At 38.8% G+C, this 209,448-nt stretch overlaps 13 protein-coding genes across 28 annotated transcripts; 8 read left to right on the top strand and 5 right to left on the bottom strand.

Annotated features, from left to right (window-relative positions):
• Positions 1 to 37,935: 37,935 nt before the first annotated feature.
• On the bottom strand, positions 37,936 to 46,955 carry LOC115413284 (C-type lectin domain family 4 member M-like). Of its 2 annotated transcripts, XM_030126026.1 has the most exons (7): positions 46,896 to 46,955; positions 46,716 to 46,773; positions 44,683 to 44,790; positions 43,217 to 43,477; positions 42,403 to 42,575; positions 41,420 to 41,580; positions 37,936 to 38,729 (listed from the first exon to the last, which is right to left on the bottom strand). In XM_030126026.1, the coding sequence occupies exons 2-7, from the start codon at positions 46,768 to 46,770 to the stop codon at positions 38,579 to 38,581; spliced, it is 909 nt and encodes a 302-aa protein (XP_029981886.1). In that variant the 5' UTR covers positions 46,771 to 46,773; positions 46,896 to 46,955; the 3' UTR covers positions 37,936 to 38,578. The 2 variants fall into 2 exon arrangements, with proteins under 2 accessions (XP_029981886.1, XP_029981885.1); XM_030126025.1 differs by lacking the exon at positions 46,896 to 46,955 and having other exon boundaries at positions 37,937 to 38,729; positions 46,716 to 46,887.
• Positions 46,956 to 49,872: 2,917 nt separating this feature from the next.
• On the bottom strand, positions 49,873 to 52,888 carry LOC115413285 (C-type lectin domain family 12 member B-like). Of its 3 annotated transcripts, none has more exons than XM_030126029.1 (6): positions 52,834 to 52,888; positions 52,427 to 52,513; positions 50,754 to 51,020; positions 50,496 to 50,581; positions 50,146 to 50,285; positions 49,873 to 50,050 (listed from the first exon to the last, which is right to left on the bottom strand). In XM_030126029.1, the coding sequence occupies exons 1-6, from the start codon at positions 52,880 to 52,882 to the stop codon at positions 49,918 to 49,920; spliced, it is 762 nt and encodes a 253-aa protein (XP_029981889.1). In that variant the 5' UTR covers positions 52,883 to 52,888; the 3' UTR covers positions 49,873 to 49,917. The 3 variants fall into 3 exon arrangements, with proteins under 3 accessions (XP_029981889.1, XP_029981888.1, XP_029981887.1); XM_030126028.1 differs by having other exon boundaries at positions 50,146 to 50,282; positions 50,496 to 50,653; XM_030126027.1 differs by having other exon boundaries at positions 50,496 to 50,653.
• Positions 52,889 to 60,584: 7,696 nt separating this feature from the next.
• Positions 60,585 to 70,768, top strand: nek9 (NIMA related kinase 9). Its single transcript, XM_030127306.1, has 23 exons — positions 60,585 to 61,088; positions 61,558 to 61,735; positions 61,810 to 61,865; positions 61,947 to 62,017; positions 62,110 to 62,215; positions 62,536 to 62,667; positions 62,919 to 63,029; positions 63,665 to 63,729; positions 63,856 to 63,906; positions 64,015 to 64,207; positions 64,301 to 64,445; positions 64,532 to 64,732; positions 64,901 to 64,947; positions 65,056 to 65,217; positions 65,305 to 65,413; positions 65,499 to 65,660; positions 66,902 to 67,069; positions 67,155 to 67,214; positions 67,297 to 67,484; positions 67,799 to 67,957; positions 68,895 to 68,990; positions 69,083 to 69,136; positions 69,221 to 70,768. The coding sequence occupies exons 1-23, from the start codon at positions 60,903 to 60,905 to the stop codon at positions 69,398 to 69,400; spliced, it is 2,880 nt and encodes a 959-aa protein (XP_029983166.1). The 5' UTR covers positions 60,585 to 60,902; the 3' UTR covers positions 69,401 to 70,768.
• A 479-nt stretch (positions 70,769 to 71,247) lies between these two features.
• LOC115414105 (zinc finger C2HC domain-containing protein 1C-like) lies at positions 71,248 to 73,795 on the bottom strand. Its single transcript, XM_030127307.1, has 3 exons — positions 73,641 to 73,795; positions 71,868 to 73,208; positions 71,248 to 71,786 (listed from the first exon to the last, which is right to left on the bottom strand). Exons 2-3 carry the CDS (start codon positions 73,119 to 73,121, stop codon positions 71,694 to 71,696), a joined length of 1,347 nt encoding a protein of 448 aa, XP_029983167.1. The 5' UTR covers positions 73,122 to 73,208; positions 73,641 to 73,795; the 3' UTR covers positions 71,248 to 71,693.
• Positions 73,796 to 73,849: 54 nt separating this feature from the next.
• Positions 73,850 to 74,889, top strand: acyp1 (acylphosphatase 1, erythrocyte (common) type). The gene is made up of 3 exons (XM_030127308.1): positions 73,850 to 73,926; positions 74,130 to 74,217; positions 74,531 to 74,889. Exons 1-3 carry the CDS (start codon positions 73,862 to 73,864, stop codon positions 74,744 to 74,746), a joined length of 369 nt encoding a protein of 122 aa, XP_029983168.1. The 5' UTR covers positions 73,850 to 73,861; the 3' UTR covers positions 74,747 to 74,889.
• A 2,167-nt stretch (positions 74,890 to 77,056) lies between these two features.
• Positions 77,057 to 83,124, top strand: mlh3 (mutL homolog 3 (E. coli)). 2 transcript variants are annotated; one of them, XM_030126938.1, is made up of 12 exons: positions 77,057 to 79,964; positions 80,058 to 80,159; positions 80,280 to 80,359; positions 80,470 to 80,574; positions 80,682 to 80,766; positions 80,848 to 80,916; positions 81,019 to 81,127; positions 81,985 to 82,144; positions 82,259 to 82,282; positions 82,377 to 82,455; positions 82,548 to 82,699; positions 82,799 to 83,124. In XM_030126938.1, the coding sequence occupies exons 1-12, from the start codon at positions 77,375 to 77,377 to the stop codon at positions 82,868 to 82,870; spliced, it is 3,627 nt and encodes a 1,208-aa protein (XP_029982798.1). In that variant the 5' UTR covers positions 77,057 to 77,374; the 3' UTR covers positions 82,871 to 83,124. The 2 variants fall into 2 exon arrangements, with proteins under 2 accessions (XP_029982798.1, XP_029982800.1); XM_030126940.1 differs by lacking the exon at positions 80,058 to 80,159.
• Positions 83,125 to 83,322: 198 nt separating this feature from the next.
• On the top strand, positions 83,323 to 87,383 carry LOC115413828 (proto-oncogene c-Fos-like). The gene is made up of 4 exons (XM_030126941.1): positions 83,323 to 84,685; positions 85,302 to 85,529; positions 85,858 to 85,965; positions 86,061 to 87,383. Exons 1-4 carry the CDS (start codon positions 84,575 to 84,577, stop codon positions 86,727 to 86,729), a joined length of 1,116 nt encoding a protein of 371 aa, XP_029982801.1. The 5' UTR covers positions 83,323 to 84,574; the 3' UTR covers positions 86,730 to 87,383.
• A 345-nt stretch (positions 87,384 to 87,728) lies between these two features.
• jdp2a (Jun dimerization protein 2a) lies at positions 87,729 to 94,029 on the top strand. Of its 2 annotated transcripts, none has more exons than XM_030125894.1 (4): positions 87,729 to 87,907; positions 90,645 to 90,862; positions 92,746 to 92,850; positions 92,941 to 94,029. In XM_030125894.1, exons 1-4 carry the CDS (start codon positions 87,820 to 87,822, stop codon positions 93,124 to 93,126), a joined length of 597 nt encoding a protein of 198 aa, XP_029981754.1. In that variant the 5' UTR covers positions 87,729 to 87,819; the 3' UTR covers positions 93,127 to 94,029. The 2 variants fall into 2 exon arrangements, with proteins under 2 accessions (XP_029981754.1, XP_029981755.1); XM_030125895.1 differs by lacking the exon at positions 87,729 to 87,907 and adding an exon at positions 87,977 to 88,330.
• Positions 94,030 to 94,929: 900 nt separating this feature from the next.
• flvcr2a (FLVCR choline and putative heme transporter 2a) lies at positions 94,930 to 127,616 on the top strand. 6 transcript variants are annotated; one of them, XM_030126575.1, is made up of 12 exons: positions 98,437 to 98,504; positions 103,687 to 104,371; positions 109,133 to 109,274; positions 112,010 to 112,150; positions 113,887 to 113,954; positions 116,005 to 116,108; positions 119,788 to 119,898; positions 120,621 to 120,726; positions 120,813 to 120,924; positions 123,978 to 124,042; positions 125,210 to 125,329; positions 126,256 to 127,616. In XM_030126575.1, the coding sequence occupies exons 2-11, from the start codon at positions 103,742 to 103,744 to the stop codon at positions 125,282 to 125,284; spliced, it is 1,554 nt and encodes a 517-aa protein (XP_029982435.1). In that variant the 5' UTR covers positions 98,437 to 98,504; positions 103,687 to 103,741; the 3' UTR covers positions 125,285 to 125,329; positions 126,256 to 127,616. The 6 variants fall into 6 exon arrangements, with proteins under 6 accessions (XP_029982437.1, XP_029982438.1, XP_029982435.1 ...); XM_030126574.1 differs by lacking the exon at positions 98,437 to 98,504 and adding an exon at positions 103,285 to 103,562; XM_030126577.1 differs by lacking the exons at positions 98,437 to 98,504; positions 103,687 to 104,371 and adding an exon at positions 94,930 to 95,827.
• A 195-nt stretch (positions 127,617 to 127,811) lies between these two features.
• Positions 127,812 to 130,886, bottom strand: erg28 (ergosterol biosynthesis 28 homolog). The gene is made up of 5 exons (XM_030126579.1): positions 130,765 to 130,886; positions 130,351 to 130,501; positions 129,036 to 129,126; positions 128,836 to 128,954; positions 127,812 to 128,713 (listed from the first exon to the last, which is right to left on the bottom strand). Exons 2-5 carry the CDS (start codon positions 130,481 to 130,483, stop codon positions 128,625 to 128,627), a joined length of 432 nt encoding a protein of 143 aa, XP_029982439.1. The 5' UTR covers positions 130,484 to 130,501; positions 130,765 to 130,886; the 3' UTR covers positions 127,812 to 128,624.
• Positions 130,887 to 131,416: 530 nt separating this feature from the next.
• Positions 131,417 to 179,304, top strand: ttll5 (tubulin tyrosine ligase-like family, member 5). 3 transcript variants are annotated; one of them, XM_030126364.1, is made up of 32 exons: positions 131,417 to 131,586; positions 132,024 to 132,161; positions 134,696 to 134,802; positions 134,934 to 135,016; positions 135,701 to 135,807; positions 136,083 to 136,213; positions 136,347 to 136,429; positions 137,932 to 138,001; positions 138,098 to 138,182; positions 140,263 to 140,364; positions 140,465 to 140,556; positions 140,782 to 140,889; positions 146,300 to 146,381; positions 146,689 to 146,750; positions 148,489 to 148,580; positions 149,129 to 149,170; positions 150,081 to 150,188; positions 150,295 to 150,386; positions 150,909 to 150,971; positions 151,601 to 151,746; positions 152,011 to 152,281; positions 155,368 to 155,485; positions 155,943 to 156,089; positions 156,222 to 156,313; positions 156,451 to 156,599; positions 156,836 to 157,423; positions 158,264 to 158,451; positions 160,093 to 160,232; positions 165,678 to 165,876; positions 169,800 to 170,014; positions 174,751 to 174,833; positions 177,542 to 179,304. In XM_030126364.1, the coding sequence occupies exons 2-32, from the start codon at positions 132,103 to 132,105 to the stop codon at positions 177,592 to 177,594; spliced, it is 3,957 nt and encodes a 1,318-aa protein (XP_029982224.1). In that variant the 5' UTR covers positions 131,417 to 131,586; positions 132,024 to 132,102; the 3' UTR covers positions 177,595 to 179,304. The 3 variants fall into 3 exon arrangements, with proteins under 3 accessions (XP_029982224.1, XP_029982226.1, XP_029982225.1); XM_030126365.1 differs by lacking the exon at positions 131,417 to 131,586 and adding an exon at positions 131,632 to 131,902; XM_030126366.1 differs by lacking the exon at positions 149,129 to 149,170 and having other exon boundaries at positions 131,419 to 131,586; positions 150,087 to 150,188.
• A 109-nt stretch (positions 179,305 to 179,413) lies between these two features.
• Positions 179,414 to 190,703, bottom strand: tgfb3 (transforming growth factor, beta 3). The gene is made up of 7 exons (XM_030126367.1): positions 189,937 to 190,703; positions 185,388 to 185,551; positions 183,996 to 184,125; positions 183,744 to 183,851; positions 181,774 to 181,921; positions 181,073 to 181,226; positions 179,414 to 180,428 (listed from the first exon to the last, which is right to left on the bottom strand). The coding sequence occupies exons 1-7, from the start codon at positions 190,280 to 190,282 to the stop codon at positions 180,270 to 180,272; spliced, it is 1,209 nt and encodes a 402-aa protein (XP_029982227.1). The 5' UTR covers positions 190,283 to 190,703; the 3' UTR covers positions 179,414 to 180,269.
• An 848-nt stretch (positions 190,704 to 191,551) lies between these two features.
• Positions 191,552 to 204,967, top strand: ift43 (intraflagellar transport 43 homolog (Chlamydomonas)). 4 transcript variants are annotated; one of them, XM_030127111.1, is made up of 10 exons: positions 191,552 to 191,687; positions 192,648 to 192,743; positions 192,847 to 192,858; positions 195,565 to 195,635; positions 198,101 to 198,136; positions 198,970 to 199,016; positions 203,049 to 203,121; positions 203,890 to 203,965; positions 204,103 to 204,165; positions 204,399 to 204,967. In XM_030127111.1, the coding sequence occupies exons 1-10, from the start codon at positions 191,643 to 191,645 to the stop codon at positions 204,507 to 204,509; spliced, it is 630 nt and encodes a 209-aa protein (XP_029982971.1). In that variant the 5' UTR covers positions 191,552 to 191,642; the 3' UTR covers positions 204,510 to 204,967. The 4 variants fall into 4 exon arrangements, with proteins under 4 accessions (XP_029982971.1, XP_029982972.1, XP_029982974.1 ...); XM_030127112.1 differs by having other exon boundaries at positions 195,565 to 195,626; XM_030127114.1 differs by lacking the exon at positions 192,847 to 192,858.
• Positions 204,968 to 209,448: the final 4,481 nt, after the last annotated feature.

A 209,448-nucleotide genomic window follows, 5' to 3' on the forward strand; every position in this document is an offset into this window, starting at 1 on the left:
AGAATCAGATGGTACTGATGGAGTCTGTGATTGTGACTGGAAATTGGCTCCCAGTGTGATGGTGATATGGATGGTTTTGGTTGTCAATGGCAGGACGATTTGTTGCTGTGCTAAATTCTGTGGTGTGGCATTTCAACTCTTACACTGGTGGTGATTTGTCTATCTTTTGAAATGAGCAACACACACTCACACACAACTCTTTTTTTTTTCAGGTAAACAACAACAGGTATGTGCTGTTTACATTATTTCTTTTGCTGGTTTATTGGCCGCCATGCCATGCCATCCACACGTTCACATTCATAAGATGTTTATGAAGCTCAGATTGTTCTTGGATGAGTTGGTCTAGTATATTTACTGGGTTTCTATGTTTTAGCCCATTTGGTTGAAGTTTTTGGAGTTGCACCTTATACTTTGTGTTTAAATTGGCTCATATTCAGCTGCACATAGTAACGCTTTTACATGAATGGTTTTTCATGTATTTGTATACTGAATTCATCTTTTTTTCAGGTAGACAACATGTGGGTGGTGTTTTTATTATTTCTCCTCCCGGTTTACTGCCCATTGTGCCATGACTGCTACACATGTTCACATTCTTAAGATGTTCAGACTGTTGGTCTAGTAAATACACATAAAAAAAATAAACTATTTCATATAAATTGTACGCATCAAAAATAAATGGTCTATTTCATGACAGTATTAAACATCAAAAATAAACTGTTTCATAACAATAGTACACATCAAAAATAAACTGTCCATTTCATGACGGTATTACACACCAAAAACAAACTGTCTATTGTATGACAGTATGATCTGAGATTTCTTTTTTTCAGGTAAATGGGTATGTGGTGTTTTTACAATTTCTTCTGTCTTTTTGGCTGCCATGCCATCTACGCATGTTCACATTCATACGATGGCTAGGATGTTCAGTTTGTTCTTAGACGAGTTGGTGTAGTATATTTACTGGGTTTCCATCATTTCATCAATATGATGGTGGTTTCATTAGTTTAACTCTTGGTTTGTCACTTTGGTTCTGGTTGAATTAGTTTTGTGTAAAGTCTTTCATATTTAAATCTATTTCTGTGATTTGGGATTGGATATTGTGACTTAATATTGATGGTTTTGGTCATCAATAACAAGACTGTGTCTTGTGGTGTAGCGACTGCTGTATTGGTTCAGATTTCTTGTCTTGTGTGTTAAAATGAGCTTCATATTCATCTGCACACATACATTTACATATATACACTTGTTTACTTGCTTTTTTCATTTTCATTCTTTCCTCTGCTGGTTTACTGGCCGCTGTGCCATGACATCTACACGTTCACATTTTTAACATGTTTATGAAGCTCAGTTTGTTCTTAGATGAGTTGGTCTAGTATATTTACTGGTTTCCATCATTTAGTCTATATGACTATGGTTTAATTCTTGGTTTGTCAGTTTTTGTTGAATCTGGTTGTATTGGTGGAGTTGACTGACTGTACTGGTTCAGATTTGTGGAGTTGCACCTTGTATTGTTAAACTGAGCTTCATATTCAACTGCACACTAACACATTTACATGGATGTTTTGACATGTGTGTTCGCTATTAATCGACGCCCTTTTATTCATGTTTATCATTTTCGATGCCTTTTTTTTGTTTTTGTTTTGTTTTGGCCGCCATGCAATAACATCTACGCCTTCGCATGTTCATCCATAAAATGCTTATGATGCTCTGATTGTTTGTGCATATGGAGTTGGTCAATATACGCAAACACATTTACATGGCTGTTTTTACATGTGTATTCGCTGTTATTTGATGCCCTTTATTCATGTTTATTATTTCCGATGCTGTTTTCTTTGGCCGCTGTGCCATCACATCTACACATTTACATGTGCACATTCATAAGATGGTTATGATGATCAGATTGTCAGTGCATATGGAGTTGGTCTTCTATATTTACTGGTTTTTCCAGCATTTAGTCCATATGACTGGTTTGGATGGGTTTGATTGGAGTTGAATTCTTGGTTTGCCAGTTTGTTGGATCCTAGTGGGACTTGATACTCGGGCTGTATATCGTTCCTCAGTGTAACTTAACGAACCAAAATCATCAATCTTGTTGTCTCATGGACGGGAGGAGTTGCGTTATGTTAAGTTTTGTGTTGTGGCGTTTCAAGTCTTTCATTGGTTGTGATTCTGGGTTTTGAGTTGAGATTCTTGTACACGTTAAAAATTGTCCATTTCATGACACTAGTACACATTACAAAATGTCCATTTCCTAGCAGTAGTACACAATAAAAATAAACAGAGCCCATTTTATCCGTCATACCCAAGATATTTCTTTTTTTCAGGTGAACGACAACAGGTGGGTGTTTGTTTGTTTTTATTTATTTTTAAAAAAAAATTTCCTCTGCTGGTTTGTTGGCCGCTGTGCCGTGATATCTACACATGTTCACATTCATAAGACCGTTTGGATGGGTTTCATTGGAGTTGAATTCTTGGTTTGTCAGTTGTTTGTTCAATCAAAGTGGTGTGGCTTGAAGTCATTCCTTGGCATATTTGCATTGGTTTCTGTGATTGGGTCTGGATATAGTTCCCTGTGCAACTCTAGATTGATGGTTTTGGTTTGTCGGTGACAGGACAGTTTGTCCTCCGTTGGGTGTGACTTTGCGGAGTTACACCTTTTTGTAGTTTAATAAATGACCTACCTTTGTAGTTTGATACAATGACCTTTTGTATTTATCTACACACTCACACACATGCTTATTCTAGTTTGTAATATATCGACTCTTTGGAACTGATTAGACTTTCATAAATAACTTCAAACATGTAACTAAATAGATGCTGAACTAAAAGCAAACGGGAAATACAAACTGAAACCTCAAAACGTGAACAAATCCCTGGGTCACTATCACACTTTAAACATGAATTCATTCTATAAACTTTAAACATAATCTCATGTATCTTGATGACTTCAGATCTTTGTCTTTTTTCCCTTTTTTTTTTTTTGTTTGTTTGTATTAAATTGTAAATTGTATTTTTGTATTAAATCCATTAAACATATTTAAAACCCTGACTGGTTTCCTTCTCTAATGTAAATATCCTGTGATGTTCTGTACTTTTTATATTTACTCCTGTTTTTAATATAAATGATGTGTAATCTCTCTCTCTCCCCTTGTATTTTAGTCTATCATTTTGCTGCTTTTTGTTCTTCTGTATGATACTTTTTTAATTGTACAGCTGTTTTTCTGTCTATAATTTATTCTTGTAGTTTTTTTTTTTTTTTTTTTTTTTTTTTTAAATAAACTGGTTTGTGCAAAGTAGCAGTGGGATTTAAATCCAATCCAAGGTCATGGGAGGAGCCAATGGGCACCCATCTTGTTTTCCACCAAAGTGCCAGGTTACAGCATTAACACTTTGACCACCATGTCCGTTTCATTTCTTTCCCCTTGGCAGCTGTTCCTGCCTTTCAATGTTAATTCAACTTGTTTAGGCCTGAAAAGATCAGTGAGGTCAGGTTAGGGTTAGGTTTAGGGTTAACTCTCAGTGACATTTTCAGGCTTAAACGAGTTGAGTGTTGACATGGTGGCCAAAGTGTTAATGTTATAACCTGGCAATTTTGTGGAAAACAAGATGGATGCCCATTGGCCCCTCCCTTGACCTTTGATTGGATTTAAATCCCACCGCTACTTCATGCAAACCAGTTTCTAACTTGGATTGTGCAATTTGCCCCTGTTACTCATACATGAAAACCTGGGTCTGTAAATTTGGACAAATATCCCTACCTACTGACATCCACAAAAGAAAATTCCAAAAATTATCAAATGTTTATTTCTCTCTCGCTCTCTCTCTCTCGCTCGCTTTGTTTTTTTTTTTTTCCCTCCTGACAGTTGGCTTGGGCTCTTCCTGCCCTACCTGAATTGAAACCCAGGAGCATGTTTGTTTTATTTAAATTTTTTTTATTTAATTTTGGTGTCTTTTTTTTTTTAATTTAATTTTATTATTTTGTTAACTTATTTTAGTGTATTGATGTATATTATTGACTCTTAGTTTTTTTTTTTTTGTTTTTTTTAAATGAAACTTGGTTGCAGTGGTGTGTGTGCGCACTTTGGGTGTTTTGGGTCTGTCTCGGCGATGCCACAGTGGTGGTGATGGCTGTGGTGATTTTGGTTGTGGGTGCTGTGGCGTGGAATTTTCATGTCATCACATCTCGCAGGGGTGCGTAGGTGGGTGTGTTTATGCGGGTGGGTGTGTGGATGGGTTTATGGGTGTGGGTGATTGGGAGTGGAGGGGGTGTGGGGTTTGGGGGTGGGAGTTGAAACATCCATCACTCACTCATCCATGCACACACTACACTACTGATAATACAAAGTACATATAGGATTTACTTCATTATTTGGTATTAACCTGATTCAAGCACTATTAACTAATAAAGTCAATTTTTTTTTTTTTTTTTTTTTTAAAACGACATCCTCCCGTTTGTTTTTGTCAAGGCTCTATGGACTGGTCTTGACAAAATGGGGGCCCTGTCCCAAGTTGGTTTATTTAGTTTGAATCATGTTTTGTTTGTCACCATTGGAAGGTCAGTGAAATATTGTTCACTCACATTGTCTGGGTGTTCTCCAGTCAGGTTTAGAGACCTACCCCTTTGGGTTTGTCACCTTTTTTTGTTTTGTGGTGTCGTGGGGAGCGGCTAGTGTTGGTTGCCGTGGTAACCATCTCGGGGGCAGTCCGTGGGGTCTGTGGAGTAGTTTGCTTTGCAAGGTGCTTCACGTCCCACTGGTTTCCTGCTTAATCGACCCGCCGCAGAACCACGTGAAGACTAGGGTTCAGTTCAGTTAGATTTTGGTTTGGGTAGTTGAGGGGGGACACTCAGGGGCTCTGTCTGCCTAAATGTGGGTCTAACAGCACTGTCTGACCTGGTTCTGGGGTGGGTTTGGTAAATATGGACAGTTTGTCGAGTTTTTATGAAGTGCTCTGCACTTTATATCTTTATTAGTCATCTTGCTTTTTTTAAGTCGTCTTTACGACACTGTCTTTGTACAGTTCGTCTTTTTAATCTATTGTATTAGTCTATCACTGTGCTTTTTTTTTTTTATTTTTTTTTATTTGGTATGTCACTGTTTTTAATTATACAACTGTTTTTGTCTTTTTTAATCTACTTGTGTATTTTAGTCTATCATTTTGCTTTTTGTATTCTTCTGTACAACACTGTACAGCTGTTTTTGTCTTAATCTATTGTATTTTAGTCTATCATTTTGCTTTTCTATTCTGTATGACGCTGTTTTTAATTGTACAGCTGTTTTTTAATTGTACAGCTATTTGTCTTTTTCTAATCTCTTTTTGTATTTTAGTTTATCATTTTGCTTTTTTTTTCTCGTACGACACTGTTCTTAAATTGTACAGCTGTTTTTCTGTCTTTAATTTCTTGTATTTTATTCTTTTGTATTTTTTTTTTTTTTTCCCTTGTAAGTCGCTTTGGAAAAATCGTCTGCCAAATGGATAAAATATAAATGTAATTATATTAGCACCAGCTGTTAGTTTTGAACAGTTCTACAGGGTGTATAAAAAACTATACATTTTGAAAAATTACCCCCAGTTACACATTTGATGATTTTTGGATTTTTATTTCATGGCCATCAGTAGGTAGGGGATTGGTGGATATTTGTCCAAATTTGCAGACCCAGGTTTTCATGCATAAGTGAACAGGGGCCAATTGCGCAATCAGAGTTGAAACTGGTTTGTGCAAAGTAGTGGTGGGATTTAAATCCAATCCAAGGTCATGGGAGGGGCTAATGGGCATCCATCTTGTTTTCCACCAGAGTGCTAGGTTACAGCATTAACACTTTGACCACCATGTCCGTTTCATTTCTTTCCCCTTGGCAGCTGTTCCTGCCTTTCAATGTTAATTCGAGTTGTTTAGGCCTGAAAATATCAATGAGGACAGGACAGTTTAGGATTAGGGTTAGGTTTAGGGTTAACTCTCAGTGACATTTTCAGGCCTCAATGAGTTGAATTTTGACATGGTGGCCAAAGTGTGAATGTTGTAACCTGGCAATTTTGAGGAAAACAAGATGGATGCCCATTGGCCCCTCCCATGACCTTGGATTGGGTTTAAATCCCACCGCTACTTCATGCAAACCAGTTTTAACTTGGATTGTGCTGTTTGCCCCTGTTCACTCATACATGAAAACCTGGGTCTGTAATTTTGGACAAATATCCACTAGTCCCCTACTTACTGGCCTCCAGAAAAGAAAATTCCAAAAATTGTCAAATATGGAACTGGGGGTAATTTTTCAAAATGTTTTTTTTTTTTTTTTTCTGTCGCTTGTTTTGGTTGTTTGGTTTGTTTTTTGTTTTTTAATTTACTTTTATTTAATTTTGGTGTGTCTTTTATTTATTTTAATTTTATTATTTTGTGAACTTATTTTAGTGTATTCATTTATTTTATTGACTTTTTTTTTTTTTTTTTTTGTGTGGAACTTGGTCAGAGTGGTGTGTGTGTGCACTTTGGGTGTTTTGGGTCTGTCTGCACAGATGCCACAGTGGTGGTGATGGCCATGGTGATTTTGGTTGTGGGTGCTGTAGCATGGAATTTTCATGTCATCACATCTCGCAGGGGTGCATAGGTGGGCGTGTTTATGTGGGGGTGTGTGGATGGCTTTATGAGTGTGGGTGATGGGAGGTAGAGGGGGTGTGGGGTTTGAGGGTGGGAGTTGAAACATCCATCACTCACTCATCCATGCACACACTACACTACTGATAATACCAAGTACATATAGGATTTACTTCATTATTTGGTATTACCCCGATTCAAGCACTATTGACTAATACATAAAATTTTTTTATGACATCCTCCCGTTTGTTTTTGTCAAGGCTCTATGGGCCGGTCTTGACAAAAGGGGGGCTCTGTCCCAAGTTGGTTTATTTAGTTTGAATCATGTTTTGTTTGTCACCATGGGAAGATCAGTGAAATACTGTTCAGACTCACATTGTCTGGGTGTTCTCCAGTCAGGTTTAGAGACCTACCCCTTTGGGTTTGTCACCTTTTTTTGTTTTGTGGTGTCGTGGGGAGCGGCTAGTGTTGGTTGCCGTGGTAACCATCTCGGGGGCAGTCCGTGGAGTCTGTGGAGTAGTTTGCTTTGCAAGGTGCTTCACGTCCCACTGGTTTCCTGCTTAATCGACCCGCCGCAGAACCACGTGAAGACTAGGGTTCAGTTCAGTTAGATTTTGGTTTGGGTAGTTGAGGGGGGACACTCAGGGGCTCTGTCTGCCTTAATGTGGGTCTAACAGCACTGTCTGACCTGGTTCTGGGGTGGGTTTGGTAAATATGGACAGTTTGTCGAGTTTTTATGAAGCGCTCAGAACTTTATTTCTTTATTAGTCATCTTGCTTTTTTAAATCGTCTTTACGACACTGTTTTTGATTGTACAGTTCGTCTTTTTAATCTATTGTATTAGTGTATCGCTGTGCTTTTTTTAAATTTTGTATGTCACTGTTTTTAATTATACAACTGTTTGTCTTTTTTAATCTATTCATGTATTTTAGCCTATCATTTTGCTTTTCTCTCCCTTGTACGACACCGTTTATAAATTGTACAGCTGTTTTTCTGTCTTTAATTTATTCTTGTATTTTATTCTTTCATATTGTTTTTTTTTCTCTTGTAAGTCGCTTTGGAAAAATCGTCTGCCAGATGCATAAAATGTAAATGTAATTATATTAGCACCAGCAGTTAGTTTTGAACAGTTTTACAGGATGTGTAAAAAAAACTATACATTTTGAAAAATTACCCCCAGTTACACACTTGATAATTTTTGGAATTTTATGTCATGGGCATCAGTAGGTAGGGGATTGGTGGATATTTGTCCAAATTTGCACACCCAGGTTTTTGTGCATGAGTGGACGGGGGCAAATTGCACAATCCGAGTTGAAACTGGTTTGTGCGTAGTAGTGGTGGGATTTAAATTCAATCCAAGGACATGGGAGGGGCCAATGGGCATCCATCTTGTTTTCCACCAAAGTGCCAGGTTACAGCATTAACACTTTGACCACCATGTCAGTTTCATTTCTTTCCCCTTGGCAGCTGTTCCTGCCTTTCAGTGCTAATTCAACTTGTTTAGGCCTGAAAATATCAGTGAGGACAGGCCAGGTTAGGGCTAGGGTTAGGTTTAGGGTTAACTCTCAGTGACATTTTCAGGCCTAAACGAGTTGAAAGTTGACATGGTGGCCAAAGTGTGAATGTTGTAACCTGGCAATTTTGAGGAAAACAAGATGGATGCCCATTGGCCCCTCCCATGACCTTGGATTGGATTTAAATCCCACCGCTACTTCATGCAAACCAGTTTTAGCTGCGATTGCACAGTTTGCCCCTGTTACTCATACATGAAAACGTGGATCTGTAAATTTGGACAAATATCCACTAGTCCCCTACTTACTAGCCTCAAGAAAAGAAAATTCCAAAAATTATCAAATGTGGAACTGGGGGTAATTTTTCAAAATGTATAGGTTTTTTTGTTGTTTATACTACACCCTGTAGTTCAGTTTGCTGCACATTGATGTCTCCCCTTATTTCTCCTCACTCCCTCAATGTCTCCTTTTTTTTTTTTTTTTTTTTTATATTTTTTCTGTGTCTCTCACTCGCTCTTTTTGTCCTCCTGACAGGTGGCTTGGGCTCTTCTCGCCCTACCTGGATTTAAACCCAGGAGCATGTTTGTTTTATTTATTTAAATTCTGAAGTTTCTTTTTTTTATTTATTTAATTTTATTATTTTGTTAACTTATTTTAGTGTATTCATTTACTTTATTGACTTTTTTTTTTTTTATGGAACTTGGTTGGAGTGGTGTGTGTGCGTGTGCACTTTGGGTGTTTTGGGTCTGTCTTGGCGATGCCACAGTGGTGGTGATTTTTGTTGTGGGGGCTGTGGTGTGGAATTTCCATGTCATCACATCTCGCAGGGGTGCGTAGGTGGGTGTCTTTATGCGGGTGGGTGTCTTTATGCGGGTGGGTGTGGGTGATTGGAGGTGGAGGGGTGTGGGGTTTGAGGGTGGGAGTTGAAACATCCATCACTTTCACTCATCCATGCACACACTACGCTACTGATAATACAAACTACATATAAGATTTACTTCATTAGTTGGTATTAACCCGATTCAAGCACTATTAACTAATTCAAATTTTTTTTACGACATCCTCCCGTTTGTTTTTGTCAAGGCTCTATGGGCCGGTCTTGACAAAATGGTGGCTCTGTCCCAAGTTGGTTTATTTAGTTTGAATCATGTTTTGTTTGTCACCATGGGAAGGTCAGTGAAATACTGTTCAGACTCACATTGTCTGGGTGTTCTCCAGTCAGGTTTAGAGACCTACCCCTTTGGGTTTGTCACCTTTTTTTGTTTTGTGGTGTCGTGGGGAGCGGCTAGTGTTGGTTGCAGTGGTAACCATCTCGGGGGCAGTCCGTGGGGTCTGTGGAGCAGTTTGTTTTGCAAGGTGCTTCACGTCCTGCTGGTTTCCTGCTTAATCGATCCACCGCAGAACCACGTGAAGACTAGGGTTCAGTTCAGTTAGATTTTGGGTTGGGTAGTTGAGGGGGGACACTCAGGGGCTCTGTCTGCCTTAATGTGGGTCTAACAGCACTGTCTGACCTGGTTCTGGGGTGGGTTTGGTAAATATGGACAGTTTGTCGAGTTTTTATGAAGCGCTCAGTACTTTATTTCTTTATTAGTCATCTTGCTTTTTTTGTTCTTCTATACGACACTGTTTTTGATCGTACAGTTGTTTTTGTCTTTTTAATCTTTTGTATTAGTCAATCATTGTGGTTTTTTTTTATTTTGCATGACACTGTTTTTAATTGTACAACTGTTTTTTTATGTCTTTTTAATCTATTCATGTATTTTAGTCTATCATTTTGATTTTTTTTTTTTTTATTCTTCTGTACGAACACAGTTTTTAATTGTACGGCTGTTTTTATGTATTTTTAATCTATTCATGTATTTTAGTCTATCATTTTGATTTTTTATTCTGTATGACACTGTTTTTAAATTGTACAGCTGTTTTTCTGTCTAATTTATTCTTGTATTCTTTTATATTGTTTTTTCCCTTGTAAGTTGCTTTGGAAAAAAGCATCTGCCAAATGCATAAAAAGTAATTATATTAGCACCAGCTGTTAGTTTTGAACAGTTCTACAGGGTGTATAAAAAAAACTATACATTTTGAAAAATTACCCCAGTTACACATTTGATAACTTTTGGAATTTTATTTCATGGACGTCAGTAGGTAGGGGATTGGTGGATATTTGTCCAAATTTACAGACCTAGGTTTTCATGCATGAGGGAACAGGGACAAATTGCACAATCTGAGTTGAAACTGGTTTGTGTGACGTAGTGGTGGGATTTAAATCCAATCCAAGGTCATGGGAGGGGCCTATGGGCACCCATCTTGTTTTCCACCAAAGTGCCAGGTTACAGCATTAACACTTTGACCACCATGTTGGTTTCATTTCTTTCCCCTTGGCAGCTGTTCCTGCCTTTCAATGTTAAGTCAACTTGTTTAGGCCTGAAAATGTCACTGAGGACAGGACAGGTTAGGGTTAGGTTTAGGGTTAACTGTGTGACGTTTTCAGGCCTAAATGAGTTGAATGTTATAACCTGGCAATTTTGAGGAAAACAAGATGGATGCCCATTGGCCCCTCCCATGGCCTTGGATTGGATTTAAATCTCACCACTACTTCATGCAAACCAGTTTTAACTTGGATTGCGCAGTTTGCCCCTGCTCACTCATGCATGGAAACTTGGGTCTGTAAATTTGGACAAATATCCACCAATCCCCTACCTACGGATGTCCACAAAAGAAAACTCCAAAAATTATCAAATGTGGAACTGGGGGTAATTTTTCAAAATGTATAGTTCTTTATTTTTCTATTTTTTATTTTTTTAATTTATTTTTGAATACACCCTGTTGTTCAGTTTGCTGCGCATCGATTTCTCCCCCCTCCCCCAATGTCTCTCTCGTGCTTTTTTCCTCCTCCTGACAGGTGGCTTGGGCTCTTCCCACCCTACCTGGGTTTAAACCCAGGAGCGTGTTTATTTATTTTTTAATTTAATTTTTTTTTTTTTTTTAAATTTGGTTATTTTATTAACTTATTTTAGTGTCAATTTATTTCACCAACTTTTTTTTTTTTTTGTATGGAACTTGGTTGTAGTGGTGTGTGCATGCACTTTGGGTGTTTTGGGTCTGTCTCGGTGCTGCCACAGTGGTGATGATGGTCGTGGTGATTTTGGATCTGTCTTGGCGGAGGTCTGTGCTCGCTGTGCTTTCCTTGTTGCGATTCTTTTTTTACTTGGTATTTTTATTTCACTGTTTTTGGTTGTACAGCTGTTTTTGTCATTTTAATCTATTGTATTAGTCATTTTGCTTTATTATTCTGTATGACATTTTTTAATTGTACAGCTGTTTTTTTTAATCTATTAGTCTATATTTTGTTTTTTTAGTCTTCTGTACGACACTGTTTTTAATTGTACAGCTGTTTTTGTCTTTTTAATCTATTGTATTTGTCATTTTGCTTTTTTATTCTTCTATATGACGCTGTTTTTAATTGTACAGCTGTTTTATGTCTTTCTTTTTTTAAATCCATTGTGTTTTAGTCAATTTACTTTTTTATTCTTCTGTACAACACAGTTTTTAATTGTACAACTGTTTTTGTATCGTTAATCTATTGGTCTGTAAATTTGGACAAATATCCACCAATCCCCTACCTACTGACATCCATAAAAGAAAATTCCAAAAACTACCAAATGTGAAACTGGGGGTAATTTTTCAAAATGTATAGTTTCTTTCTTTTTTTTTTTTTTTTTTTTTTAAATACACTCTGTAGTTGATTTTGCTGTGCATCAATGTCTCTCTCTCTCCCTCTCTCTCTGGCTATGTTCAGACTGCAGGTCTTAAATCAATTCAGATTCTTTGGTGAAATCTATTTATTTTTTTTTTAAATTGTCGTGTGCGTAATATTGCACATTAAATGTGACTTCTATCAGTTTTCAGTATGAACTGACTGCGACCCTGAAGTGACCCACATATGCAAAAGAGGTCCTGATGTAATACGTGACCACACAGGCACACACTCTTTACAGAAAGAAATGTTTTTCCCAATTCTCCTCCTGGGACGCATCTCATCCCACTTTCCCCCAGTTATTTTCCTTTAAAGCATAAAGCTAGCATGTTCGTTTTTATATTAAACACTTAATCCACTACCACAGGATGTGCGTATCAGGTTTTGCGCTGCTGCTTCCTGGAATGAGTCACGTTGGCTGCTCCTTAGCTCTTTTTGGTTAGCCTTGGCTTTTTGTTTGACCAGGTGGGTCCGGATGTCATGTTTTCGGCTTTTTTCTTTGCTAGGATTTAGTTACTTGCTGTGTTCTGTAGGGGTAGCGGTATGTGGTCAGCTCCTACGACCCTGTACAGGGTTGGCCTGGCCCACATACTGTCCTTTTGTTAAGTTGGCCGGCTCACCTTGGTCCTTTTCTTTGAAACTTCAGTTGTTTCTTTGTTTTTGGGGATGGGAGGGATTTAATTTAAGTAAAACCAACAACTAAAAATGAAGAACTTGAAATCCTTTTAGTGTCCTCTGGCAAATGTTAGAATCTTGGGCCATAAAAACCATCACCACCTCTACCACCACGACCTATACCACTATGTCTACCGTGGTGTCCACTACCTGTAACCAGTGTATCCATTACATGTACCACTATGTCTACCACTACACGTACCACTTTGTCTAGCATTGTCTACCACTACATGTACCACTTTGTCTACCACTACATGTACCACTTTGTCTACCACTACATGTACCACTTTGTCTACCACTACATGTACCACTTTGTCTACCACTACATGTACCACTTTGTCTACCACTACATGTACCACTTTGTCTACCACTACATGTACCACTTTGTCTACCACTATGTCTACCACTATGTCTACCACTTTGTCTAGCACTACATGTACCACTTTGTCTAGCACTACATGTACCACTTTGTCTAGCACTACATGTACCACTTTGTCTACCACTATGTCTAGCACTTTGTCTACCACTGTCTACCACTACATGTACCACTTTGTTTACCACTACATGTACCACTTTGTTTACCACTACATGTACCGCTTTGTCTACCACTACATGTACCGCTTTGTCTACCACTATATGTACCACTTTGTCTACCACTTTGTCCACCACTTTGTCTACCACTACCACTTCATGTAACACTTTGTCTAGCACTGTCTACCACTACGTTTACCACTTTGTCTACCACTACGTTTACCACTTTGTCTATCACTACGTGTACCACTTTGTCTATCACTACGTGTACCACTTTGTCTACCACTACGTGTACCACTTTGTCTACCACTACGTGTACCACTTTGTCTACCACTACGTGTACCACTTTGTCTACCACTACGTGTACCACTTTGTCTACCACTACGTGTACCACTTTGTCTACCACTACATGTACCACTTTGTCTAGCATTGTCTACCACTACATGTACCACTTTGTCTAGCATTGTCTACCACTACATGTATCACTGTCTACCACTACATGTACCACTTTGTCTACCACTACGTGCACCACTTTGTCTACCGCTACGTGTATCACTGTCTACCGCTACGTGTACCACTGTCTACCACTTTGTGTACCACTTTGTGTACCACTTTGTCTACTACTACGTGTACCACTTCGTCTACCACTACGTGTACCACTTTGTCTACCACTACGTGTACCACTTTGTCTACCACTATGGGTACCACTTTGTCTATCACTACGTGTATCACTGTCTACCGCTACGTGTACCACTATCTACCACTTTGTCTACCACTTTGTCTACCACTACATGTACCACTGTCTACCACTACACGTACCACTTTGTCTAGCACTTTGTCTAGCACTGTCTCACTACATGTACCACTGTCTACCACTACATGTACCACTTTGTCTAGCATTGTCTAGCACTACATGTACCGCTTTGTCTAGCACTACATGTACCGCTTTGTCTACCACTTTGTCTAGCACTACATGTACCACTACCACTTCATGTAACACTTTGTCTAGCACTGTCTACCACTACGTGTACCACTTTGTCTATCACTACGTGTACCACTTTGTCTATCACTACGTGTACCACTTTGTCTACCACTGTCTACCACTACGTGTACCACTGTCTACCACTACGTGTACCACTGTCTACCACTATGTCTAGCTCTGTCTACCACTACACGTACCACTTTGTCTAGCACTACATGTACCACTTTGTCTAGCACTACATGTACCACTTTGTCTAGCACCGTCTAGCACTACATGTACCACTTTGTCTAGCACCGTCTACCACTACATGTACCACTTTGTCTGCCACTATGTCTCGCACTGTCTACCACTACACGTACCACTTTGTCTAGCACTACATGTACCACTTTGTCTACCACTTTGTCTAGCTCTGTCTACCACTACATGTACCACTTTGTCTACCACTACATGTACCACTTTGTCTACCACTATGTCTAGCACTGTCTACCACTACATGTACCACTGTCTACCACTACGTGTACCACTTTGTCTATCACTACGTGTACCACTTTGTCTATCACTACGTGTACCACTGTCTACCACTACATGTACCACTGTCTACCACTACATGTACCACTTTGTCTAGCATTGTCTACCACTACATGTACCACTTTGTCTAGCTCTGTCTACCACTACATGTACCACTTTGTCTACCACTACATGTACCACTTTGTCTAGCATTGTCTACCACTACATGTACCACTTTGTCTAGCTCTGTCTACCACTACATGTACCACTTTGTCTAGCTCTGTCTACCACTACATGTACCACTTTGTCTAGCTCTGTCTACCACTACATGTACCACTTTGTCTAGCTCTGTCTACCACTACATGTACCACTTTGTCTAGCTCTGTCTAGCACTACACGTACCACTTTGTCTAGCACTACACGTACCACTTTGTCTAGCACTACACGTACCACTTTGTCTAGCACTACACGTACCACTTTGTCTAGCACCGTCTACCACTACATGTACCACTTTGTCTGCCACTATGTCTCGCACTGTCTACCACTACATGTACCGCTTTGTCTACCACTATGTCTAGCACTACATGTACCACTGTCTACCACTATGTCTAGCACTACATGTACCACTGTCTACCACTATATGTACCACTTTGTCTAGCACTACATGTACCGCTTTGTCTACCACTTTGTCTACCACTACGTGTACCACTTTGTCTACCACTACATGTACCGCTTTGTCTACCACTACATGTACCGCTTTGTCTACCACTACATGTACCGCTTTGTCTACCACTACATGTACCGCTTTGTCTACCACTACATGTACCGCTTTGTCTACCACTGTCTACCACTACATGTACCGCTTTGTCTACCACTACATGTACCGCTTTGTCTACCACTACCACTTCATGTAACACTTTGTCTAGCACTGTCTACCACTACATGTACCACTTTGTCTAGCACTTTGTCTAGCACTGTCTATCACTACATGTACCACTGTCTACCACTACATGTACCGCTTTGTCTACCACTACATGTACCGCTTTGTCTACCACTACATGTACCGCTTTGTCTACCACTACATGTACCGCTTTGTCTACCACTACATGTACCGCTTTGTCTACCACTGTCTACATCTACATGTACCGCTTTGTCTACCACTACATGTACCGCTTTGTCTACCACTACCAGTACCGCTTTGTCTACCACTACCACTTCATGTAACACTTTGTCTAGCACTGTCTACCACTACATGTACCACTTTGTCTACCACTTTGTCTACCACTACCACTTCATGTAACACTTTGTCTAGCACTGTCTACCACTACGTGTACCACTTTGTCTACCACTACGTGTACCACTTTGTCTACCACTACGTGTACCACTTTGTCTACCACTACGTGTACCACTTTGTCTACCACTGTCTACCACTACGTGTACCACTGTCTACCACTACGTGTACCACTACGTGTACCACTACGTGTACCACTGTGTACCACTACGTGTACCACTGTCTACCACTACGTGTACCACTACGTGTACCACTTTGTCTACCACTACGTGTACCACTGTCTACCACTACGTGTACCACTTTGTCTACCACTACGTGTACCACTGTCTACCACTACACGTACCACTTTGTCTAGCACTTTGTCTAGCACTGTCTATCACTACATGTACCACTGTCTACCACTACATGTACCACTTTGTCTAGCATTGTCTACCACTACATGTACCACTTTGTCTAGCATTGTCTACCACTACATGTACCACTTTGTCTACCACTACATGTACCACTTTGTCTACCACTACATGTACCACTTTGTCTACCACTACATGTACCACTTTGTCTAGCACCGTCTACCACTACACGTACCACTTTGTCTACCACTATGTCTAGCACTACATGTACCACTGTCTACCACTTTGTCTACCACTGTCTACCACTACATGTACCCCTTTGTCTAGCACTACATGTACCGCTTTGTCTACCACTTTGTCTACCACTACGTGTACCACTTTGTCTAGCACTACATGTACCACTTTGTCTAGCACTTTGTCTAGCACTACATGTACCACTTTGTCTACCACTACATGTACCGCTTTGTCTACCACTACATGTACCGCTTTGTCTACCACTACATGTACCGCTTTGTCTACCACTACATGTACCGCTTTGTCTACCACTACATGTACCACTTTGTCTACCACTACATGTACCACTTTGTCTAGCACTTTGTCTAGCACTACATGTACCGCTTTGTCTACCACTACATGTACCGCTTTGTCTACCACTACATGTACCGCTTTGTCTAGCACTTTGTCTAGCACTGTCTACCACTACATGTACCGCTTTGTCTACCACTATATGTACCGCTTTGTCTACCACTTTGTCTACCACTACCACTTCATGTAACACTTTGTCTAGCACTGTCTACCACTACATGTACCACTTTGTCTACCACTTTGTCTACCACTACCACTTCATGTAACACTTTGTCTACCACTGTCTATCACTACGTGTACCACTTTGTCTACCACTACGTGTACCACTGTCTATCACTACGTGTACCACTTTGTCTACCACTACATGTATCACTGTCTATCACTACGTGTACCACTTTGTCTACCACTACGTGTATCACTGTCTACCACTACGTGTATCACTGTCTACCACTACGTGTACCACTATCTACCACTTTGTCTACCACTTTGTCTACCACTACGTGTACCACTGTCTACCACTACACGTACCACTTTGTCTAGCACTTTGTCTAGCACTGTCTATCACTACATGTACCACTGTCTACCACTACACGTACCACTTTGTCTAGCACTTTGTCTAGCACTGTCTATCACTACATGTACCACTGTCTACCACTACACGTACCACTTTGTCAAGCACTTTGTCTAGCACTGTCTATCACTACATGTACCACTTTGTCTACCACTACATGTACCACTTTGTCTAGCATTGTCTAGCACTACATGTACCGCTTTGTCTAGCACTACATGTACCGCTTTGTCTAGCACTACATGTACCGCTTTGTCTAGCACTACATGTACCGCTTTGTCTACCACTACATGTACCGCTTTGTCTAGCACTTTGTCTAGCACTACATGTACCGCTTTGTCTAGCACTACATGTACCGCTTTGTCTAGCACTACATGTACCGCTTTGTCTAGCACTACATGTACCGCTTTGTCTAGCACTACATGTACCGCTTTGTCTAGCACTACCACTTCATGTAACACTTTGTCTAGCACTGTCTACCACTACATGTACCACTTTGTCTACCACTTTGTCTACCACTACCACTTCATGTAACACTTTGTCTACCACTGTCTACCACTACGTGTACCACTTTGTCTACCACTACGTGTACCACTTTGTCTACCACTACATGTATCACTGTCTACCACTACGTGTACCACTTTGTCTACCACTACGTGTACCACTGTCTACCACTACACGTACCACTTTGTCTAGCACTTTGTCTAGCACTGTCTATCACTACATGTACCACTGTCTACCACTACATGTACCACTTTGTCTAGCATTGTCTACCACTACATGTACCACTTTGTCTACCACTACATGTACCACTTTGTCTATCGCTACGTGTACCACTGTCTACCACTACATGTACCGCTTTGTCTACCACTTTGTCTACCACTACGTGTACCACTGTCTACCACTACGTGTACCACTGTCTACCACTACGTGTACCACTGTCTACCACTACGTGTACCACTTTGTCTACCGCTACCACTTCATGTAACACTTTGTCTAGCACTGTCTACCACTACATGTACCACTTTGTCTACCACTACGTGTACCACTTTGTCTATCACTACGTGTACCACTTTGTCTATCACTACGTGTACCACTTTGTCTATCACTACGTGTACCACTTTGTCTATCACTACGTGTACCACTTTGTCTACCACTACACGTACCACTTTGTCTAGCACTACACGTACCACTTTGTCTAGCACCGTCTACCACTACATGTACCACTTTGTCTACCACTACATGTACCGCTTTGTCTACCACTACATGTACCGCTTTGTCTACCACTACATGTACCGCTTTGTCTACCACTATATGTACCGCTTTGTCTACCACTTTGTCTACCACTACCACTTCATGTAACACTTTGTCTAGCACTGTCTACCACTACATGTACCACTTTGTCTACCACTTTGTCTACCACTACCACTTCATGTAACACTTTGTCTAGCACTGTCTACCACTACGTGTACCACTTTGTCTACCACTACGTGTACCACTGTCTACCACTACGTGTACCACTGTCTATCACTACGTGTACCACTTTGTCTACCACTACGTGTATCACTGTCTACCACTACGTGTACCACTTTGTCTACCACTACGTGTACCACTTTGTCTACCACTACACGTACCACTTTGTCTACCACTACACGTACCACTTTGTCTACCACTACACGTACCACTTTGTCTAGCACTGTCTATCACTACATGTACCACTGTCTACCACTACACGTACCACTTTGTCTAGCACTTTGTCTAGCACTGTCTATCACTACATGTACCACTTTGTCTAGCACTGTGTATCACTACATGTACCACTGTCTACCACTACATGTACCACTTTGTCTAGCACTTTGTCTAGCACTGTCTAGCACTACATGTACCACTTTGTCTACCACTACATGTACCACTTTGTCTAGCATTGTCTACCACTACATGTACCACTTTGTCTAGCTCTGTCTACCACTACATGTACCACTTTGTCTAGCTCTGTCTACCACTACATGTACCACTTTGTCTAGCACTACATGTACCACTTTGTCTAGCACTACATGTACCACTTTGTCTAGCACTACATGTACCACTTTGTCTAGCACCGTCTACCACTACACGTACCACTTTGTCTAGCACCGTCTACCACTACACGTACCACTTCGTCTACCACTACACGTACCACTTTGTCTAGCACTGTCTACCACTACGTGTACCACTGTCTACCACTACACGTACCACTTTGTCTAGCACTTTGTCTAGCACTGTCTATCACTACATGTACCACTTTGTCTAGCACTGTCTATCACTTCATGTACCACTTTGTCTAGCACTGTCTATCACTTCATGTACCACTGTCTACCACTACATGTACCACTTTGTCTAGCACTTTGTCTAGCACTGTCTGTCACTACATGTACCACTTTGTCTAGCACTACATGTACCACTTTGTCTACCACTTTGTCTAGCACTACACGTACCACTTTGTCTAGCACTACACGTACCACTTTGTCTAGCACCGTCTACCACTACATGTACCACTTTGTCTACCACTACATGTACCACTTCGTCTACCACTATGTCTAGCACTGTCTACCACTACATGTACCACTTTGTCTACCACTACATGTACCGCTTTGTCTACCACTATGTCTAGCACTACATGTACCACTGTCTACCACTATATGTACCACTTTGTCTACCACTTTGTCTACCACTACATGTACCACTTTGTCTAGCTCTGTCTACCACTACATGTACCACTTTGTCTACCACTACATGTACCACTTTGTCTACCACTATATGTACCACTTTGTCTACCACTACGTGTACCACTGTCTACCACTACACATACCACTTTTTTTAGCACTTTGTCTAGCACTGTCTACCACTACGTGTACCACTGTCTACCGCTACGTGTACCACTTTGTCTACCGCTACGTGTACCGCTTTGTCTACCGCTACGTGTACCGCTTTGTCTACCACTACATGTACCGCTTTGTCTACCACTACATGTACCGCTTTGTCTACCACTACATGTACCGCTTTGTCTACCACTATATGTACCGCTTTGTCTACCACTTTGTCTACCACTACCACTTCATGTAACACTTTGTCTAGCACTGTCTACCACTACATGTACCACTTTGTCTACCACTTTGTCTACCACTACCACTTCATGTAACACTTTTTCTAGCACTGTCTACCACTACATGTACCACTTTATGTAACACTTTGTCTAGCACTGTCTACCACTACATGTACCGCTTTGTCTACCACTTTGTCTACCACTACCACTTCATGTAACACTTTGTCTAGCACTGTCTACCACTACGTGTACCACTTTGTCTACCACTACATGTATCACTGTCTATCACTACGTGTACCACTTTGTCTACCACTACGTGTATCACTGTCTACCACTACGTGTACCACTTTGTCTACCACTACGTGTACCACTTTGTCTACCACTACGTGTACCACTTTGTCTACCACTACGTGTACCACTTTGTCTACCACTACGTGTACCACTTTGTCTACCACTACGTGTACCACTTTGTCTACCACTACGTGTACCACTTTGTCTACCACTACACGTACCACTTTGTCTAGCACTGTCTATCACTACATGTACCACTGTCTACCACTACACGTACCACTTTGTCTAGCACTTTGTCTAGCACTGTCTATCACTACATGTACCACTTTGTCTAGCACTGTGTATCACTACATGTACCACTGTCTACCACTACACGTACCACTTTGTCTAGCACTTTGTCTAGCACTGTCTATCACTACATGTACCACTTTGTCTAGCTCTGTCTACCACTACATGTACCACTTTGTCTAGCACTACATGTACCACTTTGTCTAGCACTACATGTACCACTTTGTCTAGCACCGTCTACCACTACATGTACCACTTCGTCTACCACTACACATACCACTTCGTCTACCACTACACATACCACTTCGTCTACCACTACACATACCACTTTGTCTAGCACTTTGTCTAGCACTGTCTATCACTACATGTACCACTTTGTCTAGCACTGTCTATCACTACATGTACCACTTTGTCTAGCACTGTCTATCACTTCATGTACCACTTTGTCTAGCACTGTCTATCACTTCATGTACCACTGTCTACCACTACATGTACCACTTTGTCTAGCACTTTGTCTAGCACTGTCTATCACTACATGTACCACTTTGTCTAGCACTACATGTACCACTTTGTCTAGCACTTTGTCTAGCACTGTCTATCACTACATGTACCACTTTGTCTAGCACTGTCTATCACTTCATGTACCACTTTGTCTAGCACTGTCTATCACTTCATGTACCACTGTCTACCACTACATGTACCACTTTGTCTAGCACTTTGTCTAGCACTGTCTATCACTACATGTACCACTTTGTCTAGCACTACATGTACCACTTTGTCTACCACTTTGTCTAGCACTACACGTACCACTTTGTCTAGCACTACACGTACCACTTTGTCTAGCACTACACGTACCACTTTGTCTAGCACTACACGTACCACTTTGTCTAGCACCGTCTACCACTACATGTACCGCTTTGTCTACCACTACATGTACCGCTTTGTCTACCACTACATGTACCGCTTTGTCTACCACTACATGTACCACTTTGTCTACCACTACATGTACCACTTTGTCTACCACTACATGTACCACTTTGTCTACCACTACATGTACCACTTTGTCTACCACTACATGTACCACTTTGTCTACCACTACATGTACCACTTTGTCTACCACTACATGTACCACTTTGTCTACCACTACATGTACCACTTTGTCTACCACTACATGTACCACTTTGTCTACCACTACATGTACCACTTTGTCTACCACTACATGTACCACTTCGTCTACCACTATGTCTAGCACTGTCTACCACTACATGTACCACTTTGTCTACCACTACATGTACCGCTTTGTCTACCACTACATGTACCGCTTTGTCTACCACTATGTCTAGCACTACATGTACCACTGTCTACCACTATATGTACCACTTTGTCTACCACTTTGTCTACCACTACGTGTACCACTTTGTCTATCACTACGTGTACCACTTTGTCTATCACTACGTGTACCACTTTGTCTATCACTACGTGTACCACTGTCTACCACTACGTGTACCACTGTCTACCACTACGTGTACCACTGTCTACCACTACGTGTACCACTTCGTCTACCACTACGTGTACCACTTCGTCTACCACTATGTCTAGCTCTGTCTACCACTACACGTACCACTTTGTCTAGCACTACATGTACCACTTTGTCTAGCACTACATGTACCACTTTGTCTAGCACCGTCTAGCACTACATGTACCACTTTGTCTACCACTACATGTACCACTTTGTCTGCCACTATGTCTCGCACTGTCTACCACTACACGTACCACTTTGTCTAGCACTACATGTACCACTTTGTCTACCACTTTGTCTAGCTCTGTCTACCACTACATGTACCACTTTGTCTACCACTATGTCTAGCACTGTCTACCACTACATGTACCACTGTCTACCACTACGTGTACCACTTTGTCTATCACTACGTGTACCACTTTGTCTATCACTACGTGTACCACTGTCTACCACTACGTGTACCACTGTCTACCACTACATGTACCACTTTGTCTAGCATTGTCTACCACTACATGTACCACTTTGTCTAGCTCTGTCTACCACTACATGTACCACTTTGTCTAGCATTGTCTACCACTACATGTACCACTTTGTCTAGCATTGTCTACCACTACATGTACCACTTTGTCTAGCTCTGTCTACCACTACATGTACCACTTTGTCTAGCTCTGTCTACCACTACATGTACCACTTTGTCTAGCTCTGTCTAGCACTACACGTACCACTTTGTCTAGCACTACACGTACCACTTTGTCTAGCACTACACGTACCACTTTGTCTAGCACCGTCTACCACTACATGTACCACTTTGTCTACCACTACATGTACCACTTTGTGTGCCACTATGTCTCGCACTGTCTACCACTACATGTACCGCTTTGTCTACCACTATGTCTAGCACTACATGTACCACTGTCTACCACTATATGTACCACTTTGTCTAGCACTACATGTACCGCTTTGTCTACCACTTTGTCTAGCACTACATGTACCACTTTGTCTAGCACTACATGTACCACTTTGTCTACCACTACGTGTACCACTTTGTCTACCACTACGTGTACCACTTTGTCTACCACTACGTGTACCACTTTGTCTACCACTACGTGTACCACTTTGTCTACCACTACGTGTACCACTGTCTACCACTACACGTACCACTTTGTCTAGCACTGTCTATCACTACATGTACCACTGTCTACCACTACATGTACCACTTTGTCTAGCATTGTCTACCACTACATGTACCGCTTTGTCTACCACTACATGTACCGCTTTGTCTACCACTACATGTACCGCTTTGTCTACCACTACATGTACCGCTTTGTCTACCACTACATGTACCGCTTTGTCTACCACTACATGTACCGCTTTGTCTACCACTGTCTACCACTACATGTACCGCTTTGTCTACCACTACATGTACCGCTTTGTCTACCACTACCACTTCATGTAACACTTTGTCTAGCACTGTCTACCACTACATGTACCACTTTGTCTACCACTACGTGTACCACTGTCTATCACTACGTGTACCACTGTCTACCACTATGTGTACCACTTTGTCTACCACTACATGTATCACTGTCTACCACTACATGTACCACTTTGTCTACCACTACGTGTACCACTTTGTCTACCGCTACGTGTATCGCTGTCTACCGCTACGTGTATCGCTGTCTACCGCTACGTGTATCGCTGTCTACCGCTACGTGTATCGCTGTCTACCGCTACGTGTATCGCTGTCTACCGCTACGTGTATCGCTGTCTACCGCTACGTGTACCACTTTGTGTACCGCTACGTGTACCACTTTGTGTACCGCTACGTGTACCACTTTGTCTACCACTACCACTTCATGTAACACTTTGTCTAGCACTGTCTACCACTACGTGTATCACTGTCTACCACTTTGTCTACCACTACGTGTATCACTGTCTACCACTTTGTCTACCACTACGTGTATCACTGTCTACCACTTTGTCTAGCACGGTCTACCACTACATGTACTACTTTGTCTACCACTACATGTACCACTTTGTCTAGCACTACATGTACCACTGTCTACCACTACCTGTATGTCGGTTTTATACCACCATAAATTTCCTTCAGATCGGCATTCTATAATGGTTTTCTCTTTCGCTCCATCTGTCTTCCACCTCTAATGCTCTTTCCCAGTCTCTGCTTAGCCAGTTTCCTCCAAACTTCCACTGCTTCTCCTTTTATTTTCCCAAAATACAGTTTACGTGAATCTATATTCTCTTGTTTCCAGTTCTTCATATTACTTGTACCGGCTCTTGGTGGCCGTATTGGACCCACCAGTTGTGTACCTCTACTCCCTAACTATTTACTTTGTTTCATCCCCAGTATGTTTTCTGGGTTTAGGTGTAACCTCCAGAAATTATGTGCAGCCTTGATATACCTGTTCAAGGCATGAAAGTTTTTGTTTTTTCAAAGTCCATTATTTCAGACCTTTCCAATGTTCCTATTCAAATAGCAGCGTAGCTTCTACTCAGTGGGTTGGGTGTTTTTTGTTTTTTGGTTTTTTTTGTTCTGTTTATTTGGGTTTTTTTTTTTGGGGTTTTATTTTTTTGCTTCTTTCAACAAGTTGAGTTGTGTAACCCTATGATGTCAAGGTCAGTAAAATGTAACCTGGCCATTCAGACTAAAGTCACACAGCAAAATATCTGATATTTATCAGATTTAGGACCACATATGAAAGTGGCCTGGGTCAGATTTTAAAAAATTGGATTAGTGCTGTTCAAACTGTCTTTAATGGATTGGATACAGGTCACATATGAACAAAATAATTCGGTCCACACTTGCCTGCATCTGAACATAGCCTCTTTCTCTTCCTTTAACCTTTTCTCTTTAACCCGAACTGGTCAAGGCAGACGACCATCCTCCAGGAGTCAGTCTATCGCCAAGTGTTTGCTCTTTTTTTTTTTTTTTTTCCCATCTCCTCTTCTGTCTCAATAGTGGTGTTGTTGCTGTCCCCCTCCTTCCTGCTGTTCTCCAGTTCCCTGAAATATGCTTCCCTTGACACCAGGTTACGGAGGACTAGGAAATAGTTTGGGTAAGTGTCAGCGCATTTCACTGTACATAATGTGACCGATGTAATGTTGTTGTAGATTGTTTAGACTGGGGTTGGTGTACTTACTCATATGGCAAATCCATCCGGTCTACCATCTTAAGAAGGCGGGTGTGACAACCCCAGTGTTGGGTTTACTCCTGGTTTTCTCTTACCTGTTCTCTCTCTCCACTTCCTCCTCCTTACAGGTGACCAATCAGGTGGCTTGGGCTCTTCCTGCCCTTCCTGGTTGTGGGTGTGGCCAAAGCATTTAAAACTCAGCAGTGGCAGAAGTCAGCGCTCTCGCTCACAGCCTCACTGTACCAGCACCACCTGTTAGTTTGTTCACCTATTTCTTTAATTGCACATCCATCACTTTAACTCATCCATGCACAGACTACACTACTGACAATACTGACTACATATAAGATTTAACTTTTTTTGCATAAATTAAGTGATTGCATGTGCGGTGTTTCCTGTGAAATTGACCGCATGGGTTAGTCAGTTTCTGTTCTGCATTTGTATGGAAAAAAAAATGTAGGCAGAAGTCAACAAATTGTGTTTCTTCTTTAATTGGTGGGCCAGGCCATGGTCAGTCCAGACCCCTCACTGCTGACGGTGTTATCAGATGAGGATGCGGACGCAGCTATTTGTTTTGAGACATTCTGCTGATGAAGAGACCATCCGTTAGAAGATGAAAGCTACCTTCATTAATCATCATTCAATGGTCAAGGATGAAACGAATGCAGCAGATATCTTCTCAGTGTTCCCATGGTTTCTGGACACACAAGGACTGGTAAGACATCTTCATTTGTTAAATCACTGAAATCCTCCATGCAGCATGCAGTGTCACTCATCACTCCTTTCTATGTTCTGTTTTTGAATTACAGATAGAACAAGACTTCAGACTTCTGTTTGGTGTGGTCACTGCCAACAAATTCTTGGAGAGGTAGCCCGCCAGTTTTTAAAACAAAAGTTGTGAAGGAAAGCCACCACAGAGCTCTTGGAGTTAATGTACGATGCTGAGTCTGCAGCTGAAGTGGAGAATGGTATGACTGTTTTAATCCTCATTGTTGGTTATATTGGTAATGGTGCCAATTCAGTGTATTTATGGCATAATGTTAATCAGATGTGTTTTTCTGTAGGCTGGGACAGTGACATGTCTGCTATTTTGCTGCCACTACATTTGCTACCCCCCATCTGCACAAGGACGGAAGAGAGCAGGAAAGATGTCTACATCTCAAGCTATCAATAACCTCATAAAATTCCTAAAGGTATGTTGGAAAGTTGTTTAAAATTTTCTTTCCATCACCTGCTTTTCAATGCACAGTGAAGTGATCTGATCTGTTGTCATAAGACGGTCACTAAATCCTGCTGTTGAATGTGTTCTTGTAGGCTGGAGCCAGTGTGCAGTAGCATCTAGACAACATCACCCGAAGCAGGCAGCCTTACTTTCTGGATCAGGGACCGACAAGAAGCAGCATTCAAACCTTCTTCATTGTGACTGACAAGCATGCACTTCCATGTAAGGTGACAGGTTTGGTGGGAGCTATTTGACGAACTCGTTAAGGCCCATTATGTCTTTGGTACATTGTACAGTTCCTCCCCGACCAAGTTTTTCACTTTTCTGCAAACAACCATTTACAACATTTGGTTCAGCAGAAGGTGACTTTTCACCTTGTTAGTGTTCTTGGCAACAAGTAATGGTGCTGATGTTGATGTGGTGCCTGAAAATTAAGAGGCTGATTTGGTATTATCTTCAGCAGACTGTGTAAATAGTTGTGCAGCTGTAATTTCTGACCTAATGGCAGCAGGTGTAGGCCAAAGTGTAGTGAATTCAGTGGAGGAGATTGTTGAAGATATTCAGCAGCATGCTAAAGAAACTGTCATTAAGCATGTATTTAGTAATGAAAGAGAAACTGAAATGTGCAAGAAAGTTGAAGCATGATTTGTTGAGTTTGAGAATCCTTTTACAGTTCTTAATTCAGAATACAAATTATCAAAATTTAGGCTTACATAGCTTGTTTGGTCTGGAATCTATCAGTGCAAGGTACTGCTGCAGGTTTTGTTTAGTTGAAAAAGATGACTTTCAAACAGAATTCTCCAAAGATTCTCCCAAAATAGTGTTGCACACTAAAGACACCCACAGTGCTCGCTGTCAAGAAATGGCTTGTAATCTATCTCTTATGTTTTTTTGTGTGAAGAGTTCATGCTTATTAATTCGCTGATATACAGGGTGTCCCAAAAAATTTGAAATTCTTTCATCACCTTATAATTTTTTTTTTTTTACAATTTGCTTGCTCTTTTTGCTCAAAGTGTAATCATTTTTATTGTTCTGCTTTCAGGAATAGACATGCCGTTTACTGCAACAGAAAAGGCGATCTGTGCACTGAAGTGTGCCCAAACTCAGTCAAAAGTGAATCTGCAGCATGAATCCCAACACTTCCCCCATGTGTCGAGGAACTCAAGAGGAGAATCACTGAGGCTCTGGAGAATGTTACACAGGACATGCTGCAGCGAGTGTGGCAGGAACTCCACTACAGACTTGACGTGTTCTGCGTCACAAGTGGCGCACACACTGAACATTTGTAATAACTTTGGAACATTATAAAATTACCATCCCCCAGAATTTTTTGTTTGAGATTTGTAAAATAAAACATTTTGTCCAAAATAAATCCTATTTAGTATCAGTTCTCCTGACCATATTGTCAGTCCAGTATGGACATCTCAAATGTCTTTTTTTTTTTTTTTTGGGGACATCCTATATTTTCACACAACTGATAACTTCTCAGTTGTGAGGCATGATGTTTCGGAATGGGTGGCCCAGTATGAATTGAAGCTATTGTTTGCATACTTTAAGGAACATGTTACATTGAAGGAGCTGAATTTAAGAACTCAGTTTTGATTATGGATTCATGGAGAGAAACGACGGGCCAGAGGCTGTGAATTTGGGTGGAGAGTCTAATGATCTGGGACTGAATGCAATTCACTCATGGTGTTTATTGAGGAACGTTCCCATCATGTTTGGAGTCTCACTCACTGTGCTGTATTTTACCCCCCCCCCCCCCCAATCTACAGGCGGTGGGGGGTGAAGTGAGCATGCTCAGATGTCTATGGAAAGAACAAGGTCTACTCTATCAGCTCGTTTGCGCAATAGTTAAAAATTTCCAAACGGTTGAATTATGAGTATTTAAAATGAATCATACATTCAGGACAATCACCACAGACATGTCACAAGTTACAGGGTTAAATAAAATGATTAAAAAGTGACCACAGGCCAAACGAATAAGCTCAATATTTCACTGTGAAAATTTGGCAAAACAAATCCATGAAATATTTATAATTTGACTAAATGAATTTATGTATGTTAATTATAGAAGCAGGTAAATGACATGTTACTCATGTAACAGTTATCTGCAGTGATATAAACATGTTGGTGTTTGATGCATTTTTTTTTTTTTTTTTTTAAAGAATGTGATAGTAATGGAAGGTTTTATTTATAGTTTGAACATGGTTTTGCTTTAGAATCAAACTGTACTGGCATTCTGCCATAGTAACGTCCAAAAATAAAGTGGAAAACTGTGATTGTGTGTGTGTTTTTTGTATTGTTATATTTATAATGCATGAACATGATACTGGATGTTACCGCTGCAGCTTTAGAACAATATCAATCAGCCTTCAGTCACTGAGCATTTAAAGCAAAATTATCAATATGGAAACTGGTTGGAATTCAGGATCTGAATTTAGTTTAACAGTGGATTCATGGGTCGACGGGTGATGTTGATCTACTTATATTTATATATGTATTTATCTCTCATTATATTACTGATATTTGTGCTTGAATCTGTGCTTGAATGTGCCGCAGCCTCCTCTCTGATGGGAGAAATGTGAAAAGTCCATGTGCAGGGTGGATGGTATCGTCCATGATGCTTTGGGCTTTTTTCCTGCACATGATGATGTAAAGGTCCTCGATGCAGGAAAGACAGCAGCCACAGACGTGCTCCATAGTGCATTTTTTTTCTCCGCCACTGTGCAGCTGTTGTACCACAAAGTCTACCTGTCTTTTTTTATCTGCAATTGTTTGTTGCTGCTGTTAACTGTGGAATTTCCCCACAGTGGGATAAATATGGTCTTATCTTATTTTGTCTTAAGTTTGGTGCTGATTGGATGGAAAAAATGTTGAGTTGTAACAGTTTGGTTTTTCTTGCCGCCACACCCTGAACTACAGTGGTCTTGAAGGGCAAACCACAACGAGAATCACAAAGCAAACAAAAATAAGAAAGGCCAAAAGAGAGAAGGGGAGAAAAAAAACACAAGAAAAAGAAAATCACACAAACAAGAAAAAGGTCCTACTGGAAAAGTTAGGTACCTGCCATGACCAGGATCTGGATGCTGATTGGATTGTCTGACAAGTGGGAAAACCATAAGTTTATATTTAAATATGGCTATCACTGAAGAAATAATCAGGAATTAATTTGATGCAGGTCATACTAATGCAGTAGGACCTTTTTCTTGTTTGTAATTTGTGGTTTGCCCTTCAGGGCCACTGTACTGAACTCATCAAGTGACAACCTCTCACCATTTCTTTTTTTTTTTTTAAATTCTATTTGTTGGACATTTTTTCATTTTAACGACATAGATACAATAATACAGCAGAACAGATTGACTAAAACATGAAAAAATGGGTCCATCTTGACAGTTCACCAGATTCAAATTATACAGCAAACAGCTGGAAAAAGGAATGTAAACATGCATTTACTATCAACTCTACCACCTACTGATCTGAAAGAGCTCTTAGTTCCATCCAATCCATCTAGAGCAGTGGTCCCCAACCTATTTTGTACTACGGACCGGTTTCATGCATGAAAATTTTCCGTGGACCGGGTAGAGGTGCGGGGGTTCCAATAACAAAAACCATTGTCAATTCTGAGCATGTGATCTGAAACACTTTCACTGTATATCAGGCAATTCCAATGATTCTACAGTAGAATATCAACTCACCCTATTGCAGAATCAGCCGGAACCCTGGACTTGTTTCCCTGCAACTAGATGGTCCTATCTGGAGCTGATGGAGACACACAGTCCAAGTATATTCAGTCTTCTCTGGATTCTTGTTTTGGTAACTGTCATCACAGAAAACCCAGCCCCACAAAGATATGAGGTTGGAAACGGGAGAGGGACTTTCAGAGCTTTTGTGGCGATATCTGCATATTCTGCTTTGACTTGAATCCAGAATGCACAGAGGTTTGAAGTTGTCTCAAACATGGATTGAGGTGCTTTTGTCACCTTTTGCGATGAACCTGTAACTTAGGCAGGAATCCTGATATTACCTTCTAAATGCAGCTTTCTGTTTGCAGGCAGTCACCCTTCTGCAACCCCATCGTTTCCTTGTTTCTTCCCGAAAAAGTTCTCCAGTGAATTTTGTTTTTGGCTCATTTCTTTAGCTTGTGTTACAACTGCTTCATGAAATGGCGCACCAGAGTCAAGAGCGGTTGTGAGGTAAGGGTGGAAACTGTCGTTTTCAAAATAAAATCTCTGCAAGACTAATGGAAAAAATTGCTTTATTATTATCCACATTTTTTTTTTCTTTGCGGCCTGGTACCAAATGGGACTGGGGGTTGGGGACCCCTAATCTAGAGCACTACACTGCCACCATGCAGGTACACTGGGGGTTCCTAGGATCTCCAGAAGTAGGACAGGAACTAGAGCCTTCAGCTATCAAGCTCCACTATTGTGGAACCACTTCCCTGCCTTGGTCTGGGAAGCAGACACCATCTCTATGCTTAAGAGTAGGTTAAAAACATTCCTTTTTGATGAATCCTATAGTTAGGGAAGCTCAGACTGCTCTTCGTTCTGCTGCTGTAGGCTTAGACTGCTGGGAGACTCATCAGGATACACTGAGCTCTTCTCTGCTCCTCCTTTTCTCTCCTATTCTTTCTCTTGTATTTACGCCCCACAGTGTAAAACTAGAAGCATTCGGAGAGCGCAGACCTCCGCCAAGGCTGGTCAGTGGCCCCCCCCCCCCGTGGGCCCCCCCACGCCAAGGAGGTTATGTTTTTGCCAGGGTTTGTTTGTCTGTCTGTCTGTCTGTTTGTCTGTCCGTTAGTGTGCAACATAACTCAAAAAGTTACGGACAGATTTTGATGAAATTTTCAGGGTTTGTTGGAAATGGGCCCCCCCGTGGGCCCCCCCACCCCCGATCACCACCAAAATTTAATCATTTCTTCCTTATCCCATTTCCAACAAACCCTGAAAATTTCATCCAAATCTGTCCATAACTTTTTGCGTTATGTTGCACACTAACGGACCGACAGACAGACAGACAAACAAACCCTGGCAAAAACATAACCTCCTTGGCGGAGGTAAAAATAGATACCCCCTATCTACTCAATAAAATTAAGGCAACACATTACAAGCAATATTATTAATTAAACTTCACTCTGTTTGGTATTGAATAAATGTTAATTAAATGACGCCCTTAATAGTTATCCACTTAATGAGTAGATCCGAATGCTAAACAAAATGGAATTAATTAAAAACTAAACAAAAATATTGATTCGATACAAAAAAGATAAACTTCTTAATGTGTAAATAGTTCTAATAAAAATTTCTTTAATTTTACATTTCAATGATGTATAATTGAGCAATAATCGTATACATCTCACATGCAGAAATTTTTGAGATAGGATGTATGGTTATTGATTTATAACAATTTGTTTATTTTCATACTTTTTCTACTTTAGACTGCCATTTGACCCCCTTAACATGCTCCAAAACTCACCAAATTTGCCATGTATGTCATGGCTGGTGAACACTTTGATTCAATATCAAAATTAACCCCTTGGGTGCCAAAATTGACTCTGTAGCGCCACCTTTGTACTAAAAAACACAAAATCTGCCCTAGCGGCTAGTAGGAATGTCACAGAAACATGAAACAAATGCCAAAATGTTGGTCTGATTGAGCCCGACAAATCATACACTGACACTCATGAGCTAACTCCAACAGGAAGTTGGCAATGTGCCTTTGAAAGTTACTCTACGTTTCTGCAATTACTGCTTATTCATTTCAGACTTTTGACAAAAAAGTTATACCTCATTAAATTCCCACAAGTCTGCAGAATCCAAAAGTGAAAGAATTTTTCAGATACGACCTACGGTTATGGAATAATGGTGATTTTTTGAAGAGTATTTTTAGTTTCACTTTTCACAATGACAAAGTCCCTATAAAACTCATCCTGGTGCACACTTGTAAGTGTCTGTCTGTAGTGTAGTTGTTGCCTACTGAATAAGAGGACCCCGGTTCAAGTCCCAGACAAACCAATTTTTTTTTTTTTTTTTTTTTAATTTTAAAACAGGTTTTGCTGCTTTGTATTGGGGATATTGGAAATTTTGCACACATTCAAAAGTACACAGAGTACATTTTTTCAAAATAAAACCCCAATTAAGAATAATACAAAATGTCTATTACATAACTTCTTTTCATTTTTATGACCAAACGCTCAACTGTTTGTACAATGTTTCTTCATTCAAAAGTACTCTTTCTCACAGACACACATGCTCACACAATAGGGTTTTTCCAAAATAATAGCCTTAAATGTGGTAAATCATCACTTTTATACTCACTTATTCATACAGTTTCAATTCATTTATCAAACTGATTCTTTCTCTCACATACAAAACAAATGCACATACACACAGTAGGGTTTCCAAAATAAAAGTCTCATTTTAAAGGTGATGGTGGTTTCAGCAGAGGGTAGCTGGTGTTCTGTAGAGATGTAAGGAGGACAGACACTAAAGGGTGGGAACTGGTATGGGGACGGAGAGGTATGAGTGGAGCTGAGGTGTCGACGGTCACGGGAGGCGGACCGCGGGGGAGGCGGAACGCCCGGTGCAAGGTCCCGCCCAATGCTGCTTGCAGCTTTAATGTTTTTCTTGTTTTTGTTTTTTTTTATTTTTTTAACTATGTGTTTTTAGTGTTGACCCTGCATTGTCATTTCATTCTGAGGTGCATCTTTGATGTAATTTGCCTGAATGACAATAAAGAGATCTGATTCTGATTCAGGCAAAGTAAAAAAAAAAAAAAAAAAAAAAAAAAAAAGGAAGCTTATACTTTTATTAAAACAGATTAATGAACAATTTAAACCCAACCATGGGCACATTTAATTTGTTGGTGGAACTTTGGTTAAATTCATGTAAAACTAGGTCTAAATCAACTACTGATCATAAGTTAAGTCTTCAATATCAGATGCACAAAATTCATTTTCAAAATGTGTAGTGAACTCAGAAATGTGCAAATCCATCCAGTTCAGTGTGAATAAATACGGATCAAATGTTATTTCCATGTATTTGTGCTTAAACGTGTTTTAGTTTTATTTTGGAGTAATTGTAAACCTGACCCTCCAGATTGACATTTTTGCTGCAAATGTAGGTCCTAAATAACAATGTCACTAATAATCATTATCAGCCAGGAAAAAATCTTGTATAATATTGTACAAATGCAGATCCTAAACAATGCTCTTCATTGCCTGTTAGGTCAGGTGTGGACTTAATGGATAAAATAGGTATTTGTGCATGTGTCGACCCACCTGCTCCTGCGTGCTGTTGATGATGAGCAGGTCACCACCTCGGCTGATACAGTCTGCTCTACTGTCCTGCCAGTTCTTCTTTTGGCTGGACTCAGAGTAAGAATAAAAATAGCAGGACGATTTGGAGAAAACCCATCCTGGTTGGCATCTACCACAACTTCTCTCTGTTGCAATAGGAGATTGATTATAAATAAACATTTCTTGTGACAGGCTCTTTTCTGTGCAGATTGTTGTCGAAGATTGAAAGTCTTCCTCACCTAAAGAAGTTTTGTTAACCTGCAGATTTGACCTCTCTTTTTGTAGCACCTCGATGTGACCCTGACGCCTGTCGGATAAGGCCATCTCCTGCTTCACCTGTACCTGTAACTGTGCGGTGTTAGAACGTTCTCGCACTAATGCTGCCTTATCCATCACTTTGGCTCTGATCAGATTAGTGTGGTTGCGGAGAAAGTTCCTCTCAATGATGAGTGGTGCAATAGCAGAATGAGACATCTGGAGGTAATCTGGAGCTTTGGAACCTGGGCAAACAAATGTGTAAAATCAGTCAGTGAGGTTTTTACCACTAGTTTTTTTTCTATTGTTTTGGTTTAGATAAACATATGTATAAAAGTATTGTATGAATCAGAGCTGGACCATGACCAACAAGGTTATTATGATTAAAACTTACATATCAGTTCATAATTATCACGACAAACTCATTTAATAACTAACTACACATATCAAATATTTATTTCTTTTCAGGTTAAAAATGAATTTTTGATTCTGATTTCCAAGGAGGAAAAAAGATAAATTTCCCTAAAAAAAAGGTATATGTGTGAATGACATACTAAAAATATTTATGACTTGTGAGTTTGTGACTTTATTCATGTAAGTTTGTGGATTTTTTCTTGTAACTCTAAAATTTTATTTTCAGAAAATATTCAAGTTTTTTGTCATGAATTCATGATTTTAATGTTGAAAATGTGAGGGTTTTTTTCCTCAAATATTACCCTGCCCCAAGTCAAATTTATACTTTTTTTTTTTTAAATCAAAAATGGCCCAAATGAGTTGCCGTACATATTGAGTATCAGGCAATACATTTTTATTGTATGTCAATATAAATAGCATTTGACTGATTTTTACTGGTTTTGAGGGTGTGATGCAACTCTCAGTTATGAAAATGTAACTCATACAAAACTAGAGCTAGGAATTGAAAAGTATATAGTTTCTTCAGACTGGGTTAAATTTTTCTACTGTCCAGTTCATTTATCAACAGTAGGTGACTATTGTTTTCCACAGACCTGGCACTGTACATCAAATACTGCAAGAATTCAGCTGTTTGTTTCCCTCTAATACTTACAGTAAATCCCAATCACAAGAGCAGCAATGAGCAGAGCAGCGTTCAGGAGGCCCAGACTCAGTAAAACCAGCCGCTGGTGTGGTAACGCAGGTCCGCCTCCTCCTGTAAACACAACCCGATTACCTGAAATAAAGTCTCCACTGTCAGATATGCTGGTAAATTCCATTGTGTATTTGAAATACATGTAGTGGTGACATCAAAAATCCAGAAAAAGTTAACGGTGAGAAGTTAGAGTGACAGATAAACTGCTCCACAAAAAGGACAAAGGTCAAAATAATAAAATAGTTTTTTAATTGACTTATACCTTGTCGAAATGTGTGACGGTGAGAGCGTGAATGTCCACCTGTGTTAAAATCCTTTGAAGTCATTGGTTTAACTGGCGTCTCGTCTTCATGTTCTGACAGCGACTCTGAGATCTCCATTTCCCGGCTGCAGGTGATTCCTATTGATCTGTTTGTCCACTGCTTAGACCAGTCACCCAGTGTCTGTGTGTTTTTGGACCCTGGTCTGGACACGAATGCCTTTCCCTAATGTTAGAAGGTTAAATAGCCTACTTACACCATTTACACTGTAAAAGTGGAAAAAGTGACACTGGTTGAATATATACTTAATCAACAAATAAAAATAACACTAATTCGGTAAAATAGATCAAATAAATTCTTTTATTGATTCTCTTTCCAGAAATGTATAAACCTCTTAAATGTCACACAGGACTGGAGGTTTGTACACCCTGGATGTGTCACCAGTTCATGGTAAGGTTGACATATAAAGACAACCATTTATCTTCACATTCACATCTATTTACAATTTAGAGGTGACCATTTTATCCATTATGATGCAGGATTTTGGACTGTGAGAGGAAGTTGGAGTACCTGGAGGGAACCCACGTCAGTACTGGTATTAAGCTGAATCAAATATATTTAAATAATGAACTAATTAAACGTAATTCATTTTTTGTTGAGAAATTTGCCTCTGTAAATTTTAAACTGGTATATAGGCTTTTACTGTGCGTTGTAATGACTGACAAAGGTTTGTCACAGTAAAGACCTCATGTAGAGTAGTGGAAAATAGTTCCATACCTATACAATTTTACACAATCTCAAAACTTATCATGCAATATTTGCGGAAAAATCTTTTTTGCATTTCAAAAGGTGTGGCTGCATCAGACAGACACAAACAAATGCAATTGATGTTTTTTTTTTTATTCCCAACAAAAAAAATACAAAAGTAATTCAGTTCAATTCTTGGATGGATGTGTTTCATTATCTTGGTGAAACATCCAGTTTTGACCTTGATAGAACAGTGGAGATGCAGAAGAGACCATGTGAGTTTAGAGAATAACACAATACTTGGCAGAGTTCAGTGACTTCAGGGTGATTCCTAATGCATTTATAACAAATGCATGGGGTGTCCAAAAACTTTTTTCCACCATTGTAGCTTTGGCAGTGATAGATGAATGATCAGAGGGTTCAGCTTAGGCTTGCACCCTTGCCCTTTATGAAGGTAGATTTGTTTGTTTATTGCTTTAACAAAAAAAAAAAAAAAAAAAAAAAATTCAATTAAAAAAAAAAAATTTCTGTCAAAAAAACACTTCACTTCAATAATAAAAAGCACTTCTCAATCAAAGAAAAAAAGTGTTTGAATGTGAAAAAATATTTGAGATCCAAAAAATTGCATTTGAACACTTTTTTCTTTGATATCTTTTTTACTTTGATATATTTCTTTAAATATGTGCCTGCTGTGTGTTTGTCCCTTTACATACTTTAATGTACACACTTAAACATACTCACAGGCAATGAAAACTTTGAGGCCATATTTTTCGACAAAATTTTTATTTTGAAACCCAAAACTGGATTTTTTTTCATATGAATCATTTGTTTAGGATATTGGCATACAGAAACAAAAATCTAAATTTTCAAGAATAATTTCAAAACAAAAAACTTAACAAAAGAAAATGGCACCTGCCAAACACAAAGTCACAACAGTAGCGGTCCTGGTTGGGAGTTGTCACTCTCTCTCTCCCTGGACGCGGTCTATCGTCAGCAGAGCCTGCGGTGTTGTGGCGTTCAACCAGGTTTCTGATTGTGGGTTGGGAACAGCCCATACGCCTGGCTACATCACTGTAGCTCAAACCGGCCTCCACCATACCCAGTGCCCGGAGACGACGTTCACGTGATAGATGTGGCATGATGCCGTTCACTGGACTAACAATGGTGGCCTTTATATAGGCCTTCAAAACCGATCCTCAAATTGTGCAGATTCCCACAGAGTGTTGCTCAGTGTGTATTTGGTCCACTTTTGCAAAGAGACCAACTCATGTGCAATGAACCGTGACAACTTCACAACTCATCATTATCTCAACTACCTGAGCACTAAGTCATCAATAAATCCACAATGAATAATTACAACCCCCCTACAAGTAGAAATATGCAGACATTTCTACCTCAAAGTTTCTATTGACTGTTAGTATACCTTGCTCAGCCAAAAAAAAAAAGTCACACATGCCAAATTTTGTTTGGTGGCATTTATACCACAACTCGGATGCAATGTCACAACATTTATTTTTGTCCACATTTGAATCAAGTTTTCTTTTTTTATTTAAGATAGAAGTATTTTATGCTCTTATCGGAGATAATGCATAAGTTAGAGGGAAAACAGGGATGATATGCAGCAAAGGCCACTGTGATAACGCCTTAGAGCCATGAAGATGACTCTCTTCATGTGAATTTTTTACCAAGATCTTGTTGTAATAGGAGTTAGAACACTGTGTTAGGTCTTCTCTATCACATCTTAAATATTATCAGTGGGGTTCAGCTCTGGACTCATTGAACCAGCCACTTCTGATTTCGGGTTAAATAAATGATAGTGCAATAAAAAAAAAAAATATCTCAGAGTACACAAGTAATTTTTTGGTCATTTATTGAGGTTCCCTCTTGATTAACAACAGTTAGTCCAGTTTAAAGTGTGATTGGGTTAGTAAAAGTACAATAATGAAACAATTAGGAAGAGTTGTAATGGAGAAAAGTTCATTCAAAAATTAAATGCAGTTCAGAAACACCATCGCTAGCGGCTAATAATTGGGGTTTTCTCACAAATCCAATTATATTCATCGTTGCATCTACGATCAATCCAAGCTTGGAAGAAGTTTTCGTTGGGATAAAGAACGACACATTGCTCTGAGAAAGTAACACGTGGCTCCCCCATACTCCAGTACCTGGTGCAAAGAGAGCAAATATTAGTCCAATGAAACATGCAGTTTGCTTTCTTTCAGTCTGCAATCTGCTCTTCTCTCAGTTATTTCATTCTACTGAGCAAGTGATTTACGATATTGAAATTTATCAATGAGATAGAGCTGCAACAATCGATTATTGTTATTTAATTAATCATTAATCATCATCATTAATCATTTCTTCTCCATAAATCAAAACACAGATGAAAAAACCTCGTCATTTGCTTTTATAGCCAAATGTGATGGCTTTAGGGTGTTTTTTTACAAACAGTATTTTGTCGACTTTTATTTGGGAGAAATATGCTAATTGCCAAATGTACAGTAAGAAGCAAATGTATGATTTTAGCTTGGAAAAAAATCAGTTATGATTTAGCTGAGGTCAGTCATATAAGAGCACATGAGAACAGTTTTTTTTCTTTGGTTAAAAGTTCAACCTGCAGTTGCTGAACTCATCAATAATAAATACAGAAAAACACGCAGTAAAATGAATCAACTGAGAAGAGAAGTGAAAAAATTGTGGTTTGCAGCTCATGATAGTGGTTCTATTTGCACAGGATCAAATTCTACTTCCCCATGTGAAGTAACACATCCAGACTGTGGACTAGTCATAGTGAGGTAAACAGGTCCCTTTCAGTGCTTTATTAGGATATTGTGGATTCATTTTGTTGCTGTATTCATGTATGGACAACTTTATGGCATATGAATGATTCTTTCCAATACAGAGTTGGGACAAATCTCTATTTAAAGTGACATAAAATTTAAATGAATTCGAATCCATTGTTCAGACTGAGGTCAAATTGAGAAAGAACAGGTCTGTGGAAAAAAAAGTTCTGAGTAGTTCACTGGATCAAAAGAAGACATATGTATACTTAAAGCAGGGGTTTATTCTCTTTATTTCATAGCTTTTTTCTGGGTTGCTTCCAGTAATATATGAGTGTGTGTCAGAGCATTGGTCCAATAATATTTCAGCATAGAATCAATAATCAGTGTTCAAAAAGTAAATACTGCAAAATACAATGGCCACAAAAAGTCTGAGGCACCCTGGTACAAAAGTAAAAGTAATTCATTACCTACAAGGACACCATCACCAAAATGTTTCAGCTACACAGAGGCTTCATCAGGGCATGATACAAAACACATGTGCTCGAGTTTAAAACCTTGGTGCATCATGGGATGCTAATTCATGTGACAACTATTTGCCTTCAAATCGCAAAAAATTAATAAGGAAATAAAAATGCAAAAGAGACATGATAAAAAACTACTTGCTCCTCAGCTCTTCTTCCTATGGAAATGCAAATAAAGAAATCTTTTCCTCAAAGCTTAAAGCTCCTCTTCTACATGTCAACAGACAATTAAAATAACCCACAGCTATTTTTACTGATATTTTCGGGGTTTTTTTTCTGCACTTTGACAATAAACTAAATATCACTGGGATGTGGATGAAACAAGACATTTGAGAACTTTATCTTGAGCTTTGAAAAAAACACTTCTTCAACATTTAATAAAATAATAAAAACAAAAATTTAATTAATTAACCCATGAAGACCCAAACATCCACCATCTACTAAAATCATCTACTGATATAAACTGTTTAATCCCTGTTGATCCACAAATCCTACTAATGCATGTAAATAACTGGTGTAAAATGAGTTTGTCCTCTTTTCATGGTCATCAAATATGAACGTTCAGAAGCTCCGAAGTGAACGTAGAAACACTGTCATCTTCTACAACATTGATTCACCAGTAAAACCCATGGAGTTGGATCAATGACAGTGGATGGACACACTTGGATTATGTTCAGCTAATAATATATTTTGCTGAAAAAGTCACTTTTTCTTCAGTTTTCTCTTTTTTTTTGATATAATAATCCTCAATTTTACTCTGTGCTTTTATGAACATCTACATGATTAGTAAATTAAATGTAGGAAAATACCAGATTTTCACTGAAAAAAACACTAAATATAGAAGATAATGTTACAATAAATGGTGATAAATCACTTGAGGACAGTTAAATATAGAGAAAAATTTATTTGGGAACTGACATAAATGTCACATTGGGTCCTTATGGGTTAAGAAAATAATCTATAGATTAATAGACAATGAAAGAAATCATTAATTGCAGCCATAGTTGTATTGAAGCGTAAAGGAATTGGTCACAAGTTTAAATCTTTTTGATTCATTTAATACCAAGATCAACACTGAACATTCAGCATTGTCGTCATCCACCCTTTTGTCAACGAATGCACCTTTACCCTTATTGAGCCAGTATCACTATCCCCTTACCTTATCTGTTCTAACTTCTATCTGCCCCTGTGACCATGCACTGACCCAGAAAGACCTGAAAAATGTAGGTCAGCGCCTGACATGAAGATGAAGGTCAAGGTCCAAAGAGCCTCCCAAGTTGTTCCTAAATATCACACGTGAAGGAGATCAGGCTATTTGATTAAGAGTAATCACACTGACAGCGATGGACAGACGTACAGATGGATGCCGCACGGTACAACAATACCCCTGCACCCGATGGAGGATGGGTAAAACATGACTTTCATCAGTGGGATTGGTGTTTTTAGAAGATGCTAAGAGCTTACTGCTGTGAAAACCCAACCGTTAAGACATCATGCCTGTCAGTTTCAACCACTGGTATATTTTTTTTGGGTTGTGTCTGAAACTCTTACCCTTCATCCAGTACTGTCTGATTCACCCATTTCCAGGTGCCATCGTTGTTTGCCCCTGTTCGTCTCAGTCCAATCCAGAACGAAAAAGTGGATCTGGGATTATTAAGAAGCTCTTTCAATCCACCCACTAGTTTTCCTCTCAGGTGGGAAACAATTGAATTCTAAAGAAAGAAAGAAAAATAAACCATTAAGAATTTTTTTTTTTTTTTTTAAGTCAGCTTGTGACCAAAGGGTCGCTGGTTTGATTTCATGGACTGGCAGAACAAGTTGTTGGCTAATATACCCTTGAGGAAGGCACTTAACCCCACCCCCCCACCCCATTTCACTGGAAAAAATCTAAATCTTACCAAGTGTATTTTTCTCATTTCTAGTCAAAATATCTCATCACATTTAAAATAAGACATAATCACCTAAAGAGTAACTTTTCAGTGAGATATAAGAACTTATTTTTAGACAATAGATAGACAATAGAAAAGAAGAAATCTTACCAAGATCATTTTCACTTGTTCTATTGGCAGATTTTTTTGTTTGAATTAAGCAAAAAAAAAATCTTGAATTAAGCAAAATAAATAAATAAATAAATAAATCTGCCAATGGAACAAGTGAAAATGATCTTGGTAAGATTTCTTGAAATAAGATTTTCAAGATCTATTGTCTGATAATAAGTTCTTATATCTCACTGAAAAGTTACTCTTTAGTTGATTATGTCTTATTTTAAGTGTGATGTGATATTTTGACTAGAAATGAGAAAAATGCACCTGGTAAGATTTAGATTTCTGCAGTGTTGCATTCTGGGCGCCTGATATGGCAAGCCCGGTGCTCCTGGTCTGCAGTGTGTGGTGTGTTCCTGCATGTTCCAGTGATGGGTTAAAAGCAGAAGTTAAGTTTCAGTGTGTGGTGCATGTACTGTATACTGACAAAGGATCTTAATCTTGATAACAACAGATAAAAAAATGGATGTTCAATATGTTTTGTTATGTTACCTCTTTTTCTCTGCTGTCTATGATGACCAGGTCACCTCTGTGTTGCTGACAGTATCCTCTGGCTTTAGACCATGTTAATCCCTGCTGACGTGGACTGAATTTAAATGAACTGAAGTAGTAACACATCGAATTCATAAAAACCCAGCCCTCTGGACAGTGTTTGCACCCATCACCTGCAGCATTAACATACACATGAAATCATTCTTAGTAAATAATAAAAGCAACATTTACTTAATAAAACAGGCTAAAGGTAAATGTTAAGCTGTTAACCTGTTGATGATATTTTAACCATTAAATTAAATCTTTTCTTATTTTAAAGCCTCTGATTCCTATCATTGTAATTTCCCAGCTGATTGTGCTTATACATATACAGGTATTAATTTAAATTCAACAAATGATATAATAATGAGCAGAAGTTAATATGGGAATATGAGAAATCAAGAGTGACAAAATGGATAAATTGTACTCATTTTAAAGTCACTTGTTTCTGTAATTTTGTATTTGGACTTTTTTTTTTTCCTACATTTTTACATCTTTATCAAATTTATTTATGTTTTGATTTCTTGCAAAATAATAAAATGATCTACCATTATATATAGTACTTAAACTCTACTTATAGATTTAGTAAAGATAAAAATATACAGGATCTAAACATTTCTCAGAGAACATTTGAACTACGTAAAATAAATTCTAATTGTATTTCATTTCTAATTCTACTTAATAAGATTTTTTTTTTTTCAATTCTTTTTAACCAATGTCCATATTTTCTACAGGAGACATTTTTGATAAATGGTAACAGTCAAAAAGTTCTCACTCAGAAACAATAAATGGTCTTTCAGTGATGTGATTTCCTGTGGCATCTCTTGAGTTTTCCTTTCACACTCTGTGGTTCTTTTTTTCTCATGCTCCAGCTCCCAGTCTGTTTGCGTTTGACGTTTCCTCTCAGCGTCCACCTGCCTCTGAGCATCTGTCATGACTTTGAACACAGTCTTGTACATATCTTGAAGTTTAGTCAGCTCTGTGCCGATGCTTTCTGTATCATCGAGGGTGAGGTGGGCATCTGTGAGTTTATTATCTGTAAGTTTTTAAGACATTCAGCGTAAATGAAGCAAGTCATTTTCTTCTTTTCATTTCCACCACCTACTTCACTTCACAGACTTGAAATAATAGTTGCAGTTGCTAAACAATCATTAAACAGTTACTTCCTGCTAAAATCTCTGTATTATTTGTCTCATAATATGAATTCTCATAGTATTTGATATCAGTAATTATCATGTTAAATACTTGTTTAAAGACTGACTTTTTGTCCTGAGTGAAAGTTGATACAACCAGATAATTATTCATTGTTGTAAATTAAACATGAAAAAGTGACATGATATCAAGGACACAAAAATAACAAACATCAGACAACAACAATGTAAAATATGAATATCACCTTAAGTCTTATTCCACAAGATAAAATTACTTATGGTGCGTATTTGTGCATTTAATTTCCTCTTCAAAGTTAGATAAGTGTCCAAATACTGTAAAAAATGACCCCAGAATTAACACCAAAAAGTTGTAAAATTGCAACATAAAAAACTGTAAGTGAAAATACAATGCAAAGTTGTTTATTTGAAAAGATTTTTGTGGTAATGATTAAATATAGCTATAGTTTTTACAGGAAGAGTATGTTAACAAAACCAGATTTGTATGTAGAAATGATGCATTTCTTTTGTTTTGAGAAAATAAAACTGTAAATTGAAAACAATGTGGTGTTTAAATTGCAAGACCATAATGTTGAAATAACACTCTATAAGCTTATTTTTTTAAATAAAAAAGTAATCATTTAACAACTTTACATTTTACACATTTAAATTTGCAGGGGGCTGTGGCTCAGTTGGTAGAGTGGGTCGTCAATGACTAAAGGGTCGGTGGTTTGAATCCTGGCTCCAACTGTCCACATGATGAAGTTCCCTTGGACAAGACACTGAACCCTAAATTGCTCCCAGTAGGGCCTGGTGGCTTTGTAAAGCGCTTTGGGCACCATGAAGGTATATGAAATGTACTATATTAGTGCCGATCAGTTAAATCGACATGTTACTCTATAAATATGTTTATGGGTTGATGTTTTTTTTTGTTTTTTTTTTACAGTATTCTTCTGGTACCCACACCTGCCAGTTTTGTTCCTTAAAAATAACAAGACTTTTTTTTTTACAGTATAAAATGGTGGAAATTACTAAAAGGTTAACACAATATAATGACTGACTCAAAGGTGCCAGTTCATGTAAGTGGACTCACAGTGGACCCCCAGACTGACGTCAGCAATGAACAGAACAACAGCGAGAAGCCCCAGGACCCCTGCAGTCAGTCTGACACATCTTGAATGAGTCGGTTTGGGTGTGAGCACTAGACAGAGATAACACAAAAAAAACAAAAACAAAAGAATATCAAAGTCAAAACCTGTACTTACTCAACAAATTATAATCCACCGTGTCATTGGCTTTGGCTGAAGATCAGGAGTTGGACCCTGACACCTTCAAATGGCAGCCCACATCTCCAAATGTGCTGATTGCTAATGTTAATCTCTAATCCCAGTGGTAGGTGTTGTCTGTGTTAGGGCTGGTAAAATGCTAAAACTGAATTTCCCTACTGGGATGATTAACAGAGTTAACCTCTAACCTTACTGTTACACTAAGTAAATAGGAACTATGGCTGTTGTGACCAGTTTATTGGTACGGGTACAATATAACAATTTGTGGGAAGGTTGACAACCAATTCTCAGAAACACATGTGCTGTTATGTATTAAAGTTACAATTTTAGCTTATAATTAAGTTACTTCGTCCATCAGCTGTTTTTTTCTCTGTAAAACAACCCAGCAACATACTGTAATTTATGGAGATACAGCAATATATGTCATTGGTTTATCAAAGGGCTGAAAGCAATTAATGCTCTGACAACAATTAGAGATATTTTTCTAAATAAATGCAAAACTACAACCCTATGCAAACACTTGGACAATGCATTATTTCTGACAACTTTTAGTGCAGACACTGGTTACCTATAGATCATACTGGACGTTACAGGTGCAGAGGCTTTATTCTCTCTTGAAGTTTAGCAGGAACAACAACTTTAGTTATAAAATTAAGTTTCCTTGAGTCTTGGTTTTGGTTGTTGAAGTTTATCTTATTTATCTTTTTTATTTATCCAGGAACCTCCCTTTGAAATACAAGATCTCTTCTTGCAGGGAGTCCTGCTACAAATAGCAGCTAATTGCATTTAACAGTTTCACATACAAACTTAATAGCATTAGTATTTATGTCAGAATCAGATTACTTTATTTATGTATTTATATGTTTGGATGTTACAGGCACCCCATTCAAGTATAATGAAAAGTAGCAGGAAAGAATTATGAATACAACAGAAAAAGAAAAAAAAAAAAAAATAAATAAATAAATAAATAATATATAAATAAAAAGCTCTGAATATAGAAACATATAGTTATAGCTCTGAATATATATGTATATACCAAAATATACATATTAAAACACTCTATTAAGACACAAAATTTGAGCAGCAATTTGTATAATATGTACTAGGCAGTATATTCTCAATATGATAATTAAAGAAATACATAAGTGTGCAAAAATATTGTTGTGTGTATATAATCATGCACTTATAAGGTGGAGTTAAACAGATTATATTTCACCACAGCAACGGGACACATTCTTAAATGTGTCTATACTGACCTCAATCTACACTGACATGTATAGCTATATGACCTATATTTGCTGTTTAAGTTGCATTTTCACTCAAAACATCAACAGATAGATAGATAGATAGATAGATAGATAGATAGATAGATAGATAGATAGATAGATAGATAGATAGATAGATAGATAGATAGATAGATAGATAGATAGATAGATAGATAGATAGATAGATAGATAGATGCTGTTGTCATCTAGCCGTCCACATGGAAACATGCAAATCTGCAACCTATACTCAATTTATTTGTGAATGAGAAGCCCAAATGTTAAGAAAAATACCTTTTTTGCTAAATATTTGAATTAGTGTGGCTGAGATGTAAATCAACCTAATAACGATTTTAAGTTTCAATTGCACAAATAAAAACAGTCATAAAATAATATTGGTACTGGCATTAGGTAACGGCCAAATTACCTTCCCAGAATTTTACACACATTTTAAATACAGAACAATATGATGTGAAAATGAACTTTCACATTTTCATGATTGACTATTTCACATCTAGGAAACAACGTCTTGCTCAAACATACCCATAGATCTGAGTGTCTTGGTACAGATACTTTACCTTGTAGCCTCTCTTGTTCAGAAAAGGGGTGAGGTGGATGCTCCTCGTTGTTCATGCCCTGTTCACAAATCAGTGTGTTAAATTCACCATCAGAATTACCACCTGAGATTTCTGTCACCTCCATTCTGACCGTGTCGTCAAGGGCAGTTATTTAACAGTGAATATAAGAGATTATTGAACCTGCAGCTGCTGAGCTCATCAACAATAAATGCAGAAGTTCATTAGTTCATCAGAGAAGAGAAGTGAATGAACTGATCATTATACTTTCCCAATTTGTGTATATACACACAGGATATAACATTACTTCCCCTTGTGAAGTAACACAAAGCCACAGAAAAACTGCAGAAACATGGGAACATGCCTTGTCAGCAGATGTTGACACTGTGCTCTGTTAAATTTATTTAAAAAAAAAAAAAAAATCCCCCAAAAAACATAAATACACTGACTGTGAAATTCTGGGCTGATACAAATAATGCTTTGGCTGTGAGCAGATGTTAGTGTCTGTTTGTTTATTCTGTTGTTGGTGTAATTTTCTTGCCCCTTTTGTGCCAGGGAAACAAAGAAATCTTCATTATAAAAAAAAGACTTCAAGGCATTCCTCCTCCTCTTTAGTGAGAATGTATTAAATCATATAAATTGTCAAAATAACCCTGGACACAATACTGTGGATAAACATCATTCGCTGCCATCAGTGAAATGTCATCTTATTTGCAGACATCAGTATCAGTTGACATCTGTGCATCTGTAAAACTAGGTTTTGTAGATACTTTCACTTCATGTTTTGCATTGTGTTTTCTGATGTTTTAACACTTTTTTGAAGTACATACAAGGAGTTCAGAAAGTTTGTGGGAAAAAAACTGTTGGAAAAAAGAATTTAAATTATGATGTTTATTTTTCAACATATGCTCCATCTAGGTCAATACACTTCTTCAAGCATTGATGTTAGTCTTTAGATCTGGCATCAATGATCTGGCATTTAGACCATTAGCTTTCACATCACTGCAGCAGCCATTCTTTCTGCTGTTTTTTTACATTACAATTGACATTTAATACATTACAAGATCATGGAGGCACAATGGAAATACAAGTTTCATATGTCTTTATGATACCGTCATGAACCAAAACACAGTGACATCACCTTCCATTACCAAACAACCAAGTGAAAATGTGAAAATTACTATTAGATACAGATACAGTCACAAAAAAAATATTAGACCACCCTTGTTTTCTTGAATTTCTTGTTCATTTTAATGTCTGGTACAACTAAAGGTACATTTGTTTGGACAAATATAATGATAGCAACAAAAATAGCTCATAAGAGTTTAATTTCAGAGCTGATATCTACCCATTTTCCATAGTTTTCTTGATAATAACCAAAATCACTTCAGTTCTTACATCAATAGCTACGGCATTGTATTGACAAAAACAGTGCTTTTAGGCATTCCATGTTTTCTTTTCTGTCTGTTTTAGTCACATGATACACACAGGAGTTAGTACTTGATTACATAACCATTGTTTTTGATGACTTTTGATGGTCTAATAATTTTTTCTGTGACTGTATCTGTTTTTTTTTTTTTTTTTTTTTTTTTTTAATAAAAAGCCTTCTGTGGGCTGGCGTTCTAAATGACCATTTGGCCACAAGCACTTAATAAAGTGTATCTGTATGTTGCACTTCCAATGCAACTGTTATATTCATGTCAAAGTAAATCTAAGAAATACAGCCTCCAACATTTAAATCTTGGTTTCTGGATCTTTTACATCACTTAACACTGACAAAAATTGGATATTCTATAAGAGGATGTGCCAATAAGTTTTTCAGTACCTGGCAACCTGTTCTGAATCACATAAAAAAGGTAGATCTTGTTGCCTGCCTGTAGGACAAATCAAATACAGGGTAGTGCGCAATATAGGGCAATGGTGGCATGGAATACATTGCCACAATTTTTAATTTCAGAAATTCAAGCGGTTAGTTTTTCTAAAAGGTTGAGAATTTTCATATTTACCCAAGAATAACTGTCTGAGCTATTGGACATCCTATAGTGACATCATCTAGACAGTTTGTTTTTTTATTTGTTGTGGAGCTGTTTTTATTTTTTTTATTTCTATTTATTTATTTTTGTTTCTGTTTTTTGGTTTATGATTCTTTTTTTCTGTTGTTGTTGTTGTTAGTATTGTTATTGTAATTATTTTGTATTGTGTGCTGTTGTTGATTTTTGGTCTTTGTGTTGTTGTGTTGAGTGTATGTACATCCTGTTTGTTGAATGAGTTGTGGGAAATTGTGGTGCTTTGTTTTTATGTTGTTAATGACCCCAGGAAGAGTAGCTGCTGTGGTGTGCAGCGGCTAATGGGGATCAGACTAACTAATAAACTGATAAACTTATTCCAGAGTAGTCTTATTAATAGTAGTTTGTGACGAATATCTGAGCCTCTTATTTATGTATGTATGTACGTATGTACGTATGTATGTATGTATGTATGTATCTATCTATCTATCTATCTATCTATCTATCTATCTATCTATCTATCTATCTATCTATCTATCTATCTATCTATCTATCTATCTATCTATCTATCTATCTATCTATCTATCTATCTATCTATCTATCTATCTATCTATCTGTTATCTTCTTTTCTTTTTAATGGTGCAACAGGGTGGGAGTGTTCATGGGTTTGGGTGTAAAAAAGTGATGACTGTATTGTGTTTTTGTGGATGACTGTGTGTAATCAAACTTTGAACAAAAGTAAATCTAAGTCTAAATCTAAATGTACTTTTTAAGAGCTGCACAGTTTTATTTGAACACTGGTCTTGCTCCTGTTATGCATTAAGAACACTTACATAATGTTTTGACAGTGCATGATATGACAATATATTGTTTAAAAGTATTTCTGTGGACCTTTCGTTGAATCCAACCCTCGTATCTTCTTCCCATGCTACCCTGAGGGGATCACATGCAACCTTGATCAAATCCTGATTAGTGCACACAGACATCCATTGGTAAACATTTCTCACATACTGTAATGTCTCCAGACTGTTTGGCCTGCGAAGCATATTAAACTGGACTGGATTCTTCCAGATTCCACATACTAGTATTGGATATTATTGCTAATTTAGCTGAAAAATGCCCAGAAACATAACACACATGTAAAAGTGTTTTTTATTGAAGAAATATCTAAATACATGCTTGTGTTTTATGCTTGAGCACTACTTAAGCAGGACATCCACACTCTGGTTTGTTTGCATTTCACATATCCAGTTGGACCTTTCGTAGCAATCACGGGTGGACAAGGAATTCCAAATGTACCCACAGGTATGGCTATATGTGAACATTATGGACCTTAAAAAATCAAAATGCAATTGTATTTAGTCATGATATCACCACAGCTGTTACATTCAGTTACTGAGTCAATGTATGAAAACTTCTTTTCTCACCGGTCCACTGGTCTGATAGCCTGGGTGACATTATTCAACCACACAAATGTTTTCGCTCTTTCTACAAAAGAGATACCAATCCAGAATCGATTCCTGTTATACATTTCAAACCAGTTGATGGTGTTCCTCAAAAATATCTGCTTGAGAACACAGAGGAAATGATTTTTTTAGATAATCCATGTGAACATATGAATGTGCACATTTTTATTTCACCATGCTAGTTATCAAATTTTTGCATGCCAACACATTATACATTGTTAACATGGTAAACATTACTCCATACCTGCAAAGACATTAGCATGTTAGTGCAATAAATATGGTAGCAGCACTAGTGGATGTTTTCAACCCACCTCCTCCTCTGGGTAATCAATCACGACCAGGTCACCTCCACGTTGAATACAGTCATCTCTGCTTTCTTTCCAGGTCAGTCCCTGACCTAAATTATTATTGAATAAGTAGCAGGATGAATTGAAAATCATCCATCCAGGGAGGCATTTGCCACATGTGTCTGAGAAACACAAAAATATGTTATGACTTTCAACTTTTTTTCTTTTTTTTTTAAGAAAAAGCAAAAAGTTAATTTAGACATTGTAATTAAACTTTCTAACCCAGAGCTGACAAGTTGGACTGTAGAAGAGCCTGCTCTGTATGCAGGTCCTCGATGCCTTTTTGACAACCGTCATTAATCTCCTTCTGGTGCTCAAGTTGCATCTTCAGATTTGCATGATCACTGAGTACTTTCTCCAACTGTTTCTTGGCCTCCTCTTCAGCTTCAATCATGTCGCTGTGGCTGCTACGGAGATATTTCAGCTTACTGATGAGCTCTGAGGCAGCAGTATGGGAAACCTGGTCAGATCCCTGTTTGACTGTGGCACCTGAATGAAAGAAAAGAAAAAATGAATAAATAAAAATAAATGTGAGACTAAACAAGAAAACATGATAATATAAAAACTACAACACAGAAACAAAGGTACACATGCATAATAAGGGGCTCTTGAACCACCCACTCTCCCACTCCTCTCATAAAAATAATCTATGACAAAGGCTGTGATGGAAAGTAATGCAAACAACCCAAAAGGAGGCCATTAATAGTTGCTCTTTCAGAACAGACCAAATATAGGATATCACCTTATTCCTTTAGCCAGTATCTAAAGGTAGGAACTTCCATCTTTTTCTAGAACATCTAAATGAATTTTTTTAACTGAAATCAAACTGCAAGAAAGACGTTAGTTTTGCAATGTCTTCAAAACAGATTTTGTGTCTGATGTTCCAAGTATGATCAAGATAGGATCAGGTTCAATGTGTTCAGAGAAATCCACAGAAAAATATTAAAGATTTTTGTCTAACATCTCCTTAACCTGAGACAGACAGCAAAGCAATGGAAGAGCTTCAGCTTTTGAATGTTTATCACACAGTGAGGAGACATCTGGGTGAAACTGGGTTTATTTTGACATTTCCCCCCAGGATGTACTTTACGATGACCTCAGATAAATGCAAAAAAAATTATTCTCTTGCTCTGAGCCATCCCAAAATTAATGAATTTCTAATAAAATATCAGGACCAAAAATAGGACCAAAACTGGGACAGGAAAAACTACCTGTCAGTGCATTTGATCTTGAAAACATGGCTTGAAATGGTCTTATACTGTATACCACTATAAATAAAGACACTCTGTTAAATTTGAAGAGCCTAGTGGTTTTTCTAATCCAGACATGCAGGTTTTTCATGAATCAGCAGTCTCATTCTAGGTTTTGTATGTAACCCATCGTGTCCACTCACGTTACATGCAGAACCTGCTCATTTAAACACAAATAAATCGCGAGTGATTTTGCAACAGCAGTCATTTTTGTGAAACACTCTGCCTTGCATAATTAGATCGATTCCCAAAATGTACTGGTGAGAGAATAGAGAGAGATAAAAAAAAAAAAAGTAGTAGCATGTAATTATAGTTGTCCTTTTGACCATGTTACATGTGGATTTTTGTATAAAAATAATAAGAAAAGAATAGAAAAATGTGTTTTATCTGAAAAATAGATTCTCTTTTATCTCAGTAAATATTTATTTTTAAAATAAACCCAAAGTGCTTCCAAACTTAACATTAGCCTATATCTGGTTTGAATTTTGAGCCTCCATGTCCTGTTTTTAGGGACCAGTTTCATAGAAGCACCCATCTGGAAACATCTTATGAAGCTTTAATTTTGAGTCGTGTGGTCTGTTCAGAACCTGGAAGGGCATTAAACTGAGTGGATCCTTTTTTTTTTTTTTTTTTCCAGATACTCACATTTTATCCCGATGGCAACAGCAACTATCAGCAGAGCCCCATTGAGCAGCCCCAGGCACAGTAAAAGAAGGCGATAGTTTGACTCATCTGTGATAATAAACAGTGACAGTGAATGTCATGAAAAATATAGGCATTGTATATCCATTTGCATCATACTGTTTTATATACAGCTTGTTTTATTGAGTATCCACATAAAAACTACTTTACTACTAATACAATGACTTCATTTATAAGGAAAAATAAATAAACGAGAGATTATATTCATCCAATTCACAGAAATGATCATTGCTAACCTATTTGTACGCAGTGGAAATAACATAAATATAACTCTAAACTGATATGGGGTTTAGAAATACTACTACTAATACTAATCTTTCTTTAACTGAATAGAAAGAGGAAATACTTACTGATGGTTGAGTCTCTGTTGCTGTTTGTCCATCTCTGTGTGATCCCCATTGCTGCAGAGTTACAGGCTGTGTTCACTGATGGGTTTACTGACTCTTTTATATTCCCAATATGCAGAATGAGAGTGAACATTAACGCCTCCTCGTGCATTTGTGGGTTTGCTTAAAGCTGATTTACTGCAGGGAAACTGTCAGTTGCAGTTGGACACATATATGTAATGCAAACATCAAAAATATATCACAAAATTTCTGAATATTAAATACAACTGTGAAGTAAACAGCCCTTAAACTTTCTGCCATTATTTGACAGTTTGATTTACTTATTTGTACAAATCATGTAAGTAATCCATGATGACTGAATATTTAATTGCAGATGTTTAGTGAGAGGTGAATCTATTAAAACGCATAAACTTCACACTATCTTCATTTATTAGTTTATGTGCAGCAGATTAATTGCTGTATTTAATTGTTAAATTGAGCTTAATTCTGCAAATGTTCATTTCAGATCAATGTATTTGATCAGCCTCATTGTAAGAACAGTATCTATTCTGATATTGTAAGAGCATATTAACATTTTTACTGGTCTTCAGAATGAAACATGTATTTGTTTATTGTATCAAGCTACAGCAATTTGATCAAAACTTCAAGATGAGAAACAGTAATTGATGACATCTATGAGAATTCATGTATTAGACTTGCACTATTTGTTATAATTTATACCTATAGTTTTTCTCTCATTTCTGTGACTCTTTTTGTGTTTGTGATTTTGATTTTTCACATACTAAATCCCAAATATGTTGTTTTTTATTTTTGCCTTTTTGCCTAAATCCGTGTCACACAGACTTTCCTAAATGCTGACAATGCAAAACTTCAGAGTGGAAGTGGTATGTTGCTGCTGATGTCCAATATTTGACCATTTCCCACTCCTTTTCTACAGACATGACTGAACTCCTGTCTTCATTTAACACCACTCATTGGCTTTTTTTTTTTTTTGCAATCTTTTGACAGGTTCTTTATCTATGTGTTATTCATCATGCACATACCACATCAGTAATTTGCCATGTCTTTCTTTTTTTGTGTGTGATAGTGATTACTATATAAACACATCAGAAACACATTATGCACATTACGTTTTACATTTACTTTAATTATTGGCATGTTTCTTTTCACTATGATATATCACTGTTATGAAGACTCTAAAAAGAGGCTGCATGCATTCCCCAGTATGTCTGGATAGTCACCATGCACCTCACCACTAGCTGAGTTGAATTTCACGTAAGTATTCTCTCTTTGATTGGCAGCTTACATCATACCACATCCTTTTGACAAGTGGCATATTCCTTATGGCTCTACAGTGCTCTGAATTTCCAACACTGTTGGGCTCCCCTGTAATCCAATACCTTAAAAAATTACTTTCACTGTAGATTCGTTTTTGTGGGTGCAGAAAGAATGATCTGAATGCAGCTGCAGACAGTGGTCAATAACACTAAAACATTTTTCTGCACTTGTTTTCACTAAAATACACATCATCTCACACATTTAAATCAGATCTGTCTCCGGTACAGAAGAAAATAGAATATATATTGCGGTAAGGAAATCCTGATGTTACATTTATTCACATATGCATATTATTTTAACCCATAAAGACCCAGTCTGACTATTGTGTCAGTTTCCAAATACATTTCTCTCTCTATTTGGCCATTCCTAAAGGATTTATCACCATTTTATTGTAATATCATCCTCTGCATTTTGCATTTTTTCAGCAAAAATCATCTATTTTCCTATATTCAATTTATAAATCATGTAGATGTTCATCAAAGCTCAGATTAAAGCTGAAGATTATTAAATCAAAAACAGAGAAAACTGAAGAAAAAGTTACTTTTTCCAGCAAAATATATCATTAAATGAACATAAACCTAGTGTGTCCATCCACTGTCACTGATCCAACTCCATGGGTTTTACTGGTAAATCAATGTTGTAAAAGATGATGGTGGTAGTACAGAGCCTCTGAACGTCCAAATGGGTCATATCCGATGACCATGAAAAGATGATAAACTGCATTTTACACCATTTATTTACATGGATTGATAGGATTAGTGGATCAACAGGTATTAAACATTTTAGATCAGTAGATGCTTTTAGTCGACAGTGGATTTTTGGGTCTTTATGGGTTAAGACTGTGCAAAGATCCAATACAGAAAAGGTATAGTATGAACAGTCTATGGGTCATCCTTATTATGGAGTTTATCCATAATATTGCAATAACACAGAAACACTAACAAGTAATTCTGAACTCTTACCTTCCCTGTGTCAGAGTTACATTATTTATCCACCCCCAAGTTCCCTCACTTTGTTCATCTGTAATTCCAATCCAAATCCCATCCCCCACTGCCATGGATGAACACTTCGATCCTTGTTCCGTAAGAAATCGAAAAGATTTTCCTATGTGAACAGAGATGAAAAAAGCGGCACATATGTACAATAAGAATTTTTGACACACTTAAATGTACACTCCAAAAGACATGTGGAATGCTCTTTACATCACAACTCTGTAATAAGATGGTAATGGTATGGTAATCAATATGTAATAATGTAGCCATACCATGCAATTACCTAAGTAGTTACATAAATAAAATCAGCTTTGACCATGTCACTGTGCATCAGCTGTAAATGCCTTACCTCTGCAATGAGCTCTTGTGATGCTATGTGGTAGGGGATATATTCATCAGAGCCTTTACCTGTGATTAATAGAAAAACAAACTGATGGATTTTACCGATTTACTCTATTATTTAGGGTAAATACAGTTAATTATTTACATCTTTAGACAAGTCAATGAATTTTTTGTGTAATACAGTAAAGAGACTCTAATAAATCATCAAGATACAACTAAATTTAAAGAAAAGTTGTCATGGTGTTTTATATTATATCAAACTGAAAACTAAAACCAGTGAATTGTTAATTAACTTTAAACTGAATAATAATAAAACAACACAACATTATTTGAAGTTTCCCATCATCAAGTAAACCCTTGTTTCAATCTGATTCTTGCAAAACTACAAGGCTAGAGTAGTGGATAATCAGCTACAGATGAATGACTTCTGGAATCTATTACTTCTGTTCAACATTGTAGAGAATAACATATCCTAATACCTCTTATCTTTCTTTGGTTTTAAAAGAACATGTTTATAGTATGTGCTGCTTGGGTTAAAAGCACAAGAAGTGTTCAAAGAAATGATAAACAGTAAGTATGTAAGTTGTTCATCTAGCCTAATTGAAATCAATGTGCAGAAAACTGAAAAGTGGACAATGAAGGACACAAAAATGGCAAAAAAAAAAAAAAAAAAGGTTTCCGACTTTTTGTTGTTTCTTACATTATACGTAGGATACATATCAGTTTTCTGAGGAGTTTAATCATTTTTAAACAATGCAGTCATTTTCTTCAAGGATTTGCTGACACCCTGGTGATCCATCTTTGCTCCTGAAGGATGTCAACTAGAATTCTGAAATTGTGCAGTTCTATCTGTATATAACAGCTGTCCCCAGGCTGTAATAGAGCTGTGACAGATTTGTTGTGTACTGTAAGAGAAATGCATATGGAATGTAAAGTAAATAGCTTAATCTATCTGACAACTAGAGACATTTATGGCTTCTGTCCACTGGAAGTTATTTTACACAGCAAGGGGTGAAAGCCTAACATGGACAGAAATATGTTCACAGATCTCCTCTAAAAACTTTGTTCTCTGGGGAAACACATCACTCAGAGGGACTGTATGCAAGTCTGTGTTCTCCTACTGCCATTACAATATAATGTTGTTTTGAGGGGTTTTTTGTTTAGGTTTGTTTTTTTGTTTTTTGTTTTTTTGTTTTTTTGTTTTTTTTTTTTTGGGGGGGGGGGGGGGGGGGGGGGCAAGTGTATGTTCATTCAAAATGTCCAGAGTGTTTGTAGCTATAATCTTCCATATCTTCATTATTATTTTAATATATTGCTAGCACTAAACCTTTTTAGTGAGCTAGCACTCACCTTTTTCTTTTATTTGGTCTAAATGTAAGGAAAGAATGTATATTTACAAATGCAATGAAGCGGAGCAGAAAGAAATACAAGTCCAAACTGTCACAACACATCCTGATTGGGGGTTGTATTTATAATATCTTCCTCAAATGAATTGTGCTTTCAGTTAATTGCAGAATAGAATTCAACAGCCCCAGACACACAGTAGTCAATGGATAAACTGGGAATGTCCTGGAACCAGTTGTGACTGTGCACACAGACCCTAAACAAATAGACACTTTGATATGAGCTCAAAGTGGTGACATGTTTAAAAAATGAGTACTTTTTTTCTTCTCTAAATTACTTTATTTCAGATCAGTGTCTTACCTGTGTTTAATAATCCCCCATTGGAGCTGGACTCTTCCCTTGAAAACATGTCTGGGTTCACAGCTGATTTTTCATTCTCAGAATTCTTCAATGAATACAACTTGTTTGCGCACCAAAGCTGTTTACCAGCTCTTTTATTTGAGATGGCTGTACTGTCAATATTACAAAACTGTGTGTGTGTCTAGGTATTTGCACTATCTCCATTAGTCTAACCCTCATGTCTAAAAACACACTAACAGAGTATCAAAGAACATACTGTACTTTTTTTTTTTTTTTTAAATATGAGTAACAATTTAATCCTAATAATTAAAGACCTTGATATAAGCTGATGAAACATAAAATTTTTGTATCTAAAACTACTTCTATATCATGTTTAAATGTCAATTGATAGTGGATTTTAAAGGCCAGTATATTTGTGATAATTTGGAGCAAGAGAAAGCTAACAACCGATTAATTGGCCAATATCATTGCTGCTCCCTCCTCAACATAACAAAACTGAAAACACATAAGTCATGTCTGAAAATGTGTGATTTAGTCCTTCACTTTATTAGAAACCAGGTAAACAGTATAAAACACATACATAAATAATAAATCAAACAATGGGAACAAATAATTTTAAAAAATGTGGAAATGAACTTCGAATTAACTGTAAAATTTATGTGGGACCAGAAAACAAAGGTGATTGACAAAATTTACTCTGGTGCTCTCTAGTGGGGAAAAGATGTATAATGTTGTGCACTCATAATATATGTAGATTTAGCAAAGAGCTGCAAACAAAAAATATGACAGAAGCAATTTGTTTCTGTCAAGATTTATTCAAGCATCACATTAAAATACAGTATCTTCCTAAAACCCTGCAAAAATTCCAACCACTACACTGTGTGTATTAAATTGTGAAAAAAAAATTAGGATTATTGTTAAAAATCATATTTATTATATGCAACTTTTTCCACTTATTTTTATAGACTTTTGTCAGGTGCATTCTTATAATATTTCTGTTGCTCAGGACATAGAATGGATTATCCAAACCAAATATTGGCAATTTGATCCCCCTCTTCTCCCCACATGTCAAACTGTTGTTGAGTAAGACACTGAGCCCTGAGTAGCTACCAGAGGCTGTGAATGTGTGCAAACTATATCTACCATTTACACTCACTTGTGTCTTCCTAAAGTTGATACAATAGTTTATATAATACAAGCATAATGAATAGGAGGTCCATGGACTTACAACAAAGTTCAATAAAGGCTATAGCGAAAAGACTTAACACATGTCACTAACATTTACAAGTATTGGAATGAGTAAAGAAATAGGCCTTTATTATTGACAAAGAAAATCCAGAGTTGGTCTTTGCTTTATAAAGGAATCACACCAATTACCTTTAAAAACTAGAAGCACTCGGAGAGCGCAGACCTCTGCCAAGGCTGATCAGTGGGCCCCCCCACCCCCGATCACCCCCAAAAGTTAATCATTTCTTCCTTATCCCATTTCCAACAAACCCTGAAAATTTCATCAAAATCTGTCCATAACTTTTTGAGTTATGTTGCACACTAACGGACAGACAAACAGACAGACAAACAAACCCTGGCAAAAACATAACCTCCTTGGTGGAGGTAATGAGAGCAGAGGAAGAAAGGGATCAATCATCTATCTCTTATATCACATCAAGAAATACGAAAGGATTTGAGACCATTTGGGACAAATATGTCTGTTTTTCTTTGTGTGATTTAACCCTTCTAATATTTGCAACATATAGAATGCTGTAAGTGAGGGTTTCTGAATGCAATTAGAAATATAGACATTTTTAAATTTCATTTAATGTGTTTTGGCAATTGAGGTCTTGCTGAATTTTAATGTGACAAGAAATGAAGTAAAATATCTCATCCTCTCACCCTCAGCTCATTCACTAAACATAAACTCGTCTGTTAATCTTTAGTGTGTGTGTGTCCGTGTGTGTGTTTGTGTGTATGTGTATTATAGCCTTGCCTTTATTTGTCATTTTATTGCATATTTATCGTATATTATTATTGCTGTCATTTTTTATATTGTGTTATTGTATATTGTATTGTATTGCTGTGTTGTATTTGCAATGTGGTTGGGTTTGACCTTCCAAGGGACCAAAATTATGATAATTAGCCAGGGCTATAATCTTGCATATTTGCATGTGTATGTTCATTAATATGCATAGTCTCTATAACCCATAAAGACCCAAACAACCACTGGTGACCAAAATCATCTACCAGTATAAAATGTTTAATAACTTCTGATCCACTGATCCTATCAATCCATGTAAATAATTGATGTAAAATGCAGTTTTTCATCTTTTCATTGTCATCAGATATGACCCATTTGGACGTTCAGAGGCTCTATAGTGAACATGGAAACACCATCATCTTCTACAACATTGATTCACCAGTAAAACTCACGGAGATGGATCAATGACAGTGATGGAGACACTTGGTTTATGTTCAGTTTAATGTAAAATTTTGTTGAAAAAGTTGCATTTTCTTCATTTTTCTTTGTTTGTGATATTATGACACTTAACTTCAATTTGAGCTTTTATGAACATCTGCATCATCAGTGAATTAAATATGTGGAAAATATCGGATTTTTATTGAAGAAACACAAAATAGAGAGGATAATATTATAAAAAGTGGTGATAAATTGAAATTAAAAGGTTAAATAGAGAGAAAAATTTATTTGGGAACTGCCGGATGAAGTAACAGTGGGTCTTTATGGGTTAAATATAAATCTCTCTTCTCTTTTACTTCACTTTAATTGATTATTTGTTTTATTGGTTATATTTTGATTGTAACTATGTGTTTTTAACTTGTCTCTTTTCCATTTTTTAAAGCACTGTGAACTGCCCTGTGTATGAATTGTGCTATACAAAGAAATTTACCTTGCCTTGCCATAAATACAAATACAAATCTTCATCTTCAATGTTCTCAGTTTTCCCCTACATGGGCCTGTTTCCTGATCTCTGCTACTTTTTGCATGTCCCGCTTTTCTTCTAGTATTAGCCCATAATATAAAATGTTGTAACCCCTTTTCTCCGTCCTTCTAATCAGTTGAATTAAAACTCAGACCACTAATTTGACAGTTTCCGGGTTTGTGCGCACGTAAAGGATGTGGGAGTTTCCGGTGTATTTTTGGCCGAGTCTGGGCCTTTCTAAGGAAAAATGTCTGTATTTATTTGTTAGGTAGCATTTTCTCACGTTTTTTTCGTCGGCCTAGATGTTTGTGGTAGTGAAAGGTTTGATAGTGAGGGGTTTTATCCACTTTGTTTTCAATGTTAGCCGAATCAAGCTATAATTAGCGCCGTCCCCGGAAGCACTTGTTTTTCCTTTCAAAATAAAACACATGGAAGTACATTTGATAAGAAGATGTTTTATTCTGAAAATGCTCAAAAACTTGGCTTTACATCCTAGTTTTACTCGAGTCCTGCTTGATTCTAGTGCAACTACTGTTGTTGCACGTATTTTTTGAGGTTGTGTTTTTTATTAGAGTGTATTTTAAGAGACTTTAAAGCGTGTGGTTGTTGTTTTTGTTCGACAGGTGTGTTTTGTTAGCCGACGCGGGTAACATGCTAAACGCGTGTACGGTTTAGTAGCTGGAGTCGTTCGGAAAGAGTTGTCGTTAGGCCCGTTCGTGTTATTTCCATCACTTCCACTGGTTTACAAGTCTCTAAAACAGAAATGTCACTGGAGGACTATGAAAGACACTTCGACTCTCTGAATTCGGACTTGGGCAGCGGGTCAGTGGTCAGTGAACGATCGTCAACGAGCACATTTAATGGCGAAGAGGAGAAGTTGCATTACATTCCTATCCGGATCCTCGGGAGGGGGGCGTTTGGAGAAGCAACTCTGTACAGAAGAACAGAGGTAAGATGGGTCCCAGTCCCAACATAGTTTACCCACTTAAGAGGCCATAATTCATCTGTCTTTGTTTATAAGGCTAGGATTGCACATAATGTCCTGCAGCAGCTCAGTTTGTGCAGCTGCTACAACAACTTTTCTATAATAACAATAGGTCATAATAATAGTAATACTTTCTGCAACTTTATCTTGGACTAACATTGTGTCTTGCATTGGGAAAAAAAACCCAAAATGCACACGATATATTGATTTTGATGCTACACTTGATTTCTGATTTATATGTGTGGGTAACTGAATTGCTCACTTGACTTGTCCCTGTGTTTCCATACCCTTGTGAGAAATTCTTGAGTGAAAGTAAGATAAATGTCCTTCCCTCGCCTTGCCTTGGAGCCAATTAGATGTCATAAAGTGTCTTCCTCTGATTACTTCTGGACATAAATGTGTTTAAAGAGATGTTTTACTGTGGTCTCTCCAGGACAACTCTCTGGTCGTATGGAAGGAGGTGGACTTGAACTCCCTCTCAGAAAAGGAGCGCAGAGATGTAATGAATGAAATAAGCATCCTATCCATTTTGGAGCACAACAACATCATCGCCTACTTCAATCACTTCATGGATAAAAACACTCTACTCATTGAATTGGAATATTGTAATGGTAAAAAAAGCAGCTTGATTAAAATGAGTTTAATGCTGTTTATTTGTGATCTAATGATACATTTGTCATTATAGGAGGAAATCTATATGATAAAATCATCCAAAGAAAGGGGAAACTTTTCAGTGAGGAGGTACGAGTGGAGCAATACAGGCCAGCTATTTTATACAGAGTAAATTGCACTCTTATTGTTAAAACTTGTTGTTTTCTTTAGGTGGTCATTTGGTACCTGTACCAAATTGCTTCAGCAGTAGCTCATATTCACAAGGCAGGAATCTTACACAGGTACAGTTTTTTTTTTAGCCTTTATAGCAGTAATAATTGAAATTCTCACGGAAACCACATGAATAATCAGGAACCATTTTCTTTTCTGACAGAGATATCAAAACCCTGAACATTTTCCTGACCAAGACTGACCTCATCAAGCTGGGCGATTATGGACTCGCAAAAAAGCTAGACTCTGAGTTTTCAATGGCAGAGACTGTGAGTTTTGACTTTTTTTTTAATATCTATGTTTGCGTCTGTATTCTTGACACAGAAATGTAGGAAATAGCAGAACAGACTCTTGAAGAACCGTACAGTGAGATGAAAACACATTTTGTTATTGTTTAGTGTTATTGCTCCAGTTTCACATTGGTCAAGGGTTTTTGATGAGAATCTATGTGATAAATGTCACTATGAATCTATCAATTTCAACATATGATATTACATAGCTGAAAGGTGTATTGTAGCAGAATAAATCTTTATATACTGTTTGTTTCACTAATTCTTCTTTTGCTCCTTTGTTGTGCTTGTAAATATAGTGCGTGGGAACTCCTTATTACATGTCACCTGAATTGTGTCAAGGAGCGAAGTACAACTTTAAATCAGACATCTGGGCCATGGGTTGTGTACTTTTTGAAGTCTTAACTCTTACAAGAACATTTGATGCAACGGTAGGACGTTCTTTTTTTATTACTTGCCCAAAAAACAATTTGTGTTGAATTTGTTAAAGTGTTAGATATAGCAATTGCTTTTTATTTCATTCTGTATTCATGTAGTAGTTTATTCTTATGCAGTGTGTTGTTTTATGTTGTAAACCTATAACTTTTTGAAAAGTACAATGTAAATGTTACTTGCTTAAGTACTAATTTACATTACTCAGAAAATTTCCCTTGAATTAATTCTGCTTTTTGCTCCCATACAGAACCCTCTGAACCTGTGTGTGAAAATAGTTCAGGGTAACTGGACTATGGAAGTCAACTCAGATGTGTATTCATCTGCGTTGATCAAACTGGTGTACGAGTGTCTCGATCAAGTGAGTGAGTAGGAATATTGAAAGGTGACAGGGTTCCTTCCTCTGGCCTAAAGTTAAAATAAATGTTGATTAGTTTTAAAAATGTATTATATGTGTAATTTTGATGTTACATTAGGGTGTTTTGAAGCTAATTAAGTTCAGTTTTTACTTTATACAGTTGTATAAAGTTGTTGCTTTTTAACTAGTACAACATTGTTGTCACTTTGCTATATTGCACAGTATATCTAATAAGTGCTATCCATCTTCTGAACCACTTTATCATTGTGAGGGTCGCAGGCTAATAAGTGCTAGTTAACTTAAAAAGTAAATGTTGATGCTAGTGGAAGTTAACAAGTTAATCAGTTTTGGCTGGAAAGTGTAAATTTGATGAGAAGTTGCAGGAGGAAGTGTTTAAGATGTGGTGACAACAACAGCAAAGTAAATAATATAATGAATGACAAAGAGAAAAGGAAAAGAAAGTTGGCACTCACACATTGAAAAATGTCAGCATTGTTTTATTTACTGATGTCTTAAAAAGCATTGGCATATTTTTTAAAAAATGGTGCGAGAACCCTGAGTGAATGTTCCCTCAGGTTATTAAAATGAAAGCTCATGCAGTGTAGAAATGTAGCCTCTGAAAACACTTTGTGTTGTAGGATCCTGTAAAGAGGCCTACAGCTGATCAGATTCTGGACCAGCCTTTCATCTCCTGCTGCAGACAGTAAGTTTAAAATAAAAATCACATTTTTTTTTTTTAAATTTCATGAATAAGAAAATGTTTTACATTGTGTTTGGTGTACTTTGATACCAGTGACAGACCACTAAAAGAACTTTAACTCTCTGATAGGGAGCTTGAAGAGCGCGTTGTCCTTCTGAATTCAGCTATGAAGAAACCAAAGTAAGTTGCTGACATGTTTTTGTACCCTACTGTAAAAGCTGTTGGGTCATTCCTCAACTACCCCCGTATGGTATGTAACACTGATTTGTTGTCCCGCCTGTGACATAGGCTGAGCACAGTGAGTGAGACCCCTGTTGCCGTGGTGACGACACGCTCAAGGGAGGTGTACTTCTGGGGTGGAGGGAAGTTCACCCCTCAGAAGCTGGACACATTTAAAGGCGGTAGCAGTGCCCAGCATGTGTGTGCAGGAGAGAGTCACTTTGCAGTTGTGACTGTGGAAAAAGAGCTGTACACCTGGGCTGTGAGTATGAATCTGTTTCTGTCAGACTGTAGGATGTAAAAATCCACATGTTCTTCAGCTTCACTGCAAGAAACTTTTCAAATTTTTGTTCAGAATGTCCAAGGTGGGGCCAAGATGGTGGGTCAGCTGGGGCACGGAGACCAGGCCTCGTACCGGCAGCCAAAGAAGGTGGATAAACTCCAGGGGAAAGCCATCAGACAGGTGGCATGTGGGGCGGACTTCACTGCCTGTGTCACCGGTAAGTGACTAAAAGAAACCTGGAACTTGAGACAAAACTTCTTGTGTCAGATCTCATTTTGTAATAAACTCTGTGATGCTTTGCAGATGAGGATCAGATGTACATGTTTGGGTCAGACTACTATGGCTGTATTGGAGTAGAGAACGTCCTGGGTTCAGAGATTTTGGAGCCAGTGCTTTTGGAGTTTTTCGAGGAGCGTCCTGTTCGCCAGGTGTCATGTGGAGACAACCATGTGGTGGTTCTGACTCAGAATGGGGACATCTACTCGTGGGGCTGCGGAGAGTATGGTACATAGGGTTGCTGTATGTACTGATGTTTTGTGCTAAATGTCATAAGGCAACTGCAATGTTGTGTTGTAGCCAGCAGGTGGAGACAGTGGTCCTTTTAATGGACAGTCTGTAAAAGTGTCCTTGCTCCTCAATATTTTGTCTGTAATTTCTATTTTTGCACTGCAGGACGTCTTGGCCTAGAATGTGAGGATGACTTCTCTTCTCCAATGCAAGTAAGGCTTTGTGAGACCCTGTACAATCCAAATGTTGTCAAGCAATCCCAATACGGAATGTAAATTAGTATATTTATTTCTTTCAAATGTAATCTGTGATTTTTCTAGGTGGAGAATCCTAAAGGTGCTGCCATCTCCTCTGTTTCATGTGGGAGTGATGGAACCTTCTTTTTGACAGAAACAGGCAAAGTCCTTGCTTGTGGAAATAATGAATTCAACAAGCTGGGGCTCAATCAGGGTATCTCTGGTCTTAAAAACCACCCTGGAGAGGTACTGAGCAGTAAAAGTACTTTAACATGAGACTCACTGAGATGCAGCAAGGTTTCTGAGTATTTTTATTTTACTCCTCTAACTCAGGGTTACCAGGGGATCCCATACATAACCACCCTGACCTTGGTAAAGCAGTTGTCACGATTCAAGATCCAGGTCCTGGCTCCAGGGAAAACCCACACAGCTGCCATTGATGGTACTAAATCACTGATGCACCTTTGAAATGGATAATTATCACTGCTTAAAATAAATTTCCATTTCTTTGGATTACTTTCTTTCAGAGCGTGGGCGATTGATAACATTTGGTTGCAACAAGTACGGACAGCTGGGTGTGAAGGATTTTAAGAAACACCAGGGTGTTCAAGTGCTTGTTGGGCCATTTGGAGGGAAGATAGTGACCAAAGTGTCCTGTGGAGATGGCTTCACCATTGCAGCCACTGAGGGTGAGCTTGGATACAGACAGTTTGTTGGTACATCCAAGGGACTAATATTCCATCATGAAACAAATGTGACAATATTCCCAACTTGTCTAGTGTAATGTATGTGTTCAGAATTAGGGCTTCTTTACACATGTGATATGCTGATATTACTCTTAAGTATCTCACTGAAGTTCATACTGCCATTAGCAACACATTGCTTGTTGCGTATATATGATCACATCTGTTGTACACAAACCAACCTACCAACAGTTTGTCAGGCTGAGGTAAAGAGATGTGCATGGTAGTAAAACACACATTTGTGATTGATTCTACTTTTAAACATGATGTATGATTTGGGTATGAACATTTTGGATATCAGCAAATATTACAACCGCCTTTTTAAGATGGTAGATGATAAAATAAAACAGGATGGGTGTGATTACACCTTTGAACACATTCACCACTAATGCAAAACTGAACAATTCCCATTTTGAAACAAAACAACTCCTGCCACTTTTCACAAAAACAATGTTGTAGTCTTATCAAAGCCCTTTTTCACAACAGGCATTTAGGCACGTCTCAGGTGGAAAAACACAAGTGATCTTAATAACACAAATGATGGATCTGTTCAGTTTAATGCCACTCGTGGATATTTTTGCCAAACTAATATTTATCTCTATGTTTGGGCCTCGTTCACACATAAACAGTGCTTTAGGCGAAGCCTTACGGTTATAATTCGATTAAAAAAAACATGGTTTGTCGATCTACCATTTTGGTAGTGGTTTTTGCAAAGTCATGTGGACAGATATTTTTTAAAACAAAGTTTACAGGGACATAGTTTTTTTGTTTTTTTTTAATGGAGGAAGATTATATCTGTTTAGAAAAATATCAATGTTAGTGTGGACAGGCCACAAGTGTCCTGGTGAACAAGGGAAGTCAGACTAAAATCCTGGAACTGATGTACCCACATAGAATACAGCTATAGTGAACTAAACTTATTAGACCTATTTATGTCTGATATAATTAGTCAAAATATCTGTTCAGAGTGTGCATGGCTGCATATGAAGAGGATTAGTAGCGGAATATTAACTTACATTACCCATGTAAACAGCTTGGTCAGACTATTGTCTTTTTTCTGTCTTTTTTTGCTGCTAACATGAAAAACTTTGCAGCAGTTTTATTTCTGGAACAGAAAGAGGGTGTATGGTCGTATAGCATTTTGGGATCTGCTGTATTTCATGTGTGTGTGTTGTTATTTTTTTCAGACAATCAGATCTTTGCATGGGGAAATGCAGGAAATGGGCGACTTGGAATGCCTGCAGATAAAGGATTTGGTTCAGAGGTTTGTCCTGCTATGCCTCGGCCCATCTTTGGTTCCCTTCATCATGTGCCGGATCTTTCTTGCCAGGGCTGGCACACCATTATCATAATGGGTTTGTAATTACAAGCTCATATTTCTATGGTCTTTACGATTTGCAATAAGCCAGCTGTTTAATAAATCTCATTTTTACTTTGCAGAGAAAGTGCTGAATTCCAAGACAATTCGCTCAAACAGCAGTGGGCTGTCAGTTGGCAGTGGTGAGCACATGTTTTTGTCACATGTACACAATATGTTTCTTAGTTGTTCTGTGTGCATTGATGTGTTTGTGTGTCTGTCTAGGGCTCGGTCAGGAGGCATCCACGTCCACAGTGGATCTGGACATGGAACCTGGTTCAGAGACAGAGTGTCGTGATAGGGGTCTTGGTGGTACACTTGAGGTCGACATTGATGAATGCCTCATGGAGACCCCGATGATGTCAATGACCAACCAGACTGGGGACAGCTCATGTCCTCTTTGGCTTAGAAAGGTTTGTCAAAATAAAAACACAAAAGAATTAGAAAACCTCAGTGTGAGTCATATGGAAATCTTAGATTGGAGTCTCACTGTTGTCTGATTTAGGAGATACAGACTATTGGTTTGCAACATACACTTTTAAACATTTATGACCAGGATGTACCTTCCACCAGACTTAGAAACAGCTGACTGAATTTATTCTCTTTACATACAGCATTGATCAAGACTGATTGAAATTCAATCCTGAATGTCAGGGGATCACAGCTCAATGACTAGACTCAACTAGTTGAGATGGTGTCTGATTATTTCTTGGTCATTGTCCAACAGGAGCTGGAGGACGCGGAGTTCATCCCAATGCCAGAGGACTCCATGCCGTCCACCCCTAACCAGCTCTCTTCTTTCTCAGAGAGTGTCACTCTACCTTATGAGGAGCTGAAAGAGTTAAAGGCTGCAGCAGCAGCAGTTGGCAGCAAGAAAGACCTATCGGTAATCGCTCTTGCCATTACTTTTGTTTTATACTCAGAGCCTGATGTCATACACAGTGGGCTGAAAAGTTCATAGCTTGGCTGTGGAGGACAAACTGACTCACTGGTGTGTCGCTTCCATTTAAAAATTAATTATCCGGTGTGCCGAAGATGAACAGAGTATTATTTTCACTGATCTCACTCTATGTGCAAGGAGAATAACCCATCACCAGTGGATATGTTAATCTTCATGAAACTGTATGTTTATTGACTGATTGAATGTCTGGGATCCATTACATTTTATTACATCTGACATAAGGTTTAATGAAATAGCATTTGAAAATCCACTATTTGCATGGTAAACCTACACTGTTAATACAAGCAACACTTCCTCGACAGAACTGATTTCTTGATGTACAAACTTATTTTAAGGTTTCTTAGTGATTATGTCAGATAAACACAGATTTAGTCTTGTTAACTGGTCTACAGTTCAGCATTACTCTTGACCTTGCTGGGCCTGAAATTCCGTCAGTTGGAGCTTGTTGTAACATGCATTGTTGCTTCACAGTGTGAGTCTATAATCTCTGCTTTTATAGGTCAAACTCACATTTTAACTTCAGATAAGTGAAGTCTTTTAAAACCACCTGGAACTAGAAGGTATGTTTTGTGTTCATGCCAGTTCGTGATTGTAACATACTACATTATCAGCCACTGAGGATCTTTTTGGCCTTTAAGATGAAAGCTTTTATTGAAAAGGATTTGGGTAAGGCTGCACTTTTGGGTGGAGTCTGTGCTGAACTTCAGAGTAGACTATAAATACTTCACACATACTGCAATAACTACAGTGCAAACCTGTGAACTTTTCAGCCTACATCAATGCACTAGACAAATGTAAAAAGTATAAGTGTAACGCATGCCATTGTAAAATCCATCCCTGATGGCTGCTGTCATCTCTGCAGACTAAACGAATGGGCTGTGATAAAGTCAATGGACTGGAGACAGCTGAAGTGTGCAAAAAAGGAGAATGCTGCAAAGCGAGTAGTGAGGTTGCACAGGTAATGTATTTCCACAACCAGCAATGTAAAGTATAAATAATAATGAGGTTATTGTGTTAAGATGGTGTTTGATAAAAGAGCTTGCTTTGCAGTTGCGTGACACAGTGGCTCTTCAAGACATAAGGATCCAAACACTGGAGAAGCAGGTTAAACATCTTTTCCTGAAGCCATGAGATTTAGAGCTGAACCCAATAAGCACAAATTAGTGATGACATGTTTTCTCTCTCTAGGTCAGCGAGCAGATGAAGGAGAATGAGAGACTTTGGGCAGCACTCAATCGTTTATCACTACGAGAAACAGGAAGCGACAATAATGGCAATCACCGCTCAGATCGTATCCCAGGAGATGGAGGAGGAAGAGGAGGTGGATTCACAAACCATGGTGGCAGATCTGCAGGGGCTAGTCTGTGAGCCTCAGTATGCAAATATAACAGTTATAGGAGAAATGTCAGAAATCTTCAGTACATGAAATAAACAAACCAGTTAGATGAGAGTTGCAGGTGCAGTGTGGCGCTCAGATGTAACCAGAGGCAGCCCCAGGTGTTACACGTTTCACAGGGCGCTTAGTTGCATGATTACCTTTTATTTTGTAAGCTAAATTGCACAAAACCTTGCACGCTCTCACACGGACACCGCAGTTCACATACGTGCAGTGATCGAGCGTTACAGTGTCTTTACAGACTGAAATGTTGGCTGGATTCAACATGAAGCATCGGACCTTTACACCTGCGAAAGACGATCTGATCATAGTATTACACAGCAATGTGAATGTTACGTTTATGTTGTGGTGATAGTGTTGCCTTACAGTGATGTCAGCATTAAGGCTTTGGTCAGATCATACTGTTAATCACATAGGAATGGGTTAAAAATAAAACGTTATGTCCGATTTTAACTCAGCTGTTAGATTTGGTAATATGGGCTGCCAAATTGTTTTATTTTAATGTGAAATTTTTTTTTTTTTTTCATCTGATACTTAAAGTGCCATATACAATATAGCCTCTAAAATCTTTTTCATATTTATCAAACAGAAAATATTCAATCATAATTATTATCTCATGCCTTTTTTGAATTTGCATGTTTTCTGTTCTACAAAAAGTGTTTGTGTGAAACATGAAACTACTGATTTGTTTTTTTACAGGCTGGTTACTTTCCCCTTAGTGCCTTTTTTGCCTCTTGCTAGTGCAGGATTTGTACAGTAGGTCTGTGTTCTCTGTAAACACTTGAACAGTTTTCTCAAAATGTGGGAGAATGTGGTCTTTGAAACATTTATTGTATAGCTAACCTTGTAGCTATGATATTGTTTTCATATTGCAGTTTTTAAGCCATTTTATTTGTCTTTGGTACTCTGCAAAATGTTTGTTTAGCCATATTTTTGCATAATTTGTCAAAGCAAATATCTAATTGACTTGTATGTTTTTGTTTGATGGCTGCTTTGTTTACAGTGTGTGTGTTTATAACCAAAAATATATATGTAAAAAAAAAACCTTTTGTTACAATAGCTTATTAGCTGTTGATTTGAACTATGTTAACAGTAAAAATATCAATGCAGTAAAATACAATTGTTGTATACAGTGCCTTAGCAAGCTATTGAAACCAAAATCAGTGCAAACCTACCATTGCTGTGCCTTAGGTGATGTCAAAAGCATTTAAATGTTTGTTTTGTTTTTTTTATCACCACTTTATCAGATATTGTGGAGCTGTAACAGTTGTATAATTATTACAGACACACTGTTCATGCTGTGTGTAAAAGACAACAATAAATCCAATATCTGTTGTATATGTATATGGAGTTTATTTTTTGCACCACACAGCCCAAAATGCACTGTATTCTATTGATATTTGCCCCGTACGCTATTCTTAGAAACAGCAGTTTTGTTTGCTGAGTACACCTGAATATTTTTCACTCAACCAAAGGCAAGTAACAGTCTAGAGACTAATAATATTAAAGATGAGCTGCTTCATAGGTATAAATTATTTGTTGATACTAGACCAAGGTGTTCAGAAGTACAGTGGTCAGGTTTCAACCTTCAGACTAAATATTCAAAATGGGGTTGAAATATGAAATGATTTTGACATCAAACTGTTACGTAATCTAATCTTGATAAGTCAAACCAGTACATTCAGTGTTTTCTGGTGCAAAACTGGTAAAATCAAACAACATTTCTTATCATGTATTTAGTGAATATGCAAAATTATCCTTTGAACTGTCAGTATCAAACCAACATAAAGTATTTCATTTTAAGTGTCATATTAGAGAATAATATGTTTTTTACCCAACAAAGCAAACCAAAGCCAGACTTAAAGGAGACACTGATCCATCTTTATTTTGTTAACTAATGATTGAGTACTGAAATAGTGAATAATGGAAACCTATATTTATGTTAGAATTTTATATTATAATTGGTTGTGCACCCAATGAGAAAAAAATGAAATGGAAGAGGATATTTAGATTTTATTGTGTTGTTTTCCATCTCTTGACAGTGATGCCCTATTATACCTGATATTCCTTACATCGCTGGAAGCCTACAGTAACATTTATAGCACTAGTAATCTGGATTTGAAAATCCAGTGCAAAAGTAACATGGAAGTAAGTTTCTGGACAGCAAAACATGAAAATTCCCAATGTTGACCATTCTGATCAATATTAAACTTTTTTTTACAACTGTTCCCTAAGCCTGGTTAGTGCAAAAGCATCCATATGGATTTACTTGGACCATTTCAGCTTTGAAGCCCCGGCTGGTGGTTGACTCTGATGCTGCTTCTTCATGTTTTGTCTTTTTGTCTTTTTCAGTAAAACCTGCAATAAAAATAGATGTCTGTTAGTAACTCCTCACTAACTCCAGATATCATTTCTTACTTAGGACGACCATAGTGTTACCTCAGGAGTTTTGCTCCGGCTGTGGGTTTTTAAGTAATCCTCCAGGGCAGACCCCTTTGTCCTGTTATTGTAGGAGTTGAAGACTGGACGTTGGGATTGTTTCACCTTTTCACAAATTTTGACATGTTTCTCTACTCTTTGACTTGTGAAATTTCTGTTGCAGATTCTGCAAGGAACAAGCTGGAGGTCTCCATCTGTGCTGTTGGCGACTTCAGACTCCTCCTCCTGATGTGTGCTGGACGGAGAGGGAAAAGAAACCTGTGGGGCTGATGGTTCCTCAGTTACTTTTCTTTCTGCTACTCTGTGGTTCTCTGGAGCAGATTTCTGTTGACTCATTTGAGGTCCTTCGTTCATATCATCGTTGTGTGCACTGTAATTCTTTTCTCTTGACAAAGCTTCATCCACTTTAGAAGTCTTACTTCGTTCTCTATCTCCAGCTTTTCCTTGATTTGATCTCACATTTGTGTGCTCCCAAACTCTGTTATCCTTTTCAGTTTCTTCTTTGCCTCCTTTCAGCTCTTTTCTGTCATCTTCCTCATGAACAGTTCCCTCTCTGGTTCCTTTACTTCCTTTTATTTCTGAATAAATATAGTCTCCATCTTTTATTTCCCTTCTGTCCCATTTGGCCTCCTGTTCTTCACATTTCTTTATCATTCTGTCTCCTTTCCTCTGATCTTGCTTCCTCTTCTCTCCTTCTTCTTCCGGCATCAACACTTCTCTTCTTTTCTCTGGTTCTCTCCTCTGTCTGGTTTCAGTTTCTCCTCTGCCTTTGTAATCCTTACCCTCCTGCCCACTTTTTTGGCCATCACCAGCAGCAGCAGCACTCTCCAGCTGGATCTTAAGTCTTATTTTTTCCTCAACCCTCCACAGCTTCTCCTGTAGTACAAGCTGTTTTGCATGAATTGCTCTGGCCATCTGCATCTCACCATGGATCTGTCTGTGGTATTCTTTATCTGGTTGCCTGGATCCCGTTGTCTCTCTCCTAATACTGTTAGACATATATTCATGGAAATGAGAAGGGGCACTGGATTTCTTTGAAATACTGACTTTTTCAAGATTATTATGTTCAAGAGAGTCACGGGATGTTGGATTATGAGGTCTTTTATGACTCATAGGCTTGTTTGGAAATGGTTTGTTTACGTGATCTGCTCTCCTACCAGGTGTTGTACCATGTTTTTCTTCTGAATGAACACTCCCGTGCTCTAATCCAGCACTGTTCTTCTCTAGAGAGCTTCCTCTTGAGGTTGTGCTCATGACTTCATTAAGATGTCTGATGTCTTTGTGACTGAGCAGTTCTTATGCAACCAAAGCTTTCCACATCAGCAGTATTCCCCCTGAATTCTTTTACACAAAACAGGAATAAAATTAGGATGGGAGCTTAAAAAAAGGGGCGCTTTAAAGAACAATCAGTCAAAAGTTAGAACTGAAAATGCAGGAATTACAAGATGAAGGTATGTGTTGAAATTACAGAATTAATTTCACAGATGATCAAACTGAACTTTGCAGTTCACTGACTGTCTGCTTCTGAAGCCATTCACATCAAAAAGATTGTAAAAATTGTTGCAAGCAAGTGAAGCAAACAGTGGTTCATTATTATCATGAAAATGGTCAGAAGCTTCAGAACAAGCTCATACAACAAACTGCAGTACCAATATTTTGATGAGTGTATGATAGTGAATTTCATAATTTCTTAGAGGTTCTAATCCCATATCTTGTTTTTATATTTAACATTTGTTTGCCAAATTTTAGTGTCATAAAAACGTAGGTACTTACAAGTGTTAATAGTCCATCTGCGCCCAGATGTTTAGGTCTAGAATTAAAACACCGTCTGTCTTCTGGATGGCTTCAGTGTAGAGGAGACTTTAGGTTCAAAGCCATGTTAACTGATACTGCGACTCATTTTCCCAAAGTTTTCACTCGTTGCCTAGAAACCGAATCTCTTCGCCGTGTTCTGATTGGTCCGTTGAACACCACTTCCGGTATCGATAACCCGGATGTTTCAAACACCGAGAGCTTGCGGAGTTGGATGGTTCTCTCACGGTTTTCTGAAACAGTTCAGGTGAATTGTATCAACATAGCGACCTAGCATGTAGTCTTATAGGATGCACGTCGTGCCAATATTGTTTGCTGTTATTAGTGCACATTATTTTATTAAAAACAAAACCCAAACAATGTGTTAGCATAGCTTAGTGTGTAATGAATGTAGCACCTGGGATGGACTGAGCACCAAATATTGTGTTATTGTTCCGTGTTTTTTTTTAGGTCTACTATGTCAAGTGAAGACCTAATTTCAGTGGATTATGAAATTTTTGGCAGAGTGCAAGGTGTATTTTTTCGGAAATACACGCAAGTGAGTCAAAATCGTTAAGCTAGCCGATATGACTTCAGCTCGTTTTGGCACTGTCAAATATTTTTAGCAGTAACTGTGTCTATCCAGTGGTTAAAAAAATGAGCAAAGATTTGTGAGATATGACTGAAAGCTTGAGAGTATGTGGGTTAAGATTGTCATTACTTAAATTAAAAAGTATGTTGATTTGTTAAAACAGTAGCAGACACTATAGAACACTAACAGTGGTCCAAACAGACTTATATTTCTTTCCCAGCATCACAGTTTATCTCTATCACTGTGTGTTTGTGATGTTTAACTCTATTTGATTTTTCAGGCAGAAGGAAAGAAGCTAGGTTTAGTTGGCTGGGTCCAAAACACAAGCGCAGGAAGTGTTCAAGGGCAGCTACAAGGTCCACGAAGCAAGGTGAAAGAAATGCAAGAATGGCTGAAAACAACTGGGAGTCCCAAGTCGCACATTGCCAAGGCGGAGTTCAAGAATGAGAAAACACTGGACAGCCTAGACCACTCATCCTTTAACATTGTTAAATAAAATAACCCATAGACCCTCTGTTCTATTAGTGATCTTGAAACACATGGTTTATTTATTTAGTCTTTTTATAGACTATGAAATACTAATTGCAGTGAATTAAATGTAAAACTTGAAATTACATTAATAAATGTACATTTCCTCTCTGTGGTCCTTGCATTGTGTTTTTTTCATCATTTAAAAAGACTATTTACTGACACAAAAGACACTAGTAGTTCTCAGAAAGCTGGAAGAGAGACATTCAGAGGAACATAGCTGTTTGCATCAGCAACTTGAAGAAGATAAAGCACAATTTTGGTACAGTTTAACAGCTGTTAGAAACCCGGGTGCTGATGATAGTAAAGCCAGGCAGTTTTCATTTAGATAGGGAGTGAAGTCTTGGAAAAGCTAGTCCACCTGTGTTACTGTTAAAAACAATGGATCCCTGATATTTCCCCTGCTTTATAGGATTCATTTCAGATTTATTATCATAACATTCACAACAGACTGAGGATCCATATAGACTAACTTTATTTAATTCTAAAGTTAGACCAGCATTTTTTGGCTTGTGGCTTTCATCAGGAAATACATAAGTTGTTTTTAAATAAAATTAAAAGGTATTTTTATTGTCAATTTACTAAACGCACAGAGAAATGAAATGATGTTTTTCTCACACATTTGTCATAAATGCCATGCAATTAAAAAGAGATCAAAAACAATAAGAATAAATAAGGTAATTAAAGTAGGTAAATAAAGTAAAGTAAGCAAATGAGGTATGCATGGACATTGTTTCTTGCACTACATTCTGTTCCTGCCTTGACCAGTGAATATCCCTGTTGTCGGATCAATAAAGTATAGTCTAATCTCAAAGATAAAATCAAATGGATTATAAAAGATAGTAAAATTCTTTACAATAAAATATGAAACATGAAAAAATGATTTGGACAATGTAATTCATTCTTAACAGATAAAGTGTAACTGGGACTTTGTATGTTGTCATTGCATTTGGTTATAGGTGATCACTGATGTGTATAAATAGGAATAAAAAGAGGAATGCATCTGAAAACAAAATTATCCCAAATTTATAAGCAACAATGTATATTGTGCAATGTATAATCAACAACTGTTGCAGGTTTTTCTTCTTCTCCATGTACCTTGGAACTGGGTGAAGTTGTGCAAAAACTGTCCACTCAGATAATCAAGTAATATTTTGACTTCTCTCTAAAAAAAAAAAAAAATTAAAACTTTATTCTCTTAATATTATGATTTTCTCTCTTAACCCATAAAGAACCAAACATCCACTGGCAACCAGTATCACTGACTGATATAAAAAGGTAAATCCCTGTTGATCCACTAATCCTATCAATCCATGTAAATAATTGGTGTAAATATAGTTAATCATCTTTTCATGGTCATCAGATATGATCCATTTGGACGCTCAGAGGCTCCATAGTTACCGTGGAAACACTATCATCTTCTACATTGATTCACCAGTAAAACCCATGGTGTTGGATCAATGACAGTGGATGGACACACTGGGTTTATGTTCAGTTAATGACAGATTGGGCTGAAACAGATACTTTTTCTTCAGTATTCTCTGTTTGTGACATAATAACCTTCAAATTTAATCAGAGTTTTAATGGACATCTACACAATCAGTGGATTAAATATACAAAAATACATGATTGTCACTTATAAATGGCAAATACAGAGCGTAATATTAGAAAAAATGTGATAAATTACTTAAGAAAAGTAAGAAAAAAAAAAAAATAGAGGGAAAATTCATTTGGGAATTACCACAAAACTAGCTCTGGGTCTTTACGGTTTGATACAATTTTTTTATTCTCATAATACAATTTTTTTCTCCAAAAATTAATGCAATCATTCCATTCTCATTATATATATATATATATATGTGTGTGTGTGTGTGTGTGTGTATATATATATAAATATATAAATATATATATATATATATATATATATATATATATGTGTGTGTGTGTGTGTATATATATATATATATATATATATATATATATATATATATATATATATATAATTTTTTTTTTTTTTTTTTTTTTTGGAGTTTGTTTCTAACCCTATGATTTGCTCATTTCTGTATCAAAAAATGAACATTGCTTAATTGTAAGTGTTTACAGGCCTGTGTCCTTGATAAATAGATAAGCTGTGTGAATTTAGATTGCATTTTACTCACCTCAGTATAAATGTCTTACACTGTACATTCAGTCCAGTAGGTGGCGCTATGTAGCTAATACCAAAATGTGGTTTTAATAACTCAGTGAATGAAAAAGAGGACGGTGGTGTTTCGGTCCTTCGCTCCAGAAGACGGCAGTATTGGGTTTCGATCCGAGTTGCATTTGTTACCTCTTTTTGTTACACGTTGACTGTCAACAGTACATTACTATGGTCTGTTTAGTGTAGTTAAATTATTTTTCATGGTTTTATGTATTTGTGCTTTCTGCGACTTGTTTTAAGTGTTGTGCTAGCTGACTGGAAAACTGTTAGCATGCTAAGTTAAGCTAATATCTGCTAGCCTTTTGAACGTCAGTTAGCCGCTGCCTGTCTCCACACAGCTGACTATGACTCTACCTACTCGAATATGACTAGTTAGCCCAACATTTAACAGATACTATGATTAAATGTTTACCAAAGGAGGTACAGGGGAAACTCCGCTCTGGTGTCGCTATCCCATCCCTGCAGCAATGTGTGGAGGAGCTCATCCTGAACAGCATCGACGCTGGAGCGACATGTGTGGGAGTCAGGATGGACATGGATGCGTTCAAAGTTCAGGTAATAGACAACGGTGCTGGACTGAGCTCCGAGGATATGGAGTACGTGGGAAACAGATATCATACAAGCAAATGTCACTCCGTGGAGGATCTGGAACATCTCAGGTTTTATGGTTTCAGAGGTGAAGCCCTTGCAAGTATAGTCTCTTTAGCTACACTTGTTGAGATCTCATCCAGGACTAACTCATCTGTGAAAACACATGTCAGAATATTCAAGGATGGCAAAGGTTTGGCTGTCTTTGAAGCAGAGACATCTCGACCATCTGCTGGGACAACTGTTGTCATTTGTAACTTCTTCCATAATATGCCAGTCCGGAGGAAGAGGATGGATGCCATCTTGGAAAGTGAGAGGATCAGGCACAGAGTGGAGGCTATTTCTCTGATGCATCCTTCTGTCTCTTTTACCCTGAAAAATGACTGTACAGGAGTCATGACAGTGCAGCTTCCTAAAGCCAGAAACACCTACCACAGGTTTGTTCAAATCCACAGCCTCGGGCGAGCACAGAAACTGGGAGAAATCAGCTACACCCACAGGCAGTTTGAGGTGATTGGATACATTGGCCGAGAAGGCCACTACAACAACAGCCTACAGTTCCTGTATGTGAATGACAGACTGCTCCTGAAAACACGCATTCATAAGCTTCTGAATTTTCTCCTACGCAGACTGAGCAGTACAAACCAGAAAAATGACAATCCAGATGGACAGTCTGCCACTAAGAGTCCAAAGCACAAACGTAGCCAAGAGCAGTATGGAGTTTATATCGTTAATATAAAATGCTCTTACTCAGAGTATGACATTTGTCTTGAGCCTGCCAAAACTCTAATTGAGTTTAAAGACTGGGATGGCCTTCTGGTCTGCGTAGAAGAGGCAGTAAAAGCTTTCCTGAAGAGAGAGAACTTGATGTCTGTGGTTTCTCAAGATAACTTTGAAGATTACGTATCTTCACAATCATTTAGCACTGACCGTACAAACCAAGAATCTTATGTGAATGACAAAGGTGTCCACGCAGCCAGTAGTAGTTCAAAGATAGACTGCAGCATTGGAGTGACACTAGCATCTGAAGCTGTTCATCGGAAATGCAATTACATTACATCAGTACATGGCAAGCAGTCCAATCCACTGGAATATAAAGATGAAGAAGAGCTACAGCAGAAAATGGTATCTGCAAATGACTTGGATAACAGTCAACTTTCAAGTCAAGAATGCCTCAACAAAGAGTCTGATAAAGATGAATCGCGGTGTCACCTGGGAACTGCCACAACTGAACCTGCAATGGATGACAACAGTAACGTTGAAGAACTAACTTTAAGTAAAGCTGATGAATTTTCTCACATTTCATGTGTATTAACTTCAGTTGAGCAAATAGAAAACAAGCAACTAGAACCTCCAGAAGAAAGAGATATGAATATTACAATTACTAACTCTGTCAATCATCAGAGTTCATCTGAAAGCATCACTAAAGTAACTCAACCTGATCCAAAATGTACTGAGCCAATTCTTCCTGGCTACCACCACACAGAAGGACATCAACAGACTTCAAGTACTAGAAAAATTACCATATCAGAACCATTCATTCATGAAAGTCTGCAAATTGAAGAACAGCCTGAGTCTGCATGTCAGCAGCAAGATTTATCACAGATAGCTGAAGAAAGATGTTTTTCATTTAAACATAAAATTTCACTGGTCACAAGCAAGAGAACGAGTCAAAATGATTTTAATGGACTTGCCCCTGTTATTCCCCCCAAGATTCCTAGAATCATATCTCAGTATAAGGAGCCTGGATCTCTTGACTGCTTTAGAAGAATGTATGGTAAATGTGATAAACTAAAACCACCCACTCTGGAAACTCATTCACAAAACAGTGCCTGGCTCCCTCAGAGAAACAGTGTTTTTTTGAATGTCCATAATCCCTTTGTTTGTAAGAAAGATGCTACAGATATAAAAGAAGGCAAGAGGCAGAGCAACCTCCAAAGTCCACCAACTTTATCAGATTTCACTAAGTTAAAGCCGGTCTCCAGTCTAAATACAGAAAAAAAATCTTTGGCAGCGAAACTCTGTCATTTAAAATGCAAGAAAGGAGCATCACATATAACAACACACATACCAACCACCGAAACTTCCTCAGAGACCAATACCAGCTTCAGTAGTGGTCATGGTGGCATCCAAGACAGCAACAACGACAACCCCTGCAACTGGGCACTGCACTGTGAACCAGCCTCAGCTCACAGCATAAATCTGAAGTTAGCTGAGAAAGAACAGGACACAACACCTGATGACTGGCTTCACCACTACGATTCATCTGTGGGGAAGACAGTTTACATCAACAAAGTGACTGGGCTCAGCAGATATGAGGACCCAGCTTTAGATGGAACACAAGCACCCTGTACATCTGATGTCACTAACATGGCAGTCAGCATCATCTCAGAAACAGGTGAGGAGCTGATGAAATGTGAGTCTACCATTTGGAACTGTACAGTCTCACCTAAAATGGTCATTTTTACTTTCCTTCTTCCCTGAGTTGTAGGCATGGAATACAGGTGTTACCCTTTTCAGGTGGATCTAGTGTTGCCCTTCTTGCCTAAATCCAGGTCTGACAGGGTGTGTAGCTCAGGGCCTGATGACAGAGGTACATGAGGGGGATAGACCAGATAGGCTATGAGATCAAAACACAGCCACGTAATGACCAAAGTTTATGCTGTTAATTGGCTTTCTTGGTGTTCATGTATGATGTCTTTTACCCACACAGGTGACAGTGGTGAGAGTTCCAACTCACTTTTCTCAATGTACTCAAAATGGAATAATCCTGTGTTTGTCCAACCTCCTTCGGTAAATAAAACTGATTGTGGCCTCATGAGCTCTTTACTTATCCATAATAATTGTGATACAAATCTACATTTTGGTGTAGTTTTAATTCTGCATTATGGGCTCCTCTGCAGGTTGGTTTGGACATATCAAGTGGACATGCTGATGGACTGGTGGTGAAGATCCACAACATCCTGTTTCCATACCGCTTTTCTAAAGCCATGATTCACTCAATGAAGGCAGTTTTGCTTTTCTATTTAATAGAACTGACAAAATGATATTGATAAGGTTTTTTTTTTTCCACAAAACTCCTTGCCATAAAGCATTGGCTTAACTGTTTCCTTAGGTAATCGATCAAGTGGATAAGAAGTTTCTGGCATGTCTCATCAATACTAGAGAAGAAGAGCCTGCAGGACACAGTGAGACTGAAGGTATGAGACGGTACAGCATTATCATTTGTAGTTTCACTGCAAGCCTGATTTACATTTTTATGTTTTTTGTTAAAAATTTAGAAAATCTTCTAGTGTTGGTGGATCAACATGCTGCACACGAAAGAGTCCGACTTGAAAGTCTTATTGCAGGTATTAAAAAAAAGCAACACACAAATCTAAGCATTTTTAATATGAATGCTATCTTTTTGATAATGACTAGATACCTCTTTGAAAATGATATCACTATTGTAGATTCATACGAGGATGACCCAGATGCACCAGGAGAGAGACGTCTGTCTTCATCAACCATTTCACCACCTCTTCAAATCAGTGTAACAGAGGATGAGCTAAGGCTGTTACGGTATGTATTTCCTTGTGAGCAGTAGACTCGCAAAGCTACACTTACTTCTACACATCATTAACGCAGTGCCAGTGCTGTAGATAGGTCTGCCACCCTCCACTCTCACTGTAGAAAAGGGGTAAAAGTTATCAGGGTCGTTTAGATAGTTTTTTAGGAGTGCTGATGGCAAGATGTTGCAACAGTGCATTTACAAAGTAGTGCTGAGAGAGAAGTTCTTTTGGTGGAATTAATGTTATGAGGGGCAGTTTGATATGGCTATGACTACATGTTTACAAAATGGTACATGAAAAGAAGTGTGTCTGTGTGAAAACTTGCCACATTCTGGGTGTATTTGCAGCTGAGAGGTTGTAATTATTTCATTTAGCAAGGGGACCTTTGTGGGAAAGTGATAACACACAGTGGAAGGAAGGAGAATGACAATCCTGCCACTGCACAATGGAAGTATAAACTCTTATTTTAGCAGAGTATTTCCAGTGAGCCAGACTATGTGAAGAGGACAATACATGTGAATACCTATGAAATCAGTGAACTGAGTGGAAGGATTAATATGACAGATATACCCTAGACAATCACTCTGTATTTCCACATCAGTTTGGGAGATCTTTATGGTTGTGTGCTACTGATTATAAACTTTTTTATTCAGACACATTTGTGTTGTCATTGTATCCCTAAATGAATTTTCCAGGCACTACAGCTGCTGTCAGCTCCCAACCCAAACAAGTAATTCACTCAGCTTAACGCTGGATTTGTCTAACCTGTTTATTGCAATCGATTTCTATTATATTTTAGACAATTTTACATTTGCCACAATGCACAAGAGTCCAGACACGGATCCTAATAGAGTCTTCCATCTACAGGTCTTGTCAGTCACATTTGCGAAGTTTGGGCCTTGAAGTTAAGTTTTCACTGGCAGCTGATCCACAAGTTCTTGTAGGAAAAGTACCGCTGTGTTTCATGGAAAAGGAGAGTAATGAACGAAGGCGGGGAAGACCCTCTGTTATCAAGCCTATAGTTGAGGTTTGACTTGTGATAAATTACTACCAAAAGTTGTGCGAGTAATTTGGTCTAATTTTCATAGTTTTATTCCTTTAACCATTTTGTTTATTTTTTGTCTTTTAAATTGCATATTAGGAGTATCTGCAAGAGCAGATTGAGGTAGGCGTGCATGTATTTTTCCACCTTTTACATATTTTAGGAAGAGAATCTATCTTTTACTTAATAAATGATAAATATTTTTTGTTTTTCTCAGATGCTCCGTTCAGCTGGTAGAGTGAGAGGATCGCTGCCTCTCACTGTTCTAAAAGTGCTAGCCTCTCTAGCATGCCATGGTATGGTAAAATAACTTTTCTCTAATTTGTACATTGACAGTTAATGAGACTGAAATCTTTACAGCTGTCATCAATGTGTATGCATTAAACAGGTGCAATCAAATTCAATGACAGTCTCAGCAAAAATGAGTGCCACAGCTTGATAGCATCCCTGTCTGCCTGCAAACTGCCCTTCCAGTGTGCCCACGGTCGGCCGTCCATTGCTCCCCTTGTAGACATCCTCCATTTGAGCAACGAACAGAAGGTAACAAACAGAGGAGTTTCAGAGTAAACCATTGAAGTTTGAAGTAAATGCAGCATTTAAGCAACAGTGACTGATGACTGAAATGTTTTGTCCTCACAGGAACAACAGAGACTCAACTTAACAAAGCTAAGAAGAATGTGTAAAGCGTGGGAACTATTTGGAGATAGATGAATGGATGTGCATTTTATTCTAGATATGTATTTTAATATATGGTTAGATAAATGAACTGAAAGTCAGAAAAAGAAAACCTTATTGGTTAATCTTATTTTAAACTCCAATGTTACATATTGCCTTTTTCTGCTGAAAAAATTGAAATTTACAACATTGAGTACTTTGGTGTGCAAATTAATAATGCTATCAAGCATGAACAATTGTTTATTACATATGCAAGTCCAAGAATTTCTAAAATAAAATGCTATTGATGGGATGCAATATGTTGTAATGTAAATGTGTTCCCAGTTTTTTTGTTCACCTGATGATCACACTGTATCTTTTGCCTTGAAGAACCGTCTTAAATAGAAATCAAGAGTAATGAGGAAAACTTACTTTCTTACATCAGGGAGCGTAAAAGAACATACATTTGCAGCATTCCTGATGTTGTCAAAAGCTGTGCAGCTGGCAGATCACAGTTGTGTGTCCTAGTGGTGAATAATCACCCTGTCTTTTCTTGGTCTTGGTAATCAAAGTTTTATTTGTCCGTAAATTCAAAACATATGGAATTACGACTGAAAAGATGTGACGTGGAAAACAAAAGCTCTTTAAATGTATCTTGAATTCCCACCTTAGAGCGGGTCTTTGTGATGATGACATTTTGTTTTGTTGCTCATTTGTTATGAAACTACTTATTTAGTTACGCCTGTGGTCAACTCATTTTACACACATTTACACTTACTGACGGGTAGAATATACAATACAGACAGCTTTCAGGAAAAAATTATGAACATGCGACAGGTCACTGATAAAGAATGGTACTGCTCCTGTCACATGCGGCACTCGACCCCAGTTCCGGGCCACGTCACGTGACTCCGCCCCCACATATCCAGCATCTCCTCGCCACCTTCCGAGTAAACAATTCAACATCATTTCATTATGTCTGCCCACAGTTCTCGATGCTTATCTTCTGCACAGACGACTTCAATGTGCTGAGATGATTCAGAAATTAAGCATGTCGAATTCTACAGCATTTGTCATGAAATTAAGCAGAGGGAAGTGAGGATAGAATTTTGATGGGACTAAAACTAGAAGCATATCCCTTTTATGAAATGGTAACGCTAAGTGCGTTGCGTTGACCTTGCTAAATAGGCTTTTATGTTATTAGATGATTCAGATTAGTCGGCTCTTTCTGCTCTCTTTTGTCACCTACCGTCTTGTGAAGCTTTATAAAATAAATGGCTACAGAAAAATCAAGTGTTCATTATTCGGGAAATGGTTACATATGTGTAGGTTATAAATAGACTCACGTTTCTAACCTCACATCAAATTTCATATGAGGCTGATATCTATGAATGAGAATGAGGAAAAAGGCTGTGCTGCTTCAGGGAAGAAAGGTGTGGGCACATGTGTTATCATCAGTGCAACTATATTGGAGGATAAATATCAGAAAATGTTCTTTTATTCTATAATGTAGGGCTGTGTGGTTGTCAGTCTAACCCCCCTCCCCCTTGGTGGATGGTACAGTCTTGGTTCATTCATAAAATTCTAGCAGTGCATAAAAGGAGGGGCTTGCATTCTAGTCGTCCAGTTACCAGGTATATACCTGGAGAAAAGACCCGAGCCGTTCTGCCCAGCGGAAAGGCCACAGTCATATTTGGCATTGATCAGGATTAGTGTTTTTTTTTTTTTTGGGTGGTATATCAGAACAACCTGACGCCTGACATGGATTCAGTGTCTCCCACCTGCCGGACAGAGTCTCCTGTCGGGACACTCTGCCAGAAGACGCCAGAGGAGGCGAGCTCTCCTGCCTCCTCCTCAGAGAGCAGTGCAAAGGTATGAATGGCTTTGTTTATTTTGTATTCAATATGTAAGCAATGAAGCAGCCCTGTTATGTGATCCAAAGGCCCAACACCCCCACTGGCTTCCATCTCCACTGTGGGGGAGGGGGAGTTGATTGATAAGATTTTAATTAAGTGGATGCGCGCTTTTCGTTTTTATTTTGTCATTTATTTGGCATGTTTTGTCATATGATCTGGTTAGTCTGTAACGCAGGATGAAATGTGACAAAATACCACTGTAGGTCGGATTGTTATGATTCCGACGTCCTGGGACCAAATGTGAGCGTGTCGATGCAGCGGTTCATTGAGAAAAATAAATCCATTCAGGAGACTCCACAGCATCTCTGCGTCAGTGTTGACGTCAGAAACAATGATAAAGTCAAATATTGATTTGCAGAAAAGCTATTTTTGGTTGGGTATATTTCAAGAAAAATATAACACATATAGGATATCCTCTGCTTTACACACTAATGAGGTGATTTGTTAAATACATTTGTCATCAGTAACATTCAGTTGAAACCACTGGTTCCATGGAGATGTTTTAATCCTCTCCACTGTAGTCCTCATTGTCGATCATTTTCTTTCTTTTTTCTTTTTTTTTTTTTTTTCAGGAGCTGTGCCAAAACATGAGTGTTGAAGACACTCCGTTTGTTCCAACAGTCACTGCAATTTCCTCTACCCCAGATTTCCAGTGGATGGTCCAGCCTACAATTATTACATCTGTCTCCCCGTCTCTGGGTGGCAAACAAGCCAATGAACCGCAAAGCTCTAAACAGGCAACACCCAAAACGGGCGGGAATAAAGGAAAAAATGCTGTCAGAAAGGGGAAAACAGAGCAGGTAGGTTAGCTCAGATGAAGTCTACCTGCTATTGGACAGAACAGTCAATGGTGTAAATTTACATATGCCAATCTGAATTCCTTGTGTGCAACAGTGCCATTGTGCATGCTCCTCTGGTGCTCTGTGTTGGCTCTGTGCCTTCCTTAGGCAGTCAATTTATATTCAGGTCACAGCAAGTCTGCAACAATGGTCTATTTTTAGACGCATTGCAGCGAAACATGCTTTTGCCATTCTTCAGATGGTGAATTGGCAGCAGATGTAGTGGATTAGGAGATGAAATGGCTGGATTCTTCAAAGTAATAACTGAATTATTTCTTTTGCATCCCAGCTGTCTCCAGAGGAGGAAGAGAAAAAGAGGATAAGGAGGGAGAGGAATAAAATGGCTGCAGCAAAGTGTCGCAACAGACGGAGGGAACTCACAGATACACTGCAAGCTGTAAGTAAACAGTGATGCATTTACTCAGCTGTGATTTGCACCTACTGTTGTGTGTTATCCCATGTGGATGATTCTGGATGTCGCTCTATCTGAAGGAGACGGACAAGCTGGAGGAGGAAAAAGCAGCCCTGGAGACAGAAATAGCCATCCTCCTCAAAGAGAAAGAACGGCTTGAATTCATCCTCGCCACACATAAACCAATGTGCCAAATGTCAGAAGAGCTGGAGTCTATTTTCCAAGAGCCCACAGGGTCCCCAGAGCTTCTGTCCAGTCCAGATGAGGACAGGCTACCAGACGATGGTGCCCAGGAAGCTCCTTCACTCCAGGACATAGACATCCCCAGTGATCCATCTACAGCCATCTCTGGGAACTCCAATATCTTGCTTTGTGCCAGTGCAGAAATCAACATCTGTGATCTTGAACCCTCTTTGGACATTAAGGAGGGGCTACTGGACACTATGCTGCCTGGTTTGGAGGAGAAAACCCCAATGGAGACAGCTCGATCTGTGCCAGACATAGATCTGAGCAGCTCTCTTGGGGTCTCGGACTGGGAGACCCTGTACAAGTCTGTCTCCAGCGACTTGGAGCCTCTTAGCACTCCTGTGGTGACCTCCACCCCGACCTGCAGCAGCTACCTGTCTGTGTTCACATTTGCGTGTCCTGAGCTGGACTCTCTGACAGAGGAACTAGACAGCCATAAAGGCGGTGGGGGCAAGGCTGAATCTGTTGACATCCTCAACTCTCCAACTCTTCTAGCCTTATAATGTACAGAGCAAACAACCTGTCTCAGCACTCTGGTTTTTCTTTTTGCAGGTTCCTGACTTTGAAATGATATGTACAACATATGCCACAGTATGCTGTAACACTTCAAGAAATACAGTCATGAAATGTCTTGTGTGTGATGAAGCAAACATATAAACTTCAGATACATAGCCAAAAGAGTGATGTAGCTAAAAGCATGGCTTTCACTTACAGGAGGGACTGAAGTCAGATTTGATTTTAAAACGCATGCTGAGAAATTCCAAATAATTTTCAAAGCTCATGTATATTCGATCTGTTACTAGATCTAAGATATAATGTGGAATTTAATGTTACAGTATGGTTTTGTGTTTTGGTGTCAATAGTGTATTGATTGCTGTAAATGTTGTATTTACATATTCATCCATTCAGTACCTGCATACCTCAATGTCATCAATTGTGGTTTGACCTCACTGTTAAAATGTTGAAAGTTTTCCATGAAAACATCCAGTGCTATATACAGTACTATATATCTATCAAGATGTAACTTATGATTTATTTTTTTACCTTTCAGATTTTGACTTATTTGTTAAATTAAAAAAAAAAAAAAAAGTAAATGAGCATTGATTGCTTATCTATGCTGCAGAATAATGACAATAAATCTACATTCAGAGTGGTGATTGTTGGTGATGTTTGCAATCTGTCCCTAAGAAACAGATCCCAGGTAGAATTCAACAATTGGAATTTTTACTAGTGTTCATAAAGAGGCGCAAATCCCACACATAAACTTACAGAATTAACATGGCTTTATTTCAGATTTGACTTTTTTTTCATCCAGCTTAGTTGAAATAGTTCCTGTTTTTGTTTGGTGCAGTAGATGTTAGTCCAAGGCTTCCCTGTAAATCTCTTTGTACAGTACTCTTCTGCAGGCCTGCATGAGCCATATTCCGTTGCAGTATGCAGCATCAGTGTTTCTTTATGGGAGGAGCGGTGCGACTTCCCCACTTCTGCCCCCACTATGTACTTTTTTACATCCCTGCTTACGTTTGGCTGGCATAGCCTAATTTCCGCATTCCCAAATCCTCCCAGATTGGGATCACGTTTAAAATCGGGCTGATGCAACGATTTCCACTTTTTAAAATCTACTCTCGACCCTCGGCTGACCAGAAGAAAGGACATTTGTTGCACCTGGGATCTAAGTCAGGTCTGTATAAAACTTCACAAGTCGAGAGCAGAATTTTTAACATACTAAACAGCTTATTTGCGCGCCACGCATAGGTCACAACGAGCATAGTTTGAGAACAGACGCCGAGCGCAGCAGGTCTGGGATGTTTTCGCCTCCACGGTGCGTTTTTATCGCAGTTTTTACGCTTGTTTTTGGTGTTTTTAGCGGAGCCGCATCTTATTGGTCATGCCACAGACGGACCATTTTCTTTTGTTTGCATGCTCTTACATGGACCCTCGGTGTGCACATTTCAGAACACAATGTTCTTGTGTTGTCTGGCATTTCCACGGGTGTTGTGCCTTCATTCTCCAAATACCATGCATTTGACGCGAGAGCCCGTGTAAACGAAAAGCTGGAGGGTTTTATCACTGCAGCTCTGATGGAATGACAAAGTTACGTAAGGTAAATGCCGCACTGAAGAAAAACTTCCGCTTTCAACTTGACCACTGGCCTCAGTTAGCACACATGCAACCAAACCATGTATTCCACTTCAAACTACTGCCTACCTCAGGTGTTTCTGATTAAAAACAGCTCAGAAAACAACACTAGAAGCAAATCTACCCATCACTGTGGTGCTTTATTTATTTTAATCCATCCATGCACTGCAGTGTCCCTCTCACCAAAGCTTATCACAACACTGTAACACAGTCCTTTTACTGACAATGGGCTTATTTTGTCTTCAGCTTTAGTTGAAGTGAAAGTTTTCCAACATGTTTTCACTATAACTGTCATGTGCTAACCCATGCCCTGTAGAGTTCCACTTTGCCGTTTCACACTTTAAGAGGAAGTTAAAAAAATATCATGTGGCCTCATTTTGATATTATTGAATTTTCATTATTACTCCAGGCCAGAATAATCTTAGTGTATGATGGCAATACATATATACATACACACATACATACATACATACTAGGGCTAAACGATATGGACAAAATTTCATATCTCGATATTCATGCTAGATATATCGATATCGATACGATATGACTACAGGTTCGGTGAAAACCAAGCATTTTTCAGAAAAATACTAACATCATAATACAAAAGAATGTGGAAAGTGCAGTTTTATTTATACCGTAAGAACTCACTGCCGGTCATCAACATTAACATAAAGTATGAATAAATGAAATTTGTTGTGACTTCCAGAGCTGTACATGCAGGGCGAGCATGGGGGAAATCTATATCATTTATATCGTTTTTTTTTTTTCCGATATTAATATCTTGAATGTTCATATCTCGATATCGATACGATAACGATATATCTTTCAGCCCTAATACATACATACACGCATACATACATACATAGACCATAATTGCATTTAGATTAGTTTGTATGTAGATTTCAGTAATGTGGCCTTAAGGTCACACAGACTTGCCCATACCTCTGTGTTTTTAGCTTTGTCATGTGGTTCAAGGATCCGCTGAGCTATTTCCTGTGTCTCAAGCTCTCGACTCACACCTTTTTTGGTACTTGTAAATGATCACATTAAGTACTGAAAAACACATGCCAATATGACAAGATAGGAATGTGTTAAACTCTCAAGATCATTGTACAATTATTAGCAAAAACAAACACTACTGCTTATACATTTTTCTCTTTATGCCAATTAAGATTTAATTTAACAATTTAATTTAAAATTTTAATCCAAATGTAGACACATTTTTGCTACACAGGGAGGAAATACATTAACTTCCTGGACAAACAGTATTTTTAATTAGAATATATGAAAAATAACTTTAATTTCATCACTTTTGTTGAGCAGCAGGGTATCTGTCAATGTGTATTATTTACATACATGTCTTTTCATGCAAACAGCTCCCTCATTGTAGCATGTGAACAGCTACATCAGTTTTGACTATGATTTCATTGGAAAAACAGGTCAAACAGGAATGAAAACTGCATGTTATGACACTATTAGGAAATATATCTGGCTACAATCTGTTGAAGGATGCATTTTAAACATATCCATATGTCTTTTATGAACCAAACTGGATATTTGCTGGGCTAAGGGACACGACTGAAAACACAAAAAACAGTATTGTAGTACCAAACGATGGGCTGTGTCACGTAAATAAGTATTTCCAAATAAAAGTAAATGAATTTTCCATGAATGCGTCGCTACAATCATCACAAACAAGGCTCATGTGGGCTTCATGAGAAATTTCCAAAGGTTATATTTGGATCCAAGAGTCAGTGCATTAGCTCATACACCACTGCTTAAGATCTCATTCAGTTAACAGGTATATCTTGGCAATGGTTAGCTTCAGCTTCCTTGGAATTAAGGGGAATTTGTCTGTATCTGTTTTCTACAGTTATTCATCTCTCCTTTGGCCTGTGGGGATTAAATATGGTAAATTCTTGCCAAGATTTCTGTAAATGGTGGTATATTCATTCCAGAAAAAGACTCAAATAATAAAATGGCCTAATGAGAGGCAGCCTCAGCATCCGGCTCCTGTAACAGAACAGCAATTCATCAGAGAAGACGGAGCAATGCACCTTGGGCAAATCCCCGTCACTGAGCTCAAAGTCAAATAAATCACTTACAAATCTATTTTCTCTTATTTGCTAATGTAAAAAGGCTGTTTCCTACCCACATGCCATAAAACACACCCCACTGTGTACTATAACAAGCACAGCAGACAGAGTTGTATGTGTTTTTCATTGATCTGGTTTAGTTGCTGTCTGAATGTGTCTCCCATTTTTCTCGCTGCCTCTTAGCTGTGGTCACGACCGAGTCTGACACGATGCCAGGACAAATCCCAGATCCCTCTGTGACAGCCGGCTCCCTGCCCAGCCTGGGCCCACTGGCTGGGATCTCAGCCACCACGCTGACTGACAAGCTCAAATTTGGTGAGCTTCAGGAGTTTGGGACGATGTTGTCACCTCTGCACTTCCTGGACAGTCTGGGGAAAAGACCCCTAGTCATCAAAACTGAGGTATAGGACTCAATATGCAGCAGCTGGTAACCACACGGCTCTGTTTAGTCTGACTTAAGTATTTCAGTGAGTTTGGCTCTGTTTATGTGCTCTGTGGACCATTATTGTAGTAAATAACATCCATGCTTTCTATTTGATGAATGGGATGTACAGTTAATAAAAAGAACAGATGCACAGTCTGTCATCTATCAATACATTATTTATTACTACAGAAAATGCAAAATGAACTTAATATACATATAATACACTTTTGTCTCATTTGCTAACCTAGAGATCCATCTAGTGGACATACTGGGGTATAAACCAGTAATTAAATGAACAGGAAAGTCTGTTCACTGCAGTGATGGTGTGGATGAAATAGATTACACAACTACAGATTAAAGTTTTACCTTATCTTACTATATCACTACATCCCTTTCAAATGAAGCTTTTCAGACTTATGAACAGGAGTAAACTATGAATTGGTACAAAGAACAAGGTTAAAAATAGGTCCTGTTGTAAGTGTTGTCATCAAAATCTGTTTTATTGATGGTTAATTGTCATAAAGATAATTGGGATCAAAAATCAATTGTTTTTAATGTTACTTTTATGCCTTTACCGTTTTATTTCTAGTACACATAGTGAATAAAATGAAAGTGTTTTTATTTATGTTGTGTCTTACAAAGTACTTAAAATACTGCACAAGATTAATAGACAGAAACCTAATGAATAAACAATGAATGCTGCAACTCAGGTGTGAAAACTATAAACGAGGAACTAATAACTGTTACCAAAGAACAATACTGTTTTGAATGATGAAAATATACTCATTGTAAACATTAAGTACATAAAGTAAACATGACAATCATATGACGAAATAAATTACCGACGATGACAGGTACCAATAGAGATGAAGCAGAGATTGCATCATTAACTCGTAAAGACCCAGTGCTAGTTTTGTGATGGATCCCAAATTCTCTCCATTTAACCTTTCTTAAGTGATTTATCACTATTTATCATAATATTATCCTCTCCATTTTGTATTTTTTCCAGTGAAAATACCTAATTTTCCTATATTTATTTTACTGATCATGAACTTTCATCATTATGCTGAGATTTCACTAGAGGGTTATCATACCAAAAACAGAGAAAATTTGAAAAAAAAAGGGACTTTTTCAGTAAAATCTATTACTAACTGCACATAAACAAAGTGTCTCCATTCACTGTCATTAATCAAACTCTATTGGTTTTACTGCTGAATCAGTGTTGTTGAAGATGACAGTGTTTCCATGTTCACTACAGAGCCTCTGAATGTCCAAATGGGTTATATCTGATGACTATGAAAAGATGACAAACTGCATTTTACATCAATTATTTACATGTATTGATACGATTAGTGGCTCCAAAGTTATTAACCATTTTAGATCAGTAGATGCTTTTGGTCACTGGTGTATATTTGGGTCTTTATGGGTTAATAGCACACCAGCCAGAAAATGTACAAATATTAAATGTGACATGTCTGTTAATTTCTTACAGGTGAACACAGATGTCCATCATGATTATGCAAATTAATTATCGGTGGCTCAAATAATTTCTGTAAAGATATTTTATAATTGCAACCAGCCTCATGTCTGTCACAGTCTAATAAAATAAACTAGTTTACACACAGTGATACTGGTTTAATGTGGATGTATAACATGTATAGTCAAGCCTTTCATACAGGATAGTGTTGTTCTCTTTGTTAATTTAACAGGATTTGTTTCCATAACTTTTCATTTCCTCTGTATAACTTTATTACATTCCACTGGTTGTTCAGACAACCTTTGAGTAGGATATCATGATTAGCAGATTAATCAAACCACCTTTGCACATGACTGAACTTTTTCTCCTGTTCTTGTCATTAGAGAGATGAAGAAGAAGAAAGAAGAAAACGAAGGCGAGAAAAAAACAAAGTGGCTGCAGCTCGATGTCGAAACAAAAAGAAGGAGAGGACAGATTATCTACAAAAAGTGAGGCAGATCTTTTTTTAATTTAAACTTCTTTACCTTCAAAAGCAATTCTTGCCTCATTTTGGTCTCTTTCCTCGAATCTTCTCACAGGAATCGGAGAGACTAGAGATGTTAAACTCTGACCTTAAAGCTCAGATTGAGGAGCTGAAGCTGGAACGACAGCAACTGATCCTCATGCTCAATCGCCATCGTCCCACGTGTATTGTCAGAACAGACAGTGTGAAAACCCCGGAGAGCGAGGTGAACCCTCTGCTGCAGCAGCTGGAGGCCAAGTGAAGGTGCGATGAGTTTCTAGAGTTTACAGCTGAGGAGAAGCAGCCAACCACCAGCACTTAGCTTTGGACCTTGGTCATGGAGGAGAACTATACGCGCACTCCTACCTTAAGTCACAAAGCGTTTAAAATGTGGATCCAAAAACATTGGACACTATTTTGGTAGTTAAATCAAACTTACTTTATCTCTCTCTCTCTTGCTTTCCAATTTACTGCTTCTCCAGGAACTAGCCTACAGCCAAATGAATACATGATAAATGCGTTTACATGATGTTAACTCAACCTATTGTCTAAAAAGAATGATTTGTAACTTATTAACAAAACAGTGGAATTGAAGTAAATTTAGGACAGGTACGAAGTTAAGACCCTTAACTATTGTGTAAACAGCATTTCAAGTACTGCTTCCATACTGGACTACATAGATATTTTAAGTCTTGCAGTACCTCTCAGTGTATGACTAAGATCATGATTTATAACAAAGAACCAGAGGAGAAGATTTAAAAACATCTCATACAGGTTGCTTTTCTCCTGTTATTTGCTCATGCAGTTAAAAAGTTTTCTACTTTTCTATAATCAGACCTACAGATGCAAAAAAAATACTTTTATTCAGTAAAAACCCTCATGATTTTAGAATTCTTCACTGTACATTTGGCAACAGAACAGTTCATTATTTCTTTCTCTTTCCTTTCTTTGTTAATTATCTTATGTTTTGGCGCAGGCGTCATGTATGCACATATCTATCTATATATATATATATTGACTGTTTACATTCTTTATGTTCTGTTACCATATTGTTACTATCAATTATGTTTTTTATACTTTTGTATATGATGTTATATAAGCATATAAGCTATCAGAAAAACCCATTTTGTATTTCCTCAAGAAATAAATGTTTAGTTTCTTTTTTTTACTGGAATGTTTTTCTTTAGTTCTACACACACAAGAACCCATTAGTTATACAGTTATTTATATTTTATGTTGCTGTGTTCCAGTGTTTCTGATAAACTGTACCATCTGGTGTCCAATAACAGCACAACCTGATTGTAGATAATGCCTACTTTTTGTATGAATTTTCACAGAAAGCCTTTTTTTTTACACTGTATATTCAGTTATTTTATTACATTCATAGCTAATCATACTATTACCATAAGACAGTTATTTTTTACTAAGTGACATATAATTAAAGAAGAGGAAGCATTTTAGTTAAACCATTGCTTAATTTCACTAACACTTTGGCAATGAAACACTGGATAATGGACTCAGTAAAGATTTATTATGGTCCCTTCACTCATTTTTTCCTGACAGTTTATGTAATTGATTATTAATTCATAGTCAAACACTGTCACAACAAAAAAGAACATTACTAAGCTATGTTTAATTAATCAGACATTTACCACACATAAATACAAGTATATGAACAGAACTTCAGTATGAAACTAATATCCAGAACAAAGGTGCTTTTGTTTATTCTTAAAGAGGATTAAACTAGAGATTAACTATGTAATGACTGGGGCAAGTCACAGCAAAACGACAGATTAAGAACAAATACTGATCTTATGACAATTTAAAGCAATATCACACACTTTGTAATATTGTATCTGACTGATGTGACATCAATTACCTGTAAAGACATTAGCACCCATAGTGTTGTAGATTTTTTTGTAGTCTGTCTTAACTTTTCTATACTCTTCCTTTGTGATTGGTGTCTTAACGCACATATTCCCAGTTGAAAGTCACTGTCGTTCCTTATCTCACAGCTGGGTGGAGTAAAAGTCGGGGCAGCTCCTACATAGTGTCTGTCAGCAATAAAAGGGATTTCTCATACGAGCTCATGTATTGAATGAACTTGTGTGGAGCACAGGTCAGTCCCTGGACTGAAAGCGTTTGATAAGTCAGAAGTATCTCAGAGCTGTTTTAAGGGCAAAGGGAAATAGTGTTTTTGACACGTGGCTGGCATTTTGACTCTGAGATTCATAGTATAGATAAAACGAAAGTAAAACTTGAACTTCTCTAATTGCTTTTGTACAGTGAGCAGAGGGGTTTTCCTGTTTTTACTGTACTGTCAGCAGAGGTGGAGGGTTTTTAAATTTCTAGTGTCCTTGTTTTGACTGAAGCTGAAAATGGGAGAGAGTAAGCGCAACTCCAAGGACAGGAGCGCACTGGATACGACAGAGAATGGACCACATGAGGAAGTGCGATGCCCAGATGCAACTGAGCGGATTGAGAGCAGCAGCATCCCAAACGGAGACAGCAGCTCCGGCTTCACCACGCGTCTGTTCAGGAGGCGCTGGGTCATTGTGTTCCTGTTCAGCACATACTCCCTGAGCAATGCCTACCAGTGGATCCAGTACGGGATCATCAGCAACATCTTCACCAAGTTCTACAGCGTGGACTCGTTCGCTGTGGACTGGCTGTCCATGGTCTACATGCTCACCTACATCCCCTTCATCTTCCCGGTCACTTGGCTCCTGGACAAGAAAGGGCTGCGGGTCATGGCTCTGGTGGCCAACGCGCTCAACTGCGCAGGGACATGGATCAAGGTGGCCAGCGCCAAACCGGACCTGTTTAGTGTCACCATGCTCGGACAGTTTGCAAGTTCCCTGGCCCAGGTCTTCATCCTGGGGATGCCCTCCCGCCTGGCTTCGGTCTGGTTCGGCGCAGATGAGGTTTCAACCGCCTGCTCTATTGGAGTTTTTGGCAACCAGGTGATTTATCTCTGATGACACAGGGGGCTGTATGGTCATTTACAGCATCTCTATATGATGCAGGATTAGTTTGTCACGAGTTTTATGATTTTTGTATATTTATTTTTATTATATTATTCATAGAAATACATGTGATCCAAACACATGACAGGATTAACCTATTAAGGTCCATGGGGAATGAACAGGTAGATGTGCATTTGGGTTCAGCATTCAGCCTTATCCTTCCTCCAAACCCAGGACAGTCATTTGTGTCATTCATTTTAATGAACCAGTGTATTCAGTACATTCTAATGTTTGCACTATGAACAAACTGAGTATTTGTTCATGCACTTATCTTTGCGTAAGTTAATGATCTTGAACTAAAATGTGAATGATGGGCTGCACAAGTATTATAACCTGCATCCATCTGTTTGATGCCCAGTACCCTGCCTTTATTTGAGTCATTATAGTATAAATGTACCTAACATCACTTTTAAATAGAATATGTGTCCAATCACACAGAAGAGATAACAGTGAATCAAAGTGTGTGTGTGTGTGTGTGTGTGTGTGTGTGGTGCTGTTTGCCTTACCCGTGCTGGTTTTTCTTGTTCTGTTGGTATTTCCATTTGTTGAGTGTTGTAGTCTACTGTCTCCACATCCAGTGACACTCTACAATGGAGTGTGACATTCTAGTGATGAATTTTAGAACATTAAACCACATTCAAGTAGGCAACTTAACATACACTTCTGACATGCTTCCTCTTGAGCTTTTTTTAATGTTAGACAATGTTACTTCACATCTTATATTTAATTCAGTATCATTTATCTTTCAGTACTGAACTGCAATACAGATACAGATCAACTTTATTTATCCACAGCAGCAATTATCATTGTAATATGGTATTACAATGATTAGGGAATAAATACAGTTCACAAGCGACACATTTATTACAATTTTAAAAGCAGGATATTTTACACGTGTAATCATTTGGTGATTCTCTGTATATAATGTGTTTATGGGTGCTAGTATTCTTGGTATCTGCGTATTTGTTATCGCTTTATGATATTTTATAACCTGAGGAAGATAATCAGTCAGTTGAGGAAATCATTAGCAGGTGAATCCCTAATGTTAGCTGCAGCTTTCATTTTCAGATTGTAAAGAAGTGAGACTGACTGACTGACTGCAAAACATATGATAATCATGCAAATTGTGTATAATGTATCATCAGCCAAACTTTGCAACACTATTTTGTTATAAAGTTGTTTCACTGTTGGTTACAATCTAACTGTGTCATGATATGAATAATGTTACTTCAATAGGAGTGAATTTGCAATAGCACGTTATTTTTAGCAATGATAGTCTATTTACCAGTTGTCACATATAAAACATAATAAAAATCACTAGCCTTTTATTAGATGTATTTTAGGCAATTCTCTGCTTATTTTATACCTGTCTGTTAATAAACAAACACAAACTGACTAGTTATACTTATTTTAATTATTTACTCAAGGATACCTTTAAATACACTTAAAGAAATGTAATGATACAGAAAATAACCCAGTAAATGGGTAATATTTAACTTTTAATGTCAGTCATGGTTGAAAAAAGCAATTCAGCTTTAAGGGGTAAATGGTAAAACCCAGTCAAAGTCAGCTGTCACATGTTTTATGCTCTACAATTATCAACGGTAGGGATAAGATTGGGTTATTTTTCTTAACCCTGCATTTTTTGTGTGAGCGTGTGTGTTATGTTCATTGATTCCTGATATTCTTGACATTTAGAATTGTTTTCTGATATAAACAAAACAGTCCATCAGTCAAGGAAATTATTACTTACATTTTTAGGTTAGTTATGTTCCAAATGATAATAATAATTATTATTATTAATAGTGGTGGTAGTAGTAGTATTATCAACAGGCTATTTCTAGTTATGGTAGCAATTTGTCTCTGTGTTAAATGGTAAAAGTCATTCCAACTATACTATCACATGTTTTGTGCCTTATAATGATCAACAGTGGAGTTTAGTTCTTTCTTTCTTTCTTTCTTTCTTTACTATTACTAATGAGCCTTGAACTACTGCTACAACTACTACTACTAACAATTATAATAACAAAGATTATTTATTTATTTATTTATTTATTTATGTATTTATTTATTCATTTAATTTTTCTACTACTACTATTACTACTACTACTACTAATAATAATAACAACGATTATTTGTTTATTTCTTTAATTATTCTACTACTACTACTACTACTACTACTACTACTACTAATAATAATAATAATAATAATAATAATAATAATAATAACGATTATTTATTCATGTATAATTTTTTTTCCTTTGATAGACCTGTGGATCTCAGGAACCAGGTGTCACGTAAATACATGGAAAGTTACTAAAAATGACCAGCCTTTCCTTGTGTGAAAAGTATTTTTAGACCTATTTCAGTGGCAGTTTCTGTCGGTAAAAGTACGCCACACAGACGTCATGGTTGTTCGGTCCCAGACTACCTTTAAATACAAATATATAACATATTTCAGCTAACATCTTGGCAGCTCTGTTTTTTGTTATGAGGGTGGAACCCGTATGGGAAATGACGTATAGGTGAGTGCACGCGCTCGCCATCTTCTGCTGGTACAGTGTATTATTATTTATTATTCACTGTATATTAGTTCAATGCAGCCGTGTTCCAGGTACGGTACACTGACGGTTCTTGTGTTCTTTCGTGTTTTTGAGTATAGTGTTCCTCTGTGTATAATGTGGCGTGGGTGTCTTCTCCATTTCTACCTCGAGTGGTCTTTTCTCGGCACTTTTAGGAACAGTATAGTATGTGTTCGAACAGCCTTTCGTCTAATACTGAGTCTATCAGCGTGAAATTGTTTTGTCTGTTGTGACTAAATGTTATATTTGGCTGTCCTAATGGAAATAATTTGACTTGGTTGCCAACAAATCACGGCTATGAAACCGCACAGATACAGATAAGAGTGTCTTAAGTCGCTTTCATAGTAATTTTTCCTCAAAGACAGACATTAGGTGGATTTGGGTTTTCAGTCTGGTGTTGACTCTCCGTTTCCTCCCTTCACTCCTTCCATTCATGGTTTTATTGCTGTTTGTACACACAGGCGGTTCAGCTTTAGGGAAGAGACACACAGGCTAAACCAGGGGTGTCCAACATGTGGCCCGCAGGCTAAAATCTACTCACCAAAGAGTCCAATCTGACCTGTGGGATAGAATTACTCTGAACATATGCAAAGGTGTCATATTTTTTAGTTCAGTGGACATGTGCAGTCTCAAGTGGATTGGACCTGTAGTTTAACCCATAAAGACCCAGTGTTACTTCTGTGTGAGTTCCAAAACATTTTGTTCTCAGTGTGTAACTTTTCTTAACCCTTTCATGCATGAATGATGAGAACCTTAGTCAAGATTTTTTTCTTGAGTGTTTTCATTCCTCCTTAGGCATAAAAGAAAAACAAAAACAATGTGATCAAGTTTTTTTTTTTCTGTAGAATTACAAAAATATCCATGCATTTAATTTTTGAAGTAAAGAAACGTGCTTAAAACCCAATATCAGAAAGTGATATGAAAGCAATGAAATAAAAACATTTTTAAGGCTGCTAATCTGATGTCTGCTCACATTTTAACATATTCTAATGCTAGTAATTACTCACTTCATGGAGATAATATGCAAAAAAAAAAAAACAAAAAAAAAAACAAAAACCCTTTTTGTCTAATAAATAACAACTGATTTACACTAAAACATGTCACTGGAGATCAGGTTTATCAAGAACAGCAAAGTTACAGTCATGGTATGAATGTCAGGGTATGAGATGGTGTGTAAGTGTCCACTGTGTTGGCTGATATGGAACTAAAACAACAAAACCCATTAATATACAAGAGAACAGCTGGAGAATAACTGTCCACTGGAGTGACTTATGCATGAACGGGTTAATTGATTTATCACAATTTATTATGACAGCCCTCTGTATGTTTTGTTTTTTTCAGTGAACATCAGGTATTTTCCTATATTTAATTCACTTGTCATGTGGATCACAGGTGTCAAACATGCACCCCGGGGGCCAAAACCAGCCCACCAAAGGGTCCAATCTGGCCCACAGGATGAATTTGCAAAGTCCAAGTTAGGGCATCAACTCAAAAATAATATCATAATAACCTATAAATAATGACAACACCAATTTTTTTCTCTTTGATTTAGTGCAAAAAACATTAAATTATGAAAATGTTTACATTAACAAAGTATCCTTTAACAATAAAATGTGAATAACCTAAAATGTCTGAATTAAATTAAGTGCAATTTTAACAATATTCTGCCTATTACTGAATGTTTTGTGCCTTTGTAAAATCTGATCTGTAATGCATATGTGGAAATGATAAGTCGAGGCAGAATATTATTAAAATTGTAATCACATTTCTTAACAAATTTCATTTTTTCAGGTTATTCACATCCTTTTTGTTTGGATAGTTTGTAAATGTAAATATTGGCATAATTGAATGTTATTTTTTGCACTAAAATAATTTAAGTTGTCATTATTAATTGGCTATCATGCTATTATTTTACTGGTCCGGCCCACTTCAGATTAAATTGGGCTGGATGTGGCCCCCGGAAGAAAATGAGTTTGACACCCTTGATGTAGATGTTCATAGAAGCTCAGATTAAAGTTGAGGGTTATTATTTCAAAAACAGAGAAAACAGAAGAAAAAGTGACTTTCTCAGCATAATACATCATTAACTGAACATAAAACAAGTGTATACGGCCGCTGTTATTTGTCAAACTCCATGGGTTTTACTGGTGAATCAATGATGTAGAAGATGACAGTGTTTCCACGGTAACTACGGAGCCACTGAATGTCCAAATGGGTACTATCTGATGACCATGAAAAGATGACAAACTGAATTTTACCTGAAATACTTCAACATATTGATAGGTTTAGTGGTTCAGAAGTTATTAAACATTTTAGATCAGTAGATGGTTTTGGTCATCAGTGGCTGTTTGGGTCTTTATGGGTTAATAACCTATAAATAATACCTATAGTAACTTTTTAGTGGAAAAAAAAAGTAAAATTTTCTTTTACAACCTATCCTTTCACACAAATGTGAATAACCCTAACCTAAAATAAAATAAAATAAGTTCAATTTTACCAATATTATACCTGTTTCTAAATGTTTTGTGCCTTTGTAGATCCACTGTGATCTGTAAGTTGTAATGTACACGTGTAAATGATAAACTCTTTAGAAATTTCAGGTTATTCATAGTAGTTCATGTTATTCACATTTTTTAAAGGATAGTTTGTAGATGTAAACATGTTCATTATGGAATTTTGCTTTTTTCACTGTAAAACATAGAGAAAAGTTTGGAGTTGACATTAGTTATAGGTTATTATACTATTATTTTACCGGTCTGATCCACTTGAGATCAAAATGGGCTGTATGTGGCCCCTGAACGAGTGAATCAGTGTTGCAGAAGATGACAGTACTTAAATATTCACTATAGAGCATTTTAATATCGTCCAATGCCACTGAAAAACTGAAAAAAGTCATTTTACCTGAAATATTTTGATGTATTGATCGATAGTATTGATTGGTGCAGAAGTTATTAAACACTTTAGATCTGTAGCTGCCCTTGCTGATGGTTGTTTAGGTCTGAAGGTTAAAGATCACTCCTTTAAGTCAGGTATGTTAAACTATGCGCCACAAAGTGAGTGCAAGTGTGTAAAACTTCTAAAAGTTGTTCGAAAGCAACCTAAAGATGCCCAGAATTATAATTCCTCTGTGCACCCTCTGACCTGTTATCATTTATCACAGTGACCAGGTTTTCTTCTCATTGTCCTGTCTGAATAATACATGTAAATTAGTCGGTTATTAATTGCTCATTAATTAATTGCTAATTGAGAGCAAATTAAATATATTAGCATTAGACCTTGTACTTGGTCTTGTTGTATGATTAATGCTTAAAAAAATTGTAATTAAAGCAGCGTATGACTTTCATCACCAATTTTTTGTCACATTTGTAATTATCACTTATCTATTAGTCTGTCTGTGCTTACGCACCTAAAGCACTTCCCTCACAGTGAACACCTCCGAAGATGACTCCATCACAAGCAGTCCGTTTATTTACAAACCAAACCAATACGTCACTCGGGCCTTTCCAGAAGTTTTGTTGCGAAGTGCATTGTGGGAATAGGAATTCCACGGAGCTGCAGCTTGTCATACAGGGTGTGTGATCGCGAAAAACAATATGTAGACATCAGTTTCATGGCATTTTTGGAATATGTCATGGCATGTAATGAAACTGACCCGTATTATAAGATGACAGCTAACTTACAGTGATTCCTTCCATTTCTTCTGACCCGGTAGCGGACATAGTTTCATTGCTTGTTGTCTTCATGTTTGTTGGTGCTGCAGCTGCGTAGAATTCCCATTACCACAATGCACTTCCGAAAACACCTGAGTGACGTAACGCTTTGCTATCTAAACAAGCAGACTGCTTGTGATGGAGTCATCTTTGAAGTTGTTCACCATGAGGGAAGTGATTTAGGTGCGTAAGCAGGGAAAAACTAATGGATTAGTGCTAATTAGGCTATCACTCAGGTTTTACAAATCTGAAGAAAAATTAGTGATGAAAGTCATACGCTGCTTTAAGCATTAACAAAACATGTGTTTACATGCAGTGCCATGCTGTTAATGTTTAGACCCCTTACATCGTTGCTACTATATTGATGACCTGATGTCGACACAAACAGCATCAAATTAAAGCTGAAAGTATTTTGTTTATTATAATCGAGGGTGATGAAAGTGAACATAACCACAAAGGTATCACTGTGGTAATAGGCCTACTTTCTGACTGCACTGTGTGTGTAGCCAACTCAGTGAATCAACCAGCTTCAGGTCTGGCAGTGTGGTGTTTTTACGGACAGGAGATGTAATATGAAGTGATTGGGCTTTAGTAAATCCAATGTAGGAACCGCAAACACTCTACTTTAATCACCTAATCACAGTCGGATACTGTCACTTTATGTTAGAACACAGGAGCGTACTTCCTCTTTACTGCGACAACATACATGCTGAATTAAAAAAAAAAAAAAATTGAACTTGTTTTAAAGTATAAAATATAGGATTTAATATTAATGTGCACTCAAAGCTTTATTCTAATATGATGATAGATGGACAAAGCTGCTAGTCAATACAGGCAGAGTTAGACAGTGTACTTTGCTTTGCACTTTTATAAGTCTACACATATTGTAGCCTACCTGCACAATTTTGAAAAATATGCTTTTTTTTATAACATATAGTTTATGTTTGATGAGCAATGACAGACTGTGACTTTTGCAGTTAACCTGTGCTTCTAATGTTTTTAGATGAACTTGCATTTTTTAAGTCTTCACTCTGAGTGGACTTTAGCTCTTGTAACACATTTATGCACAGCATGTGACATATGCTTCAGTTAATATAATAAAGTTGTTTTCCTTGTCTGCCTTAAGTTCACCGCCTGCAATCAAGTGCCAGTTCATATTATCACATAAACTGGAAGGAGGAGTTTAGGGGAAAAACCCAGAAAGAAAACCACCACATGACTAAAGAGCTATTAAATACTCGATCAGGCCAGTGAGCTTTCCCACTGGTACAGTCAGTCTGGTATGTAAGCCTTTTCAGCACTGGGCATCGCATTAAAACTGCAGCCCAAATCCAAATCTGTTCAATCAGGAGCGGAAATTATCAGTAATCTGCACACCAGGTGAGCTTGCCTCTTGTGTGTAAACCTATGTAGCCTATACCTGTTGTGTGGGAGGGGTGTTTCAGCTAAATGCCACCATATTAAGAAAGCGCACACAAGAAGAAATGTCTGCTCTTTCCTGCAGCTATTAAGTGCATCTGAAATCTGAGGGAAAAGTCAACAGTTTTGGTGGGAGGAGTATGAGTGCAAAGGACGAATTCCCACACGAGTGGATGGACAGCCACGCCAAGGTTGCAATAAATGACGGCTCTGTACAGGCAGAGAGACCCAGTTTGGGAGAATACAACCACCACCACCTGCCTTTGGGAGAGAGCAGCATCACCTTGGAGCCTTCTGCTCTGGACACTGATCAGCTGTTCCCACTGATGGAGACCAAGTTGTACAAGCGACGCTGGGTCATGCTCTTCATTTTTAGTCTTTATTCCATGAGCAATGCCTTCATGTGGCTGCAGTACAGCATCATCAGCAACATCTTTATGCACTTCTACAGTATTGACACTCTGGCCATCGACTGGCTCTCTATGATCTACTTCCTCACCTACATCCCTCTCATCCTTCCTGTCATGTGGCTTCTCGAGAACCGAGGCATCAGGGACGTGGTGGTGGTCGGTTCGGCCTTCAACTGCATTGGGGCGTGGATCAAGACGGGCACGGCAGACCCCAACATGTTCATCATGACCTTCTTTGGGCAGTTTGTGTGTTCAGTCGCCACTGTTTACATCCTTGGCATCCCGTCCAGACTTGCCTCGCTGTGGTTTGGGCAGCAGGAGGTGTCCACCGCCTGTTCCATCGGCGTTCTGGGAAACCAGGTGTGTCTCTGTACCTGCTCAAAACACACATGCCAGGGTGTGTAGGCTATAGTTCTGTATGTCTTTCCAGGTGTTGAAAGAACAGAATTTTTGTGTAAGCTCTATCTTTCCTACAGACTAGCACTGCAAATAGACAGGTACATGTTATGTTACATCACTGCCTGCTATCTTCCGTCTCTCTTTTGTGTAAATTATTTCTCCAACTATTTTCATAATTCAGCATAACTGACGAGAGAGTTACATCTTTGCTGCTAGCAAAAATGTAAAGCTGATGGCAGTGTCAACTTCTCAGAAGTGAAAGAGATCATAGATAAGTGCTCTGTTTTAACTGGAGTTTAATGTACTTATTACAGTCAGACAGTTTCAGTTCTCTGAAATTTTACCTCTTGCGTAGTGAGTAGGCTGGCAGTTTTCACTCACATGGTACATAGGAAGTTGGCGTATCAGCTGATACATACAGGTTATGCAAACACAAAACAAGCACTCCATGGAAGTTTTTTTTTACTTTTTCATTATACCACTTCCTTTTTTGTAGCTTCCTCTAAGCATAAATCAAGAGGGAGGACAGTCAACAGGACATGTATAGTGAGGAGGGCCCATAAGACCTTAACCCTAAGCTCTATGCAAATTAAAAAACTTTGAGGTGATCATCGAGAGAGCATTTAGGGATTGTCCCAATAAGGTTCTGTTTGCTTTTCTTGTCAACACAAATTCTCCATGTACACAGGCAGTAGGTGTGACAGGACCTTCCCAAACTGACACAAAGTTAAAAGATCCAGCAGGACTATCTCGCTAAACTAAAGAGAAAAGGAAAGAAATACAAAGAGAGAGACCTGTTGAGCAGAAATGTTTAAAGTGATTTATATCTGTATGTGTGTGTGTGTGTGTGTGTGTGTGTGTGTGTGTGGTTTGTTCTTCCTAGCTGGGGGAATTTGCAAGGCATAGCGGGTTGTCTTCCACTTCTTGAACGTCTGCTTCTCAACAAGCTGCCATGGCTTGCATAAATTAACTGTACAATTAGATTACATTCAGAATGCTGTGTCTGTGGAGAGGGAGTTTGGGAGCCTCAGGAGAGGGCGATCATGGGCAATATTGTGATTAGATGCCACTTTTCTTGATTATCAAGGAAAATGTACAGATTACTGATCATTTGTTTATTTCCTAATCAAATATACAGACTTAAAGTAATCTAAAAAATGCTAAAATATTCACTACATTGCATTGTACCTTCATATTGCATCCTTTTCTGGTAATGTAATAGCACAGACTAACATTGAAATTGTGATTGCAGTTTGATTAAATGTGCAGATCTGCACAGGACATTGTCTTATTTTGTCTGAAACTTCTGAATACCAACATAGAAGATAACTAAAGAATTATAACAGAGGAAACAAATTAAAAAGTTTAGCAGAAGCTGGCATAGTTTTGATGCACTAAAGGGAGGGGACATCATTATTAAATCCAGTTCTAGTTATTCTTTCTGTCTGAGCCAATGTTAACAATCAGAGAACAAATACAATAGTGCTTGTTTTTGAAAACTATATTTGGATGCTTGTGATCTCTACATGTTCTTTAAAACCATATAGATATACAAATTCCTCTGTTGCTGTAAAACTTCTGAAGTCAATCTGTTTTTGTTTTTTTTTGAAGTATGTCCTCTCTCACCTGTGTTACACCAAACACTGCATACCGGCCATTGTTGTGCCTGTTTTTGTTATGTTCCTTCGTCCTGCTCCCTGCCGCTGAGCATAATAGAACACATCGTTAGTGGTGTTTACTTGCTCAACACGACTTTATTTCTTTGGCTCCGGTCCTGAACCTGATGCCTCCAACTTTTCGTGCTGAAGTAGTTTACATATCCCTTTAGGTTTTTAGAAATAGTTCAAATTTAGAAAAAGTAGGTGGGATTTCCATAAAGGCCAGGGATGCTTTGAAGATCAAACAGTTCAACAACAGTCTGTGTGCCAAAACTAACTCCATAAGAGATGCCATCCTTGATACTGACTAATTGGGAATAAACTCAATTTGCATATTTTTGACAACATGTCAAGGCTTGCACTAATTAACAAAAAATTGGGTTCAGTGTCTGTTCTTTGGGTGTGATTGAATGAAGATTCATGTACAGTTTTTCTGTTGTAGGGATTGCTTTTAGGCTCCAGTCAGTTTTAAAAAGCATTCTCTAGCAAAATGACCATAAGGTAAGTGAACAGCAGTTTAAGAAGATAACTCAGATGCAGTAGCACCATCAGTGTCTGTGTAACCTGTTGAAGATATCAGGTGCACATCTGTAGTGATGCGAGGATCAAAGGAGTCTGCCATGTTTATTACTTTGTGTATCTGTGCATATGTTTTCCTCAGATACTGTTCAAATAATTTGTTCCTCCTGAAGGAACATGTTTTCGTCACTTTCTGCCCTTTTCCTTCTCTTACCTTTCCCCTAGAGCGGAGGAACCTCGGTTGGTGGGTCTAGGAAGCAGATGAAGTGGGCACTTCTCATGTGGTATTCACATTTAGAAAGTTTAGTTCCTCCCCGTTAGACCAAATGTAGACAAGAGGTGTGACTGGACACTGAAAGTAGAGGAGGAGGGGGTGGGTTGGTAAAGGTCTGCTCACAGTAGGCATATTTGGAAAAAAAAAAATTAAGATTTCACATTAGGGCCGGGCAATATATTGAATGAATTTAATGAATTAGGTTTTTGCTTAAATTGTAAATCAACATTAAAGCTATACCTACCGATGTGGCATTTCTCACAGCACTTAGTAAAAGTTTGAACATGAACAACCCGCCTCCCTCCAAAGCCCCGCCCCCTTCCCTCTGCCTGAGCACTGAGGCTCCTCCTCCTCTAATCTGATGCGCGACGGAAACGGAGTAGGAAGCAGAGGTGGAGGTCTGGTCCGTTTGGCGTGTCCGCGGACCCCTCCCTCAGTAATCAGATACATCATCCACCTGCCGCGGGCCCGCGGCTCCTGTTCCATCAGTAGACCTGGTCTGTGCAGTACTGGGTCAGTGTCTTCACTGTAGTGCCCAGGGGATGGGCGCGCACTGTGAACGCGCGGCCTCCGCGAATTTTCCATGGACATTTTAAGTTTCATAGTCCATACAATTATCATCCACATAATCCTACATTGTGTGACACCATGTACATGTACCTGTATGAGTCCCACCGTCATAAAAGCTGAGCTTTATGCAGACCTGTTCAGTCCAGTACAGCTGACTTCCGGACTTTTATCTCCATCCTTCATTCATCAGACTCCTGTTTGTGCCCCTCAGTTGTTGTTTCTGTTCATAAATCCGTTTTTTCCCTTCCACATGTGCATGTCAGTTCTATCCATACACATCCTAGACAGTAGACTGTGGTCAGTGACAGGAGGAGCAGTGCCAGTGAAGCGTCAGATTCAGAGGGACACATATCTGATGTGAGACGGCGATAGTGGATCGGATGCTGGACGGCAGTAATGGATGATTGACAGGAGGCTCAGTCAGGTTCGGCCAATTATTTCATTCGGACCGACTAAAATGATTGGTCAGACTTTTATTAGAAATATATGAGAATTAAACATTTTTGAGTTTCAATACCTGGTGGATTTCTTTTACATTTTAGTTTGACACACACTTATTAGGAGCATTTTAAGATGACAAAAGAAAAGTGTAAAAATGCCACATCATACGATATAGCTTTAATGCTTCTGTTCTGGTTCAACAAAAACTCAGAATCCAGCCTTTTCCAATAAGTTTTCTCCAGTCAACACTCAAGTGCTGGTTTATTTTTAAACTAATGCACATTAATACTAATGGAAACGCTGTTTTTTTTTTTGTAAATGTGTTTTGTTGGTACTGCATGTATAAGAACATACACTATGTGGAGAGAAGTACTGGGACACATTGAATTCAGATGTTTCACTGCTATTAGGGTGTTAGACTAAAAAATGATCGAGACAAATAGTGGAATGAATTTTATAATTCTGTAAATATCATTACTGTAAATGGCTTGCTTTTACCTTTAGGGTTAATTTATAGCTACTTTTACAAAATTCTTTAGAGTTTGTTTTCACTTTTAATTTTTCATGTTGAATTTCTTTATTCATGAATACTGCTTTAAATGTTTTGCATCTATATTTCTTAAATATTTCTCACATTCTGACCATAAACAGTCATCTCAAACAACAAATAACCATCTGTTTTTTTCACCTTTCACTAAGAAGAGAAATCAGCCTTTAAACTTACAAGACATTGACATTTATTGTGAAAATGTCTGACAGCAACTGACATGAAAATCTTTTATGATAATATTTGTATTCAACAGAAATGAGGTCCCATAAACTCAAGGTGTGATTTGTCCCAGTGTTTTTATCCATATGGTGTAGTTTCCAACAAAGACAAATATTTTTGTATTTTAAAGACATGTAAACATAACTCATAAAAATAAAGTCATGAGTTATCCATGACATTGACATTGCACAGCCCTATTTCACAATCACATCAAACATGTTTTATTCACTCAGCACCACATATGGTACCAAAGCATGCACTGCTAACAAATTCAGGGTTAACCAGTCACTCATAGTCACTCAACTTTGCACTTTAGCTGCTTTTCTTTTTTCACAAGCAGCATTACTCCATCTTTTTTGAAGTATCAGCTCCTTCTTGTCCCTGAATCTTTATTTCAACCCTCTTTCACTTTTGTTTCACCGCCTCTTTAATGATGTCCACTTCCTGGAGCTGAATGCTGTTTTCTTTAATCATGTGCCTCTCACCTACAGCTGGGCATCGCCATCGGCTTCCTGATCCCACCGATCCTTGTGCCTAATGTGGAAGACATGGATGAGCTGGCGTACCACATCAGAATCATGTTCTACATCAGCGCCGGAGTAGCTACACTCATCTTCATCCTCGTTGTCATTGGTAGGTCTTCAAGGCAGCATGACTGTCTAAAGGCTCATGCAGTAGTTAAGACCTGATGGGATCTTTACTCATGCAGTAACAAGTCCCATGAGTCCCTTTCAATGTCATTTAAGTCCCACAGTCATGGTTGTGAAAATATGTAAAGGAAGGACTCATGCTTTGACAAAGCTGCCACCTCGCACCAAGGGGATCTGATTTATTTAAGAGGTATTGTGATTATATTTATGGACAGGATTTTCTAGCAGGATTTTTCAAACATTAGGCTCCAGAGTTTGACATACACTGACTTATTTTTAGGTAGTAGATGTTCTTATGTATTGTTCAGTTCCTCAGGCAACAGCACTACTGGAAAACTGAGTCTTCCTGAGTGTGTGGAGATGTGCTTTCTTCTGAAACCTCCACAGCATTGCAGGCCACTAGATGAGCAGCTGCAGTAATTGCTGTAATTGTCCACCTTTTTGATGAGATGTGTTCGGACACAACATGAAATACAAGCAGGGATCATGGGGAACCATGCAAGTGTTTCATGGAATTATTTCCTTGCAGCTCCTGTTCAATCCCTCTTTCACCTGATACTAAGAGAAGTAGGAGGAACTTCCCACAGGTGTTTCCATTCTGCTAGATGTGAATTCAGAGACATAACATATCCTAACACTCAAACTCTGATGATGTGGGATGGTCTGTTCAAGTTTTTAACATGTTTTATGGAATAGCCTCCTTTTTTATGGCAGCATTAACTGACTATATCTCGATTTTATTATTTTGATCTATCATTGGCTATGACTTATAGCTGACTCAGACTGTCACTTTTTTTCCAGTTATTTTTAAAGTCTCATATCAAATTAATTTAGTTTATATAAAAAAAATTACAAATTAATGTACTTAATCAGATAAACAAAATTAATTTAATAATGCACTACTTGCACTTTTTATTTAATTTGACAGTCAACTTAATTCTAGTGAAATTTTGTGTTGGAGTTTTCTTAAAGTTGATCCAATCCACAAATCGGTTATTACTCATACTGATGACAAATAATTGATGTGAAATCTAGCCTGAAAAGCATATTGATTTACTTAACTTACTAGTAATCATATCTGTTGCCCTCCTAAATACAACAGTAAACATTTTCATGCTGTAAAAGTGGATTACTTATGGGGTGTTGTACAGTGAATAATAATACTTAATTATTTCCTTATTATGCTAGCAAGACATAGCATTGCAGATAACACAGGTAAGTCTTTGTTTGTTTCCTGTCCAAATTAAAGGTGGATGTTGATAAAAAAAGAAAAAGAAACATACAAATATGTAGTATTATAGAAGTACCAATGAAGTAAACATTTACTTTGCCATTGGTTTGTATAATGTCATGCTGTTCTTTGTTTTTGTTGCTGTGGGTTATAGGGTTATTGACAGTAGGTGTGTTCAGTATTTGGTGTGAGCAACCATGTGGAAGTAAATAATAGGATATTTTGTGACATGAAGATTTTCCTTCATATTAGGGTCTCTAATCCACACCTGAACAGCATTTTAGGTCATTAAAACTGACACTTTGTTACAATGTCTTAGAAAGTGATTTTTTTCCATGTGTATCCATGTGGACAGGAAGAAAATAAGCGAGCACAAAACGATAGTGGCCACTCTAACTCTCACATGTATAATGGTGCTCAGTGTAATGAACATGTACTTGAAACATCAAATATAAGTCATATAAATGTGTAAGTCAGTGTATTACCTGTGGTAGCTCATGGTCAGCACAGACATGTGTAGGAGACAGACTTATGTGCAGCGTTGTGGCAAATTCTAAATGATATAAAGAGCCTTTTGACAACTCAAATCAACGGTTACAGTAATGTCAGTTTGTAATGTAACTTGTTGCTGCTCGAGTTTACATCCGACTAGAGCCACTGAGTCCGCTGCATCCAGTATTACCTGAAGATATCTGGTGTTCACAGTTTAAAGTCCACCAGAAATAATGGTTAGTGTGAGTGTTTGTATGTTTGTAGTGGTATGTACTCGTTTTTTACCTCCGCCACGGAGGTTATGTTTTTGCCAGGGTTTGTTTGTCTGTCTGTTTGTCTGTCCGTTAGCGTGCAACATAACTCAAAAAGTTATGGACAGATTTTGATGAAATATTCAGGGTTTGTTGGAAATGGGATAAGGAAGAAATGATTAAATTTTGGTGGTGATTGGGGGTGGGGGGGCCCACGGGGGGTGCGCAGACCAGAAAATTTCATCAAAATCTGTCCATAACTTTTTGAGTTATGTTGCACACTAACGGACAGACAAACAGACAGACAGACAGACAGAAAAACAAACCCTGGCAAAAACATAACCTCCTTGGTGTGGGGGGGCCACGGGGGGGGGCACTGATCAGCCTTGGCGGAGGTCTACGCTCTCCGAGTGCTTCTAGTTTTGTTTTGTTTTTTTTGGTGTGAATAGGTATATTTTGTAAAACAAACATTGGGTGCACAGAAAAATATCCATATCAGTGTGGACCGGCCATGGTCAGGAGACTTATCTATAAAAGACTGTCAATCACTTATTTGTTATTGTACAACAGCATGTGAGTATGCACGTTTATCTTCCAGCATTACTACACCTTTGTCAGAGCGTACATCCTCTACCTTCACACTGACCTTTGACCTCTGTCTGAGTCTGCACTGGCCGATAGTGGAGCAGACAGTAAATTATCCCAGCCTGAAATATGTTGTGTATCTGTTTGTGTGTTTTCCAGTGTTCCAGGAGAAACCAGAGATCCCTCCCAGCCAGGCTCAGGCTCAGGCCCAGAGCATCTCTGCTGATGAGTACTCCTACACAGCCTCTATCTTAAGGCTGCTGCGGAACAAGAACTTCATGCTTCTGGTGGTCAGCTATGGTGGGTCCCATCCCTTTTTAAAGACTGACAGAGTGACCACAGATTAGGAGGAGGAGGTCGATTCATCTGCAGATAGCACTGCTAAAACTTAAATGGCTGGAAATTAGCAATATGCAACTTGAAAACATATAACTTGAAGTAAAAGTATAGAAATAAAAATAAGGCAATGGCTCCTGCCACAGTACTGTGGCACAAAATATCAGTTTGTCTATTGCCACAGAGACAATCAAATGTCAGCATTTGTACTAGAGCCAGTCACTAATACTGTTACAGGAACTCATTAAGCTCTTGTTGCCACAATACTGTGGTGATAGATGGCATATACTTCAATGCATTCTTTTGTGCATTTTGCTACCACAGTATTTTGGCAATTGATCAAAGAAATGAAAAATTAGTGATAGTATGTAGTATAGAATAGAATAGGAATTATTGTTTTAAATGCTCTATATGTTGTTTTATGGTGTTTGCTCTGTGCAGTCAGTGAGATTGAGGCTAAAGAAGGTGGGCAGACAAGTTACCAGTCTACACATGATATAATGAGGGTGCTGATTGGCTCTGTGGTAATAGACAAACGGATATTTTTTACCATAGTACTGTGTCAATAGCCCCTTTCGTAAAAATAAATCAATCAAAAGTCATTGTAATGAATCACTAATTCTGAAACTGAATATCAAATTAACCACAGAACATTTTATTTTCCCTCAAAGTAAGTAATTGAGTGGTTGAAAACCCTACTATTAGCAAAAATCTTCAATCAGCACCAAGTAATTTACAAAAATCATTAAGTTATCTGTCTCTAATAGAAGCTAATCATCAGCACATTTTTATAGTTTTGGTCAGAGTATGAAAGCTCTGCTCAGCAGCCGAATAAAACACGGCAGGTGGACATGAACATCACACTTCTTTGTCAAAATGAAATGCTGCTAACCAAACCTAACAGCTTTAATCAAAGTATGCAACGTTTATGACTCTTTCAAAGCTGGAACATCGCTGCCTGTAGTGGCTAAAAATAGCTGTTCTTTTGGTGTCTTTGTTTACATGGTTTTGAGCCTTTTGTCTAAAAATTCCCTTTCAGTGTATAAGTAGCAAGAATTAATATTTGCATAGGAAGCTCATATGCATGAAGTACATACAGTTCAGAAGAATCTTAAGGCTTGACTCTTTTCTTTTACAGATGATTGTAATATGCTTTAAAAATACTCATATAAACATGCTGTTGGTTCATAGAATGGTCACACAGTATGATATCATGAGGACAGTCATTGTGAGTCATTTCATGATGTCTTCATTACAGGTCATTCCCTACAGTAATAACATACTCTTATCATAGGTCACAGATGTTGCAATGTTGGGGTGAAGGGCAACAAAGACGCCTTAAAGTCTATGTTTCTGTCTGGATACTTAAACTCACCTTTATCAGATACTGTACAGATATGAGGATTTGTCATTAGTGCACACGTGTAGCATTGATCTAATGGTCCTCTGAGGTGTCACATACTCATCTAAGTGTTTAAAGACTCAAAGGTCATTGCTGAATTATGATGAGTGTAAAAAATATGAAATGTGTAATCTGTAAATGTTGGAACTATGTTGAAGTTTTGATAAAGTCTTGAGGCTACTGTGCACTTGATGTGTGAGGTTATTTGTAGAGGGAGGCAAGATGTCCCATCTGGAGTGTCTTCTTTCCCTACAGGTGTTTTCTGAAATGGACAGACACAGTTTGTTTTTTTCTGCAGGGCTGAACGTCGGCTGCTTCTACGCTGTTTCTACGCTGTTGAACCGGATGATCATTGAACACTATCCGGTAAATCCCAGTGTGCCCACAGGAACACATGCGCCTTCCTAAATCTAAGTATTTGTCTTTCACTCCCTGTTTTATATTCTTTCTCATATTATTACTCCTTCTTTCCCTCTTTTGTGACATACACCAAGGCCCAATCCCAGTCCATCCCATGGCCCTAATTCCAGTTAATCCAGATCTACAAAGGTTAAGGGTTGAAAACTTCATTTCTGTCTCTCATCTTTGAATGTAATACAGTTTTTATAGAACTAATGTCTTATGGGGCACAACCTGAATGGGTTGGACTTGACGCCTCTATTTGGAAGTGAGCCTTGTCACTACTTCTGTTGCATTGACATCTATAAAACTGTAGTTGAGATGACCCTGACACAGAAACACTGAGTCTGGGACTCTGGTTGTTATGACTTACAGCGTCCAAGACAAGATAACGGCACGATGTAAAATATCACAGCTACAGACCTGATCAAAATCTTAAGACCAGTTGAAAAATAGCTAGAATTTACCTTTTGCACATTTGGATCTTAATGAGGTTTTAAGTAGAGCTACAATATACAAAAGCAAGAAGGGGGAGTGAGACAAAAAGCACTTTGAAAAAGTAATTTATTGAAAACAACAAGTAAATTGAAATAGGCTGTTTATCAGCTGATCAAAAGTTTAAGACTGCAGGCTATAAAAGCCAAAATCTGCTCAAAATTCTCATTTTCTGTCAGACATTCACACGGTCATTCCCTCATAATGGCTAAAGCTAAGAAGCTTTCTCTTCTTGAACGTGGTCGGATCGTCGAGCTGCATAAGTAAGGCCTCTCACAGCGTGCCATTGCTGCTGAAGTTGGACACAGTAAGACAGTCATTCTAAATTTTTTGACAGATCCTGAGCATTATGGAACAAAAAAGTCAAGTGGTAGACCCAAAAAAATTACACCTGTGCTGAGCCGGAGGATCCGATTGACTGTCCGTCAAGACACAGGGCGGTCCTCGACCCAAATTAAGGCCCTTACTGGTGCTGACTGCAGCGCAATAACCATCAGACGGCATCTGCGGGAAAAGGGTTTCAAAAACAAAAACGAATTCAAAGACCTCGTCTCCTACAACGCCAGAAAACTGCCCGTTTAGACTTTGCCAGGGAGCATCAAACATGGGACAGTGAAAGGTGGAAAAAAGTTTTATTCTCTGATGAGAAAAAATTTAACCTTGACGGTCCAGATGGCTTCCAACGTTACTGGCATGACAAGGAGATTCCACCTGAGATGTTTTCTACCCGGTGCAGTGGAGGGGGGTCCATCATGATCTGGGGTGCTTTGTCATTCAGTGGAACACTGGAGCTTCAGGTGGTGTAGGGTCGTCAAACGGCGGCTGGTTACGTGCAGATGTTGCAGCGGGCATCCCTCATGACTGAGGGCCCTCGTCTGTGTGGTAACAGCTGGGTTTAAAAACAGGACCATGCTGCAGTTCACAATGCTCGCTTGACGAAGGACTTCTTCAGGGAGAATAACATCACTCTTTTGGACCATCCCGCATGTTCCCCTGATTTAAATCCAATAGAGAACATTTGGGGATGGATGGCAAGGGAAGTTTATAAAAATGGCCATCAGTTCCAGACAGTTGATGCCCTTCATGAAGCCATCTTCACCACTTGGAGCAATGTTCCCACCAGCCTCCTGGAAACACTCACATCAAGCATGCCCAAACGAATTTTTGAAGTGATTAACAAGAACGGTGGAGCTACTCATTACTGAGTCCTACTGAGAAAATTTTTTGTTCTGGTTTGGAGAGTTTTTTGTAATTTTTTGAGCGATGGTCTTAAACTTTTGATCAGCTGATAAACAGCCTATTTCAGTTTACTTGTTGTTTTCAATAAATTACTTTTTCAAAGTGCTTTTTGTCTCACTCCCCCTTCTTGCTTTTGTATATTGTAGCTCTACTTAAAACCTCATTGAGATCCAAACATGCAAAAGGTAAATTCTAGCTATTTTTCAACTGGTCTTAAGATTTTGATCAGGTCTGTATCTTATATTGTCTATCAGAGCTGAAGTGTTGATGTTTTTCCTCAAAGGGTGAAGAGGTGAATGCTGGGAGAATCGGCCTCACCATTATCATTGCTGGTATGGTGGGATCCCTCATATGTGGCATTTGGCTCGACAAGACCAAAAGCTACAGGTAAGACCTGTCTTTTAGTTATTAGAATGAATGGAAACTGTAACTGAGGCCAAAATTAGCACTGAAAAAATTATTTTATAGACAATAAAGATGAGACTATTAAAGCCATGCACAGTAAATAAAAACTAAATAAGTTTATAATTAACAACATGAAATAAAAACAAAGAAGTGCAAGTAGAATCATCTTTGTTTTCTGTTTTCTCATCTGTTTGTACTGCAGTGTCTGTACTATACTGCTTCTTCTAATAAAAATGCACCATAACAGTCTAATTCCATTTTTTAATGATGTATGGGTTAACAAATCATATTTAACATTATTGGTTCTTTCACCCTATCGTTTTCAGCTTGTATAAGTAAAAAAAAATCAAGCAAAAAAACTGAACAAAACTGAAATAAAACTTGTCATTTTCTTAACATGAATAAAATCTACCTGTACAATCACAAAATTAAGCTAAATAGAAATTAACACTTTGAAAAATAAATCCCCCTTTTGTTGATAGAAATGGAGAATATCTTTAATTTCTTTTGGCTACAAGGTTCAGCAGCACTCGTACTTTATTTTTTTTTGTCTTATATACTTCCTGGGTAGCTGGGATGGCATCCAGCACCTTCGCAAACCTCTTGAGGACTAAGCAGTTTAGATAATGAATGAACAAATAATATATTCCCTGTAAACCAAAACCTCATGAACAGGATGTGTTCAGATGTAACTTGAAGGCTTCAGGGTAAACAGTTCCTCTTGTTTGTTCAGATAGTGAATGAACAAATAATATATTCCCTGTAAACCGAAACTCATGAGCTCAAACAGGATGTGTTCAGATGTAACTTGAAGGCTTCAGGGTCAACAGTTCCAATTGTTCAGATAGTGAATGAACAAATAATATATTCCCTGTAAACCGAAAACTCATGAGCTCAAACAGGATGTGTTCAGATGTAACTTGAAGGCTTCAGGGTCAACAGTTCCTCTTGTTTGCTCAAGTGTTAGCTATGTTAGCTTTAAAACATGGACTCCTTGCATGAGTGTCTTTTAAATCCATTCATCCATTCATATCTGAGAGAGATGTCTGAGTGAATTAAACCGTTTGGTCAAAGTGGGTACGAATGAGAATCCAGCGGAAGTCGAGTTTTATATCTGACGTCCATTTCTGCTTATCAGAACTGACAGTGTGTACTCTACTGGTCCTCCCAGGTCGCATCGCAGGCCTTGTGCCACTACATTCAAGCATAAAAACAGTAATAATGCTTTCTTAAAAATGAATATATATCACTATTACCTGATCCCTTATTCGGTTATTTTTTATTTTAATCTGTAAATCAGTAATAGCAGCAGGTTCTGCCCTTCTACACACGACAGTTTTCTGGCATGCAAACCATTCTGATCCTCAGATTCTTAACATGCCATTAGGATACTTAGCTGTCAAAGCAACCGGGCCCAGATTCATGTTGTTGACCCTCATGCTCCCATTGTCAGATGTGGGAGAGACTGAAAGGACTAAGTTATATTAACAAAAAAATGTTTGGGAGCAATATCTTACGCGTGGTTGTACAAGAGACAGCATCAGTGGTGTTAAGCCTGTTTATGTGGGGCTTGACAAGTGGTCTTCAGAGAGTCAAAATATTGTTTTACTCTGGCACTGCCTTTCCAAAGCGGGTCACAGAGGTGTTTTTATTGTAGTAACTGTTTTCAGAGAACAATACACTGCAATAATGTGTTATATGACATTTTCCTAATTAAAATAGTGAGACAGTTTAGAATCCATGTGAAATAGAAGAGTGGCTTCAGTCTTAATAGAAGATAATGGTATAAAGGATGCAAAAACACAAAAACTATGTTAATATCACAAAATGAAAATTACATAAAACATGCAAATAAGAAAAAAACAATGTTAACCCATAAAGACCCCGTGTTACTTTTCCGTCAGTTCCCAAATTCATTTTTTTCTCTTTTTAGCCTTTCTTAGGCAATTTATCACCATTTATTATAATATTATCCTCTGTATTTTGCGTGTCTTTAATAAAAGTCATGTATTTTCCCATATTTAATTCACAGATCATATAGCTGTTCATAAAAACTAGGTTTAAAGTTAATTGTCATAGTATCAGAAACAAAGAAAAAAAAATGAGGAAAATGTGACTTTTTCAACAAAATCTCTCATTAACTACACATAAACCCAGTGTGTCCATCCACTGTCATTAATCCAACTCCATGGGTTTTACTGATGAATCAATATTGTAGAAGATGACAGTGTTTCCATGGTAACTACAGAACCTCTCAACATCCAAATGGGTCATATCTGATGACCATGAAAAGATGAATAACTGCATTTCAGCTGAGATATTTCAACATATTGACAGGTTTAGTTGATCAGAAGTTATTAAACATTTTAGATTAGTTGATGATTTTGGTTGCCAGTGGTTGTTTGGGTCTTTATGGGTTAATATCACAAAATGAAAATTACATAAAACATCCAAATAAGAAAAAACAATGTCATGTATGTTTTAGAGAAAGATATGCCTATGTTTTATATGTTATATGAAATTTCTTATAATGCCAAGCTCCTTGATCTTAATGTAATGAGAGAAGCTGTATTTACTTAAAAAGAAGGAATGTATTACTTACATTGCAGAAACAGAACATGCTATCATTATGGGACCTTCTTAAAAGAATTGTCATTTTGTAAAAATGTTATATTCTAAATAAAAAGCCGAAAAAACCTATACATAACATGAGACAAGAATAAAAGATGCAACCAGAAGAAAACATACAAAAAATTACATGAAAGATGCAACAAACCAATAGCAATGTAAAAGCCATAGGACATAACAAAAAATAATAATGTGTCATGAATAATCAAATGTTTTGGAGACAAATATTTATGGTTTTGTAAAAGACACTGGGATATGAAATTCCCCATAATGTTAAGCTTCTTTATTTTGGTTTAATGAGAGAGGATTTGCAAAAAAAAAAACAAAAACAAAAACCCAAAGCTACCTTGTTGCTGCTAAGAAGGCTATTTCAGAAAACTAGTGTAGCCCAGAACTCCCAGACATAAGCAAGGGGTGGATATAGTAGAGCTATTAGAGTAGAGGAAAAGCATGGTACCTTCTTCGGAGTTGTGACATCCTACTGTTTTTTGGTTAAGGTTAAAAAAAAGAAAAAGACACAAAAGATATAACAAGACATACAAATCACAGATGAAAATGACAAATGATTCAACAAGATGAAAACAATGTAAAAGACACAAGATGACAATGACAGACAATGGAACAAGAAAAGATGAAGAAACAGGCATAAAAGATGCAAGAACAGAACAGTATGAAAGACAAAAGAAAAAAAATAACTTCAAAGACGTAAATAGAAAAAAACAACATGAAAGATGTAACCAGACAAAAAGGATATAAAAGCCACAAGACCAAAATGACATAAAAGATTAACACAATTTAAAAAAATAAATAAATAAAAAGGCTTATTTACTTTATATATGAATTAGCTATAGATGGTGTGCTGCTGCCTCAATATCCCTCTCTCTCATTGTTACAAATATAGACTCTATTATTGACATTTTGATATTCCAGTAAAGTGCATTTAATTCCACACTGTTCTGAGTGTCTGTAAAACGTTTGAGAAAATGTGCACTTTCACAGTATAATGACTGTTATTCCTGTTGCCATTCTGCAGACAGACCACCTTGTTTGTGTATCTCATGTCTCTGATTGGGATGCTCGTCTATGCTTTCACCCTCAACCTGGGTCACCTGTGGGTGGTGTTCATCACAGCTGGAGTCTTAGGGTAGGTACATGAACAGCGAAGAGTAAAGGCCACTGTGGAAAAATCCATAATAACGTGCAAAATGCGGGTAAATATTATCCCAGATAGGTTGTTAGCCAGCATGTAATGGTTCTCTGTATGATTTACTGTATTTTAAACCACCTCGCACAAAGTAATGATCCATACATACATATGTTTTCTGTAAAGTCATGAAAATGTACTTAATTGTGTAACAATATAAAAGTAGGAACTAAGATGTAAGCATAATCTAGCGCTTTCTGACGTCATGGTTACAGTTAATGGTGTTTTCATGCTTTTAACACGGCCACTATAGATAAGGTTTGATGGTCTGATAGTGACTCAATCTTGATATTATGATCAATCCCGTGTGTCACATTTAATTCCAGCTCTTGAAATCCTCCTGCTCGTGTCTTAAAACATTCTGGGAAACTGTTTCTCTTCATTTTGTGTTGTTTTGCTTCCTTTTTTTTTTTTTTACATTAATGGTCCTCAAACTCCCCAGTCTAAGAGCTTTGTCCTTACAGTTATTATTGCTATTTGTGGTAAGCTGATTATGCCCATATCTGGTTTCCATAGCAATTCCTTTGTGCGACTTAAATAGTTGAAACCCAGACAGGATGTGTTCTACTGCAATTTATTCTTGTCCTACTTTAGGTTTTTGCATGTGTGAAGCTGTTTCATATTCCTCTGCAGCTCAAAGTAAAGTGTGTGTGTGTCTGCAGCTTCTTCATGACGGGTTATCTGCCTCTGGGCTTCGAGTTTGCAGTCGAACTCACCTACCCAGAATCAGAGGGAACCTCATCTGGACTGTTGAACTGCTCAGCTCAGGTGTGCAAATGTTCACATGCTCACACCTAAAGAGAACAGTCCTGAAGGTGCTCTGTAAACATTTCCCAAATCTCTTTTCATTTCAGATCTTTGGAATCATTTTCACCATCTCTCAAGGGAAGATTATCGACCACTGGGGCACTGTAGCAGGAAACATCTTCCTGTGTATCTTTCTGCTAATAGGAACAGTAATGACAGGTAACTATTAACCTTAGATTTGTCTCCCCTGCGAATCTCTGTGCTCTCAATAGAGAACAACAGCAGGGACCTTTGAACATGTGTTACTGTAATACAGTACATTTGCACAGTATTAGATGGAGCTGCAACAAAGCATGAAGTATTGTGCATTGTGTTTACAGTCCTAGAGATACTTAGGCATAGATGTACAGTTTTGTGGAATAAGGTTGCCCCCTAGTGGTCAAATTTTATTAAAGGCAGTACACATTTTAATACAAACCAGACAAACCACAAAACCTCATTAAGATGCAGGATACAACACCTCAGTCTGATGATTCATTCTTTCTTTCTTTTTATTTTCTTAACCCATAAAGACCCAAACATCCATCACTGACCGAAATCATCTACTGACCCAAAATGTTTAATACCTGTTGATCCACTAATTCTGTCAATACATATAAGTAAGTGGTGTAAAATGCAGTGTCTCAACTTTTCATGGTCATCAGATATGACCCATTTGGACGTTCAGCGGCTCCATAGTGAACGTGGAAACACTGTCATCTTCTACAACATTGATTCACCAGTAAAACATTGAGTTTGATCAATGAGAGTGGATGGAAATGTTTGGTTTATGTTCAGTTAACGATATATTTTACTGAAAAACATCTGTTTTTCTGCAGTTTTCTCTTTTTTTGATATAATAACCCTCAACTTTAGTCTGAGCTTTTATGAACATCTTCATGATCAGTAAATTAAATATAGGAAAATACATGATTTGTACTGATAAATTACAAAATACAGAGAATAATATTTCTAATATATGGTGATAAGTCACTGAAGAAAGGTTAAATATAGAGAAAATTTCATATGGGAACTGACTTAAAAGTAGCGCTGGGTCTTTATGGGTTAAGCTGATCAAAAAGTGAATTTCCTTCTGGGAATCAATAAATTTAATCTGTATCTGTACATAAAACAATTTAATGTTTTAACCAATACCAAATACTGAAACATATTTTTTTGTGTTGTAAACATAATTATATGACTCAATTTTGATATAACACATCATTATTGGTAATAACACACAGAAATGTTGACAAATCTATACTAATCGACTCACCACTTCCTGTTTTAACATTTCTTTGAGCCTTTATACATTTATGGTGAAGCAGAATTTAACATTTAGTAAGACTCTTATGTCATGAATCATCAGAATCAGAATACTTTCTTAATCCCAGGGGCAAATTAGGGACAAATTATTGTCAACTAAAGTACTAAAACACAGACGAAGTAAGTAAGGAGAAAAAAGTTTAAAAGTACGAGAAAGGCAGGAGCGACTGAAACCGGCTGCATGCTGGTTTAATGTTTAAAAGGACCCCGATTAGCTGCCACCAAAGTGACAAGCTAAACATCCCCCCGTCCTGTTCGATGGCCACATCTGGCCCATGTACCTGAAACACAAAAATATCATGCAGGCTGCATGCTGGTTGACACGTATACTGTCTGTCATAAAAACTCTGAATCAATGAAATCAATGTTACTGCCTCTTGTCAGTTCACCAGTCCTTCAGTCAGATTTTTAGTTTTCTGACGGGTCAAATTCAACCCTTATATCAGAACCACTGGACTCACACAAGGGCAGTGAGTTTGCTTTGTAAAGCCACTGGCTCGACTGGTTAATTTGTGACTTTGGTTAAATGTGGAAAAAAGTATTAAAACACCACATTGATACAACAACACAAGGGACAGAATGGCCTTTCCAGTTGGAAACCTCTAGTAGGTTTAAGAGGCTTCAGGGCACTGTGGGGAAGGACTGTGACTGGAAAAAAATAAGTAAAAATACTGCAAATATAACACAAACTTAAATAGATGGTGATTTTACTGTTTTGGCGGGCTTTTCTCAGGAGATGATGCTAGTATATAAACTCACTAAAACTAATTAACCAATTCACAGCCTCTTACAGTTCTGCAGAAGTGTAAGAGTATGATTCTCTGTCATATTCATGTCCCTGAAAACCTCCTGTCTCACATCCAGACACTCAGCTTCTTTCCAACTTTGTATTAGTTTTCAGAATCATGCTGTGGTTGGAGTTAGGCTGAGAATGGGGATAAAGTTGCTTTTAAAACAGTTGTTTCTCATTGCTTCTGGACACTATGTGTGACACTCTTTTTACAAAACTGTATGTGCTAACCACGAAATGTTACACAAAACCAGCAAAGCCTCATACATCTTTTGCAAAAGCAAACAATTCTTTGACAACTTGTCAAACTCTTGTAAAAAATTGTATTTATGTGTCAATACAGTACACACAAGCCACCATCTGAATAACGACATGAGGCACCAACTACACACTCACATATCAATGAAAAACATGTGTGACTGTGCAGGGAAACAGTTTTCAGTAGCTTTGACTGTATGACAGTTTGCAAATGTGTTTTCTGAATGTAGCAAATACCTTGAAAAAAGTTGTTTCTACCCTCAAAATATTCTCCAAAAGAAAGGAAGATATTCAAATTATACCTTTTTGTTGATCAGGTTGTAAAGTTTCATCCACATCTGATGAAACTTAGTCTGAAGCGTACACTCTGTTTAGCAAAATCTGAAAATGTATTGGCTGCAAATGTTTATCGTTTTAGAGACAGTGCTTCAAGAGTCACTGTTGAGCAGTCACAAAACTGCAAAACCAATAACAGATTAAAGCAAAGTATTTAGAATTTCTCACTTGTGTTAACATACACAACTAAAAACCTGAAGAGAAGTGATGGTTGAGAAAGTTAATCATTGTAAGAAAAAAAAATCCTATTATTTTTAAAGATTCATTTACTTCTTGGTGTACAGTAGCTGTGCATTAACACTGTAATTTCTCTGGTATACTCTGAAACAACTCAAATTATAACATTCAGCATGATATAAGTTGTGGAGAAACCCCTTAGTATTTTGGATTGTACTGGTGAGTTTAAAAAAGTAAGAAAAACTTAAAAGAAAAAAATATGAAATTGATATTTAACATTACAGAGTGCCATACACTTACAAAGAAAAGTTATCACTGTCCACATTTCTGTTTTTGTAAATTACAGGATTTATCAGGTCTGACCTCCGACGGCAGAAGGCCAACATCCAGACTGAGGTGCAGACAGTGAGTGTAAGTACTTGTGTGTTTGATACATGATGCCAAAGGTAGGGTCTTCACATCCCGTGGACTGGGATTGTGTCAGATACGGCCTTGGCTTTGGGCTGAATCTGCTCTCAATGGGCTCTGCTGGCTCTTCCTCTGCCGTGCACTGCTGCGAACATGCACATGGCTAAACACACTGCTGCACGGATGAAACACGTCTTTCAGAACTCACATAAAACCTCTCTTCTTAAACACTGTTTGCGGAAAACACAACTCTGCTTTGTCTGACAGCTCTTCAACTAACAGCATGGGCGCAAAGTTTTGCTGTAAAACCCACTTTGCTCATAACTGTTGAGTACACACAAATAAAAAACAACTTGAAATTGAAAAAAAAAAAAATGTTCTGGTGGGATTAAAAAAACCTCAAAGGGGCTTATTAAAAGAGATCCCATTAAATAATATTGGGTGCAGTTAAAAGCTGTCAAACAGATGCAATGATCTGTAATAATCACATCACTGCCAGAATCCAGCAACATTTAAACAAAGGAAGTTACTTGATCTTGCATCAGTATACTTAAAAATAAACACTTTGTTTGGTTTGTTGCTCAAAAGTATGTAACAAACCACATTAAAATTCAGTGAAACAGAAAACTAAATGAAAAGGCCTCCAGCTACTCAAACTCACCTCTCAGTATGAACACTGAACGCCTTTTTAAACAATTACCTGTGTGTTCCCTGGAGCTCATTTGTCACCTTTTTGGCTGCTTTTTGTCATCCTCCTTCCTTTGCCCATAATATTCCATTTCTAACAAAACAAATGCAGCTAAAAATGCTGGAAAGCTGCCCACTAACAGCTTGAAAAGACAAGAATGTATTTGTTGATGATGCTCATTTGCTAAATTGTTAGAAATGAGAATATAGATTTTGCAGCTGCTGAAAATGAGCTGTAAAAAGACTATTCTTAATGAAAAGTATAAAACATATATTGTAAATAAATGGCATTGTCATATTTAATGTGTTAACTTTTACATAACTTTAAACTGCACATTAGACTCTTCTTGTTGGTGCGGGTTTAGACAGTTCGCAGGTAGTATGGCTTGGTGTGCAGGGGTTTCTGGGGTCTGAAAGGAGGTGTGGTATGAGGGGGTCCTTCTGGGCCCCTCAGAGATGTGACCCCCCAAGCTATCATTCCAGCCTGCAGACTCTGAGTCTTCGATTCAGGACTATGGGGCCACGTCATGCAGCATCCCCTGGCAACGGCAGTCTTGACATATACCCACAAGCTCACAAAAATCTAAACACATACCTGCCAAGGTAGGGGCAAACACACACTGAAACTTTAACATCAGTGAAACGAAACCTCACACACACTGTGCAAAAGAGTGACAACAGACAGTACTGACAATATTAGAAACTTTATAAAAGGAACATTTTGTTATACAGAAATAAAAGGTCTTATGGGGTTTGTCCCAAATGCATGACAGGTATTTATAAACGTGTCTTAAAAAATCTGGGTCACTAATAAAGTCTACAGTGCTACTTGGCTGTCATTTCAAGACACTGTATTGAGTCAAAATGTGAAATTCTATCGAATGAGAGAATGGGTTTTACTCAAGAGGAATATTTGTCTCAGAGCTACGAGTTGTACTTCAAAACACTGTCTGCACATTACAATACTTTCAGTTTTCTGATTCCTTCTAATGCAAAATATATAAATCTATACAGATATATATATGAATATATTTATATATGTTATTACACTTTGTTGTATATTTTAAAAACATGAGCCAGCCAGCACTTTTGTCATTTGTTTTCCAGTTCATCTTGGTAAAGTAGGTTAGATTTAACAGTTGATCTCTGATGCAGATAATTGTAGACCAGTGTAATGTGAGGTTTTCATTCATAGACATCTGTGAAACATGCACATTTGCTATTACATAATGAAATCTAAAATTAAAAAGCAATCAAGTTCCAGTTTTTCACTGTCTTTGTTTTGAGTCAGAAACATCTAAGAAAAATATCTGTGGAAGTTTTATTCCCTGTTGTTTATCTGTTGGATATGCTGAGTGTGTATTTTATTGTGCGTATTTATGGTTTGTTGCAAAAAGTGAATGAAATGTTTTGAGATGTTAACACTGAATATATGCAAATGATGTAAAGTCTGTGTTTTTTTTCTAGATGCTGTGACGAATTCATGTGCCTTCATGATTGTTATAATGTCCTGTCTGTGTCCTTTACAGAAAATGACAGCTGATCTAGAAGGAGGTGTTGCTCCACCTGAAATCCTCAAAGAGGGAAAGTTATAAGAAGATTCAGAGCAATAAACACCAGCAACATGAATAGAAAAAAACACAAGCACATATTCACATGCAAAAACATGCACACACACAGCTGGAGAATAGAAGACACTCCAGTGAAGAGTGAGCACATGAAACCTGATGAACCTCAGTGAGGCTTTGTGAACACAGTGTGAACCAGCTGTTCCTTTAATGTACTGTACAACACGACGCACCAGAGACTCCCACTAGCATCCCAAGTGCAACTGAGCCCAACCCAAAATAAGCACAAATCAATCATGCACACGGGAAGTGCTTGGGGAAACTTCAGATTTTTGCATCCTGAGATTAAAACATCCTCATTTTGGGCATTTCAAATGTCTTCAGTGCAATACAACTGCCACTTTAGTGACTCCTAAACATTAGTACAATCTGAAACTGAAATCAGCTTTAAGCTCTAATCCTTGGCTCTCACCGTCCTCCTTAGTATTACTGTAGTGCTCTACGCAGTACAATGAGCAATATAATTTAACTGTTTCCTCATATTGGACAAATATTATATAAAATTGTCTTTACATTGCTGAAGGTGTACTTTTGAGTGTTCTGTTTTTAGAATATGCATGATTCATGCAGACTTAGGACTGTGACATGTTTTCCTGTCATGGCTGCATCATCAAGGCTTTTAGACCATCCACCTGCTGTTCAGGATCACATTAAGTATTACTTCTGATTACTGCTGACTATATGATGCTGTGCATCTGAGAACTTTTTGGATGTCCAGGATTGTCCTTGTTGAACTGTAAGTGACCTGCTTTATCATAAAGGAAGTGAGACACTGGAAGAATGGATGTGATGATGGAAGAAGAAAACATCTGGAACACTACAGAATGCCTCCACAGCCCAGAGTGTGGAGTGAGGATAAGGCAAATTAATAGATTGCACTTGTCATTTTGCACAAGAGTTTTCTTGGTGTATAATTCTCTTTAACTTGAAAGATGTTACTGAGAAATGTAGCCATTGCTGTGATCAGTGTTTGTATAGTGTGTCAGTAATGTATGTATTAACTTAATGTGCTATAGATTGTTTGGTGATTTCCTTTTTTTTTTTATATGATAGTCATGTGACTGTGACAGGTGCCAGTTATTCTGTCAGTGGCATTTTTACAACTTTTACAGTACTGTGGAAATGTTTTCACACCCTGGTGTTTGTACATTATATTACATATTAATCACTCATGTTGTTAATATTTTCTAGACCAAAATACTCAGTGTATTGTTTGCATTGTTTTTAGTTACAGTGGGTCATAATAAAATTAAACAGGTAAATAAGTTGAAAGCACAAATGAGTCAAGTTTGTTTGATACCAAGTAAAATTAGCTGTGGTAGATAAACTAAAACCAAACTTCACACGCTATTCTCCTGTTTGCTGATGTTCCATGCACAAACACACAGAGCTGAGAAGCCATAATAAGATGTTTGTATCTGAATGTAGTGCTGAAAACCCAGCTATGAAACCTGAGCTGAAAGAGATATTCAACATTAATCACAAATACAATTATGTCTGAGGAAACAAGTCCACTAGCAGTTTCTCAGGTGCAGTGCATAACATCCTAAAACACAGTTAATAGTGGAATTCATTGTATAGGTTTTTGATAAAACACTTTATAAGACACGAACTTCACAGACATACAATGGCTGTAGAAAGTTTATAACAGCAAACACCAAACCAATGAAGAAAAACTCCAGAATATTCTGCAATAGAGAAAGTCAAAGTTTTGTAATGTCTTTGGTGGAAATGTGGAGATGTCGTAGCCTTTTCAAATAAGATAATTTAATTAATTAATATATTTTCTGTAACCAAGGACCACGTTCACACCTATGAGCAATTTAGGGTGATGAATTAACCTATTACAACACATGTCATGACAGTGAAATTGGAGAACCTAAACAACCCATGCAGACACCGAGAGAACATGCAAACCTCCTCCTCAGGACACATATGTCAGTTTTCCCAGGTTCATGAATAATTTTTTTCTGATATTTTGTTGCTCAGATATAAAACTAACAAAGTTAAACATCAAAGTATTGTTCATTATCCAATTACTTCATTTCAGACAAGCACTCATCAGCTGCTGTATTGTAACATGGCATAATGAAGCAACGACTCTATCAAACTCTTATTTATACTGTCAACTGTAAAATGTACCATTAAAAATCTTTATTACATCCAGATTAGGATGCATAGAAAGTGTCACAGTGGGAAAAGAGTTGACATCCACATCTCATGTTCTTCAAGGCAAAAATCAGCAGGCTTAGTCCAAAGGTTGCTGGGTTTCAGTTACGTTTTTTCTGTCGTGCTCCAACTTCTTCTTGTGTCTCTGGAAAACACTGGAATCCAATCAGCATTCCAATGACAGAAAAACCTGGAAAACAGGTTTCTTTTGTTTACTGTTCATTCTTTTTCTTTACAAACACAAACAGATGTTTTAACATTTACACAACTCTCCACTCACATCGACTAGGGGGCATAAATATCTGTACTCACTTGCCACAATCAGAGGTGCCATGACCCCAATAGTGAGAGGTGCGGTTTTATATATGAAGGCTTCAGACAGAAAATGACCCAACGCCAGCACAAACGTCCATAAAGTGATGTGATACAGCCTGAAAGAGCCAACACAGTGAGACCATATGTAGGCTGCCAACAGAAACACACTGCAGGAAGTCAGTGACAAGCGGTCTTACGTTCTGTTCTGGATATCAATGGCACAGGCGCAGCGAATGATGGATGACAGCAATGTCCAGATTCCAAATGTTCGAGCCTGCAGACCATTCACTGTAAAAATTAAAGTAAAAGGATGAGTCTGAATTTCATATGTTTAAAATATGAATAGAATTTCAGTGCGGTGTGTTGTATGAATTTAATTAAAACAAGTTTCTTTAACCCTCATAGACCTAAACAGCTGCTGATCTAAAATGTTTAATAACTTTTGAACCACTAATCCCATCCGTACATGTAAATAATTCAGGTAAAATTCAGTTTCTCAGCTTTTCATCATTGTCAGATATGACTCACTTGGACACTCAGAGGCTCCACAGTGAACATGGAAACACTGTCATATTCTGCAACATTGATTCACCAATAAATCTCATGTACAACAGGTTGCAGATACTTGTTTTTATGTTTACAATATGACATTTTGGTGGAAAGGTCAGTTCTGTAGTTTTCTCTTTTTTGAAATAATAATCTTTGAATTACTCTGAACTTTTATAAACAACTACATTATCAGTAAAATTTAATATGACAATACCCGCTTTCAGTGAAAAATGCAAAATGCAGAGGATAATATCATAATAAATGGTGATAAATTACTTGAGAATGGTTAGATGTAGAGGAAAAATTCAACTATAAATAATCACAACAATAGCTCTAGGTCTTTAAGGGTTAAAGTGATAAAAACAGCTGAATTAAATTAAAAAATCATTATCTGATGGTAGATGAATGTCCATTAGGTTTTAACTGAACTCAACAGCCAAAGGTGTAGCTTTCATGGTGGCCACAGGAGAAATGTGTCCCTTAATATTCACAAAATATATATGGTGTAAAAACAGGAAAAAATCAGAGAACTAAAATACAGTAACATTACTCATAAACACTTGAATATAATTTATGAGCTCATACAAGCACTGCAGCTTTTGTGGCAAACATTAAATAAGCTTCAACAAGGTCTCATTCTCCAATAGTTTTGATCAGTGTTTGACTTAGTAAAATATGGGGCAGTTATCTTCAAAATTTCTGAAATCATCCCACAACACATGTTTTCAGTATCCACATACATAATTTTTAAGTGTAGAGGTTGACATATTACTCAAAATGAACGTATCAGTGACATGAGTAGATGCTTCATGTACACTTAAACTTAAAGTGCACATTTTACTGCAGATAATTTCACCAAAATGCAGGAAATTAAGTATTTGATGCTCCAATTTCCCAGTTGAACACCCCTTGACAGTTGCTTTACGTGTCCCCTCCATCCCATGCCAGCAGCAGTTTGCTCACCGAACTCTGGTGTTCCTGTATAAAGCTTCTCTGACAGGAAACTGTGATCTCTAAAACTCTGCACAGTGTTTCCCATTGCAATGACGGACACCATCACCAACCAGCTCCGCAGGACATTCAGAAAGCGACTCATATTTTCTGTCAGTCGCACCTGTCAAAATAAAACAAAAACAAAATAAGAATTCAATAAGTTCAACTCAGACAGGGTATACTAGTAAAACTTCTTACTGCTTGATGAGACTAAAGCCATATTAGTGTGCAGTTAGCTTGTTATATGTTATTATAAGCTAGCAGGTGATACTAGTACATCACTAACTAACGTCATATAGCAGGCTAACGTTGCCATAAACAGGTTACAACAATAAATGAGCCTACTGTGACTACATACGTATCATGAATAATGTATGTACTTACCTGACTTTGCCTCTCTAACTACAGGATATACATGCGCCTCACAAAATACGACAAAACAGGACCCAAAACATTTAAGTGGGACTTCGGCCACCAGTATATGGTGTTATGTTGACTATGGTAAGTCATTCATTCTCTTTTGTGGCGTAACCAATAAGAGAGCTAAAAAATGGTTCCATCAACCACACCATTTATGTCATTGGACCGTTTGAGCACTCTGGTCCCGCCTTTTTCCATCACCGGCCAATAGATGTTAAGAAATTCAGTCACCTGTACACTGTATGCTAGGCTGTCTTCAAACGAAGAGTAAATATAAACCGAGATGATAACCACTCACGTATTAGTTAAATTGATGTGACAAGTATAGTATTCTCTCCATTATATGATTGCCGAGAGAAAAATAATAAATTAATTGCACCCAAAAGCGTCTTTGTTGGGACACCTGTCTTTTTAAATTTATATAACAACGCTAAGTAGCCATTTGCAATACACGAAGAACTTACTCTTACTTGTTAAAGTCTTTAGTTAAGAAAAATAGAAATAACCCTTTAAAAAAAAGATGAATTACATCGGACTTGTAAAATGATTTTACCGTAGCACTAGCTAACAACAGCAACTTTTCATAGTTCAAGAAAATTCGTTTTACTTTCATTAAATATTAATTGTCATATTGTTTTCTGAGTGAGTAAAACGGTAGTGGTGACTGGGCATGCTCAAAGCTCTGTTGCTACTCAGTTGTTGTAGTTACCAGGAAGATTAACCGCGATGATCAACTGGCCCTGGTGATTCTAGCTAGCTCCATGTTAGCATGCGCTAATAATAAAGGCAAGTGTGGATTGGCGTAATTGTGCATGTCTTTATTAAAACGTCTGCTTTAAGGGTGATCCATTTTGGCAGATTTTACCTAGCTAGCGTTACCTGTCTACAGTGAAATTGTTTTGTAATGAGTCAGTTAGACTAATTTAGCTAACGCTTCCTGGGTTTCCTGCCTGGGTTTAGTCTAAACCGCTCACGGCTGCAGTCCAGTGTTTAGTAACTTGCTCCATAACTTGATGAGTAAACAGTAAATAGCACTAGTATTACAGGTGGAATTAGAAAACAGCAGGTCTTTGTGAACTGAAACATGAAGAAGAATTTGAAGGTTATACGACTGTTCATTTCCATTCTTTGTTAGTAACGTGGTTATTAGTGTGATAATCTCCATGGATGGATTGATGTTATTTTGCTTCATGATACTTTAATTGTCTGACATGTCTTTCAAGGTGGAAGATGCCATGGTAAGAATAGACACTTGCACCCTGGAACATTTCACAGGACAGCTTGTCCCCTTTTACTGAGGAAATGCCAGCTGTCACCCGGGGTAAGGCGGACTCTGAATCCTCTTCAGAAGATGAGCAAGAGTAAGTTTTACACTAAAGATTATTCACATAATCCTTTCCACTTCACAGCCACATCATAGTGGAGAGTTTGATCCAGTCAGGTTCAAAAGTGTGTGTAAAAACGTATAGATAAATTAATTGTCTTACTGGGTTAAAGTTTTCAGTTGATTTTCTTTTTCTCTGTCACCTGAGCAGTTTTCATTTTTATAGTTATTCTTATTGTATTATATGAACATTACTCGTATCTATTGCTATTAAATGTGTGTAGTCCTTCTTAATGTCAAATTACTGTACATTGCCTGTACACTCAGCTAGATGACAAAAACGGAGCTCACTGTCCCTACACTTTGTCCATTCAAACATTCATGTGACACAGGAAGCAAAAAGAATGGACATTTTCTAGCTTTATTTCATGAAGGTTTTTGGCGTTGTAGTTTGCCATAATTTATTGAATGCGTAATGTAATCTGTATAGGATTAGGGATGATATCCTGAGTTCATCTTAATTATTGATGCCAAGATACATTTAGACAATATGATGGACTTCAGGTAGCTTTCATTTTGCATAATTGATGAGAGAATGAGGGAAAAGGACATGTAGGTCTTTATGCATGCGTTGGTCTTCAGTCTCTAGTCTCTGTCAACTAATTCCCTCTTAAGCTATATTTAGTATACCTTACTAAGAGCTGCTGTACCTTCTCTCAGGCTGAGTTGCATCTCCTGAATTAGTTTGGATTGGTTAGTATTAGGGTTTAACCTCAGTTTGACCACCACTGCTTTAACAGACTGGGAGGTTGCACCAAGATGCTGCCAAGGAAATAATGTTCTCATGCACATATGCCACTACAGTAAAAGGATGTTTCTTTTAAGTCTTTTTAAAGTAGCATTAGTAGTACTTTTATAATTACTTTATCAAGCAATCATCACCTGTGCAGTTCCATCCAAGAAATTAGTTTTTACTCTGAAATTGACATCGATTGTTATGCTTTATTCATTAGGGATATTCATGTGTCATGACACTGTTTGGTCACATTTAAACAAATACCTTTGCAACAGCCAAGACTAATAAATAATGCGAATGACAACTAAGTGTAGTATTACAGGAGCAACAGTAGTGGACATGAAGACAAGAAAAAAGAACAGACACTTCATAGTATCTACATTTAAAAGTTCAAATCATTCATTTGAATGATTCAATGTTGATTCATAAAATTCAAAGGCTGTTTTTTATTATTTATAACTTGTACCATTAGTGAGTAAAGCTTGAGCTTTATCTTTAATCACTGCTGAATTAAAGAAATCACTTAATGTATTGACACATGTTGGTCATGTTAAATAAGATGGACATTGTTGTAACTGCATTGGATTCAATTTTTAATCTAAATATGAATGCTTTTAATAGTGTCCCAGGTTAGGGGGTTTCTTTATAACAATTTAACTGATTATTTCAGGTTTAATTTCCAACCAAAACAGGCATTAGGATTGGGACCTAGGGAATCAGCGTTGTATTGATTCAAGAAATCAGTGGAAATACCCAGCACTAATCACACATAGTGTTCATTTAATATAAGATTAATGGACACAGGTAGAAAAGACAAAGACTTTATTGTTAAATGCCATTTTGGTGATGTTTTTTTGTTTTGTTTTGTTTTGTTTTGTTTTGTTTTTTTTTTTATCAAACTTTATTTCTTTTTCCAGCAAAAAGCCACAGGCTGGTCTCTCTTTGTCAGAAGTATATTCCAATTAGCTATTTGACACTCTTAAAGTGTAGGTTGAAGAATTCTTTACTTTACCTCAGCTTCAGTGCGTCTATTTGTCATTTTCTACTTAATGGTTAGAAGTGAATAAACCATCTGCACATTTTGATACATGCTTGCGAACTGCTGAAGTATTAGTAATACAGCATGACATTTTAGCGTCTTCTTGTCATATCTCACATAAATAGAATTTCACTGATAAATGATTGTGCAGGCGTAGATAGTATTAGCACTCCTTTTTTAATGGTGGTCCAAGTTGAAAAGATATCTGCTGTATTGTCTAACATATCTGGATACTTAAGCTATGGGCAGCAATTGTTTACATGCTTTCCCACTTATCATGACTAACCATGGCTGATTGAGTTCTACTCCATCAACATGCCACCTTATCTTATTTTTAGTCCTCGATAAGCAGGCTGTGTCTGGTACTATCAGATGGTCTGCAGTTTAACAAGGGTGTTTGTTAGTACAGTCCATGGGTTTGTTATTTCTCAGCACCTCCTGAAACTGTGTGGTTCTAGCTTTATCTGCTTGACTGAAATAAACACCGTGTCAGAACACATTCCCTCAGCGTTAGGTAAGCTTCCCATATAGACTACTTCACATCACTCGGGGATTAATGCCAAAGATTTTAGGAAGTGAAAGTTAGATATGGATGCATCTACGTGACATTGTAACAGAGGTGTTTTTGTCATTTATGGTGCTTTGTCCAGATTTATGAGATGCTAGAGAGTTGAAAACACCTATAAAATCAACCACATACTATTTTTTTGTGCTGTGTTGCTTCCTTTTCTTCTAGAGACCATCCTTGTATTGCCTGGAGTGGCCTTAGCAAAACAATTCCAGTCCTCTTGTTTGTCCCTGAAGCCATCGTTTCAAAAGATGGGAATATCTGCTCTATTGGAGGTACAGTGGTAACTTGTGAACAAGTACAAGAATATGAGAATTTTCACAATAAATCCAATCCAGATAACTGAATCCATAAATGAGCGTTGCCTGAGTGCAATTAGAATCATATGTTTTTTGATTATGCCTAGAGCGATACAACTTGGCCTTCAAGATTGTTCGCACAGAGAGCCGCCTAGTACGAGGAATACTCACCAATCATGGATTTCAAGAGGTAATAATGTCCTCTAAATCATGCAAATTTAAAACACTGGCTTAAATCCACCAAACATTGTTGTTTTCAGTCGTGGATGCTATTTATATCCACGTCCTCTGCGTAGGATAAAGGATAGTGTTCTTCCTTTGACTGATAACACCGATGTCAAAGCTTGGGAATGCACCCACGGAAAATACCAAATGACCTCAAGAGCATTAATTCTGTTTCACGAGAGCACACACAATCCCTGTTATTGCTCTTTCCAAGCAGTTACAATTAATTCCCTTTTTATTTCATTTCAATGCTTCTTGACTCCTGCAAACCCATCATCAAAGGCAGACGAGTGTCTGCCACAAGCCCACCAGAGCCAAACTTTAATAAGCCTTTATTGCAAACATGTGGCTGTGCCCTAGACACTGAGTGGCCATGTGAGTTCTGCCTCCTAACGAATTGTGGGATAAAACAAAACAGATATAATAACATGGTGATGATGAAAATCTGTTAGTTTGCTTTACTTTTAAGATGATTTCTAAAGAGCAGGCTGTGTGATCTGCCTCTTCGATTCAATCTCACTGAACTGTTATATATGTTGGAGGGTAATACTGCTTCTGGTTGATAGAAACCATCCAGAGCTCATCCAGCTAAAGTCAAATTCATCTCTGTTTAAAGTGAATAATGTCAAACATTTTCCCTCTTTTTAAGGTTCACCCAAACAGTAATGACTTCAACCTCATGTGGACTGGATCTCACCTTAAGCCTTACATTCTACGCAGCCTTCAGGACTTCCAGAAGGTCAACCACTTTCCCAGGTATAATAGTGCTCAGCCCTGTGAGTGTATCACCACTGTTTTCAGTGTTATAAATATCACCACAGAGCTGTTTTAAAGCCTTTGGTTCAGGCAGTGTGTTTGTTGGCTTCTACTGCAAAGCACATTTAGGTTGGAACGGTGCCTCGCTTAAACCTGAAATGAATCACGCTGACAGGCAGAGGGCGATCTATTGCTGTTATGTATGTATATATTTTTGTTCTGTCAGAGTCAGAGTTGCTGAGTATTTCAAGTTGCCGCTTCTGCTCATTTTTCAGGTCGTACGAGTTGACGCGCAAAGACCGACTTTATAAAAACATCCAGCGAATGCAGCAGACGCACGGCTTTAAAAACTTCCATATTGTTCCTCAAACCTTTGTGCTTCCCTCGGAATATCAGGAATTCTGCAGTAAGACATTGCGCACCTGATCTTGTTGGTGTTTGTGGAGCTCTGTTTGTGATACATTTACAGTCATTGCCCAATAAACAAACAATTTCTGTTCTTTCTGAATCCGTTCTCTTTTTTTTTTTCTCAACCTTAGATTGTTTTTCCAAGGACAAGGGCCCGTGGATTATTAAACCAGTAGCATCTTCAAGAGGTCGAGGCATCTACTTGGTCAGCAATGTGAGTGAACTTTTTTGAGATGAAGCAGTGCCCACTTGTGACACCTGTATGTATAAATATGGGTGCTTTTTATGTTATTTTTTTTTCCCTCTCTTAGTGTTTGCATTGAAGGATTTTTAGAGAACTAACGCAATCAGTGTTCAGTGTTTTACTTTAGAACAGAATAGAGTAGAGTAGAATAGAATAGAATGGAGTAGAATAGAATAGAATAGAATAGAATAGAATAGAATAGAATAGAATAGAATGCTTGAGTAGTACAGTGACATTAAAGTGCTACATCAGTGCAATCCTAAATAATGAATACCTCAAGTATAAAACCCATGAATAGCAATAAACAAAATAATAAAAAAAAATACATCCAAACGGTGCTGTGTCCATGCGCACCACCATTTTGGGTCCATTGAATGTTTGAACCAGAATGAACTTATGTTTGGGAATGATAGGCCAACAATGGTACAAATTTGTGACACAAAACTGTATTAATCAGAATTAACTATCAGCATAGTAACACAGAGACCACAAGAGATGACTGTGTATCACTTTACTAAGAAGGTTTTATGAAATTGGAAGTAAACTATAAAAATAAGTCGAGGTGTTTAAGGGTAATAGAGCCATCCAGTTGCTCTCACATCATAAATTATGGTAATAAACAGAAACCTATGACATTAATCATAAAGGCAGTTGTAGTTTGTGTTTTCACATGTTTAAAGAGTTAACTATAAGCCTACTGACACTAAGATACCGTGTGAACTGAAAAAGTTGGCCACACATTATTTATGTTGGGGGTTGTACAGATGCAGCTGTCTTTGAACAAAGAATCAACAGTGTTTCAAACATTAGTACATTTTGTGGAGTAAATCACACACTTCCAAGGCCAGGGCTTTTTGGAGGAGCTCAACAAGATTCTTAATCTTGGAAAACATATGCTTTTCTTCTACTTCTTCTTTTTCTTCTAAGATTCTTCTTCTTCTAAGGCATTTTTATGAAACAGTGGAAAGAATGTCAGAGTGATATTTGTAGAGAAGAAAGAAATACGGTCATGTTTTTTTTTTCAGTTTGGCTTTCCTCTGAACTGTAGCCAGCTCTGTCGTTACCCTGCCCCCTCTCCCTTTCTCTTCTCAGCTTCACCACCTGCAACACATTTCAACCTCATAAATGACCCATCTCCCACCACCCGATTATGTTTTTATAGACTGTTATTGAAGGTTGACCTGCTTCGGCCAATTTTCAGTCAGTTTTTAGCCTCCCATGATCTGACTGTTCTTTGATGTTTAAGGCTAACAGCAATGTCATGTCAACTATTTGTAACTCAGTGTGTAATGCTGTTGTACTGTATTTCCTACTTCAACCAAGCATTACCATTGGTTGAAGTGGTAACTTTATATATCACTAATTTATTCTGGCAAACTACCTTTCATCCCCTATGATAAAAGGAACTGTTTGTTTTCTTTGTAACATGACTATTATATTGTCATTTACATGTTTTTCTGTATTATTTGCAGCCAAACCAGATTTCTATGGATGAAAACATATTGGTGTCCCGTTATATTAATAACCCATTACTAATAGACGGTGAGTTCGTCTTTATCCTTTCTATGCACCTTTAAATGACAATTGTGGAAATTTTTTACTAGAATAATCTCTTTTTTTGGGGGGTTTTGTTCACAGAGTTCAAGTTTGATGTGCGGTTGTATGTGTTGGTGACTTCATATGATCCAGTAATTATCTATGTGTATGAGGAAGGTCTGGCGAGGTAAGGTTTTTTGCATGTTTATTGTATGGTTATGCTGTTTTGTTTTGTTTTTTGAGTTCAGATTAGATTAGATTAGACTTTATTGATCTAACAACAGGGAAATTCACTTGTCAAAGCAGAATAAAGTGCAAGAGAAAAAATGTGGTTTACCTTCTAAAAATATCATACTTTCCATTAAAAATGTAAGAGTAATCCCATCAGAATGACTTAGGATATCTTATTTAAAAACAGATTAAAGACAAAGTGTTGAAAAGTGGAACAAATGGGCTTTGTGAGGATGGTTTTTCCTGTAATTTTTCCTCAGTATTATCTCTACTGTGTCATTTTATTTTCCCCTGGACAATGCCTTTAAGTTTCCAGTTATCTTGACACTCAGCTTTTTCATAATAATCCAGAAGAAAAGTTTTATACCATCAGTATTTCATCATGTTCATTGCAAATTTAACAAAAACAAAAAAAGCACGTTACGATTTTCCAGGATAAAAGGCTGTCTTATGTTCCTCTGCTTCCTCCTGTGCCTTCTACACACTTCTACTTTCATCACTCTTACTAACTGAACATGGAGTATGCTTAAACACACACAGAATACATGATTAAATAATAAATGTTATAAATTGTACAAAAAAATAATATAAAACAGAAACTAGCAATGTGCAAAAACTTATTTTAAGCATAAAACCGCACACATAACTTACCAATTTGTGTTTTTATTCCGTATTTTAGCGTGTAAAGACCCAGTGCTACTTTTGTGGCAGTTCCGACATGATTTTTGTTTTTTTCTATTTTTTAACTTTTCCTAATTGATTTATCACTGTTTATTCTAATATTATGTAATAGTATGTATTTTGCATTCTTAGGTGAAAATCAGGTGTTTTCCTACATTTAATTTACTGATTATGATTAATGTTCATAAAAGCTCAAATTAAAGTTGAGGGTTATTATGTATATTATAGAAAATGGAGGAAAAGTGACTTTTTCAGTAATACCTATATATCATTAACTGAACATAAACCCAGTGTTGGTGAATCAATGTTGTAGAAGATGATGGTGTTTCCATGTTCACTACAGAGCCTCTGAACATCCAAATGGGTCATATCTGATTACCATGAAAAGATAACAAACTGCATTTTATACAAATTATTTACATGTATTGATAGGATTAGTGGATCAACAGTTATTTAACTTTTTATATCAGTAAATGATTTTGGTCACCAGTGGATGCTTGGGTCTTTATGGGTTAAACATAAAATATTGCCTTTTTTTTTTTTAATTTACTATTCTTGTATTCCAGTTTTGAGATGTATAGCCATGAAAATGTGCTTATCCCATTGGCCGATTGTTTACTTTTGGTGTAAAACATATCAGTTTGGTTATAATAAACAATATTTAACTCCTTTGTATTATAGTAGTTTCTGCAGTGCAGCTGGTCATTGGCTGGTTACTAGAAGATCCATGACTTGTAATCAGTTGAGTTGCCAGCAGAGGGCAGCCTCAGCTCTGCACGCACGGTGCAAAGCAGTGTGTGTTGTGTCAGTAGTGACTTAGAAACAAAGCCTTCTATTGTTTCAGTAGTATGATATGCACTTCAAAAGTAGCTGATTGCGTCACTGTTTGCAGATCATACCCTATGATTGGTTTGTTTAATTGTCCTTCTATATTGGATGTTTGTATTTAAAGCAAGGATTATCTATTAATCTAATAAGAGGAGGTTATCATGAACAGGTGGGGCAGAGGAGAATAAATGATCTGTAGATCGATGGCCCACTGCTTTAGCCTGACAGAGATACGCGCTGGAAACAGAATGCCACCGCCCTCTTGTTTTCTGGCTTGATTATTATGTGTGGGCAATAAATCATGGCCAAATTCTGAATCCTTCTTTTATCTCTTAACATTCCTTTGGTTTGTGTTGGTATTCAGGTACACAGTGCGTGCCAAAGAATTCTCATTATTGCACATGTGGCATCCACTCCTCTCAAAGGCTGCCAGAAACTAATCCCTTCCAAAGTGCCCCTTTTATTCAGTCACTTGTCAGCCTTATGAATGTGGTCATTACTTTTGTTTTTTTGGTTCCTGCCCACAGATTTGCTACAGTCAAGTATGACCGGACTGCAAAGAACATTAAGAACACCTTCATGCATCTCACAAACTACAGTTTAAACAAAAAGAGCAGCGATTATGTCAGGTAACCCAAGTAAAGGGAAAGTGGAGCGAGTTCACAAATCCGACTTAGTCATCTGTTTCTTTATAACTTGAGTATTCAAAGTGTGTTTCTTCTTTTTCAGTTGCGATGACCCTGAAGTTGAGGATTATGGGAACAAATGGAGTATGAGTGCAGTGTTGAGGTATTTGAAGCAGGAAGGGAAGGACACCACATGTGAGTCAAACCTTTATACTTGTTTTTTTTTTTTTTTTTTTTTTTTTTTAACCATTTTTCTGGCTATCAGCTGTGTATTTAAGTTGTAAGGTTCCATTTAACTTGTTTTCATTAGTAAAAGCTGTCAGTACCTGGTCATTTTAACTCATCACATTCTATCAAAATGTGTCTACCAAGTATTCATTCATATTGTTTTCATTTTATTTTCATTTTTATCTCTTTCAGTGTTGATGAAACAGGTGGAAGACCTCATCATCAAAGCTGTGCTGAGTGCTGAACTGCAAATCGCCACTGCCTGCAAGATGTTTGTTCCCCACAAGACAAACTGCTTTGGTAATCATTTCTTAGTCTTTTTAAAATGTTTTTCACCACCGCCACAGGAAAACTCATCTAGTTCTGACACAGTTGCACTGGGTGTAAAATCCATCAGCTGTACAACAAAGCCAGTCAGGGATAGTTTTATAGTTAGTTTTAGTCTGTTGGACGTTATAAGGAAAGATTTGATTTATAAAAGCTGCAAAGGTTAAGATGAAAGAATGCATGACATCCAGTATGATTTACAAAACCATTGTTTAGAAAGGTCTTCTATTCTGCAAAACCGTTTTATTCTTCCACATCATGAACAAACCATAAAGGTTTATGGAAAACAAAACTGTTTTACCTGCAACACTAATTCTTTTATGTTTGTGTTACATTGTTCTTTGTAGTTTTTATTTAGCTTTTGTTATTTTCTCACTTCTAGTTCTAATTTTGGTCCTAGTTTTTGTTAACCATTTTAACCCGTGTTGGGGTTTGTACTTTGCAAATGCAGTTGCACTGATCTGTATCATACTGAGGTAAAGAGAACTAACGATGCAGCGGAAGAAAACTGTAAGTATTATAGCCTCACATGAAAATTCATCGTACATATATGCTCACACATACTTAGTTACAGTATATACACCACCACACCCCTCACATTTCCTTTCAGTTTCACATTCATTGTCCAGCAGTTCCTCTCTACTATTTCTTTAGTGAACCATGGTGAGGTTGTAGACAGTCATTCCTCAGTGTGGAGCCTTCCTGCCTGTTGCTGCCCTCTGACTGGCTACTCGTTTGTCGTGGAGAACCTGTTGACTGAAGCAGGAATTTGTTTCCTCTCCTCTTGTTGCCATTCAGGTCTGCCTGATTTAGGCTGACTGTTTTCTTGGCTTGCTTCTGCCTTGCTGCAGGCTTGTGTGAACTCCATTTTGGAGCCATTACCCATGTTAGTGTTGGCACTAATTGTCTGCGCTCTTTCTCTCTGTCTGGCAGTCTCTCTGAGATTTGGGGTTTGAAAGCATACTGGCTGAGCTTCCCCCGGCACCGCTGTCTCTTTTTCACTGTCCTTTCGCTGTTTCTCTTTGTTTATCATTCTCCCTCTCCTGCTCACACTTTCTTTCACCTCTCAGATGTTAGAAAAATAAAGGGCATTACGGTTTGACAGGCCTTGGTAGACATAATAGTCCACTGATTGCTGGTTGTTTGGGCTGTATTGGACGCATAGCAGCATGGGCTCACACCATCTGACAGTCGCCTGCATAAAGATGCTATCTGTACCCTGAGCATCACTGCTGGTTGAGAGACCGCTTCAACCCAGGGTGTGAATGTTGACCATGCTGGTATTTACAGTGGAAATGTGGCTTACCGAGCTATAACATGGCTGTCATACTTACCTAACAGACATGTATAAACAACAAGATGACACATATCTTTGGTGTGAGGTTGATAAACAACTTTGGAAATACAAGTTTGTTCTTATTTCCATTCATTTACTTACTAAGTTAGGCCTATATTAGGGGTATTTGTTTGTACATGTCCTCATATCTCACAAAAATGCATCATGGTATGTTCTGTGGTAATATTAAGGCAATTTACCTTACCAGTGTGGAAACTGCAGGAAATTTATACTATGCTAATGTTATTGAGTAGCACAAAGGCAATTAGATTGTACACCTTTTGGTAGTAAGATACATAATACACTGTGGTCTGCCGTGAACATGCCCATTACCTTATTTCAACCGTATCAGTTTACTATTGAATTAGAGTAATTTTGTTGTCTTCAGATGGCCCCAAGCAAGTTAATTACAGCATTCATAGTCAGTCTGCAGGATTAAGTTTCCGAAGACAGACACTGATGGTTCCAGGGGACCACCCTCATCCTCTCAGTGTGGTTGCACAGCATGCAACCTCTCCGCACGTGACATCGTACGTACAGTATTAACATACGTAGACATGTAGGAACCAGTGTAAAGCAGGGTCGCTACAAACTGACAGACCTGTCTAAGCTTCAGGGAGTCCAGTCTAGTATCTCTGTTGGCTGTTTTTTTCCTTCTTAAAACCCACCCAAACCACCAAGGAGTCATGTTCACTGAGCTCCTGTCAACTTCAGCACCCCCCCCCCTCCCCACCTCCTCCAAGTCTTGCACTTACCTTTACTTTCCTGCTCAGCAACCTACAATGCACACAGAATTCCTCCTGGTCCTCAGTGCTGTTCTGTACCAGTAAATAAGTAAAGTATTAGAATGTATGACAGCAAATCAATGTGTGTACATGTGCACATAAAAGCCGCCATTGTTTAGTCTTTATACAGTCTCTGGCTTGTCTGGAAGGAAGCCATGCAGGACTATAAAGCACATTATAATTTTAATTTACTGCAAATTGTTCCCTGCCATTTTAATGTCTATTAATGGTTTTAATACAATGTTTATTGTTTTCAAATGGGATTTCTTCCCTTTGCTTAAATTGCACCGCGTATCTAAATAGGCATAGTGTAACAAAATCTTTTTATAGCTCGGTAATGCCTCATGTGGGAAGAAATAAAAATAACAGATTTTTTTGTTTAACATCGGTACAGAGCGTGTGTGTGTGTCTGTGTGTGTATGACTGTGGGGAGAAAATGCCACCCATGCAGCTCCTTACCGCTGCCGTGTGATTAATGGACAGGCTTTTTGCTGAGGGATGCTGATTACGAGATGTTTTGACTAAGATCTGATTAGCCAAGCCAAAGGCCTATTTTATTACACACAAAACATTCCACTTACTGGTCCTGTGTTCCACTCGACGTCCCTCATTAAGTGCTGAGTGTGGTTGGATCTCCTGTCTGTGAACCTCTCTCCCTGTTTTACATTTGTCAGATACTCCCACACTTCTCTGCAGCACAATGTTGGTATCCCTATGATGACAGTAACTCTGAGACTTTTTAAGAGTGATTAATGGTTTGGGCCTCACTACGATAATAAAGTGATAAAGTGTAAGCTGTTATTTTAATTTGTTGTCCTCAGAGTGTTTTTGTGATTGTGGCTCCAAGTTCCCTGCAACACCAGCACTAAAAAAGTTCAGCAGCAATAATTTATCTCCAAATGATGCAAGAATAATTCAATTGTCCTCGCCTATGAACAAAACACACATGAAGAAAATAGTTTATGCTGCTGTTGTTATTGTGGTCCAACAAGCTGTATGGCCAGGGTGGGGAGATTATTGTTTTTGGGCGTTTGTCTCTTGTGGTAAAATTTCCAGCAGCGCCCATCCAATAATAAAAGAAAAAAAAAAAATACTCTTCATCACCCCTTTTCTCTGTCCCTTTTTTTTCTCTTTCCCTCCCTCTTTAATGGGTGTGATGTGGATGTTCGCTGCCTCTCCTCTCCTTGTCTGTGATGCTTGTTGTGGGCTCTCTGTGGGCGCATTTAACAGCGCTCCCCCGGCAGCGGTCGAGCCACAGAACAAACGCTTCTAGCAGCAAGCGGCTCGGCAGGCTCATGGGGCAGGAGCGGCGTCTGCTCCTAATTGGGGGAAAATGTGCAGCACATGGAGTCTGCTTGTCGAGGGCTGGTGAGGTGGTGTAACACCTCCCCATTTTCCCCTGTTGTTGTGGTGCCACTGATGAGGCACTCCAGGCCCAAACCCATTTATTCCAGTACTCTGTTCCACACTACATAATCTTTCATGACACGTACTTTCTTTATCTCTCATTTTAGTCTCTGTCTGTATCTGTAAAAATGTGAACAGAATGGGACACGCTTTGTGTGTTAATTCATTAAAACAGAAGTTAATGCTGCAGGTCTTTGTGCTGAGATGTAAGGTCTTGATACCAGGTTTCAATAACAAAGGAGTAAATCTCATGAGTGTCAGTCCGTGCAACAGGAACACATGGGCTTGATACATTTTTATGACAACTTCAAGCTGAGGTACAAAGGTTTAAAAGAGCTTCAAATGGTAAAATGTCAGAGTGATGAAACATAAAACTAAAGTTGGACAGACAAATTACACCACAAATAGCTGTATTTTTTATGCTCTTCTGAAACTGTTTTGAGTATGAAAAATGCTGCAGATAAGATGAAAAATAAAACTAAACATATGCACCTTAATGCATATTTTAATTTCTGATTTGGAAATTGATAAAGTTTAGGAATTAGTATTGAAGTCAGATTATCAATATCTGTACTGGAAATGAAAATGTACCTGGCAAATGTACCCATCAGCTCCACTGTCAATAATAACAAAATGAAATAATGGAAAAATACAGTGTTTAGAGGAACTGATAATGATAACCAAATTTGAGATCTTTAAGACCATGTACTTGGATATAATTACACTTCTTTAAAGAGGGTTTGTTCAAAATCATGTGTGGCCAAATCTATTTTATATTCCTGAGTGTGTCTTCACTGACAACCGATAACTTAATGTGTTTTTACCCTATACACTACAATAAAATACAGGCTAATAAATCAAAATCACCTCAGAGACTTTCCCCATTATTCAACAAAGTACAGCATCAAGCCACTGCTTGCTGTCCCACTGGCTTTTGTGTGTTTAACACTGGCATTGACCTGAGATGCTAGAACAAACAGTGCTGGTTATGGCAGCTTTGAAACCTCCAACCCCTAGCCTATTCTCAACACAGTCTGTTCTTTTGAAGTCCCATTAGAAGGATTTTTCCTCTGGCTCTATGGCTGGGCTTTGCCCTATCCCTGTAAAATAGTGTGGTTTCCCTGCAAGCTGTTGCTGGGGCCGGCGGGTCGTAGGCTTTGGGTGACACTCCCCAGAGTGTGAGGGCTTTATTTGGTATAATAGGCCAAGACTGTAAATCAGTGAAACAAGAGGCGAATTGGGATAGAATTGACTGATTGATTTATATTGAGTATTTCCTGACCACTATGTGAAAAGGGCTTTCATTTTGCCACTCAGTGCTAAGCCATTATTTGAATGAATATATATAATTTATAACCTAAAGCTTTTCCCATGTTTCTGTCACTTGGGCACATCGTTACACTTTCAGCTCTGCAGTTCATAGTTTATTATCCATGTTAAACAAGATGCTAACTTTACGACAGGAGTGAACCTTTTTTTCTGGTAGTCATTACTGTCCTTCTTGTTAATACAAAGTGACAATATGCAGACTGCATAACCTTCCAGTCATGAGAAAATTGACTGTGTGTATGAAAATATTCACAGCCACAGTTTGATTTTGATCTACGCTCTTACACAAGCAACTTCATGACAGATGAAATGTGTATGTAGTTAGTTAATGTAATGGAGCCAATCTCTCAGTAGCAGGCTTTGGTGAATGTTTCTCTCTTGAGTGATTGGGTCTATAGTATGCATGTAATCAGTAGCAGAAAGACATAAGCCAAGCTGCATAATGTGGTTTGAATGCTTGTGACTTTGATACCTTTACTACATTATTCTTCACATCTTTATTTTCTTCTTATATTTATCTCCACAGAACTCTATGGTTTTGATGTCCTCATTGACACCCACCTCAAACCCTGGTTGTTAGAGGTGAACCTTTCTCCCTCTCTGGCATGGTGAGTGAGTCATAAGTTTTGATATAAATTTGTCAGTATGAGTTTCTCAGTGTGAAGTTAAATGTTTTATTTTGGGTAATCTGCAGCTATCACACTCTTGTTAGGATAGAAACAAACAAGTAAATGAAATAATTGTAGCACAAATGTAAATGTAAATCCAAGAATTTACTTCACTCACTTCAGTCAAAGTCAGACAACATACATTTTATTTTTACAACCATTAACATATCTTTGCCCAGTACATCTGTATATCAGGTAATTTTTTTTTTGTCTTTGTGTCTTTTTTTAATCACATTCTTATTTCCAGTGATACACCCTTGGATCTGAAGATAAAGGCCAGTATGATTGCAGACATGTTTTCACTTGTGGGTGAGTACATGCAGACACGCTGAACGTTGAATAATATCTTTTAATTCAAATCACAAATTTTGCAAAAATAATGACAGCTTTTTGACTTCGACTCTGCTGTTTCTAACATCTGTGTTTCACCATATTTTTTCCATTCTTGTCACACTTCAAAAGTACAGATGCTACTGTTGATGTCCTTTTATAACCGGCAGATTTCAAACTGGTGGAGACAGTTGTCTTTTGTTTAATGCTTAATGTTTTCCCGACATTCCACTAGTTGAGTTTGCGCAAACTGCTGAAAATAGATATATGCCCTCATAATGGGTGCTCCAGTGTTGAGAGAATAAACCACAGCCTTCATTAATTAAAATGAAATAACTTGTGGACAGAATTGTTTTATAGTCATTAAGCTTTCTTGAGAAACTGGAGCCTACATGTCAAAATAAAGCAATCTTTAGCTTGAAGACATAAAAAAATACCTAGCCCAAGGCAGGGATAAACACTGTTTACACAACAGTGTTTGAAGCAGGGAATGATGTGTCTCCTTTACATCTCCTCCCTTCTTAATTGTTGAATCAAGGAGAAATGCCTAAGAATATTTGCTCATATGTAAGTTCAACACAAGTTTCATACGCTACACACTGCAGGCACGCACATACAGACTAAGACTAAGACAGTGTTTTTCCATCTACATGTTTGACTATAGTTAAAGAGTTAGAGTAAATATGCAATTATTAATCAAATGTTTTTATCTCTTGATTATTTAACTTCACTTAATCCTACTTTATCCTTCTTATCATTAAAAGCATACACGGAGCCTAGTGATTAGATTCCATTGAAACTGGCACTCAAGTATTAAATCTAACTGTGGTTTCTGCCTAATGATATTAAATGAATGGCTATTGTGTGTGCAAGTGTGTATGTGTGTCTGCACATGTGCATATGCTTTTTAGCCTTGGCCATGCTGTGGCTTGAAACCCTCCCGGCTCATTAAATGACAGAGTAGAATCATAAATTGCCAGTTATCTTTGGACTGAGACATTACTGTGGGTCTGGGGAAAATGAGCAGTGGCATGTAAAACATAGCACATCTATTATGTACCAAACAAAGTCGCTGTTGGCTGATAACATTTGGGTTTCATCCCAGACCTGTAAATAATGACAGCATTCCATTAGCATTCATTTTCCGCCTGTGTGTAGCTGTCGGCTCTGTGTCACCCATGTTTGTAATAATTGCTGTGTTTAGGCAAGAGCGTGGCAGCAGCCTGATTCTTACCTGACGGCTTGGATGGAGTAGAGCAAATAGCCTTGAGCTCCAAGCTGTCAATAGACCTAATTCAACCAGAGAGTAACTCTAAGATACAACATAAACATTTCTTTTGCATTTCACTATCATCGCTGGTTAACTGAGGGGGAGTGTTGAAATAATAACCAGAGGAGCATTGATTGGAGTTTTATTGACAGGGTGGGAACATGTTGATGGAATGTGTGCGTGTGAATCACAACTATTCACTCTTAACATCTACCACTGAGATGCGCCAGAACCTAGTTAAAATAATGCCTTTCAAACATCATATCTCATCATATTTTTTTTTTTTATATTATTGATGTATTTCAGTGCATTGTTTCACTTTTCTACAGTTTCTTGCACAATCATTTCAGTTCTGACTTAATACATAAAGGTCATGGGAATTAGTAATATATTTTTAACCTGATGTCATGCAGATACCAGTTTACGTCTTCCTGTTTTATGGCTTAGGCTTTGTGTGCCAAGACCCCCTAGCGAGGAAGTCACGGACTGACCGAGTCACCCTGGACCCCAGCCTGAAGCATCTGGCCCAAAAAACACAGGTACTGGTCTCTCACATGCACAGCACACACCAAAGCCAAGCATTGCACTCATTTACTCTGCCTTGTGAAATATTCCCACTCTTGTCTTGATCTCTCTGTTGCTTACAGTACATTCTTGCCACTACCATCGAGCTCCTCATGGAAAAATCACTATAATGCAAAACAACTGTTAATGTAATTACAGTGTTTGAATGACATCAGTTAATAAGTGCAACACTGTTTAGCTTATTGTTTTATCATTTCCAATCAAGTGACTAATGGTGTTACTAGGCCTCATTGTCTAATGATACAACAGCTAATGCACTTGGCTCCGTCTGCTTGACTACTGCACCCAGATTTGGTGCTGGATCTGCTGAAGGGAGATTACTAAATCAGACAGATTTCTACTCCACCTTATATTGTATAAAGGGCCTGTTAACACATACAGTAACAATGTTTCATTGTTACATAGACATGTAGGTGTAGTGTGTATGCTTCACAAATGCAGAATGTGTCAGAGTAATACTGATGTTCACTCATAGCTCATTGTGTTACTCATTGCTTCTTAGAAACCTTTCTCTGCACAGAAAGCTCCCGCACACGGCATAGTGGTAAGTTTCCTTCAGACTCATCCATAATAATCTATCTTTGCCTTGTCCTTTTGCACTTCCCTGATGCCTGTTTCATTACCGGTAAGAAATTGCCTTTTGCTTTTTGCTTATCTGATTATGTGGCTTTACTATTTTTCACAGTGACAGACAGATGGCTGATATCGATTCGTAATGCACTGTTTAGTAGAAAACTCATTACATTAGGAAAGTGGCCTTTGTAAGCAAGTGCTTGAAATGCTGCAATGCACCACTTGACTCGAAAACTCTGTCTGCCAGAGTCTCAGTTTCTCAGAACTACCTAAAACATGCCCAATATAAACCCTAGGCTGAACCCCTGAGGCCTACAGGAAACCTGTCCTCTCTTTTTACTCTGATTATGGACAACAGATGAGACTTTTTTAGTGGGATTAGGCCATGTCACTTTTTGGCTGCCTTTGTATCCCCCCAGCCGTGTGAGACAAATTAAACGTAATCCCCCAGTGATTTAGATGACAAATTTTGTACGTGATCCGGTGGGATTGTGCCCCGCTGTCTGGTCCAAGTTCCAACCTGCATGCCAGAGTTGTCAATCACAGCCTGGTAGTGCACGGAGTGGGGAGGGAGCCAGAAAACCAATCCATAGCAAAAACACAGAATAAAAGAGGACATGTTGTTTTTTTTTGGTTGCTTAAGATATCATTTACATTTTATTTTTTAAAATTGAAGCCATTTAAGTTTATATTGTAGAGTATGAGATGACTTTGTCCTCAAGAATGTAAGAATTCTTAACAATTTTGAAACATGGAATATTTAACTACATGAAAAAACACTAGACACTGGTATGCATTTGTGTTGGAAAGGGAAATGGCAGTACATGGACATGAATCAGTTTGGGATAATACTGTTTGGTCTGTGCTTTTCTCCTGTGTAGCGACAGAGGCCTCCATCAGCCAGTAACTCTGAAACAGAAGGGATGAAAGACAAAATAGGAACCAAACAAGGCCAGGGAGACAGCACTCTAAATTTGACTGCTGAGGAGGTAAAGTCTTTACAATGACAGTGTGACATTTTGTACATTTTACTAAACGTGGCAGGCTGAGAAGCAGAATATACGTGGAGTCATGTGTTTTCATTCACTTATATAGGTCAAAGTGTTGAGGAGGATAAAGGAGGAGTATGAAAGACGGGGAGGCTTCGTTAGAATCTTCCCCACCGCAGACACATGGGAGCTCTATGGGTAAGCTGAACCAGAAAGCAGACTGATCACTAGTAATCCCCTTTGTCTACATTGTTGCTCATTATTAATATTATCGTTAGTGGCTAAATGAGTGCAATCAGTGTCTAAAACCACACCACCAAACTTCTTTTGACTCTCACCACTAGAAGCACCAGAAGGTGTACGCTACAGAGTCACTGACCTTTCATCTTTTTAAGGTATTTTTAGGTCTCTGGTACTTAAAGCCCTTATTTATGAGGAAATCCATCTTTGTGCTTACAATTCATATTCCTATGTGAGGATTTGTTGCTTGATTAGGTCCATGGCTGCCTTAGCAGTGGGGATTTTGTGGCAGTTTTTTTCAAAACGCATTTATTGAGTGGTCTGGGAAATTATCAGTGCATTTAATAGTGGCTGCTTCCAGAGTAGCTAAATCACAGAGGCCTCATTTTAACACATTCGCCGCAAAATAAGGAGGTCGAGGCTCATTCGGGCCCCTGCCTTTATGATTATTGTAATTTGCTTATTATCTTCTTCTCTCAGTGGATATCTGGAGTCCAAGACATCAATGAACTACATGTTGGCAAACAGACTTTTCCATGGAAGGTAAGCATTTCCATTGTGGTCGGGATTGGGGAATAAATCTCTCCATCAGTTTGTGGAAATGGTTGGATTCGAATGTGGCGTTTGTTTGGTTTCGATTGGATAGGTGAGAGGAGCAGCTGAAAAGATGTTGCATAGTCAACTTTTCCAGCATGTGTCCGATGTCTCTGTGGCATCATGGCGTCAATTTGGGGCAGGAGGAGAGAGACTGCTATAGATGAACTGTGCCTTTTTATTGAACCGCAGTTTTGTTATTATAATACAACGTGCATTTATGTTATTTAAATCAGTGTGTGCCTTCAAGTTTTAACCACAGGTTTTATTATTGCACAATATCATCTGGAGATTTGGCCCCCAACTAAGCCTATCTGATTTTTCCATAGTTGTCCGGAGTGATATTGTTTCTGCAAAAGCTGGTGTTATTATCTGGACTTTATCCTTTTTCTTTTGGTTCATCATCACCGTCTGGAAAAACTACTTAACCACATTAATCCCTTTTTGAGCTGGCTTTAGTTCAAGATTAAATTTACGACAAGGGTTCTGCAGCATGCTCTGTAACTGATAACAATAAACATATAAATTGTTATTGTTTTTATTACCACTGTGTTGACATGTCTTGTTCTGTCTCTCAGAAATGTGAATGTGCAGCTGCAGGTGGACGTGGTCCATGGCTGTCACGTTGTCCAGTATGAGAGGAAGCTGCTCTCTCTGGAGGCACGTAAGAGAAGACAGCGCCACCTGACTCATCGCTCTACGGCAGGGAAAAAAAAGAAATCTGGTAGGCTTTTATTCTGCCTCAGTTCAGGAAACCACTTTAATTCTCATCTGAAACTAAGGAGACTGTAGCTAAGTGGGACAACATCACACGCTAATGCACTGTTGGTTCCAATAAATAACTCCCCTGTGTCACGGTGAGGTTGGCCAAATATGACTCTGAATGAGTTCATTTCATTGCAGTAACAATAAAAGGCCTATTTTGAGTGTATGTGTATATTTTATCCGAAATGCTAGTGATGCAACTGACATTTGTGTTTCTTTGCAGTGCTGCATACTTCAGGGAAAGAATCCAAGGCCTCCCCGACTGAGAGCAGCGGTCAGGAGGGAGAGGAGTGTGCACAGGAGGAAAGAGGGGAGGTGAAACAAGTGTGCGAGCCAACAGCACACATGGATTTGGTAGCAGAGCAAAGAAGTCAAGTGGCCACACCACTGGATCGTCTCCATAGAGAGGCTGTGTCCAGCTCAGAGGCAGCCACGCGTAATGCCAGGCCTAGAGTCAACCTGCTTAACATCCTTCAGCAGGGGTGGGACCTCAGGTCAGTCTGTATTCTGGGCTGAAGACTGTGTTGGCAGCTCCCTCTATACCTTTCTTTTCCCTCTCTTTCACTTCCTTTACTATTTACTATGGACAAATATAAAATTATGCGCCCAACAAAGAGGCAGAACCTCAAGAACCTTCAAAATAAAAATTATGTTCACAGATTCAATTCAATTCAATTCAAATTCAATAAATAAGGCTTAATATTTTTACTCCTTTACCTAGTCATTAGATAGGCATTCTCGTGGACACTTTCTCAACTTATTCATATGCAAAAGCGCTGTTGCTTACAGTGCATTACACTACAGATCAGCTGCAATAGACAGAATGAGAAAGGATTTGACGTAAGATAAAGGCGTGAAAGTATTGTAAATGTAACATCCACTTAAACCATTGTCTTTTTTAGGCAGGCCTTTCTAAAGGTTCATAATGTAATACTTTGTGATATCTGGCTGTCAAGTTGCACCATCCAGCTGAAAAAAAAAACACACATAAAGGCCTGTGTGTCCTTTATGAGTCAGTGTTTGGTTGGTGCATTACAGGAATTATTTTAGTTGAGGGGATAATAACTCTGTCCACACTCCCAACTGAGTGGGTGATGCTAATGTACCATAATGCTGAGGCCACCTGGAATGAAAAATGGCTAAAGTTCCCATAACTTAACACTTATATTTATACCGTTTACATGCATATATTAAAGACTTCTGTAATGGTGTTTACAAAACAGAGAGTGTAAATGATGTAGGTGATTTATGTTTTTTATAATCACCTTTCTGTGTCTCTACTACAAATTACCAGTCAAATGTCACCACAGACTTTTCATCAGTATACATTCTGACTGACTAAACACAGATCAGCTCAAATGGTGACTGAGGTCAGACTTTGACATAGAGAGCCAAAGTACCACCCCTTCTGGTCGTGCCCCATTGGACCTTATTTTAGAGAAAGATTGCATTGCAGGTGATGGTGATGGTGAGAGATCTTTTCACCTATGATAGCTGTCAATTTGAGTTATGATTTTACATGGCAAGAAAGTCACAATTCATGGTAAAAGTACTGGACTACCAGACTATGTAAATACATAAATAGAAAGACTACACATCCAAAAGTTATGGGGGTGACATGATCATAACAGTCTCTCTCCAGAATCTGTTCTGAGTTGCTAAAGATGTCTTTGCAGCTTCAACATGATCAGACTAGTAGTGATTTTCTCTTCTTTTTCGCGTAACTTTTGAAGGACAGTGGGATTCAGGCCAAGGTAACAGCTGTTATGGTGTTGGTGATGTGTATCACATGGAACAAGAGATGCAGTCCATTGAGCAATTTCACACAAAACTATAGGCTACCTTACGAACTTCACTATGAACTGTGACTTTATTGACAAGTATCATGTGTGTTCATTTCACAAGTTATACTGGATCAAAAACTTATTCATCTCTCACAAATGGAATACTACTCATTGTTTCAGGTTCATAGGCTTATATTAAGTTAGGTTCTATTGGGCACAACAGAAGAGACAGACCTAAATACATACAATGACATACATATACAGCTATGTTTGCACATTCCTCATTCAGCTCTGCACTAACCAAGTTGTTAGCAGTAACCTTGCAACAAAATTTTGTAGATAAAACACCAATGCTGGCTAAATGACTATGTATTTGCATTCCAAAACTACTCCTAACAAAACTAACTGTCCTTAGTTCATAACTACCACATGGCCAACATGTTGTTATACACGAATGCACAGAGCAAGCTAACTCTTAGCATTAGCAAAATGATTATCTCAGGTAGGTCAGTCGTGCTGTAAACATCCAAAATGACGCGAGATGGTCTGCAACACTTCCCCCTTGTTGATGGCTAGGTAATAGTTTCGATGCACTGAAGCAAGAACAACACACTTTTCATAGCTACCTCCCCTGACATGGTTACTGCTCTCTTGTTAGTACCTGGTGGGGGTGGGACTAACAAATTTGACCTTAAATATGATTGGTTCCTCCTTAATACATCAGAAGTACAGGCTTTTCTAACTGGTTTTTTTGGTCTGGAGGTTATCCTGTGTTGTGGCACTAGAGGACTGTTGGCACTGAGCAACTTTACTTTGTCACAACTCTTATTATATTTTCACAGCTTTTCTTTTATATCACAATTTATATAAATGCAAAAAAGATGCATTTTCATGTCATGATACTTTTTAATACATTTTTTCTCCTGCTCCTGTCCTCAGCCGTACATCACTTTGCTTCTATGACAGTACTCATGTGCATATTGTATGGGCATGTTGACTGTAATCTACTGCCGGTAAAGCTCTGTCTATGGATTATTGTCTCATACAACCCAGCTTTAAAATATTTGAACTATCCCTTCAAAATAAAAATTCTGAGATAATCCCTCAATTTATGCAAAGAGAACCACCGAATACACTTTCATGCAACTTATTGTACACGACTATAATTACAGCATGTCCAACTCACACTACAGTCTCCCGTTGTTTTCTAAGTGTTCCTGAAATTATAATTTAACAAGGAATTATCATTCAACAAGTCTGGGTTTGTCAAAAATTCCTCAGTGCTAGCCAGGACTGTGCAAGAAGCTGGGAAATTATAGTCCAGAATATCATTGCTTGTGTTTGACAGGTATTTCCAAAACATCTTTTTCAACAGCAATATTCTGACAGTCCTCTTTGCAGTTTCACCTATACCACAAAAGACACTTCATCATTTTGATACCTGTGCAAGACAAGATACACTGTGTTTCGACAACTTCTGGCTGAAAGTGATACATACCTGTTTTTGTTTTCTTTCTTTCTGGATGAAATGTCTGCAAATGGAATGAGGACAACTGTTGTTCTTTCTGTTGTAACACCTGCATCCCAGATTTCAAAGCAACACAACATTCTTTACTGTCAGTTCTCGGCAAACTAGCTGAAGACAAAATGTATAATCTTTATTTATCAACTGCCAGGAAGGAAAAGGAGCTGAAGTTATTCCTTATGTGTGTGTCTGTCTTTTCTTTTCCGTTGTTTTACCTTTTTCTAGTTGCCTTCCTGACTGTTTTTTTCTCTTCTCTGCTTCTCCTCTCCAGTAAAGTCCAGGCTCGAATGGCTTTTTCTTCCTACCTGCAGCGAGTCCAGCAAAGACTTCTGGCAGAGAGCAGAGCCAACACCATCCCAGCTTGGCCAGACAAGGACAATGACCAAATGGTACAATAATACAGTAACTATTTTTTTTCTAAACTCCTTTTCCAAATAAATGTACAGGGGTGGAATGCCCTGGGGAATTGTTTCCTTTTCATGTATATATGCCAGATTTCCCCTTATGATTATTGTGTTACTCATCTGTACCTTGGCTTTAGTTGAAATGTGCAGAAACCACACCAGAGGGAAAACGTGGTCTTTGTAAAAAGACTCGTTGGTGCATTGGAATGGCATATATCATCATCATCATCATCATCATCACAGACCTTAAAACTTTTGGAAAAAACACATGCGTGCTTAATGCTGATCTCTAGGGAGGCCATTGATTTTCAAAGGTGTTTTAAGTGGCATTGAACACTGAGAGGGGAACACACAGACAGCATTTACACTCAAAACACAATCAATCAGTGGATCAGGAAGGCGATAATAAAAGATTTCACATGTATGTTTTTCGTCTGCACAGGAATTGGTGATTCGATTCCTGAGGAGAGCTGCCAGTAATCTTCAGCAAGACATAAAGGTTGTTCTGCCCAGTCGGCAGCTACCACTCCAAGACCGCAGACGCATCCTGTCCCACCAGTTAGGGGAGTTTATCCACTGCTACAACAAGGTACTCATTCCCACACTCCTGTTTTAACCCAAATGGACATTTCTTCGAGATGATGCAAACACACAAGACATCATGCTGTTTCTATTCAGACTCAACAGAGCATCTGCTTTCTTTTTTACTCTATCTCAACAGGAAACCGAACATATGGTGAAAAAGCAAGAGAACAGTAAAGAGGGGCATTGTGTTAACCATAGTGTTTTTCAAGAGTACATCACTGCCGCAAGGTTTGCAAATTGGCAAACACACTTACCATTGTTCTGTATTTGGCACTTTTCTGTTCCAGATAAATGCTACTGAGTGAAGACTGATCTCAATCTGCTATACCAATTTATCTGCTCTCCTTTTTTTTTTTTTTTTACAGTGAAAACGATCTGGAGGAAGTACTGACATACTACACTCAGAAAAATAAATCAGCCACTGTCTTCCTAGGAACAAAAGTCAGGAGTGTTAAGAAAGACGTTCATAAAACGAATGCCTCACAAGAGCCAGGCAACTGTGAGGTTTCAAAAAGTGAGTTTTGTCTTCATTTTTTCCTTATTTTTTCACATTCACATAGTATACTGGAATTCATATGTTTAGATTTTTAAACCCAGAAAAGTAGAGGGAAAAACATTGAGTCATCTGGGGTGAAGAAAAGGTCAGCTTCAAACAATTAGCACTCACTGGGGGAAAACAAATGTGTGTCAGAGCAGTGGAATGGCTAACTGATGATAAAGGAGCTCTGGCTTCTTTCCTCCTTTGAACAGCTCTGCCTGTGTCCAGAGAAGATTCCAGTGCTTCAGAGTCCTCGCTCTCCACAGGCAAAGTCAGCAGTGACCCAGACATCAAGGCCGCTGAGAGTCAGATCTCTTTGCGTGCCGTTCCTGAAGATCAACAGGCAGCGTTTAAGAGCAGATCTGCTAAAACCCAGCCAGAGGTCCAGGCCTCTCAGCACTGCTCCAACTTCCCTGCGACTTTAGACTGCACCCATATCCATCTGCAGCACTGCTCCCCCGTTCCAACATCCCTTCCTCTCCACTGTCCACCTCCACCGCCTCCCCCTCAACCACCGTCCTATGCACAGTCCTTAGCCAAGTCCCAGTTCTGCCAAATTGAGGCTCTCTCTGATCCCCCTGCATATACGTCTGCCCCCATTATCACCCAGCCCCCAAGAGCAGTGTGGCCAACTGCTTCCACTGGCCCTAACACAGTGTCTACTGAGCAGCCCACTCAGGTGCTCAGGAGGATTCAGTCCTTTACTTCATCCACACCCAGCTCTGGAGCACCCTCCTCCATTCCGGGTGCCATGCACATTTACAGCCAGAAGCTCTCTAGACCCACCTCTGCAAGCCAAGGTAAACTCATTACTCTTCATGCCCCAAAAAATCTTTGTTAGCATATTTCATCTTTGTAGACTTCTTGTACATAAAGTCAAATCCTCCTGTTTGTCTGATCTGCATCTCAAATGCTTCCTTTGCCCATAACTAATCATAAAACCCAACAAGTATATACATATTAACATTATTTCTGAGTGACATGGTTGAAAAGTACCAGCTAGTGCTGGACGATATACCAAAAGAACTGTTTTAACAGTTTTTAATTCCTGTACTGCAAGAATTTTTCGACAAATGCCATATCATACCAGAGATGTTTAGTGTGTTAGAACTCCTATTGACTATGCATACACTTCTTACCAACAATTGTAACTTCATAACAATATAATTCACTTCCCACAACTTACTCCTTATACAAACATAACAGTACTGGACCTATGTGAAAAGGAACAGTTGTTGACTTCTATTTATTTTTATGTTCTGTTTTTACTATTTTGCAGTCTGTACAGTTACCATTCTGCAGCTGTTTCATGCATACTTTTACTTAATATATTGTATAATTTTGTGGGACCAAGTAAACCCTAGATACCTCCAAGCCAATTAAAGTCTGTTCGGTCATGTCACATTTGATTTATTTTCTTCACTATAAAATCTAAAACCTGTATAAGGACCTGCAAACATATACTGCTATACTGTTGTTGTGAAATGTATTTTTGGTTCACACATGTTGGGTTTATACATATACTATTTATTCTGGCTCTTGGATCGACATGTTTCTGTTTTCCTCTGGTTAAGACCTGATCTTCCTTTTACTAGGTTCATTTTTGCTTGTGACATGTGTGTCATTGTTTTCTTTATCAGCTGTCAAGATGAGCAGTTCCACTAAGTTGAAGTCAAACTCCCTGGGGACGATTAAAGAGTTGAACTCTCTGTCGGCCCAGGCTCAGTCAAACCAGCAGGCCTTCATTTCAGCTCTGCAGAAGCTGGCTGACAAGCAGGTTGCTCGCCACTACGCCACCTCTAGTCACATCAACCTGCTGACACAACATGTGAGCCAATTTATGTTTAGATCGACCTCTGTAACCTTCTAAGCCGACAGCTCCTCCCGCCTGAAGCAGGAAGTTTCACCGTGTTCTCACAAGAAATGATGAGTTATTAAGCAATTGTAAACTGATCTCTAAAACGCTTCATGTATGGAACAATCTGGCCCCTCTGCAGTAGTCTCTCACTGTGAGGTCTCTGATATTTCTCTTTGTTGATGCATAAACCTGGCTCTGACCCCATGCTGATTGGCGGCATCTAGCTGCTCATTCATTCAGCAGACCTGTTGGAGCCGGAGGGTCTGCTGCCTTGCGCTGCACACCTTCTGTCTTCTTCTGCCTTCTGCTCGCCTGCAGTCTGTGGGCTGGAGGAGGTGTGGGGGTGGGTCTGGAACTGGGTTTGAAGCTGGCTGGCCCAAACAGTGGTGAGCCGCATCAAGCCTCAGCTCTGTGTGAGGTCTCATTATCAGATGCTCCATGGGGGAGTGATTTTGGTTGATACTTAACAAGCAGCCACTTTTTTGTGGTAATTGATGCTTATAAATAGAGGAATGTGGCAAATTGGCACTGAGCAGGGGAGCGGCAGGTACGTTGGCTCCATCACCCCTTATTCCTATACTCCCCAAGGGTTTGTCATACATCGTGGGGAGCCCTTCAACCTATCCCCTCCCCACCTCCTCATCATCCTCATCCTTTTCTGCCTCACAGGAGCTTTTTCTGTCAGAGATTGTTTTTCTTGTGATGGCACCAGACCACACAGACTGCTGTTTTTATAGCTTCCTTTTGACTGTACATTATCCTGTCTATCTTAAAGGTGCTAGCCGTATATTCTATGACTAGCAAATCTGGGCACGGCAGCAGAATAAAATGGTTCAGTGTTTGAGCTCAAAGGCCTCAGAGTTCATTTAGTTTTTTTAAAGGCTCCGATTAGAAGTCATTAAATCACTTTCTGAACTTAACAGAAAACACTGTAAACATGAACAACAGCCTGTTTTAGTAGTTGACCTCTAAGGTTTCAGTAATTACTCGCTCTCATGCTAGGTAGTATACACAAAAAACTGAAATTGAACAACTTCTGGCAGTAGCACATATGGCAATGTAAATAAAGTCTAATGCTGAGAAGGTGGAGTAGGTAAGAAATCCTTACAGCTTAAATCAAATATTTTAGCAGCTTTTCAATTTTTATGTCAGACATTAGTTCTATAAATAAAGTAAAAAAAAACTCACTCCATTTATATTTCGGGACTGAACATCATAAAAAGAGTGTAATGCAGAGGTTTGTTTCCTACGCTGTTGCTGATGAGGTTGTAAACAGCTTTGGAGTCATGATAAGTGATTTGATGAAGGCAGCGGAGGGAGCCATCTGGATTTAATGCTGAGTGAGCGGAGACTAGCTGTGCCATGTGCTGTGTGTATGTTTCACACAGCTCTCATATACAAGAGATTAAGGTGGTCAGTGTGGGGAGGAACAAAATGTAAGCCTTTATTCATCAAAGACTGCCAGAGCTTTAGACACTGGAATGAATGTTACACAACTAACTTAATATTCATAGAATTAGTCAGACCCTATGTCTTGATACAGCAGATGTATAGGAATTTACTTTATAATGAAGATTATTTATCTCTTAAAATGTAATCCTCTTCTACTAGTTGAGCAACCTGAACCTGGCCAATAGGATGTTAAGCAGAGAGGGCTTCACACTTCACCCAAAGGTCCAGCATGCTGCTGCTCCAACACAAGGACCAGTGAAGGCGATTCATTCTGGATCAGATCTACCCAACAGCACAAGGTGAGTCCAGACAAATGTGGTATACAGTTCTCGATTGTTTTTTATTATTTAGAGCGTATTTTAATATATTGTATATTTAGATATTAAAATAAATATGATCAGATTAAATGTATTTTTTTGTAACTGTACAGTCAGTAGATAGATTTTGCTACCAAGTTTTGATTTATGCCCATTACAAGACTTCTACCCCTCACTTTTCAGACACACATTAACTCCACTGTCATTACAGAGAGATGGTATCACTTCAGCAATTTAATCTATTTTCAATTTGTAAAAAAATGATACAGTTCTCTTATACAGTACATAAGCATGTCCGTGCTCTTTATGGTCATATTTCCCCATTGTGCTCACATGGACTGTTTATTTGCCCTCCCCTGAGGCAGCAAAGAAGGAAAAGTGTGTTACAGTCTCAATGGGATTCATTGCCAAGGTAAACAGAGTGACTCTCCTCTGAGTGCCTGGAGTGTGAGATGCTGTGCTGATGCACGCAGACAAAGAATACGTACCAGCACTCTTGCTTTTTCCATCAAGAATGGGGCTTATACCTCAAAAATAAGTTCAAGTAAAAAATGAAATACTGTACAAAGAAAGTTTCTGTCTTGAGACTGCTACGTGTGAAATACTCCGAAGAATATTAAGGTGTCAGATATTATTCACTTTGGCCAAATTACTATCCTGAGGATTTTGAGTGTAATTGACTTAAGAAAAGTTTTTACTGTTACTGACATTTAGATTGTGGTTAACTATTTGGTCACACTCAATAGAATCTAAAGGCTTTTTTAATGGTCTCTGACGAATTTTTAGATTGGAGATTGTTAGTCTTTGGAAAAGGTTTCTGGAGTGCCAACAGTCCCTCGGGCAAGTTAGTTCAATGTGTGCCTGGAAATTGGCATTTTTCCCCCCATTTTAATTGTACTTTGTGGAGCTAAGTAGCAGTAGAATTGGCTGCTGAGTGTGAAGCGTGCTGGCAGCATGGAGGGGTTAAGGCTGTGGTGGGGGTGGCACCACCCACTGAATCAGTCTGCTCAGACTCTCCTCTCTGCAGCCACTGAAATCCCCCTTTCCTCACCCCGTACTCACCCTTCTCACATTGCTTTTCTGCCTAGAGATAGAGGTGTGAGTAACACAGAAGGCTAAGTGTGATCACATGACTCATGCCTGCGCTGTCCATATGCAGGTGAGGAGTATCTATGGTTAAGCATCTATGCCCACCCTCCTTTTATTTTTGTTTTGATGTGTGAGTGACACTGACGTCGCAGACAGCTTAGCCCTGATCTTTGACTCTGTTTTTCCAGTCCAGCCCTTCCTTATGTGTTGAGCTGTCAGGGAATTCCTGGAATGTCTGGCCCTTTCCCTTTTTAAAATGTTTTTATTTCCACAAACCAAGAAAGAGAGTTTTAATAGAATTTATAATTTTACAGATATCTTCACCTTCCTTTTACATATGACACTAAGGAAATAGAATCATCCTGCTTCTCAGGCTTGGACAGATCATATTTTCCTACTGTGAATTGAGTCATTTCCTTCAAATAATTTAATATGAATGGTACACATCCATATACTGCTTCTCATATATTGTTTTGGAAATAGAATCTATGACATCTTCACATGCCAGCTTTTCACAGCCCTTGTTAATCATAATATTCAGAGAAGGAAGTGTGTACAGTAGCTTTTGTTGGAAGCTTATTTTAAAAGTCTCCAGAAAACATATTGCTCCATTTATCTTCCCATTTATGACTGGCTTGCAATACATAAAGCGCTCTTGTATGCCTGGTATTCCCAGCACTTGGTTTGGAGTTCACCTCTTTTTGCAGTGAAATGTCTTTAATAAGATATTAGGATAAATTGCTTTGATTTAGCCTCTGTGCTGTTTCTTATAACACAGTTTCCTGAGTCCCTCCCCCCCTACAGTGGGGATGGTGCTTTGTGCCAAACACACTGAAACTGTTAAGCACACTGGCTCTTTAAGCAACCACAGGGGTGAAGTATGATGGTTTTCAAAGAGGAGTACGGCTCTTTGAAGTGTTGCTGCCAGCATCTACCAGGTATGCTGTATCAGCACGCTGAGAGCTGCTGCCTCACTCCAGTGTGCAGACAACCAGAGGACTTTAAACCATAACACACATTTCATACATTTCTGACCACCTCCATTGTGTGTTAGCAAAATAATGTAGGAAAAATGGCCATGCACCCAGTCTGTTGTCAAGGCAACTTCTTTAAAATCATCCTCATTCATAGCAAAATTAGTTGTCTTCAGTATTAAAAAGAGTCATAATTTTACCTTAATTTCTCATTCAAATTTATAGCTTAAGTAAAAAAAAATTGTAGTATTTTGTACTCAACCCAACAATATCCTTTTAGTCATATTCCCTCCAGCATGGCTTGCACTAAAAAATATCACAGCTCAACTCTTACAGGGTATTTTTAGTTCCGCTCAATACTTTGACAGATTGTTGTTTGACTTGGTCACATTTTGTAAGGACATACTATTCCAAAGGATTTTATGACGGCCCATTTGCTTAACCGACAACCCAACTAATCAGAAAAACTCTGGTGAAAATTTAAAACTTCTTTGATGGGGGACAAAGTTCCACAAATTTGTTTTGATGTCTCCCTTCCTAAATTTAAAAGAAGAGAAGTTTTTATTCACATTGATTGGAGCCAGATGTGGTAATTGGAAGGAGGCGAACCTTTAAGGTTAACAAGTGAGATTCCAGTGATTTGATTCAGGCTTTTGAGCAGCTACATGCACCTTTATAGTAGTGACCTGGTCTCTTGTGTAGTATTGTTACATGTCTTTGTAGGTGTAGCTGCTGTATTAATAATGGTAATCTGCCTTTTATTTGCAGAAGAGTGAGAAAATGGTGAACTGTGCGGATTATAAATTATTATTAAGAACTCAAATATGTCCAGTGGGGAAGCCATCATTTCGCTATATTTTACCAAGAAATGCTCACATTTAAAAGGGTTGAACCAGCATATGTTCTGCATTTGATCTTATTTTAGCAGGTAATGTCAGGACTGTACCATGCATGCTACAGTATAACACCCCTCTCTGGACTAATCCAACAAATTATCAGATAATATTTTCTGTATTACTGTAAGGAAACATTTATGCTTATGTCATGTTGGTGCAAAAAAGAAGGTAAACAAACACTGACTAATGTTTGGAAATACCCTCACACTCCCGTGGCGGCTGATGTTTACATTGACGAGGCAGGGCTGCGAGATACTATGGGATGATGTCATCTCAGACCATCTATTTTCCCACATTCACACTGAGCTAGATTGATGCTGCACATGTGCTCAGCTTGCATCGCTGTGCAGTACAGTAAGTTATATCAGCATATTCATGGATGCCGAACACAGCGGGGGAGGTAGCTGGCACATACAAGCGGAAGTTCAGCAAGTAGGGAAGTCCAACATAGTTGACTATCACACATGTAACACAAATGATGAGAAACTCAGATGTAACTCTCAGGTTTTTTCTCCTATTTTATTGCTGTCGTGCTTAAATTCCTCCTGGTTTTATCACTAACATTTTTTGTGTTGTGGCGTGGTGACTACCCCTGTCTGAACGGATTTCACCTTACACGGACAATGTACACAAGGAGTGCATACTGTGTGCTTGTGACCTGAGAATTACTCAGCCTTCCAACAAATACTAATAAAATAGTAGCTTTGAATGTCCCTGTGGTCCACTAAACAACTGCAGCCAAGTTAAAGGAAATGACTGCTGTAAACAAAGAACAAGTTTTTGTTTTGTCTCCTGGCGTTGTAGAATCTTTGGGCTTGCAAGGTTCACAGACAAGCCTTTGTTTCCAAAGGGTAAAAAAAATAGCTCACATCAGTTGTTTTTGTAATATATGTGCCATTATGTGAACTGAGAGATGCATGGGCGGGTAGCATGTTCACATGAAGTTGAGTTCCCCTGTTTCTTTGTTTGGCTGTGCGGGCTTGAATATTTTTTTCACCAGATGATTATCCCACAGTGTGTATTGTTGTCCAAGATTAATTGAATTCCAATTTTAGAGCTTATCATAGTTTGCTTCTAAAAATACAGTAGCTATTGTGATTTTAAGTCTGCGGTGTTTTCTTTTACTCTAGACCAACGGACAAATGTTATTGCATGTAATGGGAGGAATTTCCAAGAAGCTTTTTTGTCATTAAGACCCCCAGGGATTCTATTTCTTTAACTCTACTAGCATCTCCCTTTTTTTCTCTGTCATATTTTTCCTCACAGCTCCCAGTAGTGTTCTTTATGGCATTATTTTTGGCTGCAGTGGTTCATATACAGCAGCACAGCAGACTCCGCATAGACTCAATTTAAGCATGTCTGAAGGGCAGGCTGGTCGGCTCATTGCTTTAGCAGGGGTAAAAAAGAGAAAAAAGAAGTCTGCAACAGGCTTAGTTCTAATGATAGATAATCCAGTTACAAACTCGTGGAGCTGGTCAAAAGGTTTGTTTTCCAGGTTGTGGGTTTGTGATGTGAATGGAACGTGAAGCTCCGGGAGCACTGAGGCAAAGAGGAAAGGTTTTTAGTTCAGCCTGTGTTTGCCACAGGCTTGCCCTCTACTTTGACTCTGATTTGCACACTTTGACTTGAGGCTTCTGTGGGCCCAGAAGCCACCAGCTGGGACACTGCGAGCTGTCTTGTTGTTTTTACTTTCTGCCAGTGGTGTTGCAACTCAACATGTGGAGAAAAGTGGTGAGGGGCTTAATTAACTACTGCCACAGTTCTGCCTTGGTGGGATGGTAAAGGAACTGACAAAGAATAGATGGGAGTAAATAACAAGTGTGCATCATCTGTCAGGAATTTGGGCAAACTTTGTTGGAGTGAAATTAATTGTCAACTGTCAGAACTTGTATTTTCATCTTGTGAAACTTTATTTCTCTTTCATATTACACACCATGTCCTTCCTGTCTGTGAGAACCATGTCTTTAAGCATGTTGATTTTAGACTGAAGGATTATATGTTCTTGTATGATTTAAAATTCTCCTACTTCTTAAACTAAATCAACTTTTTACAAACCAATGGATTTGCAGGAAAATACATTGCCACAAATCTGAAAACAGGCCTTTTTTTTTCAGTGTAAACCTTTTATGCATACTTGATTTACCCAGCAGAGCTATGATTATTTTAATATGATGGATTACAACTAAATTAAACTGCATAACAGCATATGAAATGTTTAAAATGATGAAACCTTGATCATAACAGAGCATGTAATGTACAAATTAATGCAGCTGTGTAAAAGTAATATAATACAATAGTGACAGAAACCATTATACAGCACAGTGATTTACATTTCAAGTCAACACGTACATACTTTTACTTATAGAGGAGTATTTTTCTAGTGGAGTATTTGCACTTATAGTTAAGTAAAGGATCTAAATCTTCCTCCCACTTCTGTTCACTAAATGCTCCTTATTTTTCTTCTCCAGCCACAGGCCACTGAAGGATGAGGATGCTCTCTGGGATGGCCAGATGCAGAATGCCTATAGTTTGGTTACAGGGGTGAGCCCGCAGCAGCGCTACCAGCCCACCCAAGGAAGCTACCAGCTTCAGTTCGCCATCCAGCAACTGCAACAGCAAAGACTTCAGTCAAGACAATTTCTGGACCAGGGCCAATGTAGACATCAGGTAAAGAAGAAAAAATAAGTGTTCCCCTGTTTGTCTGTCATGCTGAATATGATACTAAGAGGGTTATATTTATCATTGTTGAAGGGGAATTTCCCCACAAGGGTCCTATTCACAGAGCACAGAGAGCTATTAAAGGTCAACTTTCATCCTTTCGTACACTACAGCTGCGTAGTCACTTTCAGACACGTGAGCTTCAACTTGAGTCTTTTGGTGGAAAAATTGCTTCCCTGCATAGGAGTGCTCAGGGTGTTTTGAAACTGTGAAGAAAATGGGATTTGTTTTAAGGAGTATTTGAATTCTTCAATATGTGCTCATTCTTCTATTGCTGCTGTTTGATGTCTTTTGCTATCAGCGCCACATGTATGAAAACTGAGCAGTATCAGAGCTGTTGAGTTACAACTCGTAAAAACACGCATATTTCTGTCTGTTCAAAATATTCCCTTACCTAAGTGCTGTCCAAAATACTGCAAACGCACCCACATAAAGGGGAAAGCTTTCATGTTAGCATTTACCAAACTATTCTGAGAGTCTCTTTCCAAACCACTTAACAAAATGGTGTTCAGTGGGAACATCCTTTTCAACAGAAGCTCATTCCTGGAGAGCCAAACATGACTCCTCACCCCAAGTCTACATTGTTTGGCCAGTTGACTCAACTAGGTTCATTTGGGAGGTGAGTAATCAAGGAATGCTGCCTCTTAGAGGACCCGTACGGATTTTATTATAGTTTTGAAGTCGTCTCATTACAGTTCATATCAGATTTGAGCTCCATTTACCTTCCTATTACAACACAAATACAATTTTGGGATATGATTTTCTCTGTGGTAGTAATGTAGCGACAAAAAACCTTTTAGTCATGCCTGACTAGCCATGACAGATGTGATTTGGCTGTTTTCTAAGGGAGATTAGAAAGGTAGAGAGGTCTTAGTCTTTTCACAGTGTAATTTTTGTGTTTAGAGAAAAAAGATAGGCCCTCCGTCTTTCTCTGCAGTTGCTTTGAAAGAGGATCTCAACAGGAAGAGTGTATTTATTCATTTTCCAGTGGATTTTGGAGTCAATCTATGGATGGAGAGAAATAGAGACAGGAGAGAGCCATTGGACAACTTACAGAGTGGAATGATTGGATGCACCCGCTTTTTTCCGATCTGTCCTGAGTAATGCAGTTGCTCTCACGTCATTGTTTTTTCATCATCTTGGTTGGGCCTTAATTAATGCAATTGAGGTGATATTTCTCTTGGCTTAGTCCCACAGGCTTACGCAAGGCACTGCATGAAAGTGATCCCTTGCCTTTCTTGTGCTCCATTCCCTTTTGTATTCCGTCTCAGAGTTTGAACATAGTTCACTAGATGACCAGGCATCTCTTATTTCTGACATCTCACATCGTCCTCAGGGCTTATGGAGGTAGGAATATCTCTTACAGTGTGAAATGGTTGAAGGTTAGGAAGTGTATAGTGCACTCTTAGCCTAAACCATCTTGTTACTGAGGTCATAGGATGGCTGACTTTGGATATGGCTGTCGTACTGTCAATTCAGAGAACCCTCCCTAAAATCCTTTGCCATCCTTCTCTGTTTTTTCCACCCACACAAGTTTCTCTGCCAGTTTACCCTGGCAATGTGTCTTCTTCTCTAAGTCACATTATGCCTCAGATCCTTCAGTCACTTAATATATTCCCATGGGACTGATAGTTTTTGCACAGTGTAGCCTCATGATGCTGGTGATTGACTTAATATTTGACAATACCTGTGTTTAAAATAAAATACACATAAACACAGACATTCCAGTTTCAGCTGGACTCCCTAACTGGATTAGCCAAGATATCATAATGGTATTAGGAGTAGCATAGCTTTATACTTCTTTTGATTTAGTAGCACTTTATGTTGAGGTATACATATTAGAGCCATATTGTATTAGTCATTATGAAGCTCTTATTGATGTCGTATTTTGCATGAATATATTGTAAAATTACAGTTTTTCCTTATGGTTATTATATATTCCACAAGAAGAGGGAAATTTGTTCTCTCTCCCAGGGCTGCAAGAAAAGAATTTAATTTTTTGCAACTTGTTATCAAAAAATCATCCAGGCAGAACTTTTTTCTTGCGGTGTCCAACAACTATTGGTCAGAAATTTGAGGTGGGCATAGTTAATACTGTATGGAAAAGCGGAGGGGTTCTTAGGAGTTCTGCATGTGAGGTTTGTGTGAAATATGAAATGTCCTGGTCAAAATGAACTTTGATCTTGTCCTTGCCACCTCAAGAAAACAAATGAATTTCTCTGTTCTTGGAGGGTATGTAATAACCATTAGAAACATCCTTATAACAGTATAGTGATAGTGACTAACGCAGTGGTAGTTCAAGTATTAGGATCTTATTAAGCTTATGCTTAATTAAAGGTGACAGTAACCAAATTACGATGGTTTGTAGGTATGTCACAGTTATGATATAGTTGCCATTTTGCTATTATTTGAAATAATCATGATTATTTTACATCTGTGATAATCATCTCCATTCACCTGTATAAAACAGTTGGGTAAAATTAATTTTATCATTATTTTTACGTCATTTACCTCTGTTTTACTGAACCTTGTTTAAAGGCATCACCCATTCTTCTACTGTGAGTTCAATGTAGTTCTAACACCTTTATTGTTTTTTTGAGTTTTATTTTACAATAATGGGCTTTGTATGCTTACGATATATCATGTATGCCCAGTTTACTGACTTAAATTATGTTTTTTTTTTGTCTTAGTACGTGGTAAAAATACAATCCAAAAATTCAGCAAAACACAACATTACACATGTTAATATTCTCCAAATACCTCTAAATTAAGTCTTTCTAACTCAAAATATGTTCCCCATTTTAAAGTGCAGTCTTGCTTATTGCTAATAGTGTTTAATGTGTACAAAAAAGTTCTACCAAAAATTCATTGAGTTGCTCAACTCACCTCATCCACTTGATGCCAAAGCGGGAAAAGTACCTGATATAGTTGAAGTATCTGAAGACACAAAAGGACGTGTGCCATAGTGCCAAAAAGTGCAAGTGTATGTGTGTAGTTCTGTGAGGGGGGAGAATCGAGGGGCTGTTCCGGTGCTCCGGTCCACGTTCCAGTTACTGGGTGCAGACTGTGCGGCTCCTCCACAGGCTTGGCCCCGGGCCACCTGGCAGTCAAAGAAAGGTGCCCTTCCTGGCCCCGCTCAAACTGAATTGTGGCCATAGGCTTTGCAACCTGGAAACTCAGCTTCTCATTTATCAACACAGAAATTACATCAGATATTCCCTGTCACAGTGCCGGCCCTTTGAACGGCTACACTGTGAAGCTGGAAAACCATTAGCTTGTTAGATAGCCGTATAAAGCAGCAGAGAAAATAGCATAGACATGAGATGTGGAAGGAATGTATGCAAAGCATTCCCCAGCAGTGCGAGGACAGAGTGATATGTGGCTCTAAAATATTATGTCAGAAAGAAAAGGGCATTTTCCCCCTGCCCAACTCTTTGAAGAAATCTTGCATAAACAAATACTAAATAATGTGAAGAATTTCCTTTTAGTGCTGCCAATCACAAAAAATGTTGAGCTTGTTTTGATACTGGTTGGCATTTCATTAATATCTGCGCTAATACATGCTTCACCTTAATGACCAAAGACTGCATTTCTTTCCCATGACTAACCCATTCCAAAAGTCATTGCATTTCCTTATTCCTCTTTTGGAATTGGGTATGATTTTTGTTATTTTTAACTTTTTAATGTACCAAAATTGGAGGTAAAGGATAACTATTTTCTGAACCAAAGTTATCAGAGTTTTTTCAGTCAAGTAGCCACATGCTGTCTATTATAAACTACAAGAAAACATCAACACACAAACTGTACATATTTTGCTTTAAGTAGTTTCCATTTATGACGACATCCACAGTCATCTTCTTTTCTTTCCTCAGGCTCAGTTTCCAGACCAGACAAGTGCTCCACATGTCCAGACTTCCACAAACTCATCTAGCCGCCCTCCATCCACTTTCCATGTACGGCCCAATCACGGCCATGGCCACGGCTACAGCCACGTCCAGACCTGTGTTAGTCCTCCTCATGCCCCCAAACCCCCCAGCAGTGCCCGAGAGGGTCAAATCCGGAAAACAGCAACTAAGCGGTTAATCAAGTAAGTGTCATCAGAACATTGACTCTTTATTCAGTTTGTATTCATACTACTTATTAGAATGCCATATGTAGCTCCAAGTAGTGCCTCACTGTCAGTGATTTCATTCATGCAGGTGGCAGTAATTGCCTCCGTCTTTTAGAGAGAGATGGGATGACTTCAAGGGGACATGGCTAATGCTAATGAGTGTTAGAATATGTGTTTAGTGGAGTGCTCCCAGTCCTTTGGCTGCAGGTTGTATCTGTCTGTTCAGTAAACAACCTCATCACAGGCCTGATTTCTGCCTGAACTGTAAACAGAGCGTGGTTCAGTGGAAGGACCCGGGCTCCGAGCACCATTTAGATCCTGTTTGGTTTGGAGATAAGCTGAAGAGCGCAGAAGGAAAAATAAAAGAAAAAGGGTTGAAACGGGGCTGAACTGCCAGCTATTTCCCTTGCTTGCTTTATGACTATTACTGCAACATCTGGCCAAATTACACAACAACAGCAAAGCTTTGTGATCAGGGTTGATTGTTTGTTTAAAGCATGCTGTTGTACTGGCGAAGGACTCTTCACACTTGCTGAATGTGTGAGAGGAAAAGAGACAATCAAATCACAGAGACATACTGAAGAACTCTTGGTTTAATGTTACAATGTATATGTTACTGTTACCACTGTTCACTTTTCTCTGTTTTTAATTCATTCGTTGCACGTTTTCCTGCTGACACTCGGCAGCGCTGAGCAAAGCACTCTCTTTGCTGACGTGTTACATTCAGTCATCATACTTGACTGCACAAACTGTGCCGTTTAAACGCAAGCAAGTGAAGAGTTAAGAGGGCAGGAGTCCAGCCTAGGGGTTGTAGAGTAGGTTAGGGCAGCCGGGTAGGTGCCGTGTTTGCTCCTGTGTGTGTGTGTCTTCCTGGCAGTTGCAGTGTTTACCCTCTGCATGTGGAATTCCAGAGCCCCCTCACACTCTCCTCTGTCCTGCATTTTTGCGGTCGACCAGTGTGACAGGGGAGAGTGTGGGAAAAACGGAAGCTTCAGGACTAAAAATGCACTGATGGAAACAATGAAAAGAAAGAATAAAGAGAGGGGAGAAAAAAGAATGACAGAGAAAAGTAAACTCTGTCCAGGAGAAAGGAGATGATTGTTTGCAGAAAATGGTGGGATAATAAGTTGCTTCCTTTTATTTCCAGCACTCATTTTAGGGGCAACTCAATACCTCTGTTATTGAGACACATCTGAAACACATCCCGGGGTAGGTCTAAGCTCTTCAAACTCATAATGGAATCACTGTGTTGGGTGCATTTAAACAGTTCAAGGTTACTCACCCCTCCAAACACCTTCCTGTAGCCAGTTGTTGAACTATGCGATACAAGTGTAACAGAGAAATACACCACTGGGGTTCATTTCTCACTAAGTTGAATTTGTTTGTCAGTATGAAATGTGTTTTTCTTCCTGTTTGTAAAGGAAATAGAGGAAATATTTGTTTTTGCACAGTTACAACATACATGGAAGAAAAGATCCTAATTCCACAAGAGAATACTTTTCAATAATTTATGATTTAAAGCATGATTTAACTTTAAATAATATTGCAAAAAAACTCAGTTAATTTAAAATTAAAGCTGCAAGAGCCATAAATCAGGAACAAGTTTTAGAATATGAGCATCCTCCTGTAGCTACTTTCTGACATCATCTGATAGCAACTTAACAGCAATCTGCATTAACTGTTGTCAATCACATATTTAACCCTGTACCAGTTTGAAAACACCCGTGATCATCTCACATCTAGCATCACAGTGTAGATTTTCTACAGCCTGTAAACAGAGTCAAGAGGAGGTACAAAAGTCTTGTTTCCTCCCAGACCTCTTATATAACAATATGCTGAAAGGTAATTATTTTTTCCCATTGATGCCAAAAAACATTCATGCACTGAAGACAGATTATATTTAAAGGTGTCTTTCAACCTCAGGATAGTTTTTACCCTAAATTTAGATTAGATTTGTTCCAACAAAACTCCAGTGTTAACTTTATAGTGACACTGGAGTAAGTTTAACTTTAGGGGCAGATTCTGAGTTTTATGATTTAGAGAAATTTCTATCAAGACACTGATTCAGCAAGAAAATGAATGGACAAACTGTGAAACATGGCTACAACAGAGTGTTATCTGTTTTCTATAATTCTCAGCGGAAGACAAATTAGCACTTACTTGCAGAGCTATCATGAGTGGGCTGAGTTGCACATTTTTTTCTCATAATTTTTAAGCCAGAAAACAATGTAATATTTTCTTAACGAGTTCAGAGCAGCCAAATGTTTTCAGCATTCTCCTCTGTTTTATTATCCATTTTTATCAGTTTTATTATCTGTTTTTTTAGCGGTCATAACTGTATCATTTGTATCTCCATATTGAGTAAACTTTGAAATTTGGTTTTCGTGAATACATTTGGGCTTACTAATCTTTGTTATGCAGTGCTCTGCTAAACTTGGGATGCACTCATTTTAAACCTAATTTTGCTTAAACCCTGATTAGACCTAATGTTTTATGGTTAAATGAAGCTACCCGGTCTAAAAAAAAGCCAAGTCCTGCTCAACTATCGACTAGTTGGCATTGTGTTTTATTGAAATATGTATTATAGGCCAGGACATACTTTCTGGGTGACATCCACTTCTGAGCTCTCTACAGTACACTTGCTTGGTGCAAATGTACTTGGTATCATACTTAGCAGGGCAGGGCTCTCTAGTCTATCAACATACCACAGCTGCCAACCTAAGGGGCTGCAAGGACTCAAAGTGGTATGACTTCAGTGAAGGCTTTGAAAGGAGCAATTTGTAACACAAATAAATGAGCCTGTTTGGTATTTTGTTTGCAAGGTTTGGCTAGTTGCAGCTGTAACTACGGAAACGCGGGCTGTCGTGTGGCATTACTAATAGGGTGACAATTACAGCAGCACCATTAATGTCAGCCTCACTGCTGCTTTCACTCCCTATTAATCAGCCACAACAGTAGTTATTTTCACAGGACACTGTATACACACAGAAGCTGCCAAAAGTGTGTTTATAGTTAAACTTTATCCCCTTTGGTCAGTCTGAATAACATTACTAGCTACCTGTGCTGCAAAAAAAGGGTGAGGCTGCACATCAGCTACGTTTACAGAAGGACTTCAGCTTTCTGCAACTAGTGTGAAATATTCAGCCCTGGGCCAGTATATTATCTGTACATACTGCAAGTTCAGCTTTAGCTCCCAGCTATACTGCCAAGAAATGACAGAGTGAGAGCCTGTTGTCAAAGAAAGTGATGTGAAGAACCCAGAGGTCAAGTTTTTTCCCCTCTCAATATGAAAGGGGTTGCTTCCTGTCGAGGTATGCCACGCTTAAAGTGGGCCAGTTCTATTTGTGGTTGTGTAATGGTATGAAAGAACAACTGTGCAGTCCCTTACAAGGAGGCAGTGTGTACCCTCATTACCTTGTTAATGCTCCTCTGGCAAGCTGCTGTTATGGGGCGAGAGGTTAATGCCAGCTAAGCTTTATTTATTGTTCCCCCTAAAAATGCTTAACAGATTTAATGTATAAGGTTACAGACGTGTCTGCTCCTGCTCTATGCTTCAACAGTTCTTTTAATGGTTTATTCCGTGAAAACACTGTATTTGCTGTCTGATAATGTGAAAAGGCTGTGCAGCTTGTTGTTGGTAATCTCCATAATTACTGTACGAAAGCTTTCTGTAAATACACTGGCTTGTTTTGTAGCCACTCGAAGAAACATTATTCATGCACCTTTTCATTTTGTAACCTTAGCCTCCATTAAAAATAATCTGTCTTTCGGGCTAAAGGGAAAACTAGCAGTGAAAATTAATAAAAAGAAAAAGGAAAAGAAAAAAGAAAAATAGAAATGAAATAACTTTATTCCAAAATAGAAATGAAAACCATCATGAACAAGTATTGCAAAGTAAAACAAAATAGAATTATATTAGCTTAGCTTTTGTTTTCCCTTCTTAGTTTGTATTGCAGTTTTCATAGTATGGGATCATTAATGACATTTAATGCGCAATATATATGATGCCATGCATTATAAATGAAAAATAAACTAGAAATAGAAATAGGAGTGCTCGATTCCTGCCCTTAAAACTGGGCACACTTATAAAAAATAGTGTGAATAAAAACTAAATAAATAAAGACAAAATAAAAAATTTAAAAATAAAATAAAAATAAAAGTTATCTAACTAGTCCAGACCTCCGCCAAGGCAGATCAGTAGCCCCCCCCCCCCCCCGGATCACCACCAAAATTTTATCATTGGTTCCTTGTGCCAATATCAACATTTCCTGAAAATTTCATCCAAATCTGTCCATAACTTTTGGCTTATCTTGCACACGGACAGACACACAGACAAACCAATGCCTGCAAAAACATAACCTCCTTGGCGGAGGTAATAATTGTACTGAGGAGAGTAACTCATGAGAAGCACTAGGCAACCCCTCCACAAACCCCACTATCTGGAATCAAAAAAGTGTTTTTTTTTCTAACTCTATCTTTGTTCTTTTATAAGATGAGTCATCAGGCAAAAGTCAAAAATGGTTATCTGAAATTGTTTGTTTAAATATGTAGCTCCAAGAAGAACAATACTCTGAGATAAATCCAGGACGAGGGGACCCAAGAGTTTTGATGAGGGCAGTTGAGATAAACATGGCTCACCTACAGTCTGTCACTGTTTAATCCCTCAAGGAAGGATCTTTTTCACTCACATTTATCTCGTTTCTGATTAACAGGCAGTCCTCCGCCGAGAGTTCAGCCAGTGGAACCATGTCCAGCAGCCAGCATATGGTCTATGAGGCCATCTGCGGTAAAACAGGTGGGTCCGATACCGCACTACTACACCGTCTTAGTACCATGCTGCAACTTGGCGCTGTGCAGCTGGCGAGCAGAAGGGAAGTTATGCCCTCTTAGCTAGTGTCAGTGACTACAGCCAGGCATAGTGGACATTCCCCATGGAGGACTGATAAACACCACTGGATATTTTTACCCACATACTGCGCAGTGCTGTACAAAATGTGTAAATGTAATTTGCACACTGTTAAAGATAATTACATGTAATGATAAAAATTCTGAACAAACCTTTGTTATGGCCTTGTTAGAACAGAACAAGTGTGGTTTTATTGGTTATTATATTGCAATCACTTGTGCTGTAACCCTCTTTAGTTTTGCCAAGTGGAGATGAAGCAGGCATAACAGAATGGGGATAAACAAACTTTCTTGTGCAGTAATTTGCTGTTTGATCATCAAGCCTGCATGTGTCCATGACTAGAGGTCAGATTACTGCTGAAGGATAAGGAGGCATAACAGTGATGACATCTTTCTTTTGTAATGAGATCCAGTGATGGGAACATTTCAGGCATTCCCATCTGTTGGCCATTTCTTCCCATTCATAATGCATCCATCTGCCAAAAGCTCTGTCCAGTCAGATGTTACACCACTGCACAGTGAAAATGTCACTTACTATATTGTGGTCTTATTTTGCGGGTACAGGCAGTCATGTGTGCCTTCATCCCGCAGCGTTTGCACAACTTTTTCCATCCAGAGCAGGGAGCTAAATGAAGTGTTGAGCTTATTGCAGTAACAGTGATATTAAGCAGTTTGTGCTGATGCACACATCTGTTTGCCTGATCAAGGACTTTTTCCATACCATACATTAGCATTAGCAAATCATACTATTCATCACATCATGTGAGTGTAACAGTGAAGCCGACCCAAAGATCAGCCTGCATTTGTCCAAACGGGGCTGTTGGAAAAATACGGTAGCTGTGCACCACCCAGTCCCCTCCGAAATGTGTGCGTGTCTGTGACCAGAACATTTCTTTTCATTCTCCCTTTTCCCCCCAAAATGAAGCCTGGCTTTAGTTAACAAACATCTTATAAACTCATCAATTACTGTAACTGGATCCATTGGGAGCAGCTTCTGAATTTCATGAATGCATTTTTTCCATCGTTCAGGGCTCAAAGGGTGGGGGAGATGCCTCAGTCATGAATTTAAAAAAAAAAAAAAAGTCTGAACCAAAGAGAAAAATACCAGCTTCGAAACTAGTAAGCTAGACTGGTTTATCCTTAGACCTGGGAGTTGAACAGAGTCTCTGTGTGTGTTATGGAGGGGGAGGGTGTTATTAGAAGGGACGCAGCCTTTGTGCAGCTTAGAAGTGAGTCAGGTCTTTCTGCCTGCCCAGTTTACCTTTGTAGCGAGATGACTGAACTACCCTGATCGACTCTGACAGGGAGTTAGAGCGGGTCCAAATGGAGAGCATTCTCTATGATCAGCTGTCAACCATCATTAATCACACTCTCCCTTTATCTCTCTCTTGTGCACTCGCTTAATCTCTTCCTCTTTCTGCTAGTACAACCTCCCCCCTTTATTCTTTGAAAACTTTCCTGCTCACTCTCCCCCCAACCTTTCTTTCTCTTCTTCTTCTGTGCGTCACTCCTGTTAATTTTTGACATGCAATGAGGGGATGATTGTGATGAGGACCTATCAAAGCATTCAAACCAAGATTATGTCAGCCACATGTGTTTTACAAGCCTTGCCTTGAAGTTCTCAGGGCTCTACAGCCGGTGACTGAGGAGAGATTTATTGCTTAGAGTTTGAGAAGGAAATGAATGCTGCACTTGTGCCATTTTAGTGGGACTCTGATCTTGTCAAGACGGAAAGTGTAGGCCTTTCTATCAAAATGAGACTGTGCGGTGCCTTGTTGGAAAAGAAAATTAGTTATTGGGTGAGATCCACTTTTAAGATGTACAGTATTATATAAGTTGTGATACATCTTTTTCCATCAAAGAAAAAATGGTATTTTATTTTGAAATTTAATGGAATTGATAAAGTGTATTAATAATAGAGCATATATTTTGGTAAACGTCGCCGAAATGCAAAAGTGCATCATTTCATTATTGAATAAATGAGCAGTATATTTATATTACCGTGCATGCCAGACCCCTAGGATGAACTTGATATTGATTAAGCTGCTGGCACCATTATGTTGATCTTTTTAAGTCATTTGGAATGGGATATGTGCCTTTATCATGCTTTTGCTGAGCTAGAGGAAGCTGCTTCCAGCGGTCATGTCATCAGATTGGAAGTCAGCGAGATGTTTTCATTTTCCAGCTCAGTCAGGCCCCATGGTGTAAAAGAGCACCAAAATAAATAGAGTCTGCAGAGAGGGAATGAAAAGGAATACTGTTTGGGAGCACAAACACAGCAGCTCTAACTGTACTTGGAATGCCTTTTCTACTGGATGCCTGGCCACGTGCCAGACGATAGGATGAGTAGTGAGGACCTGAGAGTGAAGGGACACCAGACCAAAGCATTACACTTAGCTGACAGCTCATCTTAACCACCTTAACCATGAATAACTGAAAGATCAACACAGCATTAATGAGAGTGGTTGCAGTGAGTGTATCTGAAGAAACATTTGCAGGTTTGACCTAATTTTATATTTGGGTATTCATGGCTGAAATAGAAAAGACCATCTGCTGTCTTTATAACTCTTACGTTTGATGTTTTTTCATCTGCTGCAGGTCTTTCTGTGTACCGCAAACTGTTCCAGAGTCAGGAACCCGGTCACAGATGACATGAAGGCGACCAGAGGCACGTCCTACCGCTCTGCCGGCCTGACAGGTGTCTCTGCATGTAACTGCATCCACACAGAAGTGTATTCTGGGAAAGGACAACAGCAACAGATGAAAGCATGCCAAACATCGAATAGCATCCTATTAATTTCTCTATGATACAGCCACAGACATGCAAGAAGATAGGCTGCCAGGCCAGGAATGCCCAGCTTTGACGCAGGTCGGGATTTTGTTGCGCAGCTCAACATCGGATGGCCTTTTCAGCTCCTACCCCCACTCCCCTCTGCGCCCTCAACTACAAAGTCCATATTCCAACTGCTGCCCGCCCTCATTCTCTCCATACTACTGATGCCACAGAAAGATCTCACTGACAGATAGCCTTCAGCAGTTGGTTTTCATACCTTAGAGGCATTTTAACAACAGCATTTGATGCTTTATTCTTGTCTTAAGCAGTAGCATTTGCACCCCGAACCATACAAGCATTTTTTTTTTTGTTCAGAAAGTTGTATACGCATGCAGGATGGGGGTTTTTGTTAATGTGAGACATTGAGTTTTGTTATATACTCCAGAGGTTGCCTGATCAGCTTCTCATGTTGCTGCCATGAACAGTGAGCAGGCAGAGAAGTTTCTTTCTTGTGTGGCTTCTGGCATAAGATGGAGAGCAGTAGATTCCCTTTTTTTGCCGGAAGCCAAACAGCTGCCAAATCAGACTCCCTGGTTGTAGCCAGAGGATGTGTTAAAGTGTGGCATCCTCTTTGCCTGTAGGCTTGAAAAGAAAATTCTGGGGCGTTAAAGCTTGAAATGGTTGCTGCCTTTTTGCTTTATACATTTTGAATCTATTGTTAAGGATGATGTAATAGTGTTTCAGGGTTGACAGATGTTACGTTTTATATCAAGGATATTGTTTTTATAGTCTTGTGACTATTCCTGTGAACTGTTGAGATCTTGATGTCATTTTCTTTGGAAGGACCAAACTAAGTATATTTGACATAATTTAATATTAACTTAATATAACTTGTATTATATATTATATGAGCAAAATACAGTGTCATTGCATCAGTGTTTATTTACTGTATATTCTTGGCTGATTCTGTAGCTCTGGGCATAACATAGAGTGGAATAATGGTTATGCACAGCCATGCCTACAGTGAAGGCTCAATCTAACTGACTAATATTCCTGAGGATATTATGTTGCCTGGGACCATTAAGGGAGTTCACTCAGGGCCTCTTAGTAGATTAAAATATGTCTGTTATACATCAGCAGATTTAGCATATGTTTGTGTTGACTTGAATACTTGAATTTCATGCATGTATTCCACATATCAAATGATGATCGTCATCAGAGTGGTTTTGCACAGCTTGTTGTTTCAGTCCTGTGCTGCAGCACTGTTTTAATACACATCGATGATATTGCATTTGTAGTGGTTTGTGTTAAACCTCAACTTGTAGATTTTTTTGCTGCTAAAGCAAGTGCATGCTGTATTATGACATTTAAATAGTAGAATATCAATATGTGTATTCTACTGTGATCAAATAACATTTGATGTTATCTGTTTTGTTCTTGAACTGAATAGACATGCATGAAAATGTAATATTTTTGGAAACATTTTGGCAGTTTGTAGCAACAACATGGATACCTAAGAAAGATTAAAACATGCTGATTATTTGAGTGAATGTATTAGAGTCCCTTGTAGTGGTTGGCATGTCTGATATATCTCTGAACTCTGGATTTTTTCACTTTGGTTATTTGACTTCTAACTTTTCAAAATGAAGAGCTCTAATCAACAAACAGACAAAAAACAACAATGATGAATAGAACAATACTATCCAACTGTCCATTTTTTAATTAAAAAAGTGTTTCCAAGAGTAATAATAAAAACATTTACAGTTCGTGATCTAGTTAAGTGTTCACTTAGTGACATACAATGTTGATACAACGGAAGGCTTCACTTTAAACAAAATAATCCCTGGAATCACCATCCTGTTGCATTACAGAGGTAAACATAACCATCGAAATACTACTTTGAATAAAGGTTGGTTTCCAGCATGTTTTATTTTCCTAACATTTTTATCTAACAGCATTGAATCTTCAATGAACAGTGTTGGGAGCTGTGGCAGCACAGCGTTCATTTCCAGCTTGGACATTCAAACGGGTCCTGTGTGTCAGGGCCAAGCATTTAACGGCTGAGGAAAGTGTTTGCTTTGAGCAAACAGTCACTCTTGTATTACCCTCAAATCATGCTGAGTTCAGTCTGTATCGTTATCTCTTTCAGACTGCAGTTGTTTGTGTGTCCTTGAAAATCCAGCCGTCATCACCAGACATTTTTGTTTTGTTCCTCTTTTGTTGAAAATGAGCTTTTAATATTGATGTCATGTAACACCGAGGGACAGGTTGTTCGAAATGCTGGAGTAGGAAATGAACATCAAATACTAACGTCAAAAGGCGATTGCTGAAGATCAACAAGAGGTCTGAGAGCGTTGTTAGTGAAGTGGTGATTGATGAGTCTTGTAGGTAAATGCTGCCGACGATTGTGAGCAGAGTGTTGGGCTGCGTCTTTCTTTTCTAGAGAGTTCGGGCAATGCTGATGTACGGGCAACTAACCCGACCCCTTTATACCCGCTCCTGAGTAGTGCTGGGAGCTGTCACATCCCATGTCTCGCTGGGCTCCGAGGCCATTTAGCTGCACTTGCAGGACTTGACGACCATGTTGGAGAGCTGCTCAACTTTAGGGGAGCGACCCACATAGTAGAGGATGGTGAGGGGCTCTAAGTCCTGAGGAACACAGCAGGGTGAGGCAGAGGCCTCCGGGTTCAAAGTGTTGTACAGGCTCAGCAGCTAGAAGAAATAAAGGAGAATTCATCTCAGATGACTGCTGACTATAATTTTAACATCTACTGTTTTTATGCGACTGTAACCTGAAGTTTATGGAACCACATCTTTGTATTAGCATTAGGTTTATCAACATAAAACGATCTGACTTCATTAGAAAGGGAATTTCTTCTATATTGACACTAAAACACAACGTAAATTACATCAGTTCATACGTGGCTACAATCTAACATACATTATCACTAACTCATAAATAGATTAGTGGTGACCTGGTGGAAGTGAAGAGTGAGAACAGGGTTTCTGCAAGTTCTTAAGAAGTCGTTAAATGTCTCAAAAATTCTACATGTGATAGTACTTGGTTGAAGCCTGCTGAAGATAATGAATTTGAAAACTGATGTTCTTTATGCAAGAAAACAGGAATCGCAGAGAAAATCAGAGAAAACATTAAGCCACTGTAAAAAAGTCAACAGCAGACACCTACCATAACCCAGTGTGGTTGAGAATTCAACATCAGGACCTTTGCCAAAGTCTGGCACTGGTGTCTTAAATTGCATTCATAAGGGTCTTTAAAAGGTCTAAAAAAAGTCTTAAATATAACTTGGTGAAACCTGCAGAAACTCTATTCAATGTGTTGGAGCACTTTGTCTCACCGAACTGTGGGTGGTGTCTGCACTGCGAAGGTAAGGACAGGGACCAGAGCAGAAGTTAGCGTAGTATCCTTCAGGTTGATGGATCCACCTCCAGCCTAAGTCCTGGCGGAAATTAATATATAGTGGTCGCACACAGCAGTTCTCCTCATAATTGCTGTGGACAGGAGAGAAGAGAGGGGATTACACTCCTCATTTCATAGATAAGATTTGTATACATTTTCCTCCTTATGGCCTCGCAGCCAGAGATGAGAGAAAATTCCACTCTTAGGTGTGCCCTTATTTTCCCTCTTGGAGCCAGCCCAGGTGTCTGCCTGTCATCCTGACAGAGGAAATCCAGCACTGAAGAGACAGCATGTAAGAGGACGGAGCACTTGCAAGTACTGGGACAGATCCCGACTTGTATCAGCTAATACCTCTGTCATGCTCGTCTAGATGATTAACAAGTATATTCTATGTTTTCTGTGGCCATGTACTCTTCTTTGCCATCTTTAAGAGACACGAGAGCTAATGTTTCCGTTTCATGTTACCTTTTCTTGACAGTGTAGTCCCTTGCCTGCAAGACAATACTTTGCCCACAATCTGTCTTCAAGCAAGCGCTCAAAACCGCAGGTGCCGCCAGAAGTTATTTTATGATGTTAAAGACAATGAAAAACATCCAAAGTGGTGCATTACATTTTCCAAGTCAAGGAAATGTGCCTTACTTGAAGCAATAATTGGTGTCAAGGGCCCGCTTGCGCCTGCGGGAGGTGGACTGGGCATCCAGTCTGTGGGGAGGGAGCATCATGAGGATGAGGTGGGGGTAGAGCTGCTCCTTCTGTTTTTTCTTATCATCGTAGTCTGCTTCCATACCTGCAGGAGCAAGTCATTTAGTATTGAGGACAGCTCCACTCAAAATAGACCAAAAACACAAAAGACTTGCTGCAGATTGTAAAGATGTATGGGTTTCAGGAGCTGTTTTAGCCACCATAGACTATTGTAAGTTTAACAAAAGGACAATCTCACTTCTGGCTCACATTCTGCCCTGCTTCTTATTCAGCACTGGTCCCTAACTTCCTTCTTTCCTCCATTCTCCCCCCGGGGCCGGCGTCTGCTCATCCAATCTATCCCTGATAGCTAAAGCAGCGGATATCTCAGGAGAGATGCTGCTGGTGGATATGTACGCCCCTCTTTAATTTGGGGCCAAGTGTCTGAGCGCCGTGGCAGCACATTCCTTGTGGCCAAGCCAGTCGGGAGTGTTCCCAGGACCGAGGGCCTGGGGGCTCCGGTGCTAAGTGAGATACCAGATCAATTGTATTCCCATGCTGTGTGTCTTTCTTCCTCATAAAAAGGAAATCCATTATCTTACCAAGAAGACCTCACTGAGTATCACTGCTTGAGGCACATGTTGATGACAGGACTAGGGACTTTTTTCCAACCAAGCTTGTAATAAATAGCACAATGAGAATTACTATATTATAACCAATAAATAGTTAATCCGAGGAAACATTACAATACAGTACACCCAGAAAGGACAGAGAAGAGTGAAACTCGGTGCCTCAGGTAACTTTGATTTGACAGTAAAAACAGTTGACCCATTAATGAATATTAAGGTAAATCCTAGTAATGTGAATAAGATTCTGATCTAAAACATTTGGGATGTTATTTGATCTATGGTTTTCAGAATAAAGTGTAGGTTTCACTTTACCAACATGACTTTACCAGATGGGGCAGTCTATTGAGCGCTTGTGTGAGGGCTTTTGTTAAATCATTAAACATTAGAAACAGAAAGAAAACCCATACAAAAAAGTGAATACATGGCAATTTTCACCCAATCAATAAATAATTAAGAGTGTTTTTAGAAATATGTCTAAAACTGGAATCTTATAGGAGAAGAAATGGTCCTGTAATGCAAGCCATCCTAAACTGAGCACTGCTTCCACAGGACTAATCAGAATAAACCAAATTTTTCAACAAGCAGGCGATGCCTATCTGGAACATTAGACAACTCAAACATAAATCAAACAAACTGAAGTCTTATCTGGTGCTTGATCATGAATAGAAACTGGCAGAACATAGTTTTGCTATGAGAGATCAAAAGCAGAGACAAATCCTGACCAAATACAGCCTGAGTGACCACAGTCTGACTGTAGAGACAAAAAGGCACAGACAATCTTGGAAACCTACAGAAGAAAGTCTTTCTCTTTGCACAGCAGACAAGATGAAGACTGAGATGCTCTCTAAAAAATGGACAAATTTAATCAGAGCAGAGTACTCAAACAAACTACAGACCCATTTTGAAAAGTAGAATGAATTTGATTCTGTGGTAACATTTTTAAGTCTCACACGATTTGGCTGTGAACCATAAAAGAAACACACTTGTATTCTCAAATGGGAGGATTTGCTGTTTGTTTTTTAGAACTGTAACTCTTCACATTTCAGACAACTGATCAGCTTTTTTACTCTTTCGACATTTTATAGATTTATTATCAATCCACAAGTAACTAATTCATATAACAATGGAAACAATCATTCCCTGCAGTTCTACAACTAACATAATCCATCATAAATAACACTTATAGCATCCTCTCATTCAAGTTTGAGTAAAATAAAACAAGATTTTAAAGACCGGTTTTCTGATTCACGTCCAAAGTATCTTAATTCTACATCACTTAGGTATCACACAGTGTCTCACCTTTGAACTTGACCTCTAGTACCTCATTGGCATTCTCTATAATGTCGCCATTGGGCCTGAAAGTGTGGCAGGGACAGTGGACGCTGATCTCCAGGCCAAGATTGGTCTCTGAGGAGAAACCAGAGCAAAGGGATATGTAAAGCTGACATTTTTCTTGAGGTCATTTCCCTTCATTTCCAAGTGAAGTCTTTGGCAGGAGTATTGATACATAACAAGGTGTGATACAAGGAAAACTGGAGGTGTCCCACTCACGTCGGTACATCAGCCACTCCCTCACTGTCTCTGTAACATCGAAGGAGACCCACTCAGGCGTTCCCTTGGTCAGGACGTTCTTACCCCCAATGTAGCGCTGTTTTGCTTTGGGGTCGTCTTTCTGGAGGATCTGCGTGAAGAGATGAAAATGTGACCCAGCTGCATAAACTTTCTCTTTCTTTTTACACACATACACATACACGCAGAACTAGAGCTGTCTGTCTCAGCCAGACTCTCCAGGATGCCTTGGGCCAAATGTCTACTCTTCATGGAAAAAGTGACTCCCTGTGTTGATATCCCCATTTTGCAAGTTAATGCCTGCGTGTTACCCTTCTGCCAATGGGAACCTGGCTGTCCTTCACATCAGCAGTTCAAGCTTTGACTCTAGCCGGGCTTCCAGATGTAGTGTCACACAGTTCAGAGAGCAGATATGACCGCAGTCACTTGTGTCCTTACAGGTATTGTTCCCAAGTTTACGTAAGTGACTAAAGAGGAAAATGCAACTAACTTCCATAGCATTTCTCTGTATAGAGAGTGAAATATGTGCATGTGGAAGTTGGGTATGAGCATTTCGCCCCACAGCAGTGCTAGGATAACCAGGTTCCTGAACATTGTCAGCATCTAATCTGTCTTCCTGTGGGAACAAGAGGCCAGAGGATTGCCAGTGTCAGCCCTTTGCCAATCAGCTCCAGCCTGAAAAGTGTGGGGGTGAGCAGTGAACAGCTCCACTTACTCCCCCGTTGGGTGACCCTGCCTCTATCTCCTCCTAGGCCCCTGGAAACAATCTGAGGGCCTGACAGACTGTATTCAGCACTGGCCAGAGCCTGCCTCAGAGGCGGTATGCAGTCCGGAGACGCTTGTCTCCCTGGCAGGAAATGTTGGAACCTGATCATTACTCCTAGTCTCTCACGGGAGATTAATGAGGAAACCGAACAAAAAAATCCATCCTTGCCACCCCGCACACAGACATCCAACAGATGCATGCTTTTACACACACCGCAAAAAATGTCCATAAACACATGAATGCAGGTGCAGATCTATGAACCCCCTGTTGAAAGCATAATGCCTCACTTGATCTAACAAGGAGGGACAACTGCTTTGAGATTGACAGCTAAGAAAGAAGAAACTGCCGAATGGTAATCTAGGGTTTCTTAAAGACGGCTGTGCAAGCTCTTAAATTTGTCCTAATGCGGATTCCATTTGACTGTAAGCACATGGAATAATGATCAGCGCACAAAAAGGGGAGAGAGGCAGTTGGACACCCTAATATAAATGTTTTCATCTTTCTCACTGACCTACGCAGGATCGTAGCATTAGCCCTCCTGAGAGAAACTGAGCACATTACCCCCCTGTGTTCTGCTAACAGTGGAAATGAACAGTCAGTTCACACACCTGGTAGAGCTCAATCCTCTGCTCGTTTTTCTTGGCACCGGGGTTGGGGATCCGCAAAGCTCGAAACTCGGCCCGGAACAAGTTGGTGGAGTTCTTCTCCATGGCTGAGACGTTGAAGCGGAATACCTTTGAGGTGATACCCTTGGGGCAATAGGTGAGGTCATCTGCAGGCAAAATGGAAATGATGACTCAACAGTGGCTTTAAACATGCTTTCACAACTATCATTAATAAAACAGACCAGAGATCTCATTGTTTTTTTAGTCAGATTCCCCATACAAGCTCTTATGCATCTGTTACCTCATTGTGTACCGTTATCTGCTTCAGTCTGACATCTCATATGGGTGGACATGTTTACTTTCTGATTCCTGATATGCTTTATACTGAGGATTTCCCTTGTAAACTTTAGACGGTTTTCAGATAAAAGCAAAAGTAAAATATTTCTAGTGTGTACCAGGGAGTAGGGAGCCATTACCACAAAGCATCTGCTTATGCTTTCCTTAGTTTGCGGGCCGAATTTGCAACAAGTTGAAGTCATGAAATGAAAACCAAATGTCCCATGTGTTGGTGGAACAGGCTGCAGAGGGACCGCAGCACGCTCCTCCCATCAGCTCTGGAGCCCGACAGGTGCTCTGAGGGCTCGGACAGGATCCAAGCATTCCCTGGAACTAAGTGTTTTAAGCCGGGAACATGTGGGCTCACATGTGTCAACAGAACAATACCTGAGCAACCAAGCAAGATTAATGCCATCACCTCAGTAATTCCACTGAGTTTATGCATGATAAGCAGTAACTTGTTGTGCTGCACCTTAACATGATATGTGTTTGAGTAAATGTGATTGCACGGCACACTGACCTTAAGCATAATCAGCTTAATAAATGACCACATTGTCATTCTATCTGAAAAGTTTCCTGTTGCACTGAAGCCTTTCTCTTTTTAAACCATAATACTGTTGAATAGTGTATTATTTTAACAGGCAAAGCACATGCAGTGCTGAGCAAAACAAGCACATAGCAAACTTTTTATGAGCCAAGTGGAAACAGTTATTTACAGCCAAGCCATGGCTAATTTATTAGTCCAAGCTTTAGCTTTATGATGGAGCCTCAGATTTGCCGGTGGTTGATAGGGGCATTGCACCTTTAGCTAATTTGCACCTCAAGCTGTTTTGGGACAGTGGAAACTCAGAGGTTCAGTTGTTTCTATGTCATGCAAAAGGAACTTGCACATCTCCAAGTATCTGTACTTCATTTGACCCATAATCCTATTTCAGTGTCCTCCCAGCCATTATCTGATATTTCCACTATTTTTTTCCAGGTTTCCCTATTTATAGGTGACCTTTTCAGCATCCATCGACAGCCAGATATCTGTCCAGTGTTTCCACACAATCTATAAGGAGGAAACCTCAGTAGCCTTTTCCTCCCTCATCATGCCCCTTACTCACTGCCCCCCTCCGCCTCCCCCACAGAAGGTGGAAAGCCCCACTTCAAGGGGAGATTTGAAATTCTAATCAAGTCTTTAGTTTCCTTTTGGATGACCTCATTTTTCCCATTGCAATGGTTTTAGGTGGATTTCACATTATGGCTTATTTTTGCCAAGGGTCTGATAGGTAATTTGTTCCATGTTGGTGATTGGAGGGGATAGCTTGCATAATTAAAATGAAATACATTCACTAATTTTCTGACCCTGACCATTTTTAGATGAGGCCAGTATTGAGTTTATGTCAATAAGTTCCTTCAGTAACTTCAGTACTTCAAATACGACTTGAAGTAAAGTAAAAATGTAAGGTCAAAAATGTACTCCACACCCTTTAAACATTATGGACATAAACAAATTAAAAAGGTGGTAATTACTACTGATTTACTTCAATTACATACTGTTTTATTGCAGGGCATTCTCATAAACGTGTGAGCAAAAGTGTATTTATAGTCACATATAAAAGCCTGGATAAGAAAACGATGCCCAGTTGATCTCATTCTCATATTATCACTTAATTAATTTGAACGTAGATGGACCATAAATGAGGGTTTAGTAGCAGTTCAGGAAGGCCTGGGGAGTCACATAAAGTGGTTCGTCCAGACACTATCGACCACACCTCACATCCTGACACACGCTCAGCCTGCTGCCTCTCCTCTCCTCTCCTCTCCTCTCCTCTCCTCTCCTCTCCTCTCCTCTCCTCTCCTCTCCTCTCCTCTCCTCTCCTCTCCTCTCCTCTCCTCTCCTCTCCTCTCCTCTCCTCCCCTCCCCTCCCCTCCCCTCCCCTCCCCTCCTCTCCTCTCCTCTCCTCTGTAGAATCACCTCTCCTTCCCCTTCTGCTTGGATGACTGTCTGTGATGTCAGTCTCTCCAGAGCTTTGTGGAGGTAAACAAAGGAAATACAAGGCATAAGGCAGCAGGTGCTAGCCAGCTGCTGAGGTGTCCAGACCTAAGAAAGGTTCTGATATTTCTTCTTGAAATAGCTTAGACACTCATTTATGCGATTTATCAGATTACTATGAAAAGCCCTGTTTTTAACAGCATTAATTTTCACCGGCCCCTGACACAGAAACTTAACAGTTAATCATAATTCACAGAACTATCAGGCCTCCCTCTGAGCACAGCTGTACGTCCACATAACCCACTACAGTCAATAGCATGATGGAGCTACGTTCTCAAGAAAAACAACTTTTTTTTCCACTTGATTACAGACAAGGAAGCAAAAATGTTAAAGGCGTGAGAATTGGGGGGGAGGGATACTGTTTTTTTGGGAAAAGGCCAAAGACCTCTGTCTCTGTTTATCCAGATGACATCATCTTTCTACTATCCCATATATCAGTTACCCTGCTGTCCTCAGCACAGGTCCGAATTTTTTACTGACCCAACATTCAGTCAAAGATTGGTTTGGAATTTCACTGAAACTGCATGCCTTAGTGTGCAAGGTTTTAATTTTTAATTGTAAGATGTAGAAATCAGGATCATTGAGATGGATGCTGCTCAATTTTGTACCAAGTTTTTGATTTATGTTGATATTTTGCATGACACTTTGATGCTATGGGTGCCTATATGGGTCTGTCTCAATTACCTAATCATAAATACAAAATGTCTTGATTTACCTCAGTAATATCATCTAGGAAAAGTAGTCTTGAGCGAGAAAACTTTCTGCTTCACTTTATAACTGGATATGAAAAAAGCATTACTTGACTTCTTTCCCAAACACTCCCACCTTCCAAAAACAGTGAATGTAAAACTCATTATATCCAGAAGGAATGAAAATGAACTACACTGTGAAATTATCAAGGTGACAGACATTATGTTGCTACATACTGAAACATGTCCCACTCTCTTAAAGTTACATAATGGAAAAAAAGAGAAGTGTTAATTAATGTGTTTTGGCACATTGTGGCAGTAAGCGGTGTCAGTAGTAAGTCAAGTTCATGTCTTGTATTATCACCTACAGTAAGGCCTACTGTATGAGACTGGCGTGATGTGTCCTGGGCACCTGGCCATCAGTGATCCCACTCCTTAGGCTTCTGTTTGTTTTGGGAGCTCTGGCTACCTCTGACCAGTGGATAAACCCGAGCTGTATATTTTGAATGTCAGAAGCACTTTGTGGGACCTGTGAAATGGATTTGATTCAGGGCTTACACTGGGCCCGGTAGAGACTCTGCTTAGTGTCACAGCACAGCATAAACACCTGTTGATCTCAAACACCATGAGCTAACCGGCCACTGACCATGAATAGGCACGACTCCAGCTCCTCCACTTAAAATACTGACTTTCTCAGGAGAATCACAGAAGTGAAAAGTTACTCACTGAGCTTCTGTTTCTGATTTCTAGAACAATCAATGGACCATAGTTTATACAGGAAATACCAATATGGATGAAAAAGGGAATTAGATCATTACACTGTGCTACTCAGCTCCTCAATACAAGAAAGTAATACTGCTGAAATATAAGTGAGAGAGTTCTAACAGTGGATGAAAAATATTGGGAAACTCACGGTCAGAAAATGGAAATGAGGTATTGGAGTTGGCAATAAATAGTAGACTTAACTGCCTGAGAATTTTCCTCGCCTAGGAATGTGTCAGACTTAGGCTGGAGTTCCCATGGCTTTGGTGTGAGGTATGTATGAGGAATGGTGCTCATTCCAATTAGACTGTTTACTTTGCCCTCTCCTTTGCGCGCCGCTCCACTGCTCACAGGCGCGTCTGTGCGTAAAAGCTGCACAGATACGAGTGGACTTAAAGTCAGCTGGAAAAATTCTAACCTCGCTTTTGACATTGTTGCCTCGGTAGCTGTAATGATTTCTTTGCAAGGCGGCGTTTGTTTTATTGCCGTGAATACATGTGCACAAAATTTACAGCAAAGCAGTCAAGTTTTGGGCACTTGTGTCCAAAAATGTTGGCTGCATTGCGCACAGGAGAAAAATGCTGGCAATCGCAAATAATAAATCCACACTGTATAATATTCACACCCACATCCAAAACACAGTAGGGGTGTAATTTGATGAGATAAAATGGAGACAGATTTGTAGAGAACACACACGAATACACACAACTCAAGACAGTTAACTTACTGTTTTCTGGTGGACCATTGATCATGTTGAACTTGTAAATCTCTTTGGCATAATACTCAGTCTCCGTGTTATCCTGTCCACAACTCTGCTGCCTATCTCGTCCCAGCTCCTCAATGAGCTCCTTGGTGCTGTTATAAAGGGCCAAAACCTGAAACGGTACTTGACTTGGACCTGTTGTTTGAGGCGGACTGGTCAGTCGCAGTTTACTGAGAATTTGTCCCCGGACCGCCTCCACTCTCTTTTTCTTTATGTGGTCAATGTCCACAGTGGTGCAAGTGGATAGCGACAAAGTCATTGTCACACAATTTGAGAGGAGGAAAAAGAGAAGTGCTTTGCCCAGATTCATATTTCACTCTGCGTTCACTCACAACCGAGGCTTGTCAAGACAAGGAGCAGAAAAACTCCAAAACTGAGTTCCGATTAAAGTAAAATCCCTGTTCACTTTTCATTCAGGTCGTGAGTGAGTTCTGTTCCTGGAGGAATCCCATTTTCTCAAGTGCTATGTCATCTTTGCAAAGTGCGCATTTGCATGAGAGCAAATCCGTGCCATTGTGGAAAACAAGCTCAACTCTTCATTAAAACTCTTTATCCTACTCCTCATTCCCCCTTGCCACATACAAAGGTCTCTTCACTTGTTCCTGGGTTTAAAGAGTGCCAATCTCTGCACTGCGGCTCAGTTTCTCCATTGCATGAAGCTCCTTTCATCCACTTGCGCGTATGGAGTCAGTGCGCTTCTCTGCTGTCTCCCTACGGTCCAACCTCAAACACACTCCGGCGCTTTCCCCCCCTCACTCATACTTTATAGTCACAAGCTGTGACGTTTCTGAGGGAGGGGCAGCAAATTGCAGCCACTGCACGGACAGTGAGGCCTGTCTTACTCAGTGCAGTGTATTTAACACAACTTCAAACGTGGAATCTTATCTCCGATCAAACTTAAGAAATCATACATAACTGGAGAGTTTATTCAGAGGTGAATAACACCACTAAATGGGAGGCTATTGCACCAAAGTCAGATAAGTGATATTTTGGTCTTTGGGTTGCACAGAAGCAGAGGTTAAATAAATACAGAAGAATAGTCCTATTTGGCCACAAAGTATTTGGCTCTTAACCCTCATCCCCAGACAGCTGACACAAGGCTATTTTAAGCACAATCAGTGACAGAAAATGTCAAACTAAAATGGAAAGCCAGAGTTAACAAAAGGGATCCTGAGGGTGCACAGAGGGACTCAGCCAGCTGCTGTGATGCACTATGACCCACTGCTACCGTTCAGCTTCACCTGGTATCATAAAACATGCACAACAGCAACATCCAGCGGATAAAAGGGGAAGTTCAAGGGAAATGCAATGACTTCTGCAATAAAGAGGATGGGAGTAAAACATGACTTGATAGTAACTGCTAACATAGGCTGTCCAAAATCTTTTCAAGAATTCTAAATGTATTCCAATCATCATTGCTATAAACACACAAAAAATATTAACATCAGTAACATCTTACGGCCGACAGGATGTGTGGAAAATTTTTAAGTGTACTATTATTTCTGTCTATATATACCTTAGTACTTTACACCACTTTACTTTCAGACAAAACAGTGAATGGATGCAAACCTCCCCCTCGTGATTGGCGTTGCCATGGTGCGCGTTGCTATGTGACGCTTGATACTCAGGACGACGCTGTCCTCCCGGTGTTAGCCTGTTAGCAAGAAGAAATGGACGACACTTTCACGCTCGGAGAACCTGGAGTTGTGAGGAATGTAAGCAATTTGTTGAATAGCAAAACTGACAAAAGCAAAAAAAGATGGGAGCCAATATGTGTATATTAACTACGAAGGCACAGCAGACCACGCTATAGCAGTAGAGTGAGGCTTACCAGCTAACTAATGCTAAATAACTGCTAACTAGCATTAGCTATGCGGCTAATGTCAATGTATGTAACCAATCAGTTAGAGGCAACGCAGCTCTCTTACTCCTTTAAAGATTTTTTTTTTTTTTTTGCATTTTACTGTGTGGAAAACACCAATAAGAACGTTTTGTTAACCAGCAAATTTAGCGATGTTAATTGCAGCTGTGCCACCACTATGCTAACCCTGCTTAGCCTATATAACATTTGTCACTAAATTAGTAGCCAGATGAACTCTGACAGTGGCTTCATTTTGTTGTCATGAAATAATAACCATTAAATAACATATAACCATGAATGGTCGTATACATTGTTGGTATATGTTAAATGTATATTGTCTGTAAACGGTTAAGTCTGGGTCTAGACCTTGTATGATAGACACTTGAAAATGCTTTTCTTCAGAAACAGTAAACAGTTTGTCTGGGTAAGTCTTTTTGCAACGATTATGGAGTGCTTGTGTGTTGTGTTTTTATACCATTAAAGTACGTGATAAACTATTAGATGCCATTCAATTACGTTATTGTTTCCACATTAACTTCTCTGCAAACCCCATTCTATGTCTTGCATGTTGTTAGAATGTTTGAAGAAAAATGGAGATGATTAGGCTATATAATGCTGTATGTCCTCTCTGTGAAATTTTTTTACAAAATGTGTAATCTTAATTTGATTTATGCAGATCAATAACTTTATGTGTCATATGTTCATTCAAGATTTATTTGCTTAGTGGATTTCATAGGTTAGACAAATTGAAATTTCAGAGTATTTATTCACTATTTTGAGTGCCAACTTTTGGATTTGACTTATTCATCATCAGAGAACTAGACGTAGAGATCGTCATGCAACAGACCAATCCAACTCAGAGGACACACGGCACACAAGGAAGTCCTCCACCTCTGCATCGATGGGAGAGGTAAATGATCACGTTATTGACAATAGTTTGCATGTTGTAACCTCACTTGTAACATAAGCTTTATCAGTATACATTTTGCTTTGTCCCATAACACAAATCAAAGGATGATGATGAGGTAGGAAGCATGAAAAAGCTGTGACTTTGCATGGCTTCCACTGTTAAAGCTCCATGTATCAACTTTATACTTTATGCAGTTCACAGACTGAGAAATTCTAGTATCTTAACTTAAATTTTCATACTTGTTTGTTGTTTTCCTCAGCTAAGAAGGTTTTGATATTTTAGATTTGATAGTTCAGATCAGTAACTCAAACATCATGAAACATGGGTAATGCCATCATCACATACTGAGGGTGTAAAGTTGTAATGGAGCACTGTTTATGTAGTGACATACTATATAAATAGCCTTTTTTCCTACCTCTTTAGATTGTAAGGCTTCTGACCCTTTTCCACTGCATGGAACTAGCTTGGCTTGAGTCCACTCACTGCAAAAATTGGGATAGTAGCCTATGTGGTATCTTGTATGGCAACACGTCCACTGAGTTGTCAGACAACCCCAAAAGGTGTTGTGAGAGCAAAATATTAGGCTACTATCATTGCACTACAATTGTCATTTTCAAGTAGCTAAGTCATTCTACTCTATTTCCTTACCTTTCACAGTCTTTTCTCTTAGTGCCTCCAGCCTCTGAGAGAAAATGTGTTTTTTTACTGTGACAAACAGCCACATACAGAAAATCAAGAACAACATCCCTTTGATATCCTCAATTTGTCCAGGGCTATTATGGCACTTTGATGGAATATCACTATAACAACCACTGAAGGGGTGTTATAGCTGCTGTGGGAAAAGATGTACCTGTTATCTAAACTGAGTAGAGTTGAGCCATGCTCTGGCCAATAGACATTCCTCTTTGTACAGGATCTTATAGTAGTGCATGCATTTTCATCTTTTGAACTTTTGCATCACGTGATCTCCAACAAAAGAACATATAAAACTGGCCATTTGGAAATTGTTTAATTGAAAGATAATCAGCTAAAATCTTTCTCTAATATGTTGTGAATCAGAGGAAGTCATGCTGTTAAACATCCTTTTTTAAAGTCTTCTCCTTTTGAAATTTTCAGATTGAGTGATGTTAAAGTTAGACTAAATATACTACAAATATATGGAAGAAATGAACTCAAAAGTGACATAATACTAATTATAACATCCCTTCACTATTGTTGGCATTTATGGAATCGGTCTTGTCTTCAGGATTGGTAAACTGTAAAGCAGCCAACATTCCCAAAGCAAAAATTTCAGCAATGCTCTTGCATTAGGCTAATCTTCCCAAATTAGGCCAACTTCCCTAATATATGAACCAGTATTCTCGCGCCCTTTTTGACCTGCTGTGAACATGCAATACATTTTTCCAGAGTGTCGTGCGACTGGGTGGGTTTATTTACAGTCTTCGTTTATCAACCCTGGCCTCTTCTGCCTAAAATACCCAACTGATTGGTTGCATTCCTGACATCCTTTTAAACAAAGACTCACTTGCTTTAATGGGCTCTTAGGGCTTGGCCACTACAACTTCCTTGCCCTAGAGACCATCTTAGAATCCTAAATTAGAAAACAAGGAGGGCTGAGCTAATTGCTTTAACGACCATTAGCTATTTACTACAGCTGTGAAGTTCATATTTGGTCACAGAGAATTGTAAGGCCAGATTTGTTTTGTTTCTCAGGACACTTAGGACTCTCTCCATTTTTGTTGCATGAAATAACTGTCAGAGGAGCCATTTATTATATTAAAGGACTCTTATTGACCTTATTGTCATGTCTCCCATGATAATTGTTGAATGTCACAAATACCAAACATAATGCATTAGAAAGAATGCTTGTATTTCTGCTTAAAATGGAATAAATGTGATTATTATTTGTAATATGGAGACAGTCACTAATTACACAAAGTTCAGCTTGTTACACCTCAGCTCTTCTGGACTAATAGTATTATTGAGTGGAGCAGGGTGAGCCCCCCCTCCCTTTTGCCCTCCTTAATGGTGACATTCAGATTTATAAATGGCTTTGGTGAAGGAACGAGCCATGAGCGATTATTTCCTCTTTCATCATAAATGAAAGAAATTTTTTCACGAGCACTTTGTCCTCTGCAGACCCAATTTAGTAATGAGAAATGTTGTGCCTTTTTTTAAAATTCATTTGTCTGGTGCCCACTCTGAGGAATTCATTCATTCAAGTAGTGCTCTCAGGATCAAAATGTATGCTTAGTTTACTATTTTCAGTATCAAGGAATGAGAAGGTTGTTCTTTTTTTCCCCTGTGAATCTATTTTAGGGTCAGATTTTTACAGACCCTTGCAGTTCCCACACTCTGCTCCATATGTTCTGTTCCTGGAAATGGACAATACTGAAAACTAAAATAAACAAACCATTGGATGAGTGATCTGAGCATACCAGGCACTGTTATAAACATAGAGTTTGATAGCAGAAGATGTGAAAACAATCCCTACATGTTGACCTTTAAGTTTTTCTCTTGCTTTGGGGTCTTCTTTTTTGATGGATGTCATGATTTTTTGTTATTTAAACAAGAGGGCCCCCTTCTGGTTCCACTTTAAAAAATTAAGATAACAGGTTTTCATAAGATTCTCAAATGTTGACCCTCTAAGCTGGATGCAGATTAAAGTAGAGTACAATGTGTTTAATTATGAGGACAAGTAAAGCTGCATCTTTTTTCTTCAAACTTTTACATACATAAACACAATTAATTTATCTTCTGTGTGAGGAAGTAAGCATTTAAAAGGAAGCTGCACCTTTACAAAGCTTTTTTCTTCTTCCAGGGGCCTCCACCTAAACCAGCCCGGAGGCAAGGAGGCTGGGCTGAAGAAAGCTCTGGTTCTGGGTCAGCCAAGTATGGGTTTTTCTCTTTTTTTTTTCTCCAGTCTACTTATGCCTACACAGAAAGCAGGACTATGAGCTGAGGTCTCGTGTTATATGTTATTAATGAACTCTCATGCTGTTGAATGAGCTTATTTATCAGTGCATATTTGGCACTCAGGCTGTGAATCAACAAGGTTAGAGGGAGTCTGTCTGAGCAGGCAACTCTCCATTCGTCTTCATCTGTGAGCAAGGCGGTAATTGACATGGTTAATGCATCAGCCACAGGAGGGCACTGTTAGTCAGCTAGCCACTTCATCACACAGGTTCAAGCCACTTAATCACCCCTTACCACTGCAGTCTGCTCTTTACACAGGGAGCACAACATGTAGAATTCATGAAATATTTGGAACAGATGGAACATGTTGGCCAAAAGCCTCCATCTACAACTAACACAGCAAACCACAATATTGTACATGACTGACTCTGTATGAGACCGCCTCTCTTCTGCTTACCACAGTGCTTCTTTCCTTTAGTCTCAGTGGAGGTGCGAACATAGGAGATGCAGTGAAGTGCACAGACTGAGTCAATTGGGCTTATTTGTGTAGTTTACTGCACCGTTAGTGCAAGCAGGGAGAACAGCAAACTCAATAGATCTTTCCTTTCTCACAGAAGGTCAGTATGTCGCTTCCCTGCTTTTGCGTAACCCAGCTTGATTCCCAGTCTCAAAGCGATTGAAACACAGGAGGTGTAAAAGAGGTTTGCACGTGCATTGATCCTCTCTGAAACAAAGTAAGTAATGGTCCCCCCTGGAACCGGCAAGGACTTCTCCCTTCAATGTCACCCCTCATGCTCAATCACCGCCGCCCTCCTCCCACTAATCCCAGCGCAGAAATCCCAGGATTTGTCGATCTATCACTTCTAATTGACACTAAATGATCTGTCAGTTTATTGATGAACCTTTGAAACCAGGTTGTCACAATATATTTTATCCCTAACAACTTTTTCCAGACAGTTTTACCATGTCTATCACTTTGCCTTACATGAGTCTTAATCAAGGGGCCTGTAATGTGTCTTAAGTGTCGCCACCCCCGCCCCCCAGACAGGACACAGTCCAAGGGCAGGCAGGTAGGCTCCCTCAGCTCCACTCTGCCCTGCCTGGTTGGACTCCTGTACCTAAAACCTGTTAGTTTATGCTCAGACAGCATGGGAAAAACAACTGAAAAAACATGAGAACTGTTTGGATAAAGATTTTCACTGTTTGTTTTTGTATGTTTGCAGGTCCCTTTAAGCATTAGAATGTCTTCAATTCAATGGGTTAAAAACTACACCTTAAATTAGACAGTAAAGCGTCTCGAATTTGAATACTGGAAGGCATTTAGTTTGTTTTGATAAAATTGTGTGAGACTCTTTTACGTGACAGTCCAGATTTCTGATGTTAACAAGGATTTAAACCTACAACCTAACCCTAATAATCATTCTTACCTGCTGGCAAAATGTAGTTTACCTTAGAAAAAGATCATTTCTTCATTTGAAAAGGTCTGGAAAAGTATTAAAATTAAGTGTTTGATACTTGTAGACACCCTGTGAGTTTCTACTTTTATTTAAATTAAATCAGCATCAGTCTATTTGTGTTTGGGTTGATGTCAAATGTTATAGACATAAGAACAATATAAATACAAGCTTGAATTTTCCCATCTTTGTGGAAGTCTAATACAGACAATTTTGACTTTTGTGATACTGAAATTAAAGCAGGGGCTAAGGCTAGTTTTCACTTGTAACAGTCAGGTTTTGATTTATTTTTCATTCTTGCCTCCAGACATTTACATGTGTACTGTTGTATTATGTCAGGAGTCTTTGAACACAGCCATCACTGTGCACAACTTCCACCCTCTCACTGAGAGTGATGTATTGGAATCAATATTTCAACATATACTTATTTAATTCTTTAAGTGGAGCCCTCTAGTGACTCCCCCACAAATTCATCCTGTAATTTCTTTAGGTAATGGCTTCTTTTTGGCAGTGTAAAATAGCTAGTTGCAGCACTGAATTGCAGAATCAAAAACAGTAGGGGGCACTACTCTACCAGGAGAGCCAGTAAAAGAATTGCTTTTCATAGAAAAATAATAAGAAAACTGTCACTGGAGCACACTTTTTACTGATATAATTGAGGGCATAACAATACAATTATATTTGTTTAAGAAGATCATTAGTCAGTGGTTTCTTAAATCAGAGCTTGTTAAAAATAAGGTGTTGTTGCAGAATGTCAAAACACAATATTTTTGGATCTGGCATGCTCCATTCAAGCTGAGCTGTGTAACAAGAGAGAGGTCTGAAATAAGCTGCATGATTCAGCAGGAGATGACGCAGAAAACATGAAGAGATGAGAAAATACAGCTATTGTAGCAGAATAACTATCATTAGACATGGCATAGGGTTTGTTTAATGACAGGCAACAAGTGTCTTATTCAATTTGCTTTTCTCTCTGCTGGTTTTCAGAGCTTCAAGAAGACCAGCAGCTGAGGACCAGGAAGAGTAAGTTCACACAGACGCCTCATATGTATTTCATTGTTCCCCAGCAGTTGCTGATTGAATTCCATGAGAGTTATATTTTGTGTATGGATAAAAATAGGTCAGTTTAAATGTCTTTTTCGTTTGCAGTAAAGTGGAAATGTCTCAGTGCTTTCAGATTGTCCTTGGTTGCAACTAATCCTTGCCTTCCAAGAACAATCACTTAACATGATTAGAAAACAGCGTGACTCAGTTGTCATCACTTTTATTGCTGTTAGGAGCCAAGTTTTCCTGTTATTCTGGTTTTTATTCATCACCCTCCCTCACATCGTTCTGTCACAAGAAGAGACATCATCATGAAGAGAGGCAGGTAGAGGACACAGCCATGTGTGTTTTACTCATCATCACAGTCGGAGCCTGGTGCCTCTATGGCTGCAGTGAGACAGACGCTTTGTGTGAAATTAAACTTCCTATCCTCCAGAAAAATCCCACGTTGTGCCTTTGTTCCCACGTTGTGCTTCTTGTATTAGTAATACCTTTTTTCGACCACTGCTCAAGCTGAGTTTGTTTTGTAAAAATTCCTTGAGGTGATATTGTCAGGGGCTGCCAGACTGGTCGGTCAGACTGAACAACAGCATCATCAGTGCCTTTTGGCAGCGGGAACTGTTCTGGAGTCCCCTCAGACTGTTGTAGCCTACAGACTGAGCATCCTAGCTACCAAAAGAGAAAGAAAAGACCCATCATCAAAGTAAAGTAGCCCACAAGCCAATTTAGTCTCTTCCTATGATGACCTCACCGTTGGGCTGCGTTCTGAAAGCATTAAATAATTCATACGCTCACACTTCCTCTTTCTACAGCCGCCGACTGCGACCACAAACTCCCCAGGGATCAGATGATGAAGGAGGTAAGAGCACCCTCCCAAACCGCCACTCTGTCTATCCTCACGGGCAAAGTGGAGCCCTCCAGTGCCTGCCCTGCACATTTTTATCCTGTGGAAGTAGAGCAGATAACCAGACAGTCAGATCACTGCTTTCCACTGATATTCCCACCAAATTTTAACTGTTAGAAATCTGCCTGTGACTACCGAGTGTAAAGCAATATGTAAGCATGGCCCACAGACACTTTGGATTACATTTTTTGAGTCAATACAGTTAGATCCTTAGTTGATGGAGAATATCATGGAAGTGTGTCCTCACCACCTGGAGTGACACGGGTAGTGACAACACACACACACACATGAACACACTGTTGAGGATGTGCTGCTGAATACAGATCACACTGTAACACTGCTGCTTTGCCAAGTCACCAGAGGGCCCGTCAGGTGCAAAACAAAAACAACGTCAGGACTGAAGTGAAGAATTTTAGCAAAATTGTGCACAAAATAGATGCTCACATAGTGTCAGGGGAAATTGGACAAAATTGTGTTTGTAAATATAGGTTAGCGGTTGACAAAACTGAAGGACTTACACAGGTCAGTGCCTCAGGAGGGACTGTGTAATAACGTAATGAGAAAAACTGCCACAGCAACTCATAGTTATAATGGTAATAAAGCTAGAAACAGGAAGAAGAAGAAAAAATTAAACAGCTCAAAATAGAATAATGCATTTGTTCCTGAAGCCTGGTTGCCAATACATTTTCAACAAGAAACCTCTTTTTAATAGAATTTAATATTATTCTAATAAATGCCAGTGAACATAGTAGAAATTCAAAAGCACATTCTGTTTGTTTTACTGATAATTTAACATCATGTTTTCATTAACACAGAAAATGAAGCTGCAATTTATTATCTTAGTTCAATGGCTGGTTAAAATGGCTAATTTGCCTTATTAAGACAAAACTATAAGATGGTGCAGAAATGGCAGAAAAAATGGTTTACAATCGTCATTTGTGAGCAATTTTGTTCTTCTCACAATCTCTCAGTTATTGTGAATTGTGTCGGGAAGTTTCAGAAACAATATAAATTAGAATGTGAGACCATCTGTTTATTGAATTAAGTAGATTTTAAGCAGTTTATTAAAATAGCTTTCTTTTTGTAATAACCTCAAACTGTGAAAAAGAATTTACATTGTTTACACATTCAGATTGATTTTGTGTAAAATATGTTCCCTATGTGTCGTCTTAGGTTCAAACATTTTACTTTAGGCTTACTTTCATGTGCTCTCTGTTGAAAAATGTCTTTAACATCTAAATTATGATGCAAAAACAAATGTATTCCTAATTTCTCCCTAATTTCTCAATCACTATAAAGTTCTGTAAATGTTTTTATCACAATGTACCTGCCATGTATGTGTATACATTTTCTGCACTCTGTCAAGTATTTATTGGCTAAAACAGCCAGTCCAAAGGTTTGGTTCTTTTGCAGTTAATGCCCCTGGAAAGATTATTACTCTGTGGAGGGAGACCTCTTAATACAGAGCCGGAGGCAGGGGCATTGGAAATTACAGTGCTAAGGGTTAGTGAGATAGCCCCTGCGATCTTGATTATGTCCCTTACCCTTATCCCTTATGTCCAGTGGCTACAAGCGTGGAGAGAGGAAAGAGAGAGAAGCCCCGCTCAGTCCCCAGCTCCCATTTCCCCATCAGCTGCCCCCCCCCCCAATAGCCTCCTGCTGGTCACTTAAAATAGTATCACAAACACATTCATCTGTTTCATGTCCCACTGTCTTACTTCAAGCCAGTGAGGTGTTGAATATTGTCCTTTCAAATAGATTCAGTGCCTGGGTGATCATTTGACTGGACCCCTGTGTAGATTATAGGAGCCCAAGTGGTGTGGAGAGACATCCTGTTCTCCAAAGTTGCTGACTGGCGTGTGCCTGCCGGGAGTATGTCTACATTCACAGCAAATTATCCCCTTTTGATATTTACATGCTTCAGCGAGGAGGCTGGACGCGACCGTGTAATAAGGATACACGTGGCCTCCTCCCTGCCAGACAAAAGCCACCTTGATACACGTCCAGCCGAGGGAAGGAAGTCAGTGCAGCGGGTAATATGTGCCACACTCTGACAGGAGACAGCTCCTCCTGATGGAGTTGCCCTTTGTGGAAAACACTGGCTTGTTTGCAGCAGCTTTCATGCCCTCCTTGACCTGCAGTAATAGGTTGTATTTGAAGCTCATTTAAAAATGTTGTTTCGCTTAATAATAGTCTTTGCATATAGACAACATATGCCTCTGTGCTTCACATTGGACTTGTGTTTATAGTGTGCTACAGACAAAAATGAGTGCGAGGTATGTGTGTGGACAGATAGACAACCCAGGAAGCTATTTGCAAAGAGCTGGATGGCAAGGCTTTTTGATGTCATTGCACTAAGACCATTAAATTTGATTGGGGGTCCAGGGGGGACGGATTCTGCTGAACGCTGTGCTTTGTAAATGAGAGGACAAAGTGTCACCGGGGCCTCATGAATATGAAATACCCGCGCCTGCATTTATTTGGATATCAGAAACACAGATGAATCTTGTCAGCGGCTAAACGAGCGTGGCATTTTTAATTTGGTTTAATTAAAAAAGAGAAAGAAATAAGTTATCAACAGCAGTTGAGGTTTTGTTATCTAGAGAAAGTTGATGGGTTAGGTTTGGACCAACTTGTTCTGTGAATCATCTTTCAGTTAGAGAAGTGTGTTCAGAATTAATTTATCTTCATCTTAAAAGTCACCAAGTTTTTTGTAGTGTACCAAAATTGTGAGAGCCATCAGTGACTGATGTGTCTTCTACTTAAGTTTAGTTTCAGGAGTTATTTTTTAGGAATGGTGACACAGATACCAAGATATTTCCTCACATCAGATGCAGACTTCCATCTCCTCACCTCTATTTAGCTCTTCTATTGACTTTCCCCTCAGGGTGCAGTACTGTGGTTAGAGATTACTGACAACTCTCTTCATGCAGTCCAGCTCTCTCTTTTTCTCACTATCTATTCCTCTCTATTTATTTATTTAATTTTTTCCCCTCTCTCTCACTTTCTACAACTCACTGATATAACGCTAATTACGATGTGCTTTCTGCTACCTCCAGAAAATAGCCCCAACAAACTCAAAGTAAACTCATTTTATTCAACGGTATAGGAAAGAACAAGTGTTGGAACAAAAATGATATTGTGTACATGACCTGAGATATCAGTATGTTACCTGCATTCTTTTTCTCTCTCTTTTGATGGTAAAAGTCGTCACACAGTACTTGTAGTAAAATTTCTCTCAGTCAAAGCATGTCAGTCCATTAATTTTTAACTCAACTATTTAGGTTGTTTTCCTTCCAACCTTTTTCTATCCTGCTCTAATTTCCTTTCTCCAACAAATGTCCATCTGAAAATGCTGTGAAAGTTTGCCCTGTCCTTCTTGGGAACAGAGCCATCCTCTGTCCTGTTGCGTTTTGCCAATTAAAGTGGGTTCCCACTGTTTGAGCAGCGGGCTGGCGGCTCCTGGCACTGCAGCCCCTGCCAGGCCGCACTGTGACTTCCGACCCCACACAGATGGGCCCGCAAGCAAATACTCTTGCACATGGCTGGATGTCGCCCCAGTCGGAGTGGCAGAGTGGACATGGAGGTCGGCCTACCGGCCACTGCAGGTCCTGGGGGTGGGCGGCACTGACAGGGCCCAAATGCTAAGGTAGCAGGGGGTGCTTTCTGGGGAGCCCCTGGCCAGCGCCCCTCTCACAGCAGGGAGAGCTGCCGCCTTGCCTTCTGAATATTCATGGCCGCATGGCTATTGTGACAGGGCAGCTCTTATGAGGATGTAACAAGAGAGAGGGAGGGGAGATGTTGCCACACAGGCATGGTTGCACAAACAGGCACCTTCTATCAGTCGTACGCTGGGGATTTGCTGTATTTTTTTCATAAACGCTTCCATCATTAAGATACAAATCATATCCTTTCACATCCATGACAGTTTTCAAAGGTAATCAGATCTAGTTTGAGATGCCGTCTTATATATGTTTTGTCTTCTAGATATTCCAGTTATTCCAGACCTTGATGAAGTACAGGAAGAAGATCTCACCATGCAAATTGCAGCTCCACCAAGGTACTGAGCACCTTAAATGCAGATTCTTCCTCATCATTCAAAAATGTTCACACAAACAGCTTATCCTCCAGCCCGGTGTATGGGGGTTAACCTCTGTGCTTCATTTGCAGGACACAAAATCAGTTCCTGCTCTTGTGACTTTGATGGTTGTCTGTCCTCCACTTGTGCCATTGCAGTGTCTTGCTTTATGGGGCTAAAATGCAGAAATAACAGTTGGGTGTGATTTATGCAACTCTGTTACCAGGGTCCTTACTAACCGGGCCCTTTGATTTACAGGGCAGTGAGAGACACGCCGACATGTGTCGAATATGTAGCAAGGCTATGACAGCGGTGGAGGTTATTAGGCTGGGGCTTGCTCTCTGTGCGAGATAATATCCACATTGAACTCATTGTGGGGGCAATGTAGCGTGTAATGTGCAGTAAGTAGGACTGGCATGCACTGCTAGGCCCCAGCCACTTTGAGAGCCCCCCCACTTAATTCCGACCCACAGATAAGCAGCTGGGTTTCAATTTAAAGCGTTTACCACTTGGCAACCTTCTCGTGCTCTCTGTGGTCTTTGCTTGAAGTCTTGGAGTGCTGTTGTGCACTAACTTCAGACTTCTCCAAAGCCCTGTTCTCGGTCTTAGTTTGCATGTGTTGCGAAGGCTTTGCAGTGAGAACAGCTGCTAAATTTTCAGTCAGGTTTTGGCTTCGTTGAAATGCAAGCATCTGAGTATAGCAGAAGCCTATGTTTGATCAACTGTTGGGACTGTGTGTCTCCCTGTTAGCGTTCAGGTGAACCGGGTAATGACCTACAGAGATCTGGACAATGACCTGAAGTACTACTCTGCGTTCCAGACCTTAGTAAGTCAAGGACATTTATTTTTGAATCTCTTTGATATTCTTATTTCTCTTGTCCTCAAGGTTGTCCATTTAGTTGTTCTTCCAGCATCAGCTCTGTTTGTGCAAGCTAAGTGAATTTCACTGCTCTCTTTCTTCAGGACGGAGAGATTGACTTGAGGCTCCTCACCAAGGTTTTAGCGCCGGAGCAGGAGGTGAAAGAGGTGAGTGAGTTTTTTAGTAAATATAGCTTGTGAGCTCCCAGAGAAGGCCTGTCCAGCTGTTTCTAGAGCACCAGGGGAGGTTGCCACTCTGTCTCTCAGGTAATCAAGATTTATGATGTGTACATTAACACCCTCTGCTCTCCTTCCCCCCTTTCTCCTTTCTTGGGTTGTCTACCGTTGCCTCTCTAATTCTTCTTGTCTCCCCCTCTCCTGTCTTCTCTATTGCTCTGCAGGAAGATGTGAGCTGGGACTGGGATCATCTGTTTACAGAGGTGTCCTCAGAGCTGCTGATGGAATGGGATCAAGGAGAGAATGAGGAACAGGCAGCATTGCCCGTAACATGAGGAGGAGGAGGAGGAGGTGCAAAATGAGACTTTTTATGGCTCCAGTGGGAACTGGGGGAATACAACATTAAACAGCAGGACCAGTGACTTTGGTTGGATTAACTTTAATTAGTGTTTGTTATCCAGAATGTATATTTTGTAAATTGTATGTGCCATATTTGTTGTGTTTTTTCTAAATAATCTACACATTGCATTAAACAGTGAAGTTTTAGTTTCTCTGTGTAGTTTTTTGGAATTTTATTGTTTTTCATAGTTTTTGACGTAAAAGTCAAAAGGCAAACTGATTTTGTTGGAGAGCACCCAGCAAAAATAGCTGTCACTGATAAAAATGCCCTCCCTGTACTGGCAGCATTATCAACACCTTCATACAAGTCCAAGGTTGATAATCAGCTAAGCTGAAATCCAGTTGATTGTGTTCAAATTAACATTCCTCATTAAAGCCCACAACCTTATTGTTATTGACTGTGCCATTGACTTTATCTTCCAGCTCTTCGATAGGAGCAACCCCTTCTTCACTATTATCTCAAAAGCATTGAACAGAGTTCCTATTGACACCTGGGGGATTAGCATACATTATACTTTTTACTGCATAAAGAGCAATGCATGTAAGTCTGGAACAACAAAATTGCTTGGGTATTTGTTAAAGTAAAAGAACAGACATTTCTCTCAATTATGTGACAGCAGTGACTGTACATGAGGCAACACAGTCCTATGAATGCATTTTAAGTTCAGATTTCATTAACATAGTCTCTGACACATTGGAACTGAATTTGATATAGTTAATGAAATGCTTTGTGTACTGTGCTGGTCTATTTGTCTTTGGTTCATGTGTGTGAATATAAATGCAGGCCTTTAAAGTCAGGCCAGCTCTATTAGAGAAACAGTTGTAACATTTACAGATAGTGATTAGGTTTATTTCTGAGGCAGACAGCAGTCTCATGGCAATTGGTGATGCACAGCAAAGTCCTCAAGGACACACAATCTATGCATCTAACAGCTTAATCATTGCCCATCACAAATAGATCCAGATATTTTCATTTGTTAGGCCTTGAATCAACTTCATCAAGTATACTACCTCAGGACACAGCTATCAAACAGATATTTGTGCTCAGAATATTTGTGTGCGGCAGAATATTTGAGCTCAGAGCTCACATGCAGTGAGTGATCTCTGTTTGTTTCTCTGTCAGACCTACAAACGCATACTTTTTACCGCCTCCACAATTGGCTTATTTAGCCAGACTTAATGAATTCTGCCCATATGCCCTGAGCAGCTGCTACGTTGCCCCTTCCTCCCGCCCCCGCCGAGCTGCGAAGTGCCCATCCATGTAGAGACAACCTCTAGCTGTCTCTCTGGAGAAGGGCTAAGCCTGCCACTCCTCTGCTGGCAGCCGGCCGGTGCTGTCTGAGGTGGACTGCGGACGGGCCGAGGACTCAGATTAGGGCCCAGTGATCACGGGTTGTGGCCGGCCTCAAATGATTGGCCCGAGTATCTGTGGATCAGAGAGGGGATTAGAGAGAGTGAGAGAGATCCAGAGACGCTGTTTGGCATGTGCTTGCATCCAGCTTCTCAAAGTGACCTTCCTCTACTCCCTCATCTCTTCTTTCCTTCCTTTATTCTCTCCATGTCTCTCAGTGTGGAGACTTTATCCTGATGCTACAGCCATTCTCAGAGTGACCTCTTTAAGTGCAGGTGCAATGAATTTATTCAGATCAGAACAACTACAACGGATACGTGATTTGTAAAGAGAAAGCCAGTTTCTCTCAGTGTCAGTTGTGGTTATGACTATAGCTTTTACATGAACGCGGTGTCACTGGGAGGTGAACAGAGTCTGAGGCCACGTTGATGCTGTGCATATCAGATCAAAAGATGGAGGCCTTCCTTGTGTTTAGGATGTCATTCATCCTTCCTTGACATTTTTCTATTAAAATAATGGAGCCACTACTGCTGTAAAAATCCACACCGCTCCAGTACATACCTCTGTCATTCGATATTTCTTTCAAAATGCGCCGATGATGACACAGTGTTAAACATCCTTCTGACATGATGGTATACATGTGTTCCAACATTAAACCTCAGGCACACAAAGAAAGTTTTCTCATGTGAATCTATATTATTTATTTTCAAAGCCGACATTTTGAAGACCCACTGTAAAACCTTGAGGGCAGTATGGACCAGCTGAGCACTGCGAGTTCTCAGACCACTGAGCTTTAAAGGGTGGTTTATCTGTGTTTTTATTGAGTCCCTTGGTGGAAATGACTTTTCATTTTGTGGCAAAGAAAACAAACGCGGGGAAGTAATACAGTTTTAATAAAAACCAGACGAAGGCCCCATTAATGTAATGTTTTTTCCTGCTCCTCGTCGACAGGCTTGTCTTAATGTATTTTGATATTGGGCGCTAATTGGAAGGATAGAAGAGAGATAATATGCTTCCAGCTCTACCTAATATGCTGTGGTGTTGACAGAAGTTTATACATCTTATCTGGTCTCAATATCTGCCTTCCATATGGCCCAAAAGCAATATGCCGAGGTGTAATTAAAGAAAATGGGGAGATGTGGAGATAGCTGGGGCCAGAAGCCGGGGCCCCTCAGAGACAGAGTGAGGGGTGAGGACAGACACGCTAAACCTCCCGGAATATTAGGTCCAGTTCATTCCACCAGGGGCTGTGTGTGCCGGTCGCAGGTTCCCTGTCACTGACCTGGCCAGCACTGCATCAATCAGGTGCCATAAACCAGCCAAACCTCTCAGGAGAGGATGATTATCAGTTTAAAAAGGCAAGATCATAAAGCCGTCTTCCTTTTTAAGACCGGAAGATATCATGTTTTACACATTAATTTATAACATAAATTTATGCAAGGTCAATTTGAATTCTGATGGTAGAAATAATAAATGCAAATGCAACCATATTCAAATGGATCTTGTGCCCTTTGAAACAAGCCTCAAAAAGCAGCCGCAGTATTGATTTGCCACAAAGACTCCATGATATTTCAAGTTTAAAGGAGAAATCCTTGCCATACAACTAAGGCAGTCAGATCAATATCATTTTTTGATCAAAAGGGGATTTGCCTTTGAAAAAGCTAGATTAAACAGATGTTTTATTTTTCATTAGATATACTCCACCTTTAAAACCCTGCAGGGGGCTAAGAGTGGGAGGGGGAATTACTCCACTAAAGAGACAATGAAAGTGGTATTTTTTAAGACCTAAAGTTTGACGGGTTGAAAAGTATTTTCAGTTTGTCACTGCTATTTTTCCCCCTCTCTTCTTTAGTTAATATTCTATTGCTCTAAGTCCTTTTTTTGTTTACCCCAGGTGGGCTCAGACATGAAATGGCTGCGATGGTGGCAGCTTGGAATGCCCCTGGGCATCTTACGGCCGTCATGTTGTCAAAGGACCGGGGAGGGGGAGTGAGAGGCCCGGGTGGCATTCATGGGAGTTTTTTTTTTTTTTTTTTTTAAGTATAAACCATGAGACAGAAAAAAAGCTTCTGTTCTTTTTTGAAATGGTGAGATTGGGTGAATTCATTATCCTCATTTCCCTCTTTTCCCTCATATGTTATTAGTGAGGCCTGGTTTGAAGGCAAGACAGGGGTTTGAACATGAAATACAGTCAGGGTCCACATTTGTCATGTATTTTATTATTTCCCTTCTTCACCTCAGTCCTGTACACGAGGTCCTTCATTTTTCACATGACTGGTTTTCTTATCATTGTAGGCCCTCTCCGCTGGCCTATGAGTGACTTAAAGGCAATAAAACACAAAACATTCTGTAAAACACGGATGCCTCTGTGCTTGTAGAGGCCCTGCAACGCCTCTCTGAGAAATTATGATAATAACTCAGTGGCGGTTGGAGTGGCCAGGTCGCTGTGGGGGCTGGGGGCAATGGGACAGAGTTCGCCGAGGTCCTCTGAACAGGGACAGGTCAAGGTGGCCTGTTGGTCCTCACCGTGCACCCCCCTGTCATAAACTCTTTCCATCACGCAGGATGCCGGCTGCAGCCAGGTACACAGTGAAAACCTCTTTGTCTTGTAGCCGTTGGCGATAAAGCATGGGCTGATGGGAAAGTGGTTGTGTTGGCCCCCTGGCAGAGGCGAGGTCAGCGGAGAAGCTTATCGTGGCCAGCAGAGGAAAACGCCTGAGTCAACACAACTCCAAAGTTTGCCCTCTGAGGGTCACAAACACACACTTCTGCCACTGTGCTTTGAACTTTATGCTTTTGTTCCTTACACTGAGGAGACACAAGGCAGCAAGGAAACATTTATCACCGTCCTTTTTTTGTGGAACTGCATCTGGTTGTGATTATGGATACGTTTACAGTTTTAGGCTGGGTGGAGGGGAGGGAGTGGCTGGATGTAGTCCCACAACACCTCTCTAGTGTGTGAATGAGAAGGAACGAGGACAGGAAGAGAGCACGAGCTCCACCACTGAGGTGCTGACAGAGGGGATCGAGGGGGCTGAGATTGCACCTGTTCCGGCCCAGCACCCTCCCAGCAGGGCTTCGCCAGAGTCTCAGCCTTTCTCCTGGCATCTGTGATGGGGGCCAGGCCAGTCCCACCTCCAGCGCTTGCTCCACCTCTTCTTCGCTCGTAGAAGAGACGAGAAACGCTGGAGGCTCCATCTGCCGAGGGCTCGCTGCGGTCTCTGCGGCCCGCCTGGGGAAGGGGGTTGCTGGGCCTTCACAGTTCTGCCACGGGGGTCTCACAGTGGTAGACCACGGTGCGGCACATCACACGTCACATGCCAGCTGGCCAGACTATCTGCACTGTAAACAGAGACTAATGACCACTCACACAGACACACACACACACTAACAATACACCCCTTTGGTAGAGCGGAGGAGGGGGAGTCAGTGTAGGTGATTTGGTTTGGAAGAAGGAAAATAAACACGCACTGTGCCTCTGAACACTGTCTTGAGGTCACTACAGAGGACCTGCTGCTGTAGGA

The sequence above is a fragment of the Sphaeramia orbicularis genome, chromosome 22 (assembly GCF_902148855.1).
Source record: "Sphaeramia orbicularis chromosome 22, fSphaOr1.1, whole genome shotgun sequence".
Taxonomy (NCBI): domain Eukaryota; kingdom Metazoa; phylum Chordata; class Actinopteri; order Kurtiformes; family Apogonidae; genus Sphaeramia; species Sphaeramia orbicularis.

Excerpts from the sequence above, each read along its gene's own strand:
- LOC115413284 (XM_030126025.1), bottom strand. The coding sequence starts at position 46,839 with ATGGAGGTGACAGAAATCTCAGGTGGTAATTCTGATGGTGAATTTAAC. Across the intron at positions 42,576-43,216 it reads AGACCATTTATTGTTTCTGA|GTGATGGGTGCAAACACTGT; the intron begins GTGAGAACTTTT and ends TTAATGCTGCAG. Across the intron at positions 41,581-42,402 it reads TAGACAGCAGAGAAAAAGAG|AATTCAATTGTTTCCCACCT; the intron begins GTAACATAACAA and ends TTCTTTCTTTAG.
- LOC115413285 (XM_030126027.1), bottom strand. The coding sequence starts at position 52,882 with ATGGGGATCACACAGAGATGGACAAACAGCAACAGAGACTCAACCATC. Across the intron at positions 52,514-52,833 it reads CAACAGAGACTCAACCATCA|ATGAGTCAAACTATCGCCTT; the intron begins GTAAGTATTTCC and ends TTATTATCACAG. Across the intron at positions 51,021-52,426 it reads TGTTGCCATCGGGATAAAAT|GTGCCACAGTCAAACAGGGA; the intron begins GTGAGTATCTGG and ends TCTTTCATTCAG.
- nek9 (XM_030127306.1), top strand. The coding sequence starts at position 60,903 with ATGTCACTGGAGGACTATGAAAGACACTTCGACTCTCTGAATTCGGAC. Across the intron at positions 65,661-66,901 it reads CACCATTGCAGCCACTGAGG|ACAATCAGATCTTTGCATGG; the intron begins GTGAGCTTGGAT and ends TATTTTTTTCAG. Across the intron at positions 67,485-67,798 it reads GTCCTCTTTGGCTTAGAAAG|GAGCTGGAGGACGCGGAGTT; the intron begins GTTTGTCAAAAT and ends ATTGTCCAACAG.
- LOC115414105 (XM_030127307.1), bottom strand. The coding sequence starts at position 73,121 with ATGAGCACAACCTCAAGAGGAAGCTCTCTAGAGAAGAACAGTGCTGGA. Across the intron at positions 71,787-71,867 it reads GCCGGAGCAAAACTCCTGAG|GTTTTACTGAAAAAGACAAA; the intron begins GTAACACTATGG and ends TTTTTATTGCAG.
- acyp1 (XM_030127308.1), top strand. The coding sequence starts at position 73,862 with ATGTTTCAAACACCGAGAGCTTGCGGAGTTGGATGGTTCTCTCACGGT. Across the intron at positions 73,927-74,129 it reads GGTTTTCTGAAACAGTTCAG|GTCTACTATGTCAAGTGAAG; the intron begins GTGAATTGTATC and ends GTTTTTTTTTAG. Across the intron at positions 74,218-74,530 it reads TTTTTCGGAAATACACGCAA|GCAGAAGGAAAGAAGCTAGG; the intron begins GTGAGTCAAAAT and ends TTGATTTTTCAG.
- mlh3 (XM_030126938.1), top strand. The coding sequence starts at position 77,375 with ATGATTAAATGTTTACCAAAGGAGGTACAGGGGAAACTCCGCTCTGGT. Across the intron at positions 80,917-81,018 it reads ACTTGAAAGTCTTATTGCAG|ATTCATACGAGGATGACCCA; the intron begins GTATTAAAAAAA and ends TCACTATTGTAG. Across the intron at positions 82,145-82,258 it reads TTATCAAGCCTATAGTTGAG|GAGTATCTGCAAGAGCAGAT; the intron begins GTTTGACTTGTG and ends ATTGCATATTAG.
- LOC115413828 (XM_030126941.1), top strand. The coding sequence starts at position 84,575 with ATGGATTCAGTGTCTCCCACCTGCCGGACAGAGTCTCCTGTCGGGACA. Across the intron at positions 84,686-85,301 it reads CCTCAGAGAGCAGTGCAAAG|GAGCTGTGCCAAAACATGAG; the intron begins GTATGAATGGCT and ends TTTTTTTTTCAG. Across the intron at positions 85,966-86,060 it reads TCACAGATACACTGCAAGCT|GAGACGGACAAGCTGGAGGA; the intron begins GTAAGTAAACAG and ends CTCTATCTGAAG.
- jdp2a (XM_030125894.1), top strand. The coding sequence starts at position 87,820 with ATGCAACGATTTCCACTTTTTAAAATCTACTCTCGACCCTCGGCTGAC. Across the intron at positions 87,908-90,644 it reads GCACCTGGGATCTAAGTCAG|CTGTGGTCACGACCGAGTCT; the intron begins GTCTGTATAAAA and ends GCTGCCTCTTAG. Across the intron at positions 90,863-92,745 it reads CCCTAGTCATCAAAACTGAG|AGAGATGAAGAAGAAGAAAG; the intron begins GTATAGGACTCA and ends TCTTGTCATTAG.
- flvcr2a (XM_030126575.1), top strand. The coding sequence starts at position 103,742 with ATGAGTGCAAAGGACGAATTCCCACACGAGTGGATGGACAGCCACGCC. Across the intron at positions 109,275-112,009 it reads CTTCATCCTCGTTGTCATTG|TGTTCCAGGAGAAACCAGAG; the intron begins GTAGGTCTTCAA and ends TGTGTTTTCCAG. Across the intron at positions 120,727-120,812 it reads TGTTGAACTGCTCAGCTCAG|ATCTTTGGAATCATTTTCAC; the intron begins GTGTGCAAATGT and ends TTTTCATTTCAG.
- erg28 (XM_030126579.1), bottom strand. The coding sequence starts at position 130,483 with ATGAGTCGCTTTCTGAATGTCCTGCGGAGCTGGTTGGTGATGGTGTCC. Across the intron at positions 128,955-129,035 it reads ATTGATATCCAGAACAGAAC|GCTGTATCACATCACTTTAT; the intron begins GTAAGACCGCTT and ends TGGCTCTTTCAG. Across the intron at positions 128,714-128,835 it reads GGCACCTCTGATTGTGGCAA|GTTTTTCTGTCATTGGAATG; the intron begins GTGAGTACAGAT and ends CCTGTTTTCCAG.
- ttll5 (XM_030126364.1), top strand. The coding sequence starts at position 132,103 with ATGCCAGCTGTCACCCGGGGTAAGGCGGACTCTGAATCCTCTTCAGAA. Across the intron at positions 156,314-156,450 it reads GAGTACATCACTGCCGCAAG|TGAAAACGATCTGGAGGAAG; the intron begins GTTTGCAAATTG and ends TTTTTTTTACAG. Across the intron at positions 157,424-158,263 it reads ACCCACCTCTGCAAGCCAAG|CTGTCAAGATGAGCAGTTCC; the intron begins GTAAACTCATTA and ends TTTCTTTATCAG.
- tgfb3 (XM_030126367.1), bottom strand. The coding sequence starts at position 190,282 with ATGAATCTGGGCAAAGCACTTCTCTTTTTCCTCCTCTCAAATTGTGTG. Across the intron at positions 185,552-189,936 it reads CAATGGTCCACCAGAAAACA|ATGACCTCACCTATTGCCCC; the intron begins GTAAGTTAACTG and ends TTTTGCCTGCAG. Across the intron at positions 181,227-181,773 it reads GACACCAATTATTGCTTCAA|CAATTATGAGGAGAACTGCT; the intron begins GTAAGGCACATT and ends TCCTGTCCACAG.
- ift43 (XM_030127111.1), top strand. The coding sequence starts at position 191,643 with ATGGACGACACTTTCACGCTCGGAGAACCTGGAGTTGTGAGGAAT. Across the intron at positions 191,688-192,647 it reads AACCTGGAGTTGTGAGGAAT|AGAACTAGACGTAGAGATCG; the intron begins GTAAGCAATTTG and ends ATTCATCATCAG. Across the intron at positions 204,166-204,398 it reads CGGAGCAGGAGGTGAAAGAG|GAAGATGTGAGCTGGGACTG; the intron begins GTGAGTGAGTTT and ends ATTGCTCTGCAG.